The 283391-nt window shown below is 42.0% G+C and overlaps 5 protein-coding genes across 18 annotated transcripts; 2 read left to right on the top strand and 3 right to left on the bottom strand.

Annotated features, from left to right (window-relative positions):
* Positions 1 to 5624: 5624 nt before the first annotated feature.
* On the top strand, positions 5625 to 31084 carry LOC139765569 (uncharacterized). 3 transcript variants are annotated; one of them, XM_071693139.1, is made up of 8 exons: positions 5625 to 5797; positions 6955 to 7092; positions 7488 to 7679; positions 22344 to 23195; positions 25546 to 25753; positions 27171 to 27262; positions 28560 to 28714; positions 29632 to 31084. In XM_071693139.1, the coding sequence occupies exons 2-8, from the start codon at positions 6982 to 6984 to the stop codon at positions 30428 to 30430; spliced, it is 2409 nt and encodes an 802-aa protein (XP_071549240.1). In that variant the 5' UTR covers positions 5625 to 5797; positions 6955 to 6981; the 3' UTR covers positions 30431 to 31084. The 3 variants fall into 3 exon arrangements, with proteins under 3 accessions (XP_071549240.1, XP_071549239.1, XP_071549241.1); XM_071693138.1 differs by having other exon boundaries at positions 5625 to 5802; XM_071693140.1 differs by having other exon boundaries at positions 5626 to 5802; positions 27189 to 27262.
* Positions 31085 to 35582: 4498 nt separating this feature from the next.
* On the top strand, positions 35583 to 79809 carry LOC139765567 (serine/threonine-protein phosphatase 5-like). Its single transcript, XM_071693137.1, has 10 exons — positions 35583 to 35710; positions 39899 to 40140; positions 44675 to 44822; positions 48287 to 48408; positions 48931 to 49201; positions 51500 to 51642; positions 61482 to 61569; positions 61812 to 62031; positions 64767 to 64848; positions 67910 to 79809. The coding sequence occupies exons 1-10, from the start codon at positions 35632 to 35634 to the stop codon at positions 67967 to 67969; spliced, it is 1455 nt and encodes a 484-aa protein (XP_071549238.1). The 5' UTR covers positions 35583 to 35631; the 3' UTR covers positions 67970 to 79809.
* A 22860-nt stretch (positions 79810 to 102669) lies between these two features.
* Positions 102670 to 234287, bottom strand: LOC139765566 (uncharacterized). Of its 6 annotated transcripts, XM_071693131.1 has the most exons (8): positions 233997 to 234287; positions 186383 to 186453; positions 153337 to 153367; positions 133648 to 133690; positions 112697 to 116239; positions 111868 to 112104; positions 107416 to 107646; positions 102670 to 106757 (listed from the first exon to the last, which is right to left on the bottom strand). In XM_071693131.1, exons 5-8 carry the CDS (start codon positions 116114 to 116116, stop codon positions 105876 to 105878), a joined length of 4770 nt encoding a protein of 1589 aa, XP_071549232.1. In that variant the 5' UTR covers positions 116117 to 116239; positions 133648 to 133690; positions 153337 to 153367; positions 186383 to 186453; positions 233997 to 234287; the 3' UTR covers positions 102670 to 105875. The 6 variants fall into 6 exon arrangements, with proteins under 6 accessions (XP_071549232.1, XP_071549237.1, XP_071549235.1 ...); XM_071693136.1 differs by lacking the exon at positions 107416 to 107646; XM_071693134.1 differs by lacking the exon at positions 133648 to 133690.
* A 9808-nt stretch (positions 234288 to 244095) lies between these two features.
* Positions 244096 to 254089, bottom strand: LOC139765563 (UDP-glucuronosyltransferase 1A7-like). 3 transcript variants are annotated; one of them, XM_071693119.1, is made up of 10 exons: positions 253852 to 254089; positions 253338 to 253575; positions 251766 to 252071; positions 251265 to 251668; positions 250132 to 250339; positions 249019 to 249256; positions 248688 to 248825; positions 246310 to 246391; positions 245095 to 245208; positions 244096 to 244335 (listed from the first exon to the last, which is right to left on the bottom strand). In XM_071693119.1, exons 2-10 carry the CDS (start codon positions 253437 to 253439, stop codon positions 244161 to 244163), a joined length of 1767 nt encoding a protein of 588 aa, XP_071549220.1. In that variant the 5' UTR covers positions 253440 to 253575; positions 253852 to 254089; the 3' UTR covers positions 244096 to 244160. The 3 variants fall into 3 exon arrangements, with proteins under 3 accessions (XP_071549220.1, XP_071549221.1, XP_071549222.1); XM_071693120.1 differs by having other exon boundaries at positions 253937 to 254089; XM_071693121.1 differs by having other exon boundaries at positions 254050 to 254068.
* A 1703-nt stretch (positions 254090 to 255792) lies between these two features.
* On the bottom strand, positions 255793 to 280398 carry Abi (tyrosine kinase Abl). Of its 5 annotated transcripts, none has more exons than XM_071693128.1 (10): positions 280094 to 280391; positions 278776 to 278927; positions 278183 to 278350; positions 276956 to 277103; positions 274569 to 274804; positions 272598 to 272862; positions 268470 to 268511; positions 260962 to 261108; positions 260624 to 260698; positions 255793 to 259729 (listed from the first exon to the last, which is right to left on the bottom strand). In XM_071693128.1, the coding sequence occupies exons 2-10, from the start codon at positions 278899 to 278901 to the stop codon at positions 259566 to 259568; spliced, it is 1371 nt and encodes a 456-aa protein (XP_071549229.1). In that variant the 5' UTR covers positions 278902 to 278927; positions 280094 to 280391; the 3' UTR covers positions 255793 to 259565. The 5 variants fall into 5 exon arrangements, with proteins under 5 accessions (XP_071549229.1, XP_071549226.1, XP_071549227.1 ...); XM_071693125.1 differs by lacking the exon at positions 268470 to 268511 and adding an exon at positions 266888 to 266977 and having other exon boundaries at positions 280094 to 280388; XM_071693126.1 differs by lacking the exons at positions 268470 to 268511; positions 280094 to 280391 and adding exons at positions 266888 to 266977; positions 279710 to 279981.
* Positions 280399 to 283391: the final 2993 nt, after the last annotated feature.

Below are 283391 nucleotides of genomic sequence, written 5' to 3'. Positions count from 1 at the left end.
ATTTTATTGAAGATCAGATGAAAGATATTTGAAGTCATAAAAATCTTACAACGTTAAGTTGTCTTGGTAATAATGTGAAGTGTAGAATTGTTACACATGTATGTATGTATGTAGACATTTTGAAATTAAGTAATTTTACTCATTCAGACTTTGTAGGGTAGAGGGAAAGGGTATTCTTGCACTGGCTTATGCTGCATTTTGAGCTGAGGCAAGGCTAATTCGGAACAGTACTCCATCAGGAATATTTGCCAATGTAAATTTGCAGTTTTTTTTTTTTTTTTTTTTTTTTTATACTTTGTCGCTGTCTGCCGCGTTTGCGAGGTAGCGCAAGGAAACAGATGAAAGAAATGGCCCAACCCCCCCCATACACATGTACATACACACGTCCACACACGCAAATATACATACCTACACAGCTTTCCATGGTTTACCCCGGACGCTTCACATGCCTTGATTCAATCCACTGACAGCACGTCAACCCCTGTATACCACATCGCTCCAATTCACTCTATTCCTTGCCCTCCTTTCACCCTCCTGCATGTTCAGGCCCCGATCACACAAAATCCTTTTCACTCCATCTTTCCACCTCCAATTTGGTCTCCCTCTTCTCCTCGTTCCCTCCACCTCCGACACATATATCCTCTTGGTCAATCTTTCCTCACTCATTCTCTCCATGTGCCCAAACCATTTCAAAACACCCTCTTCTGCTCTCTCAACCACGCTCTTTTTATTTCCACACATCTCTCTTACCCTTACGTTACTTACTCGATCAAACCACCTCACACCACACATTGTCCTCAAACATCTCATTTCCAGCACATCCATCCTCCTGCGCACAACTCTATCCATAGCCCACGCCTCGCAACCATACAACATTGTTGGAACTACTATTCCTTCAAACATACCCATTTTTGCTTTCCGGGATAATGTTCTCGACTTCCACACATTTTTCAAGGCTCCCAAAATTTTCGCCCCCTCCCCCACCCTATGATCCACTTCCGCTTCCATGGTTCCATCCGCTGACAGATCCACTCCCAGATATCTAAAACACTTGCAGTTATTATGAAAGTTTAAATCCATACTGTAGATACCACAATGAGGGGGAACTGCAGATTTGGAAGAATACAAAACAATGAATGATCTGAAAAGTCCAGTTATGTTATTACTTCCTCAGCAAGTGTGTTGTATCCATCTTGGCTTGATGTGAAACTTGAACCTTGGGACACATCTTCCAATCAAAATGCTGTAGCTTAGGAGTGAGACATAAATTGAATAGAAACATTATTGGGGTAGCATACTGCCTGGTTCCCCCAATTCCATACAGTGTTCACCTAGCCTTCTTCACCTGACTTACCTACCCAGGCTTGTTCACTTGTACGGTACAAAACACGAGAAGATGATTAATATGACCAGGCTGATATCGGTCTTCATTTTGTTAACATGTAGTTATTAGATTCTTTTATGCAGCAACAGTGTTCACACCAATTTGAATTTATAGAATGCTAAACTTGAAAGAAGTATTCATCTTTAACAAGAAGATTGTAGGAGCTAAATGATGTCAGTTGTCTAAATACAAAAGTTGCAGTTTTAGTCGTGTTTTGACAAGGTTGATAGATCATTTGTGTGATAATATTGCAGGTATATTACATTGTATGGCAAGTTAGTGAATCAAGTGAATTTAGACAACAACAGACCACTGAATCCCAATGAGACTCTGTGATAATGGAAGAGAACAGAAACTTACGGAATTTTGTGGTAGGAGTAGACAGCCATACAGATTTCATGAAGAAGACTTGTAAACTTACTGTAGCTAACTTTGATTCCCACACTGAGAAACAGATATAATAAGAGAAGTCTCGAAGACCTAAACTTATATAATTTAGAAAACAGAAGCTTGAGACAATTTGATGCAGTACAAAGTTATCAAAGTTGAGGGTAATTGTCTCACTTCAGTTCTGGCAATGTAGTACGTATTCCTCAATGGGATCATGTTAGGAAGACCACATTGAAATATATATTTTTATATACTATGTGGGCTGTGTGATGAAATATCAATATATATGTATATAAGCTTTGCGGAAGATGAAAGCCGGCAAGGCAGCAGGTTTGGATGGTATTGCAGTGGAATTTATTAAAAAAGGGGGTGACTGTATTGTTGACTGGTTGGTAAGGTTATTTAATGTATGTATGACTCATGGTGAGGTGCCTGAGGATTGGGGGAATGCGTGCATAGTGCCATTGTACAAAGGCAAAGGGGATAAGAGTGAGTGCTCAAATTACAGAGGTATAAGTTTGTTGAGTATTCCTGGTAAATTATATGGGAGGATATTGATTGAGAGGGTGAAGGCATGTACAGAGCATCAGATTGGGGAAGAGCAGTGTGGTTTCAGAAGTGGTAGAGGATGTGTGGATCAGGTGTTTGCTTTGAAGAATGTATGTGAGAAATACTTAGAAAAGCAAATGGATTTGTATGTAGCATTTATGGATCTGGAGAAGGCATATGATAGAGTTGATAGAGATGCTCTGTGGAAGGTATTAAGAATATATGGTGTGGGAGGCAAGTTGTTAGAAGCAGTGAAAAGTTTTTATCGAGGATGTAAGGCATTTGTACGTGTAGGAAGAGAGGAAAGTGATTGGTTCGCAGTGAATGTAGGTTTGCGGCAGGGGTGTGTGATGTCTCCATGGTTGTTTAATTTGTTTATGGATGGGGTTGTTAGGGAGGTGAATGCAAGAGTTTTGGAAAGAGGGGCAAGTATGAAGTCTGTTGGGGATGAGAGAGCTTGGGAAGTGAGTCAGTTGTTGTTCGCTGATGATACAGCGCTGGTGGTTGATTCATGTGAGAAACTGCAGAAGCTGGTGACTGAGTTTGTTTACGTAAAGTGTGTGAAAGAAGAAAGTTAAGAGTAAATGTGAATAAGAGCAAGGTTATTAGGTACAGTAGGGTTGAGAGTCAAGTCAATTGGGAGGTGAGTTTGAATGGAGAAAAACTGGAGGAAGTGAAGTGTTTTAGATATCTGGGAGTGGATCTGGCAGCGGATGGAACCATGGAAGCGGAAGTGGATCATAGGGTGGGGGAGGGGGCGAAAATTCTGGGGGCCTTGAAGAATGTGTGGAAGTCGAAAACATTATCTCGGAAAGCAAAAATGGATATGTTTGAAGGAATAGTGGTTCCAACAATGTTGTATGGTTGCGAGGCGTGGGCTATGGATAGAGTTGTGCGCAGGAGGATGGATGTGCTGGAAATGAGATGTTTGAGGACAATGTGTGGTGTGAGGTGGTTTGATCGAGTAAGTAACGTAAGGGTAAGAGAGATGTGTGGAAATAAAAAGAGCGTGGTTGAGAGAGCAGAAGAGGGTGTTTTGAAATGGTTCGGGCACATGGAGAGAATGAGTGAGGAAAGATTGACCAAGAGAATATATGTGTCGGAGATGGAGGGAACGAGGAGAAGAGGGAGACCAAATTGGAGGTGGAAAGATGGAGTGAAAAAGATTTTGTGTGATCGGGGCCTGAACATGCAGGAGGGTGAAAGGAGGGCAAGGAATAGAGTGAATTGGAGCGATGTGGTATACCGGGGTTGACGTGCTGTCAGTGGATTGAATCAAGGCATGTGAAGCGTCTGGGGTAAACCATGGAAAGCTGTGTAGGTATGTATATTTGCGTGTGTGGACGTATGTATATACATGTGTATGGGGGTGGGTTGGGCCATTTCCTTCGTCTGTTTCCTTGCGCTACCTCGCAAACGCGGGAGACGGCGACAAAGCAAAAAAAAAAAAAAAATGTATATTGTATTTGTAATCTACCAAAATAAATTCGACATGGAGTGATTTACCAAAAAGAGTGGTTGAAAAAGACAAGTTTAAAGTCAGATTTGAAAATATAAGTCCATGACTGAAATTATCCAAGTCTCCGTACATATCAAGTTCTCAGGTATTTCTCGGTATGTTATGTATTTCCTTTGCTTTATCATTACAATAGTCTTGAAGGACCCATTGGTTTGTGGCTGTGTATTCTTTTAACTCTGTTACCGTACAAACTAATTAAAGAGAACTGAAAAGTGGATGGGAAGTAATTACATTTGACATCCACATGTTTCCACCAATACTCATGTATTCTATTTGCAACATAGCAATTTTTATATTTTAATTTGTTTCTTAATATTGTTCTGCTTAGAAGCTAAAGCAAATGTCTGCAAGCAGCTTGGTGCCTTTATACATATTCTTTCTTTCATACTATTCGCCATTTCCGGCATTAGCGAGGTAGCGTTAAGAACAGAGGACTGGGCCTTTGAGGGAATATCCTCACTTGGCCCCCTTCTCTGTTCCTCTTTTGGAAAATTATAAAACGAGAGGGGACGATTTCCAGCCTCCCACTCCCTCCCCTTTCAGTCGCCTTCTACATCAAGCAGGGCATACGTGGGAAGTATTCTTTCTCCCCTATCCCCAGGTTATATATATATATATATATATATATATATATAATTTTTTTCATACTATTTGCCATTTCCCGCATTAGTGAGGTAGCGCTAAGAACAGAGGACCGAGTCTTTGAGGAAATATCCTCACTTGGGCCCCCTTCTCTGCTCCCCTTTTGGAGAATTAAAAAAACAAGAGGGAAGGATTTCCAGCCTCCAGCTCCCACCCTCCTCGTTTTCAATTTTCCAAAAGAGGTAACAGAGAAGGGGGCCAAGTGAGAATATTCCCTCTAAGGCACGGTCCTCAGTTCTTAACGCTACCTCGATAACGCGGGAAATGGCGAATATGTATGAAAAACTTATATATATATATATATATATATATATATATATATATATATATATATATATATATATATATTATTTTTATTTGCTTTGTCGCTGTCTCCCGCGTTAGCGAGGTGTATATCATTGCAAAATCTCCACTAAAAAGAGAAAATAAGAACAGTGAGTACTCGTTTATTACATCCTTAGACAGAATGACAAACTGTTAACTGAAATAATCAATAAGAAGAATACATCGTCCACAAACCATGTAAGAGGAGGAAGATCAGATAGGTCAGGTCGCATGATTTGACCTCAGTGCCCACCTGCTTTCCACAGGATGGCTGAACACAGCATCATTGCTACCTGTATGCATTTGTATCAACCCCAACTCGTTTGTCTGAGGATGTAATAAACGAAAGTTTGTGTACCCAGAGACAGGCTCATATGCACACTATACCGAGAGTACAAAGAGATGCAGTATACTGTGACGAATTTAGGTCACAGTCAACAAATTTTCCTCAGCTGCCTCATATGTAAATCCGTAATTGCTGAAAACGAACGATTTTCCTGAAATTGATACACCGACAAACCTTTTAGATTCCTTACCTTTTTTGTAGATTTTCAGTGAATGATAGGATTTTTGAGTTAGCCCCTTTTGTGATAATGAATATAAAGTAAATCTCGTCTCCCGCATGATGTTAGGTTAGGTTTTCATAGGCTGATTGTTGGAGGAAACTGAAATGACTTTAAAGATATTGGGATCTAATTACCATATGTGAATATGTAGGGTTTGTGTGTGTGTGTGTGTGTGTGTGTGTGTTTTCTAGGTTGTGTTCCACACACACGCACATAGTCAGATTCTTATATTGCCTTAGGCATATGAACTCTTTATTTACATCTCGAACCAAAGATCCCTACCACATATGTCTACCACTAGCCAGATATTTGATACAGTTGTATGAGTGAGATTTGACAATCACCACGTTGATATTTATGATGGCATGACTATTGCTTAGATAGAATCCTCCAGTTTGTAGCTGCACAACTACACTTTCTTCCGTAAGGTTAGATTCTTTGACTAAAATTGATAAATGAAGTTACGGGGATTTTTTTTCTGTAGCTTAGTTATGTTTACTTATTAAGTGATTTTTTTTTTATATGTGAGGTATAAGCCAGGGATAAAGTTCCTGTTTAGACGTATGAAAATAAGAAGCATTGATTTGCTTAAAATGTATATCAATGACTGTACTCTTAGAGTAATTTGTTTATTATTTTCACGCTCTCAGCTTTGGATATAGTATGATTCAGTCCTGTAATGATGTGGTTGTAATGAAAATACAGTTGCAGTTGTAAACCTGCATCGTTTCATTGTATTTTAAGAAATATATCAGTTCCACATTGCTGTTATGAATAAAGCAATTGAATTTTCTAGTGTTGGTGTAGTGCTTTTAGAAAAGAAACAACTGAGGCATGATTTCGAGCTTTATTGTATACCATATTGAATAATGCTGTAGTTTTTAGGGAAATGTTGATTGAAGCAAGACTAGGAAATATACTATTAGATAATCAACCTATTAAAAAGCTCATGAACACTTACAAGAAGTCAGTATTAATCCTCATAATTAATTATACCAGTCATACTCATGACTGAAAACTGCAAAAATGGCTCTAGATATTGAGAGACAGCTTAGTGAGAAGCCATGTCAATGCCAACAATAGACTGATATAATGATATATTTCTGGTATCTCGACAACTAGGTAGGATAGGTAAGTCATTACCAAACCAGGTATTAGAATACCAATACTATGAACAGCTACTGCCAACTCTTCAGCAGATCATGGTTTTTATACTTCAGGCTTATGTCTGAAACATGGTATAGCACATCACAGGATTCCTCATGCCTAAGACTCATCTCCCACTTTGAAAAAACCCAAATGCCTACTCTACTTTTCTACACTTACCCTGCTCAAACACAGCAGTACCATCTTCATGACCTTTGGTCTTAGCCAGTGGACTTCCTACAAACTGCAGGAGCCCAACAAAAGAGGTTTCGGAGTTGCCATGTTTAAGCTATCTATAGTTTTGTTCATATATTATTTATACAGAACTCCAGCTTGTTGATTGTGTCGTTTAAGTTGTAGAAATGGAATCTCATATGTTTTACATTGATTCTTTCTTTTGCTAACCTGAGTGTACCTTATTATCACTCTTACAGGGATCAAGATATCTGACCTGTCTCATCATGCTTACAGTTGAAAATGTACAGACAAAAGACTGTTTCATTTGCTGCAAGAATCCTGAGGCAATTGATACCGTGTTGTACTCTAGTAACCATGTCCTTAGATACACAAAGGTATGTACCTGATAAGATGGAACTGAAGGTCCTGTGCCTCATTTGATATGTTGATGCTAAATGAGAGGTATATCTTTTGATTTGAGAATTGTCTCTCAGTAATCTCTTAGTATATTCTTTTATCCTTGGAGGTACAGTGATATCATCTATGCCATGTATAAGATCAGTTATAGCTTTTTTTATGTATATATGTCAGTCATCAAAAAGAGTCTTCACAGAGTTTTACTCCTAGTCTTAATACCTGTGAATGTAATAGTACTTTAAAAAATCTGTCCATTGTTTGCTTGTAGGGGTGACTGCACATCTCTTGTGTTTCATTCATTATGGAATGAAATAGGAATAATATACTAGTATTGATTTTGATGTCTGCTTTCAGTTATATTTTTTATTTGCAGATGTCAGTGGTAAGTTGTCTCAAAAAAGCTTTAAACAGCTGCTTACAAGGATTTCAAAAAGGATGCTGGGATCTGTTATTGTGCCTGGAGTGTGACAAGATAATCAATGACTTAGATAATTTCCTGCATCAATACACTGAGACTCAGGCAAAGCTTCGACTTAGATATATTGAGGCACATCCCCATTGCCGAGTAAGTTGTGATTCAGTTGTGTGGACATAAATTTTTTTAAGTTTTCCAGAAATAGCTGAAAATTTGATAGGTGTACAAATGGAACTGCCACATTATATCAGCGTGTATGTGGAACATTTTATTTGTAAATTTTCCATTACTCCTTATCATCACAAAGCTAACATTCTTTGTGCCGTCTCACTTTTGGAGGGTGATAACTCCCTTGATATTACTGACTGGATATGCACTGACCAAAGTTAACTGTATCATGGCAGCCTTGCCTGGCCACAGAGTATGAGGGTAGAGCGTTCCCAATCTTTTGTTGCACCCTTTAAATGAATATTTCATTTTCCAGCTCTTATGAGTATTTGTCATGTCACAGTGGGACATTGCATCTTTTAGACAGAAAGAATGCAGTTTATATATATATATATATATATATATATATATATATATATATATATATATATATATATATATATATACATTATCCCTGGGGATAGGGGAGAAAGAATTATTCCCACGTATTCCCTGCGTGTCGTAGAAGGCGACTAAAAGGGAAGGGAGCGGGGGGCTGGAAATCCTCCCCTCTCGTTTTTTTTTTAATTTTCCAAAAGAAGGAACAGAGAATTGGGCCAGGTGAGGGTATTCCCTCAAAGGCCCAGTCCTCTGTTCTTAACGCTACCTCGCTAATGCGGGAAATGGCGAATAGTTTGAAAGAAAGAAAAAAGAAAGATTTTTTTTTTTTTTTTTTTTTTTTTTTTTTATACTTTGTCGCTGTCTCCCGCGTTTGCGAGGTAGCGCAAGGAAACAGACGAAAGAAATGGCCCAACCCCCCCCATACACATGTACATACACACGTCCACACACGCCATATACACACCTACACAGCTTTCCATGGTTTACCCCAGACGCTTCACATGCCTTGATTCAACCCACTGACAGCACGTCAACCCCTGTATACCACATCGCTCCAATTCACTCTATTCCTTGCCCTCCTTTCACCCTCCTGCATGTTCAGGCCCCGATCACACAAAATCCTTTTCACTCCATCTTTCCACCTCCAATTTGGTCTCCCTCTTCTCCTCGTTCCCTCCACCTCCGACACATATATCCTCTTGGTCAATCTTTCCTCACTCATTCTCTCCATGTGCCCAAACCATTTCAAAACACCCTCTTCTGCTCTCTCAACCACGCTCTTTTTATTTCCACACATCTCTCTTACCCTTACGTTACTTACTCGATCAAACCACCTCACACCACACATTGTCCTCAAACATCTCATTTCCAGCACATCCATCCTCCTGCGCACAACTCTATCCATAGCCCACGCCTCGCAACCATACAACATTGTTGGAACTACTATTCCTTCAAACATACCCATTTTTGCTTTCCGGGATAATGTTCTCGACTTCCACACATTTTTCAAGGCTCCCAAAATTTTCGCCCCCTCCCCCACCCTATGATCCACTTCCGCTTCCATGGTTCCATCCGCTGACAGATCCACTCCCAGATATCTAAAACACTTCACTTCCTCCAGCCTCTCACCATTCAAACTCACCTCCCAATTGACTTGACCCTCAACCCTACTGTACCTAATAACCTTGCTCTTATTGACATTTACTCTTAACTTTCTTCTTCCACACACTTTACCAAACTCCGTCACCAGCTTCTGCAGTTTCTCACATGAATCCGCCACCAGCGCTGTATCATCAGCGAACAACAACTGACTCACTTCCCAAGCTCTCTCATCCCCAACAGACTTCATACTTGCCCCTCTTTCCAAAACTCTTGCATTCACCTCCCTAACAACCCCATCCATAAACAAATTAAACAACCATGGAGACATCACACACCCCTGCCGCAAACCTACATTCACTGAGAACCAATCACTTTCCTCTCTTCCTACACGTACACATGCCTTACATCCTCGATAAAAACTTTTCACTGCTTCTAACAACTTGCCTCCCACACCATATATTCTTAATACCTTCCACAGAGCATCTCTATCAACTCTATCATATGCCTTCTCCAGATCCATAAATGCTACATACAAATCCATTTGCTTTTCTAAGTATTTCTCACATACATTCTTCAAAGCAAACACCTGATCCACACATCCTCTACCACTTCTGAAACCACACTGCTCTTCCCCAATCTGATGCTCTGTACATGCCTTCACCCTCTCAATCAATACCCTCCCATATAATTTACCAGGAATACTCAACAAACTTATACCTCTGTAATTTGAGCACTCACTCTTATATATATATTTATATATTTTTTTTTCTTTTTTTGCTTTGTCGCTGTCTTCCGTGTTTGCGAGGTAGCGCAAGGAAACAGATGAAAGAAATGGCCCAACCCACCCCCATACACATGTATATACATACGTCCACACACGCAAATATACATACCTACACAGCTTTCCATGGTTTACCCCAGACGCTTCACATGCCCTGATTCAATCCACTGACAGCACGTCAACCCCGGTATACCACATCGATCCAATTCACTCTATTCCTTGCCCTCCTTTCACCCTCCTGCATGTTCAGGCCCCGCTCACACAAAATCTTTTTCACTCCATCTTTCCACCTCCAATTTGGTCTCCCACTTCTCCTCGTTCCCTCCACCTCCGACACATATATCCTCTTGGTCAATCTTTCCTCACTCATTCTCTCCATGTGCCCAAACCATTTCAAAACACCCTCTTCTGCTCTCTCAACCATGCTCTTTTTATTTCCACACATCTCTCTTACCCTTACGTTACTTACTCGATCAAACCACCTCACACCACACATTGTCCTCAAACATCTCATTTCCAGCACATCCATCCTCCTGCGCACAACTCTATCCATAGCCCACGCCTCGCAACCATACAACATTGTTGGAACCACTATTCCTTCAAACATACCCATTTTTGCTTTCCGAGATAATGTTCTTGACTTCCACATATTCTTCAAGCCTCCCAGGATTTTCGCCCCCTCCCCCACCCTATGATCCACTTCCGCTTCCATGGTTCCATCTGCTGCCAGATCCACTCCCAGGTATCTAAAACACTTTACTTCCTCCAGTTTTTCTCCATTCAAACTTACCTCCCAATTGACTTGACCCTCAACCCTACTGTACCTTGCTCTTATTCACATTTACTCTTAACTTTCTTCTTTCACACACTTTACCAAACTCAGTCACCAGCTTCTGCAGTTTCTCACATGAATCAGCCACCAGCGCTGTATCATCATATATTTTTTTTTTTTTTTATTATACTTTGTCGCTGTCTCCCGCGTTTGCAAGGTAGCGCAAGGAAACAGACGAAAGAAATGGCCCAACCCCCCCATACACATGTATATACATACGTCCACACACGCAAATATACATACCTACACAGCTTTCCATGGTTTACCCCAGACGCTTCACATGCCTTGATTCAATCCACTGACAGCACGTCAACCCCGGTATACCACATCGCTCCAATTCACTCTATTCCTTGCCCTCCTTTCACCCTCCTGCATGTTCAGGCCCCGATCACACAAAATCTTTTTCACTCCATCTTTCCACCTCCAATTTGGTCTCCCTCTTCTCCTCGTTCCCTCCACCTCCGACACATATATCCTCTTGGTCAATCTTTCCTCACTCATTCTCTCCATGTGCCCAAACCACTTCAAAACACCCTCTTCTGCTCTCTCAACCACGCTCTTTTTATTTCCACACATCTCTCTTACCCTTACGTTACTCACTCGATCAAACCACCTCACACCACACATTGTCCTCAAACATCTCATTTCCAGCACATCCATCCTCCTGCGCAAAACTCTATCCATAGCCCACGCCTCGCAACCATACAACATTGTTGGAACCACTATTCCTTCAAACATACCCATTTTTGCTTTCCGAGATAATGTTCTCGACTTCCACACATTCTTATATATATGTGTGGATTGAATCAGGGCATGTGAAGCGTCTGGGGTAAACCATGGAAAGCTGTGTAGATGTGTGTGGATGTATGTATATACATGTGTATCTGGGTGGGTTGGGCCATTTCTTTTGTCTGTTTCCTTGCGCTACCTTGCAAACGCGGGAGACAGCGACAAAGCAAAAGAAAAAAAAAAATATATATATATATATATATTTTTTTTTTCATACTATTTGCCATTTCCCACATTAGCGAGGTAGCGTTAAGAACAGAGGACCGGGCCTTTGAGGGAATATCCTCACATGGCCCCCTTCTCTGTTCTTTCTTTTGGGAAAAAAAGAAAAAAAAAATGAGAGGGGAGGATTTCCAGCCCCCCGCTCCCTTCCCTTTTAGTCGCCTTCTATGACATGCAGGGAATACATGGGAAGTATTCTTTCTCCCCTATCCCCAGGGATTATATATATATATATATATATATATATATATATATTTTTTTTTTTTGCTTTGTCGCTGTCTCCCGCGTTTGCGAGGTAGCGCAAGGAAACAGACGAAAGAAATGGCCCAACCCACCCCCATACACATGCCTTGATTCAATCCACTGACAGCACGTCAACCCCGGTATACCACATCGCTCCAATTCACTCTATTCTTTGCCCTCCTTTCACCCTCCTGCATGTTCAGGCCCCGATCACACAAAATCTTTTTCACTCCATCTTTCCACCTCCAATTTGGTCTCCCTCTTCTCCTCGTTCCCTCCACCTCCGACACATATATCCTCTTGGTCAATCTTTCCTCACTCATTCTCTCCATGTGACCAAACCATTTCAAAACACCCTCTTCTGCTCTCTCAACCACGCTCTTTTTATTTCCACACATCTCTCTTACCCTTATGTTACTTACTCGATCAAACCACCTCACACCACACATTGTCCTCAAACATCTCATTTCCAGCACATCCATCCTCCTGCGCACAACTCTATCCATAGCCCACGCCTCGCAACCATACAACATTGTTGGAACCACTATTCCTTCAAACATACCCATTTTTGCTTTCCGAGATAATGTTCTCGACTTCCACACATTCTTCAAGGCTCCCAGAATTTTCGCCCCCTCTCCCACCCTATGATCCACTTCCGCTTCCATGGTTCCATCCGCTGCCAGATCCACTCCCAGATATCTAAAACACTTCACTTCCTCCAGTTTTTCTCCATTCAAACTCACCTCCCAATTGACTTGACCCTCAACCCTACTGTACCTAATATATATATATATATATATATATATATATATATATATATATATATATATGTTGTATGGTTGCGAGGCACGGGCCATGGACAGAGTTGCGCGCAGGAGGGTGGATGCGCTGAAAATGAGATGTTTGAGGACAGCATGTGGTGTGAGGTAGCTCGATCGAGGGCTGAGGACTGAGCCCCAGAGGGAAAATCCTCCTTTGGCTCCTTATTCTGTTCCTTCTTTTGGAAATATGTATGGGCATTTGTATGTATATATATATGTATATGAGTGGATGGGCCATTCTTCGTCTGTTTCTTGGCACTACCTTGCTGACGCAGGAAACAGTTATCAAGTATAATAGATATAGAATATATATTTATTTAATTTTTTCATTAAACGTAATCGCTGTTTCTCACACCAGTGAGTTAACGCCAGGATCAGTTTATCATTCAGTTAACCCTTAGAGGTAAACATAATCTCGACATATGGAGGATCAGTGCAGCTTGACAGCAGGTGACTGTCTTTATTTTCTTACAGGGATTTGAAGGAACAAATGGTGCCCCTGCTTAGTAAAGGCCTCTATAGATGCTATGTTCACCCACAGTTCTAAATGGTTTCCTCAAACCTGAGTTAATCATTGACCATCATTCTGGGAAGATCTAGTGTGCTCCCAAAAGGGCCCTGTCCTGCTGCTGGGCAGTATATAAAGAGAAGGTTTTGTGGGGTTTGGTCATTGATGTCAACAAGAAATATTTAGACACATAAGGAGTCCATGAAAAGTAATACTTAATATACTTTAGTATTAGAGGAAAACTCTGTTTCAAAGCACTTTGGAATTAAGTGAGAGCAAAGGTTTGCCCAGTGTGATTCCTTTGTACAAATTGGGCTAAATGGTAGCAACATGACTCATTAACTTAGCACTGGATTAAGGTTTAAAGGTACATAACTCACTGGGTTTGAATAGCTGCGGTTGTTTTAGTAGCTCATAATACCTTTTTATTATTTGAAATTCTGCTAATGTTGTTTAGAGCATCCAGAAAGGGTTAAGAGGGATTACCCTTGGCCCTCCTGTCACGATCAAAAGTTCATGTTCAAGTGTGAGAGACTTTATTCTTGTTAAAAGCAAGCTGTAGGTACCCTCTTTCTATCCTGTCCTTCTCATTTGGTTTTCTATTGTGTATGAGTTAATTTGACTTGGGATTTAAACCTGCTTGGACTGTTGATGCTTTCACATGAGGGTTTAGGACAAATGGGAAATCTTGGGTTAGCAACTGCTAACCAGATCCATGGTGATTTTGTGTCATTATATTGGGTTATTTTTTACTTGTGCAATATGTTATACATGAAAGCAGTGGCACCATCAGTGCTCCTCCATCCAGTCACAAAAGAAATTTATCTTTTTGTAATATATATGTATTATATAACTTATCTAAGTTATATATCCCTGGGGATAGGGGATTAAGAATACTTCCCATGTATTCCCTGCGTGTCGTAGAAGGCGACTAAAAGGGGAGGGAGCGGGGGGCTGGAAATCCTCCCCTCTCGTTTTTTTTTTTTTTTTTTTTTTTTTTTTTTTTTTTTTTTTTTTCAAAAGAAGGAACAGAGGGGGCCAGTTGAGGATATTCCAAAAAAGGCCCAGTCCTCTGTTCTTAGCGCTACCTCGCTAACGCGGGAAATGGCGAATAGTTTAAAAGAAAGAAAAGATATATGTTTTTTTTTTTTTTTTTTTTTTTATACTTTGTCGCTGTCTCCCGCGTTTGCGAGGTAGCGCAAGGAAACAGACGAAAGAAATGGCCCAACCCCCCCCCCCATACACATGTACATACACACGTCCACACACGCAAATATACATACCTACACAGCTTTCCATGGTTTACCCCAGACGCTTCACATGCCTTGCTTCAATCCACTGACAGCACGTCAACCCCTGTATACCACATGACTCCAATTCACTCTATTTCTTACCCTCCTTTCACCCTCCTGCATGTTCAGGCCCCGATCACACAAAATCTTTTTCACTCCATCTTTCCACCTCCAATTTGGTCTCCCTCTTCTCCTCGTTCCCTCCACCTCCGACACATATATCCTCTTGGTCAATCTTCCTCACTCATTCTCTCCATGTGCCCAAACCATTTCAAAACACCCTCTTCTGCTCTCTCAACCACGCTCTTTTTATTTCCACACATCTCTCTTACCCTTACGTTACTTACTCGATCAAACCACCTCACACCACACATTGTCCTCAAACATCTCATTTCCAGCACATCCATCCTCCTGCGCACAACTCTATCCATAGCCCACGCCTCGCAACCATACAACATTGTTGGAACTACTATTCCTCAAACATACCCATTTTTGCTTTCCGGATAATGTTCTCGACTTCCACACATTTTTCAAGGCTCCCAAAATTTTCGCCCCCTCCCCCACCCTATGATCCACTTCCGCTTCCATGGTTCCATCCGCTGACAGATCCACTCCCAGATATCTAAAACACTTCACTTCCTCCAGTTTTTCACCATTCAAACTCACCTCCCAATTGACTTGACCCTCAACCCTACTGTACCTAATAACCTTGCTCTTATTCACATTTACTCTTAACTTTCTTCTTCCACACACTTTACCAAACTCCGTCACCAGCTTCTGCAGTTTCTCACATGAATCCGCCACCAGCGCTGTATCATCAGCGAACAACAACTGACTCACTTCCCAAGCTCTCTCATCCCCAACAGACTTCATACTTGCCCCTCTTTCCAGACTCTTGCATTTACCTCCCTAACAACCCCATCCATAAACAAATTAAACAACCATGGAGACATCACACACCCCTGCCGCAAACCTACATTCACTGAGAACCAATCACTTTCCTCTCTTCCTACACGTACACATGCCTTACATCCTCGATAAAAACTTTTCACTGCTTCTAACAACTTGCCTCCCACACCATATATTCTTAATACCTTCCACAGAGCATCTCTATCAACTCTATCATATGCCTTCTCCAGATCCATAAATGCTACATACAAATCCATTTGCTTTTCTAAGTATTTCTCACATACATTCTTCAAAGCAAACACCTGATCCACACATCCTCTACCACTTCTGAAACCACACTGCTCTTCCCCAATCTGATGCTCTGTACATGCCTTCACCCTCTCAATCAATACCCTCCCATATAATTTACCAGGAATACTCAACAAACTTATACCTCTGTAATTTGAGCACTCACTCTTATATATATATTTATATATTTTTTTTTTCTTTTTTTGCTTTGTCGCTGTCTTCCGTGTTTGCGAGGTAGCGCAAGGAAACAGATGAAAGAAATGGCCCAACCCACCCCCATACACATGTATATACATACGTCCACACACGCAAATATACATACCTACACAGCTTTCCATGGTTTACCCCAGACGCTTCACATGCCCTGATTCAATCCACTGACAGCACGTCAACCCCGGTATACCACATCGATCCAATTCACTCTATTCCTTGCCCTCCTTTCACCCTCCTGCATGTTCAGGCCCCGCTCACACAAAATCTTTTTCACTCCATCTTTCCACCTCCAATTTGGTCTCCCACTTCTCCTCGTTCCCTCCACCTCCGACACATATATCCTCTTGGTCAATCTTTCCTCACTCATTCTCTCCATGTGCCCAAACCATTTCAAAACACCCTCTTCTGCTCTCTCAACCATGCTCTTTTTATTTCCACACATCTCTCTTACCCTTACGTTACTTACTCGATCAAACCACCTCACACCACACATTGTCCTCAAACATCTCATTTCCAGCACATCCATCCTCCTGCGCACAACTCTATCCATAGCCCACGCCTCGCAACCATACAACATTGTTGGAACCACTATTCCTTCAAACATACCCATTTTTGCTTTCCGAGATAATGTTCTTGACTTCCACATATTCTTCAAGCCTCCCAGGATTTTTGCCCCCTCCCCCACCCTATGATCCACTTCCGCTTCCATGGTTCCATCTGCTGCCAGATCCACTCCCAGGTATCTAAAACACTTTACTTCCTCCAGTTTTTCTCCATTCAAACTTACCTCCCAATTGACTTGACCCTCAACCCTACTGTACCTTGCTCTTATTCACATTTACTCTTAACTTTCTTCTTTCACACACTTTACCAAACTCAGTCACCAGCTTCTGCAGTTTCTCACATGAATCAGCCACCAGCGCTGTATCATCATATATTTTTTTTTTTTTATTATACTTTGTCGCTGTCTCCCGCGTTTGCAAGGTAGCGCAAGGAAACAGACGAAAGAAATGGCCCAACCCCCCCATACACATGTATATACATACGTCCACACACGCAAATATACATACCTACACAGCTTTCCATGGTTTACCCCAGACGCTTCACATGCCTTGATTCAATCCACTGACAGCACGTCAACCCCGGTATACCACATCGCTCCAATTCACTCTATTCCTTGCCCTCCTTTCACCCTCCTGCATGTTCAGGCCCCGATCACACAAAATCTTTTTCACTCCATCTTTCCACCTCCAATTTGGTCTCCCTCTTCTCCTCGTTCCCTCCACCTCCGACACATATATCCTCTTGGTCAATCTTTCCTCACTCATTCTCTCCATGTGCCCAAACCACTTCAAAACACCCTCTTCTGCTCTCTCAACCACGCTCTTTTTATTTCCACACATCTCTCTTACCCTTACGTTACTCACTCGATCAAACCACCTCACACCACACATTGTCCTCAAACATCTCATTTCCAGCACATCCATCCTCCTGCGCAAAACTCTATCCATAGCCCACGCCTCGCAACCATACAACATTGTTGGAACCACTATTCCTTCAAACATACCCATTTTTGCTTTCCGAGATAATGTTCTCGACTTCCACACATTCTTATATATATGTGTGGATTGAATCAGGGCATGTGAAGCGTCTGGGGTAAACCATGGAAAGCTGTGTAGATGTGTGTGGATGTATGTATATACATGTGTATCTGGGTGGGTTGGGCCATTTCTTTTGTCTGTTTCCTTGCGCTACCTTGCAAACGCGGGAGACAGCGACAAAGCAAAAGAAAAAAAAAAATATATATATATATATATATTTTTTTTTTCATACTATTTGCCATTTCCCACATTAGCGAGGTAGCGTTAAGAACAGAGGACCGGGCCTTTGAGGGAATATCCTCACATGGCCCCCTTCTCTGTTCTTTCTTTTGGGAAAAAAAGAAAAAAAAAATGAGAGGGGAGGATTTCCAGCCCCCCGCTCCCTTCCCTTTTAGTCGCCTTCTATGACATGCAGGGAATACATGGGAAGTATTCTTTCTCCCCTATCCCCAGGGATTATATATATATATATATATATATATATATATATTTTTTTTTTTGCTTTGTCGCTGTCTCCCGCGTTTGCGAGGTAGCGCAAGGAAACAGACGAAAGAAATGGCCCAACCCACCCCCATACACATGCCTTGATTCAATCCACTGACAGCACGTCAACCCCGGTATACCACATCGCTCCAATTCACTCTATTCTTTGCCCTCCTTTCACCCTCCTGCATGTTCAGGCCCCGATCACACAAAATCTTTTTCACTCCATCTTTCCACCTCCAATTTGGTCTCCCTCTTCTCCTCGTTCCCTCCACCTCCGACACATATATCCTCTTGGTCAATCTTTCCTCACTCATTCTCTCCATGTGACCAAACCATTTCAAAACACCCTCTTCTGCTCTCTCAACCACGCTCTTTTTATTTCCACACATCTCTCTTACCCTTATGTTACTTACTCGATCAAACCACCTCACACCACACATTGTCCTCAAACATCTCATTTCCAGCACATCCATCCTCCTGCGCACAACTCTATCCATAGCCCACGCCTCGCAACCATACAACATTGTTGGAACCACTATTCCTTCAAACATACCCATTTTTGCTTTCCGAGATAATGTTCTCGACTTCCACACATTCTTCAAGGCTCCCAGAATTTTCGCCCCCTCTCCCACCCTATGATCCACTTCCGCTTCCATGGTTCCATCCGCTGCCAGATCCACTCCCAGATATCTAAAACACTTCACTTCCTCCAGTTTTTCTCCATTCAAACTCACCTCCCAATTGACTTGACCCTCAACCCTACTGTACCTAATATATATATATATATATATATATATATATATATATATATATATATATATATATATGTTGTATGGTTGCGAGGCACGGGCCATGGACAGAGTTGCGCGCAGGAGGGTGGATGCGCTGAAAATGAGATGTTTGAGGACAGCATGTGGTGTGAGGTAGCTCGATCGAGGGCTGAGGACTGAGCCCCAGAGGGAAAATCCTCCTTTGGCTCCTTATTCTGTTCCTTCTTTTGGAAATATGTATGGGCATTTGTATGTATATATATATGTATATGAGTGGATGGGCCATTCTTCGTCTGTTTCTTGGCACTACCTTGCTGACGCAGGAAACAGTTATCAAGTATAATAGATATAGAATATATATTTATTTAATTTTTTCATTAAACGTAATCGCTGTTTCTCACACCAGTGAGTTAACGCCAGGATCAGTTTATCATTCAGTTAACCCTTAGAGGTAAACATAATCTCGACATATGGAGGATCAGTGCAGCTTGACAGCAGGTGACTGTCTTTATTTTCTTACAGGGATTTGAAGGAACAAATGGTGCCCCTGCTTAGTAAAGGCCTCTATAGATGCTATGTTCACCCACAGTTCTAAATGGTTTCCTCAAACCTGAGTTAATCATTGACCATCATTCTGGGAAGATCTAGTGTGCTCCCAAAAGGGCCCTGTCCTGCTGCTGGGCAGTATATAAAGAGAAGGTTTTGTGGGGTTTGGTCATTGATGTCAACAAGAAATATTTAGACACATAAGGAGTCCATGAAAAGTAATACTTAATATACTTTAGTATTAGAGGAAAACTCTGTTTCAAAGCACTTTGGAATTAAGTGAGAGCAAAGGTTTGCCCAGTGTGATTCCTTTGTACAAATTGGGCTAAATGGTAGCAACATGACTCATTAACTTAGCACTGGATTAAGGTTTAAAGGTACATAACTCACTGGGTTTGAATAGCTGCGGTTGTTTTAGTAGCTCATAATACCTTTTTATTATTTGAAATTCTGCTAATGTTGTTTAGAGCATCCAGAAAGGGTTAAGAGGGATTACCCTTGGCCCTCCTGTCACGATCAAAAGTTCATGTTCAAGTGTGAGAGACTTTATTCTTGTTAAAAGCAAGCTGTAGGTACCCTCTTTCTATCCTGTCCTTCTCATTTGGTTTTCTATTGTGTATGAGTTAATTTGACTTGGGATTTAAACCTGCTTGGACTGTTGATGCTTTCACATGAGGGTTTAGGACAAATGGGAAATCTTGGGTTAGCAACTGCTAACCAGATCCATGGTGATTTTGTGTCATTATATTGGGTTATTTTTTACTTGTGCAATATGTTATACATGAAAGCAGTGGCACCATCAGTGCTCCTCCATCCAGTCACAAAAGAAATTTATCTTTTTGTAATATATATGTATTATATAACTTATCTAAGTTATATATCCCTGGGGATAGGGGATTAAGAATACTTCCCATGTATTCCCTGCGTGTCGTAGAAGGCGACTAAAAGGGGAGGGAGCGGGGGGCTGGAAATCCTCCCCTCTCGTTTTTTTTTTTTTTTTTTTTTTTTTTTTTTTTTTTTTTTTCCAAAAGAAGGAACAGAGGGGGCCAGTTGAGGATATTCCAAAAAAGGCCCAGTCCTCTGTTCTTAGCGCTACCTCGCTAACGCGGGAAATGGCGAATAGTTTAAAAGAAAGAAAAGATATATGTATATATATATATATTTTTTTTTTTTTTTTTTTTTTTTTCATACTTTGTCGCTGTCTCCCGCGTTTGCGAGGTAGCGCAAGGAAAACAGACGAAAGAAATGGCCCAACCCCCCCCCCATACACATGTACATACACACGTCCACACACACAAATATACATACCTACACAGCTTTCCATGGTTTACCCCAGACGCTTCACATGCCTTGATTCAATCCACTGACAGCACGTCAACCCCTGTATACCACATGACTCCAATTCACTCTATTTCTTACCCTCCTTTCACCCTCCTGCATGTTCAGGCCCCGATCACACAAAATCTTTTTCACTCCATCTTTCCACCTCCAATTTGGTCTCCCTCTTCTCCTCGTTCCCTCCACCTCCGACACATATATCCTCTTGGTCAATCTCTCCTCACTCATTCTCTCCATGTGCCCAAACCATTTCAAAACACCCTCTTCTGCTCTCTCAACCACGCTCTTTTTATTTCCACACATCTCTCTCACCCTTACGTTACTTACTCGATCAAACCACCTCACACCACACATTGTCCTCAAACATCTCATTTCCAGCACATCCATCCTCCTGCGCACATCTCTATCCATAGCCCACGCCTCGCAACCATACAACATTGTTGGAACCACTATTCCCTCAAATATACCCATTTTTGCTTTCCGAGATAATGTTCTCGACTTCCACACATTTTTCAAGGCTCCCAAAATTTTCGCCCCCTCCCCCACCCTATGATCCACTTCCGCTTCCATGGTTCCATCCGCTGACAGATCCACTCCCAGATATCTAAAACACTTCACTTCCTCCAGTTTTTCTCCATTCAAACTCACCTCCCAATTGACTTGACCCTCACCCCTACTGTACCTAATAACCTTGCTCTTATTCACATTTACTCTCAACTTTCTTCTTCCACACACTTTACCAAACTCAGTCACCAGCTTCTGCAGTTTCTCACATGAATCAGCCACCAGCGCTGTATCATCAGCGAACAACAACTGACTCACTTCCCAAGCTCTCTCATCCCCAACAGACTTCATACTTGCCCCTCTTTCCAGGACTCTTGCATTTACCTCCCTTACAACCCCATCCATAAACAAATTAAACAACCATGGAGACATCACACACCCCTGCCGCAAACCTACATTCACTGAGAACCAATCACTTTCCTCTCTTCCTACACGTACACATGCCTTACATCCTCGATAAAAACTTTTCACTGCTTCTAACAACTTGCCTCCCACACCATATATTCTTAATACCTTCCACAGAGCATCTCTATCAACTCTATCATATGCCTTCTCCAGATCCATAAATGGTACATACAAATCCATTTGCTTTTCTAAGTATTTCTCACATACATTCTTCAAAGCAAACACCTATATATATATATATTATCCCTGGGGATAGGGGAGAAAGAATACTTCCCACGTATTCCCTGCGTGTCGTAGAAGGCGACTAAAAGGGGAGGGAGCGGGGGGCTGGAAATCCTCCCTTCTCATTATTTTTTTTTAATTTTCCAAAAGGAACAGAGAACGGGGCCAGGTAAGGATATTCCCTCAAAGGCCCATTCCTCTGTTCTTAACGCTACCTCGCTAATGCGGGAAATGGCGAATAGTTTAAAAAAAAAAAAAAAAAAAAAAAAAAAAAAAAAATGTATTATATGACTGTAATGCTCAAAAATTTAATCATGTATCTTCTGTTCAACAGAATGAAGCAAAATTTGACTGTTCGGAAGATTCAAAAGCAAAAGAGAAAATATCATATCAGGATGAGTCCAGTAATGATGAGATAAGATTCCTTCAGAAATTGTCAGATAGATCAAGTTCAAAAAGGAGCATCAGGAGTAACCCTCGTTATGCTGATGTACCTCCTCCTCGAACACATATATGTTCCCTCTGCAGTGAAGAGCATTTAACTAAAGTGGCCTTAGAGGCACATATGGAAGGAGCCCATAACCAGAAGAAACCCAAAAGAGGTCGTGGTCGACCTCGAAAGTCTACTGAAAAAGGTTCTCTCAATTTCTCAGTGGAATCATTATCAAAGGAAAGAGTGGCTTTGATTACTAAATGCAAGATTGCTGATGATATAGCTTTATTAAAAGAAGAAGACTGCAGTATTCTACAAAAGCTTCAGAATTGTCCAATTGTAGATGATGCTCACTATCACAAGATTGAATCACCCCCCCTTAAAGCTGTCAGCCAAGATTTGACAGAAAAAACTATTAACACATCTGAAAATGAAACCCCAAACATAGAGCAGAAACAGTCTATACTAGCAGCAGGGAATTATAATGGTGATGGTACCTCACATGTTGAACTAGTTCTTAGTGCCAATTCAGAAGATTACTTGCTCACAGCCTCAGAGTGTGACAAATTTGTGAAAAAGAAGAATTTTAGAAAGCATTTATTTACTAGTGCTGAAAGAGACACTCAGGTACAGCAGTCCAGTAATAAAAAGTACATGTGCCAAGAGAAGTGCCCAAAATGTGGGAAAATCTTTATTGGTCGCACAAAACTAAGAAAGCATATGCTGCTTCACTCTGACTCTCAGGAGCAAAAGGTGGGTAAATTTTAATTTCACCTCCATTTAGATGGTAAATGTCTCAGGATAGTTATTGAAAAATCATGTTCACATTAACCTCTTCCGTGACCCTTTTTATTGAAAACTTTCTGTATTTACTGTGCTGTTATTTAGTGACATTCCTTTGAATTGTTCATATCTCCTTATTTCCTGTATCTTTAATTTGCTTATATTTATCCTCTCATAATTCTTTCTGAATGTACTATCTATACATCTGTCTATCTGTATCTCTGGTGCCTGTTCCTAACTGAAACTCCCTCAAGGGGGTTGCCATGGCAATGAAATCTCCATAACTAGTGAACTTAATTGCCACTTGTTAGCCTCTGATGCCTCACCCTTAACAGGCCTCTGGCAGAGGGCAACTCTTGGGGAGTGTTTGCAGAAGCTCCTACCTAATGTTCCTACTGACTCCCTCTACCTAATGCTTCTGCCAAATGTTCCTACCTACTACTACTAACTAAAGTTTCTAGGTAATACTGCTTAAGTGTCCCTACCAACTATTTCTATTAATCGCTCCTCCCAATTTGTCAGACGGTAGTGGTAGCACATAGTCCTCACCACATGAAAATCTAGAGTTACAAGGAATGAGTTGAATGTTGTCAAGTGTTATGTACAACAAGGAAAAATTGTATGTTAATGGACAGAATGCCAGTCGTCCATGTGTGGATGAGGCAGAAAGAAAAGAAAGCATCCTGGCTCAGAGGTGTGCAACTTGGCATCCACTAAAGTGCTGGCAGACTACACAGCCATCATTAATCCTTCCGATACCTAGATAGATGTTACTGGTAGTATACCTCCCAGGTTGTTGGTTGCATACCAACTACACCCTACATCTGAATTTTCAAAAATGGTAGACTGTAACACTGAGGAGAACACCACTTTGAAACGGTGCATTATACATGAAAACTGGAGATGAAATGTGGGAAAATGAGGCTGTTGTTTATTGGTTCATTTTATCTCGATGAAATGGGAAACTGATCAAATACAGTATGAAAAATTTGCTTATCATGTATTATAGATTTAATATATCACAAATATCTTCATATTTTGTCATATCATTACATATGGTGCCATATCAGTGTATGTTTAAACAGTTTGCATTCAGCAGTCAATTTTTTTATGAGAAAGCCAAATTGATATTTGGAAATTTTGTTGATTTTTTTTTTCTTTTTACATTAGAGGCTCCAGTCACGGATAAAAGTCCACAATTGAATTACAGTGAGGTAAATGAAATGGGGAAGGGAGAGCATTCACAAATTTTGGAGGTACTGATAATCCTGTCTTTTAAAAGTGTCAGGTCATAGTTATTGGTTTTTAAACAGAAACAGAATAGATTAGCAAGCACAGATGTGAGTTCAGAGGTCTTTTGTTCTTAAATGGGTGATCTAATTGCTTTATCTGTTACAAAAACAAAGAAGTTACATTCTCACTCTTTGGGAAATAAATCATAAAATAATAAGAACGCCCCTCAAGCAAGTGTAATGACTTTATGAGATAGAGTAATGTGTTAGAATAATCAAAACTGAAGTTTAACATTGGAAAGATTTGCATGATAAGGACCAGTACAGTTGATCACGTGAAGAATAACAGTGTATGGTAGTAACTGGAGTATGATTTAGAGGGCTGATCAGGGTGTACGGTTTCGACGTATGGAAAGGGTGAGTGAAGAGAGATTGACTAACATGATATACATGTCAGAAGTGGAAGGAGCAAGGGGAAGGGGTAGACCAAGAAGGAGATGGAAGGAGCAAGGGGAAGAGGCTTTGAGTTACTAGAGCATGAACATTTGGGAAGATGAGAGGGAATGCATAGGATAGAATGAATGGGAGTGTTGTGGTACTAATGGTGATGGATGTGTTGTAAATAGCTGAGTCAAGGCTTCTCAAGTGGTGAAGGAAAACCTTGGAATGGTGGTTGGGGCTTGATGGAGGATGAGGAATTGAGGTTTTGGTATGTGAGCTGTTGAGGTTATTGTTCATCTTTTCTTGGCATTACCTCACAATGGTGGGAAATGTCAACAAGAATGAAAAAAAAGATTATAGATTTCACATCCATACAGATCCTGTAACCATAAGTAAAGATGAATGTTATATTTATTTTTGCAAGAAGTTGATGCTATTGCTGGTTTATGTTTCATATATCAGAAGTTTAGTAATTATGTAACTGTGTTGTATATAAGAAAATGTACAATAGATCTTTCTCTGGGACCATATTGTGGATGTGGTCACTGGGATAGAATAGCTCTCAGACTGTGAATTCTATCATCTCTGATAATGTTAAAGTACAATGATGTTTTGAAAATGAAAATAATGTTTTTCATTGACTTCAGATTTGTGAAGTTTGTGGGCGTATACTCCACAATGCCACAGCCCACAAGGTGCACATGCAGCGTTTACATAAAATTGTTCTAGAATCATCAATTCCAGAAACATTTCAGTCAGCAGGTGATAAAAAGAAAGCTAGTTGCTACATATGTGGTAAAACATATCGTGGGGCATCTGGTCTGTCTTATCATCTTGCAGCGAAGCATAATAAAGGTGAGGAGAGTGTGTTTTGCATAATTTTTATTTATATTCTGCTGTCATCAGAGCTTGGAGTCCTCCTGAAGACTTGCGTGAAGTGCCCAACCATCATGACAAAGCACTAAGTGCTTCTCAGTATCTGTGTTCAATAGACCAGCCAGTCATGGTTTTTAAAAGAAAATGAAGCATTTTTCTAGATGTTGTATTTCATGATAAAATTAGTTGAGCTCAAAGTTTGGATTCTGTCTGTTTGCTTGAAATGCTTTGTCCACAAATCTCACTTGTTTGAAGAATCTGCCTTTGCTATTCAAGACCTTACATTATGTTATTGTAAATTCAATTTGGAAAAGAAGCATGTCCACTGATTTTACAAAAATAGTTTTTGCCAATATAATGTTGTTCCCAAAACTGTTCTGTGATATGATGTGGAATAAGAAGGTACATAGAATGAGAAATGTGGGTGGTAGAGTGAATCATGAAATAGACAAGAGTGTTGAAAAAATGAAGTGCAGTTTTCTGATATGGTGTGAACATATGGAAAGGATGAATGCAGAAAGAATGCCCAAGAGTTCAGGAGACAAAGCATGAGGAGGAAGGATTGAGCAAGGGGTCATATGGTTGAGAATGTTGATGATATGGATAAGATGTATTGGTTTGCTTGAACTGCAATCAGCAGTAAGCTGAAAGGCAGTATATTGAACAGCTGATAATAGTAGGAATTAAAAGATGAGCTCTCACACTCCTAGAGGTTTCAGTCATGGACAAAGATTGTTATTAAGGCAAGGCCTTGAAAAAAGTATAGAAATGGGCAGAGGAAGAAAATGAAAATAGAGAATGATGATCTAAGAGTATGAAGAAATGAAAGACTACCTTTCATTAAACATGATATATGAGTTATGTATCATTCATATGCATGCATTGATTAATTTTAATTTGATATAAATTTACTTCAAAAAACAAGATATTTGGGAATGTGTTACTTACCTGTTGATCTAATTATATATATATACCTGTGACTTAGATATATAAAAACCTAAACATAATTGAAAGATTGTTGCAGTAACTCACCACCAATTGTTTGTCCAGTAAGGGTTGAAAGTATCTACAAAAGTCAATAACAGAAGATAGATGAAGATATTGTTTAGTATTTTTAATGTCTGCTAAAACATGTAGACCACAGTTGGGTTAATAATGCATTTTTCACAAACCTCAAAATTTTACTTTTGTCCCTGGATCAAGCAGGTTTGCCAAGGGTTTAACTCCATATGACTGTGTTGACCAGTACATTTGGTAAATTTATATCGCTGGATTATGTTAACTGTTGCAACTAGAAAGTATAATGCATAATAAGATTGTAGGACAGCATGAAGACATGAAGGATATCAGCCCTTTTGAAAACTTATGTTTACTTATATAGCTAATTGGAATGTAGTAACCTCTATCCACACAGGTCCTCGTTACCCATGCGACAAGTGTACAAGAGTTTTTCCCCACAGTCGTAACCTGTCATCTCATAAGGCACAGGTTAGCCCTAATTTTTTTATTATCTTATCATTATTATTGGTACAAGAATCTGTATATTGTTGTTATAGGCATCTGTGCATTGAATACATAGAACAGTAATTATGTGTGTATCTTTCATTCTGTCTTTGATCTATTGATAACTTGAATATTTTCCATGACCTTGTTAACTTTCTTCCGTCCTGCCCTTCTTGTAAAGACATGTAAAGTAATACAAAAATTTGGAGTGTATTTTGTACATGCAATGAATGAAGTACATTGTACATATACTTGCCTCATTCACTTTTGGAAACATTTTTTTTTTTTTTTTTTTTTTTTTTTTTTTTTTTTTTTTTTTTTTATACTTTGTCGCTGTCTCCCGCGTTTGCGAGGTAGCGCAAGGAAACAGACGAAAGAAATGGCCCAACCCCCCCCCCCCATACACATGTACATACACACGTCCACACACGCAAATATACATACCTACACAGCTTTCCATGGTTTACCCCAGACGCTTCACATGCCTTGCTTCAATCCACTGACAGCACGTCAACCCCTGTATACCACATGACTCCAATTCACTCTATTTCTTGCCCTCCTTTCACCCTCCTGCATGTTCAGGCCCCGATCACACAAAATCTTTTTCACTCCATCTTTCCACCTCCAATTTGGTCTCCCTCTTCTCCTCGTTCCCTCCACCTCCGACACATATATCCTCTTGGTCAATCTCTCCTCACTCATTCTCTCCATGTGCCCAAACCATTTCAAAACACCCTCTTCTGCTCTCTCAACCACGCTCTTTTTATTTCCACACATCTCTCTTACCCTTACGTTACTTACTCGATCAAACCACCTCACACCACACATTGTCCTCAAACATCTCATTTCCAGCACATCCATCCTCCTGCGCACATCTCTATCCATAGCCCACGCCTCGCAACCATACAGCATTGTTGGAACCACTATTCCCTCAAACATACCCATTTTTGCTTTCCGAGATAATGTTCTCGACTTCCACACATTTTTCAAGGCTCCCAAAATTTTCGCCCCCTCCCCCACCCTATGATCCACTTCCGCTTCCATGGTTCCATCCGCTGACAGATCCACTCCCAGATATCTAAAGCACTTCACTTCCTCCAGTTTTTCTCCATTCAAACTCACCTCCCAATTGACTTGACCCTCACCCCTACTGTACCTAATAACCTTGCTCTTATTCACATTTACTCTCAACTTTCTTCTTCCACACACTTTACCAAACTCAGTCACCATATGGAAACATATGTGAGAAAAATAAATTCACCTAATATGAAAATCTTTTCAGGCTCATGGAAGTTACTCCATGATTTGTGAGCACTGTGGAGAGACATTTAAATTGCAAACACAACTGAACTCTCATATAAATTCCATTCACCGAGGAATTACTTCCTGGATGTGCCACCTGTGTCCATCCAAATTCTCCTCTCACATTGACCATAGGTAATTAAGTGGTTAGTTCTTCTTATGTATGTTTTAAATAGTGAAATATCACTGTTCATTGAGTTCGTTGCCATTTTTATAAGTGCAAAGTTGCACATGATAGCATGTTCCTATGTTTTCTAACATGTTTTTATCTTTTGCATCGTTTCCTGTTGAAGAGTGGTACTTTTTGGGAGAATCTCCTGTAAATACTAGAACCTCATTCCTGTATTTTCCTTCATATTGCATAACTGTATGCTAATTTTGTTTACCATGAGGAAATGTTAGCTATAGAAGAATTCTACAGATATTCATGACAGAATTGTCTCACTTCCTAGTTTATAATCAACAAAACTTTTTTCTTCAAGTGTTGTTGATATCTATACATTCATCTCTGTGTGAAAGACCTGCATTGGTATATAGCTTGGCAACTTTTACTGAACCTTATCCTAACACCAAGGTTACTTATGATTTTCCCACACCTCCAACCTGACATCCTCTAATACACCCCAGCTTCACTCCTTCATTTCCTATGATGATTTGTCTTGGTAATAAGTGTACCACTTAAATGTTGGTTATTCATATATGTGAATGTGTAATCAGGATATCATGATAATAATGCACTCATCAGCTTTGTGCTTTCAACTGTTTACAGACTAAAATTCAGGCATGCATGTATTACCTTGAGTTTTCTGTACTGTTTTTATTTGATTATTTGAATGCCATAAAAGAGCACAAGCCTAAGTTTGTTGGAGTTAAGAGTTATATTTCAAGGATGACAGAATAGTCATTGTTGTATGTTTCAAGAAAAAATGTATATTTCAATGATGACAAAATAATCATGTTTCAAAAGAAAATATCTGCTTTGTAAATGTTGTCTCTTGCATGAATAGTTGAAGGATAAACTGAACTGATTTGCTGTGATTTGTCTTTCACAGAATACATATCAACAAGCACAAGAGGCTAACGTATGTTTGTGACATCTGTGGGAAGCAGTATTCATGGCGAGAGGCACTCAAGAAGCACAAGCGCACAAAACATGAATACTATGAATCACCTGTTTCTGATGACTGCACTGCAATAACATCTTCTCTGATGTCTGTAAATAATCCAATGCGTGAAGAAAATAGAAATGATATTGCTGTTCTTTCAGGCATGGATTCTGAAGTTTCTGTTGAGGAGATTGAAATTGGGCCTATCCTGTCATCAGGTATTTCTCTCACAAATCCTGACAATGAACATAATGGTTTGCAGATTAGCACTACTCTAGCACCAGTCATATTAGAGGCTAAATTAGTTGACCAAAAGAGGATTAACAGTGGGCCTGTCTTGGCCTCAGTGGTATGTAATGCCAACATGGGCAATGTTGAAAAAGAAATAAACTTAAGGACTCATACAACCTCAGTTGTTTCTGGACATAGTTCTGGCTCAGCTGAAAAAGAGATGGGTATTAGCCCTGTTATTCCAGTCATGTCTGAAACAAATTGTGAAGTTGATTATGACAGAGTACCTGATGGTAATGGTTTACCCCTAATAATATCAAGTGGTCAAAATAGTATGGAAAAGGAGCCACTAATAAACCCAGTAATATCATCAGTAGTAACAGATACATGTGATGATATATTTCCTCATGGAGAATCTCAAGGTGTCACAAGTGGTCTTGTAGAAGAGGTGGTTATTGTAGAAACTGATTCTAGTGTTAATTATGACTATATTGTTTACCATGTTTCAGATTAAAAGCTATTGTTTTGAAACCCTTTTAGACAGAAAAGATTTATACTGTATAATGTATATATGTATTTATGATTCAGTACTTTTAAAGTTATATTTTTTCACAAAGAAATTCGTACCAAAGAAGACGATGAGTAATTTTTCAAGAGAGACACCTTTTGTCTAAGTAATGGAAAAATGTCATTAGGTACAAATCAATGTTGCATTGCATTGCAGAAGAGAGGGATTAATTCCTATTATATTTTTTCATATCTGTCTGCTGTTTCTCACATATCTCCTCTGATATAGCTTCTGAGTGCAATAGATGATTCTTTATGTGATATTTTATAAGTATTATACTTTTTAACCTTGAATTGAGCTTCTAGCCATAAAGAATTTCAATTTGTGTCATGTATCCAATTTGACTATAAAGACATTTTATCTTGTCTTATTTAAGGTAGTGCTAGGAATAGACAAAGAAAGGCTGTATTTGCTCATAACTATTCCCTTTTTTATTTATGCTCATCTATCATGCCATAGCAAGGTAGCATTAGGTGCTGAGCTGTCTGTGTGTATGATCTGTTTATATTAAGGAAATGTTAAACATGAAATACTTTTTATGTGAATGTTTTATATATATGTATGATAATGATAAAATTTGTTAAAGACATGAGGTCTTTACTTGTGAGTTTTTACTTATTCCTATCTAAATAGACATATTTCACTTCAGGAGGTGGATTTCAAGCATATAGAGTTGTCAAAGATAGTAATCCAAGCAAAAAAATGGTCATTGGAACAGCATAGAGGCTTTTGTAACCTACTTATGACAACAGTGGGTGGTTATGTACCTACTTTAGGGTGCTTACCTTGTCTGTTTTGCCAACCAACATTCCATGTCCACACTGCCCTTACTTGGATTGGCCAATCCAGTAGATAATGTGTTTTTTGTAAACTACAAATACTGAACTCTTTATTATAAAAATAGCACTGGATTTGATTATTTGAATATTTTGTGCACCAATCATTTAAATTACAAAAATTACAACATGTACGTGAATGTAAATTGTGTTTAAGGGACTGGGTAGTTCAGTAAATAATGTGCTTTTCCTTAACAAGGAAAACTTAATTCCAGATTGTTAAGGATTTTTCTTTATTATTCTTTGTGCATCATTTCATGATATTAGAAATATTTGACTAACCTTTTTGCCAAGTGTGGAGGGGGGAGAAGGAGGAGCGGGAGACCAAATTGGAATTGGAAGGATGGAGTGAAAAAGATTTTGAGTGATTGGGGCCTGAACATACAGGAGGGTGAGAGGCATGCAAGGAAAAGAGTGAATTGAAACAATGTGGTATACCAGGGTAGATGTGCTGTCAGTGGACTAAACCAGCACATGTGAAATGTCTGGGATAAACCATGGAAAGGTCTGTGGGGCCTGGATGTGGACAGGGAGCTGTGGTTTCGATGCAATACATATGACAGCTAGAGACTGAGCATGAATGAATGTAGCCTTTTTTTGTCAGTTTTCCTGGTGATACCTTGCCAAAGCGTGGGGCAGCGATGCTGTTTTCTGTGGGGTGGGGTGGTACCAGGAATGGATTGAAGGCAAGCAAGTATGAATATGTACATGTGTATATATGTCTGTGTATGTGTATTTATATGCATATATATGTTGATGTGTATGTGTATGGATCTTTAGGTATATGTATATGTGTGTATGAGAGGATGGGTTGTTCTCTGTCTCTTTTCCTGGCACCGCCTCGCTGATGCAGGAAATGGCGATTAAGTATGATAATATTTACTTACTGTTTCCTGTGTCAGCGAGATAGCACCAGGAAACAGATAAAGAATGGCCCATCCACTCATATATTCACACATAGAAAAATATATTTGATTTCCAATACATTCACCTTCCTTAGTACATTTTTGTCAATGGCCCACACTATACCATCAAACATACCCATTTGTGCCTGAACAGGCAGTGACCTATCTTTCCAGACACTCATTGCACCCAGGACCACAGCTACTTCACCCACCCTAAATATTTAAAAGGTTATCATATTTGGATTTCATATCCCCCAGAACCATATGGCTTCACTACCATTATAAACAATTCTTTAACCAAATTTTTATTCCCCATCAAAGATGAAAACAACAAAATATTGAAATGAAATGGTGTATTTAGTGAAAATGATACTCTTGAAAGGTGGGGAATATTCATCTGGGTGTACAATTTTTGCAAATGCTTCTTTACAACTCAGGGATGTCCATAAGCTCACTTACAGTGAAGAAAGTGTTGATGAAAGCATTGCAGACATGTTTCTAAAGGAGATGTTGAGGATTTATGATTTCCTCTCTGGTGGATATCACAAACATGATGCAGCGGGTAAGGGGAACACTACACCCGCATCAGACGACATCATTCAGTCAAGCAAGTGTTGTGTAAGATAAGCCTGTGATGAATGTTTTTTTGCTCAGAGATGTTGGGCAAAAGTGCAACAGTCCATGGTCATCAGCAGCAGTTTTTGTAAAGGAGAAGGCACATTCTCAGTAAAGTGTGCCTTTCTCAGTAAAGTGTGACTTTCTCAAACACTCCATGTTTGCTTGCATGTGAAAGAACTCCAGTGCTTGGCTCAGAAGCCTAAATTTCATAATCCAATCCAAATGTGGTGTGTAAAGTTCAATGTCATTTTCTCTTTGTCTGGTTTGTTTCCCGTTAAACTGCTGCATTAAGTTTTGCAATTTTTCAGGAACTAGTATCTCCATGAATTTTTCTTCCATGTAGAATCCAGTTTTTCTGATCTACTTCTCTTTATAAGATTGAATGTAGGCCCCTAACTCCTATAATTTTTCTTACACATTGTGTAGGCATTTTGTCTTGTCCATTTAGGTATATCTGTGTGTACATACTGGAAGCAACGTTCCACAATTGAGGGGTCTGTCCTGTCTTCTGCTTTTGTTATTAGAGGCTGTTGCATTTAACTTAAATTGTTGCATTTGTCTACTACACCATTCCTATAGGTATAGATTTAGTTGGTGAGGGTGAATTGCAAACTTTACAAGATAATGTGGGTATTAAACTTAATCCCTAATATTGGTCAAATTCTCAGACCATTGAATATGGCTGGAGTGCAGAAGTAAGTTTATTATGAAATCGGTAAACTGTTCGGAATAAAAATAAACATGATATTTAATTACATAAAAAAGCTAATAGCAGTGATGAAAAGTTTTTCAAAGAAACAAATTGATGTGCTTTTGCAGAGAAAAGTTTTCGATATTGTGGACATGCCATTGGTGGTGGTTCCGCTTTTCACTACCTTGCATCACTGAAACAGTTTAATATAGACACATATACATTTATTTTTCCTTTCGAGGGACTAAAAGGTAGTAAATGTTAATAATCATCATCATTCTCTGTAAAATTTATTGCATACTATTTAATGTGTGTGGGGGAGGGGGAGGTTCAGATAGCCCATAGTTTTGACTCTTCGCCCAGTTTCTTGTGTATTCACGATGCATGTTGCCCCTCACCAGACACGTATCCTTGATTTAATTCTGGGGAGAAGGGATTATGTTGGCCTTCACCAGGCGTAGCCAGGAATTGGTTCGGGGGGAGGGGGGATGTTGAAATTGCCAAGGTATTTGGGAAAAACTCCAGAGTGGTCTGTAACAACACATCATATTTTAAAGATTATGTTTTTTTGAATAATTTGGAAGTTAAATTAGATCACATTCAATAGCTAAATACTCACCAAACTGAGTACAGCTGTCGTGTAAAGTCTTTGAGACCGGTGATTATTTTTGAACCAATATGATTATGATTTTTTTGGATTTTCCTAGCACTACATCGTTGGAGAGGGGGGGGGGGGTGATGCTCTTTCATGTGTGGCCGGGTGGCGACGGAATGGATGAAGGCAGCAAGTATGAACATATATGTACATGTGTATATATGTATATGTCTACGTACGTATGTATACGTTGAAATGTATGTATGTAAATGTGCGTGTGTGGGGGTTTACGTATATCCATGTGTATGCGGGTGGGCTCGGCCATTCCTCGTCTTTTCCTTGCGCTACCTCGCTGACGCGGGAGACGGCGATTAAATATAATAAATAATGATTATGATATATGATAACAAAACTTATGATCCATTATCAGGGGAGTTGTTCTATAAAACAATATCGCTATTATTTTTATGGAGAAAATTTCGTTATTACGTGTGAATTACTGATAGTTAAGTATACATACACATACATGTTTGGCTTTCGTGACTAAAAGGATTCAGAATAACTGAATCATCATCATAACAATTTACTGAATAGTGTACATCTTAGGGGGAACTTCCCCATTCTCCCCTTTCAAATACGCCCCTGCTCCTTCCACCTCATTAAAATTATCTTATGATTTTCACATCTTCGAGTCCAATAAGTAATTCAGAATTTGTAAAATCCCTCGTCCTTCTGTTCTAGCTTGGGTGGATGCAAAGCTACAGACCAGTTGTAAAATAGGTCCCCCTTTTTTAATACTGTTCATAGTTGCTTCCTAGATTCTCCCTGGCAACTCAGTGTTATCTCCGTGACGACTATCTGAAGTTGTATATTCTTTGAATATCATTTATGAATATATCATTTGAAAATCTTTGTGATGATATATTGCTATTATCTATATGATTGTTTCTGTTAATGGAAAAAGTTTTCCAGTAATTTTCTATTCAGTTTGTGAAAAATTCACAAACAATCACGAGTTGAATCCATGTGCTTTGATGATAATATACAAAATTATATCATTGTACATCTTATATAACACCAATAGCCACATCTTAGGTGGCAAAGCAAACTTCAAAAGCATTCTTAATTATCTTTAAAAGTGTAATACATTTGGCAAAACAATTGTCATTGTTAATTTCATTTCTAAGATGATACGGATCACTGTATTACTATGAAAAGGTAGTTATATATCAAGTATATTGAATAGATCTTTGTATTATTAATCATATTCCTTCGCCCATTCGTATTGTGGATGAGCGTTAATATTTGCTGAAAATATCTAAAATTTCTTTATTTTAAAAACGAATATATGTTTGAAATATAAATCATGGAATTGGATATATAATGATACCTGACATGATAGAAACTGATATGAATAACCTCTTGAATTTAAACTTTGTGTCATTATGAAAGTAGTCATCGGCGGACTGTAAACATTGAGAAGAACACGCAAACGAGATTTGATGAAAATGTCGGAAATATCGGAGGAAAATATCAGAAAGTCGGAAGAACTTAAAAATGAAGCTAATGAATACTTCAAAAGTAAGTGAGCTGAGTCTTATAAAATTGTGATCATGTGTATATTGTGTTTTTTGACGGAAACTCGTGGTATCCTCGAACAGTGTAAGGAATCGCTGGTCCACATTTCCTAATTCTGAAAGGAACATATAGTTTTTGTATACCACACATCAAGTGAGGGACCTGGGGAGGCCTTGTGGGCTCTTGCAGTAGCGTCTTGCTTGGGTCTGGGTTAAAGCGGCCTCTTGCTGTGAGCTACGTATCCCACATGAAGGCTGGCGAAGGAGCAGGGAAGCGGCCACGCCACCTGGGTTAATTCAAAGATCTGTCCTATTAATGTCCATAGAAGGATAGTTATGTTAATTATGCAGTTGTGGCTCAGTGTTAAATATAACCACTGGTGCTTCTGTTTTGTAACCATAGAACCTATGCATTGATTTTTAGTATGTTGCTTTGGTTTGTGATAAGGAATAAAGTAAAGTGTCAGCTCATCATCACTGTTGTGTTTCTTCAAGGAAATGGGAAAAATGGTACTAGTGCTTGTATATAGTAAAAGTGATTTAGAGTGGTATTGAAGTATTTTTTTCTGAGGATCATAGTTGTTAGTGGAAAGAACTAAGATCAGGGAAAATGTGAGGTTATTTGACGTAAAAGTAAATGAAACATGTAAAAGTCAACAGAACTTGTTAAAGTTTCCCCTTGCAATGGAGATTCATCTTAAGTTTCAGTGTCATAGCTGCAATGTACCAGACACGTCATGATGACATACTGTGTCAACTGCTGCTCATGAGCAGACACTCCATTGGTTTCCAGCTTCAAGCCACTTTGATGTTAGTATATTACTACCAATTGTTTCATGTACAGTAGTTTTACACATTTTAACTATATTTTCCATGATCTCCATTGCTTTTACTATTATCATGTATTCATGATCATAGAATAAGGAATAGGGTTGGAGTACAGTGTAGCTTGGCATTGCCATAGTAGCTTTGGGTTTGGGTAGTTTTTGCTGAGGTTTGCTTCTATAGTATTTGGAAAATACCATAACAATTGCAGACCATGATTTGGAGCAGTAAATATTGCTGAATGACGTTAGATAGAGTTATGTATTTTAAGGAAGATTTGGGGTTGTTAATGAATTTCTCACCAAGCCTCCCCAGCATTTGAGATATATCTTTATGTTCAGTATTGTAGCCAAAATATACAAATTACACCCATGACTGAGTATTGTACAAATGCCTCTAAATGTCAACAGAGTGGTCATGTGATTCACAGCATTAAGCCAATTTTCATTATGTATATTTTGCTTAAGTTGTGGCTTGTTGGTGAGTATTCATAGTTTGTTAAATTTTCCAAGTGTTATACCCACTCTTGCAACAATTAATCCCACATTTCCCTCATATACATAATCCTAACTATTATTGCAATATTTTGGTTCAATGAAATATAATGTTCAGAATCATGCTTCAGTGTGTGAAAGGAGGAAGTTGAGGATTAATGTGAATAAAAGTAAGGTTATGAAGTTTAGCAGAGGGGTGAGCCAGGTTGGTTTAAGCGTGAGTTTGAATGGTGAGACCCTGCAGGAAGTGGAATGTTTTAGGTACCTGGGAGTGGACATAGCAGCAGATGGAACTGTAGGAGCTGAAGCAAACTACAGGGTAAGTGAGAGGACATATGTCGTAGGTGTTATCCATAGTACCAAATTAATAAAAGGTAGCAATGCAAAGAGGTAGGATTTTGTTCTAAACTAGTTTTGACAGTCTTTGTTAGGTGAAAAATGATACATTATGACAGGGACACAAGCTTATATACATAGATGGTGGTTTAAGTAACTGGTTTCTCTACCATTACTGGCACTTTCCCACCACAAACTAGTCAATCATTGAGCACCATTTCTACAATGTTCGTGACCCAGGTGAAGCTGCATAGTTTGGTGGTATTGTATCACACATCCTTCTGTAACTCTGGGCCACACCCTGTAAGGGCCCTCAGAAAAAAATCTGGTAACTACCCCAAACTTGATCCTGGTACAATGTGATGATAGATCATTAATAAAGTTAACTTTATTGGTTGGTTTTCTGTATGCTGAGTATCTTAGTCTTTTGTTTGTCCTATGTATTAAGATGCTCAGGAAAGATAAATGACTTTTGTCTTCTTTCATTGTGAATTGGATCCTTTGATGTATGCTACTGAGTTGCTGTAGAATGCCTGTGTAGGTTAGTCTCTTTGCATGTGGGTTAAAGTACATTATCAGCATATTTGAGCTACATCAACCCCCTATTCAAAATAGTCTCATATTGATCCTTTTCCAAGTTCTCCATGTAGAGGCAGGAATAGTTAGTAGTAAGCAAAGAGCCCTTGACTCCTCATTCCAAACTTGATACACTGCACAAACAGCACAGTGTAGTTGACACTGGGTAGTAGAAAGTTGTGTGCAATCATGCCTTTTACCATTTCTCCCTACCTGTACTGCTTTCTTCATGGAAAGCTGTTGAAGACTGACTTACTGTCAAATTGTAACTTTTATAACTAAATCCCACATCAATCAGCCTTTTGATTTAAGTCTTTTGAGATGATTGAATAGGGATCATTAATGGATCCCAGGGTTCAACAGCTGTTAAGCAAACCTTTGTATGTTATTCCATGTGTCAGAAGTGATTGGTTGTATAGAAATGCCAAGTTTATGCATCTTGGGGTGCCCCCTCATAATGGGAGTATGGTGGGGCCTCCCCAAGGAGGTACAATAGTCTCCTACAATTATCAGATCTCATCATGATTTTTCTAGCTCTCTGTTGTGAATATTTTGACTTCAGGGTATTTCTGATATTTCTTTGTGTATATTGTGTTGTCTGACAGTTGGATGTTTATCTTGTGTCATAGTCCTGTTTGTTCATTGTGATTACTCCTCGCTTTTCAGCCTGGGTGATGATAATGTCATAGTCCTTTTCCTGGTTCACCAAAGCCTTGAAATATTGCCTCAGGAAAGCCATCTACTGGGATTAGGCTAAAGCCTTGTAGGAAGCTGTTACTGCATGGTTTCTTATGGTTCAGTTTAAATCTTTGTATGTGTTTCTCAGTGTCAGACTTTAGTCATAGTGACAGTGCTTTCAATTCTATGCTTCTAAGTTGCTTATTTTATCAGTCAATTTGGAGTCACTTTTCATAGCCTTCATGGCATTGTTCAACTCACATTTGTACAATACAGGATCAAGTTTATGATAGGTAAATGTCTGTCTTTTCTGGACACCCTAAAACAAATGGCAAAGAAAGGACTTAAGAATTTTAGTTTGCATAAAACCCACTGATAATTACAACTCTTTCATTGTCAATCAACATATAGTGACAGGACCAAGCCTGGGATAGTTTTTAAATTTTTCTGAGGGCCCCTAAGAGTGTTTAGCCTCAGATTAACAGATGTATTTTGGAATCATTCTTGAAGCTGAGCCTGTTAATCAGATTAAGAGAAAAGGAAGAGGATTGTGGACAAATTGATTAACAGTTATGACAAGTGTAACACTACATCAACAAAGTGTTATAGTTAACATTCACAGATCAGTAAAAAGAAGACCGAGGATTAAAAATGAGGTACAGAACAACAAGAGTAGTATAATGTTTGAGATCCCATGTAGTGGGTGTGAAAAGAATGATTATGATAAGACTGGCTGCAACTTACAGGTGAGGTTATTGGGCACAGAGTTGATGTCAGATACCATTGCACCACCAGTGCTGTGTGGTATATGTGGATAAGAAGGGACACTTGCCGAGACGGAGGGATGCAAAGATTTTACATCATGTAATAAACAAAATATAGAAAGCATTAGGAACACTCCATATTGTTATTGAAAGAAAATACCACAAAAGGTTGTCAGCTTTATTTGGGCCTGGTTGGCATCAGAAATTATGGTCTGTAACTGGCCAGTTTGTGGCAGGTGAGTTGAAGTAATAGGCCAATTAGTTAGTGATGCATTTCAGTTAGGAGACATATGGTCCATCAGTTTTGTATGTACTGTAAGCTTGTGCTTCTTTCATGATTCATTATTATTATCCTGAAGTAAACTTTGTTGAAACTAGTTGAGAAGAATAAATTCCTAAATGTTGTCTTCAGTTTGCCTGTCTTCCTTTTATTGTAGGTGTTCATGTGATACAGATTTACTTGATATGATACAGTATTTAAATTAATTATATACCGTTATGTCTTTTCCATCCACACAGAACAACAATATGACAAGGCCATTGAGCTTTATACAGCTGCAATAGAATTAAATGATACCGTTGCCATATATTATGGGAATCGAAGTTTTGCTTACCTGCGTACAGAGTGCTTTGGTTATGCTCTTCAAGATGCTTCAAAAGCTCTAGAATTAGACAAGACTTATGTGAAAGGCTATTACAGGAGAGCTTCAGCATATATGTCCCTAGGCAAGTTCAAACTGGCCCTAAAGGACTATGAAACGGTGAGTTTTTTATTATTTTTCAGTGACTTGAAGGAGAGATTTAATGGTATTTTCTTGTCAGACTTGAAATGATGAAGTGGATCAAGTGAAACTCATTGTAATAGGTGACAAAATGGCTAGGGTGGGAGATAAGGTTGAGTGATTTTAGGTTGGTTGGTATTCCTTGTGAAAATGATAATGTTGAAAGGATATTAGGATTATGTCAGCCAGTATGTGTCTTAGATAGTTACTTTCAACTCAGGGTTGTTGATGAAGGTACATGGTGTAGTTTTAGAGAAGAAAGATAGACAAGAAAATGAGTCCTGAAAAAATTGCTTTCTTTCTACAGGTTTTTAAAATCAGGAAACATTTCTTGGACTTAATTTATTGAAATAGAAATATTGCTGCTGTACTTTTCTGTAATGTCATTATAATGAGACTCATCCATTTAATGGTATGATTTTAAGATTGGAAATTATGTCAGGTTACTCTCTGAAAGTTGCTTTCCCTAAAGCGTAAGCTTGATTTTGAAATGCTTTAATGCAGTCCTAAAGTTATGTCACCAAATTGTTGTGCCTTTGCCACTTTTGTTGAGACAGTTCAGTTGTTCTGGAATATTCATCATAAAAGCATGATCCAGAAGCCTATCATTATCCTTCAGTTCAGCCACAGTCTTCCATCTCAGATCTGTATACACCTCTGTTTCACCACGCAGTTCATAGAAGTGTTCCAAGTACAGCTCTGTGACGTAGCCTTTGAACATCAGAATGATATGGCAACTCATGGGGATTTCAGATATAGATACAGAAATGTTCTTATTTTAGTTTAACCACTTTTGAATCCTCATTTATTGAAATTATAGGCAAAGTAGGGCACAAAAGGCATTCTATACAAGGCTAGTAAATGAAAAAGTTGTGGTTATTATATATATATATATATATATATATATATATATATATATATATATATATATATATATATATATATATATAAATCTTTTTTTCTTTCATACTATTCGCCATTTCCCGCATTAGCGAGGTAGCGTTAAGAACAGAGGACTGGGCCTTTGAGGGAATATCCTCACCTGGCCCCCCCTTCTCTGTTCCTTCTTTTGGAAAATTATAAAAAAAAACGAGAGGGGAGGATTTCCAGCCACCCGCTCCCTCCCCTTTTAGTCACCTTTTACGACATGCAGGGAATACGTGGGAAGTATTCTTTCTCCCCTATCCCCAGGGATAATATATATATATATATATATATATATATATATATATATATATATATATATATATATATATATATATATATATATATGGATCTGGAGAAGGCATATGATAGAGTTGATAGAGATGCTCTGTGGAAGGTATTAAGAATATATGGTGTGGGAGGCAAGTTGTTAGAAGCAGTGAAAAGTTTTTATCGAGGATGTAAGGCATGTGTACGTGTAGGAAGAGAGGAAAGTGATTGGTTCTCAGTGAATGTAGGTTTGCGGCAGGGGTGTGTGATGTCTCCATGGTTGTTTAATTTGTTTATGGATGGGGTTGTTAGGGAGGTAAATGCAAGAGTCCTGGAAAGAGGGGCAAGTATGAAGTCTGTTGGGGATGAGAGAGCTGGGAAGTGAGTCAGTTGTTGTTCGCTGATGATACAGCGCTGGTGGCTGATTCATGTGAGAAACTGCAGAAGCTGGTGACTGAGTTTGGTAAGTGTGTGGAAGAAGAAAGTTAAGAGTGAATGTGAATAAGAGCAAGGTTATTAGGTACAGTAGGGTTGAGGGTCAAGTCAATTGGGAGGTGAGTTTGAATGGAGAAAAACTGGAGGAAGTGAAGTGTTTTAGATATCTGGGAGTGGATCTGTCAGCGGATGGAACCATGGAAGCGGAAGTGGATCATAGGGTGGGGGAGGGGGCGAAAATTTTGGGAGCCTTGAAAAATGTGTGGAAGTCGAGAACATTATCTCGGAAAGCAAAAATGGGTATGTTTGAAGGAATAGTGGTTCCAACAATGTTGTATGGTTGCGAGGCGTGGGCTGTGGATGGAGTTGTGCGCAGGAGGATGGATGTGCTGGAAATGAGATGTTTGAGGACAATGTGTGGTGTGAGGTGGTTTGATCGAGTAAGTAACGTAAGGGTAAGAGAGATGTGTGGAAATAAAATGAGCGTGGTTGAGAGAGCAGAAGAGGGTGTTTTGAAATGGTTTGGGCACATGGAGAGAATGAGTGAGGAAAGATTGACCAAGAGGATATATGTGTCGGAGGTGGAGGGAACGAGGAGAAGAGGGAGACCAAATTGGAGGTGGAAAGATGGAGTGAAAAGGATTTTGTGTGATCGGGGCCTGAACATGCAGGAGGGTGAAAGGAGGGCAAGAAATAGAGCGAATTGGAGTGATGTGGTATACAGGGGTTGACGTGCTGTCAGTGGAGTGAATCAAGGCATGTGAAGCGTCTGGGGTAAACCATGGAAAGCTGTGTAGGTATGTATATTTGCGTGTGTGGACGTGTGTATGTACATGTGTATGGGGGGGGGGCCATTTCTTTCGTCTGTTTCCTTGCGCTACCTCGCAAACGCGGGAGACAGCGACAAAGTATAAAAAAAAAAAAAAAAAAAAAAATATATATATATATATATATATATATATATATATATATATATATATATATATATATATATATATATATATATATATATATATATATCCACTTTGATCTTAGCCAAAAGGCCGAGAAGCGATCCCTGGGAATAGGGGAGAAAGAATACTTCCCACGTATTCCCTGTGTGTCGTAGAAGGTGACTAAAAGGGGAGGGAGCGGGGGGCTGGAAATCCTCCCCTCTCGTTTTTTTTTTATTTTTCCAAAAGAAGGAACAGAGAAGGGGACCAGGTGAGGATATTCCCTCAAAGGCCCAGCCCTCTGTTCTTAACGCTACCTCGCTAACGTGGGAAATGGCGAATAGTTTGAAAAAAAGAAAAATATATATATATATATATATATATATATATATATATATATATATATATATATATATATATATATATATATATATATATATAATGCAAGAGTTTTGGAAAGAGGGGCAAGAATGAAGTCTGTTGTGGATGAGAGAGCTTGGGAAGTGAGTCAGTTGTTGTTTGCTGATGATACAGCACTGGTGGCTGATTCATGTGAGAAACTGCAGAAGCTGGTGACTGAGTTTGGTAAAGTGTTTGAAAGAAGAAAGTTAAGAGTAAATGTGAATAAGAGCAAGGTTATTAGGTACAGTAGGGTTGAGGGTCAAGTCAATTGGGAGGTAAGTTTGAATGGAGAAAAACTGGAGGAAGTAAAGTGTTTTAGATATCTGGGAGTGGATCTGGCAGCGGATGGAACCATGGAAGCGGAAGTGAATCATAGGGTGGGGGAGGGGGCGAAAATCCTGGGAGCCTTGAAGAATGTGTGGAAGTCGAGAACATTATCTCGGAAAGCAAAAATGGGTATGTTTGAAGGAATAGTGGTTCCAACAATGTTGTATGGTTGCGAGGCGTGGGCTGTGGATAGAGTTGTGCGCAGGAGGGTGGATGTGCTGAAAATGAGATGTTTGAGGACAGTGTGTGGTGTGAGGTGGTTTGATCGAGTAAGTAATGTAAGGGTAAGAGAGATGTGTGGAAATAAAAAGAGCGTGGTTGAGAGAGCAGAAGAGGGTGTTTTGAAATGGTTTGGTCACATGGAGAGAATGAGTGAGGAAAGATTGACAAAGAGGATATATATATGTCAGAGGTGGAGGGAATGAGAAGTGGGAGACCAAATTGGAGATGGAAAGATGGAGTGAAAAAGATTTTGAGTGATTTGGGCCTGAACTGCATATGCAGGAGGGTGAAAGGCGTGCAAGGAATAGAATGAATTGGAACAATGTGGTATACTGGGGTTGAAGAGCTGTCAGTGGATTGAACCAGGGCATGTGAAGTGTGTGGGGTAAACCATGGAATGTTTTGTGGGGCCTGGATGTGGAAAGGGAGCTGTGGTTTTGGTGCATTATACATGACAGCTAGAGACAGTGTGAACAAATGTGGCCTTTGTTGTCTTTTCCTAGCGCTACCTTGCGCACATGCAGGGGGAGGGAGTTGTTATTTCATGTGTGGCGGGGTGGCGATGGGAATGAATAAAGGCAGACAGTATGAATTATGTATATGTGTGTGTGTGTATATATAGGTATACGTTGAGATGTATAGTTATGTATATTTTCGTGTGTGGATGTGTATGTATATACATGTGTATGTGGGTGGGTTGGGCCATTCTTTCGTCTGTTTCCTTGCGCTACCTCTCTAACGCTGGAGACAGTGACAAAGCAAAATAGAAAAAATATAAAATATGAATATATGTATGTATATGGAACCACAGAATAGTCAACAGTAGTTTTAACTTAGGTGAAATGAAGTTTGAAGATTGTGTCTTGTGTTTACGTCAAGTTCAGACGTAACTGAAGGATGAAGCATAGTTTGAAACTAAGTTATATCCAGGTCAGACGAGGAAGATTTTAACGTGATGAGTTTTTGTAAACTTTTTATGTTATTTGAGGTTTGTATTTCAGGTTACAAAGACTCGCCCTAATGACCGAGATGCCAAATTGAAGTTCAATGAATGTCAGAAAGTGGTTAAGATGCTTATGTTCCAGAAGGCAATAGCTGTTGATGATGATAACAAGTCTGTTGCCCAATCTATTGATTTGGAATCAATGGGTAAGTATAGTGCAGACATATTGGCTTTCTAAGTGTGTAAGATGAAATTAGTGTCTTTTTCTTTGAAAAACTGCAGAGTTGATAGATGAGAGCATAGATACCATAAGAGGGAGGTTCAGTTTACCTAGTAGGGTAAAGGATTCCTTTCTATGTGTATATGTAGAATACTTAATGATACTTAGTAAATCCAGTCAAAAGCTTCATTCACATGGATTTCTTTCTTTTGTTTGTTTATTAATACAACATTTTAGTTATTGATAAGAACACTCTCTGGATTATTTTGCATCATAGCACTCAAGAAGAAACCAAATGTAGGGTTGATATTCAATGCAAACCTGGAATCAGAAATCACGAAATGGCTAGATGTTGAGTCTGCTCCCTCCCCAAATTTAGCATACATTGGCTAGAATTATGAATGCAGAGAAAAATGAAAATGCAGTCACTTAGCCATGCTTACTAAACACTAGGAATACAACAAAAGTGAGATGTCCTTTGATTGAGAAATTGAAAAAGACGTTGGTAATATGGGTAGATCTAGAATTAAACAGATGCCTTTAAGCTTAAGTTGTATAAACAAATGCCTCCCATATAAATTTTCTTTGCATAATTGGTGAGTACTTTCTTTCTGTGGTGGTAATAAAAGTTGGACTTGCAAGGCTCTGGAAATAAACCCATGCATGTACTCTTTGTTTCACTGTGCGCAGATTCACTATACATGTATATTTCCAGGGATGCACCTTTTGTGTTCACATATCCTCAAATTAAAAGAATTTTGATTTTGATAAAACTGTTTCCAAACAAGGTTTGTTTACTACGTAAAACCAAGCATTGGAATAAAAAGTAATATCCCAGGAGTTTAAGAAATGCTGTTGAATATCTGTAGTGCCAGACCTCATGATACTCTAAAACTGCAAGTACTGTAATTCACAAATGCACCAGTCTTATTATGCAAGAAAGAGGAAGAGAGAGGAGGCATAGATAATGTGATTAACAAATTGATTATTATTATTATTTTTTTTTTTTTGCTTTGTCGCTGTCTCCCGCGTTTGCGAGGTAGCGCAAGGAAACAGACGAAAGAAATGGCCCAACCCACCCCCATACACATGTATATACATACGTCCACACACGCAAATATACATACCTACACAGCTTTCCATGGTTTACCCCAGACGCTTCACATGCCTTGATTCAATCCACTGACAGCACGTCAACCCCAGTATACCACATCGCTCCAATTCACTCTATTCCTTGCCCTCCTTTCACCCTCCTGCATGTTCAGGCCCCGATCACACAAAATCTTTTTCACTCCATCTTTCCACCTCCAATTTGGTCTCCCTCTTCTCCTCGTTCCCTCCACCTCCGACACATATATCCTCTTGGTCAATCTTTCCTCACTCATTCTCTCCATGTGCCCAAACCATTTCAAAACACCCTCTTCTGCTCTCTCAACCACGCTCTTTTTATTTCCACACATCTCTCTTACCCTTACGTTACTTACTCGATCAAACCACCTCACACCACACATTGTCCTCAAACATCTCGTTTCCAGCACATCCATCCTCCTGCGCACAACTCTATCCATAGCCCACGCCTCGCAGCCATACAACATTGTTGGAACCACTATTCCTTCAAACATACCCATTTTTGCTTTCCGAGATAATGTTCTCGACTTCCACACATTCTTCAAGGCTCCCAGAATTTTCGTCCCCCTCCCCCACCCTATGATCCACTTCCGCTTCCATGTTTCCATCCGCTGCCAGATCCACTCCCAGATATCTAAAACACTTCACTTCCTCCAGTTTTTCTCCATTCAAACTCACCTCCCAGTTGGCTTGACCCTCAACCCTACTGTACCTAATAACCTTGCTCTTATTCACATTTACTCTTAACTTTCTTCTTTCACACACTTTACCAAACTCAGTCACCAGCTTCTGCAGTTTCTCACATGAATCAGCCACCAGCGCTGTATCATCAGCGAACAACAACTGACTCACTTCCCAAGCTCTCTCATTCCCAACAGACTTCATCCTTGCCCCTCTTTCCAAAACTCTTGCATTCACCACTTTGTAAATATTACTTTAAAGGGAATGAAAATTGAGTAGACTGTGATGAGTGAAGATCTGATTTTTTGGATGTGCTGAACAGACAACTCATTCTCTTAGAAAAATTGAAGATAGTGCATGCAAGCCCATCAGGGTGGGCTTTACTACTGAATTAGCATCTTTCTTTAAAGACTAGAAATGCTGTCTGGATTTCACCACCAATCAAGACAGTATAACATTGTGTAAGATTGATAATAAGAGGACAAACAAGAATACAATATCTGAAAGAAAATGCTGTGAATGAATAAAAGAAATACAACTGATACAAGGTAGAATAGAAGATAGACACAAAACAGCAAAGTGGGGATCAGGGAAATAGTTTAGACACAGGGAGCAGGCTGGAAAGCAAGGAATGAAGTGAAGGAAGGATCATTGAAGAAAAAGGGGAGATCATGGAGTGAAGGAAGAATCATTGAAGAAAAAGGGTAGATCATGGAGTGAAGGAAGAATCATTGAAGAGAAAGGGTAAATCATCTCAAGTCCAACTGTGTATTTGGAATATGCCACTTTTGTAGGCCAGGAAGAACAAATGAGGTGTGTTATGGTTACTGGCACCTAAGTGAATGTTATGTCTAAATCATGAAAGGTAAATGTTGTTTTTAGGACAGGTGAAGGTTTCACTACCTAGAAATGTGTAAGTTAAAAGAAATATGTTACTTTAAGGTATTCCATTGGGCTCACCTTTTGACAAGGACAGAGCAGAATAGACGTAGTGATGAATTTTGTGATTCAGCAGGATAACCAACTGAAACAATACTAGGTAGACTGGAAATGTGTTCACACAAACACAGGAATAAATCAAGAAAGGGGTAAACAGTTAGAGAAAAAAATTTATACTTGCACTGCTTTATTGAAAGATGTAGATCTTGCAACACGTTATTACATTGTGAGAGCTCATTGATTATAGCAAAATGAATGAAACACAATACTATAAAGTCACTTAGAAAATTCTAATTTTGCAGCCAGAAATTTAATGCCTTTCATTTTTGCCAATGTACAGGGATATAAACCATGGATTATTGACAAAATCCCTCTTAAGTGAATCACTGTCTATGGCAAATGATGTTTTTGTAACCTTCATGAAAACTCACAGAAGAGTAGATGGAGAGGGTTGCAGATTCCATCTTACATTTTATGGCTTTATGCTTGAATTACTGTACCTGTGGAGTTAAGTTTTATGTTAAAGACTTGCTTGTAATGACCAAACTGTTAATTATTTTATTGTTGTGGTGGAAATACTGGTTAGATAACAAACTTTAGCTCAGTTAGAGCACTCTTCTGTAAGTTACTTGGCGAGAACCTAAGAAGTTTGCTGAATGTTTGAGTTACAGGTGTTCTAGCGTCACTGTTTTTTCTTTACAGCTATAGAAGATGATTACATAGGACCACGGCTTGAGGATGGGAAGGTAACAGAACAGTTTATGAAGGAATTGATGGAACACTACAAGGCACAGAAGAAACTTCATCGTCGGTATGCTTATAAGGTAATTTAAGAGATAGACGTAAATGAGTCCGTAGGACATAAATCAGAGCTGGATAAATATAGAAATCACTAGGTAGTGAAGTTATGTTAGAAAATTTGAATGTTTCAATGCATGCTTTTTAATTATTTTTCCCTAGGGTTGGAGTACCTGTAAGCCTTTGAGTGAATCTCTTTTTGTATGGGTTTATAAGCTTAAATTGCACAGTATCATCTGGCTTGCTTCTTTGGGTTTTCACAGTCATGGATAAGTTGATCAAACTCATGATGAGTTGCAGGAGTTGGGAATGGAAATGCTACCATCTGGCACAAAAATTTTAAAAGAAAGAGAATTTACGCTCACAGTTATAATTAGCTAACAGCCAGTTACTGGTCAACTTGCGAAATTTGATAGGTTTAATGCATTACTAATGTTTTTAACCTCAACCAATTTGGTGTCTTGGTAAGACATGAAACATTTTGTTGTGGATTTAGTTGTTTAAGCCCAGAAGTCTCTGAAGAACTTAAAATGTATTTTTTTCTCCAGATATTGTTAGATGTGAGAGAACAAATGACGAAGCAGCCCACCTTGGTAGATGTTACAATTCCTGATGACTCCAAGTTCACAGTATGTGGAGATATTCATGGACAATACTATGATCTTATGAACATTTTTGAGCTTAATGGACTACCATCACCTACAAACCCCTACCTCTTCAATGGTGATTTCGTTGATAGAGGATCCTTTTCTGTGGAATGTATTTTTGTTTTATTTGGATTCAAGCTTCTCTATCCTAACCACTTCTTTATGTCAAGAGGTGAGTGGCTCCTAGATTATTGCACATTGTTTGGCATGGGTCTATCAAAATATTCAAAACAAATTTGTGCCATTATATATCAGTCTTATCCACAAGTTTGTGTCATATCAGTCTAATCCACATAAGATGGTGCCTCACATTATAGAAAATGGCCTCATTAAGTACTGGCAGTGATCCATTTTGCATTGCAGTGTCATAGGTTTGTTATATTTTCGTAAAATTTTGCTTGTAGGTAAAGAGTGACTAGGTGGAACATAGCAATATTCTAAAAGAAAAGAGTATTTGCTATATGTAAGATTTACTTAACAATGACACTTCTGTTTGACTGTAATCTTGATAGATAGTGTAGGTTTATTCATTGTGACCCTATCAGTCATCTGTAAAGGGGTACTAAGAAATTATCAGTTACTGTTGCTTTTTTAAATCACTGATATTTATCTTTCAGTCGAAAAGTATCATATGATATATGAGTTTTTTATTGATCATTGCAAGTTAGATCAAAATATCATGTATGATACAGAATTTTCATCAAGTAATTCTTACTGTTGCTTTTTGAAATCATTGTTGATGATGCATGGTATTTTTCTTTCGGTTGAAAACATCATGTACGAGTTCATGGGTGATCACTACAAGTTAAGATTGAAACACCTTGCAAGATACAGTATTTTCATTAAGTAATTGTTAAAGAAAATCTTCTGTTTGGTTTTATCTTGCTGATTTCACAAATGACCTGCCCTTGTATATCTTTTGATTGTATATAATTCACAGAGCTCTCTGTATGGGAAAGTTTTGTGATATCAGGGATTGGTTTCTATGATAAGTATTTTTGTTGCATATGTATCAAACACTAAGTAGGTGCTGGATGTGACCAAAAAAAAAATTCAGTTCATAGTGGGTCTGCTTGTATGAAGGGATGAGGCTAGAGAACCCTAGTCTGCAAAATTGATCTTTTTTATGAGTTAGGTCTAACACCTGCAAATGGAAGTGGAGTCAGAGTCAGAAAAGAGTGGAATTTTTATGTACAATTCCTTCATGGTTCAGGAATATAGCCACATTTAATGGGGTGCAGGCTTTTCTTATTTATGTCATTCATTGGTTACCACAAAATTTGATGTACATTATTCTCTTATTTCCACTGAGAACATTGCTATAATTGATATTTTTTTCATATGTGCTTGCCATTTCTGCATTATTGAGTAATGCAAGAAACAGACAAAGAAATGGCCTCATTCACTCACATCCACTCTTTCGCTGTCATTTATAAATCACCAAAATCAGAGCCTGATATCCATACACAGGCCCCACTTACCTTTTCATGGTTTCACTGATTGCTTCATATGCCCTAGTTTAACGCATTGATAGCCACTGTATACCACTGATGTCCACTGTATACCACCTCATTAGAATTCTCTCTATCTCTTATACACCTTATACTCCTTGTTTGTTCAGGCTTTGAACCCTTAAAGCACCATTCAGTCCATCTCTATTGTGTTTTTCCTCTTTTACTGTTCCCTCCCTTTCTGATGTGTATACCTTCTTAATCATCTTCTCCATATGTTTAAACCATTACTGCAAACCTTGATCAACTCGCTCAGTCGTATATGCCAGTCTTACTACCACACTTCTGTGTAGCAGTGCCGCTCCTTATTTGATAATATACATGGGCCTCCTCAAAACATTGCATCACAGAGCAACATTTTTTAGCAGCAAGTGACCTTTAAGAATCAGGGTGCAATCCCTTAGAATAAGAGGGATTCACATGTCTCATATGTATCATTTATGTATTTTTTCATTATGTAATTTTTTTTATATATGTTTCATTTTCATATATGCACATCATTTACACAGTTAGGACTTTACGTACATGAATGAATATAAAAAAGTATTATATCAAATATATATGCACTTATATGGGTGAAAGTATTTCTTTTATTCTAGAAATGATTATGATAATGGGCATGCAGGTGTGGCATCCTGCCAAGATGACATGTACACTCTGATGATATGTGGGTGACCAAGATGTGTGATATTTTTTCCAGTTCTTTTGGTAGGCTGCTAGTGACCTTTATGGATAAATAGGGGAATCAAACAACACCTGGGAATTCACATGAGGGTGGGAACCATTAATCCTCACATGAAGTATTGAGCAACCTTCATTGATTCCAAATATGAGGTGCAGAGTACAATAAGTGTTAAAAGTGTTGTTTTGTAGTACTATTGCACTTAGATTTGCCACATAGAAAATTTACATGTTTCCCAGATGAATTTTTTGTTGAGTAGTGATTTTCTTTGTCACAGGAAACCATGAGAGTGTAACAATGAATCAGATGTATGGGTTTCAAGGAGAGGTTAAGGCTAAATACACTGCACAAATGGCTGAACTGTTCACAGAAGTTTATAACTGGCTGCCGCTCTGCCACTGTCTCAACAATAGAGTTTTGGTATGTATGTGAATGTATACCAGCATTGTTCAGTCTGCATTGATTAGATTCTATTGTGTGCTTTTAGATATTCATAACGTGCTTTCAGTGACCTGATTACACATAATTTTGAATCCTTTGTACATGAAAGATAACAGAGTAGGAAGGTTTAGTGGATGTAAAGTAGAAAAAATACTGATATGTTAAAGGTATTTGTAAAGGAAGTGTTCCATAGGGTAGTATTTTTGACACATCTTCAGCTTCAGAACATTGCTTGATTTGTGACCGATGATGCTCTTTTTCCACCAAGATTTTGTCATGACTGACTGTCCTTTTTGTTCGTATTATAACCGTCCAGGATAACTGATGGTAAAACTTTCCTTAATTTGACTTTCCTTAATTTGTAAGTATATTCTTTAAGAAATGAGCTTTTTTTTTTTTTTTTATATACTTTGTCGCTGTCTCCCGCGTTTGCGAGGTAGCGCAAGGAAACAGACGAAAGAAATGCCCCCCCCCCATACACATGTATATACATACGTCCACACACGCAAATATACATACCTACACAGCTTTCCATGGTTTACCCCAGACGCTTCACATGCCTTGATTCAATCCACTGACAGCACGTCAACCCCGGTATACCACATCGCTCCAATTCACTCTATTCCTTGCCCTCCTTTCACCCTCCTGCATGCTCAGGCCCCGATCACACAAAATCTTTTTCACTCCATCTTTCCACCTCCAATTTGGTCTCCCTCTTCTCCTCGTTCCCTCCACCTCCGACACATATATCCTCTTGGTCAATCTTTCCTCACTCATTCTCTCCATGTGCCCAAACCACTTCAAAACACCCTCTTCTGCTCTCTCAACCACACTCTTTTTATTTCCACACATCTTTCTTACCCTTACGTTACTCACTCGATCAAACCACCTCACACCACACATTGTCCTCAAACATCTCATTTCCAGCACATCCATCCTCCTGCGCACAACTCTATCCATAGCCCACGCCTCGCAACCATACAACATTGCTGGAACCACTATTCCTTCAAACATACCCATTTTTGCTTTCCGAGATAATGTTCTCGACTTCCACACATTCTTCAAGGCTCCCAGAATTTTCGTCCCCTCCCCCACCCTATGATCCACTTCCGCTTCCATGGTTCTATCCGCTGCCAGATCCACTCCCAGATATCTAAAACACTTCACTTCCTCCAGTTTTTCTCCATTCAAGCTCACCTCCCAATTGACTTGACCCTCAACCCTACTGTACCTAATAACCTTGCTCTTATTCACATTTACTCTTAACTTTCTTCTTCCACACACTTTACCAAACTCAGTCACCAGCTTCTGCAGTTTCTCACATGAATCAGCCACCAGCGCTGTATCATCAGCGAACAACAACTGACTCACTTCCCAAGCTCTCTCATCCCCAACAGACTTCATACTTGCCCCTCTTTCCAAAACTCTTGCATTCACCTCCCTAACAACCCCATCCATAAATAAATGAGCTTTATACCACATATATGAGAGAATTTCCTCTGCAAGCAAACAACATTATGGGGATGTAGGATCTATTTGATTTTTTATTCCCCACAACCCTGATTACACCTGACTAGATTCACTTATTCTTACAACCAAACTTTGTAATTCCCAGTTGTTTAGTGGATAACTAATATAAAACTGTACATACTTTGATAATGTACAACTAGTTGCCCTAAAGATGTCTTTGAGAAGTTAACAAAAGCTTGGCATCTCAGTCTTTCTGCATGTTGTAGAAGGCGACTAAAAGGGATGGGAGCAGGGGGCTGGAAATCCTCCCCATCAAGTTTTTATTTTTCCAAAAGAAGGAACAGAGAAGGGGGCCAAGTGAGGGTTTTCCCTCTAGAGCTCCGTTCTTTTTTCTTTACGCTGCCTTGCTAGCATGGGAAGTGGTGAGTATGTGTAAAAGGGGTGGGATCTGGGGGCCAGAAAAAAAATATTCATTATTGTATTAAATACATATTTGCCATTTCCCACATTAGCAAGGTACCATTAAGAACAGAGGGAAAATCCTCACTTGGCCCCCTTCTCTGTTCCTTTGGAAAAGTAAAAACTGGACGGGAGGATTTCCAACCTCTCTCTTTCTCTCTGTCTGTCTGTCTGTCTCTGTCACTCTGTCTCTGTCTCTCTCTGTCTCTCTCTGTCTCTGTCTCTCTCTGTCTCTGTCTCTGTCTCTCTCTGTCTCTGTCTCTCTCTGTCTCTGTCTCTCTCTGTCTCTGTCTCTGTCTCTCTCTGTCTCTGTCTCTCTCTGTCTCTGTCTCTCTCTGTCTCTGTCTCTGTCTCTCTCTGTCTCTGTCTCTCTCTGTCTCTGTCTCTCTCTGTCTGTCTCTCTCTGTCTCTGTCTCTCTCTGTCTCTGTCTCTCTCTGTCTCAGTCTCTCTCTGTCTCTGTCTCTCTCTGTCTCTGTCTCTCTCTGTCTCTCTCTGTCTCTCTCTGTCTCTCTCTGTCTCTCTCTCTCTCTCCCTTTTTAGTCACCTTCTATGACATGTAGTGAATACGTGGAAAGTATTCTTCCTGCCCTATCCCTGATGCTTGCAAGGAAGGAGTGCAAATGACTGGGAGATGTATAAGGGAAACAGAGAGGAGGTCAAGAGGAAGGTGCAAGGGTTGAAAAGAGGGCAAAAGAGAGTTGAGGAGAGAGAGTTTCATTAAACTTTAGGGAGAATAAAAAGATTTTTTGAAGGAGGTAAATAGTGTATGTTAGACAAGAGAATAAATGGGAACATCAGTGAAGGGGGCAAGTGATTACAGGTAGTAATGAAGTGAGGAGATGGAGTGAGTATTTTGAATGTTTGGTGAATGTGTTTGATGATAGAGTGGCAGATATAGGGTGTTTGGGTCAAGGTGTGTGAGGTGAGACAGTCAGGGAGAGTGGTTTGGTGAAGAGAGAAGTGGTGAAACCTTGTGGAAGATAAAATCCGGCAAGGTGGTGGGTTTGGATGGTATTGCAGTTGAATTCATTAAGAGTGGGGGTGACAGTGTTGGTGATTGGTTGGTAAGGATATTCAGTGTATGTTTGGATCATGGGAAGTGCCTGAGGATTGGCAGAATACAGGCATAGTGCCTATGTACAAAGTTTACCAAATGGCATACTAGCTATGTCTCTTCATTGTATATCAACTGACTTATATTTCTTTCTTGTATCTCCCCTGATGATGTGATTATTACATGTTTCATTTCCCTGTGGACTCATAGGAATCCATACATAAATGTAATAAAAAGAGTGTCGTTGAAAGAGCAGAAGAGGGTGTGTTGAAATGGTTTGGACATATGGAGAGAACGAGTCAGGAAAGGTTGACAAAGAGGATATATGTTTCAGAGGTGGAGGGAATGAGAAGTGGGAAACCAAATTGGAGGTGGCAGGATGGAGTGAAAAAGATTTTGAGTGATCAGGGCCTGAACATGCAGGAGGGTGAGAGGTGTGCAAGGAATAGAGTGAATTGGAACGATGTGGTATTACAGGGTCGACGTCCTGTCAGTGTACTGAACCAGGGCATGTGAAAGGTCTGGGGTAAACCATGGAAAGGTCTGTTGGGCCTGGATGTGGATAGGGTACCATGGTTTTGGTGCATTACACATGACAAAGATCCTCTCAATACATATGCATTTCAATATTCTTGGCATCCAGTTCTATGCAACAGCCCTGGATATTTCTCACCCAAACCACTCTATAACCACCCAGTAATCCCCAAGTTGAAATAAACATTTACACCTGCATCAACTTTCATAACCTCTTCTCACAAATCCCCCCGTCCTAACAAATATAACACTGACAAAACACACTCATTGAAATAACCTGGTAAGTTCTAAACAGCTGACCTCCTTACTCAGTTTCGAATACATTCCACCAGACATCCATCCATCAGAAACAACACTCATCAGACAAACATGAGTCACTTTTTCCTGCTTATACTTTGAAGAGCACCCATCACCATAAAACAATACAAACACTGTTTCATCACATCCTAAGACACTTCATACCCTTGATGCAACTACCACAAAGAAGACATTGAGCACTTACCACTCAGTTGCCTTGCTTTTTTTTTTGCATACACACACAAAAAAAAAAAAAGATCATAAAACTTTATGATCTGTAGTCCTGACACGTGGACATAGCCTGCTTCATCAGTGTTGCAGGAGCCTCATAAGGATAAGAGGGACTCCTGGGGCTGACAGTAAGTAAGTATGTGTATACATATGAGTTGTGGTCAAAAAGTTCTAAGAATTTGTTTATTACATGTGGCCATATGGAGGTAGTAGACTATGCTGATGTGTAAACATAGGAGATATATGAGTAATTTTATTAAGATGTTCTGTTTGATAGAGGGATAAAGTTTGGAGAAACCGCCACCAGTTGTGTGAAAATGGCTCATGGTTTCTGCACCATGACAACACTCCTTCACACACTATTGTCTCTGTTCAAAAATTTTGGGGTTTAAAAACATTCCTGTTATACCACACCTTCCATATTCATCTGACTGTACCCCATGTGATTTTTTATCTGTTCTAAAATACAAAATGAATCTGAAAGGTGGAAGATGTGATAACGTTCCAACCATCCATAATTATGTGTAAGTGCAACTTGATCAGTTCTTGGTTGAAGACTTCCAGTGCTGCTTCCAAAATTGGAAGAAATGCTGGTACTTGCATATCATCAGAGGGAGATTTGATAGGGATTGCTCATAAGAATGTTGTATGTACATACACTCTTTGGTAAAGTAAAGGCTAAGTTTTAGAATGTTTTGATCACACCTCGTATATATTTTTTCATGTGCCTGTGTACTGCTTCCCACCTTATTGAGGTAGCATCTGTGTATTTATGCAAGAAGGTTAATTCTTTTGGCCCAAAGCCATTTATACTTTGTACTAATGTTAGCTAGAAGGACTAATGTTTTTGCAGATGTGACCTCCTAACCACCTAATAAAAGGTGTCTGTCAGGCAGAAGCTGTAATATCAGAATTTCCACGTCCAAAATCTGCCACTTGTACCATCTGCTAGTTTCAACTCTGCTGACAGCCAGCTCAACCTACTTAAATTTGTCCAGGCACAGAACAGTTGCAGTGGTTATTAGTAGCAAATATATATTTCCTAAATGGACTTTGATGCTATAGATTTCTCTGGTCTATGAGGCAAGTCAGCATAAGCTAACAATTAAGGACAAACAGTAATCACATACGACAGTTGATGATTAATTGCTTCCTTTTTGCCCTACCTTAGTAGTCTTTGTTGTCTAGACCACCTCTTTATGATGATTGTTAAAATGTATGTTAGATCAGCATGTTAACAGAGTAGTGTTAAGTCAGGAGTGAGGTGAGCACCAGTGTCCCTGTTAGTTTGCTATTCCACCTGCATTGCTTAGTGGCATATGTTTTGCAACTGTTAGTTTGCTATTCCACCTGCATTGCTTAGTGGCATATGTTTTGCAACTGTTAGTTTGCTATTCCACCTGCATTGCTTAGTGGCATATGTTTTGCAACACTTAACAGTTAGCTCACCTTCATAGGAGTGAGTATTATTCTTCTTTTTTTCTTTCAAACTATTCGCCATTTCCTGCATTAGCGAGGTAGCATAAGAACACAGGACTGGGCCTTTGAGGGACTACCCTCACCTGGCCCAATTCTCTGTTCCTTCTTTTGGAAAATTAAAAAAAGAAAAAAAAGAGAGAGAGGGGAGGATTTCCAGCCCCCAGCTCCCTCCCCTTTTAGTCGCCTTCTACGACACGCAGGGAATACGTGGGAAGTATTCTTTCTCCCCTATCCCCAGGGATAAGTATTATTCTTATATTTGTATATTGACTGCTTTTGGGTGAGATGAGAACTGCAACCACACCCTTTGCTTGTGTAAATTATAGGTAATTGAATGATGCCAAGTTGTTAATCAACCAATAGTCTATCGTAATTTCATGGTACAGCTCACTTCTTTATTAATTTAGTTTTCTTGATCTAACACAGAAAGTTTTTTTAAGTAATCCAAGAAAATTATGTAGAGTTCAACAGCCATAATAATAGTTTCAGTGATTTTCTTTTGCTCAGGGTCTCTGAATGGTTCAGCATGAAGAATTTCACCCTGAACCAATGTAAGTAGCTAATGCTTATTCACCTCTCCATCTTTGTAATGCTTGTTTATGTTGATGTTGCAGATGTTCTGCATGGCATGCCATAAATACTAAGTGCCTTATTTTCTTGTGAGTATCAGGAATGACCTTATTAAGAGCATTGGACATCATGTCACCTCTTAATAGAACTAATAAAATACGGGATCTGTAATTGTATTTATGTATTTCTAACATGATACATCATGGTGCTAATCACAGCACATGCAAATCCTGTGTCTGAAAAGTTGTAGTGATGAAACTCTTTACTCAGTCCCATGCAGTGCTATCATTGTTTTTGTAGCCATATTATGAAAGCAGTTGTGGATGTGATTTGACATTTCACAAATGCAAGTCATTCCATATGTTGAGTTGTTCTCGGTTTTACTAACACGATGTAATGTTTGATTCTCCTTAATATTTTATCGATGACTTTTGATCCTTTTTACATTCTGTTTAGTGGAAATGTAATAGTAATGATGTTGCAGTGTTAGAAGTTATCAGTAACAGTTAACGATTATTTTTCCATGTAATATGAAGGATATGCTTCCTGCTACTGAAAGATCTTTGATTTTACATCATCTGTTATAATTGATGCCCTCTGTTTTGCAGTTATCCATAATAATTTCATACTTCTTTGATTGTTTTTATTTCTTAAATTCATATGAACGTAACTTATTTTCCCACCTATGGACAGAGCCTTATGAGCATTGTAGGGACCACTTGGTCATTGACAAATTAAAACATTGCTGTATCCTCCAGAATGTGATACATCCATGAGGATTCACCCTCTTCTCTTTAATCTTCTTTAAATCTATGAGGCTGTAAAATGTTAGTTTAAAAGGATTAAGTAACTGCACAGCAATCTGTCCAGGCTTACAATGTCATAGAAAGGAGATGAGGTGGTGCCAGGCTGTTATGCTTATTCAATCATTTCCACATTTATAATTCAGAAGTTTGGATCTACTGATCATTGCTTTATGTCATTTTGTGGTTTGTTAATTTTTGCTTCTGGCCTTCAGAGATGTTAGAAGGATATTGTGTCTTCTAAAATAGGTTTTCCATGGTAGAAATATTGATTATTTTGCATTTTGAAAACTATTGTATATGGAGACATCACTGGCATCATCTGCTTCAATATGATAGGAACATTTGACTCTTTTGGTGATTAGCTTAACCTTTACTTTTTATTTTTAGTGTTTGAACTTTTCCTTTTCACTTTACATAGTTTTAAATCTTTTGATTTAAATAAGTGTAATGTTGAAATTTCAAAATTACTACAATTGAAGTATCCACAATAATCTATGTAGGACTTGGATTTGAAGGATGCTTACTAGCTTACTAGCTTACTAGCATGGGATTCTTTATCTCAGGATGGAGAAGTTCATAGCATACCAGGTGGGCGAGGAAACTGAATAGTTCAGAATGGGGATCAGTTTCCATTAAGGGTAGGTCGTTTCTTCAGTTTTGTTAATGTTTTTCTCTGAAATCCATACTTAATGTAGATATGCTCTCATACTGGTGTGGCTGTATCTGTTGGAGAGAAATGTGTGTTTTCAAAGATAAAAACCAATACTCTTGGCAGAACTTGTGGACATTCATTTATTTCCCATTCCCTTCATTTCCTCTTTCATTTTTGGAAAAAAAGATGTGTTCTAAACACAGGCACCAGTTGTTGGCCAGGGAATGAGGAAGGGTAATAGCTTGGTGTCATCTCACGTTTGTGCCATGATATCAAAGGGCTGGGCGGATTGTCAAATGATCTTAGGACCTGCAATAAGCATCTGCTAATTTCTTGTTTTACGATGATCATAGGAGGCGAGTCCTCATTAACACAGCAAGTTTTATATAAACCTGAAACTGGTGAACCGATTGTCTACTGTCACATTTCTGCCTGGTCCTGAGATAGGAGCATTATCCTGGGGACAACAGTTACTGGAGAATTTTCTACCTTGAATTGTCCAACTGGCTGCTTACCTATTTAAATCTTCATTTTGAATACAAGTATGTTGTGATATCGGCTATAACTGATATCTCTGCACCACACTTGGCAGGTTTATTTGGCATATTACCTGATTGGGCAGCAACTCTAGAAAAGTAAGAGCATTGTATCAACAGCAGCACACTGTGAGGGAGAATAATTCATCAAGCAATTCTCAAAAAATTTTCAGAAACATTTGTGAATGGGGTAACTCTATTGAATAACCTGCTTGCAGGACATTTTCCTTCATCATATCTTAAATCATGAGAAATCTGAAACAGTAAAGACACATTATTCCTTGGAAGATTTTCATGCCCATATCATCTGTACAGCATAGATCATCTAAATTCCTTTTCTCTGAAAATTGCCTTTCAACAATAACAACTCCAGGAAAGCTTTCATTTTCACACAGCCTGTACCTCTTGCCTTGCCATTTTGTGCATACTTCACTCTCCCATCTTGTAAAGGTTCATTTTTGTCTTTGAAATACCAAAACTTACATGTATGATATAGAGAAACAAAAGTTCCTAAAATGTTTGTGGATTTTGTAGCGGATCTTTCGGCCCTTTTTGCTCCATGTGCATGTATGCCTGGATTTCGTTGTAGTCTGTGGCCAAGATATGCAGACTCTGTTCAGCCTCATCATATTGTCCTCATGTTCACTATCACAGGAAGTCATGCAACATCTTTCTAATCCTGTTACTTTCAGTGTCTTTAGCCATCTTCGTTCTGGAGGAAAATAAGTGCATACTCTATCAGGAGTTTCAAGAAAGGCCTCAGTGCTGCCATCTGTTGGTGGCAATGTTCACAGAGTTTCTGGGTAGAAAAACAAATCTGAATATGAACATAGAGTTAATTATTGTTTGTTACCTTATACTTTGTTTCTTAATTCGTATAGTTCTAGTCGCATTTATTATTCATTGGGCCCTTGCCTGATAACCTGAAGTATCAGTCCTTCCTAGAAATATATCACAGTGGTAATGAAAAGGTGAGAGAGATGTGTGGAAATAAAAAGTGTGTGGTTAAGAGAGCAGAAGAGGGCGTGTTGAAATGGTTTGGACATGTGGAGAGAATGAGTGAGGAGAGATTGACAAAGAGGATATATGTGTAAGAGATGAGGGGAACAAGGAGAAGCAGGAGACCAAATTGAAGGTGGAAGGATGGAATGAAAAAGATTGGCGATCAGGGCCTGAACATACAGGAGGGTGAGAGGCATGCAAGGAATAGAATGAATTGGAACGATGTGGTATACCAGGGTCGATGTGCTGAACCAGGGCATGTGAAGCATCTGGGGTGAACCATGGAAAGGTCTGTGGGGCCTGGCTGTAGATAGGGAACTGTGGTTTTGGTGCATTACACATGACGGCCAGAGACTGAGTGTGAACAAATGAGGCCTTTTTGTCTGTTTTCCTGGCGCTACCAAGCTGAAGCAGAGGGTATCGATGCTGTTTCCTGTGGGGCGGGGTAGCACCAGGATGGATGAAGGCAAGTAAGTATGTATATGCACATGTTCATATATGCATGTCTGTGTATGTATGTATATGTGTATATGTTGATATGTATATGTATGTATATGTGCGTGTATGGGCGTTTATGTATATTATTTCATTTATCTTACTTAATCTCCATTCTTCGTCTGTTTCCTGGTGCTACCATAAACGCAGGAATTTTCAAGCCTGCTCCATTTTGGGTAATATATCCCATCCTTTTGCACATTGGTAATTATGTAAACTTACTTGTTGACAGGTAATGCATGGAGGACTCTTCTCTGAAGACAATGTCACCTTAGATGATATAAGAAAAACAGACAGGAATAGACAACCTCCAGAAGAAGGTCATTTGATTGCATTTCCTTAATCTTGAATTTTATCTCATAAAGTGAACAAGTCTTAGTCTTGAATCATAAGAATATTTAATGCATTTCATCTTACAATATTTGTGGGTCCTTTTCTAGATTTGATTGCTATTTCATGTATTTGGTGGTTTTTCATGAATCTGAGAGTAATATTTAAAATATTAAAAGAAATATAATTATGAACTGTGATGCATTGTAACTGAAGTAAACATATTCATCAGGTATTATGTGCGAGTTATTATGGAGTGACCCCATGCCTGGGTTAGGTCGAGCTCCAAGCAAACGTGGTGTAGGTATCCAATTTGGTCCAGATGTCACCAAGAGATTTCTAGAGAAGAATAACCTAGAATATATTATTCGATCCCATGAAGTCAAAGCAGAGGGGTATGAAATAGCCCACGATGGAAAATGTATTACGGTGTTTTCGGCACCAAATTACTGGTAAGACCTTGGTATATGCATGGAGCCATTTCTTCATATCTCTGTTTAATATGTACATACTTTATATCAGATTAAAATCAGAATGACTGTGCAGAGCCTTTCCCAGACACCATATACTTAGTTAGGGACCAGCTTCACATATTCAAGTGTCAGGACCCCAGCAGTAGTCCATATTGGTGTGGCTGTCACTGAAACAAATTCCCAGTTTCTTCCATGTAGTAAGAAGCATGTGAAAGGAATGAGTTGATCTGAATGATAGTGAATATTTATCTTTATACTGAATTACATATGAACTTATATTTTTTCTTTTCAATGAAAAAGCATGAGCAGATTGATTTATCTGGATATATCATTTGTATTATTTTTTATTTTTTTTATTTTGCTTTGTCGCTATCTCCTGCATTAGCGAGGTAGTGCAAGGAAACTCATGAAAGAATGGCTCAACCCACCCACATACACATGTATATACATACATGTCCACACACGCAAATATACATACCTATACATCTCAACGTATAGGTATTTGTATTATTTTTTATTTTTTTATTTTGCTTTGTCGCTGTCTCCTGCATTAGCGAGGTAGCGCAAGGAAACTCATGAAAGAATGGCTCAACCCACCCACATACACATGTATATACATACATGTCCACACACGCAAATATACATACCTATACATCTCAACGTATACATATATATACACACGCAGACATATACATATACACACATGTACATAAATTCATACTGTCTGCCTTTATTCATTCCTATTCATTCCCATTGCCACCTCGCCACGCCTGAAATAACAACCCCCTCCCCGCTCATGTGTGCAAGGTAGCGCTAGGAAAAGACAACAAAGGCCTCGTTCATTCACACTCAGTCTCTAGCTGTCATGTAATAATGCACCGAAACCACAGCTTCTTTTCCACATCCAGGCCCCACAGAACTTTCCATGGTTTACCCCAGACGCTTCACATGCCCTGGTTCAATCCATTGACAACACGTCGACCCTGGTAAACCACATCATTCCAATTCCCTCTGTTCCTTGCACACCTTTCACCCTCCTGCATGTTCAGGCCCCGATCACTCAAAATCTTTTTCACTCCATCTTTCCACCTCCAATTTGGTCTCTCAATCTCCTTGTTCCCTTCACCTCTGACACATATATTCTCTTGGTCAATCTTTCGTCACTCATTCTCTCCATGTGACCAAACCATTTCAAAACACCCTCTTCTGCTCTCTCAACCACACTCTTTTTATTACCACACATCTCTCTTACCCTATTATTACTTACTCGATCAAACCACCTCACACCACATATTGTCCTCAAACATCTCATTTCCAGCACATCCACCCTCCTCCGCACAACTCTATCCATAGCATTTGTAAAAAGTAAAAAATTTCTTGCTAAGTTACTGGGAAATTCATAGGATATAACACATAGGGGGAAAATGGTACTGAATATTCCAGATTAACATATCTAGATTATCATAACTGCAGTACATTTATACTTTGAACTCAATCTTAGCTCTGTTTACTTATATGTAAACTCACAATCTTCAAATTTTAGGATATAAATATTTTTTTGGGAAAATTAAACTACATAATACTGTATGGTATGTTGTTCTCTACTCATTCTGCTGATGTCATTAACTGTGCCTTTTGTGAAGTTTATTTTAAGAGGGGTGATTAGTATGACCAGATGTTCATTTCTGGTGCAGAGAAAGACTGTTTATAAAAGGACTGCTACAGGTATTAGATTGGTGAGTGAAAGGCAGGAATGATTGTCTTGAATAAGGATATTTCCATTTAGAGCTTGCATAAAATGCTGAGGGCAAAGGAGGAAGTTGAATTTGAAGACAATGAAGCAAGTTAGGGTCATGTTTGAGAAATGGTCCTCAGTATATGGAATATTAACTGAAGATGGACAAATCAAATAATGAAGAATCTGCAAGATGTAGGAACTGTTTGAAATTGGTTGGGAAAAGAGGACATTTAGTTGTAATAGACTGGTACAGGTACAAAAGAGTCAAGAGATCAAAATTGGAAGACAAATTGAGTGAGTGGGTGAAGGAGATTGTTTTGTTTGTTGGACTATATTTAGCAGTGCAAAGGCCTTTTTCATTGTAGGACATTCAGATTCCATGCTGTATGGTAGGGGCAGCAGTAGAAATTATAAGTAGATTTTTTTTTGTCAATGCCTCCCCTACTTTCTTACGAGTGACTTACAGAACCTCTTGTGACAAGATCATTGAACTTATGCTTTTTTTCTCCAGATCTTGGCTTCCTATATTTGTTTTTATAGTTAACCATAGGTTCTATGTCATTGGTGATGATGAAGACCACTAATATGTATAGTTCATCTGTCCTAGGTTCAAATAAACCTGGGAGCACATACAGATGAAAATTTATGCTATGAAAGTTTATTCTTGTACCATTTCTGTACTCACTTTCTTTATCCATTTACTTTGGAAGGTAAAGCACTGAACATTATCATAGGTAATGAAGCACAACCTTTTGTTTTCTTAGGTAGAACAGGTTTTTTTTTTAAGTGTGAAAACTGTGAAGCTACCCACCTGTGTAGAGAGAATATAAAACTTATGTAGATACTGACATTATATAGATATATATAGTACTGTTTACAAATACTCTTTTAATAGAAATTTGATAGAGGCTAAACTATGATCCGACCCATTACTGAACGTTGTAATAAATAACTTTATTGCTTTTTCTCCTTTCAGTGATACAATGGGCAACAAAGGATCCTTTATCACTATGAATGGTAAAGATTTGAAGGCCAGATATACAACATATGAAGCTGTGGTAAGTTATAGTATTTATAGTTTATTTTTTTTACCGCTCTTGTGAATGAAATCCAGCTTTATATTAAGTATAGAATATAAAGTAATCCCTTTTATACATTTAAGTGACCTAAATTTAAGAATGGAACGCATTTCCTTATACTTTCTGCTGTTCAAGACAGTATATTCTTTTTTTTTTGTGATCTGTTTTATTCCTTCAAGAGAACCTTGATAATTCACAAGATTAACTTCATTGGTGGCTGAATTTTCTTTAAGAGTTTTCATCAAAAACTTCAAACATATAGCAATCTTACTGTTGGTCAACTGTTTAGTAAGCATCTACTTGCTGTATAAACAGGAAATGGCTGCATATTTGTAATCGTTCATGCAGAGCTTAGAGAAATCGCACTTGATTTGTATATTAGAGACTCGCACCATTCCGTTTCTTTTTATCTGTCTCTCAGTTTGTTTTTCTCTTTTTCACTACTCTTTGTCTCTGTATCCATCTTTTTCTGTTTGTGTATCGGATTCCTGTTTCCATTGTAATCTCTCAACCCATGCCCAATACAGTATATTAAAGTTGAGCATAGACCTCCACAGTCATTAAAGAGCTTCTTACTTTTTCACTTCACACATGATATGTGAGATCAGTCTCCATCCACACCATCTCTGAATATAGAATACTTCCATTGCATCCAATTCATAATCATGAGTATCCCTAGCACAAATCAGTTCACTCACTACATTGTAACTCTTCTGCAGTCTGCCTCATTTTGTACCTTTTCTCCTGACCAGGTAAATCGTCTGACATACATTTTACATCTTAACATATCAAAATCTTCATCCATGTGTAATTTTTTATGCCTTTTCTAACACATTTAATTCTTAATTTTTTATGGTTAGTGGTCTTTAAATCAGTCAAGGAACATCATCAAACTGGTTTAGCAAATTGAAGGTAATTATCAGGTCTTCTCTTATTCTTTTCCATGGTACGTTTATGGTCTCTAACATTTCACTGTACCAGTAACTTGTTTCTCATAAGTCTGGAACCATCTTTGTTGCTTTCCTTTGGATTTTCTCTATTAGTTCTCTGTGCTACTTTAAGTGCAGTGACCAAGCTTGAGAAGTATACTCTACTTTAGGCCAAATATATGCTGTAAATAGTCTTATGAACTTTACCTTTTTCATGTATTTTAAAGGATATCTGATATTTGCCAGCAGACGATTTGTGCCCTTTGCATCCTTCTGAAGGTGGAGCTCTGGTAACAGGTTAGGTACAGCATCAAATGCTAAGTCCCTCTTATGTGAGATTCCTGCACTTTGTTTCCTATTAGATGATATTCATCTCAAGGCTTTCTTTCATTGTGACCCAGATTCAGAGAAATGTATTCATTATATTCATTCTTCACATACTAATTCCTTTAAGCCCTTTAGAGTGTCCCTGGGTTCCACCATCAGGATTCTCTCTACCACTTCCTCATTCAGGTAACAAATTATTGCATTTTCTTGCTTTTATCTCTTTTAGGTTGGCTTTCTTTCATGCAGGGATAATGTCCTTAGGTACACTTTAATATTAGATACTGTTATTAATTATTTTTTAGGGATAATAGGATGATTTAACTGTTACTAATAATTTTTTAGGGATAATAGGATGATTTAATCCTCTTTCCCCCCTTAGTTTAACTTGGGTTCTCATCCTGCAAAACTAAGAAGGTTTACTATGTATTTTTTCTTTATACTTGATCGCCATTTCTTTCATTAGCTAGGTAGTGCTAGGAACAGATGAAAAGAAATGTCACATCAGCTCACATCCATTTTCTAGCTTTCATGTGTAATGCACCAAAACCAGTTCCCTGTCCACAATCAGACCTTTCAGAACTTTCAATGCTTTACCCTGGACGCTTCATATGACCTGTATATATCTCGGTTAATTATGATTTGTATCATGGTTTTTGTCTAATATGTACCTTGGTTATGCATAGTATATGTTTAGGTTATTTAAGGTATTTAGATTTTTCACAAAAAAAAGGTGTTTACATACCTCTCTGTCTGCCTTATCACCCCAACTTGAAATTGTTGGAAGTATGTAAACTCCATACTGAGAAAACATTTCAGAAACAGGAGAGGTTCATATTTTGCATGAGCTTTGGCATCTTGAGGATTGTCTGATTCATTGTCAGCTTTCTGTCCTTTCCTACTCATATTTTCTTTTCTTTTAAGAGACAGGTCTGTCATCACTTGAAAGCAAATGATTCTACTCCAACACCAACAGACCAACCTTGTTTTAGGTATCAGGGTCTGTGATGATTATGTGGGTGTGTGTTTGTATATAAAGTATATGTGCATGGGTAGGTGCTTTACCAAGTTTCTTCCTCTTTCCCCTCTCATTTTGGAAGATATAATGGCTCAATAATGACTGGCCATTTCTTCTTATCTTTCCCTGTAGGAAGGGTCTTTGAATGGTTAGCAAAGGATAATTAGGTGCATCATGCCTGCTTTAACAAGCTACTTGAATGGCCTTCATTTTCATTTGATTTCACCAATAGAATGATCCACACAGCCTGTCCTAGTGGATTCAAGGTTTTACCAGAGACCAAACAATTCATTTACAGAAAATGAAACATCTTCCTTAATCTTTTTTTCTTCATTCACTTAATATAATTTTCTCATTTCTTTCCAGTTTCAAAATAAAATTTGGATGCCATTACAAATTTTCATAAACTGGGAGTTATTTAATCACAGATTTGTATAGTTTTACTGTTGCAGCCTGACTTCCACCTCCTGCATTATATCAATGATTCCTTCATGAGCTAAAAAAAAGTTTCTTCTTTATGTGTTATTGCAACATATTTTGTGTATCTCCAACACTTAATATGGCTCACCAACACTGCTTTTAATTCTGTGGAAACTTAACCAAAGAAATTTAAGCAAATTTCCTTATACCTTTTGGAAATATATTGTGAATTATTAATGTTCTGGTGTATTTAGATAAACATACTTCGTCATTCTTACATTTAATATTAAATCATTATTACCAAGATACTCAAGTTAATGGAAATGTTTCATTTCATTTTCTTTTTCAGCCACATCCGCCAATGAAGCCAATGGCATATGCCAATTCTATCTTAAGTTTGTTCAGTTAAGAGAAAATTTTATGTGTCTAGTCTGTACAACCACTGTGAAGATTCTGTGCTGTTATCATTTTACTAACTGGTGCAAAACATTGGGATAAAAGATGAAGTGTCCCAGCCAATTGTATATTACAGCCTATAAAGTCTCATTTTCAGAGTGTTCTGTGCTCATAGATTCTACACTGATGATTCACAAACATCCTTAAAGAGTGTATATGCTCTCAAATCTGTGCCTTTTGGATGAACATGAATGTGAAGGTGCCATCTGTAACCCCTTGTTAGGTGTAAGATGAAGTGCTGTCATAAGTAACAATGTGTGGTTGAAAATTGGGGAAAGTATAACTTTTAGGCTTGAAAAGTTCTGTGGTCACAAGAATTCCAGATATTTTGATAATCATCTATTTTTTAGGTTGTAATGTCCCTAATATTCCATGCAAGTAGTTCTATGATATCCAAAATTTTTATTTTGGTTATTTCTTTCAACCTATGGAAAACCATAATTTTAGCTGTCAACTGACTACAATGCACTCCATGTGTTAGCAGACTTATTTTTTCTTGTATGAATGTTCCCTTTATTGGTATTTTATTTATAATCAAGCCTATATTAAAAAAATATTTACTTGATACCTTATACTACTGTGTGCTTTATATATATATATATATATATATATATATATATATATATATATATATATATATATATATATATATGTATATATATATAGAGAGGGATAGGGGAGAAAGAATACTTCCCACGTATTCCCTGCGTGTTGTAGAAGGTGACTAAAAGGGGAGGGAGCAGGGGGCTGGAAATCCTCCCCTCTTGTTTTTTTTTTCTTAATTTTCCAAAAGATGGAACAGAGAAGGGGGCCAGGTGAGGATATTTCCTCAAAGGCCTAGTCCTCTGTTCTTAACGCTAACGTGGGAAATGGCGAATAGTATGAAAAAAAAAATATATATATATATATATATATATATATTGTTTTAGTTCTGACCATTTTTATCTTCATATTCTCATTTGTTTCCTCGACTATCCATAAATTCTTAGCATAGTTTTCTTTTACAGTTATTTCATTGGATGTAGATAGTTAGTGACTTACATTAATCAAGTATTATCATATCAAGTAAATACTGTATTATGGTGTCATATGTTAACTTGTTTCAATTGTCATTAAGAATGGATCATTTAGGGGATGAGGTGGACATGTATGATCTAGTTTACTTAAAGAAGGAATTCAAATCTGCACAGTTTTCCTCTCTCTCATTTTTCTGTGTCTTAGGAAAGGATGTGCTGTCCATTATAGTGGAATTACTACAAAGATAATTTTTTCTACGAGTCATAGATAACATGTAGCCGGGCATTGTTTTGGCTACATTACAGTCCATACCATATGCATATCAGGGAATGGAACAGTAAAAACTTTAAGAGACCTAATGTAATTTTAGGGGCTCTAGATTTTCACTTGAGATTTTCCCATACATCAGTAAATAATCAGTTCACACAGATGCACTGGCAGGGGTATTTAATGTTGAGCATGAGTTGCTAGAGGGACTCGACAAGAATAACTATCTGGACTATTTTATCTGCAAATAATATGTTTATGTCAGCATTGTCACCTCCAGAATCAGTAAAAAAAACTGATAATTTTCGAGGCTTGACGTGATTCCAAGGGGCCTTAGGCCACTACATTCCCAAGAAAGATCCTATTTTGCATATGCTTTGGTCTGTAAGCTTCTTTCCAGGACCTCCTTTCATATGCTTTCACAGTGTACCCTTGACTCATTATTCACTAGTTTGTATGTCTTCCTATGCCTCACTCCTTGTACTTTAGTTTTAAATTCTGTTCCTTTACCACATTCATTTTACATGTCACCTTTGTTTCTTTTCACTTTTCTTATGCCTTTGATGTATTGTGAAATCACCATAGGGTGTATCATTTTTTTTTCATATTGTTTTATTGATTTTTTACATGAAATGTTTGTTTTGAGGGTTACTATGTTAATGTGAAAAAGTGAATGTATGTAATACCATAGATAGGTAGATTGTGCATTAATAAACTGGGGGATTGGGTACAAGAATATTTGGACTGAAAATACCAGTACTGGTAATAAAAGTGCAAACCCATTGTAAGAGTAATGCAGTGCACACCTAGATATCAATGAGTGGATTCAGGGGTTTCTTTAGGTTTGAGTGAAATGATTAATAATGTAAATGTTGTAAAAATATGGTGTATATGGACTGAGTGAAACTTGTTTGAGTACATTCTTTGTAAATATAGTAAGAGCTGGTGAAAATTTTCAACACAGCCAGTGCTTCACAGAAGGATTAAATGAGGTGAACTGAGGTTACCGTACTGTTTGTGCATGATTATATAGTAATTGATGTACCCATAGGAAAAGGAAAGCCTAACATTAGAAAATTCTCGAACATCTGCTTTTACTGCAACTAATATGGGTTGTCTGACATTAAATCCATGATAGAATTAATATGTCAACATTACAGTGACACACTTTAGAAAAATTAAAAAGCACATTTCTTCCAAACATGATCCAGGCCATTTGGTAAAAAAAATTTGAAAACTATTGCATTTAACTGGGACTAGGCATTATTTATTTTTTTACTTGTTTACTGGTGCCTTGAAGTATGTTTAAACTGAAAACCTCTTTTTATTTTATACACGTGTTTTTTTTTTTTCTAACAAAGTAGTGTCAGAAACAAACGAACACTGGCCTAACTTACACACATGTACTCTGTGGCTGTCATGCATAATTCAACGAAAACAGAGCCTACCATCAACAAATATGTCCCACAAACAATCTTAACTTAACATGCCTTGCTTCAGCCCATTAACAGCATATCACTCCCTCTATACCACATCAATGCAGTTAGTTCCAACCCATGTTATATGTCTCACCATCCTGGATCTGTAGACATCCTGCTACTTTTCAATCTCTTTTACTCTATCCTTCCATCTTGTTTTTAGTGTTCTCCACCCATTTCCTCCCTCCACTTCTGACATGTATACCTTTCTTTGCTCATTCTCTCCATATTTCCAAGTTATTTCAGCTCATTCTGATCAGTTCTATCAGTCATACAGTTCTTACTACCACATCTCTTCTTTTACATTCTCACTCCCCACAGCATTTGTACAAAGTAATAGAAACTTATGCTTTAAAATACATTTACATCATTTCACATTTAATAGCATAATTGTTCATGTACTTCATACTTCACTTAAGTCATTTTTTTTGTTAAGCAGAGTATCATGCAAAGTGATCTCTGAGCATTTTGTTACCTGCATACCTTAAAACTTAATTATCTTTTTAGTTTGTATTCTTAAAAAATCATGATTGGTAATTATCAGAAAACTTTGAAATGTATCATTTATTTCTTAGTAGAAATATTACGACATATGTAGAAAAATGTTATTACAATTTAATGTACATTTCTTTAGTCTTTTTATTTTCTCTTGTTTGTTAAGATATTCGTTCTTTGTCCTTTCTAGTGTAATTGTCATGCATATTCTGTTTCCTTTTGTGTCTAATCACAGCATAAACCATTCAGATTTGCTAGGGAGTATGTGTTTGGTAATCTTTTTCTGTTCACTGCAGCTGAGATGTATATAGATAGCCATTAATACTTGTAATGGTATCCTGTGTATTGTTAGTAGACACTACAACCTAAATTTTTCCATGCACTGGTCAGTATATGTGGAAGGAAATCTGTACAAGATATGCATCCACGTCATATAATAATTTCTAAAGCTATGTCACTTGTACAAGATAATTGATATTACCAATGAATAACTTTGGTTGGTTTCTTTCATGACAAAAACTTCCAAAAATACCATGCATCTACTTTGTATGCCTGAAAATACTCTTGGAGTACCTTGTATACTTGGCATTGCAGAAGTATGAGTTAAAGGGTGCATAGCATGTGTAAACAGTGTCTGACCAGGTTGAGTTGTATATTATTTTATTAAGAAAATTATTGTCTAGTTAACTATCATAACAAACTTATGGAGACGTATTATAGAATTTTTGGGAATACCCTCTCACTGAGTATCTAGATGATGATAGAACTATTGCAGTGAAAGGGTTACTGTCTCATTTAAAGTGCTGTGGTCACTGTACAGTTTTTTCTAAACACTTTACCTGCATTAAATTCATCTGACATAATGAAGGTACATGAAATATGATGCAGTTGATTCTGTATATGTCTTTTTATGCTGGTAAAGTTGTTGCTCCCTTTTCATCCTGCAAAATTTGTTACTTTGACAAGAAAATGAAGGTGTCTTAAGTCTTTAGGTCACTGCATATGAATTATCCGAGGTAATAAATAGAGGAGTGTAGAAGAATGTAGTGACATGATAGAAATGAAGTTGTTCAAGTACAATAACAAAAATGAGTTTCAAGAATATATATATATCATGGCTGTTGGAGGTTTGTATGTTGTATGAAGGTGCGCGTTCATATGCACTTTGTTCGTATTCATATACCTCCGCATTGTACAGTTAGGTTCAGTAAAAAGCTGTCTGCTGGCTGTATGAGTTTGATGGGAAATGATTGGTGTAGGCCCCGTTGCTCACAGACGTGAGACGAAGGGTATTCGAGTACATAGTATCCGAATAGTCATTTCCCTATTACAGGCGATCATAGCCTAGCAGTAGTGCTCCGCCTGTTGCACAGAGGTTTCGAGTTGGGTCCTGGCTGTGGGAGGTTTGTATGTTCTATGAAGATGCGTGTTCATATGCACTTTGTTTGTATATATATATATATATATATATATATATACTAGGGTTGACATGCTGTCAATGGCTTGAACCAGGGCATGTAAAGCGTCTGAGGTAAACCATGAAAAGTTTTGCAGGGCCTGGATGTGGAAAGGGAGCTGTGGTTTCGGTGCATTATACATGACAGCTAGAGACTGAGTGAGAACGAATGTGGCCTTTGTTGTCTTTTCCTAGTGCTACCTCGCGCACATGGGGGGGAAGGGGTTTTCATTTCATGTGTGGCGGGGTGGCGACGGGAATGAATAAGGGCAGACAGTATAAATTATGTACACGTGTATATGTGTATATGTCTGTATATATATATATATATATATATATATATATATATACACACACACACAGATATATATATTGTTTATATTATTTATTTTGCTTTGTTGCTGTCTCCCGTGTTTGCGAGGTAGCGCAAGGAAACAGACGAAAGAAATGGCCCAACCCACCCCCATACACATGTATATACATACATCTCAACGTATACATATATATACACACACAGACATATACATATATACACATAAACATAATTCATACTGTCTGCCTTTATTCATTCCCATCGCCACCCCGCCACACATGAAATAACAACCCCCTCCCCCTGCATGTGTGCAAGGTAGCACTAGGAAAAGACAACAAAAGGCCACATTCGTTCACACAGTCTCTAGCTGTCATGTATAATGCACTGAAATCACAGCTCCCTTTCTACATCCAGGCCCCACAGAACTTTCTGTGGTTTACCCCAGACGCTTCACACACCCTGGTTCAATATATATATATATATATATATATATATATATATATATATATATATATATATATATATAAGTTTGTCTTTAGGGTGTGCACAGGATTTAGTCAAGGATTGAAAAGCTCTTAACAAGAGAGGTATGTTAAAACATTGTATATTAGAAAACTTAAAATTGAGTTAATTGAATATTAAATAATTAAAATTAGTCGATTTCTCGTATAGTTGAATACAGGTGATGTAGAGAAGTCAGTTTATTAAGAGACTAACAACAGTATTTGAATGTAAAAGAATTTTTGATATTTGATAATATTATAAAGCTGGTAGCAGTAATCAAAGTTCTGTTGTTCAATGGAACAGATAAATATTCTTTTGTAGGTAGAGAAAATTTTATCACCGTAACATATGTTATTGTTTATGGAAGGTGGTGAAATGGATACAATTGTATCATTGGTCACTAATGTAAATTATTGAAATAGTTAAGTTTACATACCTATATATATTTTTCCTTATAAGGGAGTTAAATGGTTAGAATAACTGTGAAAATTCTTAAATCATAATTTTTAATTTTATTGTATTCTACATATTTCCCCCACCTCACCACTACTCCTGTGGCACACCCCTGAGTTTACATTAACTAAGTAAGAAAATTTGTTGTAAGAGAAAATTCTGATATTACCTAGTATGCCTAATTTTAATTATCTCGCATTTCTTTGGTATTATGGATGGTTTTAGCTACTGTCCAGCCTAGAATGTAATGAAAAGTGAGATTTGTAACCAGCTCTAGGTTATACAGTCAGTTAACTTGACAAAGAAGGATCCATTGTACACAAAAGTAACAAAATAGTTACAGTATGTATAATAACATGACAATGTTGGAAGGCACTGAATTCTTTGATGCATTACATGTTGTTGGATCTTGGTCACCCATGGGAATCATTTAAAAGAGAAGTGTAGATGTGTGGAAAGATATTTCTCATTATAGTTTATTATTCAAAGTGATGACTGTGTATCCACATTCACACTGCAGTGTTATTAGTCTTCCCAAGGGTCTCAAACTCTGATCACTCTTCCAAACATTGATATTCAGTTTTCCTTATTTATACTTCACTGTGGGAATGACTGCAAGTGATATGAAAGGGCAGGGAGGTGAAACCATGGATAGGTTTTAGCTGTAAGGACCACAAGCAGATGATCTTGTAGCGAATAATATTTCAGTATTGAAAAACCCCACATTCTTTGGATAAGAAATATTTTCATGATTCATGATTGTATATGCATCCATACTGTGAAAAAAAACCACATTCTTTGAATAAGAACTATTTTCATGATTAGTGGTTATATGTGCATCTATACAGTGTTTTGATAGAATTAATGTATTGGTCAGTCATGGAACATCTGCTGTAAAGTCAAAATGTATCTTTTTAGAGATATTGCAGTATGGTAATACTTTCCATTTACCTTAAGCTCTTGAGCTATGAATATATCTACTGCATTTACTTAGAGATCTTGAACCTCTAGTTCATTTTAGAAATACTGGTGTGGTATGAAATGAATTGTATTTTCTTTAGTTGTCTCATTTATCGTGTCACCTGTATATCAATTGGTTATAAATAATTTTAGTTGCTTTAATTTTTCAGTGTTTGAACTGTAAATTAAAAGAATGGGGCCTTTAACACTTTAGCTGCATAGGGGGGAACCAGTTTGCTGTGTTAGTTTGATTGTCCTTTTGCATTTTCTCTAATTTTTGGTTCATGAAAAGAATAGTGTTGAAAAAAGCATATATGAAAATTATGCTTTATATTACTAGTAAGTAGAACTTCTTATGCTCACAAGAGTTGTTACACTTACAATTTCCTTTCTACAACCCATTTTTTTCCATTATTTTTGTGAATACATAAAAATTATATTTTAGTTCATGGATAAAGCAAAAACCTTATGAAGAGAATGTTAGAAACATCTTGACATATACATATACTATTTTCCAAATACAATGTGAACTACAAGTTGCCATACGCATATTCTCCATTATGTATTGCAAAAATCTAACTTCTCAATCCACAAGGTATTACTACAATATTTATGTTTCTTAACTCTGTTAGAGAGATATTTACCAGTCCTTTGCACTTATGCTTCCCTTCATATATGCACTTTCTACTTTGCAGTTAAACTTCTTTCCTTTTCCAGCATTTTATGAACCATGCTTACCAGATATTAGTTTGCAGCTCAGTGTAACTTTCATATTGCCCTTTGTAAAGACAAACTCCACATATATTCTTTTCCACACCTATGAAACTGATCCCTTTTTTGTTGATTTGGAGACTGTCACAGCATTTCAGCACCCACCTTGAGGTCCCTGAAGGTTTCATGGTCTTTTTATGCTTTAGATAGATGAAGAAACTTGTCTTACTTATGTCTTACTGAACAATCTTAATTTTCATCATGTTTGTATTAACGGCATTATATATGTGTCACTTTACATATGTGCATTCCTAGAAAACACAGGTGAGTGGAATCACCATATAGTGAAACCATTTTACCACAGAATTCTCAACCTGATTTTCACACAAATTAATAAATGCCAAGAAACATACAGTGCAATACAGGTACATTATTAATCTGATTAAGTGAAAATGAAATGCAGCTGAAATAGTCTTCATATAAAAATACAATACTGTAAATATGGTCATGTTACACTGATTCGGTCTTGATTTAAGACAAAGACACATTTGCTCCATGTTCTCCATAGCTTCACTGCTGTAAGAGTGATCTTTGTTGCATCTAAAGATGTCACACAGAAGGCATACTGCTTCAATCTTTGTGCATGGTCATGTTAAGAATTTTGACAATATCAACACCATTTTGTCCAACATCAGAGTACTTCAAAATGTCTAACTTTACAACTAAGGGATGCTCTTCCTGCTCCTTTTCTTCCAGCAAACACAACGGGTTCTTTCCATTCATTTTATGTAGGGAAATTAAATGCAATATTACATTGTAAGAATGCTGGTGGTATGACCACCATAGTTATGTGCATCAGACTGGATGCCTCAGGCAGTGGACACCACACAAAGCAGTGAACATTAGCTCTAGTGATTAATTGCCATGTATTACTGAGTTTAGTTTCTGAAACATTTGTTTTTCTGTGTTTGCATTATTCAATTTATTTTTTCAATGACACCATATAAGGGAACACCAAATAATGAAACACTGAAGAGCAATGATTAAGTATAAAATAACTTCACTGAATACACTTTGAAGCCTTGCATTCAGCTCTTTACGTTTCCCTGTTTGGTGAGACAACCCTTCCACTAAAAATTCATTAGTATGATTATTTATTCTGTCTGTGTATACTTACTATTAGTGTGTTGTGGGGAGAGAGTATACACTCTTGTTGCCTTGTCTCTCAACCTTGCATATATGCTGTGTCTTACCACTGTCATTTTCAATTATTCATCCCCAGAACATAGATGTATGGGAGAGTGGTGATTGAGAGGATGGTGCTATGCACTGAGCATCAGATTGGGGTGGAAAAATATAGCATGAGTACTAGTAGATGATGTGTGGATCAGGTGTGTGCTTTGACGAAATTGTGTGAGAAATACACAGAGAAACTGTATCATATGCTTTCTCCAGATCCATAAATGCCACATACAAATCCTTCTGTTTGTGAAGTATTTCTCTCACATTCTTCAATACAAAGCCTTGATCCACACATCTTCTACTACTCCTGAAAGCACATTCTTCCTTCTCCAATCTGATGCTCCGTGCATGCCACCACCCTCACAATTACCACTCTCGAATGCAACATACCAAGTACAAACATCAAACTTATATGTCTGTTTGTGTGTATGTATGTATTTATGCAATGTCTGCATGTGCTAGAGAAGTGTGCAGCATACATGAGGTGGTCAGGTGAGAAAGGGTAGTGAGTGACGGAATGACGTAGTAAAGAGAAAAGAGAGGTTTATGGACAGTACTTAAAGGAAGGATTAGAGATATATAAGAGGGGGCAGGGCATAAGAGTTGGAGTAAGCTAGTATCAGTAAACTTCAAGGAGGTTGATAGTGAGAGAAAAACAAGAGAGCTAATGGGAACATCAGTGAAGGGGCAAATGGTAAGAGGAAGCAATGAGGTGAAGAGATGGAGCATTTTGAAGGACTGTTGAATGTGTCATATGATAGGGTGGCAAATGTAGTGTTGATTGGGCAGGTATGCAAAGTGAGTCATGGAAATGGGTTTGGTGAAGAGAAAGATTATGTGGTAAGGCAGCTGGAGTGGACAGTATTGGAGTTTAATTTCTTAAGAGGGTTACTGATATAAAAGGACACCAAAATTATCAAATTATCATATTATAAACCTAAACTGTACTTAAATGACTTTAATGTAACTGTAGGAAGGGATTATTTGGCAAATAATAATATAAAACAGTTAGAGGCCTTAAAATTTGAAGAACACCATACGATAAAATTGTATGACAATAATTAGAGTAAATCATAACTACAAATTATTAAATAAAACAAAACTGGCCTTAAAATATATAGCTTCTCAAAAATAAAGACTCCATGCAGAGAGCCAGTTAAACAAGTAAACAGGAACTTAAGAGGTAACCTTAATCTGAATATATTATTGACAGCAGAAGACAATTACTCATCTCGCCATATCCACGAACACACCAGAATGCACGTCTAAATCATGGCATGTAGAGTCTAAATGTTTCAAGTCACTAGATTGTACAAAGTGTTCATACTCCTAGAAATGCTAATTGGGGAGTTCATGGGTTCATTCAGACTCAAATCTGACTTTTATAAGTGAAAACCCTGTGTATTCATTAGTGCACATGATTTATAAGTGAAAACCCTGTGTATTCATTAGTGCACATGAGAAGACTGTATAAAGTCTTTCCAACACAAGCCACCCCATGGAAACCACATGAGTAATTGTACACTAATGGAAAACGTAAAGGCATCAGAATTTTGTCTTGATAATTGAACTGACTGTCTATAGTATCACATAGTACATTTGATACTAAAATGAAAACCCGTACAGTGGTTGCCTAGTTGGGCTTTAGGACTATCAACTGCCAGGGTCATTAAGGCCATCATCATTGACACACATACCAACTGGAAAATATTGAACTTCAGGTGTTATTACATATGTAATTAAGATCATATACCTTTGCACTCAGCACATGGACCAAGAACTCATGAATAATTAGCTCCAATAACTTGCAACAGTTCCCTTTTATGAGAAAACTAACAGGTCCTAAGGATTATCATTTTGTATAAATTGTAACCTTAGGTACAAATGATTGTACGAACATTTTTGTTAATAAAAGTATTACCCAAAATTTTTTCAATGTTACTGACAATAAAATACAAACTGATTAATTTTTTTCTTAACTACTCTTAGAAAATCCAACATACTGGCAAAAATAAGATAGGTCATTGATACCATGAATACTTCATTCAACCAATATTAGCTGTAGATGTTAATGGCACAAAAGAAACAAACTTAGTGGACAGACTACATGCTGGCTTCTTATAAACCGATGCAAGTTAATATCTATAAGAGAAAGTTTATTCATATCAAAAGTAAACTGGATTCAAGTATTCTAAGAATTTCAGCACTTGACTACTTTTGAATTATGAAAATGCACCAGCATATCTGTAATGAAGTACTGAAACAACATTCATCTAACCGCTTTTGTTCACAATAACTCAAGAATATTTGCTGAAGTACATACTAATAGAATGCCTATGTCAATGCCTTCAGTCTGTTTATAAAGTTTAAAATCAAAGAAAAACAATATGCCTAAATGGCAATATCCAATAAAGTTTTACATTAATTTTAATCAAAACCTTGTTTATAGAAACAAGAGTATGCTGTCAATTTTGAATGGACTTCTTAGAGTACACAAACTATCTTGAAGGCCTCTGTTGTTAGCTACAGATACTGTGGTTAAAACTGAAGTAGATTACGAGTGGTGGGTGATGGTTAGTTCTCTTACACCCGATAGGGAGAGAAGTAAGGAATATAGGTGAGTGTTTTGGGAGGAGCGGAGAGAAGGAATCTGCAGTTTTATGCAAGGAATTAAGTAACGGTGAGGGATGATTTGAATGCAAGAGTGTTGACGGGCAGTTAGGAACATAATTGGGAGACAAGGGATATCCACTGTCAATGAAACAATCAGTTCGACATGCTATTTGCTGAAAAAAGCCAGAATATGGAATACTTGAGATTTATATAAAGTACTTTATATAAATACCTCGCAAACGCGGGAGACAGCGACAATAAAAAGAAAAAAAAAAAAAAAAAAATTTATACATGGCTGAGTGAGGCTGGGGCTCAACAGGAATTGTAGGTTATATACTAGTGTTAAGGAGACTCTTGGATATAAATGAGCTGGTGGAATGTCTGATCACTACAGGGAGGAGCCTTGAGGTCTGGATGAGAAGGGATGCATGTAAATGATCCAACGTTCATCTGTTCTTGGCACTAGGGGAGGGAGGTGCTGTTTTTCATGTGTGACAGGGTGGTGAGGGGAATGGATAAAGGCAGCAAGTATGAATATGTACATGTATATATATGTATATGTCTGTGTATGTATACATTGAAATGTATAGGTATGTATATGTGCATGTGTGGGTGTTTATGTATATACATGTGTATTTAGGTGGGTTGGGCATGAGAAGCGTGGGAGGTGGGTTGATTAGAAAGGGTAGTGAGAGGTGGGATGAAAAAGTAAGATTATTAGTGAAAGAGAAGAGAGAGGCATTTGGACGATTTTTGCAGGGAAAAAATGCAAATGAGTGGGAGATGTATAAAAGAAAGAGGCAGGAGGTCAAGAGAAAGGAGCTAGAGGTGAAAAAGAGGGCAAATGAGAGTTGGTTCCAACAATGTTGTATGGTTGCGAGGCATGGGCTATGGATAGAGTGGTGTGCAGGAGGATGGATGTGCTGGAAATGAGATGTTTGAGGACAATGTGTGGTGTGAGGTGGTTTGATCGAGTAAGTAACGTAAGGGTAAGAGAGATGTGTGGAAATAAAAAGAGCGTGGTTGAGAGAGCAGAAGAGGGTGTTTTGAAATGGTTTGGTCACATGGAGAGAATGAGTGAGGAAAGATTGACCAAGAGGATATATGTGTCGGAGGTGGAGGGAACGAGGAGAAGAGGGAGACCAAATTGGAGGTGGAAAGATGGAGTGAAAAAGATTTTGTGTGATCGGGGCCTGAACATGCAGGAGGGTGAAAGGAGGGCAAGGAATAGAGTGAATTGGAGCGATGTGGTATACCGGGGTTGACGTGCTGTCAGTGGATTGAATCAGGGCATGTGAAGCGTCTGGGGTAAACCATGGAAAGCTGTGTAGGTATGTATATTTGCGTGTGTGGACGTATGTATATACATGTGTATGGGGGTGGGTTGGGCCATTTCTTTCGTCTGTTTCCTTGCGCTACCTCGCAAACGCGGGAGGCAGAAAAAAAAAAAAAAAATGTTCTGGAAGGAGGTAAATAAAGTGCGTAAGACAAGGGAGACATGGGAACTTCAGTGAAGGGGGCTAATGGGGAGGTGATAACAAGTAGTGGTGATGTGAGAAGGAGATGGAGTGAGTATTTTGAAGGTTTGTTGAATGTGTTTGATGATAGAGTGGCAGATATAGGGTGTTTTGGTCGAGGTGGTGTGCAAAGTGAGAGTGTTAGGGAAAATGATTTGGTAAACAGAGAAGAGGTAGTAAAAGCTTTGCGGAAGATATATATATATATATATATATATATATATATATATATATATATATATATATATATAAAATGAATAAGGGCAGACAGTATGAATTATGTACATGTGTATATATGTATATGTCTGTGTGCATATATATATGTATACATTGAGATGTGTAGGTATGTATATGTGCATGTGTGGACGTGTATGTATATACATGTGTATGTGGGTGGGTTGGACCATTCTTTTGTCTGTTTCCTTGGGCTACCTAGCTAACGCGGGAGACAGCGACAAAGTATAATAAATAATAAAATATATATATATATATATATATATATATATATATATATATATATTTTTTTTTTTTTTTTTAATACTTTGTCGCTGTCTCCCGCGTTTGCGAGGTAGCGCAAGGAAACAGACGAAAGAAATGGCCCAACCCCCCCCATACACATGTACATACACACATCCACACACGGAAATATACATACCTACACAGCTTTCCATGGTTTACCCCGGACGCTTCACATGCCTTGATTCAATCCACTGACAGCACGTCAACCCCTGTATACCACATCGCTCCAATTCACTCTATTCCTTGCCCTCCTTTCACCCTCCTGCATGTTCAGGCCCCGATCACACAAAATCCTTTTCACTCCATCTTTCCACCTCCAATTTGGTCTCCCTCTTCTCCTCGTTCCCTCCACCTCCGACACATATATCCTCTTGGTCAATCTTTCCTCACTCATTCTCTCCATGTGCCCAAACCATTTCAAAACACCCTCTTCTGCTCTCTCAACCACGCTCTTTTTATTTCCACACATCTCTCTTACCCTTACGTTACTTACTCGATCAAACCACCTCACACCACACATTGTCCTCAAACATCTCATTTCCAGCACATCCATCCTCCTGCGCACATCTCTATCCATAGCCCACGCCTCGCAACCATACAACATTGTTGGAACCACTATTCCCTCAAACATACCCATTTTTGCTTTCCGAGATAGTGTTCTCGACTTCCACACATTTTTCAAGGCTCCCAGAATTTTCGCCCCCTCCCCCACCCTATGATCCACTTCCGCTTCCATGGTTCCATCCGCTGACAGATCCACTCCCAGATATCTAAAACACTTCACTTCCTCCAGTTTTTCTCCATTCAAACTCACCTCCCAATTGACTTGACCCTCACCCCTACTGTACCTAATAACCTTGCTCTTATTCACATTTACTCTCAACTTTCTTCTTCCACACACTTTACCAAACTCAGTCACCAGCTTCTGCAGTTTCTCACATGAATCAGCCACCAGCGCTGTATCATCAGCGAACAACAACTGACTCACTTCCCAAGCTCTCTCATCCCCAACAGACTTCATACTTGCCCCTCTTTCCAGGACTCTTGCATTTACCTCCCTTACAACCCCATCCATAAACAAATTAAACAACCATGGAGACATCACACACCCCTGCCGCAAACCTACATTCACTGAGAACCAATCACTTTCCTCTCTTCCTACACGTACACATGCCTTACATCCTCGATAAAAACTTTTCACTGCTTCTAACAACTTGCCTCCCACACCATATATTCTTAATACCTTCCACAGAGCATCTCTATCAACTCTATCATATGCCTTCTCCAGATCCATAAATGCTACATACAAATCCATTTGCTTTTCTAAGTATTTCTCACATACATTCTTCAAAGCAAACACCTGATCCACACATCCTCTACCACTTCTGAAACCGCACTGCTCTTCCCCAATCTGATGCTCTGTACATGCCTTCACCCTCTCAATCAATACCCTCCCATATAATTTACCAGGAATACTCAACAAACTTATACCTCTGTAATTTGAGCACTCACTCTTATCCCCTTTGCCTTTGTACAATATATATATATATATATATATATATATATATATATATATTTTTTTTTTTTTTTTTTTTTTTTTTTTTATACTTTGTCGCTGTCTCCCGCGTTTGCGAGGTAGCGCAAGGAAACAGACGAAAGAAATGGCCCAACCCCCCCCCCCATACACATGTATATACATACATCCACACACGCAAATATACATACATATATATATATATATATATATATTTTTTTTATTCTGCTTTGTCGCTGTCTCCCGCGTTAGCGAGGTAGTGCAAGGAAACAGACGAAAGAATGGCCCAACCCACCCACATACACATGTATATACATACACGTCCACACACGCAAATATACATACCTATACATCTCAACGTATACATATATATACACACAGACATATACATATATACACGTACATAATTCATACTGTCTGCCTTTATTCATTCCCATCGCCACCCCACCACACATGAAATAACAGCCCCCTCCCCCCGCATGTGTGCAAGGTAGCGCTAGGAAAAGACAACAAAGGCCACATTCATTCACACTCAGTCTCTAGCTGTCATGTATAATGCAGTGAAACCACAGCTCCCTTTTGACATACTGGCCCCACAGAACTGTCCATGGTATACCCCAGACGCTTCACATGCCCTGGTTCAATCCATTGACAGCACGTCGACCCCGGTATACCACAACGTTCCAATTCACTCTATTCCTTGCTTGCCTTTCACCCTCCTGCATGTTCAGACCCCGATCACTCAAAATCTTTTTAACTCCATCTTTCCACCTCCAATTTGATCTCCCACTTCTCCTCGTTTCCTCCACCTCTGACACATATATCCTCTTGGTCAATCTTTCCTCACTCATTCTCTCCATGTGACCAAACCATTCCAAAACACCCTCTTCTGCTCTCTCAACCACACTCTTTTCATTACCACACATCTCTCTTACCCTATTATTACTTACTCGATCAAACCACCTCACACCACATATAGTCCTCAAACATCTCATAGTTACATTTACCTTTCTTTTGTTTCACATTTTTCTTGATCATCATAGTTTTCCTCACTAATTTCAATATCAGTCATAAGATGATAATCATGCTCCCCCAGTTCTTCAAGAGGTTCTCTACTGCCAACCCCAAAGAAAGACAAGTTAATAAAAGATCTGGCAGAAAACTTTTATAAAATGTTTGCCTTCCTGTCATTGGATAGTGAGTTATAAAATATCTTTCCAGTTGTTTGAGAAAAGCTCTTGACAGGAACTCTGGCATCTGAAACCAAAAAACTGCAGATGTGACTGCATTTTCATTACCACGTCTATCTGAACTGTTTGAGGTGGATGAGATGGAATTGAAAGAACTTGCTCAATTTGTGCATGTGCACTGATACTTGTTTAACGCACTTCTGTATGCATACTCCAGTGACTGTGGTGATGAGGAGCAGCAGTTTGTCGACTGATTGGTGATAACTGGATGAACTGCCTGAACTACATTCAGAGCCTACTGATTGGATGGAAATAGAATTGTTGCAAGTCCTGTACCTTGCAAGTGCCTTGAGAAGATGTTTCTTGCAAGGAACATTCTCATTACTGTGGCATGTCAAGAATCAACTAAGATCAATGCTTCATCAAGCCCATGTGAAAGCCATTGTAATTTGCTCCAGAAGGAGATTGACTACAAGGCAGTTTACAAGAAACTTGCTAATAAGTTTTCAGAAATGAGAAAATTGCTGCTTATGTAATTTCCTCAAGGAAACCGAAACAATCCATCTCTGTTTTGGGTTTTTGTTTCAGTTGTGTGTAATGTCTTAGAGGGTATATCTACTGAGAATTGCCCAAGTCAAAAATAAGTGCTGATGGCTGGGATAGGATGGTGGGCCCCAATTCCAGGTAAAATGGCACATCCCCCAAAATAATGCCCAGTCCAAATCTGTTATTTATATTTATTTATTCTTTGCCGCTGTCTCCCGCGTTACCGAGGTAGCGCAAGGAAACAGACGAAAGAATGGCCCAACCCACCCACATACACATGTATATACATACATGTCCACACCTGCACATATACATTCCTATACATCTCAATATATACATGTATATACACACACAGACATATACATATATACACATGTACATAATTCATAGTCTGCCCTTATTCATTCCCGTCGCCACCCCTGCCACACATGAAATAACAACCCCCTCCCCCCTGCATGTGCGCGAGGTAGCACTAGGAAAAGACAACAAAGGCCACATTCGTTCACACTCAGTCTCTAGCTGTCGTGTATAATGCACCGAAACCACAGCTCCCTTTCCACATCCAGGCCCCACAGAACTTTCCATGGTTTACCCCAGACGCTTCACATGTCCTGATTCAATTCATTGACAGCACGTTGACCCCGGTATACCACATCGATCCAGTTCACTCTATTCCTTGCCCGCCTTTCACCCTCCTGCATGTTCAGGCCCCGATCACTCAAAATCTTCACTCCATCTTTCCACCTCCAATTTGGTCTTCCACTTCTCGTTCCCTCCACCTCCGACATATATATATATATATATATATATCCTAAAGATTGACCAAGAGGAGATATATATATATATATATATATATATATATATATATATATATATATATATTTATCCCTGGGGATAGGGGATTAAGAATACTTCCCATGTATTCCCTGCGTGTCGTAGAAGGTGACTAAAAGGTGAGGGAGCGGGGGGCTGGAAATCATCCCCTCTCGTTTTTTTTTTTTAATTTTCCAAAAGAAGGAACAGAGGGGGCCAGGTGAGGATATTCCAAAAAAGGCCCAGTCCTCTGTTCTTAACGCTACCTTGCTAACGCGGGAAATGGCGAATAGTTTAATAAAAAGAAATATATATATATATATATATATATATATATATCTATATATCTATATATATATATATATATATATATATATATATATATATAAGCATCAGATTGGGGAAGAGCAGTGTGGTTTCAGAAGTGGTAGAGGATGTGGATCAGGTGTTTGCTTTGAAGAATGTATGTGAGAAATACTTAGAAAAGCAAATGGATTTGTATGTAGCATTTATGGATCTGGAGAAGGCATATGATAGAGTTGATAGAGATGCTCTGTGGAAGGTATTAAGAATATATGGTGTGGGAGGCAAGTTGTTAGAAGCAGTGAAAAGTTTTTATCGAGGATGTAAAGCATGTGTACGTGTAGGAAGAGAGGAAAGTGATTGGTTCTCAGTGAATGTAGGTTTGCGGCAGGGGTGTGTGATGTCTCCATGGTTGTTTAATTTGTTTATGGATGGGGTTGTTAGGGAGGTGAATGCAAGAGTTTTGGAAAGAGGGGCAAGTATGAAGTCTGCTGTGGATGAGAGAGCTTGGGAAGTGAGTCAGTTGTTGTTCGCTGATGATACAGCGCTGGTGGCTGATTCATGTGAGAAACTGCAGAAGCTGGTGACTGAGTTTGGTAAAGTGTGTGAAAGAAGAAAGTTAAGAGTAAAAGTGAATAAGAGCAAGGTTATTAGGTACAGTAGGGTTGAGGGTCAAGTCAATTGGGAGGTAAGTTTGAATGGAGAAAAACTGGAGGAAGTAAAGTGTTTTAGATATCTGGGAGTGGATCTGGCAGCGGATGGAACCATGGAAGCGGAAGTGAATCATAGGGTGGGGGAGGGGGCAAAAATCCTGGGAGCCTTGAAGAATGTGTGGAAGTCGAGAACATTATCTCGGAAAGCAAAAATGGGTATGTTTGAAGGAATAGTGGTTCCAACAATGTTGTATGGTTGCGAGGCGTGGGCCATGGATAGAGTTGTGCGCAGGAGGGTGGATGTGCTGGAAATGAGATGTCTGAGGACAATGTGTGGTGTGAGGGGGTTTGATCGACTAAGTAATGTAAGGGTAAGAGAGATGTGTGGAAATAAAAAGAGAGTGGTTGAGAGAGCAGAAGAGGGTGTTTTGAAATGGTTTGGGCACATGGAGAGAATGAGTGAGGAAAGATTGACCAAGAGGATATATGTGTCGGAGGTGGAGGGAACAAGGAGAAGTGGGAGACCAAATTGGAGGTGGAAAGATGGAGTGAAAAAGATTTTGTGTGATCGGGGCCTGAACATGCAGGAGGGTGAAAGGTGGGCAGGGAATAGAGTGAATTGGATCGATGTGGTATACCAGGGTTGACGTGCTGTCAGTGGATTGAATCAGGGCATGTGAAGCATCTGGGGTAAACCATGGAAAGTTCTGTGGGGCCTGGATGTGGAAAGGGAGCTGTGGTTTCGGGCATTTTTGCGTGACAGCTGGAGACTGAGTGTGAACGAATGGGGCCTTTGTTGTCTTTTCCTAGTGCTACCTCGCACACATGAGGGGGAAGGGGGATGGTATTCCATGTGTGGCGAGGTGGCAATGGGAATGAATAAGGGCAGACAGTGTGAATTGTGTGCATGGGTATATATGTATGTGTCTGTGTGTGTATATATATATATGTGTACATTGAGATGTATAGGTATGTATATTTGCGGGTGTGGGCGTGTGTGTGTGTACATTGTGTATGGGGGTGGGTTGTGCCATTTCTTTCGTCTCTTTCCTTGTGCTACCTCGCAAACGCGGGAGACAGCGACAAAGCAAAATAAATAAATAAAATATATATATATATATTATACTTTATCGCTGTCTCCCGTGTTAGCGAGGTAGCACAAGGAAACAGACGATAGAATGGCCCAACCCACCCACATACACATGTATATACATACACATCCACACACGCACGTATACATATCTACATTTCAAAGTATACATACACAGACATATACATATATACACATGTGCATAATTCATACTTGCTGCCTTTATTCATTCCTGTCGCCACCCCGCCACACATGAAATGGCGCAACCCCCCCCCCCCCGGAACACACGCGAGGTAGCGCTAGGAAAAGACAACAAAGGCCACATTCATTCACACTTAGTCCCTAGCTGTCATGTATACTGCACCGAAGCCACAGCTACCTTTTCACAACCAGGCCCCACAAAACTTTCCATGGTTTACCAAAGATGCTTCACATGCCCTGGTTCAATCCACTGACAGCATGTCAACCCCAGTATACCACATCGTTCCAATTCACTCTATTCCTTGCACGCCTTTCACCCTCCTGCATGTTCAGGCCCCGATTGCTCAAAATCTTTTTCACTCCATCCTTCCACCTCCAATTTGGTCTCCCACTTCTCGTTCCCTCCACCTCTGACACATATATCCTCTTTGTCAATCTTTCCTCACTCATTCTCTCCATGTGACCAAACCATATCAATACACCCTCTTCTGTTCTCTCAACCACACTCTTTATACTACCACACATCTCCCTTTCATTACTTACTCGAACAAACCACCTCGCACCACATATTGTCCTTAAACACCTCATTTCCAACACATCCACCCTCCTCCGCACAGCCCTATCTATAGCTCACACCTTGCAACTATATAACATTGTTGGAACCACTATTCCTTCAAACATACCAATTTTTTCTTTCCGAGATAACGTTCTCGCCTTCCACACATTCTTCGACGCTCCTAAAACCTTCGCCCCCTCTCCACCCTATTACTCATTTCTGCTTCCATGGTTCTATCTGCTGCCAAATCCACTCCCAGATATCTAAAACACTTCACTTCCTCCAGTTTTCTCTATTCAAACTTACCTCCCAGTTGACTTATCCCTCAATCCTACTGTACCTAATAACCTTGCTCTTATTCACATATGCTCTCAGCTTTCTTCTTTCACAAACTTTACCAAACTCAGTCACCAGCTTCTGCAGTTTCTCACTCGAATCAGCCACCAGCGCTGTATCATCAGCGAACAACAACTGACTCACATCCCAAGTCCTCTCATCCACGAAAGACTGCATACTTGCCCATCTCCCCAAAACTCTTCCATTCACCTCCCTAACAACCTTATCCATAAACAAATTAAACAACCCTGGAGACATCACGCACCCCTGCTGCAAACCGACATTACTGGGAACGAACCAATCACTTTCCTCTCTTCCTACTTGTACACATGCCTTACAGCCTCAATAAAAACTTTTCACTGCTTCTAGCAACTTGCCTCCCACACCATATATATAATATATGCTTTGTGGAAGATGAAAGCCGGCCAGGTGGCGGGTTTGGATGGTATTGCAGTGGAATTTATTAAAAAAGGGGGCGACTCTGTTGTTGACTGGTTGCCTGAGGATTGGTGGAATGCATGCATAGTGCCACTGTACAAAGGCAAACGGGATAAAGGTGAGTGCTCAAATTACAGGGGTATAAGTTTGTTGAGTATTCCTGGGAAATTATATGGGAGGGTATTGACTGAGAGGGTGAAGGCATGTACAGAACATCAGATTAGGGAAGAGCAGTGTGGTTTCAGAAGTGGTACAGGATGTGTGGATCAGGTTTTTGCTTTGAAGAATGTATGTGAGAAATATTTAGAAAAACAAATGGATTTGTATTAGCATTTATGGATCTGGAGAATGCATATGATAGAGTTGATAGAGATGCTCTGTGGAAGGTATTAAGAGTATATGGTGTGGGAGGCAAATTGCTAGAAGCAGTGAAAAGTTTTTTATCGAGGATGTAAGGCATGTGTACGAGTAAAAGAGGAAAGTGAATGTTTCTCTGTGAATGTCGGTTTGCAGCAGGGGTGTGTGATGTCTCCTTGGTTGTTTAATTTGTTTATGGATGGGGTTGTTAGGGAGGTGAATGGAAGAGTTTTGGAGAGAGGGGCAAGTATGCAGTCTGTTGTGGATGAGAGGACTTGGGATGTGAGTCAGTTGTTGTTAGCTGATGATAAAGCGCTGGTGGCTGATTCGGGTGAGAAACTGCAGAAGCTGGTGACTGCATGCACTCCATCAATCTTTAGGGAATCAGTCAACAACACAGCCGCCCCTTTTTTAATAAATTCCACTGCAATACCCTCCAAACCCGCTGCCTGGCCGGCTTTCATCTTCCACAAAGCATATATTATATATATGGTGTGGGAGGCAAGTTGCTAGAAGCAGTGAAAAGTTTTTATTGAGGCTGTAAGGCATGTGTACAAGTAGGAAGAAAGGGAAGTGACTGGTTCCCAGGAATATTGGTTTGCGGCAGGGGTGTAAGATGTCTCCATGGTTGTTTAATTTGCTTATGGATGAGGTTGCTAGGGAGATGAATGCAAGAGTTTTGGAAAGAGGGGCAAGTATGCAGTCTTTTGTGGATGAGAGGACTTGGGATGCGAGTCAGTTGTGGTTTGCTGATGATACAGCACTGGTGGCTGATTCGGGTGAGAAACTGCAGAAGCTGGTGACTGAGTTTGGTAAAGTTTGTGAAATAGAAAGCTGAGAGTAAATGTAAATAAGAGCAAGGTTATTAGGTACAGTAGGGTTGAGGGACAAGTCAATTGGGAAGTAAGTTTGAATGGAGAAAAACTGGAGGAAGTGAAGTGTTTTAGATATCTGGGAGTGGATCTGGCAGCAGATGGAACCATGGGAGTGGAAGTGAGTCACAGGGTGGGGAGGGGGCAAAAGTTCTGGGAGCATTGAAAAATGTGTAGAAGGCAAGAACATTATCTTGGAAAGCAAAAATGGGTATGTTTGAAGGAATAGTGGTTCCAACAATGTTATATGGTTGTGAGGCATGGGCTATAGATAAGGTTGTGTGGAGGAGGGAGGATGAGTTAGAAATGAGATGTTTGTGGACAATATGTGGTGTGAGGTGGTTTGATCGAGTAACTAATGAAAGAGTAAGAGAGATGTGTGGTAATAAAAAGAGTGTGGTTGAGAAAGAAGGAGAGGGTGTATTGAAATGGTTTGGTCACATGGAGAGAATGAGTGAGGAAAGATTAACAAAGAGGATATATGTGTCAGAGGTGGAAGGAATGAGGAGAAGTGGGAGACCAAATTGGAGGTGGAAGGATGGAGTGAAAAAGATTTTGAACGATCGGGGCATGAACATACAAGTTGCACAATCATGGAACACATTATCCTAACCTTTCTTGACATTATCATTTCCTCAATTCAGCTTGTTCCATTCATCCAACAATCTAGGAATACAACTTCATAACCAGTCTACTTTGTTTCTTGCAATATCCTCTCGCTGATCATTTCAGATTTTAAAGAACTGCTCACTATCAACATTCATATTAGTTCAGGAGTTTGAAAGCTGATAGTCTTTTCTCTTTCTTTCAACTCTCTTTGTGTGCAGATTCTTGACTGCTACTCTCTTTTCCTGTGACTTGGTTCCCATACTTCTAGTATGATCTTTGTTTCCCTCTGTTGGACCTTCTGCAAGATCAATATGACCAAACTGGTGATGCATATCTTAATTTGGGACTAATGTATGAAATATATCTCTCATATTTTTAATCATGTACTCAAAATAAAAATTTTTGTGATATTACTTATCTGCTATTACCAATTTGTGCATATAAGGAGGGTGTATGTGTGCAGTAGTGGGGGCTGTACCTTTCTATGTGTTTTTTTAATTATCTGTATGTATGTTTAGTCTATCTGTGGGTGTAAAGGCAGCAGCAGTGTGTATACTTTAAGGAGTCTGGCCAATATGGTCTTTTCTGGTACTATTCCCTACATGAAAGCAAGTGAAGTATAGGGATTCTAGAAAACGTATGTCATTCTTCTCTTAACCCTTAAGTGATAGTAGCCACATCAAGCTGACCAAGTGGGAAATGATGCAAGTCATAATAGTGCTAATCTATGTGGGCTTTGCTTGATATTAATCAATATCATGACATTTGCTTGGCTACTAGGCGTAGCCTTAGTTTCTGCCTTATGGTAGCAACTTGGTGATGCACACACGATTCTACTGCTCTCCTGAAGGATCTATTCACTAATGTATGAAAGCATTATACCAACGATGTAAAAGATATAGTAGCTCACTTTTTTGAAGTTCTTTTGTCCAATAATGAGAAAAGAACTACGATGCACATCCTCCAAAACTCCTCCCCAATAAGGATGATAAAGAATCATTAAGTCCAGAGTATTTCCTAGAAGCATAACAAAAATACATAAAAGATACCTGAATGCCCAGAAATGAAGTTGGAATAATTATTCGGAGCAATACTAGGTGATCAAAGAAAGTCAAAAGGAGTGACAACAAACACATTCAAAAGAAGATTAGATTTGTGGTTGAAGGCAATACCAGATGAACCTACAGTTGATAACTATGCCAGAGGAGTAGCTGCTGAAAAATATAACATTCTACAACACACAAGACAAGCAAGGGGATGATGCATAGAGGTTGAGAGACACATTTGTCAACATACAAGTGAAACAGAGAGCACAAAGTGCTAGTCCTGTCACCAAAGCAAAAGTTTATCATTGGTAGGTAGCTGCTTCCAGGGGAATCTACTTTTCTGTTAACCTCAGCGTTATTCCACAAGCACACAAAATGTTAGCTCTTTTGTGGACCATACTTTGCTTTTACATGTATCTCTCAGATAGGAACGGGAAACATAATTTGAATGACACTCATCCCCTACCATTATCCTAGAGGATCTACAAAACTTAATATTACACCATAGCCATATATGGTACAGGCTCATGTTTATACATATGTATATCTTTCACTTCTGCATGTATTTCTTTTTCTTTATCATGGAGAAACAGAGAATTTGAAGATTTTTTTTCCAAATTCTGATTAACCTTTTCCAAATTATTTGTCATTTACGGGTAAAAAATTGTTGGTATGTATTTAAAGAATAGGGTTTCTGTTAAAATATCCAAAATGCCATTCACGGCTTAAAACTGGTGCAGCCTTGCGTTCGTCCATATACTTAGGACCCCACTATAGTCAGTTTTATGAAGACCATTACATGTCATCAGCATCCTGAATGGCAGGGTTGGCTCACATGATTACACAGAAAGATTACACAAAAAACGTTGCTGATGTCATGCCAAATAACTAGATATTTAGCTTTCTACTGAAAACAAACTGAGGTCATACATAGAACAGCCGAAAAAAGAACATGAAAGAATGACATATTGAAGATTTTGTAAAATCTGGTCCATTGATACTATTATTTGCGATACTTGTACATATCGTAATGTGGGATTGGCATGAATGTAGAGAATCCCAGGTACCTACAACCATATATACATTACTATAATTCAGTTTTCCAGCTTTAATCCCATTTGATGTTATTTTTAATGTGTTTCATCCATTGGCCTGCATGATGTATTCAACATACCAGTTACCTTTTATATATTCTTATAAATAATGTATTTAGGTAAATCAAATAACTGACATGAAATTTCTTTTTCTTATTTCTTTACTTAATGTTTAAGAGCCTAACTTGACAGAAATAATGTCTAAGAGTCATGGCACCTCACACAAAGTGGAAGTAGGTTGAAGTTAATATGTCCTGAAGTTTAAATTACAATAAATAGTTACTCATATTAAAACAAAGTGACTCTTGCAATTCTTAAGTGATTTCAGATCAAAGGATAGCTCTCATCACTTACGAGTATCAAGTTTTATTATGTCCAGTGATGTGAAAGGCAGTTTAAGTATTGAGTAACTGATAAAAGTGTATTTAGTTTCTGTCATTTTTTTTGTCTCCACTAACACATCAAAAATCTTTGAACAAATATTATGAGTACATATTTTGTAGTAACTAGTAACATGATGTAGACAGAGCTGTTATTTTTTGTTACGTGAAACTGCAGTTTGCTCACGGACAGCGCATATTGTTGGTTCTGTAGAAATATATGTTTGAATTCTGTAATTAATGCAATTTAAGAGCTAAGAAACACTTGATTTTTTTTATTAATAAAATGTTCCTCTTATAATGTACTAGAATTGCAGCATAGGATTTAGATGTGACAAGAGCTTAACCCTCCTTGTAGAAATTAAATATTCCCAGGAGAGTCCTGTACAGTTAATGCAAAGGTTCTGAATTTTAGAATAGATTTCAAAAAATAAAATAAATAGTAAATGTTCCTTGTTCCTCAAACATTTTTATTATGTATGTTTGACACATAAATTTGTAACTGTACATAAAGCTCAAAATTCTATTAATATTTGAGAACAATGAGACTTATACTTGTCTCACAATGAAACACTTTTAACACATAAGTGGAGAATTGAATCCATCATTTCTGTACAGTGTCTTTGGCTGTTCAGGTGCTCCATGCTCTCAGATCTAACTTTATATGATCTACCTCCTTTATTTTGTTACTTTCTCATAGCTGTTATTGTAAGACTTTAATGATAAAGCAGAATTCATAGTACAATGTTTTTATGTTGATGGTATGCACACTATGGACAGTTATGTCTGTTGTCAGTGCACCTATTATCAGTATAGACAAGATGTTACTGAAGCTTAGGAAAATATATTTATTGATGTTATTTAGTTAAAACTGATCAAAGTCTATGTAGAAAACATCATGTTCTGTATTTATAGAACAAAAGTTTGATAAGGATATTGCAATAATTATATCTAGAAACAGGTCTTGATAAACGTAATGCTTAAAGGATTAGTGATCTATTTGAGCTTAGAAAGACAATAATGATCAACTTGAAATTAATTTTGTAAAAGGATTTGGCATCACCACATAACTGCTTGTTTTTATTTACAAATATTTCAATTTCAACTTTAGATGAAGATACTAACTACTTCAAAGGGGTTTAATTCCTCAGTGAGCTCAATTAAATATATTATTCATAATCTACTGTGTTTTATTTTATGGAAATTCCATTACATAGCCATAAATATGATCTCAACAGTTTTGGCAGCGGATGGAACCATGGAAGTGGAAGTGAATCATAGAGTGGGGGAGGGGGCGAAAGTTCTGGGAGCGTTGAAGAATATGTGGAAAGCAGAAACGGGTGTGTTTGAAGGAATAGCGGTTCCAACAATGATATATGGTTGCGAGGCGTGGGCTATGGATATATTTGTGCGGAGAAGGGTGGATGTGCTGGAAATGAGATGTTTGAGGACAATATGTGGTGTGAGGTGGTTTGATCGAGTAAGTAATGAAAGGGTAAGAGAGATGTGTGGTAATAAAGAGTGTGGCTGAGAGAGCAGAAGAGGGTGTTTTGAAATGGTTTGGTCACATGGAGAGAATGAGTGAGGAAAGATTGACAAAGAGGATATATGTGTCAGAGGTGGAGGGAACGAGGAGAAGTGGGAGACCAAATTGGAGATGGAAGGATGGAGTGAAGGAGATTTTGAGTGATCGGGGCCTGAACATGCAGGAGGGTGAAAGGCGTGCAAGGAATAGAGTGAATTGGAACGATGTGGTATACCGGGGTCGACGTGCTATTAATGGATTGAACTAGGGCATGTGAAGCATCTAGGGTAAACCATGGAAAGTTCTGTGGGGCCCAGATGTGGAAAGGGAGCTGTGGTTTCGGTGCATTATACATGACAGCTAGACACTGAGTGTGGACGAATGTGGCCTTTGTTGTCTTTTCCTAGTGCTACCTCGCGCACATGCAGGGGGGAGGGGGTTGTTATTTTATGTGTGGCGGGGTGGCGACGGGAATGAATAAGGGCAGACAGTATGAATTATGTACATGTGTATATATGTACATGTCTGTGTGTGTATATACATGTATACGTTGAGATGTATAGGTATGTATATGTGCAGGTGTGGACATGTATGTATATACATGTGTATATGGGTGGGTTGGGCCATTCTTTCGTCTGTTTCCTTGCACTACCTTGGTAACGTGGGAGACAGCGGCAAAGAATAATAAATAAATAAATATAAATAACAGGTTTGGACTGGGCATTATTTTGGGGGATGTGCCATTATACCTGGAATTGGGGCCCACCATCCTATCCCATCCATCAGCACTTATTTTTAACTTTGGCAATTCTCAGTAAATATACCCTCTAAGACATTATATACAACTGAAACAAAAACCCAAAACAGAGATGGATTGTTTCAGTTTCCTTGAGGAAATTACATAAGCAGCAATTTTCTCATTTCTGAAAACTTATTAGCAAGTTTCTTGTAAACTGCCTTGTAGTCAATCTCCTTTTGGAGCAAATTACAATGGCTTTCACATATGCTTGATGAAGCACTGATCTTAGTTGATTCTTGACATGCCACAGTAATGAGAATGTTCCTTGCAAGAAACATCTTCTCAAGGCACTTGCAAGGTACAGGACTTGCAACAATTCTATTTCCATCCAATCAGTAGGCTCTGAATGTTGTTCAGGCAGTTCAACCAGTTGTCACCAATGGGTCGACAAACTGCTGCTCCTCATCACCACAGTCACTGGAGCATACAGAAGTGCATTAAACAAGTATCAGTGCACATGCACAAATTGAGCAAGTTCTTTCAATTCCATCTCATCCACCTCAAACAGTTCAGATAGATGTGGTAATGAAAATGTAGTCACATCTGCAGTTTTTTGGTTTCAGATGCCAGAGTTCCTGTCAAGAGCTTTTCTCAAACAACTGGAAAGATATTTTATAACTCACTATCCAATGAAAAAGGCAAACATTTTATCATAAAAGTTTTCTGCCAGATCTTTTATTGACTTGTCTTTCTTTGGGGTTGGCAGTAGAGAACCTCTTGAAGAACTGGGGGAGCATGATTATCATCTTATGACTGACATTGAAATTAGTGAGGAAAACTATGATGATCAAGAAAAATGTGAAACAAAAGAAAGGTAAATGTAACTAGAAATCAATGGAACCTATGAAATCTTGCATAACATCACTGTGATATTTTCACTTTTAGATACAAAATACTAACAATGTCATTATTTCCCATTCATTATATTGGCTGTATGTAGTAAATGTAAACACTCATCAACCTCTGCACAGTCATGTGCATCTGGGGTGTGGGAAACTTCCTACTGTGGGATTTCCTGACTGGAATTTTGGAGGACTACCTGAAACCTTTTGAAGGCTTGCAGCTATACATACGTTTTTTTTCTCATATTCCAAAGGGACAAGTTCCTCTCCTGCAGGTGCCCATCCCAACACCTGAACGCAAACATCTCAAGTTCTGAAACATCAAAAATTTGATAAATGAATGTTGCTTGGAGAAATCAGGTGAAGCTTCCAATGCTTCAGTTAATTTCTAGATAAGTTACACTTCAGCCCCACAATTTTCCCCTTATCATCCCCTTTGTCATCATATTTATTGTCATAAATATGGTTTTGTAAAATTCCAGTTTAGCTCTACAACACTATTAGCTCTGCATGCTAAAAGTTGTCAGACTGTAATGCTAGTGTAGTGTTTAAAGAATATCATTACATTACCAGAGCATGAACTGGAACATTCTACTTCCTTGGTCAATCTTACAGTGACAGAAATGAAATGTTACGTATCGGAAAATATTAGGTTTATCAATGTGTGGTAAAGTGTGTGAAAGAAGAAAGCTGAGAGTAAATGTGAATAAGAGCAAGGCAATTAGGTTCAGTGGGGTTGAGGGACATGTTAACTGGGAAGTAAGTTTGAATGGAAAAAAAAATGGAGGAAGTGAAGTGTTTTAGATATCTGGGAGTGGATTTAGCAGCAGATGGAACTATGGAAGTGGAAGCAAGTCACAGGGTGGGGGAGGGGGCGAAGGTTCTGGGAGTGATGAAGAATGTGTGGAAGGCAAGAACATTATCTCCTAGAGCAAAAATGGGTATGTTTGAAGGAATAGTGGTTCCAACAATGTTATATGGTTGCGAGGCATGGGCTATAGATAGGGTTGTGCGGAGGAGGGTGGATGTGTTGGAAATGAAATGTTTGAGGACAACGTGTGGTGTGAGGTGGTTTGATTGAGTAAGTAATGGAAGGGTAAGAGAGATGTGTGGTAATAAAAAGAGTGTGGTTTGAGGGAGCAGAAGAGGGTGTATTCAAATGGTTTGGTCACACAGAGAGAATGAGTGGGGAAAGATTGACAGAGGATATATGTGTCAGACGTGGAGGGAACGAGGAGAAGTGGGAGACCATATTGAAGGTGGGAGGATGGAGTGAAAAAGATTTTGAGTGATCGGGGCATGAACATACAGGAGGGTGAAAGGCGTGCAAGGAATAGAGTGAATTGGAACGATGTGGTATACTGGGGTGGACGTGCTGTCAGTGGATTGAACCAGGGCATGTGAAGCATCTAGGGTAAACCATGGAAAGTTTTGTGAGGCCTGGGTGTGGAAAGGGAGCTGTGGTTTCGGTGCATTACACATGATAGCAAGAGACTGAGCATGAATGAACGTGGCCTTTTTTGTTTTCCTGGCGCTACCTCGCAAAAGTGGGAGGGGGGGGGGTAACGATGCTGTTTCCAGTGGGGTAGGGTAGCACCAGGAATGGATGAAGGCAAGCAAGTATGAATATTTACATGTGTATTTATGTATATGTCTTTGTATGTGTATGTTATACAAATGCAGATTTTTTTTTTTTTTTTTATACTTTGTCGCTGTCTCCCGCGTTTGCGAGGTAGCGCAAGGAAACAGACGAAAGAAATGGCCCAACCCCCCCCATACACATGTATATACATACGTCCACACACTTAAATATACATACCTACACAGCTTTCCATGGTTTACCCCAGACGCTTCACATGCCTTGATTCAATCCACTGACAGCACGTCAACCCCGGTATACCACATCGCTCCAATTCACTCTATTCCTTGCCCTCCTTTCACCCTCCTGCATGTTCAGGCCCCGATCACACAAAATCTTTTTCACTCCATCTTTCCACCTCCAATTTGGTCTCCCTCTTCTCCTCGTTCCCTCCACCTCCAACACATATATCCTCTTGGTCAATCTTTCCTCACTCATTCTCTCCATGTGCCCAAACCACTTCAAAACACCCTCTTCTGCTCTCTCAACCACGCTTTTTTTATTTCCACACATCTCTCTTACCCTTACGTTACTCACTCGATCAAACCACCTCACACCACACATTGTCCTCAAACATCTCATTTCCAGCACATCCATCCTCCTGCGCACAACTCTATCCATAGCCCACGCCTCGCAACCATACAACATTGTTGGAACCACTATTCCTTCAAACATACCCATTTTTGCTTTCCGAGATGATGTTCTCGACTTCCACACATTCTTCAAGGCCCCCAGAATTTTCGCCCCCTCCCCCACCCTATGATCCACTTCTGCTTCCATGGTTCCATCCGCTGCCAGATCCACTCCCAGATATCTAAAACACTTCACTTCCTCCAGTTTTTCTCCATTCAAACTCACCTCCCAATTGACTTGACCCTCAACCCTACTGTACCTAACAACCTTGCTCTTATTCACATTTACTCTTAACTTTCTTCTTCCACACACTTTACCAAACTCAGTCACCAGCTTCTGCAGATGTTGATATGTATATGTATGTATATCTGCATGTATGGGCGTTTATGTATATATATGTGTATATGAGTGGAAAGAGGGGCAAGTATGAAGTCTGTTGGGGATGAGAGAGCTTGGGAAGTGAGTCAGTTGTTGTTCGCTGATGATACAGCGCTGGTGGCTGATTCATGTGAGAAACTGCAGAAGCTGGTGACTGAGTTTGGTAAAGTGTGTGGAAGAAGAAAGTTAAGAGTAAATGTGAATAAGAGCAAGGTTATTAGGTACAGTAGGGTTGAGGGTCAAGTCAATTGGGAGGTGAGTTTGAATGGAGAAAAACTGGAGGAAGTGAAGTGTTTTAGATATCTGGGAGTGGATCTGGCAGCGGATGGAACCATGGAAGCGGAAGTGGATCATAGGGTGGGGGAGGGGGCGAAAATTTTGGGAGCCTTGAAAAATGTGTGGAAGTCGAGAACATTATCTCGGAAAGCAAAAATGGGTATGTTTGAAGGAATAGTGGTTCCAACAATGTTGTATGGTTGCGAGGCGTGGGCTATGGATAGAGTTGTGCGCAGGAGGATGGATGTGCTGGAAATGAGATGTTTGAGGACAATGTGTGGTGTGAGGTGGTTTGATCGAGTAAGTAACGTAAGGGTAAGAGAGATGTGTGGAAATAAAAAGAGTGGGCCATTCTTCGTCTGTTCCCTAGTGCTACCTTGATGATATGGGAAACAGCAATTATGTATAATAATAAAAAAAAGTCAGGTAAACCGTGGAAAGGTATGTGGGACCTGGACGTGGAGAGGGAGCTGTGGTTTCAGTGCATTACGTATGACAGCTTGTGTATGGATGTGGGTGGTGCGGCTTTTCTTTGTGTCCTGGAGCTCTCTCACTGACAAGAGGTGGTGATCAGGTGTGGGGGGAAAAGAAGAGAATATATGATATCTTTTTTCCTTTATGCATTTGAATTGTTTCCTACAGGGCAGGGTGGTGTCAGGAATGGATGAAGGTGAGCAAGTATGAATATATACAAGTGTATATATGTATATTATCCCTGGGGATAGGGGAGAAAGAATACTTCCTACGTATTCCCTGCACGTTGTAGCAGGCGACTAAAGGGGGAGGAAGTGGGGGGCTGGAAATCCTCCCCTTTCGTTTTTTTTCAATTTTCAAAAAAAAAAAAAAAAAAAAAAAAAAAAAAGAACAGAGAAGGGGGCCAGGTGAGGGTATTCCCTCAAAGGCCAAGTCCTCTGTTCTTAACGCTACCTCGCTAATGCGGGAAATGGCGAATAGTTTGAAAAAAAAAATATATGTATATGTATGTATGTATAAATATATATATAGGTATGTGCATGTGCATATATGTGTATGTAAGTGGATGCATCTTTTTACATCTGTTTCCTGGCACTAACTACCTAACTCGGGAGACAACAATCAAGTATGTATATATATAAACCTGACCTCATCTTGTAGCCAAAATGTACTTATACTACAGTAGCTCCCCAAATTATGGACTGGTCATGTTCCTGTTTGCAAGTCGGAAAATAGGAGCATGCATAAAATTAGAAATACCTACATCTGACTATAATAATGTATTCCAAAAGTAAATATAGTTAATGGAGCATCATATTAAGCAACACTTAACAGAAAAATTATGCACATCCTAGTTTTACAGTTCTTAAATAAGAATAATTGATTCTGATACTATGAATTACATATTGTTTTCTAGAGTGTTCATATGTATGGGTGTTCATTGGTCTGATATTCATATTGTGGGAACCCCTGTATATAGAAATAAGCATAATAATTGGTCTGCTGCTGGAGATTGCATGACTGTTCAATCTATTCTGTTTGTTGACTTTCAATGGCATTTGCAGGATGCTTAATCTAAACTGTTACTGGTTTATTTCAGTTAAACTATAATAACTGAAACATCTCAACAATTAAGGTTAGACGAGTTTCCCCTTTTAGTTACTTTACAAGTATATTACCTACCTTTACATTAACGCCACATTTTCCCTGATATACACAACCTTCTACTTAGGCATTTTTCAATACTAATCAATAGAATGTAATTCCGAATCATGTCCCACAATGCACAGAAAACCAATATCACTCACAATTCCAAGGAAAGGGCACTGCGGAGCTAACCCTGACTTTTCCAAAATCACGTTCCACTCTAGACAACTATGTATGAGGAGTCCAGTAATACGAGTGCCATTCAAATCAAGTAGATACTTTAGTGGTGCCTTTACAATGAAACTTGCTCTCCTGCTCTTTAAAGACTATTGACTCGCCTGTTATCATTGGGTGGAATTCACACACGCTCCGCGGCCTAATTCTCTATGGTAGAGCCTACCAATCCATTAGGAACTTCATTCCATTCCATTTTTTTTTTTCCCAAAAGGTGGAGGACTACACGAAAACTTTACCGTACTAGCACAGTCGACCTTTGGTGATTACAAGATATGCTTAAGACATGAGCCAAATTACTCAATTTAGTTTAACCCTCTAGTGGCGTTCGCTCTACTACATGCAAAAATGTTAATGAAACATACAATATGTCTCCCTGTACTACCTAGAGAATCATTATGTCCTTGCACTAGGGTGTGTGTTTACATACATACGAGTAAAGACATGATACATACATACCAGGTTAAAAGACGGGGCAACACGAGTATTTAACTTTCTCCTCGTAATACACACGCAGCAATCACATTTCACCATCTACATTAAAGTTTAAACCTTGAGGATTCCAAACCAACCGCTTCCATCGTGAAGAGCTTGTTTACCACGCGACATTGTTGACCCAGAGAGGAAACTCGCCAGCGTCACCTGGCAGCTGCCGCGCGAGTTTTTAGTATCCATTTCAATATACAGATGGCGCGTCGGGCAACTACTGCATCATCATAGTTACTTATGACACTGGCACTAAATATTATTTAAAACAGAGCAAACTAGTCTAATAAGATTTTCTTTTTGTTATTAAGGGAATGGATGCGATTTCTATGAAGCGAAAGATACGGCAAATTGTAAAACATGATAAAGTGAAAGGTCTGTTATAATGCATAACTGTCAAAACTCCTTTATGATTCATAAATGGGAAAATATTGTTACATTACAATGAATGCACAAATATGCTTTTCCATTCATCAAATACTCAAATACTTTCTGTATCATAATCTTACTCGTAAGCAATGGTGAGTAAGAGTTTGGGATGTTTTTCCAGGCTACAATATTTTGTACAGAATAGTTAAGAAATATGTATTAATTATCTACAAACATGTAAATATTACAAACCTCAATAGTCCTAAAACACAGACAAGTGAAAACAAAATTATTTACAGTTAAGATATTTATTATGATTATTTACAATATATTTTGCTTTTGGCATTGAGACAATTATGACTGTAGAACTTAGTGTGTTATGCAACTAGAAAAAATACAAACATACACTGGGATCAGACGGACATGAGAGTATTTGTATGATATACAAATCCAATCACAGTGAATCAGCAGATGCAGCAAATCTGGTCTTTGTTTGGCAGTCACATGCCACTTGTTTTTTTTCTTTTTCGCTTTTAGGCTTTAAAACAAGAGAGGTTTTCTTGCCAATCTTTTCATGCTTATGCATACTTGCAATGTATAGTAGTGTATCCACAGTGGTGCTATACAACAAAGGAAACATAATTCATTATTCTACTTAAGTAGATTATTTCAGGATCTAATTTTGATTAAGTATTTTGGAATCTGGCTTTTACTTCAATATACTTTCTGGGGAAGTAGATGTGTACTTTGTTACTTTTCTCCTCCTTACTTGTTGCTGGGGTGCTGGTTATGTTGACACATTTAAACTCTGTCCCTTAAGTAAATTACGATATCAATGTACTTAAAGTGAAAGTAAATCCCGATATGACCTAAGTAAGTACAGAACCAAAGTGTTTCTACTTTGCTATCTGCCATCACCACTTACCTCTAAGTTGGCCACATAACTGCCTTTCACAAAGACTTAGTGGATGCATGAATCATGAAAAAATGAAACTCTACATATATAAAACATCTGATTTTCAATTATGTATCTTTTGATTATAAATTTCTATCACAAATCTTATCTATACAAGTTGTCAGCTGACTACACTGGCAGCTTAAAACCTACTGCATGTCAACCATCTCACTAGCCACTGTGGTCATGGGTACTTATAAATGACACAATATATACTACACATATGCAAACATGCATGTGTCACAAAGATGATGATACATACAGCATGGTATGTTGACCAGCTCTATGTATCTTGGTACAAAATACAGTTCTACCTGCAACATTGTATTTACAAATGCAACAACAGGTCATGGCTGCATTTATATATATGAACATTCTGGCTGTAGTTATTAATCCTAGCTCATATCTCAACATATAATCTGGCTGCCAACATGCATGCCAACACATACGCATAAAAGTAATTATCTATTTCATAGTTTCAGGATACATCAAATTCATTAAAACATATTTCAATTTTCTGATGGTCATAAGAGTTTCAAAGAAAAACAAGAGGAAGAAGTAATACAGAAATCTAGTACATATGGCAGAAACAAAGCTGTCATTGTTATCCATCACTCCAAAATGATTTTCTAAATATGATAAAAGTAACCCTTTATTCTGATACAACTAATACCAACAACAGAGTTAAATACTGCCCAAATTTAATCTAAACCTGAATTACATAAGACTTTTTAGTACATATTCCTATGTCTTTACAATCAAATTAAATAATCTCTTTAGTTATGGGAAATATTCTAAAATTTAGTTCCATATTCCTTCTGATGACATTATTGTTGCTGAAAATGTGTCTTGTTTATTTACATATGGATGTATTTGGTGGACCTTGCCCTCCCGACTGCACAAAGTCAAGTGAACCTGTGGTGAATGGACTACCAATATCTATAATAATCCTTTTAATCCCATGTTTGCACCACTCAAGCATGACAAAACATTTGTAGCAAAAAGCTCATTTTGTTTAATACAACGGAAAGAAATGCAGAAACTGTTCACTCCACACCATTCTAACTTCTGTCTGGTTTCCAGCACCATGTTCACACCATTTCTAAAATGTTTTTGTTCAGTAGTTTTCCTTCTACGCCTCACAGGAAGATGCATATTTTTGTTCATATTCTGTTTCCTGCACTATTTAAGGTAGCGGTAGTCACTTTGGGAAACATCCTATATAATCCATAGGCTCAAATAAATATCTTTTTCCAAACAGATTCAACATTATCATGAGTAACATTCTTATCACAACAAAATAAATCATTCATGTACACAAAATGTTTATACTCGTAAAATATTAATCAAAATCACTTCACAAGAAAGAGAAAACTGAAAGTTGAATGAAACTCCTCTAGTTCATATTTTAGGGAGTAATACATATCAAAAACTTTTTACATTTCAAAATCTCTTACTGGAGTCTTGGGGTCACTGTTTCCTCCACAAAAATCTTGTCAATGCAAAATGATATTTGGTAATGTGGAGAATAACAGTTGCAGACATGCTGCAGACCTTTTACTCATAAAGGGAAGGGTTCAACTGAGAAAAAAAAAAAACCTGGAAAAATACTACATGTATTTATCGCCAGAAGCAAACACAGACAAATAAGCATGATGTATGAAAATGTATAAGAACATAGACCTAATTCATCCTTCCCTGCTTAGTACAAGTGGCACCTACACATGCTGGGTGAAGCATTTGAAATCCACATTCAGCAAACTCCACGATATTCCTCAAGTAAGGAAATCTGAGTTGCTCGTCAGTACTTCTGAAATAAAGACGTAACTAAACCAGTAGTTTTGAGTTTCAAGAAATTTACAGATAAAGACCGTTGTATTGAAAACGTTTACTTTTTGACTCGAAAATACTGATCTTGTCACATTAAGTGCAAACCTTTTGGATCCTGAGATGTAACTTGGCCAGTTACATGACAGGACAGGATTATTGCTTGTTACTGACATATTTACATAGAGCAGCGACTGATGCAATGGTTAATGAAAGAAGCAAAATGTTATTCATGGTATGCAGGGTGTCTCAAAAATCCTGGCTCAAATTCACTATTTATCTTCAGTTCAGCAAATGTTTAAATTGCATATGAATTTGCATACACATGAGTGTGGAGGACTCATGGTTAAGTGTATGCAAGCACGTCATGATTTCTTTAACATTTGCTTAAACAAAGGTAAACAGACTCTGTACCTGAGTTTGGACTTCCGTGACACATAATATTAGGTAAATGTAGTTAATGTTTACATAAAGAGAGCTGGTATAAAATTAAGGCAGAGGTAACTGTTGAGTAAAGCTGTGAAGCAGCGTTGGGAGGCTGTATCACCTTGGATGAGGGCAAATTGTCCTCTACTGCCTAGATCCTGAATTAGGAATGTTGTGGAGGGTTATTGACTGACTCAGGTTCGACTCTGCTTCTGCAGTTGTGACTGTTGTGGAGAGCCAGTGACTAACTCATGTCATGAGTGTCAGTCAGGCTGCTCGTGATGGCGTCAGATACCTTTAGCTTCCTTGTTCTTTCGGCGCCTGAGCCAGGTGGCCAAGCGTGAGTCCTTATACATACTCTGAGAGCGGTTGACTTTCTTGTCATTTGCATCGGGAGCAGGTCGCCGTGGGGGTCTGGGAGGCAGTGCACCTTTACTGTTGTTGGCTTCCCCTCGTGCCTCTTTCACCTCCCGGTTGTCGTACTCGACTTCAAATTTCTCGCGGTAGTGGCGAGGCTTCCATGGGGCCAGTAGTGAGAAGGAACGGGACACCTTCCTGGACTGGCGACTAACGTTCCGTTCACTAGGCACATCCTCTGGCCCGCGACGCACAGGGATGTCTGCTACAGCTGTAGCATGCAGGAAAACTGACCTGTTGGAGCCTGTGGACACATGAGAGGCTTTGGAGGCACGAGAGGCATGTGAACCTCCATGACTGTCTACCTCACTTTCACTGCTCTGCAGGGAGCTGCCTGCTGACCCCACCACAGGTGGTGACATGCCACGGGGTCCACTTGCAGATCTTCGCCCTTTCCCTGCATTCTTGTGGGCAGACCTGGAGGAGCGATTGGGAAGACTGCGGTAGTTGCCAACGCCACTTCCTGTTCCATGGTTACTCTCAATGTCAGTGTCACCAAAGTAGCGCTGCTTAAAGCTGGTGGTGCGAGTCACTTGAGGTGGTGGTGCACCAGACGAGGCAGACGACTCGCCTGAGTACTTACGGGGAGCAGGTCGCTGGACTGTGGAGAAGCCCCGGTTCTCACTCTGGCTAGCATCCTTACGGGCTCGAAGTTCCGCCCGGCTAAGAGTTGCACTTTCCCAGTGTCGTGGTGGTGGTGATTCCTTCTCAGGTTCCTCATGCCGCTCCCTACTGAGCCACGCGGGCTGGGCCTGTAAACAATAATTCATTAGATCACGAACCCTCAATCATCTAACTATTGCATTCAGTAAGCCAAAACCCCACTACAGCAGCAGTTACAGTCAACGAAGTGGTGCAAGGTGTTAGTGAGGTGTGTTTGTCCAACCCCAGCTCATCTGTGCATAAGTACAGAAATGCGGCCTCTACAGTCCTGCCCACACAGTTACAGACGGCTACAGTGTGCTGCTACAATGTCCTGTAAACAACATTTCAACTACTAAACATTTTCACGAAAAAGCATCTAAAGCAAAAACTTACACGTCATTTTTCTAGTGATACAAAGGAAAGATTAGCGAAGTTCAATGGCAAGTCACAAACCCATACTTTTACTGAATTCTAACGAGCATTATTTTTTAAATGAAAACTTTAACATCAACTAAATCTTAAGTTATATTGAGAATCATGAGTTTCTGATATCTGGTGATGTCAAAAAACTGAAAGCCAAGAGAATACTGTGGCCCACAAATCATGAGTTGAAGACTCCAGCAGTTGTCAGGGACGTAGCAGCCAAACTAGATGGGTTCATGACTCTTGGTGTTGTGATGGAGATAAAGAGACAAGAGAAGATTAGGGTGTTGGCATGATGAAGCATGGGCATATGAGGAAAGGGCAGCAGTGTGAAGGACTCACATCACGTCGGATCTTGGACGCCCGGACACTCGGTCGTCGTGGGCGATGGGAACTGCGGGAGGACGCACGGGAGGACGCCCGCGAGGACACCCGGGTAGACCCTACGCGGGATGACCCCGGGCCACCACTCTGAGGAGGACCTTGGGGTGCCCCCCGGCTCCTGTTCCGCAGTCCCAGTAGCGCCCAAGGCCACGCACGCCTCTTCTTTGCTGGCTTCTTCTTGGCAGGAGCCTGGAGAGATGTGGTGCTGGGTTAGCGCTGAGGGAGGAGGGACAGGCCACCGCCACATATCAAAGTAACACACCTCCTTGGCCTAAGACCCTCGCTTAGGACTCACGGACCCACAGCTGACATTGTGTCACGACTAAGATTATGGCTTGTTTAGCTTCTGGGATTATGACCTGAACTCTTGGCTGTTAAGGGGACGGGGTTAAGAAACTCTTGGCTGTTAAGGGGACGGGGTTAAGAAACTCTTGGCTGTTAAAGGGATGGGGTTAAGAAACTCTTTGCTGTTAAGGGGATGGGTGTTAAGAACTCATCGATTCCTGAGAGCTACAGCGACAGTACTGGAACCTGGGAATGACACCAGCCCTGAGCTGTGTCTCACCGGTATTCAACAACTCACACGACCAATAACTGAAGACTTCAGTCAATACGATCACCTCAACCTGGCTTACTAATTCCATAAACAGAGTTGACTGCGTAAGTGATATTTATGATATACAATTCTAGCTACTGGGCTCAAAGTCATTGCTTAAAATGCATCTCATGAAACTTTAAAGACGATATGACCAAATAACTGATGCCTCTGTCACTTTTTCAATGAAATACTTATTTCATCACACAATACAGTGTATACAATCTAATAAAATCTAACGTTTAAAAGGGGTAACCTAGGATCATTGCAACTACTAACTGCTTTTAAGAAAGTGCGGTATATTAGATGTGTGTCGAGCTGGTGGTCTTGACTCAACATTGCTTGCTTCAAACTTTCATTTTTCAAAAAGTTTCCATTCTTGGATGTTTATCTTTGTCGTCAGCACTGAATAACTACACTGAATGTTGGTCATCTTAGTAAAGAACTGAGTAGACATTCAGTATAAACAAGGACAAGGATAATGCTCCACAATAGATAAATTTGGACAGGTAATTACTCCGTGGTTTATAGAGAAGCTGCAATTAGAATTCCGTGTCATAGAATTCTATATTTCCTATTTGCATAACCAAGATTTCCCATAAAGTCTTATTCCTTTTCTTTCAAACTAATATTCTTCCGTTCAGCTTTGTGATATAAAAAAACCCTCAAAAGTATGGATTTTTCCGTTTCTCCCCCTCCCCAATTGTGTGTGTGTGTGTGTGTGTGTGTGTGTGTGTGTGTGCGTGTGTGTTTTGCTCTGTATTTGGTGATAACAACAAACTGTTTCAGTTGTTCCTTGTGTGTACTGGGTCTTGGAGTCCTAAACGGTGAGGTGGCGTAACCAGTCATCTCCTGCATGGACATGCTGTTAGACATGAAGATCATGCACACATGCGAGAAGGGAAGGACAAGTAGTGAAAAAACTTGAAGTCGTTTCTAAGGCTCTTCATCAAACTAAAATAATGCAATAATCTATATCAAAAACACTTACAATAATAACAAAGTCTTATTATAAACTGAATATTCTTTTAAAACAATGAACCTATGATTATAGCCAAACAGATCTTACAAAAAGAGCTTATGACGCACCGAAGTTGTGCATCTTTGTCAACTTATAACTTATCACACATTCCAGCAAGCCTGACATTCAGCCATTTTCACCACAGACATGGCCAAACCCAAACCACTCACAGGAAGAAATAATAAAGAGCTTTACATAACTGGTGATCACATCAACTTCCATATAGGCATAATCAAATGATTTTTCTTTAGCTGCCCAAAAAATGGTCCTTCTTCTCAAGAGAAATCTCTCAGTGGTTTGGGGTTGAGTGTTACATTAACACGGCCGCGAACTGTGTGAATACAGCAGACTGTAGTAAGTTTCTCATACAGAAACGTAAAGGTGTCTGTATGACGGAGAAAATTGGGGTGTGTCATAAGCACACGGCATCCAAGTCTGGAAATATAGTAATACAAGTGTGAACACAACACGAAGCATTATAGCATGTAGGTACATAGGAGACAGTGGGGCAAGAACGGTCAGGGATTGCCATGCAAGGTGGCCCACAATATCTCAAGAGCAGAATATCAAACATCCATGTTTCCACGATCAGCCAACACCAATGAGCATCACATATCAACACATCTGCATAGGATTCAACATCATGTGTACAGTTTTCCATCCCATTCATAAAGATGTGTGTCATTCACATCATCATATTCATAATGTTCCATTTGTATATTTCACACTCTAAGTTTATTCTATTTTGTACACGATTTGCCATGACACTTTTCTATGCTTATCTCCGTTCAGAGTCGGGTGGAAGAGAGTTTCCCAGCTAACATGGACCACTAAACCTCAGTAACATGGACCACTAAACCTCAGTAACATGGACCACTAAACCTCAGTAACATGGACCACTAAACCTCAGTAACATGGACCACTAAACCTCAGTAACATGGACCACTAAACCTCAGTAACATGGACCACTAAACCACTGTAACATAGATCACTAAACCTCAGTAACATGGACCACTAAACCTCAGTAACATGGACCACTAAACCTCAGTAACATGGACCACTAAACCTCAGTAACATGGACCACTAAACCTCAGTAACATGGACCACTAAACCTCAGTAACATGGACCACTAAACCTCAGTAACATGGACCACTAAACCACTGTAACATAGATCACTAAACCTCAGTAACATGGACCACTAAACCTCAGTAACATGGACCACTAAACCTCAGTAACATGGACCACTAAACCTCAGTAACATGGACCACTAAACCTCAGTAACATGGACCACTAAACCTCAGTAACATGGACCACTAAACCTCAGTAACATGGACCACTAAACCACTGTAACATAGATCACTAAACCTCAGTAACATGGACCACTAAACCTCAGTAACATAGATCACTAAACCTCAGTAACATGGACCACTAAACCTCAGTAACATGGATCACTAAGCCTCAGTAACATGGACCACTAAACCTCAGTAACATAGATCACTAAACCTCAGTAACATGGACCACTAAACCTCAGTAACATGGACCACTAAACCTCAGTAACATGGACCACTAAACCTCAGTAACATAGATCACTAAACCTCAGTAACATGGACCACTAAACCTCAGTAACATGGACCACTAAACCTCAGTAACATGGACCACTAAACCTCAGTAACATAGATCACTAAACCTCAGTAACATGGACCACTAAACCTCAGTAACATGGACCACTAAACCACTGTAACATAGATCACTAAACCTCAGTAACATGGACCACTAAACCTCAGTAACATAGATCACTAAACCTCAGTAACATGGACCACTAAACCACTGTAACATAGATCACTAAACCTCAGTAACATGGACCACTAAACCTCAGTAACATAGATCACTAAACCTCAGTAACATGGACCACTAAACCTCAGTAACATGGATCACTAAGCCTCAGTAACATGGACCACTAAACCTCTGTAACATAGATCACTAAACCTCAGTAACATGGACCACTAAACCTCAGTAACATAGATCACTAAACCTCAGTAACATGGACCACTAAACCTCAGTAACATGGATCACTAAGCCTCAGTAACATGGACCACTAAACCTCTGTAACATAGATCACTAAACCTCAGTAACATGGACCACTAAACCTCAGTAACATAGATCACTAAACCTCAGTAACATGGACCACTAAACCACTGTAACATAGATCACTAAACCTCAGTAACATGGACCACTAAACCTCAGTAACATAGATCACTAAACCTCAGTAACATGGACCACTAAACCTCAGTAACATGGACCACTAAACCTCAGTAACATGGACCACTAAACCTCAGTAAAACATGTAGGTAAGACCCATCGCAAGACGAGTTGAAAAAGTCTTGCAGAATCATATAGGTTGGTCTGGTTATACAGTCAGTGGCACATTAAAGTGCACTAGAATATGGTAATGTCTGAAAAAGAGTAAGGTGTCCTTGCATATAAGATGGAGGTTGCAGATGAAAACTACATGAGAGAGGATAATAAAGGAACCCAAGATAAAAAAAATAAAAATAAATGATAATGTTTGAGAATGTATAGACCATCTGAGGGGACGACTGCCAGGAGAAAGATGCAAAAGAAAAAGAATCGTGGAAAGTACATGAGGACAGTCCTTCACTCCCACATGATGTAGTTAGCAGCTGCAAACTTTAGGTAAGGAACTGGTCTGGTGTTGCACACCCATCCACTCCTGCCAGGACTTGCATCTTATGGTACGACAATGACCCATCTCAGGTCCACTGAGGAGGCCTACCTGCTGCTTAGCCTTCTCTGGCGTGCCGTTAGGGTGTGGCTGAGGTGGGGGCTGCGCTGGTGGTTGAGAAGGAGCTGGGGACTTCTTGTTCTTGGTTGTTGTAGCTTCGCTGTTCTTCGTCTTGCTGGAAGTCGTCGTCTTGGAAGTGTTGTTGCTGTTCTTGTTGCGACCGTCGCTCATCAGCACAGAGAAGAACTTGCTCCTCTGTCTCATGATCTTCTGCTGCTTCTCCTCGTCCTGGGAATGATAGTTGAGTATGGAAACATTGGCCAAGACAGCCTGACAGACACAACACCCGCAAACATTTACCTATTTACAAATCCTGTCATAATGACTAAATTTCCAAGTGTAAATGAATTAAGAACAAAATGATACTTGTATACTTATTCTCTCTACTTCAGTAAACCTAAATATGGTATTCCAATCTATATTTCTCAGCCCTCACTCTGGCCACTTTCTGAGCCCCATGAACACGATTCTCCGTCAATATTCGCCTCAAAGTTCCAGTGATTTGTTTTAGGAATTTCTTGATACCCCAACGTTCACTACAGCTGCCTTCCTGAATGTTGCCTGGCTATTTCTAGACTTGACAACATCCACTGATACCAACACTCTGACAACACTCCATCTGAGTGACGTAATCTGCCCTTCACGAAAGCATTTTGAGACAATTAGGAAGTACAGGTGGATGGACTCATGGAAGGCGGTGTGGGCAGTATATCTACCTGAGAAAGAGACACGGAGAGACAAGGAGGCTGATACAGAATGATGTAGACAAGATGGCAGAGAGAGAGAGAGAGAGAGAGAGAGAGAGAGAGAGAGAACGTACCTCTGGTGGTGGTTGTGGCTCAGGTGGTGGGGGTTCCTCCACCACCTCCTCGTCTGGGGGATCGTACAGCGGGCCACTCCGATACTTGTCGCTCAGGCTACGCCCCGCCCGCCCGTCTGGCGACCCTCGTTCGTCTTGATCGTCCTCGTTGTTCTCGTCGTCGTAGCTGTTCCGTCGTTCGTCCGGAGGTGACTCCTCCTCACACGACGTCAGGTTGTCCTTGGAGCGACGGATGGCCTCTCTGGCGCGGTTGTCTCGTGAGTCCCTCGAGTCCTTGGAACCTCGACGTTTGTAGTCGCTGTAGGACTCGTGGGAACGCTCTCGAGTCGTTCTAGTCTCCCGAGTGTTGCGTTTGTTGGGGCGCGGTGTGCTGTCCAGCCGTTCCCGAGACCCAACACGCCTCTCCTTCAACGGTGTCGCGTCTTCGAGGACATCTGGCAAGCCTCGGCGGTGTTGGTAGTCTTCCCGCAGCTCCCGCTCCTCACTGTGACGCTTGGTGGTGTGGTACTCCTCCCGCGGGACGCTGCTTCGATCGTTACGGTATTCATCCTTGCGTTCCTCCCGCCACTCTTCCGGGTCGTCTGGCTGCTCATCCTGTCCGTCATCGGGCAGGTCGTCTCGCCGATCGTCCCGTCGGTTGTCCCGCCGATCCTCTCGCTGGTCCTCCCGTCGAGTGTCAGCTGGGGACACTCTCTCGTCGGAGGAAGTGCCCCGGAACTCTGTGAAGCGAGAGAGCGGGTCAACGCTGGGGTCATCTTGTGGCCGGGGGTCGTAGAAGAACTTTATCTTTATTCTTTTCTTCTTCTTTTCCTTCTTCTCCTCCTTCTGTTTGGCTGCCTTACTCGCTCGCTCTTTCTCCAAGTTATTCTTTTTGTTCTTCTCGACAGGGGGTGGGTCTTTTTGGGTGGGCGTGTCCCTGTCCTTGCGAGATGGCGTGTCCCTATCCTTGCGTGTGGGCGTGTCTCTATCCTTACGTGTAGGCGTGTCCCGGTCTTTGCGCGTGGGCGTGGCCTCACGGGAGGTGTGGTTTTTCTCTCGAGATGATTTCTGAGGGCGTGGGAGGCTGTCTTTGTTCCGCGGTTCTTGCGTGTGTACTCGCTCCGTCACGGTCTCGGTGCGTCGCGAGCGATGGTTCGAGACGCGGGTCACGCTGCTCGACTGGGCCTGGTTCGAGACCACCAGGGATTTCTTGCCAGTGTCCTCCATCACCAGGCTGAGGGCGTCCACCTCGTCGATGGTCAAGGGCGTCATCTCGTCAGCTCTGTATGGCATGACGCCGCTGTCCTGTATCCCAAGCCTCCCCGTGCGTGCCTCCTCTTCCTCCTCTTCTTCCTCCTGCAGCTTCTCCCGCTGCATGACCTGATCTCTGATCCTGGCCAGCGGGTCCACTGTCTGCCGCCTGTGTTCAGCCTCGGAGTCGGAGGTGTCGGAAAGGAGGGGCACGACGTTGCGACGCGGCTGACGCGTGGTCGACACTCTGGGCGGGGGCGACGGCGATCTATCTATCCTCCCGAATCCGTGGTTCACCTGGCGGACCAACGAGGCCGACGTTAGGTTGTTGTGGATGTTGGTCTGGCTCCTGTGGTCTTTCTGGCTCACGTAGTAATCCTGTTGCTTGGGCAGCCGGTAGTTGGACGGGTGTTTCTGGTCCGTCTTTTGTGAGTGGTGACTCTGTTGTTGCTTCTGGACGAACTGCTTCTGCGTGTGCTGCCGCGCGGGTGACGGCGCCGGGCTCTTGTGGGTCCTGCTCCGCGAGCGTGACGGTGCTTTGGGCATGGCCTCCGTCTGCACGCCCACGGAAGACATGTTGATGTTATTGTTGGAATGTTCCTTGTACTCCTCTAGGTCTTCGTGTATGAGTCGTCGCAGGTTGTCCTCGGGCACCTGGTAGCTCTCGTAGGCGTCGTCGTCCTCCTGGTACTGGTTCTTGGGAGGCGTGGGGTCGTGGTAAGGGTCGTGGTCGTCGTAGTGGTCGTGGTAAGGGGGACGGTGGTGGTGGTCGTCCGTGATGATGATCTTCGCCGAGTACTCACGATCCTGGCGGGAGTTGTGGTAGTTCCGTTCCACCTCCTTGCGGCCTCGCCCATCTCTCTTGTTGACCTGGGCGTACACCGGGGAGTCACGCGGGGGAGAGTCCCGGGGCGGGCTGGGTCGGCCCAGGTCACGGGGCGGCGAGAGGCGTCGTACCGTCTGCACGGAGACCATGGGTGTGGTGCCTGTGTAGCTGAAGGGTTGGTTGTTATTGTGGTTACGGTAGCGGTCAGGTTCTAAGGTTCCTCGCTGCCCCGCTTCCATCTCGGTGGACATGTCGACCATCATGGTCTGGCGGCGGGTGTCGTCGGCGTCTTGGTTGAACATCTTGATGATGTTGCCCACCTTGGGCCTGTACGTCTCCCTGTGGGACATGTCACCACCTCCGTCGCTGTCGGAGATCGACGCCGTCGGCAGGTGACCCAGCGATTTGTACCCCTGGAGACGTCGGGCCGACGAGTCTCTGCTATCGGTGAGGTTGTCCACAGACTTGTAGCTGGTGTTGGGCGGACCTAAGGTGGCAGTCCGGGTCTTACCATCGTACAAGTTCTCCACCGACTTGTAGTTCAGGACGGGAGGCTGGTGCCTGTAGTTGTGGTACTTGTAGTTGTTGGCTTCCCTGTGGTTGTTGTTGTTGGTGTTGTTGTTGTTGTAGTAGACGGTGTTGAGGTCGGGCACCGACTTGTGGCCGGCCAGGTGGTGGGCACGGCGGGGGAGGGGTGGGGAATCCAGGTCTGTGTCGGGGAGGTGGTCGGCCGACCGGTGTCGGTGGGAGAGCGGGCCGCCGTTGGGGAGCGGGTGTGGGGAGTGGTGATGAGCGGCGCGGTTCACGTCACCCTTGATCCTGCGGGTGATGGGGTTGGTCGTCCTCGAGGCCGGCAGTGTGCGCTGACGTCCTCGCGGCTGCTCGCCGTTAATGACGTTCGTGTTCTTGTTGTTGTTGTTGTTGTTGTTGTTGGTGTTGTTGTTGCGGACGTTGTTGAAGAGGACGTTGTTGTAGGTGTGGTGCGCCAGGTTCTTGTTGTTCTTGTTCTTGTTGGGTCGGTCCAAGGAGCGGGTGTTGAGCGGGAAGGCGGCGCCGCAGTCCACGTGGTCCAGCAGGCGCACCAGGTCCTCCGCCTGCTGCTCTAGCTCTTGCGAGGTCAGCACGACGGGCTCCCGGTGCACGTGTGAGCAGTGGGCCCACTCGTCCTCCCTGGGCGGGGTGGTGCGCAGGGCAGAGCGGGTCTGCTGCCCCTGGGCCTTGTGTCCCCGCGGGATGTGCTTCACTCCCACGTCCTTGTTGAAGGAGACGCGTTTGTCCGACCGCTCGGACTTGAGGGATTCAGTGCGGACCACGCGGGCGTGGGTTGTGGGCTCTGGTGGGCCAGTGGGCCGCACCATGGGCATGGTGGTGGGCGGCCTCAGGCACGCCCACAACCCAACCCCCCCACCATCACACACCTAGTGTTCCGCGTCGCGCGTTCCTCCTGCTGCTCCTGTTGCTGCTACTGCTGTTCCTGCCTTCCTCACCTGCAAGACAAGAAACACATCTGTACTATGAGGGTGCCAACTGTACTGACCATGACCTGTGTGTGTGTGTGTGTGTGTGTGTGTGTGTGTGTGTGTGTGTGTGTGTGAGGATCGGGACTCTGTACTGATACATTTTGTCAAAAGGGCCTCATATACACCGTTACTATCCCCAAGACTCATGTACAACCCCCTTCCTGTACAGTACACATGGGTGCATTACACACACACACACACACACACACACACACACACGAGAAGTGATGGGAATAAGTCACTTCGAGGTGTGTAAGTGGTCACCTCACACAGATCAGGTCCCCCCACAGAGCTAGCAACATGGCGACAGTTGTTTTTCAACAGGACGAGACCCCACCTGGCCAGGCTGGGGGTCAACACACACGTACAGCCGCGCGCACCTCAGGACACAGACTGGGGAAAAACTGGGTCAACGTTGGCTGGGTCCCTGGGCGGTCATCACCGATCACGTAGTTCGCTTCTGAGGCGCGAGACGGTGGTTGAGGCGGACCCATATAGGAAGGACGCTGAAGCGCTCATCACTATGTCATATACTGACAGACAACTGAACTTGTACATCTCAAACTTGATTACTGTGTGGAGGCCCAGGGAAGCAGAAGACTCCGTGCCCTCCTCCCCACGCCCACTGGCCACGACATACTACATCAACAGAAAACTTAGAAGCTAGAATCACAAAGGCATATATATATATATATATATATATATATATATATATATATATATATATATATATATATATATATATATATATACATATATATATATATATATATATATATATATATATATATATATATATATATATATACACAGAGGGGGGTTATTATTACATATATGCGCTACCCACAACCCAGCTTATACAAATCTCAAAACAAAATAAGCAAGTGAAACCCTCGCAGTAGGTGTGGTGTTGTGACCTGTGCTCACAACACGGGACACGAGAAACAATACTTGTGACCTTCTTAAAAGGTCAATTGTTTTCAAGAGATTTGGTCTTGATCTTAGGATGAAAAATTGTTTCAAGGAAGGTAATTCTGACCAACACTTCCGCCGGTACAAAGTCATGAAATTTACGATAATTATACATCATGTGACGTCATTCATTCGATCAGTGTACTTCTTTATAGCAAATACAATCAACTATACACTACGCGCACCAAAAACATGCACCAGGATTGCTGTAGTGAACACTAAATGCTCCTGTTGGGGGGAAGAAAATCAACGACTGCTGGGCCTCCCATTTTCTATAGACCTGACGGCGTACATAAGAAAACGGGTAACGGCCGCCACGATTCAAGAGTTCACGCGATTGTTTACATAGAACTTCAGCATACGAAGGCCTTACACTGACTTCTGGCTTAACTCACACTACATGACATCTCTTCATGGTTCGCGCATGATATATCTTCAAATATTGTAATCAAAAATTATTTGATCATAATTACTGAAAGTTCAAAGGTGCAATACATGCCTTAATTAAGCAGATTATGGATGTTTATCTATCTATATATCTATCTATCTATCTATCTACCTTTTTTTTTTTTTTTTTTTTTTTTACTTTGTCGCTGTCTCCCGCGTTTGCGAGGTAGCGCAAGGAAACAGACGAAAGAAATGGCCCAACCCACCCCCATACACATGTATATACATACGTCCACACACGCAAATATACATACCTACACAGCTTTCCATGGTTTACCCCAGACGCTTCACATGCCTTGCTTCAATCCACTGACAGCACGTCAACCCCTGTATACCACATGACTCCAATTCACTCTATTTCTTGCCCTCCTTTCACCCTCCTGCATGTTCAGGCCCCGATCACACAAAATCTTTTTCACTCCATCTTTCCACCTCCAATTTGGTCTCCCTCTTCTCCTCGTTCCCTCCACCTCCGACACATATATCCTCTTGGTCAATCTCTCCTCACTCATTCTCTCCATGTGCCCAAACCATTTCAAAACACCCTCTTCTGCTCTCTCAACCACGCTCTTTTTATTTCCACACATCTCTCTTACCCTTACGTTACTTACTCGATCAAACCACCTCACACCACACATTGTCCTCAAACATCTCATTTCCAGCACATCCATCCTCCTGCGCACATCTCTATCCATAGCCCACGCCTCGCAACCATACAACATTGTTGGAACCACTATTCCCTCAAACATACCCATTTTTGCTTTCCGAGATAGTGTTCTCGACTTCCACACATTTTTCAAGGCTCCCAAAATTTTCGCCCCCTCCCCCACCCTATGATCCACTTCCGCTTCCATGGTTCCATCCGCTGACAGATCCACTCCCAGATATCTAAAACACTTCACTTCCTCCAGTTTTTCTCCATTCAAACTCACCTCCCAATTGACTTGACCCTCAACCCTACTGTACCTAATAACCTTGCTCTTATTCACATTTACTCTCAACTTTCTTCTTCCACACACTTTACCAAACTCAGTCACCAGCTTCTGCAGTTTCTCACATGAATCAGCCACCAGCGCTGTATCATCAGCGAACAACAACTGACTCACTTCCCAAGCTCTCTCATCCCCAACAGACTTCATACTTGCCCCTCTTTCCAGGACTCTTGCATTTACCTCCCTTACAACCCCATCCATAAACAAATTAAACAACCATGGAGACATCACACACCCCTGCCGCAAACCTACATTCACTGAGAACCAATCACTTTCCTCTCTTCCTACACGTACACATGCCTTACATCCTCGATAAAAACTTTTCACTGCTTCTAACAACTTGCCTCCCACACCATATATTCTTAATACCTTCCACAGAGCATCTCTATCAACTCTATCATATGCCTTCTCCAGATCCATAAATGCTACATACAAATCCATTTGCTTTTCTAAGTATTTCTCACATACATTCTTCAAAGCAAACACCTGATCCACACATCCTCTACCACTTCTGAAACCGCACTGCTCTTCCCCAATCTGATGCTCTGTACATGCCTTCACCCTCTCAATCAATACCCTCCCATATAATTTACCAGGAATACTCAACAAACTTATACCTCTGTAATTTGAGCACTCACTCTTATCCCCTTTGCCTTTGTACAATGGCACTATGCACGCATTCCGCCAATCCTCAGGCACCTCACCATGAGTCATACATACATTAAATAACCTTACCAACCAGTCAACAATACAGTCACCCCCTTTCTTAATAAATTCCACTGCAATACCATCCAAACCTGCTGCCTTGCCGGCTTTCATCTTCCGCAAAGCTTTTACTACCTCTTCTCTGTTTACCAAATCATTTTCCCTAACCCTCTCACTTTGCACACCACCTCGACCAAAACACCCTATATCTGCCACTCTGTCATCAGACACATTCAACAAACCTTCAAAATACTCATTCCATCTCCTTCTCACATCACCGCTACTTGTTATCACCTCCCCATTTACGCCCTTCACTGAAGTTCCCATTTGCTCCCTTGTCTTACGCACCCTATTTACCTCCTTCCAGAACATCTTTTTATTTTCCCTATATATATATATATATATATATATATATATATATATATATATATATATATGTGTGTGTGTGTGTGTGTAAAACTATGAGTTAGCAAGCGCCCGCCTGGGGTCCATGGGTTCGAATCCTAGGAACATGAGTCAGCCCACACCCTGCCCAGGTGTTCATCCTCCCCACGCGAACAAAAACGGAAGCAAAGACTTTTATAAAACAAGGTTAAGAGATGAGGCAACACAAGTGGAAAAATTTCTCCCAGTAACATGCAATTAGTAATCAAGTACACATCATTTTTCTGACACAAAACAGCATGTTTAAGTCGAGAGCCATGTTTTGTAATGAACAATTTAGCGAAGCATTACGGACGGAAACAATGGCGCATCGTCTGCTTCTGGCGGGAACTCTGCCTCGCCGGCATTGTTGTCAAATCTTGCCAGTGATGGGTTGATAAAAGTTGTAAATTTGGGGGAAAGTAAGCCAGTGTCACGTCCACACACCTTACCACCTCGTGAAAGAGAGGTAAAAAGGCGTTAAAAAGGTCAATGTCAAACTCCTGCAGCCTCAAAACAGCGAAGAACAACGTAAAACTATTTTATAAAAACTTCCAGATCTCGACGGGTTTAAGACCGTGCGTGAAAGGACATTATTGGAACGCAATTTTCTAAACTTTATCAACTGTTTATCATCCTATTGTAACCCTTCATGCCACACGACTTTGAAAGAATACAACGGTAAAGAAATAACAAACCTTATTTCCAAAGAAATCCATAAAAATCAGCCATTGTTGAGCGGGTAAATAGCTGTGGATAACGATTCTGAGTACGACCTCTCCTTCCTCCCCCAACCTTTGTAGGGTGAAGACCTCCCCTCCTCACCCCATCCTTTGTAGGGTATAACTTTCTCAGGTCAAAGGTCAAGAAGTGCGACCAACTGGCGGCAAGTTACTTGATCACCAACACACACACACACACACACACACACATCTCATGTTTGTTATTATGTCTCGTCCATCGCTGTGTGTCTCTGGTTCGGCCAGTGTCTCCTTCTGACTTTATTCTCTCTCTCTCTCTCTCTCTCTCTCTCTCTCTCTCTCTCTCTCTCTCTCTCTCTCTCTCAAAGTATCGCATAGTGAGGGAAGTTGATATATTCATGAGTTTACGATTTCGTAATTATGAAGCCAAAGTGAACTCTGAAGCAGTTGTTGTGCGCATTACGTGAACGTATGTCAACACAGGATACAAAAGTCTCCTCCTCTCAGCCAAGCTGGCGTACTTGTGAATTATACTATTACTTTACTGTATTCAGTAGATTTATTACGTTAATGTATTCGGTAGATGTATTACGTTACTGTATTCAGCAGATGTATTCATTATACTTTCATGATTCATCATACACATAAGATGTCTTCACCGAACTTGAGCTAAATTGTCGTCCTCCATAATCTAAGTAATCGAATTCAAAAGACATATTCATCATACTTGTGGCAACACGTTATGGCGATGCCATGATTAAGTAAACTAATTCACGGACGACCATATCACGTTCATGACGACCTTATCACGTTCATGACGACCTTATCACGTTCATGACGACCTTATCACGTTCATGACGACCTTATCACGTTCATGACGACCATATCACGTTCATGACGACCTTATCACGTTCATGACGACCTTATCACGTTCATGACGACCTTATCACGTTCATGACGACCATATCAATCATCTGGGCCAGAAAAATAACACACTGAAGACGACCATTACGCATGGAGGACCTTGATAAAGGTTTACCTAAACAGAGTCTGTTACACCTATCTTCACCCTCGACCGGTATTCATAAACGTGAGATGCAACCTCGGCGCTCAAGTGGCAGCTACGGGTCTGGAAGGTCAACTCGTGACAGAGGACACGGCCAGGTGGAGTGCGGTGACCTATGACCTCTTCAGGTTTCACAGTTGTTCAAGACTGCTTATCACTGACCTTCGTGACCTGCCGGGTCGACACCGGACCCACACCCAGTGCAATGTATGCCCATATATATATATATATATATATATATATATATATATATACAAAGGGTTGTTTAGGTTCGAATCTCAGATGACTGGTTGTCTGGGTGTTATGTACAGTGCTGTTTCTACTCGGTAGACGGAAGTGACGAGAATGTCAAACTTATACATGGTCGGGAGGTACGTAGTGAGTGAGTTGTGTTGCTGTGTCATGTAAGCGACGCGCGCCTTCTTCCACCACCTCACGTTCGCTGTACGTCACGAACGCGTCATTGTATACCCTTAAAGGATAGGGTGTATCTAATAAAGTTTAAAATATTCCTGTTTTCTATCTTATTTATCTCATAAATTGTCACAGTCATCGAGAAATATAAAAAAAAAATTATCGGCAGTTATGTAAAATAGTCGGAAGTGGCGGGAAAACCTGAGTGGACGAGGCAGTGGGCGCGGGAACAACAGGTAAGATGGCGCGGGCGTACAAGGAACAACACTCCGTTACGATGAAAATGTCAAGGTCGTGAGACAATTGGAACAATAAGTCTGGGAGACGCCTGCCGTCCTGTGATTACCAGCCGTGTTCCCGCTAGCGAGGTCATCCCCCTGCATCAACCCCCTCCTACCAACAACATCTTCCTCTCTCTCTCTCTCTCTCTCTCTCTCTCTCTCTCTCTCTCTCTCTCTCTCTCTCTCTCTCTCTCTCTCTCCTGAAATGCATCATCTCTGCATTAGCTATTTTTTTTTCGTCCCTACAAATCCAATTTACTGATCCAATTCATAACGTCAGAAAGAAAGAACAAAAAACAAAATCGCGTCAATTATAGGTTGTCTCAAACACCCCAAGCGTAGATGTGCAAGAAAAAATACAAGAATGTCAGAATTTATCTAATAAATTGATGCCAAGATTCTACCACCGAATGGTTCTACCTACCAGCGTTAGCAGGACCATATACAGTCTCTCACGTACCCATGAAACGGGCAATTTCTCGGAAAAAAAAAGAAGAAAAGAAAAAGTTAGGATCATCCCTGACCCCTAACGGAGGCAGGTTGATGTGCTATTGTTTTTCCCGGGTGTCGTGAGCCGCTGTGACGTAACCTTATAGTGGCGCCGTTGCCAAACTTCTCATGGATAGACAATGTGAATTGAACCGCCCAAAATCTCAAAACACTCTTAAGGTTATTTAGATACTATACTATCCCCTTATTTTGAGTATGTATACAACTATCCCAATATGTACGAATGTACATAAATGTGGATGAATAAATTTCCAATAAACATCTAACCGGACACCAGAGACTGGGTGTCGTCTCCGGTCCACCAGGTTGCACACGCCAGTAACATCACACACGTTATAAACTACGTGCTCGCTCGCCAGTCACGCGTAACGTGTTATTCTTTTTTGATGTATTCATTGTTGATACATGCGACCCCGGAGCTAGAGGGCGGGGTTACTATCATCAGTGTATAATTACCAATTGGTACTGCTAGGGGAGGGAGTGGCTCACTCGTGTGGTCTTCACTTCATGAACAATATCATACAACGAGTTAAAACTATCGAATGTTGTTCACATCTACCTCGTCCACTTTCAACTCCTCACCACTCGCACTGTACTGGGGCGAATTCGCATCTACAACAAAAGTTTTCTTCGGTAGTAATTTCCCGTCCTGTCCTCCGTTTTCTGTGTTTCTACATATCACGGAAAACTGACCCTTGTGTCCATCAATGTCTTAATTTACGGGATATGATCATGTCACCCTTCACTCTTCTCTCTTCCATGATGGGTTACTTTAAAGCGTCTGGTCTTTCCCTGTTTTTCAGCTCCCTGAATTCTGGTAGCTTCGTTGTTGCCTTCTTCTGAACCTTCTCTATTAGCTCTGTGTTTCTCTGAGAGGCATATCCTACGTGTGACCTAATGTAGGATACGGACAACACTGCTTAATATTTCCTTCATGTGGGACTAGCATCAAGGTTTAGGGATCCTGTTTACTCCCAAATCCTTCCCACACCTCCTAATTTTATTTCCAGCGAGAAAAATATTCTTTCTGAAGTCTTCCCTCACTGTACCGTGTCCACATTACTTGTGTGTGTGTGTGTGTGTGTGTGTGTGTGTGTGTCAGGGAATGCGGACGTGAGGTCTAGTGTTCTTTCTAACCGACTCACGTTTACCTGATTCTCTTCAATCACCCTCCGGCAGTTCTTAACAAACGTGAATTATCTTTCATTCCCTGTAATCAAACGTAACAAGAATTAATTTAATTTCAGCGGACGCACACGACAGCCCACGCACACACACATCGTGCACACACGCCATTACGTTGTCAAAGACACTCATCTTTTGTTTCCTCTGTAATGATCTCAGTCACTACTGGTAATGTTATACAGTGATATATATATATATATATATATATATATATATATATATATATATATATATATATATATATATATATATATATATATATATATGGGCATAAAATGCGGGTGGGCGAGTACTATGTGCGTAGGACCACTGGATTACTTTCTACCTTGGCGTTCAAATCTCCCACGCTGAAGGCAGTGGTTGGTGGTCAACAATGAGGGGACCATGGTTCGACCCCTCCACGGCTGAGGACAGTAGTGGTGCCAGTAGGGACAGTGACCAGTGTGGCACTAGAGGCAAGGCAGGGCAGTGATCACCATCGTCAGTTGTGGAGACAAGAGTACATTCTCGTCGAAGATCTCTCTCTCTCAAGGTGTTCATCCTCTCCCTGCTACTGAGAGTAGAGCACCTTAGAAGCTAATAGGAACCCCTCGATAGCAAGCCTCAGGGGTTATAACCCCAGGGTCCTCGTGTGAAAGGGGTCTCCCCTGGGGCTGAATATCATCAAACACACACACACACACACACACACACACACACACACACACACACACACACATCACCACACCCGGTGGGTGACGTGGCCAGCCTCCCTGGCGATAGCCAGGCAGCGTCAGGTGGAAACGAGCAACTGCCTCACCTGCACACATCTGCTGCCATGTGCAATGTACGGACACCAGGGTCTACCACCAGCCACCGCCAAGCCCTACACACTATTGCATGGGACACCTTGACCTCCTCATGTGTCTTGGTTCAACCCAATGACAACACGTCGCTCCCCATATCCATCTTATTCGTTTTCTCCCATGCACGCCTATCACCTTCCTGAATGGTGAGGCCCCGATACCCCAGAGCCACGTTCACCCCCTCCCCATCTCGGTCTCCTTACTCTCTCCATTTCTGCTCTCCGTTTGACCACAGGTCCATCTTTATCCTAAAATATTGTTCATACGCATCATCTTCGGTTCATCGTCTATTGTCTTCGTCACACAAAGCGCTGCCCACCAGCATTCCACAGTCCATCTATTTCATAACTTACTTCATGTATTTTTTCGTTATTGTTGTTGTCGGACGTAAGGTCATCTACTGGTGGTGCCGTAACTCTGACCTCTTGTCACCCCAAGGCCTTGGACCCCAACAGTGAACTAGGAACTCAAGCCACAAGAGAAGCATTTGGACATCAATAACTTGAATAGCCAATGACACAAGCGCTTGTATACAGGCCAGGTGTGTTGTAGTATCAATAACCTGAATAACCAATGGCACAGGCGCTTGCATGTGGGCAAACGTGGTGCTGTCCTCTGTCGGCAAGAAGGGACACTGGCCTTCTGTGCCGCCCACATACCATGTACGTAGGTGGCCGTGTGGGCGGGATAAAAGGCCAGTGTCCCACCTCACCGCCAGAGGGCAGCACCACGCCTTACCCGCACGCAAGCGCTTATGTCATTGGTTATTCAGGTTATTGATGCTTCAATAGCCCGCATGCAAGCCCTCGCGTTATTGGCTATTGGGACCTCTTGGTGGCTGGAAACACTTCACCCTCTTGCTTCCCGCTGTTCATTTCACCGTCTGTGGTTGATCTGTGGGTCTTATAACTGTCTGTATTGTCCTCTGATTGGCTATTTGAGGCTGCCTGCTTGTTCCTTCGTAAGGTCGTGCTGCCTACGACGTTGCCTTCACAATCATCATCAAGTCAGTTGTTCTCGTGACCCAGCCCAACGCTGGTCGCCAGCACCGCGCCTTGCCCTCATGTAACCCCTCACCTGATTGGTTATTCAGGCTGCTGTATCTGACGTCAAACACCAGGTACAACTGAATACATATCTGAGCTTCATCAGGAAGATATGTAGAAAAAAAAAAGGAGAAAATCTCAGAAAAATGATGAATCTCATTTCTTTCGTTAATTCCATCAAGGCGTTGCCAAAAGACTTATCACAAAGAGAAAGCACAAATACCTGCTAATAAGACCAGAGAGAGATAGTGTCGGGTAAAGTGGACTCATTTTGTGGGGGTAAAAGTTGAACCAGTGCGCCCACAGACGCCCACAACACACGCCCACACCGCCGGACTCTGACCCCGTCAGTGTTACCATGATAAAGCCATGAACTTTAAGCTTTATGTGCCTTTCACTCTGTATATGTGCGTTATATATATATATATATATATATATATATATATATATATATATATATATATATATATATATATATGTGTGTGTGTGTGTGTGTGTGTGTGTGTGTGTGTGGACTGAGACTCATTAAATGCGTGTATGTGTGATAGCCACCTGATGTGCACATAGCAGAAAATCATCCATCAGTGAGGACCCATCTCTTTACCTTTCTATCATACAATTCATCAATCCTCATTTGTGTTACGTTTGTAGTTTCCAGATGTGTCCTCCACTTCCCTGGTTCCTGCCCACCTGAGGCATTATCCACACTGTGAAAACGAATTAGAAACTGGGGAATCATAGCGACGTGTGCCGTACTGCTCCTGTAGTCAACCTCTTCTTAGCAGATCTCTATGACTTCCCAGCTGAGCTCACTACATCCTTGTGGTACAATAATGCTTTACCAGATCTTCTGAACGTCTTAGCCACGTCCTGGAAGGCAACATCTGCAATGACCAGTGTATACCAGCCTTTATAACCTTGGTAAATGTAGTGTTGCAGACAGTGTCAAGCCACGAATGTCTATCAACACCTAAATTGCTGTCATTTGTCACGGGGAAGACGTCAATTATAACCTGTTTCATAACATCCATCTTCAGCACTTTAGGCACATCTGGCCAGGCTGACCTCAACCACATATCTGGCCACACCTGTCTGTCTGTCTGTCTGTCTGTGTGCTGGTTGCAGTCATCCAAAACAATGTCCACGTCTCCCACACGTCCATCATCACCACCAGACATATTCAGGGATGATGACTCAGGTTCTTCTGGCAAGTCATTTTACACAGACTAAGATCAGGAATGGCCCCAGCAGTGAGTCCTGTGGGACGCCAAACCTTATCCAAATCTGATCTTGAAAAGACGCTTCCAACGTGTCATTTGTTCCCCTTCCCCGTCGGTCATTTTCGATCCGCCGAAGAGCCGCCATCTTATTAACTCGTTCACAATATCTCTTGTGGTAAGTGTCAAATACCTGGTGTTAATGTCTGGGATTACCTATCAATGTTGGACGAGGAGGGAGTTCTACACCCGCTGGGACGTTCTCTATCATACGGCTTTAGAAACATAAATACGGTGTCCACATTCACAGCTTCATGCACTCACTCTGTTCTATAAACCCATCACTCTCATACCAGGAAAAGACTTCTTTACATTTTTGGTTTTTTAAATCTTATGTTTAATTTCATGTTATGTCTTCTGGTTGTTCTCTCTTCTTATCTTACGAAGAATTGTTCACTGATGTCATCATGAAACTGGTTTATAACTTAAAGGTTGAGATCAAGTCACCTCTTACTCTTCTCTCTTTCATGGTGGATAATTTTATGGCCTCTGTCCTCCAGTATAACGTATCTTTCTTAATTCTGGTACCATCGTTGACGCCTTCCTCTGGATCTTAACTATCATCTCTGTGCTTCTCCAGCAGTAATGGCCAACGCTGGGAGCTACGCTTCACTCTTGGCCTAAATGTACGATATGAAGAGCTTGCTCAGTATGTCTTTATACATTACAGCTGAGAGCTATGTTGATATTTGCCAGCAGACACTTGGTCTCCTCAGTTATCATCCCAATGTGGGACTCTGGCCATAGTTTAGGGACGATACCAACTCCCAGAGTCCTACTCATACACACACCCACCTCCCTGTGTATGTGTGTGTGAGGTGTGTGTGTGTGTGTGAGGTGTGTGTGTGTGTGTGTGTGAGGTGTGTGTGTGTGTGTGTGTGTGTGTGTGTGTGTGTGTGTGTGTGACCAGGTATCACAGGAACGTATGCATCACACTATGTGTACAACTACGTAGGCATGTATACAGATCTGAACACCACCTGGACCACTGTGTACGTACACGTGCACACTAAAAGTATACATGTACACAGACAATCATGAGTGGTCCAGGCGTACACAGTCCGAGGTGTAGCGACCTACACCTAGGCTGAAGTGGAGTGTTGGGTATACGTGGGCTCTCTCTCTCTCTCTCTCTCTCTCTCTCTCTCTCTCTCTCTCTCTCTCTCTCTCTCTCTCTCTCTCGATGTGTAGCGTTGAGTGTACCTTGGACCCCCCCCCCTCCAGCATACTGGGTGTGTGGGAGAGGCTACAGTGTAGCCAGACACTGGTCGCATCAGACCCGTGGACACGGTAAGTGATGATGGCATTTGTTTATCATGGATTTTCCCCCACATATTTTTGTGATGTTATCTCAAATACATTTTCTGTAAAGGTTTTTTTTTTTCATCTTTTGGCAGTTTTTACTTATTGATTATCTATATGTATCGTGTTCTCTGTACTGATGACGAGAGTTTGCCTAGAGGAAGGGGCTGGCGCGTCGCACCCACCAGAGAGAGAGAGAGAGAGAGAGAGAGAGAGAGAGAGAGAGAGAGAGAGAGAGAGAGAGAGAGAGAGAGAGAGAGAGAGAGAGAGAGAGAGAGAGAGAGAGAGAGAGAGAGAGAGACTTGTCATTCCATGGGCCTGTCAAACCCTCTGGTAAATACCATGTTCCAGGAAGAGACGCACACCACGTCAGACATGCCTCAGGTGTTGGGCAAGCGACAGCTGGTGCTCAGGTGGGGGGGAAACCTGGGCAGCTGGCATCCTCTCTACCTCCTACGGCACCACACTAGCCCTGGTTGAATCCCCTGACACCACCACCTGTGGCACCCAGGGTTGGCCACAGTACGGGGCCCCAAGCACCACCTGACGTCCGTGCGCAACACACCTGCACGGGAGATCCCCTTCTGGCAGGGGTACACACCTGCACAGGAGACCACCCCCCTCTGACAGGTGTACACACCTGCACGGGAGCCATCACAAATAAGGGTGATCTCATGCCAGGAGCCACGTCTGAGGCCAGGCTGCTGGTGACTGGGCCTGGGTGAGGGGGGGCCAAGTGGACATTCCTCCACTGGTATTATTACCTCTTCCTCCCCCCTTGCATGACACGTCACGACGTGTTGACATGCGCCATGACGCCCTGGGATGTCCCACGTCCCACCACATGGTGGACCCCACCACGTCCCACCACCCCACAGACGGCGTCTCACACGGGCACGCAAGACCACCGTCCATCAGGTTCCACCAGAGACCCCATGGTTGTGTGTCGCCTCCTGACCATGCAGGCACACAGCCTGCTCCACACACCGGCTGTGCCTGCTCCCCAGGCGGCCTGCCAACCTACACCACAGTATATTTGGAACATGGAACATACATACATGGAACATACATACATGGAACATACATACATGGAACATACATACATAGAACATACATACATGGAACATACATACATGGAACATACATACATGGAACATATGTAATCTAACTAAAGAAAAAGAGCGTCAACATAACACGCCATCATCTGTATCGAGAAATCTTGTCTCGTATACTGGAACAGATCTTATCACGTATACTACTGTATTATGACACACTCTCAAACCACACCATGTGTTCATCATCTATACATCTATGAATATATGGAAAAATAATCTAGATAAATAACACATAAAAAAACGGTAATTGAACATCTCCATACACCATATACGAATCTGCACACACACACACACACACACACACAAGAAAATGACCATAATGTGAAGACAATGTCTTGATATTAATGAGAGAGAGAGAGAGAGAGAGAGAGAGAGAGAGAGAGAGAGAGAGAGAGAGAGAGAGAGAGAGAGAGAGAGCTTTGCGTGGGAGACAAACATCTCTCATCAACACCTACACGCACACTCCCACTTGACCACACACACTCAGTCCCTCACCACTTACCTCCTCACACTCACAATCCTTCCCATTTTACACTCACCCTCCTTCACACTCAGACCCCATCACGCTTCCCTCCTCTTCGTCACCACACAACACATTCATCAATCAAACATCAGCCAACTTTGACAATGTCGAGACTTTTCATCTTCAAAATCTGTCCAGTACGTCATAATCTTTAACTCAGAGCCGAAGTTCCTTTCACCCCAGTATGATATATACAATACTCATGACATATAGCATCCATGCCTACGTCACCAAACTTTTCAACTGCTCACCGTGCGTCACGCAGCCCCCGACGCATGCGCGTCAGGACTCCCCGACGTAACACTGTGACGCAGTCAGCGTTGTTCCGGTCGAGGTAGCTGGATGGCCTGGAGCCCCACCCTGGAACACCTGGTATGACTTGATGATGGGGTCTGATCGGCTGTTAGCGCGACATGGGAAGTATTCTAACTTCTATAACTTTAATAAGTCCTCTATATAATCCTTCTGATACTGATCAGGGTAAATCAAATATCTATCTTCACTTTTTCAGGTGAAATTTTGGCCTTCCATCTGTTGGTATTGTACGGGGAGGCCCACACATGAGGCCCATCATTATATCAAATATTCTTTATATTCTTTGAATTTTTTTTTTTGTCGCAGTTTTGTTAGCATTGACAAGACTACGAGACTAAATATCTAATTATACGATACAACGAATATGTAAAATACGCTGATACCAACACAGTGGTCAAGTGAACAGTTAGGACAGCGTGGGTTTAAGTCATCAATATTCACTATGCCTAATACCAACCCTTCAGGTTAACAAGACTTAAACTATTACTATCTTAACATGACCTTAACTGTTACTTTCGTGTCTTGTCGGTAACAGAAGTAACAGCTTATTTGATTGTTAAATAAAGAGAAGACAATCTTATCAGTCTTAATCTATCTCATCAATTAAGATAATCGACAACTTCTATTCCAATAATGTAGAGATTTTATTGCTCTGTTACTCTGGTAGTTAAAAGTGAAGATCATATATGACGTCTACTTCAAACTAGTTACTAATAGATACACCATAGCACCATTATTCTTCAGCAGTGCACAAGCCTCTTGCCAGTACCTGAGGACAGTGAAGTGTTATAACACTATGATGCCCCTATTCCAAGGGTAACAACACTAGACAACCCATCCACCGCTACATCAAGACGATTAACATTTAAGAAAAACCTACCCTCGTCTCCCCAAGACTGTTAATGAACAGTTACGATATCCTTTCAACTCTGTAAAACAGTTAACATTTAAGACTGAGGGAGTGGCGGGTGGGAGGCAGTGTGAAGGTTAAATCCGACTCGTACAGAGATAAGTTAAACATTTTCCTTAACATCTGCTGCAGTAGAGCGCTTCCATAGCCTCCTCGTCTGTCCATACCATCGCCCTAGCCTAGCACTGTCTACGACCCGACCCGTCCATTCGCTCAAGGTAGGGGTTTGACGGTGTCAGAAAGTAAATAGGAATGTAAACCCTTTTTTTCCACTACTCCGACGAGAATCTTATGAATATCTTAAAACAAGTTTTACAAGTGGAAGACATAAAACTATTTTACAGGCAACACGAAGCACTTGCCTCTTATCCAAACATTTTTCGCCAAGACTGTATAACATTATCAGCTTTCAGTTAGCGTCTACATCTTTGCCGGATCACACCCTCACAGTGAGGGAGGGAAGGAGGAGTCGTACGGATCTACCCAGAAAGATGGAAAAAGTCGAAGGTGTCATGAAAATGATTTACAAGATGGCGAGTCAAGGATGTGATTTAAATGTATACAGCTGAGAAGCCAGGGTTGGACGAGCGCCAAAGTTTCTCCCGCCAGCCACCGCTCTCACGCGTGTCGTGTTGAGGACAGTCTCTTTCCAGTGTGACAAATACCTTTATCTCTTTATCTTTTCTCTCTTACACTAATACCATCCAGCCATTAGCTCTAGACACAATGATGGAATAACTTCAAATGTCGTCGGGTTCGTCGGTTTCACCAGCGCAAGACCCAACCTCGCCCCTCAGGTGGGTGTGTGGGCGGGGTGGGCGTGGCTTCCCTGAGGGTGGTGTGGGCGGAGATGGGAGCCTCCTCCAGGTGGATGGTTATCCCGGATAATGGCGACCACCTTCACCACTCCTGCTGCTCCTGCTGGTCGTAACCAAGATAATGTGTTCGTAAAACACACGGGAGTGCGCATGTCCGTACAGCACGACGGTACGACCCTCGAGCACGACGGTACGACCCTCGAGCACGACGGTACGACCCTCGAGCACGACGGTACGATTCTTGGCCTTGATGACCTGGCCTTTAGACTTTACTCAATAAAGGCCAGGACACCATAACCCAACGAGGGTCGTACCGTCGTGCTCAAGGGTCGTACCGTCGTGCTCAAGGATCGCACGGTCGTGCAAGACTTTAATAAATACTTGACATCCTAACCCAGGGTTGCCTTTGAACACACACACACACACACACACACACACACACGCAACAGTCAAGGTTTACAGCCAACAGACAGATAGCTTCCGCTCTTTGTGCAGCGGAGAAGAAAACGTCAGGCGGGCGCATGCGCGTCTTAGTATGTACGTGAGTTACACACACACACACACACACACACACACACACACACGTGTGTATTTACAGAGCCTATATGGTGTCACAGAGCCCATTATCAACCTTATTTAGAGCCTATGAAGACCTTACAGAGCCTAAGACAGTCTTATAGAACTGTGACTTAGAAAAAGTCTACGCAGCTATGAAGTACCGACACTATTAGGACGCAAAGATAAGCTTAGGGACCGGCGCTTAAGCTTAGAAACCTGTGAATAAGCTTTGAGACCTAAAATTAACCTTAAACATCTGAAGTTAAGCTCTGAGACATTAGGGTAAGGTTTAGAGATCTAAAGATAAGCTTTAATGACCTACATATTTACATGATTTCCAGATCCTGATATTTTCCACACGATCCCAGGAACCACAAGGGACTAGAGGGCTAAACTGCCCAACAGCTACGCTTCACAATTAGAGGTGAACAGGTGGGCAACAAGGGCTGGACAGGTTGGGTGTTGACCTTGCCTGAGTGTGACGTCACAACCCACGCTATATTAAGGCAGGTTGGGGGGGGAGGGGGGCATGCCTAGCACCCTATAGCTGGGGAGTGTGGGGTGTGGGGGGGTCACTATGTTGTGTGTGTGTGAGAGAGAGAGAGAGAGAGTATACCTACCAGACTACAATAATCATACTATATTATTATGAGTTTTGACAACCGGAAAGATACGCCAGAGTCGTCCAAACTCCACCTCAAGGACCGGTAAATTAGACCTTACTGCTGCAGCAAGCACTTTCTACACACACACACACACACACATATATATATATATATATATATATATATATATATATATAGATAGATAGATAGATAGATAGATAGATAGATAGATAGATAGATATAAATTCAATAAAAATTTTCCAGTAAAATGAAGTCTGAATCTTATTTATAATGTGCTAACGTTTTCTTATCATTTATTCTGCGTTCATTTAATAGATAATGGAGACAAATTATTACCAACTCACCTCAGGACAAGCGACCCTCCCAGCTTGGCAACACTGGCGACCCCTGCAACGAGAAACATGACGTCACTTTAAGACATTGTCTGACCTCCTCCTCCTCCTCCTCCTCCTCCTCCGTCTCCTGGTTATCAAAATAAACCTCCCAACATTTTAATAAAACAACCAAACATACACATGTATATAAACCCAGCAAATGACACGCAAATCTTTCCTTCTGGGAAGCCATCTTGAATACAATGGTACATGTCGTGCGGGTTGTGCCTGACGATGCGCGCGCAGGAAGGGTATGACGAGGCCACAGGCTGTACAATGACTCCAGAGGAAGAGGGTAATGAGCATAACAAAGTATAATGACTCTAAGGCAATGTCTAATTGATTCCCAAAGCGAGTGAAGAAACTGGAGGCATCTGGCATCACACAATGATGCCAACAGCCACAATTAAATTACCGTAGTTTAGAACATGAAAAACAAGCAGCAATTATCCATGGAAAAAATGACACACACACACACACACACACACACACACTAAACTGCATGAGAACACAGTAACTGAATGCGTGTGTGTGTGTGTGTGTGTGTGTGTGTGTGTGTGTATGTGTGTGTGTGTGTGTGTGTGTGTGTGTGTGTTACCGGACTCCTATCTGAGGTTATACACAGCCAGTGAATAATATTAAACTCTCATTAGGTAAGCAGCATCGAGGAACATCTCGCTGCAAAGGAGTCCACCATACCCTTTACTGTGTAGCGCAGCCTCAGAGCTGTACACTGACCCAGAGTTTGGAAGGAAAAGATGTGGGACGAGATGCGTGTTTACCCCAGACGGTCTGTGCATCACACAGACACACATCCTCCATCATGGCTCCATCTACGCCTCTCTATTCCAGTCACAACTAAAAACGAATCAATATTCACAAGATGAACCTCCCATTCATACCCCATGGTTCAGTGGTCACAGTGTGTCACTGTTCAACGATGGGCAAATCCTTCGTTAACATACCTTCGTTGACCACCAGGTGTGTTCTCATCTTGAGAACAGCTTAAAGTTACGTTATATAATAAAAACATGTCGCAGGTTATCTTCATGATCTGAAAAGCTTAATGTAATCTCATCTAGTGAACTATTGTCGCTGAAACTAGGTAGTTTTGATATATAAAACCTGATCAGATTGCCACAACAGCTGCTCGTATATCATAAAATATAATTTGTTCTCCAGTAAAACAATGCTGAGCTACAATATTAAAGTAAACTAATTACGTCTTGGAATCACCAGAGAAAAATGATTGAAACCTACAAACACCCACAGTATCTAACACCCACAGTATCTAACACCCACAGTATCTAACACCCACAGTACCTAACACCCACAGTCCCTAACACCCACAGTCCCTAACACCCACAGTATCTAACACCCACAGTATCTAGGGAAAGGCCAGTAATTCCTGGTGACACAATTTCATAAACTGAAATCGAGTACCAAGAAAATACTTTCGTTTCATAAATTCGTTGGTATCCTCATCTAGAAAACGTACCATAATATAAAAGGAAAAAAAAACCATCTCGTAAGCTGTGTGTGTGTGTGTGTGTGTGTGTGTGTGTGTGTGTGTGTGTGTGAGGCTTCTGGCTGCTGCTTCCCGCAGTTTGTGTGTGGAGACCAAACAGACGAGGATTGGCCGTTATGATGCTTCTTCCTTCAATCCCTTGATCGTCGCAGCTGTGGCATTCTCTTCCTTCTCTCTCTCTCTCTCTCTCTCTCTCTCTCTCTCTCTCTCTCTCTCTCTCTCTCTCTTTAAGAATCAGACCTACAAACACCCGGCGAACCTCTGACTTAATTCCGAGTTTTTTGTGACTGCCAAGGTTGCCGTGGCCTGTCGTGTCCATGCCATGTCTCTCACTGTAGGACATCATGCTGGCGCTACATGATATTTGAGGTCTGTCCACCTCGCTAGATCCCATCTTAAACGCAATGGCGGGGTTAAACCACGGCAGATCACCACAAAATAACGTATATTTCCAACTCTTTTATGATGAATAACGCTACATCGAAGTTGGGGTTCGAATTAGGGAAGTAAAAAAAAATATCAGAGATAGGTAGCCCCGGACCCCTCCATCACTCAGGACCAAACATGGAATTCGAATCTGCGTTTCATGTAGAGTTTCTGCCTGAAGAACCCTGGTTGCCAGATCTCCCGGTCCACATTAAACCATGAAGTAACCTATCTGGCTATGACCTTATACAGGGGTGTGAGCCTCCATGGTGCTGGTAACAGCGTCCCAAAAAAGTGTTGCCAGATCTTTCTCCCCCTTCAACCATCATATACATTCATAACCCACCACTGCAATTCAGAGGGTGGAAGACTATACGAACGTGGCTACGCTGCATTCTAGGAAAGGCTTATGTTGCCAGGCGTACGACTAACCTATGATGGCGGGGGAGGGGGGAGCCCAGCTGTGAGCTGTGGCGCGAATGATGAGAGAGAGAGAGAGAGAGAGAGAGAGAGAGAGAGAGAGAGAGAGAGAGAGAGAGAGAGAGAGAGAGTCAGACGGGTGGCGAGCGGGTAACGGGCCAGCTGACTTCAGAGGGTAAACATTCAGGAAGACGTCGCTGAAAGGTCACAAACCGATCCACACTGAGGAAATATAGACTTACTACGTAGCATTATTGTTTCTCGTCTAGTTTTCATCAATGGCGGAAGAATCTTAAAAGAGCTAAGAAATTCTGTTAACACTCCAGTAATCAAGTCTAGGTATTGGCATTGGTAAGAAAAATATCAAATATAACATAATATTTGATTGATGTGGTGTTCATATGCGTGTTAGTGTTGTATGTGTGTCAAAACATAAATAAGATTGAAGACACATTAATCAAAAGTCATAAAGGCAGCTAACGAATATGAAAAGACACACAGAGAATCAACAATTCAAATTTATAAAGTTATATTATCGTAAAACTTGAAACAAATGGAGAGGACATTTTACAGTAAAACTTAGAAAGAATGTCAAAGATACATGGAGTAAAACTTTATATATAAGATATGTTTGATGCAGTAAAGCTTTACATATGAGATGAGACAGTCAAGCTTTATTTATAACAAATGTATGTTACAGTAAAGCTTTGTATATGATAAATGGGACAGTAAAACGTGAGATCATGTGAGGAATCCTACCCTAGCCATGCCCAGAGCCAGCAGGTCCCTAACCCGGACCCAGCGCATGTAGGGCACGCTCCTCCTGAAGACACGTCTGCGCCCTCCTCCCCAAGAAGCCAAACGTCTTGATCCATACGCTTGAATTCCACGAACAGACGGATAATCCTTACACTGTAGGTGATGAGACGAACCATAGACACTTCAACCATGTCTCCTGAACAATCCCCCCACCACCTCCCACACACTGTAATCACCAAGCCGGGTTAAGGACCCCTACGATTAAACAGACATGGTGCACGACGTGTGGACTGAGTTTGGAAAAATATAATGATACAAAACTAGCAGGCGAGGCCCGGACTGCTGAGCCATGCCTACCTAGTGACCCGGTCACCATCTTCCTGACCTCCATCTCCATGACCCCAGAGGGTGGCAGGGCGCGGGCCTCGGGCGAGTGAGGTACCTGGCGTAATTCCAGGCAATGATTGGTTCCTGGTCGGCCGGCAGAGACGGAAACATCCCCCCCCCCCCCACACCAACCCGTGACAACCTAGATTCAACCCAGCATCCAAACAACACCTTGACCTTTGGTTGTGGGTCATCATAACCCCCAGCACAACTCAATAAGGTCAGGCCCTGAGCCTCACACCCCAGTCTTGTTATTTCAACTGACTTTACCGTTATCGTACACACACACACACACACACACACACACACACACACTGACCGTAATGCCCGCCTCTGCTTCATACGGGAAGGAGGGAGGGTGCGCGTAACGCCCCGTGTTGGGAGTGGGACACGGGAATGCTTTTGTGATCCACCCGTGCGTAGAGGTCAGATGTGAACCGGACTCTTCTGTCCTGGACTCGAACCTGGGCCTGTGAGACTCACGGGGGTTATCTCTAACCCCGACACCACCACCAAGGTTTCATCAAGGGTGATCAGACGCCTCGCCACGGGACGAGACGTGTTCTGCCTCCAGGTAAATTATACACTTGCACGAGAGGTGGTGAAGGTGGTTATGGCTGGCTGGATATATCACACTACGACCCACCTGCCTAACTACCGCCTCCCTTCCTTCCTACCTACTTACCTGACTCCTTACCTACCTGCCTTCCTATCTATTTAGGTGTATCACCAACTTTCGTGTGTGTGTGTGTGTGTGTGTGTGTGTGTGTGTGTGTGTGTGTGTGTGTGTCATTACCTATTCATACAGCATGGGTACGGAATTTTACCCTGATGGTTTTGTACGGTGGCTACAGGTATAGATTTGTGGCGTAGAAAGAACTGTCGAACATATTTTGGTCCAGCAGTCGCGAGAGATGGAAGAGCCCCGATGACCCAGCACTCCACAACCAAAACAATGATGATTACCGCTATCTTCAGCCAGTGGCGCTCACACCCTGCTAACCCACCCCCAGCGCTCACATCCTGCCTATCCACCCCCAACACCTCCAGCTTCTTGTGAAAAAAATGTTGTTATTAGCTAATGACACTGCTTACATTACAAAAGTATTGGTTGTGCTTCGTATTCCAGTATGGTCAATATGGCACTATGGTCTTGTCATTAACGATAACTGGAAAACGTAAAATAATACGGTTAACGTAGCGTCTCTTCTTATTAGCGAATACAGACACTGTCAGAGTTTAACACAGACACATTCCCTAAAAGAAACACCTTTCTATCATATCTGGAAACTCTCTCTCTCTCTCTCTCTCTCTCTCTCTCTCTCTCTCTCTCTCTCTCTCTCTGATGCAAATTCACATCTCCTCTCCCTAATGAGCAGCCGACCTAACACATAGCAAACCTGAGTGGCCTGTTTTACCTTCCCAGTATCACACATCCCGACCAGTTTACCTCATCCCACTCTACATCCTTCTCTTCCCGCACACAGACCACGTCTACTACTGCGAAACATCGAATGACGTCAGAGCGACGCATGATGCTTGGCTCGGGCCCCTGGTAGAGTGGAGGGGAAGTGTCAAAACTCACTGAAGAACTTCTCAAAAGCGCTTCTGGTTTATGTGTGAGGCTTTGTGGCCCCACTACACACACCGACAGCCCAGCAGTGCTCCGTCCCTTGAGCACGACGGTGCAATCCTTGGGTACGGACGACTGGCCAACGACACTCATTCACAAGATTAGACCATCACTGGTCGTGCTCCAAGGTCGTAACGTCGTGCTCCAGGGTCGTACCGACGTACTCCAGGGTCGCACCGTCGTGCTCCACGTACCGTCGTGCTCCAGGGTCGCACCGTCGTACTCCCGTCGTGCTCCAGGGGCGCACCGTCGTGCTCCAAAGTCGTACCGTCGTGCTCCAGGGTCATACCGTCGTGCTCCAGGGTCGCACCGTCGTGCTCCACGTACCGTCGTGCTCCAGGGTCGCACCGTCGTACTCCCGTCGTGCTCCAGGGTCGCACCGTCGTGCTCCAGGGTCGTACCGACGTACTCCAGGGTCGTAACGTTGTGCTCCACGTACCGTCGTGCTCCAGGGGCGCACCGTCGTGCTCCAAAGTCGTACCGTCGTGCTCCAGGGTTGTACCGTCGTGCTCCAGGGTCGTACCGTCGTGCTCTAGGGTCGTACCGTCGTGCTCCAGGGTCGTACCGTCGTGCTCCACGTACCGTCGTGCTCCAGGGTCGCACCGTCGTACTCCCGTCGTGTTCCAGGGTCGCACCGTCGTGCTCCAGGGTCGTACCGTCGTGCTCCAGGGTCGCACCGTCGTGCTCCACGTACCGTCGTGCTCCAGGGTCGCACCGTCGTGCTCCAGGGTCGCACCGTCGTGCTCCAGGGTCGTACCGTCGTGCTCCAGGGTCGTACCGTCGTGCTCCACGTACCGTCGTGCTCCAGGGTCGTACCGTCGTGCTCCAGGGTCGCACCGTCGTGCTCCAGGGTCGTACCGTCGTGCTCCAGGGTCGTACCGCATTCTTCAGGGCGTCAAGCCAACACAGACGGTACACCCTTGGCTTTACCATCTAACTTCTGTGTTTCAGCGATGTTTTCCGTAATCTTCAAAACCAACCCGGGGACGGGACTTACCAGACTCCACCCAACCCCAGGACGAAGATTTCTGCAATATTTTATTTCCACTCGATGCTTCATGCATTTTTCTGTGGCTCTTCAAATGGACACGTGCCTCGCCCTTGTCCTCAAAAAACCGTACACTATAAATAATAATAATAATAATAAAAAAACATGTAAGCAGAAAGTCATCAAAGACAGAAATAGATTGACGAAGTAGTATCTTAAAATCTATGTTATAATGCCATTTCACATTGATGCACGTGCTTCATGCACGTGCTTCGTCCTGCTGCCCACACGTGCGGTAGTTCAAACTTCACTAAGTAAACACTTCGATTGTTCCACTGCGTCAGTCTGTCTCTGTCCGACTTCTTCCATCACATTTCATTGTTCATATTCAGAAACGGGATATAAATATCTGATTTCAGACTCCATATGATTATTTCCTCATTTGCTTCTAGTATCGCTCAGGTCTGTATACAAGTCCACTTTCACCTAATAAACAAATCAACAATATATATATATATATATATATATATATATATATATATATATATATATATATATATATATATATATATATATATACATATAAGTTTGCTGAGATAAGCAAAAACACGGCATCGCAGCATCAAAAATAAAATACTGATAATAATTAAAAAAATAATACAATATGTGCTTCAACCTCCTTGTATAATAAAACAATAAATCAACAAGTGTATCATAAATACAGGACTTGCCCTGCACAAACCACAGGCGGCAGCAAACAGCTCAATAAACAGACGGTACATAACTAAGCATTTAGACCCGCTGCATACCTGCATTACGCCATGATAAATAAACAAATGACTTGGACGTCAGCCTTGCTGACCATGGCAGAATAATAACCATGAACACAGCAGTAACCAGCCTGCCTTGTCCAGCCAGGCCCCGTCACCAGCCCAGGATGATTCCGGGAAAAGTCCTCGCTTGGCCGCTTCTTTCCTTCTTGCGTTGCAACTTTTAAGTGGTAATACAGGAGAGGAGGATTTCTAGCCTCCCCCCACCACCACCACCTCCTCTTAGATGTCTTCTACGACACGCAGGAGATACGTGGGCATTGTATTTCATCCCTATCCCAAGGCAAGAACATCCCACCGAGGCTTGGACCCGTGGCTGGCGTGTGGCCGCTGCTTCCCATAGCTTGCGTGTGTGGACCAGACACACGAGGAGAACCGTTCCTTCGCACGAACATCGTAAGTGTGCAACTTGCTCCTACCTTCCTCTAACCTCTCTACTTGACTGATGAACTTGACTTAATATCTTCATTCTTTATCTTATTTTCCTTTACCTACCACTGGTGGCCATTATGATAAATAATGATAAATATACGACTAGACATTTTTCACACCACAGGAAGTAACGCGTTACATGTTTACAGGTAACTATGAACTCCTTCATCCAAACCAAAGAACAATGTAGCAGAAAGTAACAATTGTGCTAAACGAATAAATTTCAATAAATGATTATTGTAAATGATAACTGCGCGGAAGCCCGAGCCATGAGGGACGCATCGGGATACAGGAACCCTCAGCCATTAGCGTTCGGACTTGTATATTGTGACTTGAGATTTGGTCTTTGTGTTACGTGCGTGTGCGGGTTCGAGCACAATGGAAGTGTTCCTTGCGTTCCGTTACGCTCCTTACACGTTCCTTTCAACCTTAATTCTGGGGGTTCGATGTATCTTGTATTCATGCTCAGTGAACTGAACGCCGAGGACAACACCGAAACCAAGAAGTAATTTTATGTTACAATTACGTTATGTAGCATTCACACTCAACTTGATGTTTTGTTACTCTATGACGTCTGTAACACGTGAGATAAAGCAAAATGATGGATTCGATACAGACATACATATTACCAACACAATGCAGAGGAGGCGTTCGTAACCAACGTAGTCGATGAAATCATAAACTTACCCTCCGAATCCAGAGCCACAAGCATGTGTCCGGACACGGCGTAGTGGGAGGGAGGGAGGGAGTGGAGGTTCGGTTTCAGCAGGGGTTGCGGGAGGGGGTTGGTAAGGGGGGGGGGGCGGGTAAGGTTCCTGGGCACGTGGAACCCGACACCTGCGCGGGACAGCCAAGGTCAATGTCGATGCTCACTTGTTTTTTTTTTTTTTGCATCATAATACTTTTTTCTTCTTCCCTAACGACTGTACCACCCATCCATGATCGTTAGCGACGGTCTGCGAAGACCAATGAATCGTAACTCCAGTGTCTGGCCTCCCACACAAGGCAACAACTGGAGTTAAACGCTTTAATAAACGGTGAACGACGAGGATAATGGCGGCGCATAGCTTACCCTTTCCCCCCACGACGCGTTTTCTTTATCTGACGTCAGGAGAGGAACCCTGGGGGAGGCAGTGCCAGCCCTCAACCCATGTGGATCTTGCTACACTTACTTAAGTTATGTGTCAACGCATTCGAACACTGCCTCCCTGTAAGATCGCAACTAAAATATAAAGTCAATGTTGCACAAATAAACAAAACATTGAAAATTCTATCAATCCTACAAAACTAACGGCATGGATTTATATCCATAACTACGTCAATACAAAATATCAAAACAAACTTCCAAGATGTATATATATATATATATATATATGTGGGAAGTGAGTCAGTTGTTGTTCGCTGATGATACAGCGCTGGTGGCTGATTCATGTGAGAAACTGCAGAAGCTGGTGACTGAGTTTGGTAAAGTGTGTGGAAGAAGAAAGTTAAGAGTAAATGTGAATAAGAGCAAGGTTATTAGGTACAGTAGGGGTGAGGGTCAAGTCAATTGGGAGGTGAGTTTGAATGGAGAAAAACTGGAGGAAGTGAAGTGTTTTAGATATCTGGGAGTGGATCTGTCAGCGGATGGAACCATGGAAGCGGAAGTGGATCATAGGGTGGGGGAGGGGGCGAAAATTTTGGGAGCCTTGAAAAATGTGTGGAAGTCGAGAACATTATCTCGGAAAGCAAAAATGGGTATGTTTGAAGGAATAGTGGTTCCAACAATGTTGTATGGTTGCGAGGCGTGGGCTATGGATAGAGATGTGCGCAGGAGGATGGATGTGCTGGAAATGAGATGTTTGAGGACAATGTGTGGTGTGAGGTGGTTTGATCGAGTGAGTAACGTAAGGGTAAGAGAGATGTGTGGAAATAAAAAGAGCGTGGTTGAGAGAGCAGAAGAGGGTGTTTTGAAATGGTTTGGGCACATGGAGAGAATGAGTGAGGAAAGATTGACCAAGAGGATATATGTGTCGGAGGTGGAGGGAACGAGGAGAAGAGGGAGACCAAATTGGAGGTGGAAAGATGGAGTGAAAAAGATTTTGTGTGATCGGGGCCTGAACATGCAGGAGGGTGAAAGGAGGGCAAGGAATAGAGTGAATTGGAGCGATGTGGTATACAGGGGTTGACGTGCTGTCAGTGGATTGAACCAAGGCATGTGAAGCGTCTGGGGTAAACCATGGAAAGCTGTGTAGGTATGTATATTTGCGTGTGTGGACGGTATGTACATGTGTATGGGGGGGGGGGGGTTGGGCCATTTCTTTCGTCTGTTTCCTTGCGCTACCTCGCAAACGCGGGAGACAGCCAAAAAGTATAAAAAAAAAAAAAAAAAAAAAAAAAAAAAATATATATATATATATATATATATATATATATATATATATATATATATATATATATATAAACACTCAAGTAAGGAAGGAATCTTGTGTGTGTGAATAAATAATATTTTCTATCCAAGACGGAGTGTGTGCCTGAGCAACATGCAGTACACCAGGCACAAAACATGCACAGATAAGTGTCTGTTACTTCAGGCGGTAAATGAAATGCTGGTGCGCATGATCAGGATGACAGAATGAATAATGTATGAACTCCACCTGAACCAACGAAATGCTCGACTGAACCAGAAAAAAAAGGAAAAAAAAAAATTGAACATTTTCACCATAATGAATAGTACACATAAGGGTCAGTTTGTGAACACTAGTGATACGTTCTATAGCTTGTGGACAACTACAGGTTTTAGGATCATGTGAACACACGAACCTGTATATGAACATATGATGAACACATACCCCAGTTTATTGAGGATATGAACATTTCCCAGCAGCTGGTAAATGTACATATTGAAGACAGAAGAAGTAAAGAGACAACAGAGATTTCGTCTGTTTACATCAGAACAAAGAAATTCATCTTGAAAGACCTAACAGTCTTGTGTACCGCCAGAGTGTATGTTCAATATCTTAGTGAACTGTGGTTAACGTTACGGGAAGCCTTTCAGTTTGTATCACCTTCAAACCTGTCAAACTTTCGTGTACAAAGACGCCAAACTCTTGTATTACTGCAGCTTGTAAGATTACCACAAATATTTCCTATTATAATACTGTATATGACGATGCACATATCTACGTGTTTCTAACTATAATGTCGTAGAAAGATGAAATAAATTGATATAAGAAAATTACTACTATGGACGTCATCAAATTATCATGCCTACCATATTACTCGACATCAGCGTAAGTTCAGGACCTACTCTGTGGTGCTACAGGATCAGATCTGTACACCAAGCATGTCACGTTCAACACTCTGCTTACTAAATATGATGTGTTCAAAACAATGTTCCTCCTACACAACCTCTACAACCTCACACAAAACACTGACGCTCCTGGAAGATTAAACCAAATCTAACTTTAAATTTCTTCGGTTGATGAGCAGGGGCAAATATCAAGACTGAAAGGCACATTGTTGTAACATAAATATCAAAAGTGGTTAAAATGTCGAATTACATCAATCCAAATTTTACTCAATAATCGAAGCGAGATTTATAAAATAAACTAAGCTTAAAACTACACTGTAGTCTCAGTGTGTTTACAGACAACATGATCTATTTATACATTGATCACCATGTTTACATCTTGAGCCAACTTTAACAATACAACTCTCGCTACGTTTTCTAAATATTAGGATAATCTCAGAGCCATTTTTACCAGTCGGATCTGTGTTATGAACAGCTTGTGTCCGTCTGTGTGTTGGACCTCGGTGTCCCATGCTTACTTCCTCTCCCAGTGTCCACATATGCGACTGTTTCCAGTGTGTTTGTGTTTATATATGACTTTTTCTAGGCAGCGAAGTGCGTGTCTGTGGCACGTGTGTGTGTGTGTGTGTGTGTGTGTGTACGTATGAATGGGGTCCCTACAGGGCAAGGCGGGGGACATAGCCATGTTACCATTCTAGTTCGACGTCATAAACTGGTTAGGTTAGGACAAGTTGTGTGTGTGTGTCTGGTCGGTGGTGTGGATGGTGGTAGTAGTGGTCGTAGTGGTGGTTACTGGAGTGGACTAGTAGTAACAGGAGGGGTGGTAACACTTATGGTGGTAGTGATGATGGTGGTAACACTGGACAGAAGCGCCAGAAATGGTAACACTGGCATTCTGAAGTAAGCTGCTGAACCTGGTAAACTACAGGAAATCAGTCGAGCTCAAGTATAAATGGTGTGATATAAACAAAAACTATAAGGTGATCTATCTCGAAACAAAAGAGGCTGGTATCTGAGGGGGGCGTCGGAACACAAGTGTAAAAGCTCCACATCCAACACTAATACTTTATATTCCAAGATTAACAAACAGAAACACATGAAACAATGGCGGAAGATTATCTCATTAATCAATACTAAAACTAATTCCAGTCTGGTTATTGACATATTGTATACTTATATAAAACAATCCCAGTAAACATCATATTGTACATTTTCCCCGCAATAGCTGAATATAGACGAAAAGGATGTTTATCATACAATCCGACGAATTCAAACATTGCAGCAAGACCATATAATATCTGGCGAAAGAAAAGAACAGAAAGATGAAGGTCGTGTGGGAACTGGAGGAACGCGGGTACACAAGCAGGGATGGATCCTCCAAGGCAAGCAAAACAAAGGAACGTCGCCCCACCGCCCAACAATCTGTTCGACTACAGGAAGAAGACGACGCCACACACACACACACACACACACACACACACACCATGAACAACCTGGGGAAAAAAAATAATCTTAAGGAGGAAAATATCAACTTGTCACATTTACCGCGGCACACCTGAGTCTTGGCCGAGGAAGACCAGTGCACGGGCTAACATCTTCGGTGCCCTACACTTGGGGCAGCCAAGACGTCTCTCCATAACCCCAGAAATATAAGTGAAATAAAAGTCATATCCTCGAATATCATCGCATTTATACAAATCATGACACGACGCGACGCGTCTTGTAGTTTGCTAATGATGGTTTCTGGATCAATAACCATCTTGCGAAAGAAAGAGTACAATGAACAATTCTGGCATGGCCATCATCACACGCTAAGGTGGAAATCAATTAAGTTAAGACTTTTGCATTCTCATCCAATCAGCTAAGAGCACAGACCCTGAACCACCATTTGTATTACGTTTCCGTTTCTAATTCTTAAGATCTGAAGGTTCCGTCAGGAGCGAAGTGAACTGCGTCAGAAGGAGTTTTGAGATTATGCGACCGACCAGCCGACCAACCAGCCGACCGACCAGCCGACCAATCAGCCGATCGACCAGCCGACCGACCAGCCGACCGAACGAGCGACCGGCGCCATGATGGGTTAGGTTTGTTGTTAGCGAGACAAGGAAGACTAAAAATCATTTAGTTCAGCCTGGCAACACTCCTTTGAGGACAGGACTCGCATTTCCTACATGTCATTTTCTTCTTGAAGGTCAAATTAATTACATTCACGCACGCACTGGTGCACAAGTTCACACGTACACACGCACTGGTGCACATACATACATGTGCACACGCACTGGTGCACAAACTCACACGTTTACACGCACTTGGCTTCCTGCGATATAACTCAAGAGAACATGAACGTAACCCTCACTCCACCTAGCCTCACCTCCTTCACCCACCACACAACAGAGGCTACTGGAACAAATACAGAGAAGAACGTCTAAGATCATCCCCGATCCTCCTTAACACCATCTTCCAGGGAGGCGCTCAACACAATGGTCTGCTCGGCTCTCTCTCTCTCTCTCTCTCTCTCTCTCTCTCTCTCTCTCTCTCTCTCTCTCTCTCTCTCTCTCTCTCTCTCTCCAACCATTTACCTGGTCCTCATGCGACAGACAGAAGAGAAACACCATCCCCGCCACCGTGATCTCCTGCCAACCAGAGATCCCTCGTCCCCGAGCTACAGTAGCATCAAACCCATGCAAACCAAAGTGATCATCAGCCATCAGCTGATTACATTAATCTCGACTTAGCCAACGTGATAAGACAGTTTGTTTACCCTTACGTCAACCCTTACCCACACACCTCCCATTACCTGAGTCATGTACTATATTTTCATCCTTTGGTAGCAGTTAATTCAATACATCCTTAAGTATTATTATTATCATCATTATGATTAAACTCACACTCCTGGTGAAGACTTAACACAGCCACACGTTCCAATGTACACATGCAGTGTACACAGGCAATGTACACCCAGCAAGTAAACAGACACACAATACAAACGGTATTGTTGAAGCATCATGCACGGATCCATCTGCGTTCGAACCCACACCCACCCCAGAGGCCCACACCCACCCCAGATGTTCATCCTCCTCTCCTAGCTGGTCGATAGATGGGTACCTGGCTCAGACTGGGGTGAGTGTGTGTATATAAATACACATACAGAAGTAAAGACATGGTGCACATATACAAGGATAAGAGAAACGTGTGTCACACACACACACACACACACACACACACACACACACACACACAGGCTACGTGAGAGAGATATTGCGAGAGGAGTCAGTCACTGAGGCGGCCTGGGTGGAAACATTTCCCCACCATCAGCATCTGTGGACACGCGCATCATGAAGGCCAAGCAACACACGCACACATCACGACCATATACCATCCTCTGCTCAACATAATGGTGAAGAAGTTAAGAAATGCCACCCCACAAAGGTAAAGGTGTGATAGGCAGTCACACTAAAAACATACAAATACATAACTATACACACTATACACGTACAGAAGCATACACATTCTTGGAATCATATACACTAAATCATGAGGAACATGACGCTATGAAAGTCACGTGGGTGTGGGAGGGAGCTGTGGCTTGACACTGTCTGCAGCCTCACACTACAACATCATATTACCGAGGTTATAAGAGATGGAAATCAGGCACAGGTCACTGCTGAAATTGCCTTCAGGTACGTGGATAGTGTGAAGGTTAGGACAGTGTGGCAACCAAGGACCACAGACCTACCCACCATGATTATGACACAAGAAACCACAGACCTACCCACCATGATTATGACACAAGAAACCACAGACCTACCAACCATGATTATGACACAAGAAACCACAGACCTACCCACCATGATTATGACACAAGAAACCACAGACCTACCAACCATGATTATGACACAAGAAACCACGGTCCTACCCACCATGATTATGACACAAGAAACCACGGTCCTACCCACCATGATTATGACACAAGAAACCACAGACCTACCCACCATGATTATGACACAAGAAACCACAGACCTACCCACCATGATTATGACACATTTCTTGGTAGAGATGAGTATGTACATAGTGAGCAATACTCTCCAATATGAAGGAACCAATGAACAACAAGGACTATCAGGATAAGGCGGTCGCACCATCCGGTAGATGCCTGTGCGGTACACCAGCGGTAACACCTCGACAGACACCTACTGGGAAAAACAAACAAACAAGCAAACAAATAAACAAACACTGCTCTTAAATAGGTAAGAAGACTATTACGTCCCTCCTAACAAGTATCCGTTCATAAACAAAATACAGATGAAGCAATAAGACATATCTGGAGGTATCTATGGAGAAATGTCAGCGAATTGGTAGTTAACAATGTTCAGTGTAGGATGATATGGACGCAACAGAGGTCGTAAACACCGTCATATACCAAAAGCCAACACCTTGTTGGTCAACTGTCATCCCTACACACCACGCACGTTACGGCACTTACAATAACATCGCTCAAACAAAAAAAACAAAAAACAAAAGAAGACTTCCAGAGGTAATGATAGACCTGGCGAAGGAAAGACGCAGCGCGGGTACATCCCGTTTTCTCTGTGGCATCCCGTTTTCTCGACAACAATTGACTCACGAACGCCTGCCATTTTCCAGCCCTTCACGCTCCACTGACGTGTAAGAACCTGATCACTTACAACACTTCTCTCTCTCTCTCTCTCTCTCTCTCTCTCTCTCTCTCTCTCTCTCTCTCTCTCTCTCTCTCTCTCTTCACCAAACTAGACAAATTAACTACAACATAAATCAACATACAAACGAGAGTCGTAAAGACATAATGAGGGAAGAACAGTACACGACGTAATGTGTATTTGTTATAAAATGAATGGTGTACTTTCATACATTAGCTCATTACCATCCTTGTGTGTGTCTTATGAGAAATATTACCACAAAAACACCAAAACATATTTCTTTTTTTTTTTACTTTTTACTCGAAATGTGAAGAAATAATGATTATTAATTATTAATAATATTACTCGTAAATGATAGTTCTTCTTGGGTGAGTTACTGATCACCAGCAATACATAATGAAGAGAACACAAGGAACACTGCAACATTGTGAGTTGTATTGGTCTATTATACTTTCCCGGACCTTCCCTCGCTACACTCACCCTCACGGACCCAGCTAACGAACCTCCTCCCACATCCTTCATCTCCCCAAACCCGTCCCCTCCCATCCCCAGGCGAGAGAGAGAGAGAGAGAGAGAGAGAGAGAGAGAGAGAGAGAGAGAGAGAGAGAGAGAGAGAGAGGACCATGGCCAATGGCTGATGGAACCTAACTATGACCACGGCACCACATGACCCATTATGATAACGTACTGTGTCTTATGAAATGTTTACGAAACAAGGTCCAACTTGATGTCAGGTCTGTGTTAACAATAACACTGACCTGCTATCACGCACTCACTCTAACTTAACACCTATGTAAGAATGGGTTCAATTAAGCGGTGTCAAGTAATATAATTTTAGAATCACTTTGATTAAACTTAACGTAGATTACATTTATTCTGGTCATGATTTGGGTACGTAAGTTGAAGTTACGTTACTGCATGAACGCCGCTAACGTAAGGTGAGCTAGGTTACGTTAGTCTGGTGTGAGGTTTTGGTTAGTCTAGTGTGAGGTTTTGGTTAGTCTAGTGTGAGGTTTTGGTTAGTCTGGTGTGAGGTTTTGGTTAGTCTGGTGTGAGGTTTTGGTTAGTCTGGTGTGAGGTTTTGGTTAGTCTAGTGTGAGGTTTTGGTTAGTCTGGTGTGAGGTTTTGGTTAGTCTAGTGTGAGGTTTTGGTTAGTCTAGTGTGAGGTTTTGGTTAGTCTGGTGTGAGGTTTTGGTTAGTCTAGTGTGAGGTTTTGGTTAGTCTAGTGTGAGGTTTTGGTTAGTCTGGTGTGAGGTTTTGGTTAGTCTGGTGTGAGGTTTTGGTTAGTCTGGTGTGAGGTTTTGGTTAGTCTAGTGTGAGGTTTTGGTTAGTCTGGTGTGAGGTTTTGGTTAGTCTGGTGTGAGGTTTTGGTTCGTCTGGTGTGAGGTTTTGGTTAGTCTGGTGTGAGGTTTTGGTTAGTCTAGTGTGAGGTTTTGGTTAGTCTGGTGTGAGGTTTTGGTTAGTCTGGTGTGAGGTTTTGGTTAGTCTGGTGTGAGGTTTTGGTTAGTCTAGTGTGAGGTTTTGGTTAGTCTGGTGTGAGGTTTTGGTTAGTCTAGTGTGAGGTTTTGGTTAGTCTAGTGTGAGGTTTTGGTTAGTCTGGTGTGAGGTTTTGGTTAGTCTGGTGTGAGGTTTTGGTTAGTCTAGTGTGAGGTTTTGGTTCGGTTGATGTAGTGGTTCAGCTGAGCAACCAAGATGCAATCAGTTTCGCCTTAGTGGACTATGTTAGTTGATTGCGACGTATATGATCAGTCTGAAGGGTTATGAGTTATCATAATTAAGGTGTTATGAGTTATGAGTTATCATAATTAAGGTGTTATGAGTTATGAGTTATCATAATTAAGTTACTCCAAGTAATGAGGTGAGTGTGTCTGGTCAAGCACCGTGCCCAGTTAAGCTGGGAATAATTCGGGGGGTTAGTTAAGCTGGGAATAATTCGGGGGGTTAGTTAAGCTGGGAATAATTCGGGGGGTTAGTTAAGCTGGGAATAATTCGGGGGGTTAGTTAAGCTGGGAATAATTCGGGGGGTTAGTTAAGCTGGGAATAATTCGGGGGGTTAGTTAAGCTCGGGTACCCGAGGCGACGACTTGGGTAGGGCTAAGCTTGCCCAGGCTCCAGCTAAGCTTGTTGAGGAGGGAAGAATATCTTAGTTCATAGATAGGCTGGGCCAACACTGGGCTAGTCACATTCCTGCACGTCTGACGAGGATCCTGTAGCTGGGTAAGGTGGATATTCTTAACATCATCTACGAAAAGATCCTAATTTCTCTGGAATATTCAAGAACCACAGAAACTATAGTCATGGCGGGACCCCAATATGTGGTACGCGGCAACCCTGTTCTACCCATGTAAATTAAGGATATAAATCGTTGACTGTGTGACGAGGATATAAATCGTCCTGTTTATATTACAATGAATCTAAGAGGAAGGCTGAGGTGCGTCTCATTAGCTGGTAAGGCCATGAAGAATGTCATTAAATTTCCTAGAATTCGATTTACATCAATGTTAATATTCTACGATGATTATAATAGTATAACAGATCACTTAATACAAACTCAACATTAATCCTAACAATGTTATAATTACCTCATACATCAAGGCACCGCCAGGGATATTTCGCATCCTAAATCACAACTGTTTTTTTCATATATTTTCTCTTTTTCTTTCAGGACGCGCATCCTTGTGTGCGTCTTCATCCTGGAAAGAGAATATCCCGTTGAATGGTTCTCCCCCTCCCTCTCAGTGCTGAGTACAGCAAGTAACAGTTGACTGTATCCACCGTGAGTGAGTGCTGAGGCTGACGACTCCGCTCCGTTACGAATGACGTCACGATGCTCAAAGAAAAATCATTTAATATCGTGAATCCGTTTTTTATTTTATTTTTTTTTATAAGACTCGTAAGATACGTCATGATTTTCTCGTACGAGTTGATGAAGACTTGAGTCAGCCTTGCTACAGAGCCACTGGGAAACATGGCGTAAGGAGGAAGGCACTAAAATGGACGCAAGAATAAAAAAAAAAAAAAAGGTTTATGGAAATTTTGATGGTGACCATCGCCGTGAGGGATACGAGGCTAGAATATGTACCAGGCTAACCGTATCCAACCCCGACCCACGGGCACTGGTGCACGAGAGTGCGTACTGCGGTAAAAATGATTATTGATACTTGCTGATAATCTTGTTCTGAGAAAATGCAAATAATAGGATTTGATGGTAAGCCCTCCAGTGTGGGGGACGAATGCCTGCTTCCCCTGCAGGCAAGACTGATCAACATATGGCAACACTCACCCACTTACAAGTCTAAATAACTTATAAGATCTTTTTATAATCCAGGTATGCGCCATATAACAACTCGCTGGTGTTGAAGATATATTATATTCTTGCATGAAGAACCCTCAGGATTAAGAAGAAAGTGGATTAATAAAGATGAACAATACCGACATGGCATCTGTTCCACGTGGCCGTGTGGGTGTATTATGCGCATTACAGGGCCCTCCTTCAGTGCCCAGCCTGGCAGAGATGACCAGTTTTGTTGTCCTTTGTCACTCCTCCTCTGCTATACTAACATCCAGAACTTTACACTTAAACGAAGGAAACATCTCAAAAGGTCACGTTTGACATGGCCGAGGCAGAGGAGAGTGAGAGATAAGGGCAAGTAATTAGCGGAATTGTGAATTTTAAGCACGTACCCCATCCAGCAAGATGGCGGGGGTCACCTTGATCATGGTAGCGGCGGCTGCTTCCACGGCCCGTCCTCCACACCTGAGCACCACACTGCACATGTTGGGTGTTTGTGTGCATTGTGGGCTGTGGCTCCCTCCCTCACCTACCCAGGTCCCTGTCACCATTGCCGGGTGGGGCGCGGGGCTCCTCTCCCACCCACATTAACACACACACACACACACACACACACACACACACTATGATTTGCAATTAATATTACATTTAGGTTCGAGATATTTAGTGTTGTTGATCAATATTAACGTAGTCTGAACACCATCATACGTAAGAACTCTTCAAATAGAGGGATGATGCCTGGCAACAATATGACTATAGTTTTCTAAGACGATAGATTCTCAAAGACACAACGATAGATTCTCAAAGACACAACGATAGATTCTCGTCAGAGTTGACGATCGTTCAATAAACACGACCAGTGTTTCCTGGCACGTGACCATCGCCTTATAAAAACCTAACGATTGTTTCCCTAAAATGTGACAGTAGTTCCTTAAAATACCAATGGCCTTAAAGTCATTGATAATTACCTAAAAAAGACGAGGGAAATTAACTCACCAGCTGAGCTCAGGACTTCGCTGCGCCACACCTGCAATAGAGAAACACATCATTCAGTCCAAACACGTCACAAAAATCACGTGACAAAAATAATAACATCAATATTGGGTTCTCTTCACATCACTAAGTTAATCCAAGAGTTTCCTCGTGTTCTTCACGGTGACTTCATCCTCTGACGTCTTCAATTGGACTAACTAATTGAACGACTCGTTCATCGTTAGGGGCGTTCACGAAATAGGTCGTTTGTGAGAGGGTAAGGTCAACTGCCACTTAGTTTTCTCAATGGAGAGAGAGAGAGAGAGAGAGAGAGAGAGAGAGAGAGAGAGAGAGAGAGAGAGAGAGAGAGAGAGAGAGAGAGAGATGTATGTAGGTATGCCACGAAGAAGAATGCGTTGAGTCTGATGGCGCGGTGGCTGCCGCAACGCACTTCTTACCCGTAGTCTTCCCTACATAATCTGGGTTACCTTGAAGGCGGAAGTACATTGGTTTTCATAGGACGGCCACTCGCCTTGCCAGACATGTTCCTATCCTGTGAGAGAGAGAGAGAGAGAGAGAGAGAGAGAGAGAGAGAGAGAGAGAGAGAGAGAGAGAGAGAGAGAGAATGGGAAAAACAAGCTTCCGCCGCCCTTGCAGAAGGGCGGTTATGTATGGCGGGTCAGGCGGTTTCTGGTGGCAAGATGGCTCCAATGTGGTGTGGGTCAGGGCGTCTGACCACGTCGCTCCCCGGACGACAACATATTCCGTGATGTATCATATATATATATATATATATATATATATATATATATATATATATATATATATATATATATATATATATATATATATTCGCCATTTCCCGCGTTAGCGAGGTAGCGTTAAGAACAGAGGACTGAGCCTCAGAGGGAACATCCTCACTTGGCCCCCTTCTCTGTTCCTTCTTTTGGAAAAAAAAGTAAAATGGGAGGGAGGGATTTCCAGCCCCCAGCTCCCTCCCCTTTTAGTCGCCTTCTACGACACGCAGGGAATATATACATATGAAAAAATATTGATTATAGATTCTTTTGTCTTTAGTGTGCAGTCTGTCTCTCTCTCTCTCTCTCTCTCTCTCTCTCTCTCTCTCTCTCTCTCTCTCTCTCTCTGTGTGTACAATACTCGCTTACGACGCCTCCAGGCTACGGCAGAGTCCGTCCCCGGGCATGCCAGGCGCACGACGCATCCCCCAACCCCTTCTGTAAACATACACACTCGCACTTCTCTTAAGCCACAGCTGATCTTTACTTCAATTACTCAACTATTTGACATTTCCTGCCTGAATCACGTTTCACAAATGTCCTCAACAATTTCCGTTGGAACCTCCAATACATTCCACAAATTTCCATTTGACATTTTATAAAGAACCACAAATGTTTCATAACTTCAGCAGTTTGATCATTATATTCATATGAGGTTCATCTTTGCGGGCTTATCTCCACTGATGAAAACGTGTGGATTCGTTCATACAGAAGCAGAGAAAACGGGGTGTGGACTCGTGTATGTAAAATAAAATGGGGCAAGAGTATACAAAAGAAAAGGGCATATGTATTCATATTCGGAAAGAAAACTGCGCGAGAAATAACATTCACGGAAATAAAAAAGGGGGACGTGTGGACTCGTGTTCATAAAAGAAAACGACGTATAGACTCGCGTACAGAGAACGGCGTGTGGACTCGCGCACATAGAAAAATGGCGTGTGAACTCGTGTTCACAAAGGAAAACGGCGTGTGGACTCGTGTATAGAGGAAAACGGATGGCGTGTGGACTCGTGTACACAGAAGAAAACGGTGTATGGACTTGTGACACAATAGAAAACTGCGTTTGAACTATTGTACATAAGAAAACGGCGTCCATCCAGTGGATTCCCCGGCTCAAAATAGCAATCACAAGGTCATGACACAAAAAATGTTTTGGGGGCACAGGCGTAGCCAGATTAAGGGACGACCTTCAAATTCTAAGCCAAACTTCTTTACTCCCCATAATCTCTCCGTCACCGCCCCCCCCCCCCATTGTCAACACCCCCCCATCTCAACCTCCCCCTCCCCCCGGTCCCCCACCAGTCCATCAATTTCCAAGTGACACAATAGACAGAGAATCTTATATGAACGGTGATGGGAACCTCGAACCTATGTACCGGGGTTTCTGCGTCAGGTCCAGGTGGCCACGCACCAACCACGCCGCCAACGCACCAACATGCGTTCAACTACAAGCGTTCAACTTACGAACGCACTCGAAAAAAGGGTTACCCTTATATGTATATATATATATATATATATATATTTTTTTTTTTTTTTTTTTATACTTTGTCGCTGTCTCCCGCGTCTGCGAGGTAGCGCAAGGAAACAGACGAAAGAAATGGCCCAACCCCCCCCCCCATACACATGTACATACACATGTCCACACACGTGTATACATACCTACACAGCTTTCCATGGTCCACCCCAGACGCCTCACATGCCTTGATTCACTCCACTGACAGCACGTCAACCCCTGTATACCACATCGCTCCAATTCACTCTATTCCTTGCCCTCCTTACACCCTCCTGCATGTTCAGGCCCCGATCACACAAAATCTTTTTCACTCCATCTTTCCACCTCCAATTTGGTCTCCCTCTTCTCCTCGTTCCCTCCACCTCCGACACATATATCCTCTTGGTCAATCTTTCCTCACTCATTCTCTCCATGTGCCCAAACCATTTCAAAACACCCTCTTCTGCTCTCTCAACCACGCTCTTTTTATTTCCACACATCTCTCTTACCCTTACGTTACTTACTCGATCAAACCACCTCACACCACACATTGTCCTCAAACATCTCATTTCCAGCACATCCATCCTCCTGCGCACAACTCTATCCATAGCCCACGCCTCGCAACCATACAACATTGTTGGAACCACTATTCCTTCAAACATACCCATTTTTGCTTTCCGAGATAATGTTCTCGACTTCCACACATTTTTCAAGGCTCCCAAAATTTTCGCCCCCTCCCCCACCCTATGATCCACTTCCGCTTCCATGGTTCCATCCGCTGACAGATCCACTCCCAGATATCTAAAACACTTCACTTCCTCCAGTTTTTCTCCATTCAAACTTACCTCCCAATTGACTTGACCCTCAACCCTACTGTACCTAATAACCTTGCTCTTATTCACATTTACTCTTAACTTTCTTCTTCCACACACTTTACCAAACTCAGTCACCAGCTTCTGCAGTTTCTCACATGAATCAGCCACCAGCGCTGTATCATCAGCGAACAACAACTGACTCACTTCCCAGGCTCTCTCATCCCCAACAGACTTCATACTTGCCCCTCTTTCCAGGACTCTTGCATTCACCTCCCTAACAACCCCATCCATAAACAAATTAAACAACCTTGGAGACATCACACACCCCTGCCGCAAACCTACATTCACTGAGAACCAATCACTTTCCTCTCTTCCTACACGTACACATGCCTTACATCCTCGATAAAAACTTTTCACTGCTTCTAACAACTTGCCTCCCACACCATATATTCTTAATACCTTCCACAGAGCATATATATATATATATATATATATATATATATATATATATATATATATATATATATATATATATATATATATAATCATGATAACAACGTCTCGGTCATTTGAAGATTTCAACGCAACCAAAGTAGTGATCAAGACAATGTGTGTATATATCATTAACGGAATATCTTTTACGCTCAGAATTACGCCTTACGGAGATTACGGTCGAAAAGAATACACACCTCTAAACATAAAATTAACGTACACATCAATGTTCAAGCAGTAAGGAAAAAAATTAACCACCAAAATCAGAGGCAAAGTCAGAGAAGCAGCGGTGTGTGCCTGCATCACTAACTCGCTCATCAACACGGTCTATTTCCATCACCACACAGAAAAATCTACATCTTCAACCTAACCTACAAATGGAATAGTTCCCTCCAAGAACCAACAAGGATTTGAAGGCCTGCAAGACGACCTTCGCTGCTGTAACTTCTAACTCTCTCCACTCTGACACTTTCCTTTATAACAGTGATCATTTCCTTGATAGAAACACTAAAGCAAAATTCACGTTTTCTTAAACTAAATTTTTCATATTTCCTGTGCGTAACTTTGGTATATGAGCGAATTCTAACGCCTATCTATACGTGACATACATGGCCGTCCATTGTATAAGTTCAGAGAAACTGTTTACCCGTATGTAAGCTTAGATGACAGCGGCTCTCTATTGGTAAGTGTACAGTTATGTACAGAAAACGGTCATGATGTAATGGCTAAAATCACAACAGAACTGTTATCTTAGTACCTGAGTTTAGTGCAAGCGACCGATCATACCAACGTTATAACACAACCAACAACCTTACGAGTTTAGAAGGTTGTGATCAACAACCCAACATGGAATGAGTTGAAGAGGTTGTGAGCAACCCTTTTGAAAGTGTAAAAGACAGTGACCAACCCAACCTGGCAGTTAACTACGTCACACCACCATAAAACTAACACGTCAGTGTACCTTGTGCCAAACCATCACTTCCAAAGACATATATCAAGATGATAATAAGATGACGAAATGATAAAGATAAAAATCACGAAAATAAAAATGGTTTAAACACATGACAATCACAACGCTTGAAAACCCGCACAACATCTTATGTAAATTACGTCAACGATTTAATATAAAACACAAGAAAACCAACATGACAACCCTTAATCTATGTACCGTCTCTCAGTATGATAACGACAAGTCTTACAAACCAGTATGATAACGCATGATACTCCCATGTTCTTCTCTCTTGAAACCAGTAGGATCACCCATGAAACTCCCATTTTCTCTTTAACCCCCCATTACATGAATGCAGTATGGGGGGACATCGTCAACCCATTAAGAAAAGACGGAAACTGATGTTCTCTGACAACACAATAGGACCATTAATTTGGGCCGCCAGCAAGCCTACGCCCTAGTACAGAAAAAGTGGCAAGTCGACTCTAGGATGATATATGTAGTGCCGGGAGGGAGGTATGATTCCTTCCCCCAGGATGAACGAGGGAGGGAGGGAGAGCAACCTTTTTGTCCCTTGTTTTTGCTCTAGGACGTACGAAGGAGTGGCCTTCAGTGGTGCCAACACCCACTGGCACGCCATCCTCTGTAATGGCAATACTGACAAATTTTCGATCATTAGGCAGAACCAAATACGGCTATAACCCAGTTGGTGCCAGGAGGAGAAGCGCCCTTATTGACTTATTCATACGATTGTTTTGGTCCCATGAATAACATATTAAAGGTCCTTACTAGCTAACGTAATTGACTCAATTTTCCTGTGTACTAATTATCAATATTAGTAATCATCTTCATTACCTTCGCTAATTACCATCATAATTGCTCCGTCGTATCTCTGTCTGTGGTTAGTAGTTACGAGGTCTAGATGGAGAATTATCCTGTACTTTACGAGATGTAAACTTGTTTCTTCTGGTTTCCCAGACCAGATATACACAATAAAGGAAAATCAGGTTTCTGATTGGACTAACTCAATTACAACCCAGGTAAACGCGACCATTTAACACCTGAGGCACTTGCTAGGTCTGTATCACAACAATGATGCGAAAGACTATAACATTTACCTCCATGAAGCAAAACAACTTCAACAAACAAATTGTTGGACTTCAAAGCAAAGCAGAAGGCTTTTAAAAATCGTAAAATCGAAATAGCACAATCGTGGGCAACTTCTGACAAAGATATTTTTTTACATACACGACTACAGACGACTTGATAAAGTGAGTGGCTCGTAAATAGGACGTATTTACGTCCAATCCAAAAAAAAACCGTAAATGAAACAGCCTTCAATATTGAACGCTGTGGTTCCCACGATAGAAAATGTGGATTTCACGTGCAGAAAATGAAATTTTATACCCAAATCAACTTCTACATACAAAAAGTAATGTCCCCCATACACCAGGTGTGTATACATATATATCGAATCTTTTACATTAAGTCGTATATATTTTTTTCCCCACATAAATACTACCGTATTTCGTAGCAAACTTTGCATTTCATAGTAAAAATTTCTGTCATTATCACATGATTTTTAAGACAAAGTGTTCAATACAAATTAAACAGGAAAAAATGATATACATCTCATGGGATATAACGATTGATCACCAACCAACGAAGTAAACACCAGCACACAAAGTGACCATCTCACACAAACTGTGTATGAGCTACCAATATCGTACAAGAGGAAGGATACGAACCAACATAATCCTTAATATTTTAAAAGCAAATCATGACAGATGTGCTTGCAGCCATCACCGATCAAGCACCGCAATATAACCCACCAACTCCACCCAATAACTTCCTGATATAACAGCCACGGTGCCGGGCAACCATGTCTCATTTTCTATGATCGAGAAAAAATGCATCGCACGTCTGGCAACAATGACCGGGTGGATACAGCCGGGAAAATGGGACAACCGCCCACGCCAGCGGGTGCTCCCCCCACCCCCCTCCTGGTTAGCACACAGCCAAACATACCATTTTCTTTATTATGATCGCCTGTCAACTTAATGGCAGCATCACAAGGCCTGCCAGATATTTTCATAAACATTATGTTTAGTATTGTAGTGGACTGTTGATTACCCGCGTCAATGTCCTTCTTGATTGGAATATCTTATCGAAATATATGGAGGCCCACCACTTTGACGTCGCTTGTGATGCCATGGAACATGGGAGATAAAAGGATAGAAAAAATCACATCCTGTCTGTATTGAGTTCCATGGCCGAATGTAGATTTTTTCCTACCGAATTATGTGCCAAGTTAAGGTGCACGTGACACAATATCCAGACTAAAAGAATGGCGTCTTGTATTATTTAGTAATGAAGATTTTGGTACATAATCTCGTTTACGTCAGTGCTTCCACATCCCATTTTCTTCCTATTTCTTCTAAATTCTCACTGAAACTTTAATTTCTCCTGAACACCCTACCTTTAGCCCATTACCTTCATGTATAATCAAGTCCTAACCTCTGATCATTCTTCGTGAGTCATACCTCAGAAAGACTTGCGTGAACTTCTACACGTCATGTCTGTCTGTCTGTCCAGCTTGCCAACGTCTTTCCTGAAGAAGATGTGGCTGTGGTGAGGGCTGACCCGACCCCCTGGAGGTGCACGCACTCCTGCTGGACTAAATTCATTTAAAAGCGGTTCGCCTTGTCCACTCCTCTCTCTCTCTCTCACTTCTCTCTCAGGCTGTAGAAACATTCTCTCTCTCTCTCTCTCTCTCTCTCTCTCTCTCTCTCTCTCTCTCTCTCTCTCTCTCTCTCTCTCTCTCTCTCTCTCTCTCCGCCACATTGTTCCTCCTCACTCTGTTTTACAGATATTACTTTGGTTTCTGTTTTCGAATTGGCTACTAACCTCGCCTCCTACTGTTCCTCTCGCTAGGCCACATAAGCACCCGACAGGCCACTAAGTCCTGCAGACATCATGTGAACTTTGACTTTTTTAGTCACATGAAAATTGACGAAATCTTCCTTCCTCTACCAGACTGTGTGACCTACCACTGCAGGATCTGACGACAGTCTTTCACCTTTTCCCCAGTGGAACTTACTCTGAAGTGGAGACCCAAAAAGGAGTCACAGGGAGCGTCAGCCCCGATTATATGACAGGATGATTACGTGTTCCATCACGACAGAACGGGCCAATTGTATCATCACGTGGCCACACCTGGCCAGGCCTCAGCTGGCCACAACCACTCACCCCAGAAGCAACACACACCAGAGACAACAACACAAGATCTCCAGGTGTAGACCAAGAGTCCCACACAGCAGAGGCGTGGCGCGGGGCGTGGGTAGCATGCACACCCCCCCAGCCGTGGGGTGCAACCCAGGTATATCCACGTCCATGGAAGGCCACCCCACTTAGCTGGCTGCGTCGCCCCGAACACTGTCGCTAGAGACGGATTTCTTATTCTCATTAAACAATATCTCATCCTTATTCCCTCTACCTTGTAACGTCTCTTATACTATTTGGTTTAATCTGGGGAAACTTGACGAATTACCCGAAGTAGCAGAAGCGTTTGTACCGGAGTGAAACAGTTGACTGAGACAACGAACTTTAGCAATCTCTAAATCACTTCCTGTCGCTCTATTTATCACCAGATGACCTCACTCTCCTGTCCACCCCAGTCAAGGTCATGATCTCATAAGTTCTCCCCAGTCATCACCGTTTTCTCCTGTGTTGGTTTACAACTACGTCAACCATTGCCAACTGCACACACGAGCAGTTGCAGAAAACGACGCCATTCAGGTTTACATTCAATGTTCCATAACACAGGATGGTTTGATATACAAATGATTCGCCATGTTTTGATTTCAGTGACTTAAATGCTCGTATAACATATATCGAGGACAAATATTTGTTAATGAATGAATTAATGTCATTCAATGTTTTACCGCCTACCCAAGATGATATAATTCCGTTTGCTATTATAATAATGAATAACTAATACAATGAGATCAGTCAATCTTTACTTCATCATTAAGAAACCTCCGCTATAGCCATCATGATAATCACGTAGAACATGATCTGTTGGCATATACAGGGGAAAAAATCAACTTTCCTCAGACGAATATATCAACCATTTTGTATCTGATTATTTTATACGTAGCAATGAAGTTGCTTGGCAGATACTGCCTTGGCTGAGGGTGGTGGAGGGGGTTTGGCCACTTAGATCTGGCGGCGGGAGGAGGAGGAGGAGGAGGAGGACGAGGAGGAGGAGGAGGAGGCGGAGGAGGAGGAGGAGGAAGGGAAGATACGGAAAGAGGTCGAGACATACGGAAGGAGGGAAGAGAGCCAGACAAAGGTTTGGTGAAAGAGTGGGAGTGTAGCAGCAGCTGTGGACCCGGATGTTGAGTCAGTCAGTCTCGATGGCCCTCCTGAGTACGTGACCTCGACAAAGACCTCCCGACACAATTTGGAGACCGAGGACCACCCACCTTCGTCCTCGCAACGCACACATGGAGACCGAGAAACACCCACCTTCGTCCTCGCAACGCACACATGGAGACCGAGGAACACCCACCTTCGTCCTCGCAACGCACACATGGAGACCGAGGACCACCCACTTTCGTCCTCGCAACGCACACATGGAGCAAGCGATTAGTCTTTCATGAAGTAGTTAGTACTGTAGTTACACGATGGTGGCGTGAGGTAAACTGTCCACCTCACCATCAAACACACACACACACACACACACACACACACGCATATCTATTCCTGCCCGAGCCCCATATAGGGAGCTTCTGCACCTCTCAGAGAGCCGGCCACGTCCACCAGGCGGCACCATAAGTGTGGTGAGGTATGTATGTATATATATGTCTCTGTGAGGTAAATGCTAAGCAATTAAGGAATAAAAATTCTGCGTCTTGAGTGTGGCAGTTACACGACCCTGGACATAAGAGGTCATGTGATATGCTGAAACTGTGTCTATAATAATGGAGAGTTGGGCGGTGTCCAGGATGCACACGGTATGACGTAACACGTACATGTCTAGGGGGCGTAGTTTCAACTGGGAGTATGTATGGTGGTGTGGTGCTTATTACGGGATGGCAGGATGGTTAACTACTGCAGGTTTGGTCAATGTTGTGTTTATCGAGTGGGATGGAAGGTGTGGAGGGTTGTGAGAACAAGTTGTTGAAATGTGCTACGTACGTGAGGGTTGTTGGTCGTATGTAGTTTGAATGTGAAGGGTTTACTGTTGTTGCTGAGAACTCATTGCTACACATACTGAGGTGTGTGTGTGTGTGTGTGTGTGTGTGTGTGTGTGTGTGTGTGTATCTTATACCTGTATGTATGACCTCGTCGACTGTCGTGGGAACAAGTGCAGGCAAAGCTCTACTGATTCATGACACGTATAGTTTCCCCCCACAAGACCTTCCTCACAAGAGCAGGAGGACTGTGAGAGCAGCGTGGGGTGTACGTGAGGCTGCGGGAGAGGAGAATGAGAGCGGCGCAGTGAGAGGAATGAGAGCGGCGCAGTTAGACCTGGCTTGAGTGATAAGGTGCGCGCAGCCTTGGACTGGTTTCACCCACAGGAGGCTGATGACAAGGTGGTGCAGTCTACCCGGCCACATGTGCCGCCAGCATTATATTTTATATAATATACGAATCAATGACTATTCAGGAGGACAGGAGATGTGAGGATTAGTCTAAAGTGATCACCTGGGCGCCGAGGTGGACCTGGACACCTGTAGTGGGTCGAGGATGAGAGCTGTTCTTGAAGAGGTTACAGAAAATGACCTTCTTACAGAGATGAGATTAATGTTGGGGGTCAGAGATTCATTCAAGAGGGACAAGGTCACAGATGTTCTCCCTCCTACTGCAGGATGTCTCAAGGATCTGCAAGCAAGGACGTCTGTGAAGGAGGATACAATGTTTAATGTGTGTGTACGTACGTGTGTACCATTCTCGCTCTTTCTTGTTCTTATTATCATTATGTAACACTTTGTTCTACTTTAGTCAAGCACCGTCAAGAGATGTGTATACAAGTATACAGAGAGTGACACACACTGTCTGCCACACTATATGACAATCCTACATTCAAACGTGACACAGAAACAAACAATGCATCACAGAAGGCAACCAACACGTCAGATACAAACACGTATTTATCTTACCCTTGCCCAAGCCTGCCCTGTCGTCTTGCCCAACACCTGCCCACTGACCTATGACCCCCCCACCCACCACCACCCCTGGGCACAGGTCATTGCCCTGTGTGTCCTACAGTGTTGCCAGGCCAAGACAGATGCTGTCTTACCACTCTGGCCAGACCAGCAGGTAACCATGGGTGCCTATTTTCCAGTATTTCATGTGTTCACTACTAAATTACTATCATCTTTTTGTATCTACATATTAGTAAATAAACCTACATAATGCTATGACATGTTGAATATAGGTCCTGCTGGGCGAGCACAAGAGAAACAAGGTACTGGTCGTGAGAGAAAAAAACACAAGACATGGAAGGATTACAGATGAATCACAGACATTCGTTGCAGATGAATCTTTAGTGTGTGTGTGTGTGTGTGTGTGTGTGTGTGTGTGTGTGTGTGTGTGTGTCATCAGACTGGGCTAGACTAGGTACAGTGACCTTCAAAAAAGGGTTATATTTCACCATAGTGTTTAAATCTGTTCCTCTTTTTTTTGGGGGGCTGTCCCATCAACTCGACCATGTGACGCTCATATGAGTTCCCAGAGCTGCAGTTCCCCCAGCTGTGTTACGCTCTTGTGAGTTCCCAAAATAGAGTGTGAGGTGACCAGGGAACTCGTGGTGTTAGGTCAGAGGTCACGCTATGATACCCAGGGTTCTGGTCGTCATGTTTCAGCTTCGTATCGTCATGCATAACACTCCGACAGTCGTGCTCAAGGGTCGTGCGTTCGTGTTCAGCGGTCGTACCGTCGTGCTCAGCGGTCGCACCGTCGTGCTCAAGGTTCGTACCGTCGTATTCGAGAGGTTATACAGGTAGGATGTGTCAGCTGAGCTCCAGTATGGTAGAGAGAGAGAGAGAGAGAGAGAGAGAGAGAGAGAGAGAGAGAGAGAGAGAGAGAGAGAGAGAGAGAGAGAGAGAGAGAGAGTTAAGGAGTTCAGTCATTGGCATGAGATCCATCGCCAGACGGAGAGATAGATCTCATGAGTCATGGACTGATCTACTGGTAGTTGATGGATGACCGGGCGGGGAGTAGACACTGTGGGTTCTCTTGATGTATGTAATGATAGAGTTGTGTGGACTGGGACATCGACCGAGACACACACTAATGCTACGAAGAAATACATTGATGATTAAGTGTAACCTGTGTGGTGGAGTAATGAACGTGGAGGTATATATATATATATATATATATATATATATATATATATGACTGAAGCAGAACATGATGAAGTACTGGGCATGTCCATGATGGAGAAAGCAACACAGACATTTAGAATACATGTATTTACAGTGAACAGCTCGTAGCTGTGTGTAGGTGGTAGTCTTCCTTACACACACACACACACACACACACACACACACACACACACACACAAACACACACCTTCGTGGTATAGCACTTAGCATCACCGAGTGTGTATCAACACGGAGTCGGGCCAGTATTCGAACCCTGGGCGAGACAGTCCCAGGCATTTATCCCTCCTGGCTTAGGCTGGTGTGTGTGTGTGTGTGTGTGTGTGTGTGTGTGTGTGTGTGTGTGTGTGTGTGTGTGTGTGTGTGTGTGTATTCAAGTGTTAAAACAGGTAATTACAAAAAGAGAGAAAGTGAGAGTGAGACACAGACACACAACAGTCATTTGTTGTCAGTAATTATAAGAGTTATGGTACAGCGGGATATGCCACAATGACAGACCTTCCTACCCATTGTGCTCACGTGAAAGTGTCAGACTGACTTACTGCCTCGCCTCCACCCCACACGATCCCTCCAGAGAGAGGGCAGGTAATTCCCCCTTTTGTATGTTAATGACGGGAATCCTGGCGACCCGACCCCAGTGATGCTAACGATGTTGTTTACTTGGATGGGTTGTACTATGATGTGGGGGTTCACACCTCCGGCGCTTTCACCATCCCTAGTCGAGCTGTTCACTACAATGTGACCCTCATCAGTTATTCTCTTCGTATTATGCATCATACACTTACTCTCATCATTTCTTTTAATAGTTTCAAATAATTTCTCCTCCCGCATTTAATTTTCCAAAAGAAGGGATAGAGAAGGGGGCCAAGTGAGGATATTACCTCTAAGGCCCAGTCCTCTGTTATTACCGCTACCTCGCGAACGCGGGAAATGGCGAATATGTAAAAAATATATATGTCAGTGAACAAATACATGGTGGAGTCCAAACCACTGATGACCCAACAGTCACCGTCATCATGGGATACTGACAGGAGGTGTGCTGAGCCTCGCCTGTCTCTCCTGCCAACGAGAGGGGAAGGGTCAGGCAGTAGCAGTAGGACAGACCCTTTCCATGACCTCTGACCCTCTGAACAGACCTAACGTTTTCCCATTCCTCTGACCACATTCAGGGTCTTACTAGAACCCTCGACTTCTTGCTCAACCTCAGTGTTCGCATCCCTCATGATACACTGCTTCTCTCAGAGACTAAGATCTCTAATGATGTTCTAACCCCCTTCCTCATCTCTAACTGTCATCTTCCATTTCAGACGAGTGGTCTGAGCTAATTCCAAGACCGGCACACATGTTCCACGTCTCAGGGAACATGAATATCCAAACTCCCACTTCACCTGACTCACAATTCGTCTCCCGCTTCACCCGACTCACCATTCGTCTCCCACTTCACCCGACTCACCATTCGTCTCCCACTTCACCCGACTCACCATTCGTCTCCCACTTCACCCGACTCACCATTCGTCTCCCACTTCACCCGACTCACCATTCGTCCCCACTTCATCCGACTCACCATTCGTCTCCCACTTCACTCGACTCACCATTCGTCTCTCACGTGTCGCCTGCTACCTCCTCACCACTCGACAAAAGTTATGATTTTCTTCGACCTTCTAAACTCCTGCTATAATATCATCGTCGCATCATCCCCCTGGCTGACGTCCTCAACTTACGAGGCTTCACCATGCACTGTAGGGAAGGCAGGGTCGACCTCCCCATACACATGGCAGGGGGGAGTTGATGCCCTCATATTTCCCATGCTTAATGACCTGGAGCAAATCATGACCCACCCAACCCACCATATTCTAGACCGTGATGACCGCCTTCCTCACACTCCCGATCTGGTTCTTCACATCTCTCTGATCTGTAGCTACACAATCCTCCTCTCTGCACTGTAGCTACACAATCCTCCTCTCTGCACTGTAGCTACACAATCCTCCTCTCTGCACTGTAGCTACACAATCCTCCTCTCTGATCTGTAGCTACACAATCCTCCTCTCTGATCTGTAGCTACACAATTCTCCTCTCTGCACTGTAGCTACACCATCCTCCTCTCTGCACTGTAGCCACACAATCCTCCTCTCTGCACTGTAGCTACACAATCCTCCTCTCTGCACCGTAGCTACACAATCCTCCTCTCTGCACTGTAGCTACACAATCCTCCTCTCTGCACTGTAGCTACACAATCCTCCTCTCTGCACTGTAGCTACACAATCCTCCTCTCTGCACTGTAGCTACACCATCCTCCTCTCTGCACTGTAGCTATACAATCCTCCTCTCTGCACTGTTGACCACACAGCAGAGGTGACTAACTCATTCTCTAAACCTTTTTTTTTTATGTGGCCATTCAGGGAAGGGAGCTAGCAAGCCGGACCTGGAAAATTTGTCCTTCCCCCGACTCACAGTCAGCATTCATCCTTGTCCGTAATCAGTACGAGCAAGGTGAAGGAAAGAGAGTGGAAGACTTCTCCTCATAATCTAACAGATATATTTTTCTGGTGGATAAAGTTCTCATTCCGTCTTACATACATTAGCCCGGTTTCTGTTCCTGAAAGCTGGGCAAGCTATGAAGCCACTGGCAGCAGCTGGAGGGTGAGGGGGCAATCTTGATGTGTTTCCTTCTCTACACCGATCATCTTCAGAACTCGATTCTTGAGTGTCTTTCCTTACAATTAAGACCTGGTCCTTGTATGATGAAAACTTCCCACTTCCTCCAACACTCTTATATCACATTTGCTCATTCCCTCTTATTTCTTGCTTTTTATCCCCTTTCCCTATTCCAATAAACGTCTGGCACCCATTTGGACTTAAGTCCGTATCAGAAACAGACAAAAATCTAATCCCTGAGTGCATCCTCTAGTGCAACGTAACCCTTTACCACAACTTAACCTCTGAGTAAAGCTAAATCCTTGAGTGCAAAACCTTACTCTCCGACTCCAGACTGACCCTTGAAGTACGACAACTTACACCCGGATTATTCTGATCCCCACAGAGCGGTAAACCCTGAGTTCAACAGCAAAATTTCTAATACAACTCCACTCCCTGAGTCAAAGAACCTCCTTCTTAAGTGCTAAATTACCACATCTGAGCACAACTACTCCTCTGTGACCCAGCTGGACGACTTAAACATATCCAGCTGAGAAACAGAGAAGGTTAAGATGTGATCTAATACTGGTATTCAAAACAATCAAAGGTTTTGACACCGTCCATCAACAAAACTAATTAACGTTAGATTTCTGTGGTTGAATCTGATCTCTTCCACTGTCACAAACACCCAGCCACACCCCGAGGAACTCAATGATGTGTTGCACTTTCCTTTAAATCCTGGCAGCCCAGAGTACATACACAACCTCCTGTGAGAGTGCTAACGTCATCTCGAGTGTGAACTTCATTCTGAAGGTGGACCTCATCTTGAGTGTAAATCTCCGAAGTTGACTCTTGAGTGCAAGTCATAACATGACGAGGTCTTGCTAGGTCAGAGCTCACCCTGGCTAGTGTAGCGGTCTTCCTGGCCTGCTAAGAACGCTGGGAAACAGAGGCAGCCAGAAAAACCGGCACAGCGCACAACCCTCTCAGCGATTTCTATCGCAGACATGTCGGATGAGGGAGCTCGGGTACACCTTGTTGTTGTTGTTGTTGATGCTGCCGCTGCTTCTGTCGGTGCTGGACATGGTTGAGGTAAACACCGTACCATTCTAGCTCCATAAACTTGGGCATAATTCGTCCTCAATGAAGCGACATGTCTCTGGTTCATATCAAAATTGACCAGGCATTCAGCTACGTCCCTCTAGTACATGTTGTTCTCGTCTTTATAGGACGAGTCGACAGCTCATTCTGTTACCATTATCCAAAAACACTTATCGGTCATCCACGCTGAGGTTAATGTCCATCTAAGGCAAAGTAAAACACTACTGATAACTCAAACACTGTGTTGTACTACGCTGTATCGAATTATGGGTTCGAACCCAAGAAACACCTGGCATGTCAGGTGTTGTGTCCCATGCCAAGACACACATAACCACCTACAGCACGTATCATAAACAGAGGGCCCTCAAGGCTGAGCCCCGTGGAACACCACTGGTTACAGGGACCCCCCCAGTCTGATAAACCATATACAAAACGTGTCCCCTGTACCCTTGTACGCACACCTTATGCCCTGGGGAAAACGGACCGCTTCAGAAGCCTCTATAAGGAAACGGTCAGTTGTACTTCTAACGATCCAACCAATACATAATGTTGTTGTTACACTGACGAGACGTTCTCTGGTGGATGCCATCCCAGCCATAGCCATGACTGAGACGACAGCTCACTCTGTCATAATCTGTTGTTGGCTCTTGTTAGCGATTCGTTTGAGCTTCAGTTTGGCAGTGACCCTTTGTCTCCTGACGTCATGTCTGCTCTCATTCCATTATGCAAGACGTGTTGAGTCTCTGATATTCTCTTGTCTTGGTAAGAGCTTCTCGCATTTACCTCCTGGTTATCTTTCACCAGTAAGGTACAGACCGACCTTCTTAGTGATTAGTGGCTGTACCTTCGAACGTTTTCTATCTCCTCTTACTCATCGGTAAGTCAAAATTCAGACTTTTACAGGCCCATTTTGATCATTTGAGCTGGTGCAAAGCTCCATATAAGACTTAAACATCACTAGGTCTAAAGAACTGGAATATGTCTATCAGTGGAAGAAATAAAAACCACTTTCCCTCCAGGGAATCACTGAACAACTTGTCATCTAGAACAAAATGATAAAGTTTACGACATTTTTTTATTTTTTTTTTCATTTTGGGATCATTTTCATTTTCTCCGGGTCCACGACCGACCCTCAGCCCTAACAGGTATTGATCATGTAGACCTGACTCATTAATCAAGGAGACAGAATCACCTCAAGTGGCCTGTGTGGTTCTTACTGCACACTTTACATTTGAGAATCACCTTCAGGGCCAAACTGCTATGGTCCTTAGAGTAATCTTGAGTGTATGTGGATCTCGTATCATCATTATGTTACCGTAAACCTTCCCACATCCTATTTTGGTCTTGCTGGAGGTCACGCGTCCGCCTTTGTCAACACACGGTGGGAGGTGGCACTGGGGCCCCTCACACGTGTCCCTCTCGGCGTCCTAAGTAGATAACTAGCAGTTACACGAATCGTCTCCTGTTATTACGGTCTATATCCTGTTGCCCTACCATTCCCTTCTCGACCGTCTGTTTCAACGCCACATGGGCGTCACAAGTGGCCCTTCAGTTTTCCTCACTGTTGTATAACATGCAAGATGGCAAGCCGCAGGTTCATGTGTTCCTGTGGTTGTGATGTGTGGCAAGATGGCCAGGCAAGTGTTCCACAAGCTATTGTCCTAACATACGTCATCACGTCCCACTCAACCATGGAGATCAAGACAATCTTAACAACTTGACTTTCCTTCGAGCAATGGTAATGAAGCCAGCAGTATGGTAAGATCGCCTCAAGCATTCTTATATCATTTGGACAAACTGACTCAACCACGTCAGCTTCTTCTGTCCTTTATTACAAATCTAATTACATTAGAATAACCAATTTTCCCTCTGCTGTACCATCAGTTGATCATCCTACTGCTCCCCGAGTGTTCTGAATTTTGGTTCAGTTTTCTCTAATCTTCCTCCAGTTCTTGCTTTTTCACTTTTCATCTTGCTTTTTTGCTGGCTCTTCCTTCGATCCGTCTCGAACCAGATTATCTTCACAGTATGCAAATTTCTTTATCTTTCGCAATACCCAGAGTCTTTTACACCACATTCTACAACGGATCCCAGCAGGTCCTGCCATCATCCACTCCCCCAGATCTACTCGTGAGAGAACGTGCAAGAAGGTGCGAGGTGGATGTCATCCACCTCTGGTAAACTCCTGGATGTTGGCTTGGCTGCAGCTTCTCCTGCAGGACCAATGGTCGTCTTCGCCACATGCCTCGTTGAGCAGGTGGACCACACGCCAACAAGCACATGCCAGCACCCCACACAGCACACCTCCAACACAGGATGTCCTTGGCTGCTGGACGCACTTTGACTAAACCTGTTTGGCGATCTCCCTCTGGCTCGGTCTCTTTGTTACAACCTGACGTCCTCAGAGATGTCTCTCACTGTCTCTCTCTCCATCTTTCTCTTCCGTCTTCTGACGATTCCCCATCTCTCATCCTTAGGTCATTATCTCCAGCTGTCTCTCAGCAGCCTCCTGTCTCTTATGATCTTTCAGTCTCTTCTTTAGGTCTGAAGCTGTGTCTCTCAGTGCCTCTCTGTCTCCTTTGGTCTACTTCAGATTATCAATCATGTCTCTCTCATTATTCATACCTTCATCTCCAGAGAGATTCAGTCATTGTCTCTCTCTCTCTCTCTCCTTCCCTGTATCTCGTTCCCTCTCCCTACATCAACCTCTTTGTCTCCATTTCTCCCAACAGTCTCTAGATCAATCATACTAACTTCTCCATCTCTCTAATCTCTTCCCTCTTTATCATCGCTTCGTCCTTACGACTGTCTCTCTATCTAAGAATATCTCTCTGCCTGTGGAGCCTCCTGCCCACGTCTTCTATCTCACTCACGTCTCTCGACATTCCTCATGTATCTACCACTTCACACAAATAGATGAATAAACATCAAATCACACACACACACACACACACACACACACACACACACACACATCTATACTTCCCGGATGAAAATGAAGCAACTGGTTTTGTAACTTGTCAAACAGAGGCGATAATAACTAACCCTCCGCTCTCTCTCTCTCTCTCTCTCTCTCTCTCTCTCTCTCTCTCTCTCTCTCTCTCTCTCTCTCTCTCTCTCCTGCTTTCGCCCAGGCTACCCCAGAGGACAACAAAAGACCCGGAGACCCGCCAGCCACTCGGCTCATCTGTAGGGCCAAGAGAAACCTCTTTGTTCCCCTGGCTGTGTGCTGGGGAGAGAGAGAGAGAGAGAGAGAGAGAGAGAGAGAGAGAGAGAGAGAGAGAGAGAGAGAGAGATGGTAAAAGCGACACCTGCTCCCAACAAGGTCCTTCTCGTTTACACAGTAAATGACGCTTACGACTGAGGTGTTAATCAATTTCATTTACGTCCATTTTCACACAACTTTTACGACCCTATAGGTGTCTTAACAACAACTTCCAAAGTACAACATCTCTTCCCAACACACAACACATTACTTTGACCACAATGTCTCGTGAAGTAGTTCATGACCTCTGAAGTACTTGTGTAAAAAGGTTCTCATTCCTCACTCTTCCTTTCACAACCAAATCAGTACTTCTTCACAACCTATGCGTTCGTCTGTCACAACCACAGACAGTGCAGTCAAGTTGTAATAGTGATTATCTGGACATACAGTCATTTGACAAGACTGGCTGGTTGATTGATTGGTTAGTTGGTCTTTTGGCCTGTTAACTGCCAGGGTCGTTAAGGCCCTCCAGGTCAAACTATAACCACCAACCGAAAAATTTCCAACACTTTCTTCATGTGTTTATGATGAATCATTCTGTTACATCCAACAACCTCACCCAACCTGTAAACACAACCCTAAACCAAGGTTCGTCACAACCTTCACAACCCTAAACCAAGGTTCGTCACAACCTTCACAACCTTAAGCCAAGGTTCGTCACAACCTTCACAACCCTAAGCCAAGGTTCGTCACAACCTTCACAACCCTAAGCCAAGGTTCGTCACAACCTTCACAACCTTAAGCCAAGGTTCGTCACAACCTTAAGCCAAGGTTCACCGGAGCCTCACGTGGGCTGTAGCCCACCAGCCCAGCCAGCCTGGCAGGGTAGCCAACCAGGCAGGGTAGCCAGAAAGGCAGGGTAGCCAGGCAGGCAGGGTAGCCAGCCTCGTAAAAGGAGCGACTCCATGAATATGTAAATCTGCACGAGAGGTGACCTTAGCAAGCGGCCTTTACTGCCCTTACCAAGGCGTTCTGGCCTTACCATGATGCTGAAGGCTCACTGGGCCTTCCCATTTGCTGTGGCTTGACCATAGTTACTGTGGGGTCTACCAGCTTGTGATGTGTTGTGGACGTCACTACAACCTCAGGGTTGTGGTAGCTAACATCACATAGGCAACTGAATGGCACACCCATGGCTATCTTATAATATATATATATATATATATATATATATATATATATATATATATATATATATATATATATATATATATATATATACCCTAACCTAACCTAACCTAACCATTTATCGACCAGCCCTGAGGGAACACTGAACCCTTTGGTTGGTTGTGGGTTGACTCTCGCTCCTGAGATTCGAACCCGGGCGGGCCCGTGGGCGACCAGTCATCAAAACGAACCAACAACACAAAGGAATCCCAGACTGAGTGCATCCCGTCTTCACTCAACACCCATCTTCACCACACCCTCATCTTGACTACCCCGTGGGCTGGGGTGCTCAACGTGGACGAAGCAAAATAATAGATGACCAAAATATTGTTTTCCTCCCCCTACCCACCCAACACGGCCATGAAGGGAGGCGCAGACTGGAGTCACGTTACATTAAACTGTTGTACGCTGTAAACCCCACCGCGGCCTGTGTGGCTTTGGCATTCACTTCCAAGCGTCTTGGTGACCTTGTTAGAAGTGCGGAAGTCTCATGAGATTCAAACGAAAAACACCCTTCTAATACCCCGTCATCTGAACACTCTCGCCCGGGGCAAAAAACGAGGTAACCCCAGTAGGAAGGCCGAAAATCGTATAATACACAGTTCATTATTAACCTTAACGATGTGTGTCGGCTAAAGCAAACAGCACAATTTAACCCCGTTTTATGTTAACATTAGTGACCTGTGGTCATGATGTTAACTACCGGAACTAACACTTTGACCCCCCCAGTCATCATGACCACACCCCTCTGACCTTTTGAGTACGACCCAATGGTACGATCCTCAAGCACGATATATATATATATATATATATATATATATATATATATATATATATATATATATATATATATATATATATATATATATATATATATATATATAATGCCATCACTTTAGGCCTTTCTGTCAGAGCATAATAGTGTACAGTCAACCACTGGTCACACGAGAGATCCACATCTCATGTTTACAGATGCAGGAACCCGTTATACAAGCAGTGTCTTCAACAACTTAAACTTCAGGTTTTCCTTCAAGTTGAATCTTTGTGCATGACCCATCTTTCTATATATCTCTCACTCACAATGCAAATATGAGCTTATGAGACATCTAACAAACATAGAGACCACAGTCCTGTATCTTACATTCAGAGTACAGAAGCAAATTCAAATAACATAACGGTAATTATCATGATAACTCAAAGGTACACTTTACCTCAAGCTGAGTCGCAAAGCAGATTGTGGAAATATAAATTAACAGAAGCTTTTATGGTGTGTAAACACATGAAAGGAATGGATGAAAATGGAACCATTATTTTTGAAAGGCATAGTAATGATAATAATAATGTAATAATAGTAATAATAATAAGGATAATAATAATAATGATAATAATAACATTAGCAGTTGTGAGCAAGAAATGGCGTTCCCAGTTGCCATACAGATGTGCCACTCACAAGAGCAGCAATAGGAAGTTGGGTATGGCAATGCCAAAGTGGAAGTGACATGTGGAAAACATCTCTTACCCTTGATATTCACCTATTCTAAACCCTGGTATAGTCAGTCAGATCTACAAAGCGCAAAAAGAAACTATACAAATCAAAACTAGAAATAAGTACCGTTAAATACATAAGTAGAACACGGTGAGAAAAGTGTGTTAAGTAAGCGAATGGTGACCGCTGTAGGTGGTGTTGGTGGGACGAGAGAAAATGTCAGCACGTTGAACAACCTTCAGTTCATCTTCCTACAACCCGACAGTTATAAGACACCAATAATAATAATAATAAAAATGCTGTTACAAGTGAGGTTTAAGTAGATGTATGTCAGTACGTGGCTGGGGGCTGGGCTGGTTACCACAGCCCAGACACTGGAGCTCCCGCCACCTCCCACCCCACCTCCAAGCTACAAGCCTCCTTTCCAACCCTCCCACACAACAGTTCATCAAAGTTCATAAAATGATAGAAATTCAACCTGATAACGCTGAGTTTCGTAATCAATACAATAAGTACAACAATCAAAAAAATAACAATAATCACGACTGGAAAACATGGAAGCCGTGCATGGGGTGGACCAGGGCATATGACACGGTCTGGGCAAACCACGGAAATGTCTGTGGGGGATTGGCTGTGGACAAGGGCATCTGGTTTCGTTGCATTGTGCATGACAGTCAGTGGGCGTGAACAAAGTGAGGCTGTTCCTTGAATGTTCCTGGCGCTACGTCGCTAAGCGAGGAAACGGTGAAAAAATGACTAAAACATTGAAATATCTGCAGTTCAAATAGTGACATTTTCAATGTGGGAGAGAAAAAAAGAGATCTCGTACCGGTCTATACATATTAGCCTCAAATCTACGCCAATTTTCCTTGAACATATAAGAAAGCCATAAAGACTGAAGGTACATTCTTTGAAATTAGATAAAAAAAAAACCATTAATTTGCAATGAACATTTCTAACGCGTCATGCTTACCAGAAAAAAAAAGTATATATCCGCAGGTCAAACTTTAAAAACCCGGCAGAGAACGTTTTATAAAAACTGTAAACATTACAATGTCAGGCTTCCAGGAAGGACGGGCGAGACGCGCGCGCAAAACAATATGGATGCCATCTGGCTGGCCCAGGCGAGCCATCATCCAGCTACTGAGTTATTAATCATAACCCCCTCCTCCCCCCGTCCACAGGCATTATGGGGAAGAGTAAGATAGAAGCAATTATTCGTTATGAATATACACATTGCCATTATCAAGCAAATTGAATTAAGACAGGTGCACTATAAAGCGTAATGAGACGCTTGTCATTTGGGTTAAAATCTCCCGCTCTGTAACATGGTTTCCCACCGAGCTGTTATGCTCACACAACTGATAACATAATAACACTCATGTTTCTTTCTCCGGGATGATGTTTTACGAGTCACTGTTTCTTTGTGAAGTTGGTCTTCGGATTTATATATATATATTTTTTCCTCTGTTTTGCAGTTTGGTGAAAAAATTAACCTGTTTTATTCCTTGTGTCATCACGCCTTTATCCTACCCATCTCTCTGTATGTCTTATTTGTCTCTCGTTTTCGTCTCTTCCTTCCCCTCTGACTCGGGCTGTCGTCATCATGTCTCCCGTGTGTGTGTGTGTGTGTCTCTGCTTTGTCTCCAGTGGTGTGTGTGGCCGTCGAGACGCTGCAGCAGCGGTGGCCGACCCGCGCTGGCCACTGCTGCTCAGGTCAGACGCTCTCGGGTAAAACGCTTCTTTCTCGCCCTTCCCACACGCTACCATGACGCTATGTGTTTCTTCTCACACGTCCCCACCAAAAAACCGTTCCATCGTATTTCCCACAAATAAGTATTTCTCACAATATGCCGTTAACTCCACCGATATGACAAATAAAATGATAAACCAAAGAGGATTCGAATTGATAGACAACCTCGTTTTGAGTCATTGTTGAATCAAATGAAAAATGAATGATTCAGGACACTATATCATCATCATTTCCTTATCTTTTATATCTAGACGTTCATGCAAAAGCACAGGTTAAACGTGAACGCCGTATCAAGGAAGTAATCAAGAAATGTGATTAACAATGGAGAAATTCATACGTCTGGCAGTCCTGTCGGGAGGCAAAACCCCCGATGGCGGATAACCACAATTTCGATTCTCAAGATGAACGCAGCCCAGCGCTCACATAACGGGATGGTGTGCAATTCATTACTCGAAGCAAAACAAACCTTGTCCTGACCTTCTCTAGCCTACCATATCTAAAAAGAAAAAAACCATTAAGCTTTAAAGATGAAATACTCTAAAAGGCTAACATCAGATCCAAATATATCTCTCCAGCCGATCCTGTTAAAACAAGTGTAATGGAATCTGACCCAAAGTACAAAATACTAGTCTTTACGTAACATCAGGCACCTGAGCCCAGGTGAGATAAAAATATGCATTATTATACGTTTTAGTATGTACCTGTCCATCCAGATGAAAGTATGACCACACGTAAGCGGAAATACCAAGTGTGGCAACTGGTGAGCAGCTGGGGAGGGCGCTGCCGGGAATACCCACCCAGGAAACTGGTGGTGGAATTTGCCAGTGAGCGGCAGGGCCAACCTGGGGCCATGGAGGAAAGTAAATGGGTACAACATCGATGGTTGAATGATGGAGGAAAAAAAAAAGGAAAGAAATATACATGGTACAAATGGCTTAATGGACAGAATATGGGATGTAAGACATATATGGTTGTATACGGAGGAATCAAATTACACACTACAAGATGTAACAATGTATGAAAAGATGAAAACAGTTTAAAAGATCGAAAAAAAAAAATTAAACCCCCCTAAGAACTAACTTTCAATTACATCCACTTAAGTACGTAAAGATAAACACCTCTGTGTTGTATGCGACACACACACACACACACACACACACACATATTTGATCGCCGTTTCCAGCGTTAGCGAGGTAGCGCCAGGAACAGCCGCGGAAAGGCCACATCCGCTCACGTCCTATCTCTAGGTGTCACATGTAATGCACTGAAATCACACTACAAGAATCAAACTCCAAGATCGAAATGCTTTCGTACTGAACACATCATCTGGGAAATACTTGGTTCTGGTGGTGACCTACAAACCTGAAGCACATGTAATGTATGAATTTGCACACACACACACACACACACACACACACACACACACACACACACACACACACACACACACACACACACACACAAATGCTTTAGACGACAATCTTTGGAGAACTTACTCCGAGATTCGACCCAGTGTCCCAGGGTTTTGGAAGTGATGCAGACCCCCCTCCTCCTCTGCCCGCTCCCCCCTCATCCCCCCACAGACATCACCCCTCCCCCCACCTTACTCTACAAGTCTTCACCCCCCACCCCCCCCACCCCGCAACCCTTCATCTGAGCGTCCTGTTCACGAATTAAACAAATGCTCAACGAACAGACAAATTACACTTTATCTAATGGCTGGCATTATACTTTGGGAAGGAGTCGGGCGGGGGGAGGGGGTCAAAGGTCAACTACAGAGGTCACAGAAACCGGGAGGAGGAGGAGGAGGGGGGGAAAGAGGGTTTTTGTTCATGACTCACTAGGCAATTTCTTGCCCGTCCAAGTCATGCTTCGTGCTCTGTGACTGGGGCAATAGGTCGCGCCAACCTACCTACCTACGCCTGCCTCTCTCTCTCTCTCTCTCTCTCTCTCTCTCTCTCTCTCTCTCTCTCTCTCTCTCTCTCTCTCTCTCTCTCAATTCCAGTGAGCGGGAGATGTGTTTCTGTGGTGTTTTATTATATGTACGACGGGTTCTGGCGAGGGGCGACTGCTGGTGCCTTAGCGCATCATGCACGATCTTCATGCACGGGGGCACGGCTCATGCACGGGGACACGGCTCATGCACGGGGGCACGGCTCATGCACGGAGGCACGGCCCATGCACGGAGGCACGGCTCATGCACGGAGGCACGGCTCATGCGCGGAGGCACGGCTCATGCGCGGAGGCACGGCTCATGCACGGAGGCACGGCTCGTGCACGGAGGCACGGCTCCATGAACACAACGGTACGATCCTAAGTCGTGCTGCAACCCTCATGTTATGAAACCATTACTGTGCATGATGAGAAGCAGGTCGTCAAGGCAGAGCGCCATGACCTCCCACACCGGGTCATGCAGGTTACAAGTGCATGGCTCATTCCTCTACTCACACAGGCACGGTTCGAATCCCCCGTCCATTGATAATACTTTGTTCCTCTATCACGTCCTACTACCCTACATCAACTAGTTATTTCAGAGTCCTGACCTACGTGTAGTGACCTTAACTAACACTAGCCCGCAGGTAGATATAGTTAACTAAACGAGCTTAGTTCATCCTGGACGTGTTTTAGTACACTAGTTCATCTTGGTCATGTACTCCATCCTGGGATTGTAATGGTTACAACGTCCATCCTGGAAGTTCATATCAGTGTAGTCAGTCCATCCTGGAAATGTTACCAGTGGTATGGTAACAAGGTCAACCCTGGAAGTTAACATTACCGTGGTCCATCCTGGAAGTGTAATAATTGTCGGTGTTCATCCTGGAAATGTTACAGATAACCATAGCCAAGGTGAAGCCAGGATTGCCAACACGTCTGCAGTAAACATGACAAACAAACAAACTAACACGTACATCAAACTATAAACAAAATAATGTAATCTAACAAAATAATGTGAAAAAAAATCACACTATACCATAAATGTTGCAATTCTCAACAGAAAATGTTGCAAGTCTCAACAGAAAAACACATTACATCACCTCAAAAATCGTCAACGTGAAATTCTAATGAAAAATAACAAGAGTGGAAACTCCAAGATCATAATACCATGATTGCCGACCTTCGCCAGACATGAAATGTAGTAAATGAACACCTTCAACAGTGACTTGTGCTTTACTATAAAAAACCTGGACCCCAGAACTCGCTACAACATCTACATCACAACACACTTGTGTTAACAACGTACGTGTTCTGTACTCGGGTCTAATCAAGAATATATTTTCTCTTGTTCTTATTATTCTCTCTCTCTCTCTCTCTCTCTCTCTCTCTCTCTCTCTCTCTCTCTCTCTCTACCACAAACACACCGTAATCATACAGCAAACAACACATCACAGCATCGCAAGAGACCACAACGCCATCTATGGACGTGAACCTCAAGTAAACCACGACTGTCGCATTTTCCGTTTTCATTGCGTCGACGACAAGCAAGGTTGTCCCCTTGTGAACCAGCCGCCACCTTCATCCATACCATAACGGTACAGTACCCAGAGTCCCCCCCCCCGCCACCCCCCCAACCCCGCATAACACGGACCGGTCCTCCTCCCCCCCCCCGGACCCCCAGAGAGCGACAGGTAACCCCTGAAGTCAGTGATGACTTGATTCTCCCGCGGTGCAATTTGAGACGCGACCTCCCACCATACATACAACACGACCCAACCCCCTCACAGTGCTCTCCTGGTCCTACCATGTCCTACATACCACAACACCACCGATGATGGTAACAACCTGTACCAAACTGGTGTTTTAACTCGATAATGGTCAAGTTATAATTACTGCGGCGCCACTCTGGCCCGGGTTTTAATAACTGCCTCGTGTGATCTACAGGTTTATTAAACCCAGACGCAACCTAAATTTGAAGGAATCTCTCCTTACCTATTAGCTCATTAACCCCACTTTCTCGAACTCATTATCATCATTATCATACCAGTAATATAAAAATAAATATCATTATTGTTTCTCTTTTACGTATCCCTAAAATGATATAAATCACCAAAACAAGTTCCTATCTTAATATGTAACTCGTATGTAATTCAAGATCGTTTTGAAAGTCACGGAAATCTATTTACTAGTCAGTTTGTATAATCATCTCAAGTCATATCTAATGCTCCAGCCAAACGAGTCACCTCCATCATGACGCGGGAGAAGCACAACAAAGGCATGTGAGGCTCAATGGCTAGCATGTCTCCGATAAGCAATCAGATAATTGTAGTTTAATAAGACCGACCACTGGACATACTGATCATTAATATCCCCACATGGCAACCCCATCGGCATTGCCATAAGGGGCTTCTGATATAACTGCTACATTTCTTTTAATATATAAGTCTTTTTAAACCTTACGTTATGCCACACTTGGCCAGTCAATAACATTAATGACTGAGTACTGTCATCCCAACCCCTGGCGTTGCCATATCTGGCGCTTTATCATTCCCACGCCCACACAAACCTCCACGCCCACACAAACCTCCACGCCCACACAAACCTCTACGCCCACACAAACCTCCACGCCCACACAAACCTCCACGCCCACACAAACCTCTACCTTGTGAGATGGTGCGATTATCTAAGACATGATGGTAAACATTCCACCTACTGTAGGGGTAAAGCATAGCAGATTGGCCGATACATTATGACAAGAATATCTGTGTTGTATGTTAAAAATCCTATTTCGAATACGATTTCGTCATCCAAACTTTATGATAGTTGAGACGCAATGGGTTTATATATATACATATATATATATATATATATATATATATATATATATATATATATATATATATATATATATATATATATGAAATAGTTTAGATAATGTCAAGAATAATGAAAGTCATGTTGGTGAAGAAGGGAACCTTCAGGATTGTAAGACGTGGCTGGAGTAAGACGGGAGAGAAAATGAGAGAAGAAAGTTGGTATTTAAAGGGGAAGTGGAGTAATGAGGGTGTGAGTCATCGCCACAGGAGTGGACAGGGTCACTGGACGGGCGAAGACCAGTGAGAAGAGTGGGAGGGGACGGATGAAAACTTGGAGAAGTCTGTCACTCATGCTAAGGGCTGGGGGTCGACCATATCAGCGGTGGACGCACGAGAAAGGAAATTGGAAATAGATTTGAGGACGCAAAGTGGGAAAGCCTGGGAGAGGAAGTGTGTAGACGAGAACCCTGGTGCCCCAGACACTATCATCATATTGTGAAGTGTCAAGAGTCCACGACACACACACACACCCACACTCCTCCAGAGAGAAACCCACAGTCCAGCAGAGAGACACCCACAGTCCAGCAGAGAGACACCCACAGTCCTGCAGAGAGACACCCACAGTCCTGCAGAGAGACACCCACAGTCCTGCAGAGAGACACCCACAGTCCAGCAGAGAGACACCCACACTCCCCCAGAGAGAAATATCATAATCCAGATATGGTAGAATGTCACCGGAGGGCCTCGCCCGCCTTGCTGGCGCCACGCTGGTGACCTGAACTGCTTGCTGTTGAAGCTGAGACTAATGATGAGACAGAGTTTTGAAACTAATGAAGAACGACAACCAAGTATAAGAGAAGGGAGTCTGCCATCCTGGGGTAAACCATGGCATGTTTCCACCAGCGGGGAGACACTTGCTGGTCGTCAAACACTGGCGAGGGCAGGAGCCAGGTGGGAGGGACCTGTGTTAAGGAGTGTGGGAGGGTGGGCGTGTACCTGGTCATGATGCAGGACCTGGCAGGCACGTGGGTACAGGCTGTGTGACGTGGTGGAATGAACTGCTGGGATCGTCCACAGGAGAAACGTCAGAGAGAGAGAGAGAGAGAGAGAGAGAGAGAGAGAGAGAGAGAGAGAGAGAGAGAGAGAGTAGTGACCAGTATACAGGAGCCTCACATGATGAGTTCCACAACAAGACTGCCACAACACACACACCCCCCCCCCCCCACCCTCCCCCTCCACACAGGAAGACGCTACTGGCCGTACGGATGGCAACACTGCCGACACACGATGCTCCCCCCCCCCCTCCCAGGCACCACTGGTAAACATACGTTGGCAACACTGCAGGGAAGACGAGGCACATGCCTCAGGGACGAAGAGGAAGACAACAACAACAACAACAACAACAACAGGGATGATGGCACAGGGAAGAAACCACCTGATGATGATGATGATGATGATAGGATGATGATGATAGGATGATGATGATGATGATGATTAAGGCTTTGATGAGCAGCTGATGATCAGCTCTGACCTTACATACCACGGGGGGTGGGAGGAGGTCACGACCTTACGTCATAATGACGCGGAAACCACCCATGTTACACACACACACACACACACACACACACACAGGGGGGGGGGGGGTTGTAGGTAGAGTGAGGTGATGTTGTGATGTAGGAGTTGATAATGACCAGCCACGATCACACAGGCGAGAAGACAAGTGGCGCACACGACACAAGTGTGGGAAATGGCGACGCGGGACCTGACCTCGCCTGACCTCACCCCACACCTAGCGAGATGATGATAATATAGAACACAAATAAAAGAGAGGTTACGACCCTATTCAACCTCTCTCTCTCTCTCTCTCTCTCTCTCTCTCTCTCTCTCTCTCTCTCTCTCTCTGAACAGGGCTGTCCGCAGCGCCGTTTTTCAACGGACGACACAACAGTCAACGGTGACACTAATGACTCAATTAACCTAAGAGACGGAATGTTAATGACAACAATCACGTTCGAAAATGAGAATAAAAATTCCAAACCAAAATAATATAATTAATGATTATCAATAATGACATAATTACACCTGGTAAAAAAAATAATCAAAGAAAATACACAGGTCATGAATGACTGAATCTCAAGAATAATATAAATAAGATATATAACAAATGGTATAAGAATTATTAGAGTAAATTACGGAAATGAAAAAACACACAAAAACATGAAGAGACAACTAAGACTTATATTAAGGTCAACATAAAGGAGGGAAGACACATAAGAACGATCAAACTATTATCATGTGACCCTGGCTACGAACACACGTAATACGTTAACGAATGAAAACGGGGAAACAACATCTTTAAAAACAGTTTACGACTTTTGTTGATTAAGATCCACCAGCACGTATGATACAAGACCCCCCCCCCCACGCATGATACAAGACCCCCCCCCAACGCATGATACAAGACCCCCCCCACGCATGATACAAGACCCCCCACGCATGATACAAGACCCCCCCACGCATGATACAAGACCCCCCCCACGCATGATACAAGACCCCCCCACGCATGATACAAGACCCCCCCACGCATGATACAAGACCCCCCCACGCATGATACAAGACCCCCCCACGCATGATACAAGACCCCCCACGCATGATACAAGACCCCCCCCACGCATGATACAAGACCCCCCCCAGTACGCATGATACATGACCCCCCCCACCCAGCACGCATGATACAAGACACCCCCTCTCAGCACGCATGATACATTCCAAACTGTATGTATACTTTTCATCAACAATCATACGGTAAGGATAATATAGTGCATTTCCTACAGGTTAACTCTCTCAATTGTCTCGAAATCTATGTCAAGGATTTTGTAAGTGAATCTCTCTCTCTCTCTCTCTCTCTCTCTCTCTCTCTCTCTCTCTCTCTCTCTCTCTCTCTCTGCTGTTAATTCGACCAACGAAGGACCAGGAACACGGGCACCTTTGGCTGACCTCGTGAGAGGGATGGTGAAGGAGAGACAGAGGAACGCGTACACCCAGTTAAGGATGGAGCAACAGAGAAGCTTTGGAAACACACGTGTTGTGCACGAGGCCAGAGGTGCTTCCTCCATCACTGCTCCCATACCTTCACCACGGTGAACTGTACGAGGAGGAAGAGGAGGAGGAGCAGGAGGAGGAGGAGGAGGAGGAAGAGGAGGAGGAGGAGGAGGAGGAGAGGAGGAGGAGGAGGAGGAGGAGGAGGAGGAGGATTGGAATACGTGTGAGGAAATGACAGACGAGTTCAAGTGTTTCCCCACTGAGAGACAACACGGATCCCCCTCCAGCAGTTCTGGAATACCAGGTGAAAATGTTGCTGGAGAATATATGGCCACAGTACCTCGAGGGGGTCTTGACCTACATATATATATATATATATATATATATATATATATAACTGATGGTCCTGAGGATGTGTCTTGACCTGTGTTGACCACCTGGCAGGATTGCTCGAAGCCTCGCATAGGAGGTCCTTGTGTCTGGGAATCGAAGATGGCGACTGTCGTACTTGTGTTTTGAGAAAGGTGATGGAAATGAGTCAACCACAGGTTATCTGAGGACTGTGACGTCACGGTGATGCTTGGCCCCCCACCGCCCACACCCCATGCATGGGGGTGGCCTCACAGACCCCCCATTCCTTACTCCAGGAAGCAAAGAAAACGACGTAGTTAATGACAATTACATGAAAAGTCATTGGACACATTACACCTTGAAAGGTCACCAAGTCGACTTAAAAGTCACCTCGTTACCTACACGGAACCCACCAGGGCAACTGCCACCTCACCCGGGGTCAACAGAGGTCAAAGGCAATAAAGAGAAAACAGACAATAATTTTGGGTCTCTTCATCTTGGAAAAGATCAATCAACTACAAATTGTTTGTTATGTTCCCTTCATGCGTTTATGTTCCCTTCATGCGTTTATGTTCCCTTCATGCGTTTATGTTCCCTTCATGCGTTTATGTTCCCTTCATGCGTTTATGTTCCCTTCATGTGTTTGTTATGTTCCCTTCATGTGTTGCATATTAATCTTTTCATTAATATCTCAAGTTATGTCTCAGTTATCATCTTCAGTATATTTACTTACTATCTTTTTGCATAATTTTCATTACCTATTCTGTATATATATATATATATATATATATATATATATATATATATATATATATATATATATATATATATATATATATAATTACTCTATAAATTCATTTTTTGACCGTAGATTATAACTTTGATGTATATGTGTACTATATCAACTGAAGAAGATTAGCTTTCTAATTCTGCTACAAATAGAGTTATAAATGATACGCATGTTTCAGTGGAAAAAACGGAAACGTTTCAGAGTTGGTGAAGCAGGAAACGTTTCCGCCATGAACACAGAAAACGTTTCAGAACCAGAATAAACAGAAAACACGTTTCAGAGTCGGTGAAACAGGAAACATGTTTCAGAGACATGCAGGCAGAGTGCTGGGTGTTGTCAAACTCTCTCTCTCTCTCTCTCTCTCTCTCTCTCTCTCTCTCTCTCTCTCTCTCTCTCTCTCTCTCTCTCTCTCTCACCCCAATCATCAACACAAAATGCTGCGGGATTATCAGGAAGGTGTGGTCATGGTCGCAAACTCACCTTCACTATTTTTTTTTCACCCGTGGATCCGTCTGATGGCGCTGGTGAAAGTGAACGAGGTTAGAACTGAAGATGAAATCAGAGTTGATGAATATGAATGAGGTCAAGTGAACTGAAATGTTTAAAGTGAATGAGGTAATGAGTAGTTTACCTGAGGAGGAGGAGGGGAAATGACTGAGGGGAGTGAAACAAGTCATGTTCAGGGAGAATAGGTGAAAGTGACACATGAACAGGTCGATGATGAAAATGAACAGGACCAAGAAGAGATGAGAAAATGTAAAATTTAACGCAAAAGGAAGATGAATATGACTTACCTATTGATGGAATCCTTCACGTGGGTTGTCAGGTGGCCCAAACACACATACACACACACACAAACACACACCTGCAAGGAGAAACAATGGTTAAACAACCAATTTAACCAGCCATTAAATCCTAGCTCGTCATTGGCTGAACGCGTCACGCTCTCTCTCTCTCCCGATTGGCTGAGACACAAATGACGTGTTCTTTCCCTATTGGAGAACATAACACCCAATCATTATGCTCAGATAAGCGACAACTGAGAGAGAAATCTTTCCATCAGCTCATACAATATTCAATCCATGAATGAGAAAAGTGTTCAGTGCTTAATATGATTAGAGATGTCTTTCATTCAAAGTGAATAATGGAAAATTGAAATGGATCTACCCTGGGTCATTACATGTTCGTATCTAGTTTTACCTAAGTAATTATAGTGACACGAGAATTACCGGAAACATTTGCATGTGATGCGAAGGTGAAAGTTTTTTGTCGGAGGCCAGACACTGGCAGCGGTGGGTACAACAGCGACGACCTACCTCACCACACGAACCTGAACAACCAATGTGTAAACAGTCAACAACAACAACAAGAGAATAAAAAAAAACGACATGAGGTAAACAGTCAACAACAACGAGAATAAAAAAAAAAACGACATGAGGTAAACAGTCAACAAACAGTAAGCAATATTAAAAAAAAACACAAAAGATCATTACGAGCAGAGAGTATTCACCAGGTCGAATATTATGCATAAAGTCTTCAATATCCAGAGAGAGAGAGAGAGAGAGAGAGAGAGAGAGAGAGAGAGAGAGAGAGAGAGAGAGAGAAACATCATCTCTGGTGTAGATAAGGAACCATCAAAATATTCAGGTGTATATATATATATATATATGATCGTTAACCCCTGAACAACCATGGTTCGTCCACCAAACCATCCTGGTCTACTGACATACTGCACAAGGGACGTGACGTCATAGCATGTTGTGCCTCAAGCTGGAGATGTTGGGTTTAGCCTTTCACTGTTAACCACTTCCTCAACCCACACTGACGTCATACACAATACCTAGCAAATCTATCGTTCTTTAGAACTAAGCGAACCGAACTAAAACATGAAAACATGAGGAAAACCATTCAATTAATGTGTATCTTTAATCTTCAGAACATAATTAAGGTAGTTAGATAATCCAGTAAACAATCGTTACTCATATACTCACTATCTGTTAGCCTACTATACAATAATAACATCTAGTTACACAAATATACAAATATTTGGTTCATCCGTCAAATGAAAAACATTCATATATACACAAACATACAGAGGCACCTGGCTTAGGCTGCCTCGCATGTATGTGTATGTATACGTATACACACATGGAGTAAAGACATGGCACAGGTCTACAAGATGATGGAGACAAGACAACACCAGGGTTCGACTCTCCCAGGAACACACAAATAAATATAAACAGTCATCACACACACACACACACACACACACACACACACACACACACACACACACTCTACCATCATTACACGTTAAGATTAAAGAGTACATCTATCATATTAAGTTCCACCTTAACGGTAAGTACACATTAAATTATCCATCTAGAAAATCCCTCTAGTTCTGTCCCTGAAGACGTTGATTGCCACGTTCTTGACCCTAACCCCACAAAAGACGGTCGTCAATGATATTATTGTACAATTAAAGACGTAACTCCACCGGAAACGCAATACACAAAATAGAAGTTCGCAACTTTCACCAGCGCCATTGACATGAGTGAGGCGTGATGGCCAACCTACACCAAGAACCAACAGGAAGTAGATCGATAGATAACCTTGTGAAAAAATAAGAAAGAAAAAAATAGATTTATTCACAGAAAATACCTGGACGTATCAACGTATACAGAAACACATGATGGAAGACAACGGGTGACTGACTGATAGAAAATGGGATGATAGATGACTGATAGAAGATGGGATAATAGTATATCACATATCAATAATAATCAATATATATTTAATGAAACACAGGACAATACAGAAGTAGACAGAAGATATACGAAGAGACTGTAGAGAAAATCCGTATGTACTGACACATACAGGGACGTGTACCGAAGAAAATAAACCATATTAATGATGAATCATATTTAAACCTACAATACGTGTTATAATCCTACAATACGTGATATAATCCTACAATACGTGTTATAATCCTACAATACGTGTTATAATCCTACAATACGTGTTATAATCCTACGTGTTATAATCCTACAATACGTGTTATAATCCTACGTGTTATAATCCTACAATACGTGTTATAATCCTACAATACGTGTTATAATCCTACGTGTTATAATCCTACAATACGTGTTATAATCCTACGTGTTATAATCCTACAATACGTGTTATAATCCTACAATACGTGTTATAATCCTACGTGTTATAATCCTACAATACGTGTTATAATCCTACAATACGTGTTATAATCCTACAATACGTGTTATAATCCTACAATACGTGTTATAATCCTACGTGTTATAATCCTACAATACGTGTTATAATCCTACAATACGTGTTATAATCCTACAATACGTGTTATAATCCTACAATACGTGTTATAATCCTACAATACGTGTTATAATCCTACAATACGTGTTATAATCCTACAATACGTGTTATAATCCTACAATACGTGTTATAATCCTACAATACATGTTATAATCCTACAATACGTGTTATAATCCTACAATACGTGTTATAATCCTACAATACGTGTTATAATCCTACAATACGTGTTATAATCCTACAATACGTGTTATAATCCTACAATACGTGTTATAATCCTACGTGTTATAATCCTACAATACGTGTTATAATCCTACAATACGTGTTATAATCCTACGTGTTATAATCCTACAATACGTGTTATAATCCTACAATACGTGTTATAATCCTACAATACGTGTTATAATCCTACAATACGTGTTATAATCCTACGTGTTATAATCCTACAATACGTGTTATAATCCTACAATACGTGTTATAATCCTACAATACGTGTTATAATCCTACAATACGTGTTATAATCCTACAATACGTGTTATAATCCTACAATACGTGTTATAATCCTACAATACGTGTTATAATCCTACAATACATGTTATAATCCTACAATACGTGTTATAATCCTACAATACGTGTTATAATCCTACAATACGTGTTATAATCCTACAATACGTGTTATAATCCTACAATACGTGTTATAATCCTACAATACGTGTTATAATCCTACAATACGTGTTATAATCCTACAATACGTGTTATAATCCTACAATACATGTTATAATCCTACAATACGTGTTATAATCCTACAATACGTGTTATAATCCTACAATACGTGTTATAATCCTACAATACGTGTTATTATGCTACAATACGTGTTATAATCCTACAATACGTGTTATAAACATGAAATGAATTGTTATATAACATCACTTCGTTCATCGAAGAAGTCTTAGTTCATAATCACTTTCAGATGTTATGAAACAGTTGAAATTTCGTTCATTCAAAACTGGTCGCCGATCTTACACTAGTCTTACGGCTTTATAGAAGTTGTAGTCAATTTGATAAGGATATCAACGTACAACGAACTACTCAAATACGCGTTAATTTCTTCATAATACAAGGCATTCTCATACACCACTCAGGTTTGCAGGTATTCGTCTATATCTTGACGAATTCGTCATTCGTCCCCACCTCCCTCCCTCCTTGACCAAACCTCGAGCGCCAGAGCAAACTCCATTCCAACAAAGATGAAGAAATCTGTTGTACTCGCGAATCTCCCGCGTTTTCTGTTCACCGTAGCAGCGTCGCCCGCGCTCCAGCAGGTGTGTGTGTGTGTGTGTGTGTGCGCGCCAAGTGACGCACGCCACCAGTGTCACACATCAGCAAACGCGTCACACCAGCTCCGTCACCATCGCCTCTCCTTCACACACTTTACTTTTAACTCTTACTTATTGCCCCTCCCACACGATCGGGGAGGCCTCTTACGGTATATACAATGGAGTAACACAAGTTTTTGCGCAGTTCGGCAAGTGACCGCTTTTCTATTAACAAGAACAGCCATACGAAAACCAAACACAAAAAAAAGGGACGCAATACCACATTTATGTGTCGATCAAATACGCACAAAAAAGAATTTAGACTTTATATTGTATTATATTAAAGACGGTACTAAAATTTCTCGTAACAAGTGACCTTTTCTGAAGACTAATTTTTTTTCTCTCTCAACATGGCTGAAGTATTGGAACCTGGAGTATAAGACTGACTATTGTTTATTTTACATTAGATGATAATAACTGAATGGGTGGCCGTCTTACACAATGCAAACTGTGAAAATAATAATGTGATCGTTAAAGTATATAGTGACTGACGGGCAATGATGGCAGAGCGAGTGAAAATAATAAAAACACAAGGCAAAATTAACTCGCCTACTCTTCAGTTTTCTGCAGTTGCATTAGAATTCCATTTTCTTCAACGAATGTAATGTTCTAGTGTACCAATTCCCCAGCTGCTGTACCATGTGTAGGGGGGGAGGGGGGGGGGTGTTTCCAACATGTTTGACACTGTCCTCAATTTCAATGATAGAGTCGATTATCTGAGGTGGGTGAGACCAGGGGAAGGACCATGTCGTCACTGACCTGACGCCTGACAGGTCGAGAGAGGCCACAGGTCACGGTGAGGGAGGAGGCTTCTCCTCCTGCTCTACCTGCCACCTGGATACAAGGTCAACCCCCCCTCGCCTGACCCAGAACTCAGGTCAGGGGTCATTCCTCCCGAGTTATAACAACTGGTGGAACTGATGTCAAACGTAATGATCACCACAGCGAATGGCAAGTACTAAGGTCAAAGGACATTCCCCCGTTGAATCATAACTGGAAGTACTAGGTCAAAGGTCACTGCGCCCCCTGAGTCATCACGAGGTCAGCATTTAGCCCAGACGACCAAGCCATCTGGTCAAGAAACATATTCATTGTTCTATACAGAAGCCACAAAGACAATAATAAATACATTTGCAAAGATCCTATGGTACATAACAGCCTTGGGAAACCACCACCATTCACCCATATGAACAGAGGCCCAGACCTGTGGCACAGCAGAACAGCATAAGAGTCGTAGAACAGCAAAACTGACGTGTGAACGTTAAAAGAACATGGGAATGCGGTAAATCACCTACACCAGAACATGACCACCTGCACAAGAACAGCAACAGACCAGCTACGGGCCCACAAGAACCATCTGTAGGAACCAGAACAGCACAGTGATTGTACCTCTTGTGAACCAGAAGTGGATCATCACAGCAAGACCACAGCAGCAGCAGCAGCAGGAAGCCAAGATAGCATGATAACACAGCACAATGAACAGCAGGGATAGAAGCACTATAACTGTAGGAATAACAACATGAACAGTGCATGATGAACAGAAGAACAGCATCAGGGAAAGGGGGGTATCACAGCCCCAGCACAGCACCTCCGCGTGTGCTGTTTGACCCTTACCACAGCCCTGGTGTCCGGCAGTACGTGAATCAGAGCCGGCCATATATAGCGGCACTCACAGCCGGTCGCCTAATATCATATTCTGCCGGCACACACACACACACACACACACACACACATACACATGGCTGCCGGGCCCGGTCGGGCTTGCTGTCTACACGTCTGACCCCGAACCCTCATCATGGCGCGTCTACTACCGATAGATAGATCATCTGTTTCACGTCAGACCTACTCTTGCGTAAATCCATATCATTAAACTGAGGATTTTTAGTTTCCCGAAAGCAACGCTACGCGTTTACTGGATTTATTAAACAAATTACACCGTCCACTGAGGCGCCTTCCCTCCTAGCGAGTCACACCGGCCAAGGACGCCCGGTGGCCAAATAAGGATGTAACCATCTCAGGAAATGGTGCGCGAAAACGAAACTTATTCCTCGCTGACACAAGCACGAAATCGGACCCAAACTGTTCTTTCTGGTGCGTCTTCCGTGCTCGTTGTTTACATAGGCTTGGGATGAAAATTTAAAATACTGCCTGTTCTGATCTGGGGGAAGGCACACAGCATCCCCCTATTAATGCTGTCATGATCTGGGGGAAGGCACACAGCATCCCCCTATTAATGCTGTCATGATGGGGGGAGGCACACAGCATCCCCCTATTAATGCTGTCATGATCTGGGGGAAGGCACACAGCATCCCCCTATTAATGCTGTCATGATGGGGAGGCACACAGCATCCCCCTATTAATGCTGTCATGATCTGGGGGAAGGCACACAGCATCCCCCTATTAATGCTGTCATGATCTGGGGGAGGCACACAGCATCCCCCTATTAATGCTGTCATGATGGGGGAAGGCACACAGCATCCCCCTATTAATGCTGTCATGATCTGGGGAAGGCACACAGCATCCCCCTATTAATGCTGTCATGATCTGGGGGGAGGCACACAGCATCCCCCCATTAATGCTGTCATGATGGGGGAGGCACACAGCATCCCCCTATTAATGCTGTCATGATCTGGGGGAAGGCACACAGCATCCCCCTATTAATGCTGTTCTGATCTGGGGGAAGGACACAGCATCTCCCTATTAATGCTGTCATGATCTGGGGGGAGGCACACAGCATCCCCCTATTAATGCTGTCATGATCTGGGGAAGGCACACAGCATCCCCTTATTAATGCTGTTCTGATCTGGGGGAAGGCACACAGCATCCGCCTATTAATGCTGTCATGATCTGGGGGAGGCAGACAGCATTTCCGTGTTCATGCTGTCATGATCCGAGATAGACAGCTTCCCTCTGTTAATGCTGTTCCACTGTGGGGCAAGAGAGAGCTTTCCTCTTTTAATGAGACGACCCTAACTAAATTTGAACCTTTGGAGAGATAATGGATGAAGCCGTCATTACTGAGGCCCTAGTGATGGATGAGTTGGGTGAGGTGTTGGTCCCAGGGTAAGGGACTGGTTGGATGACCACACGAACAGAAGGACACTTGGCCTTACCTCCCAACGTACGGTGACCTGACCTTACCTCCCAACGTACTGTGACCTGACCTTTCCTCCCAACGTACGGTGACCTAACCTTACCTCAACGTACGGTGACCTGACCTTACCTCAACGTACGGTGACCTAACCTTACCTCAACGTACGGTGACCTAACCTTACCTCCCAACATACTGTGACCTGACCTTACCTCACAACGTACGGTGACCTGACCTAACCTCCCAACGTACTGTGACCTGACCTTACCTCACAACGCACGGTGACCTGACCTGACCTCACAACGTGCGGTGACCTGACCTTACCTCACAACGCACGGTGACCTGACCTGACCTCACAACGTACGGTGACCTGACCTGACCTCACAACGTACGGTGACCTGACCTTACCTCACAACGTACGGTGACCTGACCTAACCTCCCAACGTACTGTGACCTGACCTTACCTCACAACGCACGGTGACCTGACCTGACCTCACAACGTGCGGTGACCTGACCTCACAATAAACCTTTGGTTAAGCTCGGGTCTTTTTATGGCTGGAGTGAGGACTGATATCTCTAGACACGCGTCGCCACGTCGTGTGTGTGTGTACATTTGGAGAGAGAGAGAGAGAGAGAGAGAGAGAGAGAGAGAGAGAGAGAGAGAGAGAGAGAGAGAGAGAGAGAGAGAGAGAGAGAGAGAGAGGACAGTGAACATCAGTAAGTGTCAAGACACAGCAGCTGGCGATCCCATCACATCCTCAGCTACGGGTAATTCCGCTCGTCACATTCTTGTGTCGTCGTTCATAACAAACACGAACGACTCCAGACCGTTCCAGTAATCCTCCTGTGCCTTATCATCTCGCAAGACTCATCATTATCTTCAGTACTTATTGCCAGGCATATCGCAGGGCACTTCCTACACCCCGCTCTATTTTGCACTTAAAGAGTCTCCTCGAAGATTAAGGAGGTCACACAGAGTGAGATAAAGTCTGTCATTCACTTCACCTTCATCATTAAAAGATCTCGTTATCAACAGCATATGAACAGATACCAGGCCATGGTCGATTTAACGTAATCCAACATAACAATTATATAAATGCAGACACATCTCAATTACATACAGTCGAGGCAAACATAAACACAAGTTTCTCTTCCCCCAAGATGTTTATATACAACAAATGATCATCCTTCGTTAATCTCCAGACAAACTCTGGCTTCAGTGAATTAGCCCTGAGAAGACAGGCCAACAAGAAACAAAGACAGACAAGGGGAAGAGAGCTGGCGACATCATTCGTCACAAACAAGCGTCGCGAAAGCCGTTCGTTCGCTGCCTTTCACTTCTGGCGTTCACTCCACTTGTCGACCATTTCACCATACCATATTTACATACAGTGGACGACCGTAAGTTTCACTATAAATGAGTTTACACATACGGCGCCACCTTCACTTTCTCCATAACGTAATGATGTACAGCACGCAACGCGTACCGCAATTATTCATACATTTCCAATTTGTAAGTTGGAACCGCTTAAGTTCCCCTGTCGATCACTAAAACATCTAAAACCTCTAAGATTAAAAAAAAATATATAAAATCATGAATTGTGGGAAACGAGAATTGTGATCCAGTTGATAACAAAACGTAACGGAATTATCAAAGGTGAACTTGACACCTCGCGACCTCTGGCAACTCCAAATTTCACACGTTTTTAGAAATATTCTGGAAACCTGAGCTGGAATATCTTGCCCTGGAGAAATACCACATCTTATAATGACAGATCATTCATGAGCAGTGACATCTTACCACCCGGCCACCTGGTACAGTAATACACTAAAGCTTTTGAAACGTAATAATCGTTCGTGTTCATCGACTCATTTGCCTCGACGAAAACTTAAGCTTCGCTTCTTGTGTGATGATCGTGGTGCATGACCTGGTCCTCACGGGTCACGTCAGGTCATGTGAACATATAGGCAATATACTTTATGGTATGTCATGATATAGGCAGTATACTTCATGGTATGTCATGATATAGGCAGTATACTTCATGGTATGTCATATCATATAGCCAGTATACTTTATGATGTCATTAAAGTATGTGTTCAAATTGACGGTAAATACTGAAGTCTGTCTACATGATCGTCCGTATGTGTGAGAGACAGAGTTGTGACGTGAGGACACTACTGTTACATGTGGTTGGGCGGGCTCCACCCATCCCCAGGTAACTGTCAAATCGTCTGTCACCCTAACACTGACTACCAATTACTTGATGACGTTGACAAGCCAACGCCCTCGTGCAGTTTAAGACACCCCCCAGCCCGGCGCAAGCGGTGCCCGAACTCTTAATTTGGGTTTACCAAACTTTCTTAATATTTCACAACTTCTTCGTCATCCTCGAGGAAGCTTCAGTTACCACTGGTACAGACGTTCTTAGAAATCTTATTCATTCATTCATTCATTCACTTAATCATTCATTTATCTATCTATCTTTCCCCATTCATTCACTCATTCATTTATTCATTTATCTATCTATCTTTCCCGTGAGTTTGTGTATCCTACAGTAAAATTACAGAATCGCACAATCGTCCCTATACGTTACAGCGATACAAACTGGCCTGTAACCCATCTTCATCACTCATACGTCGCCTTCCATCTCCCGACCCCAACTACCTGGCCAGCGAGCGATGGAGGCTCAGGTTCGTTATATATCTGCTAACATTATGATCATTGTTGTCCTGATAACATCAGCCACCAGCAGCAGCACTCACCTCCTGGTGAAGGATCGAACTCCTTCATCACCACCAGCACTCACCTCCTGGTGAAGGATCGAACTCCTTCACCACCACCATCACTCACCTCCTGGTGAAGGATCGAACTCCTTCACCACCAGCAGCACTCACCTCCTGGTGAAGGATCGAACTCCTTCTGTGAGCAACAATTGGTCGTAAACCTGAACACCACGGTGACCCCAGCCACGCCCCACACCACTCGTCAACAATTTAAATCGAACTGTCATTCTGGAGTTATTATAAATGAATAAATGAATAAATAACGGTTAACTAAGTCTAGGGTGCCACTGACGTGAAAATACACAGTTGAGGTACTACACAAGTGGGAGGTTGTGTGTGTGTGTGTGTGTGTGTGTGTGTGTGATGCCATGTAAGATGACGAGATACTTGGCAGGGGGGGGAACGTCTTGCAGTGGGGGGGTCCTGCAGGGCGGTGTTACAGGGGGGGGAACGTCTTGCAGGAGGGGTGAACGTCTTGCAGTGGGGGGGTCCTGCAGGGCGGTGTTGCAGGGGGTGAACGTCTTGCAGTGGGGGTCCTGCAGGGCGGTGTTGCAGGGGGGAACGTCTTGCAGTGGGGGGTCCTGGAGGGCGGTGTTGCAGGGGGGAACGTCTTGCAGTGGGGGTCCTGGAGGGCGGTGTTGCCGGGGTGACAGACGAGAGCCAGGATGAGGCTTCACCACACACCCACAATTACTGCGGAAGTAACAGTCCCACACCGCCCCTCCTCATCCTCCCTACACACGTGTCGCAACTCAACTTTTACTACACCCGCTCACGTTACCGAACTACACCCACTCACGTTACCGAACTACACCCACTCACGTTACCGAACTACACCCACTCACGTTACCGAACTACACCCACTCACGTTACCGAACTACACCCACTCACGTTACCGAACTACACCCACTCACGTTACCGAACTACACCCGCTCATGTTACCGAACTACACCCACTCACGTTACCGAACTACACCCACTCATGTTACCGAACTACACCCACTCATGTTACCGAACTACACCCACTCATGTTACCGAACTACACCCACTCATGTTACCGAACTACACCCACTCATGTTACCGAACTACACCCACTCACGTTACCGAACTACACCCACTCACGTTACCGAACTACACCCGCTCACGTTACCGAACTACACCCGCTCACGTTACCGAACTACACCCACTCACGTTACCGAACTACACCTTGTCACGCTACTGTTATTACATTGTCACGCTACTGTTACTACACTGTCACGCTACTGTTACTACACCTTGTCATGCTACTTTTACTACACTGTCAGGTTACCTGTTACTACATCTTGTGGTACTGTTACTGCACTCACGTTACTATTACTAATGTTACGTTACTATACTCATGCTAACATCATAACTATAATATTCAGAGTATACTGGTAATACTCCAATGGCCTCGTTGTTATACTTTGTTAACTATATCGGTCAATATTAGTGGTATAATATTGTAATCATGCTGCTATATCTATGGTTAGGTCCACCTCATGTTCTAATATGTTTCTTGCTTGATAACTTTTCAATACTTGCAAACTTACCAGAGAAAGACAATAACAAATATTAACGTTAAATGATAATAAAATCATCAAATAATAATAATAATAATAATAATAATAATAATAACAATAATGATAAAGAAAATGGAGTAAGAAGTACCTCCTTTAATGGTCGTGTTTGACGTCATGTTCCATGTGTTGGGGCCACGACAGGGGGAGTCTGGGGTGATGGGGAGACGACACGATGGGGAGACATGATGGGGAGACACGATGGGGAGACATGATGGGGAGACGACATGATGGGGAGACATGATGGGGAGACATGATGGGGAGACATTGGGGAGACATGATGGGGAGACACGATGGGGAGACATGATGGGGAGACACGATGGGGAGACATGATGGGGAGACGACACGATGGGGAGACATGATGGGGAGACATGATGGGGAGACGACATGATGGGGAGACATGATGGGGAGACATGATGGGGAGACACGATGGGGAGACACGATGGGGAGACGACACGATGGGGAGACATGATGGGGAGACGACACGATGGGGAGACACGATGGGGAGACAAGATGGGGAGACACGATGGGGAGACATGATGGGGAGACGACATGATGGGGAGACATGATGGGGAGACACGATGGGGAGACACGATGGGGAGACATGATGGGGAGACATGATGGGGAGACGACACGATGGGGAGACACGATGGGGAGACATGATGGGGAGACATGATGGGGGGACATGATGGGGAGACGACATGATGGGGAGACATGATGGGGAGACATGATGGGGAGACACGATGGGGAGACGACATGATGGGGAGACATGATGGGGAGACACGATGGGGAGACATGATGGGGAGACACGATGGGGAGACACGATGGGGAGACACGATGGGGAGACATGATGGGGAGACGACACGATGGGGAGACACGATGGGGAGACATGATGGGGAGACACGATGGGGAGACATGATGGGGAGACGACATGATGGGGAGACATGATGGGGAGACATGATGGGGAGACACGATGGGGAGACATGATGGGGAGACATGATGGGGAGACACGATGGGGAGACACGATGGGGAGACGACACGATGGGGAGACATGATGGGGAGACGACACGATGGGGAGACACGATGGGGAGACATGATGGGGAGACACGATGGGGAGACATGATGGGGAGACGACATGATGGGGAGACATGATGGGGAGACACGATGGGGAGACACGATGGGGAGACATGATGGGGAGACATGATGGGGAGACGACACGATGGGGAGACACGATGGGGAGACATGATGGGGAGACATGATGGGGAGACATGATGGGGAGACGACATGATGGGGAGACATGATGGGGAGACACGATGGGGAGACACGATGGGGAGACATGATGGGGAGACGACACGATGGGGAGACACGATGGGGAGACATGATGGGGAGACATGATGGGGAGACATGATGGGGAGACGACATGATGGGGAGACATGATGGGGAGACACGATGGGGAAACACGATGGGGAGACGACACGATGGGGAGACATGATGGGGAGACGACACGATGGGGAGACATGATGGGGAGACATGATGGGGAGACACGATGGGGAGACGACACGATGGGGAGACGACACGATGGGGAGACATGATGGGGAGACGACACGATGGGGAGACGACACGATGGGGAGACGACATGATGGGGAGACATGATGGGGAGACATGATGGGGAGACATGATGGGGAGACGACACGATGGGGAGACACGATGGGGAGACATGATGGGGAGACACGATGGGGAGACATGATGGGGAGACGACATGATGGGGAGACATGATGGGGAGACATGATGGGGAGACACGATGGGGAGACATGATGGGGAGACACGATGGGGAGACACGATGGGGAGACATGATGGGGAGACATGATGGGGAGACATGATGGGGAGACATGATGGGGAGACATGATGGGACATCTGTAGATGGGGAGGAAAACCCATTCACCAGCCATATACCCAAACCTCGACCAGTCCGCCAAGCCTACAACCACCATAAGGTCGACATCTCCCAGTCCTAATATAAGACTCTCGCCGAAATACACGACTGGAGTAAGACATCATCTTGCCCCAAATGCCACCTCGAGGAGCGAGCCACCATAAGGTCGAGCTCTCATTATCTCTAAATGAGACTATCGTCCTAATACATCGGTGAGGTTGGGCAACTTCTTACCCCGACATCATCCCATGGAACAAGAGCCCCGTAAGATCAAGTTTTCATAGCATCAACATAAGATTCTCGACCTAATATGCCCCTAAAACAAGGCATTAACTTGCACTATCATCCAGTGAAATAAGCTTCGGTAAGGTCGACCTCTCTCAATTACAACACGAGACTCTCATCCTAATACAACTCTGTGGTAAAGCATTATCCTCCACACGATTTCGTTCCGTTATCCAAAACGCTTTTAAGATCGTGATCCACCAGTCCTAACATGCGACTGTCGCTTTAATTCGCCGCTGCGGCACAGCATTATCTTGCTCCAGCAACCCTGGTGGGCCCCTCCCCCAAGTGGGTGGTGTGGGGGACCCACTACCCCCGCCCACACCACGTACCCAACCACGTCACCCCCGCCCACACCACGTACCCAACCACGTCACCCCCGCCCACACCACGTACCCAACCACGTCACACCCGCCCACACCACGTACCCAACCACGGCACCCCCGCCCACACCACGTACCCAACCACGTCACCCCCGCCCACACCACGTACCCAACCACGACACCCCCCGCCCACACCACGTACCCAACCACGACACACCCCCGCCCACACCACGTACCCAACCACGACACACCCCCGCCCACACCACGTACCCAACCACGACACCCCCGCCCACACCATGTACCCAACCACGGCATCCCCCGCCCACACCAAGTACCCAACCACGACACACCCCCGCCCACACCACGTACCCAACCACGACACACCCCCGCCCACACCACGTACCCAACCACGACACCCCCCCGCCCACACCACGTACCCAACCACGACACCCCCCGCCCACACCACGTACCCAACCACGACACCCCCCCGCCCACACCACGTACCCAACCACGACACACCCCCGCCCACACCACGTACCCAACCACGACACCCCCCGCCCACACCACGTACCCAACCACGACACCCCCCGCCCACACCATGTACCCAACCACGTCACCCCCGCCCACACCACGTACCCAACCACGACATCCCCCGGCCACACCACGTACCCAACCACGGCATCCCCCGGCCACACCACGTACCCAACCACGACACACCCCGCCCACACCACGTACCCAACCACGACACCCCCCGCCCACACCACGTACCCAACCACGACACACCCCCGCCCACACCACGTACCCAACCACGACACACCCCCGCCCACACCACGTACCCAACCACGACACCCCCGCCCACACCACGTACCCAACCACGACACCCCCCGCCCACACCATGTACCCAACCACGTCACCCCCGCCCACACCACGTACCCAACCACGACATCCCCCGGCCACACCACGTACCCAACCACGGCACCCGGCCACACCACGTACCCAACCACGACACACCCCCGCCCACACCACGTACCCAAACACGACACCCCCCCGCCCACACCACGTACCCAACCACGGCATCCCCCGCCCACACCAAGTACCCAACCACGGCAACGGACACAAACCACGACAGCCACACCACGTCCTGAGCCCTGGCAACGGACACCCAAACGCTGGCACCAGCACCATCGTCGCCACAATATTACTGTAAAAGTAAGACTTGGGACACACGGTCAGGGAGAGAGAGAGAGAGAGAGAGAGAGAGAGAGAGAGAGAGAGAGAGAGAGAGAGAGAGAGAGAGAGAGAGAGAGAGAGAGGTGTAGTGTGGGTTGGCGTGGGAAGGTAGTGGGGAACGACTGATAATGATGGAGGAGGAGCAGGAGATGATACGATAAGAGTGAAAGGTGATGATAACTCAATGGCAGACTGATGTTACGGGACACACACACACACACACACACACACACACACACACACACACACGCTACGCACCGTCTTTAAAAGGTCACTTTCACCAGCTGTCTGTCTGTCTGTCTGTTTGCGTCTGTCTGTCTGTGTGTCTCTGTCTACCCCCCACCACCCCGTGCTGTCTCCTCACTAGACAGGTGGGAAACTAGGATGTTTCTCCCTTAATTTGTGCATCTTGTCTGTCAGCACACGACTGACTAACAGTACACGACCTAAGGGTATGATGGCTTCACCTTTGACCTGACCTTTAACGGTAAGGTCGTGAGCGAGGTTATCATACCCCCAAGGGTCGTGCAGGTCAAGACATTCTCTCTACCTAAACCAGTCTTCCATTACGGCAACAGGTCACTGGATGTGTGGCGTATATCATCGCAATGCTTTTCATATACTCAATCTTACGTATACCCGCCGCTGGCGTCAACTTATATCACTATCTTCTCCCCGACGCCTCACTACCCAACCCTTAATTAAGAAAACACAAAGGTGGTTTTCCCTTACAGCCTAGTATTCTCAGAAGGAATTAAAGTATAGATAGACACAGTGACACATCTTGAGATTAATTGATGTTCCTCAACACTCACACCACATCGAAAGAAAACGTAACTTGGGTCGCCCGCTTCCCGAGCACACGTACCATGACGTCACCGTACGACGTACAGAGCATCATGCGTTTGACGTACGTCTTGACGGACCCAGAAGGACGTGTTGAGGGTCGGCGCGTCGCCCCAGACCCCGGCTGTGCGTAAGGTACGAGCCGCCAAGTTGGGTTAACGGAGGACAGAACTTCCATTTCTATTCAGTCTGGGCGTCCTACTCAGCCATCACAGTTGCAGGTCACACAGGGTTTGTTTCTGGCCAATTTCCTCCCTTCAACCTGATCCAGCAGGTGGAATTACCCGTAAAAGGAGCGAGAGTGTCGGTGTGTGTGTACGTGCATGTTTCACGGCCATTGCGCAAGTCGAAGCAGTTCGTAAAATGGCAGTTGGGGTTTGTTTACAGTTCGGCCCGCCATCCGCACAAGGATAACCAAAAATCAACTTAATTAAAGGTAATTATTCCCGTATTATCATACCAAGGTTGACGATCAGGAAGTAAACGGTACACTCTCACAAACTGAATCACCACAAGTTGATAGCAAACTTGATCTTTCATAATGAATACTAAAAGTATTACTTTTCTTTTGTGACCTCACAGTGTGTTCCTGTCATGCTGGCAACATCTGGCACTTTTCACCACTCGTAGTTGCCAGACACTTCTATAAAGATGAATGACAAACAACCCTTAGCTATATCACCTAAAATATCATTAACAACTTCACTTTTACTGGAAGATATAAATATAGAAAATCTATCGTATTGCGGGAAATACTGTCTTATCCTTTTCATCAAGCTAACTTAAGTCGTATATCGGAACTTTAACAAAGATATAAGGGTCATTATAAGCGTAATCATATATATATATATATATATATATATATATATATATATATATATATATATATATATATATATATATATATATATATATGAAGAATGATTAGAATACAAACATAGATGTTTAATGAAGTTAGTAAGCCTACGAGGTGACTGGAATATTATTACACACACGCCACGTAGACTGGCAGACAGTAGGACTATGGAACTGGTCAGACTGGGAAGGAACTGTGGTCAGGATGACTGGATGAACTGGTGCCGGAGACCACGTAGATGAGGTCATGCTGGGCTCTGACCTGAAGCTTCACTTATTATCATCACTGAAGTACAGCTTCACGTGACCTGACCCTCATGTGCTCACTCACGTGTGGGTCAGGGATGAGAAGTCATTCCACCAGGTCAAAACCTGCAATCTAGCACAACCTCACCTGACCCAGGTCACAGCCTCACCTGACCCAGGTCACAGCCTCACCTGACCCAGGTCACAGCCTCACCTGACCCAGGTCACAGTCTCACCTGACCCAGGCACAGCCTCACCTGACTCAGGTCACAACCTCACCTGACCCAGGTCACAACCTCACCTGACCCAGGTCACAACCTCACCTGACACAGGTCACAACCTCTCCTGACACAGGTCACAACCTCTCCTGACACAGGTCACAACCTCTCCTGACCCAGATCACAACCTCACCTGACCCAGGTCACAACCTTACCTGACCCAGGTCACAACCTCACCTGACACAGGTCACAACCTCACCTGACCCAGGTCACAACCTCACCTGACCCAGGTCACAACCTCACCTGACCCAGGTCACAGCCTCACCTGACCCAGGTCACAGCCTCACCTGACCCAGGTCACAACCTCACCTGACCCAGGTCACAACCTCACTTGCTTTTGTTCGCTGACTCATTCAGGTGAAGGTTAAATCTGACGACCCCAATATTCATATAAATCAAACCATCAAGAAATCTTAAAAAGAAATTAATATTCAAACCCGAATCATCTTTAAATGGCCACATCATACGAGATAATTCCCTACATAAACCAGTAAAGTCCTCCTACATAACATTTCTACAGTTAACGATCAAGAACTACACTAATTGACCTACTTCATGACTTCAGGATGGCAATGAACCAATCCCAGACCACCACAACCATGCTGTCGGCTGCCATACACAGACCACTGGATCATGTCGTGTCAGCCACCATTATTGCCACATTACCCAACCTCATCAGTGAGCCAGACGCAGCCCAGGCTGGCGCGGGTCGTACCCAACGAAAGGTCAATATTCAAACCCTTTCTTTGGGCCTAGTGAGATGGCTGTTCAAGGCCCATATTTACGAGAGTTAACTTGCATAACAGATGTACGTTTCTAACAGAGTTGTACTTGTGAAAGGTTGTTGTGTATCATACAAATCACAACTTGAGTCAGAACATCAAGGAAAGCCGATACAGACGGTGAAGGTCACGTGATAATCTGTCTTCTGGACCATTCTTCATGCCCTATGAACGAAAGTCAGACGAATTAACAGATTTACGGACATTTCCCATATTGTTTAGACCTGAAACATCATTCGTACAACACTGAAATGTATTTAGAGTGTTAGAGAGGGATATGAAGGTCGGTGTTGGCACCATGTGTGGTGTGGAGTGGAGGCCTATGGTAGGGTAAGGTCGGCCGCCAGGATACCGTGGTGGCAACACTGGCTGTGAGGGGGTAGGGAGAGGCTGGCGCTCACCGTTGCCAAATAAGGGCTTCACCCTTCACCACGACTGCCTACATTCCAATTCTACAAGAACCATCGATCAATTTGGTCGTTTAATTTCACAGTTTCCTGGTCTATAACCACTTTTTTTTTTCATCTTTTAAATAACGAATATCTAAAGTAAATATGACAGGGGAAAATTATATATTTTTCCCCCTCTGTAGAATGATAACTTTAATGACACATTAAAAATGAGAAATAACTAAGTTTATTATATAGATAAAAGGATGGAAAATACCCGACAGCTGACCAGATATTACTGAGGCGAAGCTGACTGGCTCGTGGACATGGACGACTTCTGAACCAACATTAACATTCTACACATCTCATATTCGATCAAAGGAAACTGTAGCATAAGAGTCAATATGGAATATCATAATCTAACGAAGAGTAACTACTGATTACAATATAAATGTCTCCTCTCAAGCGTAACATTCCACAGAGAGAGTTGCTGGAGGGGATCACAGCGAGGTGTCACTGCTCGACCCAATGTATTCCAACTTTGCTCACAAACCACCAAGACTCAGAGAGAGAGAGAGAGAGAGAGAGAGAGAGAGAGAGAGAGAGAGAGAGAGAGAGAGAGAGAGAGTCTAACTGCAGAGAAAAGTGGGGTCACAAAAACAAAGGTGAACCAGAGAGGAAATGCTGGAGGACAGTAATAACACACCTGACCACTAGTGTGGGTGTTGAGGGGCCCACACGGCCGCCATGACTACGTCGGCAATGCATCTTCCCCACACCCAGCGTGGGCAGCGCATCTTCCCCACACCCAGCGTGGGCAGCGCATCTTCCCCACACCCAGCGTGGGCTGCGCATCTTCCCCACACCCAGCGTGGGCTGCGCATCTTCCCCACACCCAGCGTGGGCAGCGCATCTTCCCCACACCCAGCGTGGGCAGCGCATCTTCCCCACACCCAGCGTGGGCTGCGCATCTTCCCCACACCCAGCGTGGGCTGCGCATCTTCCCCACACCCAGCGTGGGCAGCGCATCTTCCCCACACCCAGCGTGGGCTGCGCATCTTCCCCACACCCAGCGTGGGCAGCGCATCTTCCCCACACCCAGCGTGGGCTGCGCATCTTCCCCACACCCAGCGTGGGCTGCGCATCTTCCCCACACCCAGCGTGGGCTGCGCATCTTCCCCACACCCAGCGTGGGCAGCGCATCTTCCCCACACCCAGCGTGGGCTGCGCATCTTCCCCACACCCAGCGTGGGCAGCGCATCTTATGAAAGTCACCTTCCGTGCGGCAACACAACATTGTCTTCGTAAACCCTTTTCTTTCTACGTGAGACATATTAACGTAACTGTTCATGGACACTTCATCTTAAAATGTCCTTGTCTCTGTGTGGTACACCTTCAGAAACTCTGCATAGATGCTGTAAATCCAGAAATGTAATCTATCCTTACTCGACCATTTCGTCTACGTTGCTACGTGTGTAGTGATCTTGTCAAACTTCGTAAGATGAACCTGGGTAACTGGCCTGTTCAAAGTTCTCACGAGTACATCATAATGAACGTGTATAGCTCATTCGTTGTAACATCACTCATACCTACGCTATTTGGTGGTCTCATACGCCCGTATCGACTGTGAATCATATGATAGACGTGAATGTTATACATTTTGCGTACAATTCTTCGTTCCCGAGTTTAAGCGATCTATAAAAGGCTATGAATGTAGCGTGGGTTGTGCACTTTATATAAGTCTATATCTTACGTCACCTTCAAGTTTGAGTGGCATTTCCTCAGCGAGAATAGGTGACAAAAAAGTATATATATATATATATATATATATATATATATATATATATATATATATATATATATATATATATATAACGCACAAGTTTACTGCTGCCACAACAGACCAGGTGAGCGGCCATGTAACATAACACCAGGTTCCAATACCTGGATGATCATAGTCACCCCAGCAGTGATGATGATGATGATGATGATGATGATAATGATGATAGTGATGATAGTGATGATAGTGACAGCTTGATATGATAATAACCCGGCGGGAAATACGCTGGCGGAGCTCGCGTCAGAGAAGGACCTGGGAGGGAGTCGCCATCATGTCTGCTGACCTGTGGCACATTACGACAACTGGTGAAGGTGACCAACCCACCATCACCTGGTGGCCAATATTACAACAACCCTCGACATTATGGATAACAAGGTACTTAACAACCTCTTTATATTTACGAGAGAGGAGGTCAGTCACTGTACCTACACAACGACCCTACAAAACACGGTCACCAGAAATCACAACCTCACCATTATGATAATGATGGAGTTGTGTCTTGCTCACAACCTCATCATCATAATGATGGAGTTGTGTCTTGCTCACAACCTCACCATTATGATAATGATGGAGTTGTGTCTTGCTCACAACCTCATCATTATAATGATGGAGTTGTGTCTTGCTCACAACCTCATCATGATAATGATGGAGTTGTGTCTTGCTCACAACCTCATCATCATAATGATGGAGTTGTGTCTTGCTCACAACCTCATCATCATAATGATGGAGTTGTGTCTTGCTCACAACCTTTACATTTCCAGACCAGTCTGATGACGTCATCAGGCCACCACCAGAGGTCACACCAGGAGGTTAATCAAGGAATTGACCCACACAAGATGAAACGGTAAATGACTTACATTTCTTAGTTTTATGATAGAAAATGTGTTACGTACATACGAGGCCTCACAAATGGTTCCCTCCCTCCCTCACACAATGACCAGGAGTCACCATGGCGCTGGCCAGGGTCGGGCCCACAGGGGCTCGAACCCCAGGCGCGGTATCCGGCTCACACCCAACCCCTGGGGGATGGTCGATACATGCATACCTGGCTTAGGGTTATGTGTGTGTGTGTGTGTGTGTGTGTGTGTGTGTGTGTGTGTGTGTGTGTGTGTGTGTACACAAAGGAGTAATGACATGATACATGTATACAAGGTTGAGAGACGGGGTAATACGTGGAAATTTGGAAGTAGCACACACACACACACACACACACACACACACACACACACACACACACACACACTGCTGGGTTTTAAGGTTGATTTGACGGTACGAAAATGTTATCATGTTTCAATATCATTATACAAATTCTTAGTAAAAAAAAATATAAATCAACAAAACCAGTAAGTCTTCAGAATAAAATGGAGATAAAGGTATCTATCGCGAAGGACTCCGCTGGCGATATCAGGCAATCCCATCCAGATACAGGAGAAATATATTCTGAAATATACACCAATGTTCATGAATGTGAAACTGTCTAGTTACGGTGCTGAAGTAGTAGTACAATATGGCGGCTACTATAGTGTCAGTAGTGGGTTTATAATACAATAAGACATGGTACCATCTCAACACAGCTATGACAAAACCTGCACAATACATCAACATTTTATCGTCTGGTAACAAAGCTATTAAACCAGTTGTGTATCATACCCCAGCCAGCGATCACGGTGCACCCTGCTTGGCCAGTCTGTTTGATCAAAGTCAGCGTAGGTGGTGTACCGTATTAATATACCTCCTACCTCTCGCTGCATCCACTATGTGGTTCACCTTAACATAAAGCCTTGTGAAGTTCTTGTGGTGTTTTGTGGCGCCAGTACCGCTGTAGACCCAATGTCGCTGGTTGCCACACAACACACTTAAGAGGCCAAGTCTTGATTACTCGTACACAGTCAAATGTAGAGTGTACGTTATTCATAATCATTATATTATCAATAAACAATTATGATAATTATGATAAACTCGAGGTAAACATATGAGCCACAATGTTACGATGACTCTGAGTTATAGAGACAAGCTCTGTAGTTAACTACTGAGGGTATGAAAACCAAGCAAGACGTAAGGGTAACTTTAAATGCTACACTCAAACACAAGACTGACTCTTGGAACCAGGTAGAACCACTCATTACGCTCAGGTAGAACCACTCATTACGCTCAGGTAGAACCACTCATTACGCTCAGGTAGAACCACTCATTACGCTCAGGTAGAACCAGTCAGCTCTGCACAGAGCCAAACGTGAAGCTAATTCACAGAGCCAGTTTAGTTAAGCCGGATCTCCCAGAATACGTCCCCAGATACAGCCAGGTCATCCAGGTAAACCATTGCTTGCAAACAAGCTGTCACACCAGTTAACAGTTCTTGTTACGACAACGATAGTAAGGAGAAATACCTCACCTCCCTCTCCTGGGCCCAGATGTAAACACATGACGAAAACGGGAGACGGAAATCCTGAGTTTTACAACGGATGTTTAATGTATTTTCTGTTTAACCGAAGCTCGCCTTAACCGGACACTATACGATATCAGGACACCACAACAGTGAACCTGACACTATATCCGTTGTTTTATCCGTACTGTTCCGTGTTGTGTGAATAACATATGGTGACCACATGACAGAAAACATCAAATAAATGGTTCGCTTATCTTAATCATACAGCAACTTTGAATACACTCAACTTCTACATACATTCTAACACCTTATCTAACACTTCGCAGTGCACTAACGAGCTCTGTCAATCCCCCTTAGCGCTCTAATCACCCCATGATAGAGACGCGCTAGTTACGTCCACAACTCTAAGATGGCAAACAAAAGCTCGGCAACAATGACCCGACCTCATCCTGCCCTACAGAGCTCCACTCTATTCCTAACATTCTAGAGCTCTCACAGTCTGGTAATGCCCCAGGGAGAACTCTACAGAGCCACTACAGTTTCTTCACCTGTTCGCCATAAGCCACGGAGCTCTACCAGGCCTAGGAGAATAAGTCCAGAGCCACATAGAGCATCCGGAAGCCCCCGTGACATACCTTAGAGCCCGGCAGAGCTCGCGACCTAACTCTGGGGTCCTCCCCAGTCATCCAGAGCCAGACCGAGAGCAGCACAGAGCTAGACGTACACAGAGCTCCCTACAGTAACCATGAGAGCGCTAAGTTAGTCTTTGATAGAGTCTGCACGAGGCGCCATAGAGCCTAGAGATGTTCCTCAACACGACAGCTCCTCGTTAACCCTTGTCGTAGAGCAGCATATCACTGGTCCCATATATGGCACATACCAGTCTGGTATGCTAATCTATGGCACATACCAGCCTGGTATGCTAATAGCTTGACCGGGTATGTTAATATGCTCCCAGCTAGATGTGTTGTGTGTGTGTGTGTGTGTGTGTGTGTGTGTGTGTGTGTGTGTGTGTGTGTGTGTGTGTGTGTGTGTGCGTGTGTTGTGTGTGTGCGTGTGTTGTGTGTGTTGTGTGTGTGTGTGTGTGTGTGTGTGTAACCTGAGCAATGTAGCCACACACCAGGGCTGGCACGTCTCCACCACAGTACACTGATATCGTAGTAATGAAACATTTATATGAAAGACAACTTATCAAAGATAACACAACCAGGGAAGACCTCGTCGTGAGGGTAACTTCTGGCTTCAGAGGAGTCCATCCTTTCCCTGCTACTTAGCGTAACGCAGCCTCGAATAGGCAGCAGGAACCCCTGTGTGAGACCCTGGGGTTATAACCTCAGCATCACCACGTGAGCAGAGTCCTGAGGGATATATATATGTGTCGGAGGTGGAGGGAACGAGGAGAAGAGGGAGACCAAATTGGAGGTGGAAAGATGGAGTGAAAAAGATTTTGTGTGATCGGGGCCTGAACATGCAGGAGGGTGAAAGGAGGGCAAGAAATAGAGTGAATTGGAGTCATGTGGTATACAGGGGTTGACGTGCTGTCAGTGGATTGAAGCAAGGCATGTGAAGCGTCTGGGGTAAACCATGGAAAGCTGTGTAGGTATGTATATTTGCGTGTGTGGACGTGTGTATGTACATGTGTATGGGGGGGGGGGGTTGGGCCATTTCTTTCGTCTGTTTCCTTGCGCTACCTCGCAAACGCGGGAGACAGCGACAAAGTATAAAAAAAAAAAAAAAAAAATATATATATATATATATATATATATATATATATTTGGAAAGGATCACAATTTTGCGCGTGATCAAGATATTCTTCCGTGGACTCATAGGAATATATATATATATATATATATATATATATATATATATATATATATATATATATATATAATAGAGCTGGCAGAAGAGAGTGGAGGCGGGCACTGGGGGGGGGGGGGGAGAGTTGACACAAGACCCCTACCAATCTACCCCCCCCCCCCCCACCTCTGCTGGCCTCCTCACAAAAGTGAAAGTCTCTCTCGACTCTTTTTTTCCTTCCCTCCCTCACACACACACACACACACACACACACACACACTCCATCTCATTAGGCACAGCGCGGCCTGTGTAAGGAACTCTGCTCCCCCCCCCCCCACAACCCCCACCCCTCCCCCTCCTCGAGCTGCTATGGGGCTTGTGTGAACGAGCCGAGTCGTGGGTAACACGAAGGAGTGAAAATATGGATCACCTGCGAAGTGTGGGAGGCCATCTGTGCCATGGGGGGTAGGAGGGGGGGGGGGGTAGGTGGGTGTCAGTGCAGGAGGTGACGGACGCGCTCTCTCGCCTCATCCGGGGTAGAAGAGAAGCGGGATGTTGGCAACACATGTTCACCATTCAAACGCTCCACCTGGCGACACCACCTTCGTTCTGACATAGCTACACACCCGCCTCGTCTGCAGGGTTGTTAGGGCCAGGGATTATGACCAGAGGGCATAAGGGCGTGAATAAAGACGTAAACACGTAACAGGTGTGTGTGTGTGTGTGTGTGTGTGTGTGTGTGTGTGAGCGACCTCGGCTGAGGGGAGGAAGCAAGGTCGCGCGCTGCCCTTCATTTTCAAACTCTCCACCCAAACAACCCACACATCCACCCAAGCAACCATCCCCCAGCGCTCAGAAATAACTGATATAATGTCGTCTTCCACGAAATGAGAGAGAGAGAGAGAGAGAGAGAGAGAGAGAGAGAGAGAGAGAGAGAGAGAGAGAGAGAGAGAGAGAGAGAGAGAGAGGTGTCACACCCTGTCCTCCGCCAACATGCCGACATCGACACAGGGTCACTGAGATGAGGACCTGCATATTATCCCTACCTTACCGTCATGACACTGTGGCCAGACGTAACTACTGCTCCTCACAGGCCAGTAAACACCTGTCTTAACTACCGCTGTTTTTACAGTATAGACAAATGTGTTCAGATCCCACAAGCATTATAATCTTAACACTCGTACCTCAACCTTATGATTTACAACTATAGAAAGCCCAATAAACCAGGAGGGAGAGGAGCGTTGCAATCTACTATGGCAGCATTAAAAACCTTATATATATATTACACATGCGACTTGCAGCGCCGAAGACATGTAGGTTGTGGCAGATGACGAACAGGAAAGAGGACAGACCAGAAAGAGCAAAAATCTGACGAGATTAAGAATACATGTTGGTAGGATTACTGGTGAAGTGTGGAAATACTCTCCTGGTAATGTATGTATATCTGGTAGAGTCTTTTTACTCCAATTTCATGAAATGAAGTAGCATGACATACATGAATCTCCGACGCGTGTTCACATATATATACATAAATATAGAGGAATACAAAGAAATTCAAACAGGAGCAGACCAGTGGGTGCGTTCGAGGTTGCTTGTGGTTGTGGAAGACGACAGAACCTCACAGATGAGTGTGGGGGTAAAAGTTAGTACACTAAATGTTCAGCCACCTATCCTAATATTAACCTTTCATGATACTGCAGAAGACCGTGGCCTAATTATAACCCCGGCGTGTGTGTGTGTGTGTGTGTGTGTGTGTGTGTGTAGAAGGAAAGTAGGTAAGCTAGGCTGCTAAGACCGGTTCGTTGTGAGAGGTGAGAGATGGGTGTGTGTGTGTGTGTGTGTGTCTGCGGTCAGGTGTGGGGCTGTAGCACAGTCTTGCCCACATCTTGACCAGTAGACATCAACCTGAACTCTGATTTGAGCCTCACAATACATAATGCTCGTCATCCATCAACACAACTACGACCAGTGAATGTGTAGCTCTCTACACATATCATATATATATATATATATATATATATATATATATATATATATATATATATATATATATATATATATATATATTCCCAGTCACCCGGTCAGACAGCCAATATGCTCCTCACTATCTGGTTTGGTTACCGTCCCACAAACCCAATCAAACTCTGTATTTTGTTCAACTGACGGATTATTAAGCTAAACAACAACATGTATGAAATTTACCCGAAGGGTCGAACATTTTGAAAATACTCCACAATGCTCAAATCACTCACAGTCTTTTCTCTTCAAACTTGCTCACGTTAATGGTGAGAGGATGGGGTCAATTCTGAGCGTGTGAGACTCTGTGGTCACCAGTAGTTAACAAGTGATGATGATTTTCCCGTGAGCGATCATACGTTCAAGTTGACGGTCTTAATAACCCTGACAGATGATACGACTGAACCACTACGAACCATCGAACCTGAAGCAGTAGTAGTCGGGACCAAACATAGAGTGGTAGTCTGAACGAATTATCTTAACACGTGAGCGAGGGTTGAAAGATCTCTTGATTCCTGGGTATAATTTGTAACTGCCGGGTTTAACGACCGTAACAGTGAAGTGGCACAGAACCGTCATAAAGCAGGTAACCAGCCAAGTGGTGGACAGTTACTGAAATGTGTGTTTCACGTTTGTGGTACAGACTCTGCCTGACTGACCTTTACCAGGTAACTACCATCACACACACACACATAAAAAAAGTACATTCAATCTTGCTGCTTCGCTCCGTGTTGAACTCTGGACACTTCATAATGAAGAATGATTACATATTTCCTTATGGCTAGTAATCTGTTCCTGTTCCCCTGATGCTGTCGTATACGATATCAGGTTAACATAGACGATATCAGGTTAACATAAACGATATCAGGGTAACATAAGGGATATCAGGTTAACATAAACGATATCAGGTTAACATAGACGATATCAAGTTAACATAAACGATATCAGGGTAACATAAGGGATATCAAGTTAACATAGACGATATCAAGTTAACATAAACGATATCAGGTTAACATAAGGGACATCAGGTTAACATTAGAGGAAAGGAGAGGTGTGGTAATCACCATGTGGGGTGATGGTGGTAGCCTTACAACACTCACCTCACGTTGGCCAACACCATAAAACCAGAGAATGTGTCAGTAGATACGCTTCCCACATCCTCCTGTGGCAGAGTGGGGTGTGTGTGGTCAGCACACACACACACACACACACACACACACACACACACACACCACAGCCATACCGTCATCTTGCCACTCATGGGGGGGGGGGGGGTACCGTAGCACTGGGGGGGTGGGAGGGATGGACAGACGGGATGAACACTACAGCCCTGGCCGGTCGCCTGGCCTGGCCTGGCCTGGCCAGCTGGCTGGAAGAAGTTGCCAACTCACCGTTATGGATCTGTTGGTCGACCTTCACCAGTCGTGCTTCAACCTCCCCGAACCATCTGTTCCTTCTCGTAATGATCATGCACTTGCTATTAACCACAATTGCTACTAATTACACCGGTCATTATCATTCGAGATGTCATCTCAAGTCGATGTCTCCACCTGAGCCAAAATAAATAAAGCGTGGCCTTGTGTGTTGCTGGCAGACAGACACATGGGTATGGTGACAATGGTGTCAGGTCAATGGTGAACATGTATGAGACATGTGTACAGCAAGGCAGGTACGAGAAGAAAATAAGAAACACATGAACAGCGAATGAATCAAAATAATGACGCTACAATGATGTTAACACAAGTATCAAACTAACAGTAGATGTAGAATATCACTTTAATGATATCTGAGTGAAATGATACAAAACATTTTCTATATTCTCTCTAAAGTAAGTAAAGACAGATCAAGAAAACTGGGTAAAGGTAATGGAAGTGCGGCAGTAAAGTATAAGTAAGCTACGTGAAGAAAGCAAAGTAAACACTGTATCTAATGCCTGATGAAAAGCTAAATAAAGAGCAACCAGGTCTGGAGAAAGCTAAGTAAATCCAACAGCTAAGTACAGCTGGTATCCAGCAGCTAAACATAGTGGTATCCAACAGCTAAGTACAGCTGGTATCCAGTCGGTAAGTACAGCTGGTATCCAGCAGCTAAACATAGCTGGTATCCAACAGCTAAGTACAGCTGGTATCCAGCCGGTAAGTACAGTTGGTATCCAGCAGCTAAAGATAGCTGGTATCCAACAGCTAAGTACAGCTGGTATCCAGGTGGTAAGTATAGCTGGTATCCAGGTGGTAAGTATAGCTGGTTTGGAGATTATAAAAAAAATGCTAACACTAATTCTTGTTACAACGATCCACAACACACGTGCACAACCAGCCTCCATCATAGCCATGTCGGCGTGAAAGCAACGCCGGCATGAACTGAACCAGGACCCTGCAGCAGGTGTGTGCATACCTGAGAGTTGACAGCGAGGAGGAGGAGGAGGAGGAGGAGGAGGCGGAGGAGGAGGAGGCGGAGGAGGAGGAGGAGGAGGAGGAGGAGGAGGAGGAGGAGGAGGCGGAGGAGGAGGAGGAGGCGGAGGAGGTGGAGAAATGCGAACTTTTCTCGTCGTAGGATACGAGGCGGGATCATAACGGCCAATGCTCGAGTGACCGAGTCTCCACACAAACTATGGGAAGCAGCGGCCACACGCGCGCTACACCCCCCCCCCCCCCCAGCCAGGCCGGCCCCTGGGCACACCTGCAGAGAGGAGGCCCTGCAACCTATGGTCAACACAGCCAAGAAAATCGACGTCATGAACTTGGTGAAATGAACAATGAAATCAGATCCATGTTTACCTACCCTCCGTACAACCAAAGGTGATGTGAAAATATAAAAATTATGAACACGTCACCAGATTGTGCAGCCCCCTACACCCCCCCCCCCAGCACACACACACACACACACACACACACACACACATTAACACACACACACACACACACACACACACACACACATACAACACACACACACACACACACACACACACACACACACACACACACACACTTCAGTAGATGCTAGCCACAGCGGCTGTTGTGATGGCGAAGTCTACGTTAATTATAGATATAGATATAATAAGACTATACAATCCTCAGCTATATAAAATATCGACCAATATTTTGCTTCTTGGCAACTTTCCATAGCAAGACTTTCACTAGCTTGGGATTCTTGTCACTACACTTCGTCCGCTGTTACAATGTTAATTTCACTAACACCTGCGTCGGGTGTATGACTATGAGCGAAAACCTACGGGAAACTACCTCATATTATACTTGATATATAAGAGTGTTTCTCAGTACAATTCGTTCAAGAGAAGTCAAAGCTATAGCAGCGAGCGATAACCTCTGAAATGGTACCTTACACCTGTCTCACGACACTCGAACTATTTCAAATGTTTCGTTCACAAATACTAGGATCAAGTGCAGGATAGTGAACGATATATTCTGCACATCTACTTGACCCGTCTCTCACTACCATTCGGACACACGTCAACATTATTTCGTTCACGTGTACGGTAAATACGAACTTGTGAGCTAATCTTTCTGGAAGAGGACACCATTCAGTGAGATAGACTGAAAGACGTGAGAAGATCGGTGTGAAGTGAAGTGAAGTGAAGGGTGTTGATGGTGGCAGATATGACGTGTGGCACTACGCGCACTGTGTCGCACTTGTCTCCAGCCTCACCGTCTACCTGTCTACTGTACGTACAGACGTCTGTCTTGCGTCCCTACACTCGTCTGTCTGTCCGTCTCTATATTCCATGGCCGCCCAACACTCGACTGTGTACATCCACACACAAAGACCGGTTCTGGCACTCACTCCATGACACCTCTCGCTTGACACTCCCTCATGACACTTTCACCTCATGACACTTAACGGTGTCACACACACACACACACACCCTTCACTATAGCCCTATGCTCACCAAACGCCTTATGACACTTCGTATTCCAGTATGACACTTATTGACGTATCCTCGACGTGACACCCAGGTCCTGCCCCACGTGTCATGCCCCACATGACACCCAGGTCCTGCCCCACGTGTCATGCCCCACGTGACACCCAGGTCCTGCCCCACGTGTCATGCCCCACGTGACACCCAGGTCCTGCCCCACGTGTCCTGCCCCACGTGACACCCAGGTCCTGCCCCACGTGACACCCAGGTCCTGCCCCACGTGTCCTGCCCCACGTGACACCCGTCCTGCCCCCACGTGTCATGCCCCACGTGACACCCAGGTCCTGCCCCACGTGACACCCAGGTCCTGCCCCACGTGTCATGCCCCACGTGACACCCAGGTCCTGCCCCACGTGTCATGCCCCACGTGACACCCAGGTCCTGCCCCACGTGTCATGCCCCACGTGACACCCAGGTCCTGCCTCACGTGTCATGCCCCACGTGACACCCAGGTCCTGCCCCACGTGTCATGCCCCACGTGACACCCAGGTCCTGCCTCACGTGTCATGCCCCACGTGACACCCGTATCCGCATGAGACCTCCTGAAGCGTGATGACCGGACCACGCCCACTCCTCCCGCGGGGGTGAGGCCACGCCCACTTCCGCCACGGGGGCAGCCTCACGGACGACCTTGAAGGCTGGCGACGCCCCCCCGTGGTGCAGGTTCCTCACAAACCCACCCACCCACCCACACCCGGGGGGGGGGGGGGGAGAACCCGGGGGGGGGGGGGAGAACCCGGGGGGGAGGAAAAACTATATAATTTCACATTTGCCCAGAATTCCCACGTGATCAGAGAGCAATCGCATGTGTAGTGATGATGAGGCTCATCCTGGGGGCCTGGGGCTTCCCCCTGGAGCCGCCCCAGCACACCCTCACGCCCCCCAGCTATCATCGTTTCCAGGAATTTTTATCCCAGTCACTCTCGTCTTACGAGATGGCGCCATGTTTCGTGCGCAGTGCCACAACCCACCCTACGTTTTCATCGGTGCGCAGTGCCACAACCCACCCTACGTTTTCATCGGTGCGCAGTGCCACAACCCACCCTACGTTTTCATCGGTGCGCAGTGCCACAACCCACCCTACGTTTTCATCGTTGCGCAGTGCCACAACCCACCCTACGTTTTCATCGGTGCACAGTGCCACAACCCACCCTACGTTTTCATCAGTCCGGCAGGCGGGTGCCATCTCGGCTTCCACAACCTTTTATGAAACAAGAGACGCTCGCTCACTGACAGAAATACAATCGTCGAGAAACATGAATATTACACACAGTTCAGCGTTGTCGTACGAGGCAGCCAGACACTGCACCAGGACCAGCCCAGGGTGGAGGACTACCTCCACCTCCACACTGGAATACCACCTCCACCTCCACCACACTGGACTACCACCTCCACCTCCACCACACGCTGGACCACATCTACCACATACAACACCTCTGCTCCACCACACAGTCTCTCTCTATATACAACCTCCGCTACCACATGTATAATGACGTTATTATTCATTTATTACCAATGTGTCAGTTATAAAACAACAATAACACGAGGTCTTCAAGAATAATGAAGTACAAAAATGACACTTCGTATTCCCATATGACACTTCTTGACGTACCCTCGTACTCACACAAAATATTACGAAGAAAATAAGGTGTGTGTGTGTGTGTGTGTGTGTGTGTGTGTGTGTGTGTACTATATTATAATCTCATTCATGCTTATATTAATTTCTATGAGCATTCCAGTTAACCTTCGTCTCGTACATTCTAATATCACCAACACCTCTACAGCAAATTGACCTTAACCCACCCCCCCCCTCCCCTCCCCCCAGGGAACCAACACCGTTGCAAACTGGAGCAAGACCCTTAGCAACACTGCTGCCAACCTTTGCAACAACAACAACAAAACAACAAAATTAACGTCAATAAATTCGTTTCTGAACCACAGTAGTTACGTGGCGCTGGGAGACCCGCTGTACCAAACTGGCGATTAAGGTTGTAACATATTAGTGTTTTCACATCAGTGGCAGTTTGGCGGATCATCTTCACTTACACACTGAAAACCACTGGATCAAATAAGTGCCAAAATTCCTCCCGTCCCCCAGTTAACAAGTTACGACCAGCCAGGTTGAAATGGCTATGGTTCGCTGTTTCAATGGCTATCACTCACCTACGTTAAATGGCTAAGGCCCACCAACTTTTAAATGTCTGTGGCGCGCTCAGTTTAAATGCCTACCTGTACCACTTTATTTTGTGAAAATAAAACAGTTCATCGAATGTATCAGATCACTAACTGTCAATATAAATATTTTCCATCATCTGTTTATATTCCCTCCACTACCGGAGCCACACGCGATACGTCTAGTAAACTACAAACAAAAACTAAAGAGTAAACAAACGACAAAACACATCATAAAGCGAAACACTCAAATTTCCTGCTCTGATTAACACCTTTAGTACGACTGTACGACCAACGTGTACGACGGTACGACTACTACAGAACAACCCAGTAATGCTACGGCTTTGACCAGACTATCTAATGTTTGGCTAATACACCCAGGGTCGTACCGTCGTACTCGAGGGTCGTACCGTCGTACTCAAGGGCTTAGCGTCGTACTCAGAGGTCGTACCGTCGTACTCAAGGGTCGTACCGTCGTACTCAAGGGTCGTACCGTCGTACTCAAGGGTCTTACCGTCGTACTTAAGGATCGTACCGTCGTACTAAAGGGTCGTACCGTCGTACTCAAGGGTCGTACCGTCGTACTCAAGGGTCGTGCCGTCGTACCCACGGGTCGTACCGTCCAACTCACGATGATCAAATAGATGACAGGTGATCATGGGAACTGGGTCTATGGACCATGAGAAACCCATGATTCCATCCCCCTAGAACGAGGCGATGTGGACGACTCTGTTTACCAGCATCTGTCTACTGATGATTGGCCGTGGTCTAACCACCCAATCAGAACGCCAAACAACCCCGGGGGTTGTTCACATTCTCAACCATTACTCTAAGGGAAGCGTCAGATGATGAACGTCTTTAGGTGAAAACTCTCTCTCTACACAGACCAAAGTTACCACGTAACTGACGAAGGAAGTCAATTCTTTCTGAAGAAATCACATGGGAAGGAAATGAAAGAAAAACACCATAAAAACATCATGTAAGAAATTTGGATTATTCTTACGTAAAATCATTACTGGAATCTGGAATTCACATTTACGGGTGGGATCCGGTAACACCTATTTGTAGTAATATTATCATTAACATGATTATATGTGAACGATAGTAAATGAAGCAATCGGAAGGTCAAAATAATTTTACACTTGAACATTCCATCTTACGACAGCATAATCCTATCTACAAGTCTTACATCGTCACGATGTGCTATACATTCGTAAATCCCACTCCAAGACATGCATTAACCGCCTCTACTAGTGTTATGTCCTACAATGACCTGCTAAAACTCACCTCTCCCTGGGTTCAACCTTCATATGATGGACATACAAGTCCTCGCTGCTCACCATAATGTGCTACAAAAAGCATCAGCAACTCCTACATGACTTCTACTTAACTATAACTAATACTTATACTAAAATATACTATATCTACCTTACCTTAGTGGCTGGGCAAGGTTTTCTTAAAGGCTAAATATCTAAGACAAATTACTTCGTGTCAGTGACCAAAGTTAAGAAGTCAGGTACTTTTACTAAACTTAATATTAATCAAGTTGGAAATGGTCAAAAAAATTTCCGTACCAAAGTTAGAACAAACCAACTAACAAGATAGTTAGTTCCTAGACTAACTATATGGTTCTACCCAGGTTTACGTACACCAATTTCAAATCAGTACTTTAACAATATCACATAACATACACAGTTTTGTATAGGTTATAGAATTATGAACACGTAGGTCAGTTGTGTGTACGTTCTACTACTATAAATATGGAGTTCAGTTTTGTATAGGTTTTAGTACTATACACATGGGGTTCAGTGCGACCTAACATAACGAGTTGATTCTGTTATTAATGTAGTTCCAGCTCACAATTTGAGCGGTTAGATTTAGCGGTCATTACGCTGGCTAAGCTTTGGTCAAGGTGACGGAGGCGTGGAACAAGCGTGAGGTAGGCCAGCTGGTGGTGTCGTCTGCTTACCACACAACACGACCGATCCTTCACGCACGAAAGAACTCACAGATTCAATTCTGGTTTTTACCAAGCTAATGCCAGGTTGGAAACACTGCGTCTGGTTATAAAACCGTGACATATTATCATGGCCAAGCTTCAAAGACATGCTCTAACCCCGATAAAAATTCTTATTCGTTCTAATACAGTTTGCTAAAAGCTCAACGCAATACAGCGTTATCCGTTACCAAACCTAACGAGTGATAATTCATGACGCCGGGTTCCGTAAATATCCAAAACCTTAAATTAACGACATTACAACCTGGACCGCCAGACCTCCGCCACAACCTCGATATACCAGAACCTCGCCCTTACAGCTGCCCAGGCAAAACTGTGCCATGCAACATTCACTTGTAGATCGACTTTCCCACGTTACAGTGACAGAATCTCGCTCAAGAGCACATTTTTTACACGTCGTTATGCCACAGCGAGAGACATTACGGAAGAGAACCATCGACCCGTCAAAACTTTTCATTTAGGAGACCGGCCGAGCAGGTGGAGCATCTGGCACGTTCCAGTATTATTTCCCTTTCATTCTCATCCACGTCTTTTATTCCTTAAATGACAAAGAACTTCGAGTAATGGTTCCTCGCGCACGGAGGCCCTTAACAGGACCCTGATTTAGTCAAGACCTGGACTAATAACCACATTATGTAGTAGATAACCAAAACCTCCTCCATACTAATGTTCTATGACATATAGACCAACCAAAACAAGATATCATCTGGTATCAATTAATACTTCGTCCCTAAATGATCAAGAATCACCCTTGTGGAGATAACGACCATTCACGCGATGAACAGTTGTTCCTGTAGTGACGTCAGCAGGAACATGGTAAGGAGAGACAGGATTTCTCTCCACCCAGCGAGGGAGATCAGGATCAAACATTCCTCAAGTGACACTTCTCAGAATGGTGACTCATGTTAACACTCAAACAAGCACTTCACAATTAAGCGACTCAACAACCAAGTACAACAATTAGTCGTCAGTTTTAACAGCATTCCATGTACAAATGTCGCAGTCAGTTCAAACCAGTCCAACATCCGCCCTTGACAAATGTACATTTTCGTCAGAATTCGACACTTGTAACTTGACGAGGTGTGTCGCTCACAAGCCACTACTGCTGTTCCTGCTGACATAGTCTGGCTTGTAATGACTCATTCAGTCCATTAATTACTGTGATAAACATGAATGGTTCGTCTTGCTGTGTCTGTGAACGATGCTGTGGTTGAAGCCTCCGTCATGCAAGCAGATAAGTAGGTGAACAACCAAGGAAGCTACTGCTGTATCTCCAACACTCTCGCTTTTTCTGTGATTGCTCATGGTTGTACTTCACTGGGTTGTCTCAGGACCTGGTAGGTGTTCACGTCTCTAAATGGCGTTCCTCAAGGTGGAGGACTTTCACCCATCCAGTACATCATCATGTTTGGAGTGACGACGACTTACATGTTCACCCAGACGAGGGCACACGCACACGATCCCAACCCCACTCAGATCAATCTGCCCTGATGACGTCATGTTAATCTCCTGGAAGAAAACGGTGGCCAGATGATGAAGAAAACAGATTCAGGTGGTCCTGCTGGCGACACCGTGACTCTACCGTCATCCAAACTGTCAACTATCATCATTCATACGAAGACGAACGTGACACCTGACCAGCCCTTCGTCAGGTGTAGTTAATAACAATGATTAAATATCGACACTAATGATATTAATAATAATAATAATAATAATGATAATAATAATAATGATAATAATAATAATAATGATAATGATAATAATAATGATAATAATAATAATGATAATAATAATAATAATGATAATGATAATAATAATGATAATAATAATAATAATAATAATAATAATAATAATAATAACAATAATAATAATAATAATAATAATAATAATAATAATAATAATATAATAACAACAATAATAATAATAATAATGATAATAATAATAATAGTTACAACTTCACACAAAGCCCAAGTAATACAATTCTTGATACATTATGTCCACGCCATTATTGGTTATTTCTAAGTCCTGCTACACCAGCTGTACATACATACATACATACATACATACATACATACATACAGTACTGACCTGTTGAAAGCCTGACCTGTACCTGGAAGCTGTGGTTCCCAACTTTTACGAGCAGCGTTCCAATAATACGTCTCGTCCACTGTGTGTGTGTGTACCAATCTACATCTCAAAATCTCATACGGTAAATTACTTTGAACAAAAAAATTTGTTTATTGTACTACGGTAGCCAGCAGAATGAACTATGAATAATATATAGTCCAACATTCCTTAACAACCTAAAAAAAAAAAAAGAAAAATATTGATCAGGCTAGCTGCCCTACGCATACCACGGCTTGGGAACCCATGCCCTGAAGGATAAGAGGTTTACTAATGTATATATATATATATATATATATATATATATATATATATATATATATATATATATATATATTATGAAATGTATGAGGCTCACTTCTTGAGTTCATCATAATTACCCACAGTGTTCGATCAACCTTACACTATACATATGTGAGTGGTTGTGGGCAGGCAGTACAATGGTTGAGGGCAGGCAGTACAATGGTTGAGGGCAGGCAGTACAGTGGTTGTGGGCAGGCAGTACAGTGGTTGTGGGCAGGCAGTACAATGGTTGAGGGCAGGCAGTACAGTGGTTGAGGGCAGGCAGTACAGTGGTTGAGGGCAGGCAGTACAGTGGTTGAGGGCAGGCAGTACAGTGGTTGAGGGCAGGCAGTACAGTGGTTGTGGGCAGGCAGTACAGTGGTTGTGGGCAGGCAGTACAGTGGTTGAGGGCAGGCAGTACAGTGGTTGTGGGCAGGCAGTACAGTGGTTGTGGGCAGGCAGTACAGTGGTTGAGGGCAGGCAGTACAGTGGTTGAGGGCAGGCAGTACAGTGGTTGTGGGCAGGCAGTACAGTGGTTGAGGGCAGGCAGTACAGTGGTTGTGGGCAGGCAGTACAGTGGTTGAGGGCAGGCAGTACAGTGGTTGTGGGCAGGCAGTACAGTGGTTGAGGGCAGACAGTACCCAGGTTGTGGGCAGGCAGTACAGTGGTTGAGGGCAGGCGGTACAATGGTTGAGGGCAGGCAGTACAGTGGTTGTGGGCAGGCAGTACAAGGGTTGAGGGCAGGCAGTACAGTGGTTGAGGGCAGGCAGTACCCAGGTTGAGGGCAGGCTCAGTACAGGGTTGTGGGCAGGCAGTACAGTGGTTGAGGGCAGGCAGTACAGTGGTTGAGGGCAGGCAGTACAGTGGTTGAGGGCAGGCAGTACAGTGGTTGAGGGCAGGCAGTACAGTGGTTGAGGGCAGGCAGTACAGTGGTTGAGGGCAGGCAGTACAGTGGTTGAGGGCAGGCAGTACAGTGGTTGAGGGCAGGCAGTACAGTGGTTGAGGGCAGGCAGTACAGTGGTTGAGGGCAGGCAGTACAGTGGTTGAGGGCAGGGCAGTACAGTGGTTGTGGGCAGGCAGTACAGTGGTTTGAGGGCAGGCAGTACAGTGGTTGAGGGCAGGCAGTACAGTGGTTGAGGGGCAGGCAGTACCAGTGGTTGAGGGCAGGCAGTACAGGTGAGGGCAGGCAGTACAGTGGTTGAGGGCAGGCAGTACAGTGGTTGAGGGCAGGCAGTACAGTGGTTGAGGGCAGGCAGTACAGTGGTTGAGGGCAGGCAGTACAGTGGTTGTGGGCAGGCAGTACAGTGGTTGAGGGCAGACAGTACAGTGGTTGAGGGCAGGCAGTACCCAGGTTGAGGGCAGGCAGTACAGTGGTTGTGGGCAGGCAGTACAGTGGTTGAGGGCAGACAGTACAGTGGTTGAGGGCAGGCAGTACCCAGGTTGAGGGCAGGCAGTACAGTGGTTGTGGGCAGGCAGTACAGTGGTTGAGGGCAGGCAGTACAGTGGTTGAGGGCAGGCAGTACAGTGGTTGTGGGCAGGCAGTACAGTGGTTGAGGGCAGGCAGTACAGTGGTTGTGGGCAGGCAGTACAGTGGTTGTGGGCAGGCAGTACAGTGGTTGAGGGCAGGCAGTACAGTGGTTGTGGGCAGACGTGAGAAACATTTGGCTTTACGTTCACACTTCACTGGTGATTATCAGTCACGTAAACAGTTTAGTAGTTAGGTTCGGAATCCTTGTTAGTTTTGTTGCTCTTACAACGCTCACTTGTGAGTGTGTGATGTCTTCCAATGATCACACACAGACTCCAAAGACCCAAAATAATCTGTTGTTGTTTGAATTCCTTTTGTATAATACAAACCAATCAATATAATCATCAAAATGTAATGTAACTTCGCATCTAACAACGACCAGTCATTCAGTCCACCCAATTTTATTTAACTTAGTCCTGGAGGAAGAGCGGTTCTTCAACCTAACTTTAAACCATGAAAACAGTATATTACTAATTACCAGACACTAAGTTTCCTGACTTAAATTTCACGCACGGCCAGCAAGCGCATCACTGGGCCAGGAAGGAAGTTTACAACACTGAAGAGGAGTTCAAAGGTTACATTTCCAGGGAAAACCGAGGTAAACTCTACCCGATTTAGAAAGACAATATAAATTTCACAGTTGGCTGGAGAGTGTGTTTACAAACGACCAGTTAACCTGACAATGGACGGCTGCCAGATGAACGAGGCTTCACACACACACACACATACACACACACACACACACACACACACACACACTGAGGAAGTTTGTCGACACGAAAATATCTGCAGTATATCTCTCCTGACGTTGTCTACACTGTAGTGTTTGTCTTGACGTTGTCTACACTGTAATGTTTGTCTTGACCTTGTCTACACTGTAAGATTTCGTCTTCCTGGTGTTCCACTAATGTTTACCTTCAATAATACAATAATCACAGAAATAATCTTCCAATCTTCATTACCACAATTCTAATTACAGTAGAATAATCTATACCTTACCTTTTGTGAGAGAGAACTAATGTTTATGAATTGTGTTCACTTCTTCTTGCTCCAACTGACGTTGTAGCGCATACGTCAATCACACATCGGGTAGTTAGGCTCACTTAGCGTAAACACATCTATAGAAAACGTCTGGTAAGACTAAAGTTACATCGAGCTACGTCAGACGGAATATAACACAGTAGAACAGGTGAAGAAGAACACTTATGTGAAGAACAGATGATCACACCATCCATGGTGGTGGTGGATGAGTGAGTGGGAGCCGTGCACTGCCCCACACCATCCATGGTGGTGGTGGATGAGTGAGTGGGAGCCGTGCACTGCCCCACACCATCCATGGTGGTGGATGAGTGAGTGGGAGCCGTGCACTGCCCCACACCATCCATGGTGGTGGATGAGTGAGTGGGAGCCGTGCACTGCCCCACACCATCCATGGTGGTGGTGGATGAGTGAGTGGGAGCCGTGCACTGCCCCACACCATCCATGGTGGTGGTGGATGAGTGAGTGGGAGCCGTGCGCTGCCCCACACCATCCATGGTGGTGGTGGATGAGTGAGTGGGAGCCGTGCGCTGCCCCACACCATCCATGGTGGTGGTGGATGAGTGAGTGGGAGCCGTGCGCTGCCCCACACCATCCATGGTGGTGGTGGATGAGCGAGTGGGAGTCGTGCACTGCCCCACACAAGGCTGTAACTACCCACGACAGTGGTCCCAAACTGCCCCGCGCCGCTCCTTCACGTGTCAACAACGGTAATGAGCGAACAAATAGTTAAGGTCTGTTAGCGACGGCGAGAGGTCTTCCCCTCTGTGTGTTGACCTTCGTGACCGCTGAAATTGGCGGTGAGGTTTACCTGCTGTCAATACATACCTCACCGCTCGTCATTCACATGACCAGATGTCAACGAGTTGACCAACACGATGTAAGACCCGGGAACACTGTGGTGTTGAACCGTAAACAAAAACAAAATAATCCCCCAACATTATGTGCTGATCAATAATATGCTGACTCATTATGGAATTATTCTTTGAACAAAGAACAACAAAGAAATAAACAACAACAACAGACCATCATGTCCTTTTGAGGTCGTGTATGGCAATGAGAAAGATCAGGAACACAGATGTGTGTGGTAAGACCAGACAGACAGACACACGGCTTCTGGAGGAACACTTGTAAGCTTAACACACATCTATGGAGCAGCAAGTAATATCAAGTCGTGGATGTGAACTGAAGTATTTGTTAAATCTATTCATTCCTGGTGTATGGTCTTGCTCGCTCCTACTCTCACTATTGAATCTTTCCAGTTGGCAACAGTCACGCGCATGCAGTACATGAAAGTCTCTCCCACACGCGTTTTTTTTTTTGCTTCTGTATTACATTTCGTTTTCTTTATGACAATTATTCTAGTCATGGGCCGATGCCTTTCCCAAGCACAAGCTTTTAGTAAATCCCACAAATGATAATAAAAGACAAACAGAAGAACCCAGTGGTACGCTGTCACATATTTTCCAAGACTTGTTTCGATTACGTGAACGATATCAAAATGTTTAAGTGAGTTTGAAATTAACTTGAGTAACACTTTGTGATCTAATGTATTGCTCCCAGCCTGGGTGTGAGGTCATTAACCCGCGGGCAATGACTGGTAATTAACATCACCAGTACACCAATGTACTGAATTCAGCTTCAAAGTGTGAAATTGAAAGCGAATCTATATTTCTCTTACATTTATAGAGAACATACATGAATTATAATGACTTTTTGTGACGTAATGATATGAGAATAAGATCAACTTAAATTTAAGTACATCTGGAATTTCGCCAATTTCGGAGAACTACAAGTTTCTCTCTATAAATTGATATTATTCAGCACACAGGCCGCCTGCAGCGGTATAGCGGTTAGCCTTACTGACCATGAGTCAGCACGGGCCTGCATGGATTCTATTCCTGGCCGCGGCAGTCGGCCCACACCCAGCCCAGGTGCTCATCCTTCCTTCCCTTGGAGGCTGGTCGATATATGAGCATCTAGTTTAAGCTGGTGTGTGTGTGTGTGTGTGTGTGTGTGTGTGTGTGTGTGTGTGTGTGTGTACATCAAAGTAAAGTCAAGGTACATATAAAGGTTAACACAAGAAGTAACGAGCACAATTCTCTCCCCGTAACACACAACTCATAATAACAACACACACGTCCACTACAACAGTAATCATGACCAACAGAAAGTTTACTTACCACCAACACTAAGAGAAAAATACATCTTCTATCAATGAAATTACTTTCTTTTTTTGTCTTACTTTTCGTAACAAATCACAACTTTCACCTGACGTCATCAAAGAAAAAAAGAAAAAAAAATATTAATCAGTTGTCAAGAGTAACGGATCTCACCTCTATTTCCCATCTTCCGTTTTCTTTCCCTGTGTGGAATACTGGGTTAGCACAGGTGAAAGTTGGATGATATGGAGGATACCCCCCCCCCCCCTGCCTGGTGGGGGCGGGGGGGGGGGATCCGGCCTCACACTACGCGCGTGAGACCTCACACCACACCACACACTTACACTAACCCCCAACCACACACACACACACACACACACACATGCGAACGTACACCACACATACGTACACAAGACACCAAAACACAGGTACACACACACACACACACACACACACACATACACACAACACGCTGGGTCACTGCTTCACGTGAACATAGACTTTCTCTCGCCTGCGAAGACCACCCAGTCACGCAAGTGTGTGTACTGTGTGTGTGTGTGTGTGTGTGTGTGTGTGTACTGTGTGTGTGTGTGTGTGTGTGTGTGTGTGTGTGTATAAGAACGCATGAGAGAAGGAATCCTTCCCAGGTATATCTGCGTCGCGTCGTAGAGGGCGACTTTACGAGGGGCGGTGGGCTGGAAATCCTCTCCTCCTACATTATTACTTTCAACGAGTAGGAACAGAAGTAACAGCCAAGGGAGGATCCCACTCCCTCAGTTGTTCCTGATGCTCCACATCGCTCAGGGAAAAAGGGCGAACATGTATGAAAATAATGATAAATTATCATTATTTCTATAATTATCATTATAATAACTTGATCACCAGTGGCGCGTCATCAGCAAACATCAGGCGTCCACTCCACCTACATATGCAGCCTCCTCCCACCATCACAGGACGCAACAGCAATCAACCCACTCCAGGGAAATCACCGCCAACCACACGACGTAACAGACCCGCTCGCTCGTTACACTGAGAACCAAGTGGTTGGCAGTTAGCCTAGTGTCATAAGACCACCCCCAGGGTAGACCAGTCCGGAGGCATGTGTAGGAACGCATCATCAATACGTTTTCCTTAGTGTATCAACCTTACAGTGAGGTAGATGGAACATCTACCCTTCCCTCTGGACTTGAAGAGTAATCTACCCACTGTGGAAAACAGCAACACCCCCTCAAGGTGATTTACCACTCTGAAAAAGATGACTTTGTTCCCAGGGTGATGGCTTACTCCCCCTGAGGAAGGCGACTGAACTCCATTTCTGGAAATGACTGTCATGATGAAGGTGTAGTTATGGTAGCGAAAGAGTTAATCACTTAACTACCAATACACTGCTCGCAAATGGGCCTGTTGGGCACCAGAGCGTGCTGGAAAATACCGAAAAACGTGTGTTACATACAGTAACAAGCCACATGGTGGCCAGAGGCGGTTTTTGAAATGTGTTAAAACGTCTTTTGCTCCCTGTTCGAGATCCCTGAATGATGAATGGGTGATAACGAGCCACACGAGGGAATCACCATCCAAAGCTCCTTCATTACGTACTGGCTGACCCCAGGTGTTAGAACTACCCATACCATCTTGTATTACCCCAACGAGAAGCTATCAGTGTAGGAAACCTAGTCCACATACCTGGTTCATACCTGTTAGCTTCGGCCAGTAATGATGAACGTGTTGGGATACGTGGTAGTTAGCCCCGAGTGCAAGGAACGTTTATATATCATGCAGCTAACACTGAGCACAAGGAAAACTTTTCGTGTATATCTAATAACTCGTTTTCCTGTGTAAGATAACTTACTCCTGACATACACACACAGTAGCCAGCTTCGAGGGGTAGGAAAACTTTACTTACAGACTTACTAACAAGATACAAGAGGTCGGGAAACCTTGTTTACATATGTGGCTTACAGACTGCGCGTTACATACACCTGCCACACGTATATATACATATGGTCAGTACATACACAGATAGCCAGTCAAGTGAGAGATTAAGATCACGATAAAAACAGCGGGAGATATGTTGGCGTGTGAGGGAGTGTAGTGCGTGTATATTTAAGCACTAGCTGACCCTGGACTTGTGAAAAAGGAAGTACTGGTCTCATGTGAAGTTTGAGAAAGCGTCGCTGGCACAGTGTACCCCCCACGCCCACCGACACACGCTCATATATACATATGAAGAAACACATCTGGATGACCTTTAAACATCTAAGGTTTAAAGGACAACTGTTTTCCACTATGACATTCGCCTCTAAACACGGACGTTGAGGGGCGATTCGCTCTCAAGACTTCTCCTCCTGTACAAGGCTGGGATATGTCTGGTAGACCAGACGTGCCTTCAGATATAACTCAGTTTTCTCATAACTTGAAACACAAGGTCAGTGAAGTGAATTCTTGTATGGCGGGACACCGGGTTCCCTAACAACCTTAAATCACTCTCTGGCCGTTCGCTGTCACAGAGTGATGCCAACTGCCAGTTAAGAAGGTCTCTGGCCACCTCCCAACACCGACCAAAGGTCAGACCAACAGGGAATGAGGGAGGCTTTACCTGACTTCTTGCACCCATGGCAGCCGTGAATTGAGAAGCCTCCAGCTACCTACTGACACCCAAGGAAGCCAGTGAGTAATGGTCGAGGCTTACTGACACTAGTGGAATCCTACAGGTAATTGCAAGGGCTTCCAGCTACCTTGTGGCACCTGAGGAAGCCAAGATGTAAACAGTGAGGCTTTCCATATTTTCTTAGCAGTCATGGTCCCTAACATGATCCCCCTTCGTCAGTAGTAGAGCTAGGATCTCCTTCGTCAGTAGTATGGAGAGCTAGGATCTCCTTCGTCAGTAGTAGAGCTAGGATCTCCTTCGTCAGTAGTATGGAGAGCTAGGATCTCCTTCGTCAGTAGTATGGAGAGCTAGGATCTCCTTCGTCAGTAGTATGGAGAGCTAGGATCTCCTTCGTCAGTAGTATGGAGAGCTAGGATCTCCTTCGTCAGTAGTATGGAGAGCCAGGATCTCCTTCGTCAGTAGTATGGAGAGCTAGGATCTCCTTCGTCAGTAGTATGGAGAGCTAGGATCTCCTTCGTCAGTAGTATGGAGAGCTAGGATCTCCTTCGTCAGTAGTATGGAGAGCTAGGATCTCCTTCGTCAGTAGTATGGAGAGCTAGGATCTCCTTCGTCAGTAGTATGGAGAGCCAGGATCTCCTTCGTCAGTAGTATGGAGAGCTAGGATCTCCTTCGTCAGTAGTATGGAGAGCTAGGATCTCCTTCGTCAGTAGTATGAACAGCAAGTGTAGCAAGGGACACTGTCTGTAGGTGAAACCCTGAGGGCACTGCCGGTGGAAAGGCTCTCCTGCACCACCGTTCAGCCTATCCTACAGTCCTACCACACATCCCTGGAGAGAGAGAGAGAGAGAGAGAGAGAGAGAGAGAGAGAGAGAGAGAGAGAGAGAGAGAGAGAGAAGGGGGTTGTACCACAACCAGTTCCCCCACACTCCTCCCACAGTGCCAAGTAACCTAACTGATGTTCCTCCCACACACACATACTGCCCCCCCCCCCCTCCACCGTCTCCGACAACTTTCTCGACCTGCATTATCTCCAACACATCTCGCAACAACTCTCCCTCAACAACTATCACCAATCCTCTAACAGTAATCTCCAACAGTTATCCCCTCCTCTCCATCACTGCCTCTAACAATCAGCCCAATTTCTCCTCCAACAATAAAGCCTCTCTCTCCTACGACACAATCCCCAACATTCTTCTCCACCTCGAAGCCAACTCCTTTCTCTCTTCCATAACCACAACGAACTTCACATGACCATCTCCAACAATCCTTACCATCCCTTCTCCAACGCAACCTCCAACCCTCCCGCTACACCAGCGGCCCTGGCTCTCTCTCTCTCTCTCTCTCTCTCTCTCTCTCTCTCTCTCTCTCTCTCTCAAAAGCATCTCCTCCAATTTGCTTCTCGGAAAACATTTTCTCCAGTCCTTAACTGGGCAGAAATCCTTAGCTGCAGTGACCCTATATCTCCAGTGTGCTTGCCTCCGCCCACACCCAAACCCGCCCATGCCCGCCCACACACGCCTCAGCCCCAGTTATCCACGCCCAGGTAGGCCCACACACACACACACACACACACACACACACACACACTTCACCATCGCCCACAAAAACAAGATGTCGACCCCACTTCCACTTCAGTTTCTACCCCTTCTATACCCCCAGCGAGGCACACTTCATCATCGCCCACACCACATCGCCTACACTCATGTCTAACCCACACACACACACACACACACACACACACACACACACACGGCCCGTCACCCGTTCCGCCCACATCCACTCCAAACACCTGACAATAAACTCACCATTTCCACGTCTTAAATGTCTGGTACGACACCTGGCGAGGCACCCTGTACCTTCCCATGGCTCTACTGTCCCATAACAGTATAGGAGGTTGTAACTATATCCTTAACTATGACGTAACAAGGTCGCTAAACCTTAGGTGGGGTTAATTTCTTGACCTGCCCAGTCATGTACCTTCGCATTGGTTGCTTCATCCTGCATCTGCAGCTTCCATTTCCAACTTCGCAACACCTGATCCATTTCCACCATCCATGTAGTGAAGACAACGTATCACACCTCCGCTCATTATTCCATCCATGGCTCAAGTTACCACCGCAGGTAGCTATCCAACATGAAGGACTTCCATGTATGAGATAAATCACGAGATAATTAAACACGTTCATGTCCTGTAACTGCCAAAAACGAGTTCTCCTCAATGTCTCTTATCCCACACACACACACACACACACACACACACACACAGAAAATGGCATTCGGGAATGTATGATGCAAAACAATGGTTGATGAGAGGAATGAACAAGTGGAGCTCTCTCTCTCTCTCTCTCTCTCTCTCTCTCTCTCTCTCTCTCTCTCTCTCTCTCTCTCTCTCTCAGCATACGCCCTAAACATATCCCACTTCTTAATGATACCTACACACACACAAAATGGCTCGACAACATACACTGCATTAACGTGCATAGAATCCTATCCATACAGAAAATGTGTCATCTTCGCCTACAAGGATCTCATTTACCAGCGAGTGTGGGATTATTTCTTAGCCAGCGTTGAAATCTCTGAATGAGAATGTAATCCCAGACATTCATCCAGTCCTGAGGCGACGTGTATCTCAGGCTTAAGACAGACGTCAATATCAACATGACTGTGCAATATCATTCAGCCTTATCATAACTCATGGATCCAACATCATAAATGGGCAAACCTTTTATAATGATCCAATAGCCAGTGCCATTGTGGGAGGGAGAGATAAGGATGGTAGAATAGGAGGCAACAGGGAATGCAACAGTAGCAACAGAAGGAGCAACATGGGCAGGTGGAGGAGGTGGAGGAGGAGGAGGTGGAGGAGGAGGAGGAGGAGGTGGAGGCAGCGTCTGTGTGTGTGTGTGTGTGTGTGTGTGTGTGTGGGCACAGGAGAGTCCAGGGTAGGCAGGCAGTGTCGCAACCCAACCTACCTCACATCTGCTTCGTGTTCGTATAACTTCACCTGCTGCCAGATATTCCCGCCTCCTGCACCCTCCACGGACCACACCACAACTCCCTCCACTTGAAAAAAGCCGTCCAAACTTGCATATTATGGTTAACAAAAAATGGGGGGGGGCTGAAATGCCAACAAACACGTACCTGCTTCTTAGACACTTGACCTTATATGGCGTGCACAATCCAAACGCACTGAACTATCACTTTTCCAACTTTGCAATTGAGTCACTAGCCATCGTTAATGAACACTGAGTGGGAGAAATCCATCCTTAACAACTTTCACTACAACACACATCCATCCTGAGATTTGGCGCCCCAGTTATTTTCACGGGGACCTGAGGGAGGGGCTTTGAAAAAAACGTCGCTTGGTTGGGAGGAGCGGAGCGCGCACCTCCGTCACCCACAAGAGCCACAGCCATTCTGAGTCTCGTGTGTGGGAGCCGACTTGACCGACCCACCCCTCAGTTGCTAACTACTTCAAATCCTTTTTGGTTTCTCTCACACGTCTGGGGCAACCGAGCCCTCGTCTCCCACCGCTGCACTAACCATCGATGAAGGGCGAATCACTTCCCACGGTGTTCTAGAAGGGTAGGTCGTGCAGACGGGGTTGGTACGATATGTTGTGCGTGTTGAGGGTGTCCGCTTCACTGCCTGCCTCCCGCCCGCCCACGTGCCCGTCGAGATACCGTTGGTGGCGGTGGCTGGTTGATCACTGCTCGTGAGATATTGCAACATTGGAGACCTATTGACTTTCCACAAGTGTCTTGTGGGCGTGTAGGACGAAGGACCAGCATCCCCGTTTCCTGGACACTTACCAAGCCAGTGTGTCGGCCTATACCGTTAAACACACACACACACACACACACACACACACACACTGGAAAAAAAAATTTCGCATCAAATGATCTTCGATTTCTGATTTCTGTCAAAATGGTGCGAGGGTTGCCTGTGTTTACATACTATCAGCCATGGGGAGGAGGAGATGAGAGCCAGGATAAGATCCCAAGTGCACTTTCGTGTAATAATCACATCATCAGGGGAGACACAAGAGAGAAATATAAGTCATTTGATATACAACGAAGAGACGTAGCTAGGACGCCATTTGGTAAATCCTAGCCTCCCCCTCCTAGCCAAACTAAGCACTATATACACAAGGTCCTCAAGGTATACCACACACACACACACACACACACACACACACACACACACACTAAGACGTTATCATATTCTTCGTCGGGGCAGGTGTGGCTGCTGTGGTCTGTATGGAGGCGCAGTTATCCCGGGCCAAAATGTGAACTTAGGAAGAAGGTTTGCTCAATGGTTTAGTAAAGGCGATGAATCAACACCATCTGGTGTTGGATGACATACAATCATAACACTCGCTTCTGCAGTCCACACGACGGAGGGTTGCCAACACATCACATCTGGGGTCAAATACTGACCCGTTAGAAGCGGGTCATGAAAAAAAATCAGTCGTAAAAATCGAATATGCAACTGTATAAAATATTCCTTATTTTGAGTATGGAGGTAAATCCGTATAGCTGAATATTTGAGTAACCATGAGTCACCATCTTCGAAAATGACATTTTTCTGGCCATGCCAAACCTGATCAGATCTCTACTAGAAAAGGGGAAAAAAAATACACCACACGATCTAATCCTCAATTTAAATTAAAAAAAAAACAAACTCCAATTGATCTATGACTTGACCAACATGAACTCATCTACAACCACACATAACATTACCTGCTCAAGCCAATCAAATCCATTATTCAGTTCTGTGGTAACCACTAAACTGGTAATACATTACCATTATTAGTTTCTTTATAATTCTTTAAATCATTAGCTTAGTATCATTAACTGTCCTACAAATTATCTAAATCATCATCGCCATTGCTAACGCAGTTACCCTTGTCTGTTGCCCTAACAGTTAACACAGTTACACTTGTCTGTTGCCCTAACAGCTAACACAGTTACACTTGTCTGTTGCTCTAACAGCTAACACAGTTACCCTTGTCTGTTGCCCTAACAGCTAACGCAGTTACCCTTGTCTGTTGCCCTAACAGCTAACACAGTTACCCTTGTCTGTTGCCCTAACAGCTAACGCAGTTACCCTTGTCTGTTGCTCTAACAGCTAACACAGTTACACTTGTCTGTTGCCCTAACAGCTAACGCAGTTACCCTTGTCTGTTGCCCTAACAGCTAACACAGTTACCCTTGTCTGTTGCCCTAACAGCTAACACAGTTACCTTGTCTGTTGCCCTAACAGCTAACACAGTTACCCTTGTCTGTTGCCCTAACAGCTAACACAGTTACCCTTGTCTGTTGCCTTAACAGCTAACACAGTTACACTTGTCTGTTGCTCTAACAGCTAACACAGTTACCCTTGTCTGTTGCCCTAACAGCTAACACAGTTACCCTTGTCTGTTGCCCTAACAGCTAACACAGTTACCCTTGTCTGTTGCCTTAACAGCTAACACAGTTACACTTGTCTGTTGCTCTAACAGTTAACACAGTTACCCTTGTCTGTTGCCCTAACAGCTAACACAGTTACCCTTGTCTGTTGCCCTAACAGCTAACACAGTTACACTTGTCTGTTGCTCTAACAGCTAACACAGTTACCCTTGTCTGTTGCCCTAACAGCTAACACAGTTACACTTGTCTGTTGCCCTAACAGCTAACACAGTTACACTTGTCTGTTGCCTTAACAGCTAACACAGTTACCCTTGTCTGTTGCCCTAACAGCTAACACAGTTACACTTGTCTGTTGCCCTAACAGCTAACACAGTTACACTTGTCTGTTGCCCTAAAAGTCTCTAACGCCATTTTAAAAACCCTGTCTGCCTCACAGTTACCTACCCTCATGGCTGCTTCCCTCTTGTAAATAGCTTCTTTTTTCCTTGCGGTCATTAGGACTAACATGGAGGCAACGGTATGTAGTACAAGGCGTTCTGGTATGTTCAATAATCCAATTTCTAAATCAGAAACTCAGAGGATTAGGAGAAGAAGCAGAGGTTGACAGGTCGAGTGTTGTTAGACGGAAGATCGTCCCATCAACCACCACGATCATCCACGTCCACAACCTCACGGGTCGTGAACCACCACGATCATCCACGTCCACAACCTCACGGGTTGTGAACCACCACTCGGTTGTTACCATCTTGAAACACCTTCTCCTGTCCTGCTGGTGATGATGACTCTCACAACAACAACAACAACAACAACAACAACACACACACGCACACACGCACACACCTCAGATGGTGAAGTAATATACATATATGTATACTGAGAGAGAGAGAGAGAGAGAGAGAGAGAGAGAGAGAGAGAGAGAGAGAGAGAGAGAGAGAGAGAGAGAGAGATCATAACTGAAACTTCCTGTCCGTAGGAGAACTGATGACGGACTCCCCCCCTGCAGCATACCCCCAACTGGAGCCACCATGTATAGCCAGGCAGGCAGGCGGGTGTGGGCCGCCAGCCAGCGAGGTGTTGCAACCGCTCGTTACCCACACTCGTGACGTCATGCGCTCACACCGCCCACGACCAACCACCGGTGACATATGATTCACCAGGCAGGTGCCTCCAGCCTGGCCACTCCCGCACACTTCACTCATATATATATATTGGAAAGCATCACAATTTTGCGCGTGATCAAGATATTCCTGTAAGTCCACGGGGGAAAATGAAACACGATAAATTCCCAAGTGCACTTTTGTGTAATAATCACATCATCAGGGGAGACACAAGAGAGAAATATAACAGTCAGTTGATATACATCGAAGAGACGAAGCTTGGAAAATCGCATGGTTACCAAATGGCGTCCTAGCTTCGTCTCTTCGATGTTTATCAACTGACTGTTATATTTCTCTCTTGTGTCTCCCCTAATGATGTGATTATTACACGAAAGTGCACTTGGGAATTATCGTGTTTCATTTTCCCCGTGGACTCATAGGATTATATATATATATATATATATATATATATATATATATATATATATATATATATATATATATATATATATCATACTATTCGCCATTTCCCGCGTTAGCGAGGTAGCGTTAAGAACAGAGGACTGGGCCTTTGAGGAAATAACCTCACCTGGCCCCCTTCTCTGTTCTTCCTTTCCTGTCTTTATCACCCTTCTGAATGTTATCCACATTCATCATTTCCTGACACACAACATTCTAGTCACACATCATTCTTACGTTACAAAAAGACGTGTTTACATATTTCAGTAACAAGTGTCTTCCTCAGTTCTCTGGGTGTTGTATTCCTACATAATTGCAAGAATTCTTTACTGTCTACATCACCAAGTTGGTTCAGAAACTTGAAATATGTAATCAGGTCACTACTCACTCTTCTCTCTTCCATGATGGGTAAGCGTTTCAGCTCTCTAGCCCTCTCTCTGTAACTCCGCCCTCACAATTCTAGTGAGAAAAATAATCTTTCCTCTGGACCTTCTCAAACATTCGCTGTGTCTGTTTACATACGTGGACCCAACTTGAGAAAGATAACTCGAGTGTTGACTTTATGTATGTGAGACGAGGGTAGCTTGATGAATAGCGAGAATTGTTTTGTTATATTGTATACAGATAATAATAACAACAACAACAATAATAATAATGATAATAATAATGATAAATACAATAATAAATGTTAATAAATAATAAATGAATAATAGATAATAATAATGAATAATAAATGAAATGATAATAATGCTAATAATAATGATAATAATAATGATAATAATAATAATAATAAGAATAAGAAGAAGAAGAAGAGGAAGAATAATGACGGCTACATTATCTTCCGTCATATAAAGATGACACAGCTCAAATTATCATAACTTTTTACTTTTCTTCATTTGTTACTTTGTGAAGATGATCTTGTCATCACTCACGCACAGGTCAACACACAAGGTCAACAGCACAACCTCTGTGCACGACGGTACGACCCTTGGGTAGGTGGAGCTGACCTCAGGGTTGACCCAGGATGACCAAGGTCGCAGGTCATGTCATCATTCTTGGCCAAGGGTCGTACCGACGCGTTCAAGGGGTCAATCAAGGGGTCAATCAAGGGGTCAATCAAGGGGTCAATCAATGGGTCAATCAAGGGGTCAATCAAGGGGTCAAAATTCTAAGAGAACGCAACAGCCTTATCGTGTAATGGCGTGGTTGTTAACAACAAACTGCTATGGGTTAACCTGACCGATAAGCAATCAGTAACACGATAAGAGCTTGACCCCAGGCGACGTGCACCAGGAGGTGCTGTACAACTCATCACAAAACATCACATAACTTTTACTAATATGTTTAACAACCGTACTAATATGGTTAACAACCGTACTAATATGGTTAACAACCGTACTAATATGGTTAACAACCGTACTAATATGGTTAACAACCGTACTAATATAGTTAACAACCGTACTAATATGGTTAACAACCGTACTAATATGTTAACAACCGTACTAATATGTTAACAACCGTACTAATATGATTAACAACCGTACTAATATGGTTAACAACCGTACTAATATGTTAACAACCGTACTAATATGGTTAACAACCGTACTAATATGGTTAACAACCGTACTAATATGTTAACAACCGTACTAATATGATTAACAACCGTACTAATATGGTTAACAACCGTGCTAATATGGTTAACAACTGTACTAATATGGTTAACAACCGTACTAATATGGTTAACAACCGTACTAATATGGTTAACAACCGTACTAATATGTTAACAACCGTACTAATATGGTTAACAACCTAACCTAAACTCGGGATACGGAACTGGCTTGCCGATGTTGACCACATGATGAAGTGTCACACATATATTTCCACTGCCTCAACGACAGCGGCAACATAACTAAATGTCTAAGAAAAAATTCACTTTAAAAACCATTCTTGAGTCAATGCTTTCACTGAGTGCCCTCAGACACTCCACCTTAACCAAACGGAAATGACAAGCCAGAATGAAAATGTACGTATACCTCAACACTTCAACACAACTACACGTTCAAACACTTACCTCAAAGAGCAGTCTTGGGGCAACACCTCCTCCTCCTCCTCCTCCACACATGATATCACCGCTCCTCCTCCTCCTCCACACATATTACCGCTCCTCCTCCTCCTCCTCCACACATATTACCGCTCCTCCTCCTCCTCCTCCACACATATTACCGCTCCTCCTCCTCCTCCTCCACACATATTACCGCTCCTCCTCCACACATGATATTACCGCACAATACTTACGGTCTGGAACACTGGAGAGACGACGATGGGTCGACAGACTAATTCTGTGGCAAAGTGTTGTTAAGAATCATGTTGCCAACTGTTCTAGAGACCGACAACATTACATATAAACATGACACACTTGAATGTCTCCTCCTGTACGTCAGGCAACCTTACCTAATTACTGATGACACAGTTCACATATTTTCATAACTTCTTCAAACAAGATCAACTTTGTTCTTCATCAGTTTCATAAACATGGAGACATGTGACGTTTAGCTGTCTTATGTTACCACATGAACTACGTTAACTACACTGGGACCTGAGTGAACATACGTATTACATCTTCAACTTTAACAACGGATAAAACCCACTTATATATATCCTTATATCTATATAATAACATTAGGGTTTCACCAACAGTGTAAGATAAACCTGCAGTCAACACGAACCTATACTAATATTCCTTTGTGATATTATTAAGTTTAAAAACCTATGAACAACTCCCGGTACGTAAACTATCAGTATGTCTCCATAGCCACTCCTCCCTCGTGTTTACTGACGTGTGAACTCTTCCGTCCAGGACTGACGACACCGACAGCTGGGAGTTGAGGCAGAAGATCCTGGAAAGCTTAACACTTGGTAATTGCATTTCCTCACCCGACCAACGCCGACACAGTCAACAATGGAGGCGCAACTCCCTCATAAAACGAACCATTGCGTCACCTCCAGGTTTTCATACGTCGTTATCCGGTTTTCATACGTCGTCATCAGGTTTTCATCGTCGTCATCAGGTTTTCACAGCACAGACGTCATCAGGCTCCAGGAACAGTCCAGGTTTCCACAAGACATACGTCATCATTCCAGGGTTTCACAAACATACGCCATCACACCAGATCTTCGTCGTAAACATTGATCTCAACACTACACCAGTGGCCTCCATGCTGGAGTGGTCAGCTTTCCTGACCTTACGCCATTACGAACCCACATGGATTCGAACCCTGGGCGCTGCAGTCGGCCCACATCCAACACACACACACACACACACACACACACACACACACAGTAATCACCACCAGCAGGATTCCGGTGCTGTCTGGGGCGGAGGTGGAGCACTGGGAAGGCCGCTCAAGTCTTGGCAATTGTTGGGAAGTGGGTGAGGCGGTGGGCTGCAGGAGGCTCGCCCATCTGGGAAGGTGTCTTCACGCGCTGGGAAAATCTGTGTCATAGTTTTAATTATGACAAAAATGAAATGTGGAAATCATCCGGTCATTGTGTAGTGTGTGTGTGTGTGTGTGTGTGTGTGTGTGGTGGCAGAGGGGATCAGGATGGTTGGACAGAGGAGGTGGTGATGGTCGTAATGGTGAGGTTCTAGAGCCAACGTGGGAGTACATCCTCCATACAACCTCACACTGATCACCATCAAACATGGCTTCTCCCAGCGTGACGACACCACACCTCGGAGCACACGCTCACCAGGCAGTAAACCCCCTCCACAGACACCCCCCCTCCTACACACACACACACACACACACACACACACACACCTTCCTTCGCTCTGATCTTTAACCTTATTATTACCCTTTACCACCTGGGAGATTTTCAAACGGAATGCGGGGCCACCAGGAACCGTTTTCTTTACTTCACGGTGGATGAGGCTGTAGAAAATGGAAACTAATATCATCCTTGTATCCTTTTACGAAGTACGTCGTTTGGATAAATGTCGTACAGCATTATACGAGATACCTCCTTTAACGAATGAAACCTAACCTCTAAACAGAATCACGAGAAGAAATAAACATAAGAGACATTGTAAATGTTTACTTCTACCTCAGTACACAGGGAGCAGGCCACCATACCCACGGGTCATACGGTCGTGCTCACGAGGGTCCAACATTCCCACCAGAGACCATTTCTACCAGCGCTCAGACTGCAGTATCACCACTACACCTCCTGCGTAGCTCAAGGGCCATCAGGTCTTGTGACCTGGGTCTCAACGTCTCCCTGGGAACGTGGGAGAGGTTTTTGCAATGTTGTGAAAGGTTTGGTTACGTTAGGGTACGTCTACTACATGAGGTTAGGTTAGGTTTACGTTATTTATATCAGAGTATGGTAGGGTTGGTGGTAAAGTCTAGGTTAGGTTGATAACTCTAGGTTGTTTGGTTAAGTTAGACTATATCAAGTTAGGAGGTCACGTCTAGTTTATGTATGGCGGGTAAGTTATATCAAGGTTATACAGTAGGATGGGGTAGATGATGTAGAGGTAGAGTATGTTTGGCCGGCTCAAATGCTTGATTCGTTATTACGATACAAACTCAAGATACATTACTGTCGGTTACATTACACTTGGGTTTACATGCGAATGTAAAAATGACTTCCGAAAACCATAAAAGACAACAGTTGACAAGAAAAATGAGCCACGTCGATTAATTTCTTATAGACATAAATTTCCTCAATACAAGATTAACACATAATTTCACCTCCCCCTCTCCCTTCCTCCCTCCTCTACCTTCGAGTTACGCGAAGCTTCACAAAGTTTGGCTTGACTGGTTCAGGAAATAACCATAATCTATTTTTTTTTCGGGATGGAGGTTCAGGTGATTCTCATTTTCAAAAGCTGTCAACAATGACTTTAGAGTCGAGGAAGTAATATTTCTGTATACCCCAGGTCTTATTTTCCCTTTCCAGAAAATAAATTAATGCAATCCTAATCAGAATACGTTCATACTCCTTGCCAAAAACACAAACATAAAAAGAAAACTAAGTATAAAACAATAACTACATTCTCCTCCGACTCGGAAGAATTTATATTTCCAGCTTCCGACGTGATGTCTTATGCATGGCCAATTTTCTTAGTTATCCCTAAATCAATACTATCCAAACCTAACAGGTCCAAATGCAAGATGCTACTCAACCTGTAAGTGGAAGATAATTGCCTTTTGAAGGTCAAAAAAATGTATCTAACATAGTTCTGCCTTAAAATAAAGCATCACACAACCGTTTTCTTTGAATAATGAAGAGCGGAAACTATAATAAACATAAATTACGGTCCTGTCTCGTTCTTCTCAGTTAAAATTCTCGTCTCTGGCATATCTCAAAAATATATTTATAATCATCTATACTTACTGGACACATGGTACTCTGATATATATGTAACAGCCGTTCATAACATACAAAAAGTTCGAACTTTTCATGCCTAGCGTCATAACTTTAAAACTTAAAAAGGTTTGGCGATTTCATTAATGGTAGGTGGTTGCCTTAGGTAAACGTGCTTATACGTTACATTAGATTTAGGAAGTGGGTCAGATTCGGTTAAGTTTATGAAGATGGAAACATTATATCGGTTATGCAAAATCAATTAACTGTTCACTTTAATAAGAGACCTCAGTTGTTTTCAACTGATGCACAGAAGTCTACATACTAACTTTTACCTCTTTCCCACCACACTCTCTCAGCAAATAAATATTCCTGAGGACACTCGACCCGCCCTTTAGAATTTCCGAGTTTCTCAACTGATCTCCTATGTACTACTAGCTAAAGCTTACATGCAAACAAGGAATCACCCATTGAATCTGGTCTCTTGATTGGCTGATAGATTTCCCAGTGTCATCGGTGCCCTTAACTGATACCCTGTCGCTCTTGCGTTTCGCTACTCCTGACAAGACACGTAATTTCTCGGCGTACTAATGACAACATGGGGTTAAATTATGTTTCTACTGTGGGTTAATAACAGTAGCGAGTATGTGCGACCCATCAGTTCATTTTCTTATTTTTTTCCGATTCACGAAAAGCAAGATAGGTACCAGTGTAACTAAGTGCACGGGTCACCACATGAAAAATATGTCTTGTTCACTCATCCAGAGTTCGTCATTCACGCCAGATGCCACATCACAACCCACTGATACAAGGTAATTAATTAATAACTGTAATTAATGTATTCTTTAGCTACCGTCTGGCTCAGGGGGTTCATCTTACATGACTAAATATCAAACTCGTTAGTCTTACTTTAATTTTATTTGTTATTCTATAAACATTTCACATCTTCCACATCCTTAAACCTAATCCTAGTCAGCTTTGGCTTTCTGCTTCTTGAGTAGGATGGGCAAGAGCGCGATGGCCAGCGCCATCAGGAGGCCGATCAAAGTGGCCAGCAGTATGAGCAGAAGCAGGTAGACGTCAGCATTGCTGAGCTGGAGTAGATACAGTCCACCACCAACCCCGGACACCTGCCTCCTGTACCTGTCATCATCACACACACGGTCAGCCACACTATCCTTGCTAACAACCAGTTCGATCCCATAATTCAACCAACCCTCGTTTAAATCAATTATCCCAACCATGTAATTATCTTTTGTATATCTAAAGTTATACTCTGTTAATCGACTCCCATTTAAGTCCCTCGAGCACAACGATTTAACGTCTTGGGCTGTTCAACCTCCCGAGTACGAGAACTTAACCTTCAAGTACGACATATTACCAGACTCAAGGTTTCTCGTTCACTTCGGTGTTGGCTCGTCCTCAAGGCGAACATCCTTGTACTCAAGGGGTTATATAACCAGTTAATTTCACCTTAACAACACAAGAACTCGTTCATGCACTACTATAACTTAACATCACACTTACCTGCTTCCACACCATGATCGACAATGTAGCACATGATGTACGAGTCCAGCAACGTCATAATAAATCATAAATCCGGTAAATTAACTATAGTACCTGAGTGTTACCTCAAACCATTTTTGAACATTTTTTTTTTATCCATACAACGCGAGCATGCGCGACGTGCCTGATGCAGTGGGCCAACCGCATGACGTACCTGTGAGCGGAACGTGCGCGCGCATGACGCATCAGAGGGACTGGGGCTTATGCATAAGGCATCTGTTAGAGTGGGGCATGCGCATGACTTCCCAGCGGGAGTGGGGCCTGCGCATGACTTACCTGCGGGAATGTGGTCTGTGCATGACTTACCTGCAGGAGTGAGGCCTGTGCCTGACGTACCTGCGGGAATGGGGCTTGCGCATGACACGTTCCAAGGTGAACAAGAGACGATCAGAAGGCGCAAGAGGCTGGTCATGCAGCTCCTCTCCGAGGTCACGACCCCGCTCGCGATAGCTGGCAACCCGGAAGGACAAAACAAGTCATGGGATGTACTCTCGGGGCAGGTCATGGGGTGTACCCAGGACAGGTCATGGGGTGTACCCAGGACAGGTCATGGGGTGTACTCTCGGGACAGGTCATGGGGTGTACCCAGGACAGGTCATGGGGTGTACCCCAGGACAGGTCATGGGATGTACTCTCGGGACAGGTCATGGGGTGTACCCCAGGACAGGTCATGGGGTGTACCCAGGACAGGTCATGGGGTGTACCCAGGACAGGTCATGGGGTGTACCCCAGGACAGGTCATGGGATGTGCCCCAGGACAGGTCATGGGGTGTACCCAGGACAGGTCATGGGGTGTACCCCAGGACAGGTCATGGGATGTGCCCCAGGACAGGTCATGGGGTGCTCTGTGGTGAGTGAGTGTCACTGTGAATGAGGTATTCTCACAGTACATCAGTCCGTTCGTCACTGTAGGTTAGTATCGCTACTGTAGTCCGTAGTTATTCTAGATTACGGATGTCCCTTTATACTGGTAGTCGCTGTATTGAGGTAGTCACTGTATACTGGTAGTCGCTGTATTGAGGTAGTCACTGTATACTGGTAGTCGCTGTATTGAGGTAGTCACTGTATACTGGTAGTCACTGTATATTAGTTGTCATTGTAAATTAGTATCGTCTGAAAATGGTGAGTGTTGTATCAATATTAATTGTACAAATTTCCTACCACAGTTTACAAATACCTCAATAAAATCAACTTTTGAGCATATATATATATATATATATATATATATATATATATATATATATATATATATATATATATATATATATATATATATAAGATTTAAAACATTTTGATTAACAAAATAATCTAAGTTCTGTCAAGGTTTCTTTCAGATGATTTTTTAACATTTCAACTCAGTAGAAACAAAATTTTAAGATTTTTCTTTTTTTTACAAAGTATACGACAGGTAAAGTGGCTGTATGCAAATGAGGCCATTGCTCAGTTCTTCCTGACGCCACCTCTGTACAGCCTAACAGACAGTTATAATAAAACTGGCACAGTTAGACAGACAGTTATAATAAAACTGGCACAGTTAACAGACAGTTTTACCTTCTCTGTGTCGCTAGAGTGTGAATCGCCTCCCTCAAATTGTGTTGTGTGGCCTCCGCTGCTGGAACTGACACACCCAGACCTACCGGGCCGGTCACACACACGGCGGCCGCGGAGGCAGGAGAAACAAACACACATTCTACAGTTTCATGTAAACACTAAACATATAGTGAACTACAGACTTACATGACACATTGTATGGCTTCAATCTACATACTAGAATAATAAACACAAGCTCAATGTCTTGGAAAAGACCATATTTATCTCCGTCAACTGACAGTGATACCAACCCCAACCATGATGACCCATGATGACTTTACACTCGCGGCGTTACCGTAAGCAGGCAGAGTCCGGTAACACCTACATATAAGCTTGCAAGGCAAGGTCTGTCTGGACAACAGAAGCGTCAACACAAGCCACTTGTTCTCCAGTTCAAACAGTTGGCTGCTCTAGGATCATATTCCCTCATGAACCTGTGACGACCGACATTATGGCCAACTTATCATCACACACACTGTTGTACAAGTATTATTTTGGTCACTATTTTACGTGAATAGTCTCCGTGTGACCTGCCATTAACAGCTGGTCCCCGGCACACGACGCCTCCTGCTTGTTACAGTGTGTGTACAGACCAGCCACAGGGGCAATGACCACTATGATAACCTTGTTATCATCTCGTAAAGCGAAGCTGAAATTCCCCTCATTCGTCTTTTATTTGTCTTCCGCTCTTCCTATTGTATTTTCACAATATAAAGTGTCGATGTACAATTATCTAACGAGTTCAAATTAATCCCTGATATATTTCCGCTTTTTTAAGATGAACATGAGATATGTGACACAGACTATGGTGTGAGTTTCCTTTCGTAGGAAAAGAAAAAAAAATTCATGGAAAAAATCCTAAACACATCTGCGCTGTGAGACACTTATCATCACTCTCTCTAAGATAAAACAGTACTAAATTGATTATAAGAACACATGCAAGAGTCAGAAAATGTTAAAATCTTGAACAACAATATTTTGAGTTGATGTCATCAGCGCGCATTCTGTACTATTGGGCTACACCCACACCCTAACCCACTGGCATCTCAGTTACCGGTAGGTAAATGAATGTTGTGCCATAATGTCAAATAAATGGGTCAAACATTCATCTTAATTATAAAATCTGAGTGAGATATGTTGACCGTGTGTGCGTTGGCGGGAAAAGTTGGCGGCGAAGTCCGCACCGCGTGACCACCGACCTACGCCACAGGAACAGGTTCCGTAAACAAGTTAAACGATGCCCATAAAACACACATGAAAAGTCTCGTATATATGAGGTACCATGGTTCATTACTACCAATAAATAAATATTTTGACTGACAAGATTTCAGTCTATCAAAAGATAAATACTTTCATTACTGGTGAACTTCGCTGTAACGAGACCTCGTCTTGACCTGTGACCCCAGCCCACGAGGTCGTCTGACCTTTTGCATCCTAGTTTTCTCCCACGCGATGCTTCTCACTTTTGCTTTTTTGCTTTTCACTTTCTACATCGAGAGAGACGGTACAATATATCGAAGGTACTGAACACCTGTATCTCAGAGTCCATTTAAAATATAGAAAACATATTTCACACATTTCAAATCTTAGACAAGACCAATTTCAATAATGGTCGCTATCATATTGGCTGCTAAATGAGCGACATTGGCCAAGTTAGGTTTGCATCGTCTTGCCATATGAGAACAAAATCAAAGATTCTTAAAATACAGTTTTTAATATGTTCCTGCATCTAATGCAGCTTTTTACTTATAATAGTAATAATGATAATAATCATAATATGAAGAGGAAGAATGAATAATGATACAGATATCCTACATGATAACCCAGTACACACACAAACAGCCTCACCTTCAAACTTTCTCAACGTAACTTTCAAGGATTCATATTGATCTTTAACCCCAGCTCTCTCGACCACTGTGCCATGCACCAGAAACAAAAGCAATCACGAAAATTGGGATGTACTATATCACTAAGCTCGTGTTATGTATAGAGTTCAAGCTGGGATCATACAGGTAAATCATCATTGTAAGAAACGTACAACCCACACTTTCATACTTTATATACAAAACATAAAACTCATAATTCAAGCAAGTGGAGCAATTGTTCACGTGCGTTTTTGAAGTTGACCTGGACAGCAAGGTGAGGGAATATCCAATTAATTCTATAATGGCAATTAACTAAGAGCTTAAGCGTAGGGACAGAAGAGAAGGCTCTTATATTTATGGACTTTGATGAATTATACACCCAGACATGTGGGACGAGATGAATTATTCACCTCGCTCTCTGATGTCTGAGTGAGAGGTTACCTTAAGGAATGCGAGGCAGGTAGACATGCTCACCTAAGTTCACGAGTGCTGCAGCTGCCAGGGTTTGGTCTGTGGTCACGGGAAGACACAGGATCGGGGAGCCGAAGTACACGGCCGCCATGACCTCCGTCTCCACACATGTTGATATCAGGATCCGATGACGTGGGTGATCTGGAGGAGGCGAACAATTGTTCAGTACTGAACTCGTTAACTCGATACTAACAAGGCCATTCACTGACAACAAGGCCACTCACTGACATGGCCACTCACTGAGAACATGGCCACTCACTGAGAACATGGCCACTCACTTAAAGCATGACCACTCACTGAGCACAAAGCCACCATTAATCATAATGCCACTCACTGAGCACATCACTCAGGGGCAGGAACTCCCTGAAGAGGAACTTGGCGGTGGTAGTGTCATCCTCAGATACGTTGGGACGCAGGTGAGGGTGGGTGGTACGCCACAGTACGGTGTAGGAGGTGGACTCGAGGACTGTGTAGAGGGCGCGGAGGGCGTGGTCTCCCACCCATGCCTCCCCACCTCCCGGGCACACGGTTAACACGCCCGCGCGGTTGAGGATGGCTGGAACCAACACGTCCTGGGGACGAAAATCATGTTTCACTTCTTAGGTCAACATTACCAGATGTTATCAGCCTTCAATGTCTTAACTCTAAAGTCGTTTCATTAGTTGAACTATAAAGTCAAAGTTTGTATGCTTACACAAATTCAGAAGTTTCAAATGTAAGGTCAAAACTGGTTTAACTTTAAAGGATAATGGGGTTAAACTGTCTGGCTGCAGCTCGAATAATCACATTATCAACCACAGTTCTACGATGCCGAGTATATTCATCCAATCAGTGTACAGAAAGAGGCCCACAGTCCCTTCAACAGATGCTACGAGACAATATGATCGACCTAAATTTAAGACCGACTTAAATTGGCACCACAGTATGCAAGACCGACTCAAATTGGCACCACAGTATGTAAGACCGACTTAAATTGGTACCACAGTATGTAAGACCGACTTAAATTGGCACCACAGTATGTAAGACCGACTTAAATTGGCACCACAGTATGTAAGACCGACTTAAATTGGCACCACAGTATACTGTAAGATCGACCTAAACTAGCGCTACGAGACGTGCGGTCAAACCAGGACCGACACTGGAAGATGTATGATCCACCTAAAGTGACGCTACAGGACATATGGCTGACTTAAAGCAACGCTAAAGGATGTATAGTCGACCTCAAGTGACACTATAGGACGCATCGTCGATCAATTAACGCTGCATAAAGTACAATTGACTTAACTGACGCTACACGACGTAGAGTCGATCTAAAAGGTCGCTACACAACGTACAGTTGACCTATAATGGACGCTACACGATGTACAGGGTGATCAATCAACTAATACTGTCGATGGAGGAAATAAGGAATAAAGTCCAGACTTAATCATCAGCGCGACGAACTAACCTTGGTAATGTGTCCTGTTTCGAGGTAGAAACCTCCAATAGGAACGATCAAGGGCGTGGAGGGTATGTGGGCGTCCAGGAGGGGGTCCCACGTCAGCAGGACGCGGGCTAAGGACGCGTACAACGTCTCCAGAGTCGGCGGCGTCCACGCTGAGTCCAAGGCGGTGAGGGCGGGAACCTGCCACTGCTGCCGGAGAGACGCCAGGTACCTGGGGGTCAAATCAAACACCAAAACTAATCATCATCAACTGCAAAACTAACTCATAAACATGTCATACAGATCAATATTGTTTCTGTAATGTTAGTTAAGGAAATTACATCTACTTTTCTCTTTAAAACATTATTGTTACGAGTAAATATAGGGATAATGGGCTAAGGTTTCCCAATTATTATTTTTTTTACTACAATACGACCATCGTTGATGCTATCAATTTACTCCATCTTACGGTCACTATGTGAAACTGACACTTTCTGTAACCATATGAAACTAGTACCTGCGTTTAGTGTTAAGTACGTGAAAGTATCAGTCATTCCCTCTACCGACAGGAAAGTAGTACTTGTAATTAAGAAACTACACCTGACACTGTTAGTAGCATCTACTGTAACTATGTGACGCAATTATCAGTAGAAATCATGTGAACTAATACAAATCCAGTTGTTACAAGGATAGAAATAAAGTCTCACTTCATGAATGTATCGATACAATTGTATGATGTATCGATACAATTGTATGATGTATAGATTTGACACTGTATAATGTGTATACCTTAACATTCCTAGGCTGTGTTATGATATGTATTTTCAGTGTTGTATATAGAGTGTGGTATGTTTAAGGTGTAGGTTGTATGGCGTAAATACAGTTTTTATAGATCTGCAATTGCATGATTATACCATTACAGGTTGTATATAGTGTTGTATATATGCTGTAAGCTTTGTGTGTTAGACACTAACTGTACAGCATACCGTGTGTGGTTTGTAAGTTGTAAAGTGTATACCAGTGACTGAAGTGGTACTTGGTTGCCTAAGTATGAATTACGCTGTACAAGTTTGTTGCGCGTGAATGACGTGTAGTGCGACCTGTATACAACGTATGGATGATACAACGTATACCACACGAGTACACATCATACATACCCGTAATGTCGGGCCAGGTTTGATGCCCGCGCCCAGATGGTGGGCTCTGCCATGGTGGTGGGCGGGACGGGCGTGGTGGCCAGAGGAGGCAGGACTCCCAGGTGCTCCCACGCCCACCAAGCGCCCACCCGCGAGGTCAGGACGCCCACGGCCGGCACGCCGGCGCGGCGGGCGAGCGTCAGGACGCAGATGTCCTGTAGGAAGAGCGGCGCTACCAGAAGCTTCGCCCGGGCAACGGTCTCCTCCACCCAGGCCAGACGGGAGACTTGGCCGCACGCCCGCGCCCTCGAGGCCATCACACGCCCACTCACCCACTCCAGGCCACCTTCCTCACCCGGGGTGACGCCCATGACCACGCCATCCGGGTACAGCGGGTCCCCATCTGCTATGGTCACCTCACGTACCTGTAGAAACCACACATCTCAATCGTCAGTATACAACATGGGATATACCTAACTCAGGTCTCCATACTTCACCATAAGGTAAACACTGACTCTGTACCTTAACGGTGTCCGGGAAGGGATGGTCGCGAGGTTGAGTTCCATACACTATGGCCGTCACCTGGTGTCCATGGCTGTGTAGCACAGTAGCAATCTGCGCCATCACGACCTGCTCCTCTCCTCCTCCCAGGGATATGACTACAACGTCTCCATCTTCGTCGGGGATTTCGGGCACGTCCCGAGCACTCTGCTCCACCTCAGGGCCTTCAGGGGGTTTCAAGGACATCTCAGGGGGGACAGGGCCTTCAGGGGTTTGTGCTTCCGGTACGTTGTCGATGAACTGGTCCACTGGACCAGCACCTCCTTCCTGGGGGAAAGAAATATATATATATATATATATATATATATATATATATATATATATATATATATATATATTTTTTTTTATACTTTGTCGCTGTCTCCCGCGTTTGCGAGGTAGCGCAAGGAAACAGACGAAAGAAATGGCCCAACCCCCCCCCCCCCATACACATGTACATACACACGTCCACACACGCAAATATACATACCTACACAGCTTTCCATGGTTTACCCCAGACGCTTCACATGCCTTGATTCACTCCACTGACAGCACGTCAACCCCTGTATACCACATCGCTCCAATTCACTCTATTCCTTGCCCTCCTTTCACCCTCCTGCATGTTCAGGCCCCGATCACACAAAATCTTTTTCACTCCATCTTTCCATATATATATATATATATATATATATATATATATATATATATATATATATATATATATATATATATACAGCGACCGCCATTGTAAACCATGAATGTCAAATACCTATTTTTCTGAACCCGTCACGTGCCTGATGAACATACATCTGTGTCAACTTTTCCTTATGCTTAGCAGGAGTTTCAGCGGTTTTCAATTATTCTGGTGGAGTCCTCTGGGGCAGGACTAGTTTAATCATTTACCATATGTAGATTGCGTCTTGACATCTTATCAATACTTAAATACATTTAAGCATGAAAAACTCACGAATTTCATGGAAAATTTGAGATTCAGGCTTTTTCAGTACCCAGTCTTGTCAGCTGGATATAATATGCTAAACTGGGAGAAGCCTAACTTTATTAGGTCAATTTACGGGTATGAACAAGAGATAAATTAATCCATCAATCAACGTTGCCGACCAGACCAAGCAACCAGTGAGCTTAAAGTAGGATGGGTAAGGACGGTTATCTATCTAGCTATATATATATATATATATATATATATATATATATATATATATATATATATATATATATATTATTGGCCGTCTGTAACACTGGATGATATTCTATATCAAACTATTGCTAAACCTTATAGAAATTAATAAGATATGAAATTATGGGAAAATAATTACCCATTATACAATGCTGACGGTACGATCCTGCACCCGGCGATAGGACCCTTGGCCATAATAGGATGACCTTCAACTTGACCCCTACACATGAGGGTACGACCCGCACCTGATTCTACAGAGCAAAGGTCACGCTATCGTACCTAAGAGTCGTACTGTTGTGTTGGGAAGGCTGGCCATTACAATATAAACCATCCATGACAGTGGTAGGGTCGTAACTTACCTCATTGGGAGCGACATGAGCGGTGGTGTTGGCGACCATCACTATGGCCGCCACCACCAGGACGACGACGCCCTCTTGCACCAGCTCCTGCTTCCCCCTCATCCTCACTGCACCAACACCGTGTTCTCGAGTGTCAGCTCTGCGGTACGGTGTGACAGGACAGTCAGTCCGATATCATCAGCTGCTCAGTAACAACTAACTTGGAGTAACGAGGTTTGCCTAGACCAACTTGCTAATCCTGTGGATATAATTGTTCCTAATTTATTTGGTCCCCTTTTCTTTGGTTCCTCATAATACTTTTTTCCTTTCCAATCTCTGTATTTTCATATCAACGTTCCTTTTCCTCAGTTTCCTACTGTATGATGTTACCAGCTCAAAACTTGAATCTATGTATCAATATTCAGACATTTTTTTCCCCTTCAAAACTAATTTAAAAATATTAGATAAAACACAGCTACAATATCTATCAGTTACGCGATTTTTTTCGAGCACGAAAAGTAATGATTGAATGTACTGGAAATTCTATCCCTCCCTCCAAACAGATCACTCCTTGAGGTCACCAAACGCCAGTCACAACTTGTTTTGCACGCTCAACCAACCAGTACCAATCGCGGGTGTTTCTCATGCCCTTTATACTCAAAGTTGGGGGCCCATGAGCAAAGATTTGTTTCCCCCAGTAGTTATATAACACTAGGTAATTAACACAACAAACACGCTCTAGTTTCACGAGTGAGTGAGGTTTGGTGAGCGTGCCTTACACTGTGGCTGGGGTGGCACTAGCGTGGGCGAGGCACCTACACACTGGTGTCATGGTGCCATAACCCCGCGTTTCTTTGGCTAGCGTTCAGTCATTTTCGTTGCTTTATCTGCACGATACATGAGAATGATTCAATGTTTCTTATGATTAGATCACTATATAGTGTGCATCTAATTCTTAACTACAATCCCACATGACGTTACTACAAAACTATCGTTTCTCACACGCTTCAATAAACGTGTACGAAACTAAATGGTAAAGACAACAAAATTAAAAACTTCTCGAGGCGAGGTAGTTGTGTCTGGGTTTAACATCAAGTACCAGACTCCACGTGTATAGTATTTACTTATACCGTACCCAACATTCAGTTCCTAAAATGTCGTAAAATCTGTAAATACAAATATTAACCAAATTTATGATATACTTACAAATTTAAAAGAATCTCCGTTACTTCATTCTCCACTTATAAATCAACATACATCTGACTATGTTACTGTTGGTCAGAACCTTAGTCATTTTAAGATGGACAACATTGAAATAAAAACAAGCATTATTTTCGTACAGCATTTAGTATAAAACATAAAATATATTACCTACCAACTCACCCAAACCGCACCCAGACATACTCGAGATGAATACTTGCCAGTAATAAGTTTTTCTTGTTTCGGAAACGTAGTCTAATCTATAAACGTTTCACTTCATTAAAACATAACAGGTATATACAATGGGAATGCCAAAGAATGTAATTTAAAGATACTAAAAAAATTGTTAACATGAACATTGGCAACTCAAGTGAGGGGAAATCGTGTTGGCGACAACTGTGTAGTCATAAACAAGGTTAGCGTCCATCGCACAAATAACAATTACCTTATCATGCACGGGTACGCAATAATGAAAATCTTAAATTAAATTTGATATGAAAAGAATCTTTCTTATACAGACTATGAGAATTTAATTTCACTGCAATCTTATGATCGGTATTTTGGCCAAATGTGATGATGATACGGTGGCACTCAAAGCGTTTATGGTCAATGGAACCACTCAGACCATCAATCCCCTTCAAATTTGTATTTCACATGTTTTGCAAGTTTTTACTCCTCTGAAAATATAAGCATCCACTATTAAGCCCTTGTGGAAGGAAAGAATGCCGTTTCCTGCACTTTAAAACTAAATTAGTGTAAGAGTGCCTTGTGAGGAAGAAGCAAAGATGCACAGAGCTGTGAAAATAGCACAAATACAGAATGTGGGAATAAAGGGGAAGGGGAGTGTGGAGAAAAACAGCATCTAAGTGTAGAGATAACGATGGGCTGTACAGATGGTAAGTTACCAAACAAAAGTCATGTATGAGATTCAGTACCTTCTCGTTCTGAAATATCCTGCTCAGGAAATTGTGTTTTCGATGCAGTCAGCTGCATGCATATATAAACAAAAGATATACAACTATCAATGACAAACAATGTAATAATTGTAGTGTATGAACAATTAGACACTACACCACAAATGTACGACAGTAACGTAATCCTCAACATGCAACAGCCATTCATTAGCCTAATCTTGATATTTTCAAACTTGTTCTTCTGAAATGTCAAATATGTGATAATTGGTTTTATTTTTTTCAATAATCATATGAATCTAAAGTATTCCAACTAACTATATTAGCTGGGAGATAAACAACTGACTGGATAAAAATACTCTGAAAATTCTGATTATTTAATCATAGAAAGAAAATCGGGAAGGAAATAATGACAATTTCTGATGCATGCACTCAAAGTAACCACATACATGTAACACACTTTTATCCTGCTTCTCTAACACCTGTGTCAATAAACAGCCACAAACAATTCACTTACGTACACTCATTCTGCTACTGAAACAAATGTTACCATAAAGTGACATCATTACCAACCATATTCCCAAATAATCTAATTTAGATCAGTCATGGGTTGATCTATATATATATATATATATATATATATATATATATATATATATATATATATATATATATATATATATATATATCATACACACACTATCTGGAAACAAAAATTCAAGTGGAATGTTCCACAAGTACTTTCATGCTGGACTTGACCAAACAGGATAGAGAAAGTCTTTTCAGATGAAAAATCTTACAGATCTTCCTCTCCAAGTCTTAGTCAAGATTGTACTGCTTAACCAATACACTCCAGTTAATAAAAGTCAAAAGTTATATCAACTAAAAGTTATCTATACACGAGTTATATTACTAACATTCTGTCTTCGGCATTTGATATTTTTGTTCTCCACATTCGTGAGGACTTAAGACTATTTCAACTGTATACACAATTATTCAGGACTGTTATTAACAATGGGAAGTGACTAGGACACCATCAGCAGCACCTTAACAGAGTGAATACAATCAACCCTTGAAATTAAATATATCAACAATTTTCTCAGTACTGATAGAAAATACAATGGATTGAAAAAGGTAAATAAAAAAAATCTTTACTATAAGCCAACAAAGGAAAGATAGATACAAGTCTCTTATTAACCAGTGAAAAGGTACATCATTAACATTAAATTCATAATGACCTTATCATGTCTCCTCAAAAGATTTCTAATCTTATGACACCTGTAGTCTTATACTACTTCAGCTATCACATGTTCTACGTCTTTCACCATTATTCTATTAACGTGTCCTTTCACAAAAGCTTTCCCAGCCCTTCATCTCCTTCTCTCAGGCAACCTTCAATCTCCTAATATTCTCTTCCTTTCGTACATGATTGCAGTTTCCCGCAAGTGCGAGGTAGCTTCCAGAACAGATGAATGAACCTTCGAGGATAAAAGATCCTCATTTAGCACTTTCCTGTGTTCATTCTCCTGGAAAGTAATACAGGAGGACGAAGACTTCATGCCTTCCAGTCCTGTCCCTCTTTGTCTCCTTCTGCAACATGCAGGAGATACGCTGGCAGTTTTTTCTCCCTAATCTCCAGGGATAATTCTCCATTTATATCGACTACTAATCTTCTGCTATTCAGTACAATGATTCCCAAATCCCTAAAAAAGAAATCCATTACTTTCAGGAACAAATGACCACATAAGAAATTGATTTACTCATGAAGTACAAGACATATAAAATCTTAAAAAACAGGTAATACCGACCTCATAAGAAATTGATTTACTCATGAAGTACAAGACATATAAAATCTTAAAAAACAGGTAATACCGACCTCATAAGAAATTGATTTACTCATGAAGTACAAGACATATAAAATCTTAAAAAACAGGAAATACCAAATAGCCATGACATATCAGCCAACAGGTATTCACCATTAAAGTGTACAGTTGAATAAGTTATTCCTTATGTAGGTCAAAGACAATTTACAGATATAACTTAAAATACGTAATACATAATTCAAGTCTGACCATACTTAGTAAAGCAAAGTAGGTAAATTCATGAATCTTCAGTTTTCAACTATAAAGTACTATGCTCTATAAAACTACTTAGGAAGGAGAGCAATAGACAGCATACACCTGGTCCTCATTACCCATTGATCCACTATCTGGTTATCTGCTTTCCCAGTGTTCATAAGAGTAATGTAAAAAGATTTGAAAACCACATGCATCAATGATAAGCAATCACTGACCTGAATGATCATTCACTAGCAAGTAGCAGCATCCATCATGGCATAAAGGGCATATGGTAAAGTTGTTTTCTTACTGATACGGAATCCACTACATTTACAGTTAACAAAAATGATGTTATTTCAAAACAAATAAAACTGCCAATCCCACAATGAACCAGAAGAAGAGGTGGAAAAGGCTAGTGGTTGATGAGAGGCAGGCAGAGGAGTAAACACCTCATCCTCCATCCCTCCTGCTCACTTCTGCTCCATCACTATATGCTGTTTTGGCTGGCTTCTTTGACAGGCTATTATTATGTAAATCTTTCCCCTTCTTTAATCTTACATTCAGTATTTGTATAGTACATCCTTAATTACAACTGTTCCCCACAAATGTGATAAAATTGTTATTAGGTGTGACAGAAAAGGGAGGGTGGTGATGGAGTTATCAGCACTTACTTTTGCTCCACCACTACATACCCTGACAGCTGGCTTCTTTCACTGGGTATTAATTTGTAAATATCTCTCCTTTACTTTTACATACAATAGTTGTATGCTAAATACTACATTTTACTGTTCACCACAAATGTGATATAATTATTAGTAAGAGATGGGGGAGGATCTCCAACAAGCTGATGAAAGCTCTTCTCACTTTTGTAGTTTTCATACAATAAACTTATTTACTATACTTACATTACAATGCTTGTGTAATTAGCTGCAATGCATGTGACTTTGCCTCCTATCAGTGTCATGAACAATGATAAAAATGGGTCTGGGAGAAGGTAGGTTGAGAGTCAGGAACACACTTACCTCTTATATGCTGTAGTGCTGAATAACTTATTAACTTAAAATACAATATTCTATGCTTTCTTCTTGTTTATATACTGTTAAATAATGTAACATAACTGTACTATACATTTCTAGACATTTTACTCATTTTTGGGTGAAAATTTTGGTGAGAAATCTCTCTCAGGAATATAAACTCCCTTTATCTCACTGAATCATTTAGTAATGTGTGATCCACTATCCAGTGATTCCAGTGAGCTCTGATTTCCAGGAACATTTCCCCCACATTAAGGAGGAACCAGGTGCGCATTATAAAGCAACTATAGCACTGCAAGATTCTCAGATGATCTTTCTGCATGCTTCAGGGAATTATTACAGAATTTTCAGTTTACAAGGCTCATATGAAAGTGACGACCACATATCTTGGACAGTATCAGTAATACTGACAATAACAGGAAAAAACAAACACATGAACATGGTATGAAGTAAGACCCTTCAACATAACACAAACAAGATAAAGAATGTTTAAACACTATTTCAACTAAAATACTTTCTTATCTTTATAAATTTCCATTAATTACAGCACAACTGCACAGGTCTTGACTTTAGATATGTGTGGGTCTTCTGGTCCTTCAAGGGAATAGGTGTTCGGCTTGAATTAAGTGGTTCATATGATTCCCATATAAGAAGCAAAAACTATTGTCTGTTCACTGTAAAAACCCTTATGACTTATACTTTAAATATGTATGTGTTTTCTACACAATTTCTCAGGGAGAAAGGCATTTCACAAGCCAATAAACACAAAAACCCACTGTATTTCTCAAGTGAGAAAAATTCCCATTAAGCACTCACCAATGATTATGAAACTCATCACCACTAACTTTTACAAAAGTGGTGGCCTTCTACACAGTCTTCAAGGAAAGAGTCATCTAAGGGAATAGCAAATTCATGGGCTGCTCTATACTATATACACTCCCAGATAGTCTCATGATAAAGATCCCTAGTTGCATACTGTGTAATCCCTCAAGACTCCAACTTTACAAAAGGGTAGGTGTCCCACATGGTGTTGAATAGGTGTTCACCTCACATTAGTGGCTCAACATAATTTCCAGGGAAAAGACCTGTCACACCATTCATGACGCCCTCCCACCATCCATCATCATTTTTCTTGATTACATAGATGACAGCATTTTCCTGGAAAGTTAGTTCATCTTCCTTGTCAGCAGAGTAATCATACACAGCAATCACTGAAAATGAAAGAAATCTAAACTAAAAAGTATATCCATGAAGTCTGTGCCCCCAACAAGTTACTTTTACAAGCTTTTTCTTAAGGTCAAGGCTGGCATTATGTATGTGTTATGCGAGTCTATATGAAGCTAAATATATCTATGTATAGTATAGATGTGTGTGCCAAATATCAACCAAATACCTTCATAAGGTGTTCCTGAGTCTGCCAAAGTTGCTGACAGTCATAATAATAGGAGCAGCTTAAAAATTTTGTCTTCTAAGCTGCCTTTATAAGTGCAATTGGCTCACAACTGGTTCACTGATCCTAAGGCGAAAGAAGTGTAGAATCTCAATGTTTAATAGAAAAATAGCAAGATGTGTAGTCTGGGGCAGCTAAGAATAGGCACAGCAAAGGAAAGTGCAGCACTATGCTAAATTGTGTACAAGGAAACAATACTTGGAAGAGTGCAAGTTTTTTGAAAAAACAGTTTGGAGACAGGGCACCTTTATTTTCCCTCTTTATTGGTCTGGAACAACTAATTAAATACCCAATATGATTTCTGATGATCCTGATGAATTAAGAGAGATGTGTGACAAATGAGGAAATCATTTGTAGTAGTTAATTATCCTCAAATTTACATGTAAAAAGAATTACTAAGCAGGTGAAGCAGCAGAGGAAATTTGATAAAAGGGAAAACAGTGTCTATGAAATAGATGAAAATGGGCATGGGAAACACTACAAATTAGGTAGTCTACATAAGGCCCAGCTTATATATGAGAGTAAGACACAAAGAGTATGGTTAACTCACAAATGTTATATGAACCAATATGGTATGAAATTTCATCTTGAATAATTTTACATGGCAGGGAACGAAGGCAAGACACTTTCAAGACAAGTAAAGTGAAATGCTAACCTTTCTCTATGTAGTGTGGCGGAACTGCAGGAGGGTTGGGTCCTGGAGCACGATGTGGAGCTGGAGTATCATCCACTAAAATGTTACCAAGAAAGCCACAATTCAATTACATTTATACAACCATGTGTCCATATATTAAAAAAGGTAAATTTTCTGCAGATGAATCATGTCAGCTGTGCAAATGGTCAAGTTTCTCACCCTATCAACTACTCAATTAACATATTTACATTAGTTGTAAAATATACTATATTGGGTATAAAAGACCCTATTATAGAATGAAAGCCTACAGTTAGGTTTATAACAAACATTACCAGTAACTCAAACTAATATCTACATACCTTTCTCCATGAAGTGAGGAGGCACTGCAGGAGGAATGTCAGCATCACTAGTAGGTGGAGGAGGCAAAGGAGGGGATGAAGCACCAGAGGATCGACTGTTGTACTCCTGCTCACTAACAACCCCAGAAGAAGCAGGTGAGGGGGGTGCTAATATGTTGTGAAGAGGATAAGAGATGAATGGAAGAAATGATAAGATTAGCAAGTAGCTGAGATTGTATTTTAGCAAGAAATATTTTACCATTTGGATTCATAGAGCGTACTACTCACTGGTAATTGAAATAACTTACTAAAAATGATAAGCAAGCTTACATTCATGTGCACATTTCAAATCTTTGTATTTACTACAGAGAACTTGGAAGCCAGTTAATTCAAGAAACTATAAGTATAATGTCAATTTTAGCAATAATCTTTCCAATCACTATTAAGGGTCACATTTATCAGTCTTGATACTGTTACTCTTAAGTGATAAGTCCCAATAGGTCTATTCTGGCTGTCCTAAAGAATAACTGTACACAAACTCACACACGCTGAGTGGTGAAACTATAAGGGATAAATATCCCATTTAAGCTCTTATCTTTTGATAATCTAATTAATGATATCTGTGGCACAACATTTACTTTGAAAGCATGATTTCTTACATACAATTTTGCTTACATTTTATTTTCAGTACAGTATATCAAGACTGAAGAAAATCACTGATATCTTTCTGTTCTTTACCCTGTTTCATTTTCATTTTCTCTAAAGTGGGAAGTTCGAGATAAACTATTGTTGGGTGAGTTTTGAGTTTTTAGGCCATAATGCCAGGCTCTGTGATTTATGGAAAAAATCATTACGTGAAATTTGTTTGTTCAGCAACTGCATAAGAATCTACAGCCTTGATCACAAAATCATAGGTATCATGATGCAAACCATTGTGAACTATGTGATTACAGAGCAAACATGTTCTTCAAGATTAACAGTCATTTTAACTAAATAACTGCCTTCAATTTGTGAAAATCATTCCATTTATTCCTAAAGACTATACAGATCATAAGCAGCCTGACAACTATCAAACACTTCAAAACTCTAAATCTTTGTGTAAGTCATGAAAATTGTGTGGTTAGTTAATATTCTTATACTACTTTTATACTACATGTTTGTCTAAGTTGAAGTGGGTTATTTTGCAAAGAAAAATCATTAAGACAAATTTTCTTACCTAATTTACTTATTTTCTAGCAAAGATGGGTCAGCCTGGACTAAAACTGAATACTGAAAAATCTAATAAGAAAGGCCTATAAAAAATCAACTATTCATATAAACAGCTACTTACCAACCAACTGATAAATATTACATGTACTATTCTACATATGATGCACTAAAAAATGTAGAATTCTTTACATGAAATGTTGAGATACTAATGATCACTGCAGAATCACTAATCAGTCAATCTACTATTAATTACACAGAGTTTGGAACGTGTTAAACAGAAACTTTACTAGCTGTGCCATTCCCACTAAATACTATAGTTGTATTTCTTCCAGTTAGTCATACTAACTTCACACTGCACTTGTTTAGCTTTGCAAACAGGACCAAATGCAAAAAGTATGAGTAATTTATATACAGGTATTCTTCAATAATTAACTCTGCACTGTGAAATAAGGGAGGATTTTAATGAAAATGAATATCTATAGGTGGAATGTTCATCATGAAATTTTCTTGTTCATATTCAAGGGTAGAGAATGAACCTTCATCATTCTTCTTGATATCTTAAAACATTCCAAAAAACATATCTAAGAAGGAGTGACACATGACAAAAGAACTTTCAGGCTTTAGAGACTTCACAATAATGCAAACAAAACTTGAAAACAGAACAAAGTAAATGAAAATTTTACTTACGTTATCTACTCATTCCAGTACAGTGAAAAATTAATATTGACCACAAATTGCTATCTTTCTGTAGTTAATTGGCAATGGCAACAAGTCTAGCTCTGGGTATAACAATATCTATAGACACAAAGATAGACATTGATACAAATCTTTTTTCACTAGTGATTCTACAATGATACAAAGTCAGCAGTTTATCATTGTTTACATGCAAAATTACACAGCTAATTACACTGCATTTAGATTAAATGCATTAAATGGTACACATGCCAATGATATTATGTACAGATAACCATGGAAGGTCAAGTATTTTCAAGACTTCACATGATAAAACAACAAAAATAACCTGATTAAATTTCCAAACAAAAAGTGGATTACTTTTAAAAAGCTTAATATGAAGCATTTTTTAAGTTCATACACCTTGCCTGATACTGCTGAATAGCTGAAGAAACCATAATTCAAATAAGAGTTAAAATACTTTTAGACAAATCCATTAATAATATTGAATGAATGAGCAGTAAATTAGATATGGAGACATGAAAGAAAAAATACTATCCACAATTTTCTGCATGGCGCAGAGAGAACCTACAATGGGAGGGAGGGAGGCTGTATTATTGCATTCTAAAAACTGGAGGAAGAGAAAGAGATTTACCAAACTTAGGGCTCAGTTTCATATGCTACCTCACAAAGGCAAGAAAGGAAAAAAAAGGCATAAAAAAGTTATTCATATATGATTATATACAACAAAACTTAGCAATTCTCATTATGAATCACACACACGCATGGAGTCTGGCAAACATACATGTACAATGGCAGGCAGAAAGCTTCTTTGAGAAATAAGTAGACAAGTAAAGAAGCATATAAACAGACAGAAAAACAAGAAACTCACACACACCAAAATGAAGATTGATGACGGACGCAGTGAACAGTTCTTTGAGATATGAAAGGATAGAACAACTACAGGACATAACATAAATCTAAGCAAAAATCTCATCAGAAAAGATGTTAATATGTACTTTTACAGAATATGAATGACACATATGACTAATGCAGACAACATTGAGAAATTTAAAAAGTATTATGAATGAGAATGCTCAATAAATGAGGACATAATGAGTAATAATCCCTCCCCATACACTCCAAATAGGTAATACCACTCACACACATATATGTCAGGTAACATGAGTGCAATACTCTCCCCCCATAACACAAAAGTCTAACTAAGGGATGCTGGAACAAAATAGCAACAAGTACAAATGGAGATGACCTGTTGGCAAATGGAAAGGAAGTTGGAGATCAAAATTCATATAAGAATTGGAGTGGTGGAGACAAACTCCCAAAACAAATGAGTCTACTCTAATTTACCAGAGTAGTACAATATAGGATAGCAAGGATAGAGAAAATACAGTCTCCAGAGAAAAAAAAATCTGACGATTCTAGTTTGAAAAAAGGCTTCAATGTGTCAGGTCTTATCTATCTAACGAATCATATTACATGCTCACTTATGGAAAGAATATCATATATCTGGCTGCATGGCATAGTCTACCATTTCAAATGACATGATTTACCACCTCAGTTACCCTGTACTATCTATCTAACTATATCTCTGATGCCTATTCCCTCCTGAAACTTCCCCAAAGGGGTGGCCACAGCAATAGGGTTTCCACAACTAGTTAACTCCAGTGTAGCTTCTTAACCTTCAGTGACTCACCCTTAACAGGCAACTGGCAGAGAGCAATTCTAGTAAAGCGTCTGCAGAAGTTCCTACCTAATTCTAATTTTCCTACGAACTACTTTTACCTAATGTGTCAAGCTAAAGTTCCAACCTACTACTACCTAATGCTCCCACCTAATGTTCCTATCTACTACTTCTACCTATTATTGTTTCTATCTAATGCTCCTACTGAGATGTTTCTACCTACTAATTCTATCTATTGCTCCTACCAGTTTGCCAAAAAGCAGGGCTAGCACAAATGTTCACCACAGGAAAATCTGAGTTATGAAAAATGAGTTGTGTGAGTTAAGTGGTGTAAAGCGTTATGTGTGACAGAGAAACTGTATGCTTGTGGACATAATACCAATAGTCCATGTGTGGGTAACACAAACAGAAAAGACAGCTACCTGGGTCAGAGCACAACTTGACAACCACAGAAGTGCTGGCTCACTATGCAGCTGTCATAAGCCCTCCTGATATCCAGGGGGGGGAGTAATAATGGTAATATGCCTCCCTGGTTGTTGGTTACCTACAAACTACTACCTACCCTGTGCTCCCAAATCTATATCGCTATCCTTGTGATTTGTTATAATTATGCTGTTCCTGATCTGGATATTTTTCCTTCTACCAATAATTTATCTCCATTAATTAATAATTATCTCCACCATTAATTAATAATGGGTCCTAAAATGTTGTTCCTGTATTCTTGCTTGAAAGCAAGAAATAAAAGTCAGAACTTTTTTTGCAAGCTAAGGGTTAACCAATCCAGTAGAGAATGTTTTTCCCAAACTAAGGATGGTTAAGTCTTAGTTCATAAGAAAAACGAAATGTCTAATATTTTTACACGGATCTTTTCATAATGAAAAAAAGATGTTTTGCACACAGGGGAAAGGTTGAAAATATCAACTGTATAACAAAAGGGTTAATTCACTATGAATATTGGATCCTTCACCAGAGCAAGGATGACATCTGAGAACCAGGACATTTACTTGGGACAAATTCATGGTAAAAAAAATTTTGGATGCCAAATCATTAGCATCATAATTCAAGCATGTCACAAAGCCAGTCTAAAACATGCTGACATTTACTTCAAATTCACAGTAAATATGAAGTTTCCATCCTATATTTGCAGTGGCAAACCCATAACTAAAATATTTCAGAGTGCTAAGTTGCCTTCAATTATCTGCATCTATATTATGTCAATGAAACTATAAAGAAATTAAAATGAAGAGCGATATATATTCAGAAAACAGTTATGATAATGGCAAACAAGAATGAATAAACATGCAGACTGCAACATCTTTTCATTACGGACCATATACTTAATCTATTCATGTCAAATCACCATGCAATAGTATCTACATATTTTAAATTACTAAATTCTAACACAACTTTTGCTAGACAGTCTAAAGTTTTATCTAAGCATATAAATTTGTAATCTAAATTTTCAATATTCTGACACATCATATAAAAGGAATGAAGCAACACTAACTCTAAAAAATGACCCTAAGGGTGGAAATGCATGAGGTGCTGTCAACCAAAATAAATCACTTAATTTTGTGAAAATAAAGCTGGTGACAATCACATTATTGTACCCTCCTTGTAAATATATTTGCATGCACATCTTAGTTTTTCTATATGCATTTTGAGGGTTTCCATAAACTTATCTGTAGTGACTTATAAGTCAAGCTTTAAATTTAAATTTACTCAATACCAAAGGGTAAGTAAAAATTTAGCAAACCAACATATTTTCATTCTGTTGCAGAAATTTCAACACGTGTGCATTCATTTAACTTCTAGTGGCAATCCTGAGGTGCTATGTAGTGAAATAATAGATTCAGAGTCAAGCATAAAGGAGAATGAATTTCTTTGATTTATCAATGGCACATATCAAAACCATCAGATGAGAAATACAAAAGACTACTGCAAGAAATGTAAACTAAGAGTATTTAATATTTCATTACATTTCAAACATGGTTGTTAACTGGAAGTAAGAGCCAGGTATACTCTAGCAACATGGTACAGGTTTTGAGTTTGAAACAATTGCATTATCAACTTGAAGTAACTTATCTATGAAGACAAAAACACCTTGCACTTTCCCTTACAGGACAATCAACAGCACTTTTTAATATTTCTTTTGGCAGTTTCAGAAACTTGGCAGGGTATGAATCTCCAAATCAATAATTAGAAAGGTTAATAAGTTTGTGAATTCTCTACATATACAGTTAATGGTGTTCGTGCCACACATCTAAAATTATTTACACTATCACAGCAAAGTACTGACATGCATTTTGAAACGAGCACTGGCCGAGCCTAGCAGGCTTCTGACCAAGTTACTGGACTAGTCACCTAGGACTGCCTCGTTGGCCTTGTTTGACAGACTCTTGTTAGTGAGGTTCTTTGGCAAGGTCATGGCAGGTCGTATCAGAGTAGGATAGCCTGGTGAGCATGCGAGTGGGAAGATGCAATATAATATCATCCTTTAATTGCTATGTTCTTTATTTCTTGACTAAATAACTTGGATTAATAACAACATTCTCTTTATTTACTATTACAATGAGTGTTTACAAGCAGCAACCATGAAGACTGCTGAAAAAAAGATAGATTATAATTCCCACTGAAACATCATTTCCTTAACAAAATCAAACTGAAGAACTGTATCTACCCAGTGTATCCAATGAATAACTTTGAGGGAAAGTCCTACAAGGATTATGGGTATATCAAGTGTTATCCAAAAGAGGTGAAGATACTAGGACGCTGAAGAGCTGTACAACACTTTTAGCAACCTACTGTTGTACACATTTAATGACATTCCTTAATTCAAAAGCCTCAAAGCCATAATCAAAACCTTTTTCTTTTAATTCTCCAATTAGAATCTGGTTAATACTGACAGGTAAAACCTAATGTCTCACTCCACTTTGTAAGTCATACCAGTATTACTACTACATCTTTTATGGACATGAAAGTAATGTTCTTTATCTAATTGTACAACAAATCCCTTGATCACATGTAACACTGCATCTAATTATGCTCTGACAAATACACTCCTGCCAACCTTCCAAAACAAAGACAAATTACTATTTTTACAGTGAACTTTCCTGAAGAGATATCATTTTCCATAAACTACCTCGCCAACCAACAGTAAAGGAACAAGATGCAAAAAAGATTTATCAAACTCACAACATCCTTTACATTCATTCTCTGAAACAACTTGAATGGTGCTTTAAGCACCAAAAATTTGCAGTGCATACATACTGTACATTGAGTAAATGGAAAATCTTTTATAGTATTCCTCAGGGTATTGACAGGTATGAGAATATACTTTCCTTCTACTGCAAGTCGAAGTTGTACACCATAAGTTGTCTTACCATAACATACAAGTACACTTCCACTAAATCATAAATAACTGGACAACTGGTGAAATAAGATAATAAACAGCAAATAATGGGGTGAAGCTAGATGGAGAGATAGATTAAAAAGGCAGACTAACACACAGAAAGAAACATAAGCTTCTCAGCATAAATATAATCCAAAAGGGAGATGAAGATATATGCAAATATACTACTAGAGTGATATAGAGAAGTTGAGAAATACTGGTACCATGAGTTCCAGTCTTTGGTGTAAATCTCCACACTTTTCCTGTGGTCCTTAATTCACCTGCCTTTCTGGGACAACTAGTAGCATCTAAAGATTTAACAGTTTCTAAACACTATTTGTTATATCAAAAAAGTGAGAACAAGACAAGTCTAATGGGAAAATAATGGCATTTATAAGTTGATTAATCATGCTCAATCCCTAAAACAAACAAACAAAAAAGAAACTTAAGGTTTAGCAATGTTAGACTGAAAACATCCAATGTCAATAAACAAACACCAAACAGAACATCCCTACAAAGTAAATTGTTAGTCCTAGTCAAAGTCACCTTACTTACAGATATAGTATGGATGAATACAAGGAAGATTAGCATAGATACCTAAACAGAGAGAGGAAATATATAGCATTTGGTACAGCTGTCATCTGCATAACACCAAAATCTATAAAAATAATACTGTACATATATCTAGATACATATGACCATGAATAAAAATCAATAAAATCGAAAATATAAGCAGGGTTGTTCAGAATATGGTATTGAATGGTTTACTTTGACCCCTCTAAACCCCTAAGACATATAGGGTTCTTTGTCTGGCCCTTTAATGATACCCATCCTAACCTACAATGTCTATGAATGCTGAGGTTTACCAAAATAAAGTAACCCTCCTGACTTAGCATTGGCCAGCTTAAGACTAAACCTCCTGTTGTCATTACTTTACTACAGTTGTTCCCAATTAAACCTTTTTATATCAAACACAATTCAAGACAAATCCAAATTAGATTTATGAGTCTTATGCCATTAAATCATAAGGATGATAAAAATGACTCCATTGAGATTAATATGTATCTGGTCAATACTTTCTGAGATATCACCAAGGTTAAGCTATAGGTTAAATTCCAAGTTAAATCTTTTCATAAGCGGCTCAATTCAAGCAAAACACAAACAAGAGTTATAAGCCTTATGCCAATCTTTTCTTAAGATGCTGGGAAACAACCATATAAAGTTAAATAACTATATAATCTAGAATTTTCATAATCAAGTTTATTTTGAGGCTTATGGTGAGAATTCTGACAGGATGAACCACAAATGGACAAAAAACAACAATGGATAACTGATCCCAAAGACTTCACCATGCTATGCTGGTGATACAATAATTGTACAAGTGATAAATGAAGCGTTTCCTTTTAATTTTGAATGGGCTAAAGCTTAAAGTACAGTAAAAGTGATATCATGTAAAGTAAGCACAAACATGAAAAATTTACAGAAAAACACGGTTGACATTATTGCTACAATCTGGTAGGACAGATGTCTATATCTTTCTTCCATACTATTCGCCATTTCCCTCATTAGCGAGGTAGCGTTAAGAACAGAGGACTGGGCCTTAGAGGGAATATCCTCACCTGACCCCCTTTTCTGTTCCTTCTTTTGGAAAATTAAAAAAAACGAGAGGGAAGGATTTCCAGCCCCCCACTCCCTTCCCTTTTAGTCGCCTTCTACGACACGAAGGGAATACGTGGGAAGTATTCTCTCTCCCCTATCCCCAGGGATAAGATGTCTATATACATCTGTAAATATATAAAACAAGACAAGGACCTGCAAGGCATTCCATGGAATATTTGTATTGCCTGCAGAGCAGCAGAATTATTGGCAATGAAATGAGAACAGGTGTAAATACTCTTTGGAGAATACAAAATAACAGTTCTTATAAGTGATGCAAAAGTCAAATTAGACTTACGGGTGTTAACTCAATGAATTCTCTAATGCTGGGAACAACTAGACAAAGTTTCATGGCAAAAAGTGTTATTCTGTTTAAACTATGAGGTAGGGTACATTAAAAGTTAAACCTTTTTAGAAGAGGCATAACTCAAGCAAAATCTAAACATGGATTATGGATCTTATGTCAATGAAGTCTTTAGATCCTGAGAAACGATTCATAATTTTATATCTGATTTAGAGTCTTCAAGTTGTACCAGAGGTAAAATTGAAAGTCAAAGTGACTCCCAACCACAGACAAATGATAAAGATCAACAAAGAGATTCTAAAATGTCTGCCATGCTATGCGAAAAAATTACCCCACAATTGAATTGGACATCTTCAATCATCCTTAGACTCATTTTCAATAAAAGTTGTTCAAAGTGACCACTAACTTTATCTCGAAAGTGTTCCATGGAACACTTACACTGCCTAAAATGCAACATAGTCACTTACGGTGAAATGGAATGGGTGAAAATTTTCTTTTAGGAAAAAAGTCAAATTACTAGTGAAACAGAAAAGAAAAATGTATTGATGCTATCTGCTAGACATGACTCTAAATGATTGGGAAGTGTACATGAAAAAGCTTCAGGTCAAGAGGAAGGTAGGTACAAAAAAAAAAAAAAAAAAAAAAAAAAAAAAAAAAAAAAAAGAGAGAGAGAGAGAGAGAGAGAGAGAGAGAGAGAGAGAGAGAGAGAGGCAAATGTGAGATGGGGTGAGAGTATAAGTGAATTTTGGGAAGAAAAAGAAAATGTATTGGATAGCTATAAATACTGTGATAACAGGGGGAGAGAGAGAGAGAGAGAGAGAGAGAGAGAGAGAGAGAGAGAGAGAGAGAGAGAGAGAGAGAGAGAGAGAGAGAGAGAGAGAGAGAGAGAGAGAGAGAGAGAGAGAGAGAGAGAGAGAGAGAGAGAGAGAGAGAGAGAGAGGCAAATGTGAGATGGGGTGAGAGTATAAGTGAATTTTGGGAAGAAAAAGAAAATGTATTGGATAGCTATAAATACTGTGATAACAGGGAGAGAGAGAGAGAGAGAGAGAGAGAGAGAGAGAGAGAGAGAGAGAGAGAGAGAGAGAGAGAGAGAGATTTAGTGAAATTTTCAATGAAGCCCTCGCCACATCCAATGCAACTGGCAGGGTGTGGCATAAGTCTTTGCATTCTAAACTCCCTTCCTCTGGGTTTTGTACTTCTCTTTGTACCTTAAACAGAGCTTACTCACAGGCTGCTCCACTGCAATAGTAGCTGATGGAGCAACAATCCCCTTTCATCCTATCAACAGTGATGTTCCTCAGGGTTCCATCCTAATACCTGCTCTCTTTCTCTCAATTAATAAGCCTATTTCTTCTGCTTTTAACCCTATTCACTCTTATGCTGATGAACACATGAACATTTCAGCTAACTTTCCCTCTCTTTCTAAAATTTACCTTCCTGCTAAACCTCTATCTAAGAATCATTAATTTCCCTTTCCTCAGATTCAAAGCACCACATTTCAGCCTTGCAATAACATAAACATGTTGAGCACAACCATATCCTTCAGTCTGTCCTGGTGTAGTGGTTAGCGTTCAAGACCATGATGCATTCATGGGCCACATAGGGTCAAGCTCATTGGTTTGAATCCTGGTTGTGGCAGTCTTTCCAAACTCAACCGAGCTGTTCATCCACCCTTAGGGGTTGGTCATCAAAACTGGTGCTTGGCTCAGGCTTGGGTATAATAGAGTGCTAATGAAATGGTCTTGATTAGGGCCTCATTTGCCCATGCTGTCTCAGCAAACATAAAAGAAAAACATCAAAATGCGTGCTTCCCAAAAGGCAGATAGGGTTTGTAGAGGTGCCAAAATTATCATTCTGGTGAACAGCTGCTTCATATCTACAGACGTTCATTCACCCTAGTACTGCTTACACATCTGGAGTGGTTCTTCGTCTACTTCTCTATTAACCAAAGTGGAATCAAAAGCCTTTTGTCTCATCAGTTCGACTGCCATCACCTCTCTTCAACCATTCCTTTCCATACACCACAATAATTGTGCTCTCTCTTTGTTCCATGAGTATTATTTTAGTCACTGTTCTTGTGGGCTGTCTGCATGTGTTGCCAACCCAAGGCTTGAAACTGAGGCTCATGTATAGCATGACTGATTATGAACTGAATATGATGAGTCATAAAAGAATATGAAATCATATCATCAGCCAAAAAATCATCTTAGATACATGATTTGATATCAAACATATAGTATCAATGGATTCCCTAAAACTGCTATGTATTACCAAGTGCCACAGTTACTGCACAGTCATCATGGTTTACACAATCTTTTTTTTCAGGATCATCATAAAATACATCATTAGCCCCTAGTGAAATTCTTTCATACCCAGTATTTTGCAGTTTTACCAAGCAATGTTGGACCATACATCAAAATCTAAAAAATAGACCTACCCAAGAAATACATGACTCTGTAATTTGAATTAGAATACAAATAAAAGTATCTAAAAATAACCACTCTAATGCATATAACCCTTGATGCACACTGGCTTCCTTCTTTACACAAATGACAGTAATTCATAAATAAACCCACTCACCTAATGTATGCTTTACAGGAATGACAAAATTCTTACAGAATTTTCTGAAAGCCATTAACTTATGTGAAATAAACTTCTATAGCAGCTACAATAGTAACAATGTTTTAGCCAGTGATAAATGAAGAAAAACATTTTCAACTTACGTGGCATTCCCACTGTATGCGAAGCATACTGAGGAGGTTCCTGCATGTGAGGGGGAGGAGGTGGAGGAGTGTAAGATCCCTGGGGTGCTCCATGGGCCATTGGATGTACCATTCCCACTTGTGGAGGAGGGGCTGGACTTCCTCCATTGTGGTTTAGCGGGGCTACATGTGCTGCTGACTGATGTGGAAGAGTGCTATACCCACTTGAACGGTCATTGCGACGTGGATGGCCGATAGGATAATTTGGTGCATAGTTACTAGGTACCTAGATTAGAAAAAACTCTAAGACAACAGAAATGTATTGGATGGAATGTGGGGATCTCTGGTTGAAAACAGTCCCTCCACTAAAGCAAAACTTCAACTAAAATCCTCCACATATTTTTTCTTAAAAACTGGAGGTATTATGCTTCGGTAAAGAACCTTACTGGTAGTTTGTGCGATGTGAGGTCTCTGAAGAAAATTAGAGGAAGCTTGTCAGATCATGTCCTAATAAAAAGTAGGATGGCATCTTAATTGTGATGGTCTAGGGCTAGGAATATTAATGAGGCAGCATAAGGAAAAGAAGAAAGCCCAAGGAATGAAAGTGTAAAGATATCAAATTTCCAAAAGTCAGACAAAAAGCTGAAGGACAGCAACTGAAAGGCTGAAGTATTTCACAGACTGCTGCTCTACTATTTCATACAGTACATTAAACAGTACATCTTATAACATCATCATTACAGCAAGTTTGCAGAGATGTGTTCTACTGACAGCACATACATGCTAATGGTAATCATCAATTTATGATACTATATTTGGTCTTACTTGTTTAATCATATATGCATGTTCGCAAATTACTTCCCTAAAATATCATTTACACTAAATGATATCAGAAAATCATCAACATTACAAAACGAGTGTGTTGAGATGCATGCTACTACTAGCCTGTATATGAATGTGATAATTATCAATTTGACACCATTTTTGGTCTCAATTTTTTTTTACGAAAAACTGTTTGTAGATGACTGCTTTATAATGTTATACACCAGGAATTCATAACATACAAACTGGTTATGTTCCTGGACCACACTCATAAGTTTTGAACTGTTCATAACTTTGAAAATATCAAAAAATAATGATATTACATATAAAATCATAATAACTATAACTTCCTAAAATAATATAATATCATATTCTGAAATAAAATCAAACATCATATCAAAAAACATTCAGTAAAAAAATATATTTTAAACAGTTTCTCAATTCATAATACAGGTAACTATTTGTATGATGGACTAGGAATTAACAAGCATTTTCTCAAGTTCATTCATAAGTACAGGTGTTCATTCATAGGTCAATCATTCAGAGGTAGGGTACACTAAATGATATATCTTTAATTAACATCACTATTATGAAGTAAATTTGCTGAACCCCTCCATAAATTCACTAATTCAATTTACTTGTAAATATGGAACATCCCACTAAAACAATTAAGTGAATGTCCACTGTAATTCCTTTCCATTTATATGAGGTGAATCAAGTACATGGACATATGTAACTTTTAACAGAATCAAATTTTGCTGCACTAGAGTTTTTCCAAAAAATCTGGAACACCCACTTCCCTGGAGTAGACTTCCTACACCTACTTTCCATATTCAAAAAGGATTATGAGCAATTCCTCACTATTCACTACTCATTGCATATGTAAGAATGTAAAAATTCATGTGTTGCATATATGAAAGGGTTTCAGTTCATATGAAAATTTACAAAATATTCTTCTTGTGAAAAGACTTCCCACATAATAAAAACAGACTTAAATATTCCTGACTAATATAAGAATTTCCTCTTTAGAGTACAATCTAAACTTGGGACACATCCTAACCACTGCAGGAACCTCACATCAGATAAACTGTTGGAATAACTGAGTGTAACAGAAAAAATAAATGTAAAAATTCAAAGATAATCATAATACCTTCAAATATGAAAACAAACCTGAGGAGGAGCAACTGCTGGCGGTGTGCGGTACTCGCGCGAGCCACGGGAAAGACTGCTGACTGATCTATTGGCTTGAGGAGGTGTGGGAGGTTTTGTGGTGGGTGCTGGTCCAGCAGAGGTAGGAGGCTGTTGGTGAGCTGGAGGAGGAGGCATCCCCACACTACTGGTCGATCGCCTGGACCGTGGGGTACTGCTTGATGATGACCGTATGCCATGACCAATGTCGTCCAACACTGCAATTCATCAGCTATTAATTGATGTCAAATTACAAACAGAATAGAACACTCCAAATCAGCTTCTGGCAAAGAATTAATATCATTCCTAACACATCCTCCTTTAAAATAAACTTTTACAATGTACAGCACTTTATCAATATGGAATACTGAAAAAGATAAGATGGAGAATCATGGTGAAGAATATGAGCAAGGGAAGGAAACAAGTCCAGAAAAATGTGAGATATGCAAGGCATACATAAGCAATGTTATCTGGAAAGAATTTTCAAACTGTCCTGCTGTGAGACATGATATGGATCAGAGATCAAACAATATACAATCTACTTATAGAAGGAAATATTCAACAAAAAATCATACTAAGCTTCACATATTAGATAATTTTCCTTTTTCTCTCTTTCTTTCATACTTGATTGTCATTTCCTGCATCAGCAAGGTAGCAACAAGAACAGATGAAGAAAGGCCATTCGTTCACATCCATTCTCTAGCAGTAATGTGTTATGCACCGAAACCCAATCTCTCGGTCCACAACTAGAGCAAACAGACCTTCCAATGGTTTACCCTGACCACTTCACATGAGCTGGTTCTGTCCATTAACTCATACAATAAAAGGAAAAAAATAATTTAGCATACTTAGACCATGCATTTACCTAAATCTGAAACACAGAGATGTTATCCCGGCAAAATTGCCGATGCCACTTACTATCAATTTACCTACCCACAGTACGAGTCTGGCTGACAGTCTCTGTAGCTTCTGCATGAACCAGCAACATAAAGAATGGCTACTATGATATCTCTGTTTTCCTCGCACAGCAAAGCTTTTGTCTTTCCCTTTTCCTCCTTTTACCTTTTAAGTTTACTGTCAACTGGATGACATTGACAGTACACAGTTTTCACAAGGTACATTACCAGAGTTACCAGGGACCAAGATCAGGAGCTGACGAAAAGGGTAGTTAAGGACTTAAAGATATACAGGTTTATTGAAAGGGAAGTGCACGGCTGGAATGGTTTATGCAAGGAGACTGCAAATGCCAGCAACTTACAAAAACTGAAGTTTTCCTGTAGATACAAGAAGTAAATGGTACAAGACCTCACAATTGTAAAGCTTTCCCTCCGTAATATAAAAATGGGTAATCAAACATACCCCCAGCCTAAGCCAGGTATCCATCTATCAACCATCTCTGATGGGAGGATGAAGTACAGATGACATGAAAGTAAGTATAGCAGTGGATGCTGAAGACGACCAAGATAAATTGCAAAATGACCTGGGAACTATAAACAAATGGGCAGAAGAGAACCAATTGGAATCTAATAGTGAGAAATCTGAGTAAATGTTGCAGAATAAATAACAATATATCAGCTCCTGCAAACAAGGCTTCATAGGGAAAGAAATAGAGTAAACAATAAAGGTTTGGGGTTTTAAAAATTCAAGGAACACGTTACTTAGATAATGCTTATAAGCAAAATAATAACTGGTATGATAATGAAAACTTCCACAATACAGAAATCTGAAGAAGATATTTAGTATATATATATATTTTTTTTTTTCAAACTATTCGCCATTTCCCGCGTTAGCGAGGTAGCGTTAAGAACTGAGGACTGGGCCATTGAGGGAATATCCTCACCTGGCCCCCTTCTCTGTTCCTTCTTTTGGAAAATTAAAAAAAATTGAGAGGGGAGGATTTCCAGCCCCCTGCTCCCTCCCCTTTTAGTCGCCTTCTACGACAAAGCAAAATAAATAATATATAGATATATATATAATATATATATATATATATATATATATATATATATATATATATATATTACACAAACATGAATAATGCTGTGTTGTTTAGTCACCAATTATGTAGATGGGAACACATACATTCTTGCAGTCCTCAGGCACCTCACTCTGGGCCATACCTGATTAAAAAGTCTGACTAACCAATAAACAACATGACAAACTCAACTGCAATCCCATCCACTCTACTACACTTTTTATCTTATGCGAGGCACTCATTATGTATCTCATTATACATGTGCATCAAATACAATGAATTCTATTAATCTATCATAGATTTAACTTTTTTCTGCCATTCTTAGTATAAATATTTCTCAGTCTTTATCATAAAACAAGGGGGGGGGGGGGTAATCACTCCATCATTTACTTACTTGTAAAGTCTATGGGTTTCCTCACATATTTAATTGGTTTCTCAGTGTTTGCAGGAGCCAAGATCTTGTACTGTCGAGCAGTAGTTTTGTTTGTTGTAAGGACACCAATCTCTCTCCGAGCAACTTTCTCCTTGTGTACCATCACCATCTGAAAGAATTATGAGAAAACAAGATAAATTGAGTCTACTTATTACCCTCCACTTAATTTTGCCATAAATTAAAATCTAAGCATAAGCAGAATACTTCCAAATATTTTTGTTACTCCTCAACACTTCTAAGCTGATATTAATGCTCAACACAATGCTTTAAATTAGTTTGTAATTACTCAATGAGTAAAATCCTAAACAAGAGAACAGTAATGAAGAGCAAGGGTGAAAACATGCTGGATTCTGAAAATCTTGTGGGGGTAAAAAGCTACAAGAATCAACCAGTGCAAGAGACCTCAACTTAAACATTATGCAGGACCAGAGAAGCGCATTAGAGGGATTGTGAGGGTGGCAAACCATACCGAGAATGATGGTAAAATTGATTTCAAGCACATGTTCAAGTTCAGCAAGAAGATATTCAAACAATACATTTAATTAAGGATAAAGTACACTTCATTGGCTTGGTTTGCCCATGAAGAAACAAAAATGGGTGACAGAAGATGAAATGACAAGCTATGAAAATAGTAATAAAATTATGAGGGATGAGTTATGGACATAGGAGAGAAACCCATACACAATCCACAATGGAGTAAAGATCAGGTGGAGAGGATAACCACCTTCAAGTTCTTATGGGGTCATGATAATGCTACAGATAAAGATCACTTAAGTAAAGAATACTGCAACTAATGGTCACCACTTAAAACTGGGACGGAAAAGAGTTAGGAAGGAACTCCCCACAAGCATGGAGCAATAACCATTCTCCTTATGCATAAAGCACTGGGTAAAAAGAAATACCTTCACAAAACAACAGCATCCAGGTTCAGCTACTGCAATGAGTGCAGAGCTAAGATCCAAGGTATACTCTGTGTGTGGGATACTTTTCAGATTTTCTAAAAAACTAAAAACAAACTTGTTCTGTTCTTGAGATTAATGAGAATATACCACTGACATATAAGCCGACCTAAATCATTATATGAAGGGACTATCAGACACTGATACAGCACACCTTCCATCCACAAACTGAAACAAAACTGTATTCTGAAAGATAGACATTACTGAAAATAATTTCCTCTCAACTGACCTGTGAAATGTAATTGACTTGACTTTCCATTTCAGCCAGTTGGTGTGCTTGTTGTTCAACCATCTGCAAGAAGTTATAAGCTAATGTGTTGATCTGATATGCCACACTAGCAAGGGACTGTGTTGTATAATTCTTGGTCTCCTCCAATGCATTGGTCTTGTTTTCTGCCTGAAAGAGAAAAGACAATTAATTCTAAACAGAAAATCAACCTATTACATGTAGAAAAAGGCTTCTGTCAGCTTTACACCTCCATACAGGAGACAGCTTTTGTTGCTGTTGTTGTAAACCTGGCACTTTTAACCCAAACTAGCAAGCAACAACTGATGTGCGCTTTGAGAATGACCACCAACAATGAAAGATGTGCTAAAACATGCACATAGACAACTCATATAAACATCCAAAAAACTTACGCTTGTGTAAACATTGTAAATATGCATCAAAACCCTTAGAAAGTCACTCTAAATCCAACAAATGCATACTTACATTACATAAATGTATACAGATATATACTATGTGTGTTTGTATAAAGCTGAAGTAAATGGAACACTAGTTACAGATTAATTCAGTCAAATAAAATCTAATGACCAACTTACTCGAGCAAAGTTTTCAATACAGTAAGCTGCCACTTTCTCCAAGTTCGCGTGAGAGTCAGATAGTGACTGCCGCCCTTCTGGGATCTCTTGCTCAACAAGGGAGACAAATTCTGATGACAACGCCATGCTGGAGTAGGCTGCTTAGTATTATCCTGCAAGTAAGCATAAACCACATTTAAGCATAAAATAAAGAAAAATTTTGAAATGTTACGAAGAAAGATTCATCCATGTAACCAAGTATAGTTAGCAGGTTAGCTAAAGATACCTATATCGATACATCACTGGGAAAGAAGTGCATACGCTGCAAAAAAACTCAATTATCAAACTCACAAATATCCAATCGTTCTGACTATTTAATAGGACTCATCCAAAGCTCATGACTTCCAATTACAGAATCTGTCTGAAGTCCAATTACCTGATCTTGGCTCCTTTAAACACTGCTTAAGCAGTCTTCTGCATAGATCAATAAAGATACGGCTCTTCAAGTAACTAAAGTAGCTTATGTTTAAACAGTTGGAACCCCTCATTGCGTTTCATGGCGGCTGCTCTCTAACAAATATCTAACCTAACCAGCATATGAACTGTTGATTATTTACTTATTTTCCCAACTTTACAGTAAATAACCAGTTATCTATCTTGCTAAACAAACATAATACTCACATCTACTGCCTTATTCAATACACAAAAATAAATGCTCATGCTCTAGATAATGCCCTGCACTGTTAAGATACTCTGAATCATTCTATATTCTACAATATAACAACATAAAAATCGCTCAAATTCCAAAGCCATTGGTAATGGGAAGCTAAGCTAGACTTTCACTCTAAAATGAGTCTCATAAAATGCACCTCCTCCAAGTTCATGTTATTTCTATGGTGCCCTTAAACTGTATAATTATCATTATTCATTCCTAGAAAAAACTTGAATTTCTTACACAAAAGCAGCTGTCTGGGGTAAACAGATGCACTGGGGTGATTGGTGGTACTGTCGTTAATAACCTTATACTCATTTCACTTTCATTATAAACAAACAAAACCGAACAACTCTCCGTAAAAACTCCATTTGACACAAAAAATCCATCTCCTGTCACGTTATAGAAGAATGTAGTTAGTTCCACCTATGTAGACATACGACAGTTGTATATTTGCGACATGGGAGTGGCTGTCATTGACAGCTACAAGGGTGAGTTGTGGAGAATCAAAGGTTGTAAAAACCCTTAAATCAAAGTCCTACCTCACTCTTCAAGGACAGGCTTAATCTTTAACTCGTACTCCTTGTAACTACTGGAAAATTGTGTTAATAAACACGATCCACTCACTTCAATTGCCTCCAAATGGACGAGGTGTAGGGCGAGCTGGCCCCGACCTCAGATAAACAACATGGTTCACATCCGGCCAGGGAGCACGACGCTCGATCTGCCACTCATGTTCTTTTCCCAGTAAGAACAAACTGCTTCAATGATTTCCCCTCGTCTCGTGTGGTTTGTTATATAACAAAACTAAATTAACATTCGTAAGACTTGTGTAGTTATCTATATGATCAGTTTGAAGATAGTTACGGTTATTGAAATGATGCAGTATCTCAGGGATGGGGTTAAATGTTCTTGTAACTTATTTCAAATTCATATATATATCGTTGGCACTACGCTACTCTTTAGGCTAGTTTTTTTTCAGTCAAAATAATTCTTTTGTATCTAGTTTGATTGTATTTGTCCATTATTCTTTACCTGGTATCATCAATCATTTTGAACCTATAATACGGACCATATTGGAAGTTTCAATATACTTTACGCGATTCTCGGTGAAATCTTTATGTTCAACAGTATAATAATTTTCACCCAACGAATCCAATCGCATGTTCTTTCTTAAGTCTGATAAATCCATAATGTGACTTCCCAGGAAATTACATTGTAAGATGAGGCGTATTCAAGGAAAGGCGGGGGACCATGGATACCAGCCAGATAAAAATATCAATTGTTCTGGGTGCAGAGTGTTTATATTTCATTCAGAATTCACCAAATTAAATCACCACATTCTCACACGCCCATTCCATCAGTTGAGGAAACATGATCTGGATACTTATTCATTCAAAAAATCGGTAGCGGACATTTAGTTAATTACCAATCAGCAGTGTACAGCGAGGAAGTTTCACAGTACGTGGACCACATCCATTAAACATTCTCGACAATTCTCATGATGTTTGCTGTTCGCATTAAGCGTCATAATTTTACTCACCCAAAATAAAACTACTTTAAAAGTTTCTTGCTTAATTCTGCTCTGGTCATTGTTTCCTAACCTCTCGAAGAGCTGCCCACGATACGTCAATATGGTAAAAATTTTATGTGATCAGGTATTCTGCACACACTTCATTCCTTATTCTGCTTACATCTCTTAGCTCTGAGTTGCTAGTAATCGCTACATCTCAATATAAGTCTCACATCTAACCATTCACATATGTAAAAATTGTACTAATAATATAAATGTAATGTTGGTTTCACTTTTCTTACATTACCATATTCCTCTGCAATCCAATTTCAACGGATTGCCGTAATTTAACTTTCATGGATTCATTGGCTCTTATGGTTATCATGCCTAATGCTTCTGAAAGACCTTTTCATTTAACTTCAAGTACAATTCTGCAGAAACTAATGGTGAGACCAAATACTCACCATTCTCTTCAAAAGAATATTATACTACTATAGTCCCATTGTTATAAGGACCAGCATGTTTGATAATAATAGGCTGCCAACTCATTGAATTTTACAGACGATAAGGAGAAACCGGTTATAATCTGTATCAGATTCAATGCAGATGAACAATATCAGCATACGGTCTCTCTTATGATATTAAAGAACAACAATTTGGAAAAAAGTCATTACAAGATTCTACTTTTCCAAATATGATAACTCGGTTTTTATATTGTTAAGTCATATTGCCCAAAAGATGAAATATATGTAAATATATACTGGAAATTTAGTTTAACAAAAATTATGTAAAACTATAATAAACATCAGGTTGAGCATGAACGATTTTTTTTTTTTTTCAGAGTCATTTTGCTTAAACTATCATAGGAAGATTGACTACTTTGACTGTTTCTGTTTCTAGGAACATTATGATCATGCTTTAAAATATATTTTTCTTTCATTAAGCCAATCAGGACATCAGTCCTAGAACGATTATATAAATTTTGTTAGCTTAAAAAATGTGCATATTAGAAATCACAATATTTAGGGGCTTAAGACACACAAGAATGAGATATCTTAAAAAGAATCGTGATAAGAATGACAGCAAATTGGTTGTTGTTACAACACAACCATAACAGCATTAATGTATTCATTAAAAAGATATATAAAAAAAAAGTGAAGCCCTCATTTTTCCATTCAAATTCGAAATTCCCCCACCACCATCTCCTGGATTTGTACCCAGTTAAATTAGGATTGGGGGTTAGTTGCCCTGGGACCTAGGGTCTGTTGAGGGGACAGGACATTTTTTTTTTCTCCAAATCCAACTCATATATTAAATGTAAAGCAAAACCCTCTTCCTCAGAGATTCCTGCTCTAGGAGTCCCTTCTATCATCTATGGGGTTCCCACAGTACTGAGGAAGCTGGGAAAATCCATCACGTGGATGATAGATCTTAAAGTATAGTGGTGTGCAGGAGTCTGTGTAGGGATAGAGCAGGACAGCTGCTAATTAGGTGTTTGGTGTCCTCAATTTGGTTATTGGACTGTGGGCATGAACAGAACATTCATCTTACTACTCATGCATATATTCACATAATCTTAGTAAAAATGCTTACATGTGCTGGTTGCTGGTGCTTCACGAACAGACCTAATGGAGAATCATAATGCCTACATATTGGAAGAATGGGTATTCCATTAAACAACTAGCTATCCGATATCTTGTATCACTCGCAAGGTACAGACATGGTAACATTCTCCTATCTTGTGTATGTGGGATTTGAGTCCCACGAGACAAGATACATTATCATTATAAATACAAATATATAAAAATATGAATATTCAACAATATGTGAATGATACATATGGAAAGTGTGTAATGTACTGAGGCAAGTGTACAATATAATCATGCTTAGAAAAAACATAACTATAGAGTAGTAAACTTACATTTATACAGATATGAAGCATCTGTGGCATCGGTCCAGGCCATTCCCCACCATCAACATAACATCCTCACTCACCAATATTACTAATTTGGGTATTTTCTTCAATAATATATGACAGAAATCTTGTTAGGATTTTTTGTTTTCCCAAATTTAAGGAGACTCCTTTCTGATTAACTGTTAATAGTAAGGGAAAATGTTAAAAACATTTATGTCAATTGCAGCACACTTTGTTCCTGGACAGCTGTAACTTAAAAGTACATCTACATCATTTCCGATTCTGAGACAATACATCAGAGGATTTGTTTTTTGTGAGTTTCTATTGTGGGCGTACAACCCTTTAACAGCACCCAGTACATAAATAAACAGATTTATTAACGGTGATCGATTGGTTACAAAGTTTTTAACTTTTCCCATCAAAATCCGAGCTTATGATTTTCAACATAGAAAAAAGAAATAAAAGGGGGGGACGTGGCATGTATATCATCCATTGTG

The sequence above is a fragment of the Panulirus ornatus genome, chromosome 55 (assembly GCF_036320965.1).
Source record: "Panulirus ornatus isolate Po-2019 chromosome 55, ASM3632096v1, whole genome shotgun sequence".
NCBI classification, from domain to species: domain Eukaryota; kingdom Metazoa; phylum Arthropoda; class Malacostraca; order Decapoda; family Palinuridae; genus Panulirus; species Panulirus ornatus.
The sequence above is the reverse complement of the archived record's forward strand: the minus strand, read 5'-3'. Positions and strand labels throughout refer to the sequence as shown.

Excerpts from the sequence above, each read along its gene's own strand:
- Abi (XM_071693125.1), bottom strand. The coding sequence starts at position 278,901 with ATGGCGTTGTCATCAGAATTTGTCTCCCTTGTTGAGCAAGAGATCCCA. Across the intron at positions 277,104-278,182 it reads AAGTCAATTACATTTCACAG|ATGGTGATGGTACACAAGGA; the intron begins GTCAGTTGAGAG and ends TAATTCTTTCAG. Across the intron at positions 259,730-260,623 it reads GCCACACTACATAGAGAAAG|TGATTGCTGTGTATGATTAC; the intron begins GTTAGCATTTCA and ends TTTCATTTTCAG.
- LOC139765566 (XM_071693131.1), bottom strand. The coding sequence starts at position 116,116 with ATGCCCATGGTGCGGCCCACTGGCCCACCAGAGCCCACAACCCACGCC. Across the intron at positions 107,647-111,867 it reads CAGAGAAGGCTAAGCAGCAG|GCTCCTGCCAAGAAGAAGCC; the intron begins GTAGGCCTCCTC and ends ACATCTCTCCAG. Across the intron at positions 106,758-107,415 it reads CGTCCAAGATCCGACGTGAT|GCCCAGCCCGCGTGGCTCAG; the intron begins GTGAGTCCTTCA and ends TATTGTTTACAG.
- LOC139765569 (XM_071693139.1), top strand. The coding sequence starts at position 6,982 with ATGCTTACAGTTGAAAATGTACAGACAAAAGACTGTTTCATTTGCTGC. Across the intron at positions 7,680-22,343 it reads AGGCACATCCCCATTGCCGA|AATGAAGCAAAATTTGACTG; the intron begins GTAAGTTGTGAT and ends TCTGTTCAACAG. Across the intron at positions 25,754-27,170 it reads TGCAGCGAAGCATAATAAAG|TAACCTCTATCCACACAGGT; the intron begins GTGAGGAGAGTG and ends ATTGGAATGTAG.
- LOC139765563 (XM_071693119.1), bottom strand. The coding sequence starts at position 253,439 with ATGAGGGGGAAGCAGGAGCTGGTGCAAGAGGGCGTCGTCGTCCTGGTG. Across the intron at positions 251,669-251,765 it reads CCTTCCCGGACACCGTTAAG|GTACGTGAGGTGACCATAGC; the intron begins GTACAGAGTCAG and ends TGGTTTCTACAG. Across the intron at positions 248,826-249,018 it reads GCCCCTGAGTGATGTGCTCA|ATCACCCACGTCATCGGATC; the intron begins GTGAGTGGCATT and ends CGCCTCCTCCAG.
- LOC139765567 (XM_071693137.1), top strand. The coding sequence starts at position 35,632 with ATGAAAATGTCGGAAATATCGGAGGAAAATATCAGAAAGTCGGAAGAA. Across the intron at positions 48,409-48,930 it reads ATCGTCGGTATGCTTATAAG|ATATTGTTAGATGTGAGAGA; the intron begins GTAATTTAAGAG and ends TTTTTTCTCCAG. Across the intron at positions 62,032-64,766 it reads TTTTCGGCACCAAATTACTG|TGATACAATGGGCAACAAAG; the intron begins GTAAGACCTTGG and ends TTCTCCTTTCAG.